Here is a 224339-nt window from a genome sequence, read left to right on the forward strand (position 1 = left end):
CATTTGAAATGTTTTTACATCCAAGTTTCTATGCAAATATTACCGCTGAACCCCTATTCTCATTAGTTCAGGGCAGAAATGAAACTGTTTCTGTCCCCCCCGCATTGATTTGACTCTAAAGTCTATCTTTGTTAATGTCATGCGCTTCAGCTTTGTGACTCTCAGTGTTGGTTGTTGTTACTGTTGCTGCTGATGACCACAGACTTTTCCTCTCTGGGTGCAGCTTGGTAGCTCACACCAGAGTGTAAAGCCTCCTGGTTCTGGCTCTCCTGAGATTGCTCTTCACTTTTACTCTTAAAGCAACTCCAAGGCATACACAGATGGCCTTTGTAAAAGTTCCAGGCCAAAAGGGCAAAAAAAGCAAGCCCCAAAAGAGCACATGCAACCTGCAGTCCTGTAACTGATGCACAATCAGTCTGAGCTTGGGTATCCAGTGTCCTATCACCTGAGTCTGATAGGTCAATTGTGACCAGATGCTCAATTACAGTTATGCTGTGCTTTTTAGCTCTGGAGTGCTCCACAGACAAGCAGCGGTAATGACCGGCATCGCTTAATGAAACATTCTGGATCAGAAGTCCGTCTTGTAGCTGAAGTGCAGCTGAAGGCGTCAGATCAATATTGTTCTTCTGCCACATGATTTTTCCCAAGCTGGAAAGGGGTAGACAGCTGAGCTTCAGGTCCTCACCTTCCCGGACGGACAAATTCACAGGCTTGATAGGGTCTGAAATTTCAACAGACACCCATAAATCCATTTTCAGTTTGACAACTGCAACAGATCACATGCAGAAACGTGCAAACTCCAGAAGATTCAGTTTCATGAATAAACTCACCAGCATCAGGGCAGAGGGAAGCATCTCCAACTTTCAAACTTTGAATTATTTCACTACAAAAAAAAGAGCAAGTAAATGGAAAATTAGTTTGCATATACAACATCAATATCACTTGGTCCTTGTCTTTAAAGTGATGCCTACCGGTGTGATTTAGAAATGAAAACGCATTTCCCCAGAGCACTGTTCCAGCCACAGTACGGGTCTCTGGCTAGAACACAGTCCATACAGGATGAGGACCTCTCACAGGTGGCCAGTGGTATCTGGGCTACTCCAGTGTCTGAGCCTGCATAGAGCTGACCATGTACATCTTGGATCTATGACAGAAACACAGAGCACCGATGATGCTGATGTACATTGACACCAAACATATTGAACCTGTTTATTCTTTCTGAGAAGACTCTTTATAAATAACTTAAATATGTGTTTTTTCACATTCTTGATGAATCCCGTCTTGCTGAAGGATAAAAAATAAATAAATAAAAATGTAATGGAATTCCTGAAACAATATCACTACTGAGGCATCAGCTGTGATATAAACTTTTAAATGAATGGTTATCTCAAATTACCGTGATATTTGAGAATTTAAGAATCTTGATTGGCTGACGGGGGTGGAAGATTTGTACTTCCTCTATGATGAACATCTCTCCGTCGTAGTTCACAGCTTTCAGCACTGTGCCTTTGTCTTTTGTATAAAAACAAGAAAACATATTTACATGCATAAAGTCCAGTATGCTTACCACTGTTAAGTCATCAAAAACAGCAAAATGGACAATAAACAGGAAGTGACAGAATGATGTACTGATGCAAACCTGTGCCTATAAACATCACGGGGTACTTGTTGCCATCTGCAGCTTTCATTTGGTTTACTATGATTTGTGTGAATGTAGCTCCTCTGCGCACCAATAGAGGTTTATCTCCTATTGGCTGGATAACCTGGTCCATGAGGGGCTTGTCCTTGACAAACTGAAGGGTTCGGTCTGGTAGATCCAAAGTTTCATGTATGCCCGCTTTACGAGCTGCATTATTTATACACTAGCAAAGGATCAACAAAAAGGAAAGAGAGAGCAGGGTGCAAAAAGGAATCAGCTTCCTGCTAGGGTTTTCTTTAAAAAAATAAAATAAAATGCACAAGGGAATTTTGGGAAGACTTACAGCTCCAGGCCGAGGGACGGGCACTTCTCCGCTATACATCACCCACTTAACAAAGGAGGTTTCTACGGGGACTGGGGTCTTGTACTTCCCCTCTGCAAACACTCGGCTTATGTCTGACACGCGGTACGCACACACTGCAGACAAGTCTGATGTGTCCCTTAAATAAACACACACACCAAACATGCAGGACATCTTAGCCAACTGGTGTCCTAAAGACATAAAAGAGGAAGTTAGCCTTTTCCTTCTTACACAAACATGTCCAAACGTACAACTGTGCTGTGAAGACGGTGTAAAAAATACAGCTCTTCCAATCCTTCTCGGGGTCACACCAGCGGTATGCGTCCCGGATAATGTACGGCAGCTGGGACTCCAGCACCGGACAGTCTATTCTAGCTTTCAAGAAGGTTGTCCACTTTTTCTGCAAAGTCCTTAGACCGCCAAGATCCCCCTGTGAACACAGAAATTCATAACAGGAGGAAAAATACACATAGCAACGAAACAACGGAAAGGGCTGCAGGAGCACAAATGGAGGAAGTGCCATTTATGTGCCAGTGTCATTGGAAGTGCATGCAATGTAAAACCTTTTATCACCTTGCAGACGCGGGCCACGCGGGACACCACCAGTTTGTTGTAGCAGTCACACTCCACAGCGGTCTCACTAAAGAACAGGTAAACTTTGTCGTCATCTCCGCTTTCACTTTCCTTGCTCTCTTGCATCTGAGCCATGGAAACAAAGGTGGGCTCTGGCACAAGAAGAAAAGAAATCTTTAACTTTGACTCAACTAATAGGTTTAAAAAAAAAATTTTTTTTTATATCTTACCATTAAGCCAGGAGCTTTTAAACTCAGTCCGTATGTTACCAGACGAGCGTATTAGGACGGGTTCAGAGCCGAGGAAGTTCATTGACGTGGCTGAGTAAAGATCATCACCTAACGAGACCAGAGAGCAAAAGAAAATCTGTTTGCTCTGCTAATCTTTTCAACAGGTTTCTTAGTGTAGTTGGCAAATTTCTACCTACCTGCCATGATTGAAGCGTATCTCTGGAAAGGATCAAATGGACACTTCCCTTTGCCATCCTCTATCTCCTTCTCAAAAGTCAATGCATCACCTGAAAAGGACTGCACCGGCAAACACCGTTTTATCTTTGGAATTATTCTGCACTTATTGTGAAGCTGATGAAAAGCCACAAAAACCATCTATTCAATCAGTTAGTGAATTTATCTCACCACGTATTTGCACTCGGGATCAAAAGCATTGGTTCCACACACATACATTCTGTCATCTCCCACCTCATGCAGGATCCTGATATAGTTCAAGCACTCCGTCTGTGAAAGGAATTCAAGAACCAGTGACTGCCTCTGCTTAATGTAAATTGACCTTTACAAAACTACAATTAACCAACCTCTGCATTTTTTCCTTTGTTTTTACATTCTGTCTTTTTTGCTGGAGTTGCTTCCCATGCAGCCTAAAATATAAAAAACACAATTTTGGTCACACTTCAAAAAAATTAATAGAAGTTCTGTTGAATAGGGTAAAGTTTGGGCCTGTCATAATAACTGATTGATGACAAACGTTATGACAAGTCCACAACTCTGACATTGCTTTCATTACTGGTCACACTACTCTGTGTGGTAGGAGAACATGTTTCTCAGGGCTAACAGGTTTTCTGCTGTACAGAACAATACTTCCAACGTTTACATTTTTTTAAAGAAAGCACAGCTGCTGTTAAGATGGTTAAACTGTGAAGATGTGGCTAAAATTGTTGCTGAACAGGAAGTGTTGCGGCTCAAATGAGATGATCTGCTTTAGTATGTCTGCTAGCTTTGTTTACACTGTGTTAAGAATCAACGGTCAAATACGCCATGATACTTGCCATTTTTTGACTGTAGCTGATCATTAATAAGGTGCAATCTGAGGTGAAAACAGGATAAATTCATGTGAAGGAAGAGTAATTTAAGGACAAAGTTTTAAACAGGTTTTTTTCCCATCTTTGAAAAATGTGTCAAAACTCTGGTTATGAGACTTCCTGTTAAGCTGGTGGTATGGTATGGTATGGTATGGGAAATGGTCTTATCGGCTATGTTGGGCACTTGCCCTGGATTGGTGAAAGAGATTGCTTTAAAAGGAATAAAGTGGGTGCTGCCTGTTAAAAAAACAAACAAACAAAAAAAACGGTGTTCTTACTGAAGCACGTTTCTGGGAGATGTTATAGAGGTCAAGTGCGTACACTTTTTCCCTAGCACCAAGCATGAGCACGCCTTTATCTTCTATCAACAGCATGGTGGAGTAGTTATAGACATCATTCTCACTAAAAAAACGAGCATTGTCCCCTAAGGGAAAAAAAAGAGACAGCAGACAAATGATTAACTCGGCAACCACCAGTGATTAAATCCCATTTCCTTTTGAGTCAATCCAAATTATATGAGCTAACACAAGCTGACGCACTGTAAGTCAAGTTGCAAGTTACACAAGACAAAAGAGCAGCGCTTACTGTGATAAGGCACAGATCTGCGGGGGATGCAGTTCAGTGGTAAGTTTTCCTTGGCCATCAAGGCCAGAGGCAGCAGGCAGAAGACAGTGAGGGACAGCAGCAGATTCATGGCTCCTTTTGCTCAAGCTCAGAGGATTTTTGGCTTTATTGTTTCCTCAACAGTCAGTCATAGAGCGGTAAAGGCGGCAGGGTGGCATCTATGACGTGATGTGGTCTGTGGTGTTTGAAGGGTAGCAGCCCCTTTACTGGCCCCGCTCTGCAGGCTGTCCATGGGGAGATGGATGGCACGGACCAAAGACACAAAGGCGATGGGGGCTGAAAAATACAAGGGTGTACAAGATATTAAAAACGGTTCATGAGTAAAGAAGGAAAAGTATAGAACCTTAATGGATGTACAGCACAACACCAGGACAATAGCTGACAGGGGTAAACATTAAAGTGCATCAAAACAAAGTGTAAGAAACTTAGCCAAAAAAAAAAAGGGGGGGGGGGGGGGGGGGGGGAAGAAAGAAAAGAAAAAGTAAAGGAATCGCCAGAAAGGACAGAGTGAGCTAAAGTCAGCACTGCAGTAATTCTGTCAGTGCCATAGTGATGTTAATGCAGGGCCATGAAAAGCATTCAGCAGGGTGCAGGGATGTCAACCTCAGCTCTCCTGCAGCACCAAGCACCGAAACAATGAAAGATTCACACAGAGTGCCAAATTCTGGGCTCGATTAGAGACGAGCTCTTGCACAAAGTTGGCTGCAAGGAAGTTAGATGCAAGAGTGGTTTCACTGCACAGAGCAAGAAACTGAGGTAACCTTTAATTAGGTCGTTGTTACAAAAGGAGCATCTGTTTTCATTACTCTCACAGTAATCAAATTTGAAGTAATGATGTGTGTGTTACCTGATGAGCCACAACATGTCAGAGAATGCACCCCGATAAGATTATTTAGCCTTGAGGGCCAATCCCAGCTTCACTCTACACCCACACGCAGGCGCACACGCACACACTCACAGCACAATGCCTCTCATGTTTACGTTCAACTGAATCTGGACAGTAGAACAAACACGATAAGTGTGTGAAAATCAATGTAGAAACAAAAATCCATAAAATAAATGAGAATTTAACAGTACGCTACTTAGCTAAACTAGTTATAATAATAGTAATAAAGTACGTTACCCCATGTAGTGAAGCTTTAACGTGAAATTCACCCTGAAGCTGTTAATAAAGTAGCTCTTGCAGGTTAGCTAAGAGTGAGCAAACACTCGAATCACAAGTTAATGTCTTACCTGCGCACGGACACACCCCAAGGTTTCCTCTAAGAAAAAAAAATAGTCCCAGCACCTGTTTACGACATATTTCACCACCGCTTCACGGATAGTTTGATAGTTTAAAAAACAAAAACAAATAAACAAGGCAAAATCAAAAACTCCCACATACCTTTAGCAAACACTCAATAAAAGTGTGAACAACTGAGACTAACGTCTAACGTACCCCAGAGGTGTCAGACGTTGGCCGTAGCCAGCAGCTTCACTGAGATTTATTATCTGCAAGCTTGCGTCTAAAAATCAGCGACCGCACAAAAAATTAAAAAGGAAAGGCGCTCAAGCAACGGCTCAGCAGCCCGTCAGCCTCCAGTGAGTGTTTCTAAAGACACAGCGGTGCTTCGTTTCTGTCCACAGCCTCTCTCAGCGGTCATATCCCTCGGTCGGTGAAAGGATCTGAATGGCCGGGGCTCCTACTCCGGACAGCCGCGCAGGTTTTTTTTTTTTTTTTTTAAACTAGTCCCCCACACCCCTTCAGAGTGTGGCGGAAGGCGCTGACCTCCGGTCTGATTAAGTGTTCGTTATAGTACTACTACTGTCGGTAGAAGGCACAGCTGACTCCAGCTGGGCGGATCAGGTAAACCGTAAAAACACCTGGCAGCGTGTCCAAACAGGAGTGATGAAGCAATGCAACATAGCAGGGCGGCGTGTTGTTATCTGCCCTCCACGATGGAAACGATGTATTTACATTAATGCCACCATCATCTCCCTGCATGTGCAATATTCTGGCACTATAATAATCCTGCACATGCACAGAAATATGAAAAGCGCAGAGAACTGATGCATATTTGTTATGATCTTATAGTTACATTTGATTGAGACGCCACAAATCAAGAGAAAGGTTGTAGAGAAAGGGGAGATAGAGGGTTAGCCACTTTGTTATTAAACAAAGAAGCATGTTTGACAAGGTAAATAGATTGATTTTTCTTCTAACTTAGCAAAACCTCAGACTTTAAAAATATTCTCCTTGCTTCCAATTGAAACCAAATGTCTAGCCGTATTTCTGGCAAGACATTTCTAACCGTTTAAATGTGTAGAAACTGTCGATTACATATTAACATTTATTTCTGATAGTTGTCGAGATCGTGGAAGGACTAAAATCGCAATAATCCCCATGTTAATACCTTAACTTTTAACCTAAAAGATTTTTTTAAAGGAAAAACAGGGCACCAATAGTCTTTCTAATCATCAACTGATAACAGTGGAATTTATCAATACTATCTCGATAACAAGAGGCCTTAACTCACAACGGATCCATGCAAAAACACATTTAATTCTTCAGATATCCAACTACCTTTGATAATAATAAAGTAGACGAGACAATCATGTACCAACATACAAGAAACTGTTCACTGCAAGACATTTAAGAGTCATTTGACACTGATCTGTAAACGTTTTTTACACGTAGAGTTACTTGTCGTTGTTTGAGCACCTTCAGACCTATAATCAGTTAACTGTAGTGCAGCTGAAAAAAAAAAAAACTATAACAAAAGTTTCAGGTTTACTCTGCAAAGTAAAGGGGTTGACCTATTGAAAGTGATTGTGCTCATTAGGGTTATGGGACAGACGTACCACAAGAGGGCGCCCTCACTTATGACTACACTAGACTGATTTTTTTTTCTTTTTCCCTTTTTTTTTTTTTACAGAGGAACAGAAATCATCTAGAGTTACATACAGTCTGTGGTTTCCAGGCAGGTCTGGTCAATCATAGCACCATACAATAGCACGTACACAAGAGAAGAGAATAAGGAAACACGCACAACACAGTTAAAGTTGAGCTGTAAATGAGCTACATTGTGTCAACAGCAGTGTTGTAGGACTCGGAGCAGGCAGGCAGAGAGTGTGCAGCTAAGTTGTATTGTTATTATTCCAGTCATGCTACATGTAGTGATGTGAATGAGGTGACTCAAGGAGCTGAGCATGCCTGGATTTGTCTCATGTCAGAGTTTGTTGCATTGGAGTTGATCATGGCAGTCTACATGTTGTTTTTTAAGTGGTTTCCAGTGTTGTAGCAGCAGTTTAGCACCCAGTATTTTTTCATTTATTTGTTTGTTTTTTTGGCTCAAACAGGAAAACATGAGGCTCAACTGGAGGTCCGATATGTGCCAGTCCTTCTGTGAGTGATTCATAGTTCTTGTGGACTGTATTTTTGCTCGGAGGCAGGTTGTAAACAATATTATGCAACTGGACAACGCGCAAGTGGGTCATCAGCCAACCAGGGCGGGCAGCATTTTGAGAGATTGCATGAAAGTAATCTGTGATAACCAGTCGGTCTTGCTCTTAGGGAGCTAGCCAGAGTCAGTTAACTCATGTCAAATCTAACAACATAAATACTGAAACAAACATACACAGTTTTAAGGTTCCCCAAGAGAAAGTAGTGGTTCTGTAGTCCCTTGTCTTCCACATTGAAGGCACAGGATGAGCACGTAGCTGCAGTGAGAGTAGGTTTGGCACCGAAGATTGTGTATGCTGTGACAGGAAGTCCCTCCCAATCAGTAAAAGTCACTCCCGACTCGCTCGTCTCTTCTCCAGCTTCATTTTCAGCTCCTCATTGAGCGCTGTGGACAACCAGGGATAAACAATTTGGGATTAAAGGACTGCAGATAAACTGCCGCCAATGAAATCAGCACATCTTGTACTCACTCTGTGTGAGAGGTGAAGGGGAGAGGATGAGTCGTCTCATCGGGTTGCTGGGCGAGGCCGGGACTGGTGAGGTCAGAATGCGACGGTCTGGGGCGGGGGACCTGGACAGGGGACTGCTGGAGGACCAACGATCTGCACCAGAATGGGAGCAGTGATCACGATATACTCTCTGCCTCTCATTGCACATGGTTTATATGACCGGCACAAACCTTGTTTTGGAGGAAGGACAGGGGCCCTAGGCAGGGGGCTTGAGGGGGCAGTGTGGAGGATCCTCTCTCCATTCTCATCATTGGCAGAAACATATGCTGATGACATAAACTTAACAAAATTAGTATTAAGAATTTGTTTAAAAAGGTGGGTGAGAAATGTTTAGTAATGCCTCACTTATATTCTCCTCATAAGGCTCCTCGAGTAGGAAAGGCTGAAGAGTTCCTGCTGTTTTCTCTACTAGTGCATCAATGACCTCATGAAGAGTGGCACAGGGGATCTGCAAGAAGATACCTCTGTGTTATAATAATAATAACAATAAAAACAATAACATTAACTTAAAACACACAGCTACAGTGTGTTTCATAGTTTGGATAAGCTTTACATTAAAAATAAGTATACATAATCTAGCATACAGACAAATAGTCAATCATATGTTATTGACATACTCACCTCCATATACTCATTAGATCTAAACTACGGCTAAAAAAATAATGGGAGAAAGATGAAGGGAAAGATAATCTATAAAAAATTAGTTTTCAGCAGTTGTTAAAAACAAAACACAGATTCACCCGACCTGATAGGCTGAGGGAAGCTGTTCTAAAGTTTGGGCACTCCAACTTCAAAAGCACCTCAATATCACCTCAGGCTTAAAAGTAAAAACGTGGAACAGTTCAAAGAACCTGTTCAGATAAACTGACAGGCTGAGCAGCAAGAATAGAGGTGCCTCATCAGGGCCAGTGACTTTTTAATAGCAATCTTAAAGTTGTAAATTATGAAATGACAGCGACCGATTTTTGCAGCGTTTTTTTAAATGAAAGAATCAAGTCTGGATTCCCTTGGAGGTGTATTTCAAATTTCAGTTGCAGGTCAAAAATAATACCAAGGTTTTTAGAAGATCTGATATTGGTGGAGATGGGGAACAATGTAATTGGCTGGCCTCCCTGGAGAAATTGTCAGGGCTGAACACAAGAGCCTCAGTTTTACCAGTGTTGAGATGGAGAAAATGTAAATGCATGCAAATATTAATGGCAGTGAAGCATTTGCTGAGGTAGGAGAGGGCCCTGAGGTTGTTGGGCCTAACAGAAAAGTATAGCCGTGTATCATCAGCATAGCAAAGTAGCTGTTAAGCAGAAGACCGAGGGGTACTGCATATAAACAAACAAAAACCGGTCCAAAGATTGAGCCTTGGGGACTCCACATACAAGAAGCACAAATGAGGACATATAAGTGTTAATATGAAGTATAGCCCTGATTCTCCTGCTTTCTTCAATCTCTCTACTCAAATTTAGAATTTGTCTTACAGTTCTATTTTCAAATAATGTTTTTAAGGCCTGTGTGCCAAAATATCCACAAAAATCCTCAAAACCTGAAAACTCAAAAAGCTTTAAAGGATTAATGTGAGGACAGAGCTATATTTGATTTGGACCAGCTGTCAGTACAGAGAAAATAACAGCTCTGAAGAGATCTGAAACATCAAGTTTGTATCTGACATCCTGCATAAAAGCTCTTTATTTAAAAAAAAAAATTATCCAACATAGAGCATCATGGTTAAGTAGCTGTGATTCACAATAAAAGAGGTGAACTGAGACCCGTGTTTTTAATAATCTCATGCATCAGTCTGATCAGTTGGATTTAAGCGGTTTGATGTTTGCAAAAATAAACAAACAACAACACACATTTCTTCAATAAAAACACAGCCATGATGTTAAAATTCTGAATCTATAACAGTAAGGTCTATAAGTTTTTGATCAGGCCACAATTTTGTGAATTTTGGCTCTGTGCACCACCACGATTGATTTGAAATGATGCAAATAAACTCTTTGACTCTTAACTTTGATTCAAGACAAAAATAAATAGCATTGCCCATACAGAAACTACATCATTTTTTTATATAAAAACTTAAACATTGTTTTCAGAGGGATTATTTTCAGTGCTTGAATGCAATCCTTTGCATACAAGGATTCTCTGTTGTCTGGAACTCATGGATATCACCAAACAATGTGGTTCCTTCTCTGTGATGCTCTGCCAGGCCCTTATGTGCAGCTGCTTTTGGTTGCTGCTTGTTAGTGGATTTCTGGGTTTTTTTCCCTTGCACAGGTGAAAAGCATGCTCATTTGAACGGAGATCCTGAGACTCACTCAACCACTTTCATTTCACTTCTCTGGCTTATCAAGCTCCTGGGTTACTTTTGCTATAACCTTTTCAAACTGTACCTTTTTTACTCAAAATGTATACATCCATTTCAAAGTTCACCCACTTACTTCTATGAGCAGTCATATCATCAGTAAACACTGGTGGACTTTGTTCCACTGGCAGCCATGCATGCACATGCTATAACGCTAATTCTGGTGTATTTTACAGCCGGTGTGATCTACTTTGGATCGTGTGCTGTTATTTTCCTTCTGCCCACTCTTCCCATTCTTGAGATAAAAGTTCATCTTGGTTTAATTTTAGCAAAGAATCTTATTGCACAATAATATATTGCTTTCTGTTTCCAAGCAAAGTCTAATCTGATCTTATTGTTCTTAAACGTAAACAGTGGTTTTTGTGTCTTGCCGTAAACCGTCTGCACATTCGTGAAGGCGTCTCTTGATTGCAGGCTTTGACAATGATACACTTACAGTGCCTCCTCGAGTGCTCTTAACTGGCTAGATGTTGTGAAGGGGTTTTTAATCAGTTAATTCCACAATCATCCACTTTACTTGTCTGTTATAGTCTTTAACATCTTTTAGTGTTGCTGAGCTGGAGAATGAAAGTATTTTTAGAAGCAGGTTTCGCCATTTGAAAGCCATAGTGATGACACTTGTGGCAGTTATTTATATGTGTCATCTGACCTAACTTTGATGGTCACTGAGATATAAAAGAATCCGCAGTCAAATCTGATAAACATTTTAAAAATGTGCTGACTTAACACCAAAATAAGATTTAAAATCACTGCTTTGTTACAAGTCTTGTATCTTGTGTCTCCTAAATGAAAAAAGGCACCCATGTCCACAATGTGTAATTACTTTTGAGCCTGTGAAAATGCTGTAGTTTCTAAATGGCTGATGCAATAATTGTTAAAATCCTTCCTTTTCTTTGTGTTTATGTCAATCACACCATTCCTGATCCACTGTGGTGTACACTAGAAAAATTAAACCTCTTCTCCTTTTCCTAATACTCATGAATCTGAAAGTAGGTCAGTTATACTAACATGTTTTACATTCCTCTTATGAAATGTTGTAAAACTGTAACTGATGACACTTGTGCACTTACAGGATTTTCAACATCAATGACATAACCACCTTGGTCCCTCTGTGTGACTCTGTAATGTCTGAAAACTGACCTGGAGCCACAAAAAAGAAAAAGACAGCATGTAATGATATTCTAGTTAACCTTTGATGTTTGTGATTTTGTAACTGCGGTTTTCAGATATTCAGAATGTGTTTACCCGTTGAGATCCTGTCGAGTAGTAACGGCCAACGAGCATCCGTCTCTGCCTGGACGAAGCAACATGTTGCCACAGTCTGGGTGTCTCTCTAAAAGGACTTCAGCCTCCGTCCGGGACACAGGCCGAAAACATCTGCAGATGAAACACACAGTATTACAGTTAATGTGGTGATATACCAAAGCCACTTTAGCTGCAGTGCATCTTCTCTATGTAGCACAGAGGAGCGCTCACGGTGGGATCTCTCCTACTAAAGGAACGGAGAGAGGCGAAGGAGGAGCTCGTGCAGGATTGCGACTTCTCCGCCTGGCTCTTTCTTTGTCCACCACCTCCTGTAGCATTTGTAGCTGCCCCGGCAGCAGTGTGAGATAGGATGGTACATTCAGCTGTAATTGGACAGGAAAAACATGTGAGAGGCAGGCTGGTACAGGGACGCAGGGACAGCAGCTGTGTAAAAGATTAACACCTACATCTATAACAGAGTAGAGGAATCCTTTCCACAGCTCCCGTGATTCCAAGTTTGGTGCCTGGAAAAGACAGCAGCAGCATTTTCTGTCTCAGCAAAGATTTGTTAATTTTAGCATCTTTGCGTCTGAGTGTGTGAGCCAAGTGGCTTACTGTGAGTTTGGTCTCTCCATCCTTCATTTGGAGGATGAGCCTAGCTGCCTCTAGGTTTCTGTCCCGGCTGCAGTCGTCCTTCAGGGACACAAAGCCGCTGAGGTCCAGCTTCTCCACATACTGTTGCACACATAATTATATTTTAGTGCCAGCACACTATTATATGAAAAAAGACACACAAGATGCTATATAATCTGGAACTTACATGAGTGTCCTTGGCGTTGTTGAAGAAATACAAAGAATTCCCACACAGGCACGTCCACAGCCGCCTGGATGCCTGTCACATACAGATGGACACACAGACCTGAACTAAAAATGTTAAACCAAAAAGGGCCAGTGCTGTCTTCCCTGTCAGTGTAATGGATATTTTCCTTTTATCACCCCCACATTTCCTGTCCCTGGAGATGGCTGTAGTGAGTGAGCCTCAGCTGCTGTCAGTCTGTGGCCATGGATCACTGCGACACCCTGCACCTGAGCCATGCTCACATTACATGTCCACATTGCATTAAAAAGGAGCCTAATCAGAGAGGGGTAGGACACCTGGGGAGTGTCTTCTTTATCGTCTTCCCTATAAATAAAGCTAATACGTGAAAGTATCCTTGGGCAAAACTGCCAATTTCTCTGTGTAACTTTATTTGAAATCTAGGATATGTATTTCAGAGATCAGACTGGCGGATCAATAATTCAAAAGATTGAGTGTCTGTGAGTCAGCTAATGGATTCTGAGTGGAAACACTTGGCTGGGGTACCGTTTGTGACAATCAGATGCCCCGTTATCAACAAAATACAGTCCTGTTCGGTTCATGTGGCAATAACATGTAATGTTCGACAGCAGTCGTGATTTCTGTCATTCAGACGCTGTGATTAGATGCTACATCGTTGCATGCTTTGCCTCCAATATGCTTCACCGCTGTGTGAATTAAATAAATCCCCGCCAGCAGCAGCAGTGCAGTTTCGCCTCACCCATTCTCGCACAATAAGGAAGTTGACAGCTCTCTGGGAATGGTGGCTCAGCCGGTGTGCGGTCCATACACACATATACACACACACCGACTTCCAGCATCTACAGGACGCGCCGAAACCAAAATACGGCAATTGATGTGCACCGGGTGAGCCTACCTTTTCTTTCGGTCCTCGCTTCTCCAGGTACCCTTCGTAGTAACAGGGCGGGAGCTGTGCCCGCTGCCCCCCTGGTCCGGAGCGCTGCCTGACGGGTGCAGCCGCCATGAGTGTCGCTGGCTGGCCACCGAACGAGGACAAAGGGGCGCTGAGTAATTCGGGGACTGACACGCCTTCCCCGATGAGATAGTGCCGTGGCAATAATCCAACAGCTGGCTGATGCAGCCTGCTGTGTCTGGGGGTCATGCAGACGGGTGGTTATAGAGATCAAAAATAGGATGACTGGGGGATGAAGTCCCAAGTATTGAGATGTTTAGTGAGCAAGAAAAAAAAGAGCATTTGTCGAAACGTCAAAATATGTATTGTGTGATAATCAACGAAAAAAAAAAAAAAATCAAAACAAAAACTGTAGCAGTTTAGTTTTACACAGACACACGGGACAAATTACTTAACATTTATTTAAAGAAGCAAATGGACAGCATTCATTCATACACCACATTAATTATACAATACACAAGATTACATTTAGCATAGAGGTAATTCATACATCCTAAAGATAATCCAGGATAATCCCACTTTTAGTCTCAACATTTCTCCCTATTGTGTCACAGTTACAAAAAATGAGGCATTGCATATGGCAAAAGCTAGAATAAAAAAAACATACAAAAAGTTAGGCTACTTTCACAGAAAATTCAAAAGCGTGCATGATGGGGGGGAAAAGAAATAAAAGCTTTATTTCCACAGTAAGAGCAGCAGCTGACAAAAGCTGATCTTAGCCCTTTGTTCTTCATGAATATTATACAAGCTACAGAACAGCTCAACCTGAGCCCCTGAGTCCCTGACCCTCCTCCTCTCCTAAACTTGGGAAGGGGGCTTTTGATTAGGTGTAATGAGGCATGTAAACCCACACCTGAACCACAATTATTAGTCTGCTATGCCAAACCCCCGGTGCAATGCATACCACTAATAACAGAGCACAGATGCAAGCAAAACATTAAGAGGTATCTACTGTGATAGCAATGATGGTATTATGGACTGGGAGACTGAGCCTCAGAGGCACCGTGGGCTTGGGATGGGGTAGATAATGAGAAAGGGGGTAGGGGCACAGGGGCAGGTGGTGAATAACGCATAGTGGGGGAGGGCATAATCCAGTGCTGTGTGCCCTTGCCTGCTGAAAAGACCTGTCTGTTCCACTCTCAGTTTAAATGGAGATGGGAGAGATGAGTGGGGCAGGGGGCGGTCTAACAAGGGGATCATGACAAGAGGAGAAAGTTGGCATTCTAGTGAACAGCACAGACCATGACAGTTCATAGTTTGCTTGTAATAGGCTTAATTGGAACTGAAACCAGCCATTGTGCAAAGGTCCTTCCTTATTATTTGTAAATTCAGTACACAGTCACTGGAAGATAGTAACCCCCATCAGGTCTGATGCAGTTTCGGCCTGAAAACTGAGGCAGGTACAAAAAACACCAAACACACATCAGATTAAATTCCACGCATCAAATTGGAGGTTAGAATAATAAGGCCAAGCTCACCCGAGCACTGACGTGGAAAATGCACCAGTGACAGAAAGTTCATGAAACAAACAGCTGAATTAAAAAACAAAAACAAAAAAACACCCCACAGAACATTATGAGTGACACTGCCAGCAGTATCAATAGAGCCTGAGAAAACAGGAACTAAAAGAACATGGTTTTGGCTTTGGTGTAACGTTGCACAACATGAACGGTGGGATGCTGCATGTAATCATCTGAAATATCAACACAATTGTGCACACGAACAGCCCTTTGCATTTTGGAAATTAAAAAAAAATAAAAATTCTTTGGCATCCATGTTGAATAAAATGAGGGCAGTATGATCTAGGTTGTAAGTAACCTGCGTTACATAAATAATGTTAAATTGTAATTTTTAGAGTTTAACTGCAATTCTTTTTGTTAATGCTAAAACTACCAATGTTTAGAAAAAAATACATCTATTGACTCACTCACGCTGTTTCAACATCTGCAAACTAAAACTTAGGACAAACTACCCAACATAGATTTGGTAAGAAACAGCCAACAAACATCACAGAATAGTGTTGCTGAATAAGGAGCTAAGAAGAAACTCTGTGACCACTAGAGGGCGGCAGAGACTAAACATTGATAAAGGGTAGCCAGTCCTCCATGTTGGCGCACAGTACTAAGGCCTTAAGGTACAGAGATTAAAAATGGGAGTGTATGAATAGTGTTTAGAGGAACGCATGCATGTGTGTAGTACCAATATGAACAATGCATAGAACGAAACGTAATATTCTGAGTATAAAAACAGGATAAGAAAAATAAAGTTGTTGCACTTAGGAGTTTGTAGACCATTTCTTCCCCAAACACCATTCTCTCTCAGCATTTCTTAATCAGTCCTGGTGATAGAGGTGTAGTGTAAAAAGTGCACAGGTGCATAGAGAATGGCTATAAAACTCAGGATATGACAGAAGCACCCAAATATTACGATATAATTTGGCTCATCGAACATTCCTCTGCCCTTGATGTTTTTACAAATCTGTGTGTACTCTTTAACCTTGAGATACAAAATAATATTGGTCATTGTCTTGATATTTACTCTTTATATAATCTTTGTTATCAAGAGATCTGGTAATCCTTTATCCTCCACTCTTCATAATCTTAACCCCTGCTGTTTTCAGTGTGGCAGAGGGACCATCACTTCAACATAGTTGGTGGGGAAGTATCCTGATTTTCCACGGAGGCTTCCTTCATACCAGTTCTCATCGATTTGAGAGACCAATTTAATGATGTCACCCTCCTGGAAGCCCAGCTCTCCGTCATTCTCTGGCTCAAAGTCATACATGGCCTTACAGCAAGGCTCAGCTGAAGAAAGAGACAGAGGCACAGAGATGGAGAAAGGGAGAAAAACAAAACAAAAAACAAATACAGTTATTCCATGGAAACAATTTCCCTTCAACGAGGTTAGTATATTCTCCTTTGAAAGGTTTTCATTATAGGGAATTTAACACCAATGTTTTCCAGTCCACTCTGTAGCCATGAAGTCCAAGTCATAAAAACTGGAAACATAAAGACTTTTAAGTTAGTCACCAGTGTGCTTAAGGAGAATCCTTCTGAACCTCAAGAAATCAATGCAGGAGTACAAATCAGGCTACATATTTTCCCCATTATTTTCTTCTCTTTTGTCTGAGAATTGATTCAGACTTTAAACTGCAAATTAAATATTTGGGTACATCACGATTGTTTTTTCTTCTTCTTGAGATTCAGAAGATTCAGTCATCAGTGCACTAAGCTGTCAGATACATACAACTTCATACATAATACCATACTCAATGGTTATTTAAGATGTGTTTTTGTTTGCCAATGAATGAATGTATCTGCAGCCTTGGTTATTAATTGACCCACCAATCACAGTGTAGCAAAGCTAGTGAGACACTTCACACTAATGCATAAACTTTTCTGCTACAAAGATGTGCAACAGGCTGAGTAGTAGTAGTAGTAATAGTTTTAAGTTCAGTGCAAGTGACACATTTTCTTCCTCTGTCCACTCACGCCGTCTGTTCTTGATGGACGGTCTTTGGAAGGATGGCCCTTGATACTGTGCTGTGTTTGCTTAATGTTGCAGAAGGAAAGACACATCAGTCATATGAATGAGACGCACGCACGCACGCACGCACGCACGCACACACACAATATGAAGAGGGGAAAAAACAGAATGAAAGAAGTGTACCAGAAGAGTAAGCTGGAGGGCTTGAAGCGGATGAAGAGCATCCTCCGTTTGAGTGTTCTACTTCTCCAAAATCAAAGGCTGGTTTGGGTTTGGGTGTGTACTCTTGTCTTGGGCGAGACTGAGCATCATTTACCCTGCAAACAATCAGAATCACAAACCACTACCTCTTTGAGCTCACAAGTAGAAGATGTGCCAATACAAATACAGACATGCTAACAAAGAGTTGGCCGATCTTATTTTGGGCTTTAATCCAATCACAAAAACTAGACACATTTTATTAAAAGAAAACAAAATGATCTAAAGTTCTAAACTAAACTGATATTTTGTTTCTCTAACAGAAAAACAAAAAACTAAACATATTTTGCAGCTTGGTATTCATTGGATGTAATCAGATGGATAAAAGATACGGCTGAATCATCCTGTCATGAGCCAGAGGACGAAGCCTCAACATACAAAAGGCATGCCACTTTCCAAAAATAGTCTGGTGCTGACCTTTCTCTCAGTTTGTCAGAAAGCTCCTCCATGATCTGTGTGGCCTGTCTGTGATACTGCAGCAGAGACTCCACAAAAGACGACAGCTGACTCACCTGCTCCACCTACAAAGGCAGAAACATGATGAGTATTTAAAAAACAGAAAAAAGAAACGAAACATGGTGACAGCAAATACCACACCAAACAGGTTTGACGGGTTTCGCATAACTGCACAGCACATTGGAAAAAAAACAAGGCAAGTCAGGTGATACGTACTGCCCTTAAATACTTGTGTGTTTTGATGTTGGAGAACCTGTGAGCTGCCAACTACATGCATTTCCAAAACATGCAACAGTGAAACAGTTGGGCAATGTAATTTCACATGGTTCTCATGTTCGCTACGTAGTTTCTTATGTGACTTGCCACTCTTTTCTCAGTTTAGTGCTACTGTATTAATGCACCATTACAGACTTTAACAAGTAATCCATCAGCATACCTTGCATTATAATACATTTCCTCCTAGACTTAGATCTGCAAGTACTGGTACACAGATAGCTTGGCAGCCACAAAATCTGCCCTAAATCATTATTCTTGCTAAAATGATTAAAGATGACTATAGACTAAATAACCATGTTTGTTGACACTGAACTAGGTTAACAATTGGTCAAAATTAAAAGCTACTGCTGCTTTTAAACTCATTGGGGATCTCTTGTCACAATACATTCAGTCTCTATCAAAGTATTTTTCATTATGCATAATGCTGATAGTGCTGTAGAATAACAAAGAGTGTCTCACTGGCACTCCTGCAGATATATAATCTAAGTTTATACAGTCTTCCTACAAGTTAATCCTTTTGGTCTTACACAGAGCCACAAATGTGGCATTAATCACATCAATACTTTTGTTACATCAGACTCATTAAACAATGTCAGGTTTTCTTACAACTATCTGTTGAAGGAACTTGGCGCAGCAGTTCTAAAAGCCACATTGTACTACTTAATACTCACATCTGTCTCCAGGAGGTTGTGCATTGAGCGCTCAGCCAGTTCTTTGGACTCGTGGAACTTTTCCAGGGCCTGCCTGATCTCTTCATCTTGGATTTTACCTTGACGTTTCTTTTTATAGTCATAGTCTAGACGGCGGCCCTCCAACTTCTTCAGGTGGAACTGCAAAGTGGGGGTGGGAGATTAGTGTTACAATTAGGAGGATGAAATTTCACAGAATATATACTATCATACAAACATCAAAAGATTTTCACTTGTTCATAACTGCTTTGACAAATGTTCTTTGTCATTAGTGTAATTCAATGTCAGCTTGGATTCTGAATACTTTTTTATAACATTGTAACTCACATGCAGACTGTAGAGCTCATTAGTGAATGCCTAGGCCTGTATGCGCAAAATCTTTTGAGTCTACCTGAATGTCTTTGATGTCCTTTTCAGCGATTCCCTGCAGTGGGTCAATAAAGTTCTGCTTCACATCAATATCCAGCGCATCCTTGACCTCAGCCAACCTCTTCATTGACTCTCCTGCATCTATAAGAGCCCCACCTGTGGAAAATGCACACACAATTAGCATGAGCATGCCTAAGATAATATGAGTCATGTAATTAGCAACAATCAAACACAACAAAGCCCCCAAATTAACAATGTCTGTCGGCAACCCCCTCACAAATGCACACAACTCCCCTATCATACTGTCCACATTCTTGTGTCTTTTCCTAATTTAAAGCATATGCTATCAAGTATAACATGCCTCTTCTACCTTATATCTTTTCCTGCTATTAACTGCTGTTCTTACCAAAGTTGCTACTCTCGCCGATTTCATGTCCATATTTAGTCATACACTCCCCCAGCAGGCCCTCAGCCTGGGGGTAGCCTGGACTGTTGACCTGCCCACGGATTTTGGAAACTGTGGAGAGCATGCTAAGCTTAGCTCTCGTTGCTGGATTAGGCTGGATGTACTCTGTTGTTTTATTGAGGACTTCCACTACTGCTTTGCTGGTAATATCAGCTTTCTGGTGGCACACAAGAAATGAAAAAAATTTAATGCAAGTTGAATGCCATTAGGGCCACTTATGTAAATCAAAGGAAGCTGGAAGAAATTATTTCAACAAGCTAATACAACTTAAACACATGAGCTGTAAGTATTATGTGGAATGCAATAAATACCCTTTCAAGGTCCTTGAAGTCTTCATCCAGTTTGGTTCCCTCTGCACCTCCAACCTTCTCACTCATCAACTGTGAACCCAGAGCAAACAGAAAAATACAACTGACTGAAATTAACATTCTGACTGGCCTTCACGGAGGATTACGAAGACTGAAAAAGAAAAAATATTTCATATAAAATTTCTATTGATATCCCTGTGAATGTTTCTGAAAACTGTAAGCCACTTTTTCTACAAATGTTGTAAACATTTGAGCTTGACAAATTCTGGCTTCTCTAAATAATCTCCAGAGAATCTAAAATGCTGGTTGTCTGCGCCAACACAAAATGCCTAACCCTTTGCATACAACTCTATCCACTTCCAGATTCAAGGACACCTGTGCTTTTAGAATAGAATAGAATTCAACTTTATTGTCATTGCACATGTCACAAGTACAAGGCAACAAAATGCAGTTTGTTTCCATCCAGAAGTGCTTTAGCCATGATACAGATATATTACAAATATATGTTAGCAATAATATAGATATGTGAGTATATTACAGAAATGGGTCTATTATGGTATGTTATAATGTACACGGTATGAAGTATGTTATGAATATGCTATAACTATAAGTATGTACAGGCTGTAGTGAGTACAGGCTATGAACAGGATATAAATATGAAAAACTATACAGAATATGAAATTTAAAAAAACTATACAGAAATATGAGATATACAGTTATACAGAAATGTGAACTATGCAGTTTATAAACAGTTGTAGAATTAAAAATTATCGAATTGTACAGAATGATTATTTACAGAGAATTATACATTAATGCAGTTAAGATAAGTGAAATATGTGGATAATTTCTACAGAGGCTATAGTGCTAGTGGTTGAGAGTGGTGGCTCAGTCCATGTTATTATTGTGTGTATGAGGGTACAGTTGTCCATTGTGTGTGTAGGTGGTTGTGGATGTGTGTATGTCCATGTGTTAACGTGGGTCAGATGTCAGGAGGCAGAGTTCAGGAGTCTGACAGCTGTGGGGAAGAAGCTGTTCCGGTACCTGATGGTCTTAGTCCGGAGGCTCCTGTAGCGCCTCCCAGAGGGCAGGAGGGTGAAGAGTCCATGTGATGGGTGACAGGGGTCTTTGATGATTTTCCCAGCCCTTTTCAGACACCGCTTCCTGTAGATGTCCTTTATGGCAGGAAGTGGTCCTCCGGCGATGCGTTGGGCAGTTTTCACAACCCTCTGCAACGCCTTTGCTTTTGTTGCTTTTAAAACTTTGTTGTTTATCTTTCAAGATTTTGTTTTAATTAACTCCCAAGTTCCAATACTTGTCCATTTTCCATGGGGGAAGCAACCTCCTCAGCTCTGTGTGAGGGACTGAGTTCTTTCCTCTTTACTTAGAACCATAATTCCATAAGGAATTATACTAGAAGTTTTCCTTTTTTCCATTAGGCCAGCACAGACTTTTAGCAGAGTTTCCTACACTACAGCCACATCCATGGATAATTTTAATAATCACAGATGCAGGCTTCATCTTTCTTCCACTAGGTCTCCTGGCAAGCCAAACAGAGGCTCATTGTGTGTGCGCGCTCTTATTTCAGTTCAGTTCAGTCCAGTGCAGCTGTCAGCAACACACTACACATAAAACTCTATGAACAGATGGATCGATCAATCTCTCCAGTTTATTGTACACAGGCCTGGCAATGTTTTTTTCTAACCTTCAATGACTCTGAAATTCGCCCTAAGCACCTATCACCAAAGGGTTCATGGGAAATAGATTAGCCCTGGATGTTTCCCTATTTAGAAACTGAAATCAAAGAATCTCTTTGTACCAGATGAGAAGTTGTTATGCACAGTGGGAAGTCAAAACTTAGCTCATTGCAGCTCTGTGGTTTTCTGCCCTTATAACAAATCTGATCTGATCTGAAACTAATCAAAGGCTTGAGTTAAAAATACAACTATTTTTCTGTGCTTTTTTGAACACAGACAAACACACATTCCCATTGCAGGAGGGAAAACAGTGAGTGAACATTTGGCTTTAATAACTCACCAAACCTCCAGCAATGACCTCAAACAAGCAATTAGGTGCAGATCTGACCTTGCAATGTTAGCTTAGCCATCTTCTATTGAGCACCACACGAGACAGTGGCAGGTTTAATTCAGCTTAGTCCAAGAAATGTCTTTGGCCAACAAGAAAAGTAAAACCAATTCAGCTCCTGTGAAAGGGTTTGGCTTCAGTATACTAAGGAGCAGAAATTACCACTTTAAAATCAAATTCATTTCCAAGTTCAAAATGGGCTAATTATAATGAATTATAATGTCAAATGGGGCCCAGCAGGCCCCATTTGAGCTGACATATTTTCTGTAAAAATATGTTGGATGATCCATATGACACCATGACACAGTCTGACAAGATGACTGGCAGTCTCCAAAAACTGGCAAAAAGGGAATACTGTAGCCAAAAGATGCAAAGCACAATGCCAAAACACTACACACTTCCTCCCTTTCAGAATCAGAATCAGAATCAGAATACTTTATTCATCCCGAGGGAAATTAGGGGTTACAGCAGGCAGCACGCTAATGGCGCATGCGCACTCACAAAGGATGATCTCCCTCCATCTCACCCTATCCCTAACATTCTCTTTTTTCACACCAACACTGAGGATCTCTTCCACCACTAGCTCCATGAATCTCCTCTGTGGTCTTCCTCTGTTCCTCTGGCATGGCAGCTCTATATTATTGGTAAAAACACAAAACTCTGACCTGGGCCTGCACGTCTGGGGTAGGGCTGGGCCATATTATACCGTTCACGGTAACACCAGTATAATGTTAGGCAACGATAGGAAAATGAAATATCGCGATAGAATGGGAGTAAAACGCGCATGCGCAGTGCCTTTGTTTTCATAGCACATGGCCGATTGTTGAGTGAAACAGATGAACCAGAATTGGTTTGTAAAAATGGTGCAACTTCCGTGATGTGGAACTGGTTTGGTGTTTGTCCGTCAGATACACAACAAAGCACATTTTTTTGCAGAACATGCAAGCGGCCGTTGTTATTGTCATATTTGTCGGACTAAGATGCTCTTAAATCTGGGAGTAATCTGGGTCCTAAACTCCGTATGCTTCAGGTCAAACAACACTGCAGCATCACTTAGAGTTAAAAACTGTCTAAATTCTTTCATCTTTAATAAAACGATCAGCATTGCTGCTTTACCAGGTGTAACTATAAAGTTTAACTTCCAGGCATCCATGAAAACAAAAGTTATTACATTTAACGGAGTTAGAAGTTAGCAGGAAGCTAGCGGAAGTTAGCTCGCTAGTTTCGCTAGTTACCTAAGCATGATATAGCATGTTCTGACTGAGAGATTTCTGAAAAAAATCAAACGTACAGCTCTGCTATCACTTCCAACATAAATGAAGACAGGAAACTAAACAGCAGTGACGTTTGTAGGGTTACTGAAGTTGGGCTAGCTGGTATATAATGATGTGCTACGTGATCGCTAGCGACACAGCTATGTTAGCATAACATAAACAGTGAAGCTGGAGGACGAACACTTTTCCACTTATAAAAGTTAACGTGAAGGTTCTTCATGGTTAGAGACAAATGCAATCGCATGGCAGGATGCTGTAAACGGACCAAACTTCAGTCAGGAGAACAACTGAGATAATCCATCCACAATACGAGGTTAGTCATTAATATACTGCAACAACATGGGAATAGAGAAGCTGCCAGAGAATTCAACATTAATGAATCAATGGTACAGAAGTGGAGGAAGCAAGAAGAATGAGTTTAATAAAGTTTGATTTATCTGACTGCTTTGTTTCGCTTAATGTGCCTTATAATCCCGTGCACCTTATGGTCCGAAAAATGCGTACTGCACACTGCAGTTTAATGTTGCAAAGCACCTCTTTTTAACTTCAGTGGATATTATATATGGTTATGCTCAGGATATGTCAGCCCATTTCTACTGGAAATGCCTTTTGGTTAAACTTTCAGCAAGGAATTTGCATTTGCACTGTTACATTTTTATAAAGCTTTAATGTACATAAAAACCAGCTTCTTGTTTAAGTGAAAATAAATGGAAGGTTGTCTTTTTGCGCTAGTAATGTTGTGGAGTTGTATTTTGTCTCGCATCAATTATATCGTCGGTTATATCGTTATCACAAATTTTCAAATATATATCGTGATAAATATTTTTGGCCATATCGCCCTGCTCTAGTCTGGGGTATTTGTTTGGGATATTTTAATAAGATAAAGGGTAAAGCAACACAAAGTCCTTCTAATAAGGAGCAAATTAAAAATGGCCTCTGAAGAATGGCAGAAATTTGTGCAACACTGGTGGCCACATGCCGAGGAGAGATTAGTCTGTCAAACATAAAGGAAGTCTTAATAATCTGAGTAATTAAAGGTGCACTGATTTTTTTGATACGGTTATGAACCATTCAGCATTTATGTGATATTGCACAGGGATTTGGCACTTCACTTATAAACTGTAAAACATGCTGAAGGGCTTGTTTATTTAGTTGTTTCCTGCAACAGTGGCTATAGGAAATAAAAATTGTGGGGGGTTTTGTGTGGGCAAAGTACTAAAAACAGTAATTTGAAAAATCGCACATTTTATTTAAGATTTAACTTTAAAATGTAAATGTAGAATCTATATGTAATTAATATCTAGGCCATATGACGTAAGTCTGTTAGGCAATTACCTTACACAACTAATAATCTCCACCCCATTTTTTTCTTTTAAAACCTGAATGACAAGATGCTTAGCTGTGCTGGGCCAGGTAGTACAACTCAGATAAAAAAAACACTCAGTATAAATCTTGTGTGTTTGCAGCCATAGCATATTAAATAATTCTTGATTTTTCTATGACAGGAACTGGTCACTGTTCTGTATAGTTAGCAAACCACTTGTGCAGCTAGTTTAGCAAGAACTGGTTTCTGTGGATTCACCTATCCGTTGTTACAGTACTAACATAACAACTAGATCTGTGTTATTACTTGTGAGTTTGAAGCTGGCTTGGGCAGTATCCACATTACTAGGATTCCATTACTTACAATGGAGGACGCACACACCCACCGACGTAAGCGCAATCCCTTTTATATCACATGATGTTAGCAAAGCTGGTACAGGGACAACGCAGGTCATGGGCAGGTTTTGCATTTACATCAAAGGGCAGCTATTTATGTTTCTCTGATAACAAGCATTACTGTTAATGGATAAGTGGAAGCTGGAGACAAACCCAGTACAATAAATTCATGATGTAACAAGAATGCACAGACTTAAATTTGTGTAATCATCTGAATCTAAGCTTTCAAATCCCTCAGCTGTCTATGTTAACGTGTGCTGCTTCAGTTTTTACATGCTTGTTATGTGACATAGGAGATGCTCAGCAATGAGAAAAGCTAATGTTTAAAACACAGCACTGAACTCTTAAGCTTAGAGTTTTATACTTCCTTATTGAAGATGGAAAAAAAAAAAAAAAAGAACATTACACCAGGTGACTGATGAACAGAATATCTAAGAAATAATGACAGATCATTTTACACAGCTGGGAAACATATGAAACTTAAACACTTAAAATTAGTTTACTTTTAACTGTTATCATCTTAACAGGACAGCTCATCTGTCTCGGGGTTGTTGCGATACACCAAGAAACAGATAAGGAACCTTAGTTTTGAACAAGACTGGCTAACTGCCCTGCTATGGAAAACAACAACAACAACAACAACAACAAAACACTGAAAAGATACGAAGAAACTCCACCCAACGTACGAGGTCTCTGTTTGGGAGACGGAAAAGAAACCTCCGATTGTCTGCTGCTCTTTTAACATCAATTTAACAAGAGCACAAGCCAAGTAGTACAAAACTTTGGTAGAAGCTCGGTACAAATACTGTTCCCAGGTCTCACTTTCTTAGGGGAAAAAGTAATTTATCAGAAAACAGTGGGTGCATAAATACAAATCGTTAGACTTGAGGAAAACAAAACTTTTATAGAAAGATTAACAGCTGGGTTAACCAGTGCTGTGTCAATGTTTCGCTAATTAGCATTAGCTAAGATAAAGTCAACTATTAACTTTTACGTTAGCCGTTACGTTAGCAACACATTTGTCATATTCTGAAATGTTTAACAAAAACATAGCCTATGGTATATGCAGCAAGCTGGAGGTGTTTAATTGTTTGTTGTTAAAGTTTTCCGTTGTGCTTAACCAGGTAGTCAGAATGCTACATGGCTAACTAAACGACAGGCTAATGTTTAACTGTCGCGCGCTTACCTGAGTGGCTTTGTAAATCTGTTTTTTAAATCCTGCGACGGACATCTTTGCAGGTTTCAGCGTTGCCACCTGGACCTCAAAGAAGGGGGGAAACGTAAGGAAAGCAGTTGCTCTGAGTTCACAGCACAAACAGCGACTGAGCAACACGTCTCCAAACTTTGGATCGTGGATGAGAAGTTTGCTAAGCAACCACAGTTTCCTGGCTTCAGGTTCGTGTGGGAGGCTTCATCCGGCTGGATAAAGTAGACCAAAGCACTTCGTGTAGACTAATAAATAAAAATACTAATAAACTGCCCACCTTAAGGTATCGTTACTCCATATTAAAACTGCAAGTACTGAAGCCTAAAGGTTGTTTCTCTATTCTAATAAGTAACTGGTCATTCGTTTTTCCACACGATTTCCACTACTGATTCACCTATTATATTTTCAAATAATATTTTATAGCTGAATATAAAAGATTAAAATGCATTTTAAAAAGTAAAAAAAAAAATCTAAACCTTAATTTGAGGTGTTAAATTAATTTACTGAGGACAAAACGAGTTTGTAGGAAGAAAGTCACAGTCAGCTAAAGTGATTTCCTGAACTAACTAATTCTAGCAAATCGATTTTTGTTGTAGATCTATGGTTAATGGCATGTGGAAACTTTAGAGTGTACAGTGTACAAGATCAAGTACAACAATGCTCTTGGCTTTTCACGTTTGGTTTTAGCCCACACCGAACGGTAACCATATGCAAGAACTTGCAGCACTGTGAATTTTCTTTAGGTTCTAGTCAGAATGTATTTATCAATTATAGTGCATGAATTATTTTTTTTAAGTGGCAAATTACACTTTTTTTTTTTTATATACGCAAATTAACCTTACACCAGCACATTCTTGCATCTTGGTGAGCTCACCAGTGGATTTAGGCTGTCTGGATTGCTTCTTTACATTCATGTAATCCCAGTCTGTCTCCATTATATGGTGATCAAGGGTCTGTGGGGATCAGACCATCTGCTGCAACACTCCTAACTCTTCCAGCGGCTGAAGATAGCGCTTCACAACTCCCACTGTCTGGCATTGGGAGGGAAGGTTCACAGAAGCATGAATTTGGGACCAGTCTGAAGCCTCCCTGATAATGCTGTACAGTGGAAAACCGCCTATACATTTGCCTATATTCTTGTGCATTGACCTGTATAAATTGACACAAAAGCAAATAAATTACACAAACACTTCAAAAGAAAAAGAAACAATTTATTACATTCTTAAAACCACATATAATGTATCCCATTGGACAACAATATACTGTATATCGAGCTGTGTGACTCTTGGACTAGTAATATACCTCTTGTACATTTTGTCATACAGGGAAAGAGAAGGGAGACAAACATTTTTTTGTTTGAAGTTTTCTTTCTTCAGTTAAAAAAAAATAGATCACTGACTTTACAAGACGAAAGTGGAGACACGTAAAGAAAAAAAAATGTGGAGAACAGACAAATAAATGAAAATCACAGCAAAAGAAACATTAAACCCAATAACGAAATTCATCCTGAACTCTAACTTATTTACTTTATTTATTTTTTGTAATCCTATGCATCTTAAATTTAAAGTTACAATATTAGGACAAACGGGAAGGGCTTTGACACTTTGTGAGTAACATTCACAAAAATAACTTACGTCCACAGTGATTATGGTTATGCGTTTCATCTTAGGTGCAAAGGTGTGAGGAGTACAAGGCTAAAAGACGACACTGGTAATAAAGGGACAGGAGATCACAGCTAGCTCCCTGAGCAGCAGGCAGCAGGTCCTTGGACTCTGCTCGACAACCATCGCCCATCGTAAGACATTTATCCCCATCTCTATGCTAAAATAGAACCTTTAGAACGTGTGTTATTTATGTACATCAAAAAATGTAAACAGTTATGGGTGACTTTTGTGTGACAGGCTTCTAACAAAAGATACAAATAGCTCAACAGATTAAATGAAGTCTTAACTGGCATTGAAGCCCAACTCAGGGGGGCAGCTGGTAGCTCTGTCTGGCCTTAGACTAGTGTCCAATGAGAACGAGGAAAAGTATAAGTGCTTCGTAATAAGACAAGTGTCGGGTTTGGGACTACAGGAGGAGAGAGGAACAGCAAATGTACAAAATAATACAGTTGCACCAACCAGCAAAGAAGGTTAATGATACATATTATGGACCATCGTTATCCCGGCCTTTAACCACCTGAAACACTGTGAGTGAAGACAGTTTAGCTGTGTACTGACTGCTGGTTAGAAACAGGTGGGCAGTCCTGGTCTGTCCGCTTGTGTTATGCAGTTCCTGAAGTCGTCAGTTGCCTTTTTGCATTCTCGTTTCCTTACTGTTTATCCTCTTGTCTTTTTAGGCAGAGGGGAGGGCGGAGGGACGGGACGCCACAGTGCAAACCGAAAGCTGACAGTTCAAATTCAAAACAATGTTTGTTTCGTTAAGTTCGAGAACACCGGCTCCGCTGCTGTGTTGCATCTGCAGCAAATGTCCAAACCGTCGCTTGGGGTGACGGCCGCGCCTTTGCCCGGTTGGGGTTGTTGGTTGCCGTGCAAACCTGAGAGTATTGTCAGGAGAGGAAAAATCATCCAGGCAAAAAAAATAAAATAAAAAAATTCCAGTCCAAATATCAGTTCTCCTCACGTATCCATCCGTTAAAAAAAAAAAATCCTCCTCTCACGTCTTGCTATCCTCTTCTCTCTCCCTCTCATGCCAAACGGAACTCACACATTCTAACTCTCTCCATACACTTATATACTATTATCTATTTACATTCTTATTTAAAATATTTCTTTTATAAATGTGTATATAAATTAAAGATAATTTCATCATGTCCTGTCACTAAGTGGCATTTACAAGGAAGGGGGTGCGTGGGACTGAGGTTTGTCATTGCATTACAAGAGCCTACAAAAAGGCAGCACCAAACACTGTCTAAATAAGTGAGTGAAACTGGTACTTAGCTTTTTGAGTTCAGCCGAAGTTGTGAGTCATGGAGAAAAAACCCCACAAATTTTGACTCATGATCTTGGTCCCTAAGTGATGGTCAGTACAAGGATGCTGTCTGTATGAATACGCGGACGTACCATACTGAGATGCATGAATATCGACTAAGAGCTGCAAGAACAGGGAGACTTGTTACTTGATGCAACTTTATACAAACGCTATTTGTAAAACTCTGTCTTGAAAGTGGCAGGGTTGTACATTCTCTGTTGTTTGTTTCTCGCTTGTGCACTGGTGCTTATTGATTTTTTTTTTTTTTTTTTTTTGTGCTTATTGATGAGGTACATTCATAAATGGTTGGGTGATCCGCAGTGGATCACATGCTGAACATGTGTTAGAGCTTGCAGCTGTTACATGCTTAGTGGGCTGCTGTGGTATTATTATCATTATTATTATTACTACTACACCCATATGTGTGTTGTCAATGCTACAATATGCAGAGGACCGTGAGCATGTGTGGTCTGTAGTGTAAGGTGCTTTTGCCTGCTGGGAAAGTGGAGGACTACTTTGGGATCATGGGAGACGGAAAATTTAAAGTCCTGGATTGTCTCTTAACTGCTGGTTGTGGATCTTAAAAATCCTTACCCTTCTCTGTCTCTCTCTCTTTTTTTTTTTTTGCTTCCCTACATCTTAATGCACTTTCTCTCTCTTTCTCTCTGTCTTTTGCCTAACTGCCTGTCTAGCTGTCAGTGGAGTCCGGCAGAGATATCTCGCTGCCAAACACTTCCCGGTACAGTGGTGGGAAACTGTAGGCTGTCTCTGGGTGGACCAAACGGAAAAACTCCAGTTTATCAATGTGGAGGTTACAGATGGACTTCATTACAGGCAGCCTGGACAGCATCTGTGGGGATGAAAAAAATACAAGGGTAAACATGTGAATGCGTAACTGTGCGTGTTTAAAAAGGGCAACGTTTGCTTAACCTTACATTGTCCAGTTTCTCGTCAGATGCGCCACTCTTTTGTAGACTGTGCTGCAGAGCCAGATAGACTTTCTCCTGGAGTTTCTGAACCTTCTGCCCTTCTGTCAGCCAGGGTCGGTCTACAGAGATGACATTTAGATATTAGCCACCTACAGTGTAGGTTCTAAAGATGAGATTTTAAACGAAAGCCTTGATAGAGATGTGAGGGCTAGCTGACACCATCCAATCGAATAGAAACATCAAGTGTCAGGATTTCTACACCTTCTCTCCCAGCCTGATACTGTATATATCCCCAGGAAACGATAAATAAGGTAGATTAAAGCTTCATTTATGCAATTATGTCATGAAACTGATCTACGCTTTTGTCATCCGAGCAACCCACAAATGTGATGCTGAAGCTGATACACGGATGCATGAAACCAAATTAAGGTTTTTTACTGCAAGTTAGCTTAATAATCAGTATTGCATTTAGAATAAACATCTAAAGCAAAACTAATACATGAATGTAAGTGTAACCTGTTTTCTGATTATCACTATTATTTTGCAGTCAAATGTGTAGCTCTTCTCAAGCTTGTTTGCTTTTATAAGTGTGTATGAGCGACAAGGAGATGTGCATGAAAGATAATCACCCGGCGTTAGAAGGACAGCAGCGCTAAAGAGAGCCATCTCGTCGTCGGACAGCTGTAGACGGCAGAGTCCTTTCCCCAGGTCAAACACTGCACTGACGAGATCATCACAGCCTGCACACATGCATTGTGTTTGATAAGTTAATTGTCAGAAATAATAATCATAAAGGTAGCACTGCTTAGAGAAACAGGACATGCATAGAGATTGAAGATCTCGGTCTCTCTTCCTGATTTGGAAATTTCACAACAGTTAAATGAGCTGCTTTCTTACTCAGATTACTGTGTATCTGATTTCTTAGAAGTATTTAAGAAAAGGGAAAATCCTTCCCCACTGACCAATCTGTCTTTTAAAATGAGACCTGAGCAGCATTCCTTTAAATGAGTTTAAATGTTTTTAAAGCTGATTTTTCTTCTGTTAGAGCGCACCGGTGATATCGCAGAGGCAAAAATGAGGCAAAAACTGGAAAATCCATCTGCAGGGTTTCAATTAGCCCTAATTAACGTTAATATCTGTTCTCGTTGTGACGAACTGCTGCTGATAAGAATAAAAGAGAAATAACTATCTTAGAGAAAAAGCATTACAGTGACATTTATGACTGTTATGTCATTTATAATAATGATTTGTGTTGATCAATGTAGGGTTTAGGTAACAGGTATAGAGGTGTTGGCTGTATTTCTTACAGTGGGATCACTGGCAGTTTTGAATGCAATAATGGTAGATTTGCATATTGCATTTAGAACAGATGTTTGATTATAAACCTTGCATAAAGAAAAAGAAATGTGATATTTCCGACATTTATTGTATTGTTTTTAATGCTCTGATACTCACCTAGTGCTTTGAAGAACTGAGCTGAAGCAAATTTTCCATTGAAGAAAATGGTGTTGTTGCTGCTGTTGAACGCTTGGCACATACGTATAAGGAGGACCTCCAGGCAACCTAAAAACGGAGCCACAGATAGAGCAAAAAAGATGGAGACAGAAGAAAGAAGGAGGGGAGGATAGAAAAAGCCCAAGATACTCCAACACGTACAAAACAAACAACAAGATGTAAGCAATTTTGACCCAGATTGAAGGACGGCATATATAAGACATTTTTGAACAGTTTTAAAGTGTTTTAAAAAGTTCAAAACATTTACAGAAATGCATTGTCAGATATATGCAGGTATTCAGGTAACATAAAATTATGTTTTGGGTTTTTTTCCCACCAGGATTGCGCAATTTGATGTGTTCGGTACAGTGTTCAGATCAGGAGCGTATAGTTTATTCAAACAAACGAACGGGTGGTTAAAACAAAAGGCAAAGGTAGAGTTGGAGACAAAAAAAAAACAAAGCAGAAGGAATCACAGTTAGCAAGTTTCAGCCTTTGTTTACTTACGAAGAACAAACTCAGTGAACAGAGTATTTGCGCTTTCATAGACTGTGCACTAACCTGCTTTCAGCAAAATGATCTGATCGTTCTGACACAGATCCATGAAGCCTGCAATACGTTTGGCAAACTCCACAACGTATTGGATTGCGTTGGTAATGTGGTGTGCACACTGCTGCCACATCCACTCAGCAGACTGAAAAGCAAAGTGTGCAAGAAAGAAGAGATTTAAGTTCTAAAAGTTCATCAATGTCACAATGATAATGTGATGGACAGCATCCTGATGCCTAGCCTCCCATTAAAAAGAAATACGATCATTGATGCCCAAATATTAATATAGATGTAAATAGTTTTGTTTTTCTGTTAAGTATAGAAAAACTTGCATATTACAGTACATCTTATGGACACATGTGTCTTTCTAATTTTCCGACTGACTCAAAAAACCACAATATGGATGTTCATGGTTAAGAACATGCCAAGCAATAGTGTGGCTTACTGTGAGTTTTAGATGAGGACTGGAGGTGTATGCCACTGAAGAATAAGCTCCATCATGCTTTGACTATATAACCCATGCTCACTAATAGGATCAGTCTTCTTGGTTTAGGTCTTTTTTTCCTTTTCCTTATGATCCTCAGGAGGGCACGTGCGGATTATTTACCTTGTTCTGAAAAGTACGCATTTCTTCAGGTGTATATTGTACATAGTTGAATCTCTTCATATCTTCGGCGCTGTACTGACACGTTTCCAAGTGCGACTTAACAATACTCTGAGTGATGTGCTCTGTAAGACAAAACAGGTATATACACACACAATCAGTGCTGTTTATTTGCGGTAGCACCGATTTTGCGCTTTGGAAAGACAGCATTGAGCTCAGCAGAGTTACAGTGTAACACTGGTATTGTTTACACATCTACAGACCATGGCCGTGTGACCTTGAATTACTAGATGCTTTGCACCACTCTGCTGTTACTGCTGACTGACCCTGACAGGAGTGTTAATGGCTCATTTCCTCACCTTATTTCCACAGCCGTTTGTCATTTTACCACCTCCTGCATTTATTATTCACAAGTGGTTTTTTTGGTTGATTTAAAAGTTCAAAAACCAAAACCCCATTCAATTCCTCACAGTCTGTTGTTGCAACACCTGTAAAGTGAAATGTGTTCACGCTCAAGATCTCCAGAGACCCGAAACACACCCATCCCTTCATCTGTTGCCGTTTTTGGAGAGATGATGTACTATATAGTTTGACTATTATTATTTTTTTGTGTTCTTTATAAAACTTGCCAACGTTCTTTGCTTTTAGATTTAGCATGTATGACTCAGATTCCTTTTATTAAATCAACCTTTTGATGAACCATGTCCTTGTCCTTGAATTGAATATGATTTCTTTTTTTGCTGTTAACTTTTTTTCATGTAGTATATTATACTTATTGCTCAACCCTTTTGCTTGTTGACAAAGAAATACTTTTAGCATTTCACTGTAAATTCTCAAAGCAAAGCCTGCATATTTTACTTGAAATAATGATCCAGACTGACTCTGCTTTGCTTAACCAGAATCAGTCATAAGCTTCACGAACCATTAAGAGTGACTATGTCAAACGGCTGAAAGAAATATTAACGTTGCATGAAAAGCATGCACTAGGAAAATACGGACTTCTAAATCACTCTTCTCTTTTATTATATCCTGTCAAATAAAGTCCTGTTACACATCAGCCACCGCTATTTGACATTTTGAGGTACTCCTGTACACACGGGTTTACGGGTGAAGAACAAGAACTTTTTTTTTTGTTGTTTATTATATTAAGCACTCACCAAGGTCTGTTATTGAGCAGTCATCAGGCAGCTGGTCCAGCAGTGCATGTGTGTGTCCCAGAAGCGAATGTGTGTGAGAGTGCAGGAGCTGGATGCCATTACTGTCCGCGCCATCCAGCATGGTCTGCTGTGGGGAATTCTGATTGGACATAGACGAGGAAGTGGAAGAAGAAGACGATGAGTTGGAGGTGTTCCCGGCACTGGCTCCTCCGCCTCCGAGCAGCTCCAGGCTGCAGTATTCGCTGGCCTCCTCGGGTGTCAACGGCAGGTCAAACAGATCAGGCAGCGCGGCGATGTCATCCAGGTCACTGAGGGTGGAGCTGGAGCCGCCGCTGCTGTAGGACCTGCTCAAACCCTCTTCGCCATCTTCCCCACCGCTGCCACAGACTCCATCTTCCCTGGGTAAGGACAGAGTGGCAGAGCCCCCGCTTCCAGACCCCACACACTCTTGGGACTTCTGGTGCTTCTGAACCTCAGCGTAGAGGCTGTCGCGCTGCTTCTTTGACATACGGCCAAACTTCACCGCTGCAAAACAGAAATACTTTCATTATAGTAGACAAACAAATACATTTTATTTATTAAATGTACAGTATGTGATTGACTGTCACGTTTAAGCTAAGATACAGATAAAGATTATTTTATGTTGCTGCACAGTGAAAATGGAGTTCAACCCATTCATTCCACAGAATAAAATAAGTATAATATAAAATAGCAAATATAAAAGCTTAAATAAAGTTCTGCTGAAAAGATAAAAGGATATTGCACTTTCAAAATTTTTTTTAGGTTAATTCAAGAGCTTGTGTAAACATTTCTTCCTCAGTCTAATTGTAGGATATCTTACCTCACTTTGAATCCCCTATTTCTATATATGAGCACTGTATTACCCAGCCCTGGGTAGCAGACACATAATATTTGTCTTCTTTCTGCAGCCCACAGAACAGGTCTATATGTGACCAACCCTCTTACAACAGCTGATCTCGATCTTTACTGGTGAGGTCTTCAAATTCCTCTGGCATCAGCTTTGAAACCGATGACACCCACACGCCTTACGTGTCACTGAATACACACATATCTCTTTACTTCCCTTATTTAAGCAAGTCTCAGATTAACCAAATAGGTTGTGATAACTGTTAAAAGTTTAAAGACTGAGGAAGTTGGTAAGGTGGATAAAGTGCATGGTTTTTGCGTGTATTTTGTTTTTTACCATCTCGGCTCATGCCCAAAGCCAGACATTTCTGTAGGCGGCAGTGCTGGCAGCGGTTACGGTTGGTTCGGTCAATCAGGCAGTTCCTCTGACGGGAACAAGAGTACATGGCATTGTTCTGCTGGCTGCGACGGAAGAAACCCTAAACACACACAAGAAGACAAAATACAGACACTGCGAATGAGATGCAAACGTTCGATAAAACAGCTCGGTTAAAGTGAGATTTGATACCAAGGCGTTACTCTGGGCTCACCTTGCAGCCTTCACAGGTGATGACTCCGTAGTGGATTCCTGAGGACTTGTCCCCGCAGATCTTACAGGGGATGACCTCGATCTGAGCTGCATTGATGAAAAGAAACATGGAGGAGAGGTCAGAAAACTGCTCCTTAATGTGTCTCAAAATTAAGAGGAAAGCCGTGCTTCACATTAGGCTTTCAGACTACATATTCAGTCATACTTTGGCTTTAACATCCAAACACACAACACAAAAACAGGAAGAAAAATATTTAGTAAGACTTGCAAAAATAGTTTCATACAAGTCCATATTTGGCAAAGAAATGCTGTTTTGCGCTGGCTTTCCTTTCTCCTAAATAAGGAGTCCAACATCTGTTGTCCACACAGCCCTACAACTGTTCAAAATCTGGAAAAGTTTTAGTTTCACTCCCAAATTCAATCAGCTTAATACAATTAAAGCTATTCCTACATCTCTGTTCCCTGAGCCAGGCACAAATTTAGCCTTTAGACCGCGCTATCCCGATTTCTCTCCCAAACGCACCACTTTTACGCCTTCTGATCTCTGAACTTCTTTGTGTTGTAAACTGCTCGGTACACCATATGATTAACTGAAAACAATGCACCTCAGGCCTTTTCATTGGTATTGGTAAGAAATTATTACCGTATTTTGACGTTGACCCAGACCACTCAAAAACACATCTTGTAATTAGTCCACTGAGTGATCTCCACTATGTAGCACTGGCATCGATTATTTGTTTAATGTCAACAACCCCATAAACAAACCGTCCCGCAATTAGCACACAGTGTATATGAGAACTTGCCATAAACTGTGTTTGTCTGCGCCCTGTAAATGGCCCCCATGAGGCAACAGAGTTCACAACCACATATGAAATCACATGACACTTGCACATATGACACATACACAAAGACTCGTTCTCTTTAGGTCGCGGTAGAGACGACAAGCTCTATATCATATGATAGTTACAGCAGAGGTTTTCTGCCTGTACTATCCTAGATTGATTTACAAAATCACCCTTTGTGCCGCGAGGATCACGTATGGAAAAGCACTTAGGGATTGAGAAGGAACTGTTGCACTCTTAGGTACTGGAAAACACAACTTTCCACTTCTTTTTCTAATGACACAGTCGGCTGTCTCTTCTCTAAAACTGTTGACTGAAATACTCCAACTGATCAAGGCAGCTGCAGACATGCAATGGAAAAATATCACCCTCCCTCCCTCCCTTCCTTCTTCTCTTTCTCTCAGGTTCCCCTCCACCCCTCCCTCATCTCACGATTATATAACTCCTGTCTGTGAGCATTCCTAACAACACTCATTCAGCACGCTCACTCTAGCAACACTGACAACCCGCCCTGCTCAGCCTCTCTTTCTCCCACTGGCTGAGCTGCATTAGCAGCTTCTTGGTATTGGCTGAGTCATACGTCACTCGGGCGATGTAGCCTGTCAGCCCATGTGGACGGTCTGTCCTACTGACACACTTTCCCACTGCAGGGGGAGAGGGAGGCGAGCGCGATCCCGGCGCTGCGGAGCAGTTTTAAGGTGGAGCTGAACAATGCTCAGACTTCACCATAAAACATTTCCCTGAAGGCTTGTGGCCTGCATTAGCAAACTGGCTTGGTTACATAACAGCCAAATTTAACAAGAAAGGCAACGATAGCAGGCCTAGACAAACTGCACATTACCTAATATCCAACACAGGCCTTCACAGTTTTCTCCTACTTCTGTATAGATTAATTAGGGCTTCACCTTGCTTTTATATTAAAGATAAACGACATTTGCTAGAACTGTGACTGCCCTCTCTTCCTGTCCCTGGCTGCTGTCCATGCAAACCATACCATTTCTGAACTTGAATGTCAGTTATTCAGCCCCCACTCCTCTCCCAGGTCTTTGACATTGAGCTTCTGCTTCTATTCCTGTCCTGTGCTGAGAGCCAGAATAACACAGATGCCCAGCCAGCCACCCCTGTTGCTACAACCACACATACATACTTTCATGGGCCTCTTTTCTGAATCTGTGCAGACATCCAAGAAAAACCAGAGACAGAAACAGATGCATCTACTCTGTTCCCCTGTTTTAAAGTCGCTCTGAATAAGGAACAGCCATGCAGTTAAACTGATTAGATAGAAAACAAAATCTATACAGAAAATTAAGAGGTATGCCTTAAAAAAGAAGCAGTCAGTGGCAAAATAGATTTTCAAATAGCAGCTATTTTAATTACCGGTTAACTTTCTTCTGATTGGCTGGTTAATGTTTGACGTAAAAACACCACTAGTGATAGGATGGTGAAAAATGCCCCCTCAAATTGACGCATTTAGATTTTGGACCAACACTGTAAAAGTATTATTTTAACCATTATTAAAGACTATGAAGCCCATGCATGTATTAGAAGCCATTTTGTCCTAATTTTTGCAGACTTTTGTGCCTTTAGTGATTAAGGGATATTCAGATGTCAGATATTTGGCTAATCTTTACAGAATTATTGCTGTTAGCTAACTACCTGATAAGAATTCAGCTGCTTAAAATGCTGATAGCGACACAGCAACAGTGGCCACACTAAACTGCAAAAAAACCCAAACATGTACCTTTAACCCTGAAAACTAGTCTGAAGTATGTGACCTTTAGCACTCTTCAGACAGCCAGCTCTCCAAAAGGATCAAGGTAGTTCTTCTTCTCGCTAACATAGCTCATATATCCTGTAGCTTTATTACTGGGTGACACATTAACTTAGTAACAAATGATGAGAAATGACGCAAATGGCAAACGCAGAGTATTGTTTGAGTACGGCAGGTGTTTCGTCTGTAGGACTTTGGCGCACCCAAACCTTTTGCACAAAATAAACAGGGAACAGGCTCTTTAACGGTTCAGGCAAACACGTTGGCCTCACAGTGTTTATCAGGCAGCTAAATGTGTAACCTTGTTATCTCTAAAGAGGCTAATTCACTAGGGGTGGGGTATGGAGAGGCAAAGACAGAAACAGGAAATAAAATCACTGACTTTGAGCTTCCAGCAGTTCACTTCTCTGCATCTAACGAGGAACAAACAGTCAGTAATTCACCCAGGAGCCACCTGCCTTATGGGTCAAATGGTCAGTATGTCAGTGTGTCAGTAGCTTAATAAAAGAGAAAGCTGAATTTTTACCTTCCACATGTTCCCTGAGACATACGTGCAAGAACACACGCACACATGCCACTTCTCGATGATATAATCATAAAAACTAAATTATAAGGAGGACAATTTGTTTGTGTCGGTTTATTAAAAGGGTTAAAATAACAAGTGATACACTAAGATTGATCCTAGTCTTTATAAAAGGCGGCGTGCCTTTAATTCTTTGCTACCTACTCATAATGACTGGCAGAAAATACCTTCAACAAAAGGTGGAGGCCTTGTGCTGGAGCTCTATGCTGTACATACTGGAAACACTGAAGTGCTTGTTGTATCATGCTTTCTAATTGGGTGTAGGCTTACAGTGTTTCACAGAGCTGTATAACAACAGTCCACTGTGACTGTTCCTTGTTGCATTGGAACTACATTACATTGGAACCGTCTTAAACAACCTATGTGCTCAATTATATCTCTGATATATATTTATATTTATTAACTCTCTTAGAATAATACAACTTAAAACACAAGAACTTGAGACTGCAGCATGCATTAAATTAACATATACAATCTGGCCACCCGTGCATTTAGCTTACTTTATTTAAAAAGATGCAAAAACAAGCAAGTGGAGGCCCAAGTTGAGGCCCCACTTGGGAGAGATTAGAACAGAGCTAAGAAAGTCACGGACTTCCTACACTGGCTGTCAGCTTATGACACGAGTCTTGTGATCTTTCACTGTCTGCTAGGTTATAAATAAGTGGAACACATTTTGTAGAAGTGCTGTCTAGTGCAGCAAACGAGGGGAAGTGTCAGAAGCCCAGACATCACAACAGGCCAGAGCCCATCTGCATGCCTAAACATTTGGAATGACTCAACACTCTGAAATCAAAACGATTCAAGATGGGATAAAATAGCAAAAAATGCTGATGTGCTTTTCCAGTGAGGACATGACAGGTTGTGTGACTAAACTACATTTTGAGTGCAGCCAACTAAGAAAGGGCTGTGGATTGTTTACATTTGAATATCCTGCCAGAAAGGGAAACTCCCTCCACCAGATACCCCCCTTCCCTACCTCCCCACCTCTCTATCTTTTAAGTACAAGAGAAAAAAAAACGATCTTTCTTCCCCTGCCAAAAAACCCCCAAACTCCTTGCAGGTAATCTCCTTTCCTGTACATGATAGATAGTAATCCTTGCTCTGGCCAAAACTCCCAAATTGCCAAACAAACAGATCCAACCATCAGAACACTATCAGCCTCTTTAAAACCGCTGTAATTGGAGGGGGTTGTCTTATATGCTGCCTCTTTCCAACAAGTAAAAAGATTTCATATGAAAGTGATTTGCATTTTTTGCAAATCTGAGGACTAGTTTGATTTCATGTGAAATCGTATCTATCTTTAGTATTTCATTATAAAAGCCCCTTCCCTTTATCACTTGGAGCTGCCCTCTTCCCAGGCCAAGTTCAAGTTCAGCCTGTGTCAGGGAGCGACACCGTGAACATCGAGCCTGTAATCGCACATGAAGCCGCAAGTCCGGGCGGCACGACGCTTCCCGGAGCCGCTTCCCCTCCTTCCGCTGTGTGTGCTGTATAACGTTGGGTGACATAACTAGGTCAGTGGAACAGCCAGGTCCGTCTCCCTCTGTAGACTCACACAGTCGGCCATGCTGCCACAGCCACCGCATCACAACAATAACACAACTACACAAACTGCTGCTCAGATCCGTGTTGTAACATCAGCTGCAAAAAAAACCCCCAAAAAAACCCCACGAAAACACGCGCATTTGAAGGGCTCTTTTATTTTTCAAATATATGGAAATATTAACAAAATATATGGTTATAAGTTTACAAATTCAAGATTATGTCTTAATTTATAATTATTATGATGTTCGATTGCGTGATTATTGCTAAATGTGGCCTATTTAAGCTTTAGTTTAGCCGATTAGACACCTGATAAGGTCAAATAACATCTCGATTACATAATTCTAGTTTTGGTTAACAACATCCTCCTTCCACGCCCCTCCCTCTCCTCATTGCATAACCCCAACATGGACGCCCTGGCAAAATTTACAGGAGTCTCAGGTGAGATCGCGCTCACACTTCTAAGTTTTCTTATTTATTTATTTAAAAAGGTAGGTTTGTAAGGTCTGTCACTGCACAAGTTACAAAGCACAAATGCGCATGTGTGCATTTAGGACTTGGTCTGATGTTATCATAATAAGCAGATGCATAGGAAAAAAGAAAGAAAGAAAAGTAAACATGTATAACATTTAGCATTTGTCACGAGTGAACGCCATGCCTCCAGCGCTGCGTCCTTTAGCGTTTGGCGTGCAGCTCTGTGCGCCTATAATCCAGTCATGAGGGATTAACGCGAACTGAGAGGAAAACAGGCGCACTCCTAAATCCCTGTGTGCACACATGTGGCTGTTCCAACCCGTACATAACCACAAAATACAAAGTTCACCCCCAAAAAACACACGCATTTATTGTGACATTTAAAAAAAAAAAAAGTAAACTTACCTCTCATTTTGGTGTTTTCTTATTTCTGGAAAGAACGACGAAAACTGGACTACATGGGTTTACTGTAAGTGACAGTGGGGAGAGAGGGGAATACGGCGCTGGAGCCAGAGTCAATTTACTCTGTAAATATTAACTTCGTCCCAGCTGCAGGCAGCTTTCGCAAACCACGGCAGGGGAAAGAAAAAAAAGCTATCCGAAACTCTTCTTTTTTATCGCTCGGTAAAGTCCGGGGAAAATAAAAGAGTGTACGAAGTCGCTTTGGTTCGCATCGTAACTGTCTCCGCGCACTGGTGAATAGATTTGGATCAACTTTTTTTTTTCCTCCTTCTTCTTGACAGAATAGTCCCACGGTGGAAGAGCGGTGCTCGGACCCCCCCTTTTTGCCTCTGTGACTTCTCCGCCTGCTTTCCTCTCAGTCTACCCTGCTAACCTACTTTCTCCAAGCGTGGACTCTCACATGATCTCACTGCCGACAGCTCCTCTCTCAGCTCTCGCGGGGACGCGCAGTCGGGAGCGCGTTTAAGGTGGCTTGGCGTTTGATTCACTAGTTGTTTCCCCCCCCCCTCCCCCACCCCGACTCCTGACAGCACACAGTTATAGTGTGAGAAATAAATATTATTACCATCCAGCAGGGAAAAGGAAGGCAATTAAACCTGCAGTCAGTTCTGCTTTAACACACTGTTTCCCCTCATTTAAGACATAATTTACTGTAACAGCACAGGTTGGGACCTATAAATCAATGTAAATTTAATACCTGTCTAATCAGGCTCTTGCTGAAGATGTAAACAAGCGTCATGATGCTATCAAAAGGCTGTTGTTTACCAGAGAGTACTCCCCCCCTACACACACACACCATTTGTTGCATATTTTCCAGATTTGCATTAATGGTGTATGGAAATGTGGCCTCAATGAAATGCAAAAATGAAAGGCTCAAAATGAATATTTCTCCTGGAAACAAGCTTGACATTCAAGCTGATAAACTAATAATCAGTTGGGTGCTCATTGAAGAATAAAGTAAGTGACTCCAGCTCCTCAAATATTGGTTTCACGGTTTAAAGCATGAATAAAATCGCGCTATTTCTCCACTGACTCAACTTTTCCTAATTGTACAATGCCTCTTCTATTCAGCCTCTGTGCTTATGTCACCTTTTGCAGTTCTCGTCCCATTCCTGAACATTTATGAGCGACCTTTCTCCTCAAAGAGAGGGGGGGAGAGGGGGGGGGGGGGGACAGAGGGGTAAAGTGGATTTAGATTATTGTGACAAGGACTGATAGACTTTGTGGGTCTGTAAAGTATTTATTTCAGCTTGTGCACTCAGATGAGCTTTGTTCCTCAGTGGTGTTCATCTGGATTTGGAAGAATAGATGGGAAAATATTCCTGGCTGTTTTCCCGGTGATTGCTCACCATCTCTCAGTGTATTCTCGGTGGAACTGAGCAAAGTTTAGACTCAGTAACCTCAGGTTTGCTTTGCAAAAGTCTGGTTCCTGTTTCGTGTTCATATTTCTGCACTGCACATGCAAGGGCATGCAATAGAAACCCTGTTATCGCATTTGCGTCTCATTTATTTAATCTCACTATCATGTCTCAACATCGCAACAATTTTTGTTGCAGATGCATGTGTTATTCTGTTGCTCTTGTGAATTGTTTGTTTTCATGGATTCTTTGTGTGGTTGTTATAGCAAATCTCTGTCTTTAACTGATTAATAACAATAAAAGGGATTTGAACTCTGATGAATATGTGTGCTTGGGAAAGTATGAGCCTGTGGGTGTTAATGAGGATCTGGGAGGGTAGAGGGGCAGGAGGAGTGTGTGTGTGTTGCCGTAGCGGGTGGCCTTATGATGCAATGCGCTGGCATCACTGTTATGAAACAGCATGAAGGCAGAGATTACTCAAACTAGGTTAGTGGAGCAGCTGAGCACAGAACACCTACAGCAACAGATTTTTTTTATTTTGTTTCCTTGCTTTCCTCTATACACAGACACACACGCACAAACACACACATACAGATGTCCAGAGTCATTTATTTTTTCCTCCAGAGATCCTTTTCCTCTTCCCCTTCCTTGTTTTTCGTATGTTATCTTTTTTATTTATACACTTCCTCGTACTCATCAGTATCAGCCAGCGTGAAATAAATTCAAACTCCTCAGTATTTTTAATCCTTCACTCACGATAAATATCCTCTTCTTTGTGGCACAGTTTTTCTTTTTTCGTGTTTTTCATCGTGCGTGCATCTCCTCCGAAGCCCCCCTGTTCTGTGTTTCCCTTGACAACCGCAGCAACACTTTGACCTTAGCTCTTACGTAACGGCTGTGCTGCTCAGTTAGACAGCAGAGGAAGCAGAAAGAGAGACAAAAAGAGGGAGAGAGAGGGAGTTAGTGGGAGGCGAAGGGGGGCTTCGGCATTGGCTCTTATGTGGCAGACATTTTGTTGATAAAGTAAGAGGTGAAGAGGGAAGAGGCACGGAAGAAGAAGAAGAGCTTAGAGCTGGAGAAGACTTTGGAAGGTTGCCAGGAGAAGCATAACAGGATGAGGGAGCAGATGGGGAGGCCGGCAGAAGTCATATATAAATGGATGGATATTTATATCAGAGAGGTATAGAAAGGAGGTATGCAGAAAAATTGGCTCTCTGAGATGAAACAGGCTGTGAAAGAGCCCTTTGAATAATGTGTATAAGAACGTGTAGGATGGGGAACTGTAGCTAAACACATGGAAAAGCACAGTGTAGCTGCTTTTAGTTCAGAGTAATTGATTTTTCACATTTTTCCACCACCTACTGAATCTGCGCTTGCCACTGAATCTTTGAATCTCAGGCAAGCAAGCCTTTTTTGTCATACACAAGGTCTTGTTGTGAGGAATGGAATAAGGTTTCTCCTGACTGCCATCAAAGCCGGTATAACCTCGTGCCTGCCCAGGGTTGAATTTAAAGTCCTCTCACATCAAAGAGTCTTTGTAGGGACGAGGGACCAACTGTAACTGATTGGCTGCACATGGTTTCAATGGGGCCCCATGGGCGATCTCGCTCTCTTTCTCTCTCCTTGTGTTAGCGGCATCACCTCCCGTCGTTCGCGTCCAGCTCCTCATACACATTTATATGCAAACAGGGGTCAGTTTAACCAACATTTTTCATGCACCACATTCACCGTTTCATGCCCTTTCATTTCCTAATTTGTACAGAAATGCTTTCACCCTCAAGAAGGTTGAAATTTAAACACACACAGTGTGTGCTGGGCTGTGCCAGTCAGTTGGCTGGGATTATTTCAGGTTCTGAGCTGTAATCCCTACTTCCCTCATTCAGTTAAGCTCCCTGTTTTCTTCTGTTTCGAGGCTCCGTTAATCCCCCCTCCCCTCTGCTCTAAAAAGCCACGGCTCTGTAATCTGGACTGTGAGCTTTGCTGCGTCACTAGGTCAATGTGTCAGAGAGAGTGCAAGCGCTGTTCTCTCCTGTCACAATCTACTTTTTTCTCCATGTTTCATACATATCATTCTCAGTTCTTTTTTATCATCCTTTCAGCTCCTGTTACAGCTTTACACGTGTGCACCTGCTTCATTTCGCTCCTAGTTTCCCCTTATCGGTTTCATTTTTCATGTACTGCACAACTTCACAGTTTGATAAAGGCTGAGGGATGAATAGTGCGAGTTCAATCATGGGTCACAAGGTACAGATTATCTCACCGAGCACTTCCTCAGCACTCCCTGGACTTGCATGCATCGTAATAGGAGCTCAGGCATGCTGTTTATAGTAGTGTTTTTGGCCTGTATAATAATCAGTTACAATAAAAAAAAAATTCAGTATCTGATTTGAAGGTCTAGCATCAACGGCACAAGGCTTGTAGCATACAAAGCCGCATTTGAAAACCAAAACGTGACAACATATCTCCAGTGACATTTTGATGCATATTGATGCAGCAGAATGTTCGGTTTTGATCATATTGTCACGTTACGCTTGATAGACCAAGATAATGGATGGGTAGGCTGGTGGTCTGCTTTGGCGTAGCTTTCTCTTCATATCTGTCTGTGGCTGGTTCTAAGTAGAGGCCCTCTTCGCTGCACTTTCCTGTGGTGTGCTGCAAGGTTTACTGTTTCTGTTATGTCTGTCCCCCCTTCAAAACATTTTGAGCCCTTTTAATGCCATTTCATGCCATCTTATTTGCAGATGACATTCCGTTATATATATATATATATATATATATATATATATATATATATATATATATATATATATATATCTATATCTATCTATCTATCTATCTATCTATCTATCTATCTATCTATCTATCTATCTATCTATCTATCTATCTATCTATCTATCTATCTAGCTATGTATGTCTTGTAAGCTGTCTTGTAAGCATCAGGATGTTTCAGAGTTAAAGATCTTGTGTGTGTGAGACTCTAATAAACGTTAATAATGAAAACACAGAAGTCTTTGTTCATGCCCTCGATAAATTTGTCGCTTGCGTAATAGAAACTCGAGCCTTTTGCTAAATCCACCATCACCTCGGGGTAACTTTCGATTCAGCTTTTACTTTGGATGCTCATGGTTAATCTCTGGTTTATTCTTCTTTTTAATCATTTACGAAATATTGCCAAACTGAGTTTCACTGTGTCACATAGTGAAGTGGAAATTGTTATTCATGCTTCAAGCTTCTTCTTGCTGGTAATTTGATCAGTTGATGCTTTTTTTGTGTGCCTTCATAATTATTCATAAAATAAAGAAAAGACCAAGAAAAACCAAAGTGTTTTACTTGAAGCATTCATGCAACAAGTGTGGAGTAAGGGGGCACAGTGGTGCAGTGGTTAGCAGCACTGGTTTGAGTGCAGCAGCTGGGTGCGGCCTTTCTGTATGGAGTCTGTATCTATATCCATGTTGGTCCTTTCCAGGTACTCCGGCTTACGCCAGAGTCCAAAGGCCTGCGTGTTAGGTAAACTGGTGATTTGCTTGTGTAAATGGTTATCTGTCTATCTGTGTTAGGCCTGTAATAAACTGGAGACCTGAACAGGGTGAACCTAGCCCCTCACCAGATGACAGCTGTGATAGACTCCAGCCTATCCAAGAAAGGCTCCAAGAAAATCGATGGATGGATGAACAGACATTTGCAATACATTATGATCTCATTTGTTGGAACATTTGGTCACTTCCAATGAAACGTGCTGTCACCTAGAGGGGAAAAAAAGCAGACTTAATATAGAAGAGATTAGATGAGGTTATGCCGAGTATATTTCCTCAAGAAAAACAAACAAATAACAACAACATAATAGCCTAGCTTATTTAGTTGTAAATATCTTATGTTCTAATATTAAATTGCATTTCCTGGTGACTCTAAACAAGCAAATCCAAACTTGTTTACTGTACTTTCACAGGCATTTGTCTTATTTTCCACATATCTATTCAGTTACTGGATTTCTAGATATTGTCCCAGCAGTTTTCATCTTTCTAAAAAAAAACATCCTGAGATTTTCTCAGTGGATCAGAATTTCATTATTGACCCACATAAACACTCACCAGCAAACGTGGCATGTGCAGCATACCAGCGTGTTTGCTAAACAGGACGCGTCTTTCTTTCGTGTTGCTAAATTCAGACATGTCTTCATGGAGAGGTTCTCTATCGTTATTTGAGTTTGTAAACGATTTAACCACACACGCACACACACGCGCGCACAAGCCTATGTTTAAATTTCTCCAGTATGTCTGAACTTGTCTTGACAAACACAATCAGCAGCAAAGCTCTCGTTCTGTCACTCACTGCCTTTTCCTCCACCCTTCCACGTTTCTCTCCTCTTTGTTCTTCACAAAAGCAGGTTCACGTCCACACCCACGAATGCTTGAATAGAGCGAGAACTCTGTGGTGTTGACGCACTCGGACTACTCATGGAACCTCTGATTTAGAGAAGACATCATCCAAACAGTCGACAGCCGTGATTGATTGCATTCGTTCAGAGCCACAACTGATAACAGTGGGATTTGGTGGGACGTCACACACTGTCCTGAATCTGCAGCTTGTGTATGTGTTAACAATACAGCTGAGATCTGATGCAAATACAAATGTATAGCATGCAAAGTTGTGGGAAGAGGGAAGACATGTTACTATGGCAACAAGGTTGTGTTTATCTCCAGCATGAAACAACGTGCTTTGCCATGTGAACTTGACCCAGTTACACCCAGCTCATTGTGACTGCGCACACACTGAGACACACACCAAATGCACCTGGATTAGCACATGTAATAGCACATGGACGCTGACAACAGTGTGATATTTCCACCCATGCTAATTAAGGCCAGGGAGTTCAGTGAATAGAAAGAAGCTACTTCTTTTCTCTTCTCTGTTTTCTTTTCCACCTCACAGTGATGTGTTTCCTCAATCACCGATGACCTAAATCTGCTGTGTGCCAACAGGCAGGGCACTACTGGACAACCGCACTCTGCTGCTTTATCTCAGTGTTGTCCTCCCATTTTCTTTCATCATCCCATACTCCCATCAGGTCCTTGCTTCCTTTTCTCTTAAATCCAGCTTCTCTAAGCGCCTCAAATGATCTAATCAGGGGAGAGCGATGCTTTTGTCACTCCATATTATGGCTAAAAAAAAATCTGTGAATTAATCTTTTTTTTTATTTTGCAGCTCATTTATGGTTGTTGGCTGGAGTTTGTGATATTTTCTTGCTTGTGAGATCAGCTCTACACCTACAGATAGCAGGATCTATTTCCTGGTTGTTGTTTACCAAAATACATTTAGGAATCAGGCATGAGTGACATTGATAATTCAGTTCATATATAACCTCCCAGATGACTCATCGCAGCACAGCAAGCAGAAACGGAGACATCCAGTGTCGGGATTGTGCCATAACAGGCTGGACTTATGTAACACATGGAGTTAGCACTTGTGCTTATTTTGTGATTTCCAGTCCAAACTGTTCGAAGAACGTGTCAGACACATCGCAAGTAACAGGCCGAATATGTTATGGGTTTCACAAGTTGCAGATAAATGCATTCATTTCTATCTGCTATATCACTGGTGTGCACCAGCTGACTTTCTATAAGAGGATGTTGTTCCCAAAGCAAACAACCCTTTATGGCGGCCGCACTGTTCCTCCAAATGTGCAAAAGGCTGATCACAGATTGACAACCCCCACAAACATTATGCAATGCCGGACCATTATGTAATCTGTAATCACAACAAGAAGCCGGGCGAAATCATTGAAACTTTGGCCGATTAGAAGGTCCACATGGTGCAGCTGATTCATCTTGCCCGGGTTGGCATCTATGAAAGTTGTTTTTTGTGTGGCTGTTTTGTTGGATGTGTCAGTCAGTTAATGAAATGGAAGACTGTGCTGTGTTTTTCAGCTTCGGGAGGTTTGCAGAAAGTCTGCATTGCGTCACAGCAGGGAACAGAGGAAAAAGGAAAGGAGACAAGCAGGAGGGGGAGAGGAACAGGGGCACAGCCAGGGTAGAAAGGGGTGTGTCTTCATTGACCTAGTTAGAGCTGTGGAAACCCCCACCTCCCTGCACCACCCGCCTCACTACTGACGTGTAAAGGGCACTTTCAAACAGTACCAGACAGACAGAAACGAATGCAGGGAGTCAGAGCGAGAGAGACAGGTAGGAGCGGATCAACAGACAGGCCCGTGTGAGTCAAGCAAAATGAGACTAGTGGAGCAAATATATCCACAAAATATATCAGATCAAAGTAGATCTGGGAAATATCTTTGTGAAAACAGGATAGGCCTTAAAGGGATTTCAAACGAATTAATGTGAACAACAGACAGCATCTGAAATATCAAACCCCTTCATATCCTGTGCAATATTAGATTTCTCCCGTTGTTCTAGAGAATAATATCTTTAAGGCATAAAGTAGCTTTTAATAAAATCACAAGATTGCCCCCTCCCCCCAAAAAATGTAATAACTGCAAAATGCATACTGTAATTACTGATAAACTACATCTAATCCGACATTTCCTCCGCTTTATAGAGTTCCTCATCTTGTTATGAATGTTAAAGGGTGTTATAATGGGAAATCGTGTGGCTGCACTACATTGATTTGCAGGTATTTTACTTACTTAAGCCACTCTATTTAAAAGAGAGGCCCACAGTCAATGCTCATTTAATTCTGACCTTCAGGCTTTCCCCTAGGATCACAGTTTAGTTCACAGAGGACCCAGACGGATGGAGCCGATTACTCTTTTTTTTTTTTAAAGCGACTGTAAAACTTTCCTGAAACCAAGCTGCAGGGCCTAAAATAGCTTTAACTAGTAAAAGGACAAGCTCACACTTTGAGCCTCTCTGCTCTGTCATCTGTTTTCTCATTATTTCCATTAAGCCCGTCAAAAAAAACCCTTTCCAGATTACATTTTCAGTCACTCCATATAAAATCAGTTGATCACTTTCAGTAGTTTTCGTCAGTAATTCCCTTACCTTGGATGAACTTTCAGCCCGCTCCAACTTTTTTTTGTGGAAGTCCAAGTCTAACGCAAAAAATCTAACATTCTTCTAGTTCTAGTTTTCTAGTATTTTGTGCTTTGTCATCATAGTCCCTGAAAAATCATTGACAGGAAGTATAAGCTTAAAACCCACATTATGAATCAGTCACTCACACCATGACGGTTTTGTATAAAATGTTGCCAGGAGCCAGAATGACTAACATCCTGGCTCTTGCGTGTGTTGCCTGCTGCTAACTAGCACTTCACTGCCCATCGCTGTCTGGGCTTGTGCACTAAAACTTGAACTCACTGTGGGACCACAGCTGTATAAAGAATTATAATGATGATTATTACATGCATTATTATGGTTACGGTGACAAAAACACAAACACAAGCACACATATTCTGTGACCAATCTGTGGCCCTGTCTAGTTAAATTCCCATTGACTGTGCGGAGTCTGGCTTACATGAGTGTCACCCTCAGAAACATGTCCTCATCATAGAAACACTTTGATGAGGACGTGTTAACAAAATAACTCATGAGCCTGAAGCTGTTTCATCAGGCAGAATAAAGGTAGAAAAAGTCCCGCAGATGTCTTGGTGAGCTCTCAGTCTGTTTCAATGATCTGTGCATGCTCATAAACAGATGTTGAATCCTGGAGTCTTCGGCTGTTGTGCTGTGACTGTCTGCTTTTGACAGCATTTGGAGAAATCATAGGTGGTTTCTGGTTCATCTGCTGACAACAGAAAATGACTTAAACATTTTCACAATCAGGGCTGACACACTGACACATATTTTCCAAGGATCGTCGCTTTCCTGTTTGCGCTTGGTGAAATTTGCTGCCTCCTCTGGTGCATTTTATCTTTACAATCTACTGTCAAGTGAAAAGGAAAGTTTACACCCCGTGATTCAATAGCTTGTAGAAACACTACTAGCAGCAATAATGGGAATTAACTGTTTTCTGTATGATTTCATCACTCTTCTCTAAAATGTTGCTACAGTTCATTGAGGTTTGTGGGTATTTGTTTATGCAGAGCTTTCTCAAGGTCTTGACACAGCATTTCGGCGGAGTTGAAGTCTTGACTTTTACCAGGTAATTGCAACACTCCAAGTTTTTTCTTTTTCAGGCATTCTTTGTTAAATTTGCTGCTGTGCTTTGGATATTTTTTGGGTTGCACAACCCAGTTTATCTGTCAGACAGATGGTCTCACATTTGACTCTAGAATACTTCAGTATACAGAGGATTTCACTACCAGTTCAATTACTGCAAAACAAGCCCAAATCATCAACCCTCCTGTCATGAACTTTTAACATGCTGACTGAGGCCTGGACAGTTCTCTTTGAGAAATGAGCGGTTTGACCTTGGGGTGAAATTGTTCACACGTCCACTTCTGGGAAGATTGGACACTGTTTTAAATGTTTTCAAGTTGTGATTAATTTCTCACGCTGCAGTCAAGAGAGTGGAATACTGAGTCGGGACTTTAAAGTAGGGAATATAACTGGCGAAGAGAGCGAGCTTTCTGAAATAATGCACAAAATGAAGGTAGATTTATCATTTTTGCAGGAGACAAGGTGGAAGGGGAGCAAGAGCTCAGCATTAGAGGGGGATTCAGTGTGTTCTACCATCGTGTAGATGGGGAGAGAAATGGAGTAAAGATAATTTTGAAGGAAAAGCATGTAAATAGTGTTGTGGAGGTGCAGAAAGTCTCATACCGTATCATGAGTTTGAAACTGGAAATTGAAGGGGTGATTTTAAATGTCTGTAGGGCATATACCCCACAGCCTGGATGTCAGGCAGAAGACAAAGAGGAATTTTGGAATAAACTGGAATAGAGTGTTCTCAGGGGAGAGCGACCAGTGATTGGAACATTTTGAGTTCAGTGGACACACTGGTGAAGCGAACAGAGGTCTTGAGGAGGTGTTGGTAGATGTGGTGTTAAGAAGGGAAATGCAGAAGGACAGATGGTAGTGGATTTGGGGGAAAAAAGGATGGAAGTAGCCATAGCCATCAAGATATATTTCACAAGGTGACATAGTATTGGGTGGACTACATCGTATCCAGGAAGTGCAACCGGAAAGAGAAAGGAGATGTCAGGGGAGAATGTAGTTAGGTAGCACTGGATGGTAGTATGTATGATTTTAGAAATCAAGAAGAGAAAGCCAGTGAAGTAGACGCTAGGACAAAATGGTGGAAGTTGAAGTAGGACGAATGTTGCACAGAGTTCAGGGAGGGGTTGAGACAATCTCTGAAAGCTGAAGTGGAAAGGAAAACGGCCAAGAAGGTTTTTGGTTTATCCTCCAGACAGAGGAAAAAGGAGACTTGATGGCTAGGTGTACAGCTAGAAAGAGAGGTTACAAAAGCAAATGCAAAGGCTTATAGTGAGCTGTATGTGAGGCTAAACACTAAGGTGGAGAACAGGAGTTGTGTTGATTAGCTAGTTAAACAGACAAACTGAGGTGGAGTGGACGTGCAGTAGTGTGGGGTGATTAAGGATAGATATGAAAATGTGCTAATATGTAAAGAGAGTGAGTTGAGAAGTTGAAAGGAGCCCTTTAAGGAGCTCATGCTTAAAGAAAATGAGTGAGAGAGGAGGATGGGTGGAGGGCAGTTAGTGAATCAGGAAGTGGAGAGGAAGTGAGGGCAGCCAAGAAGAGAATGAAAGCATGCTGGTCCTTAGGCTGCTACCCCTGCGACCTGGCCCCACATAAGCAGAAGAGGATGGATGGATGGATGTTTAACACAATCTTGTAGAGTGAGAGGATGCTTGAGGAATGATTAAGAAGCGTGTTGTTACAGAACAGAACTACGGAGGGATGAAGTTCATCAGCTATACCATGAAGATATGGAAAAGGGCTGTTAAAGCTAGGAGCCCTACAGATGCAATGTCTGTGTGAAGAGTGTTGATGGAGAAGGTCAGAAGAAGTTGACCTGTAGATGTAGAGAAAGCATATAAAGGTGGAACTATGGTGCTGTACGACAGGAGTGGCAGAGAAGTATGTGAAGGTGATGCAGAACATGCATGACAGGAAGACAGTGGTGAGGTTTGCAGTAGGAGTGACTGAGGATGGGGGTAGCATTACATCAGGGATCAGCTCTGAGCCTCTTCTTGTTTGCAATCATGATGAATGGGTTGATAGATGAGGTCTGGCAAGTCTCTGTGAAGTTTGCAGACGACATTGCTATCTGTAGTGAGAATAGGCAGCAAATGGAAAAGTGCTTGGAAAGGTGGAGGTATGCTCTGGAGAGAAACCTGTAGAAACAAGACAGAATATGTGTGTGGATGGATGGGAGGCAGGTGTAGCAGTGAAAGTGCAAGGTGTAGTGGCAGTTAAAGTAGATGATTTTGAATTCCTGTGGTCAACCATTTAAAGTAAAAGATGGCGCAAAAGAAAGTTGAAGAAGAGAGTGAAGAGAGGATAGCAGAAAGAGCCATGCAGGAGGAGAACAAAAGACCACAATGAGGGAGGAGATGCAGACGGTTGGTGTGACAGAGGATTATAGCAGAAATAGGATGAGACAGAAGCAAATGATCTACAACGGTGATCCCTAAAGAGAGCAGTTGAAAGAAGAAGACTGTGGAATAATGGACTTATAATCTTTGCCCAGACTGATCAGCAGCAATAATTGCTTAAGTAAGATCAGTGCCGATGTCTTTTATCCACTGCTTTGTGTTAACACACACCAGCAAACTGGAAAAACTTCTACATAACTAGAACTCCTGCACAAGGACAAAACTACACCTTTTTAAAAATGTCTTTGAAATGTTACTATACTGCCCTGACTTGGTTCTCTGGTTCCAACCTGTTTTAGATCTTTCTTGGATTGCAATGTATTGATTAAAAAATGTAAGAACTTTACAAACATTTTCTCGTATTGCATGCGAACAGCAAGTACTACAGATTCAAAGTGTAGTCATAAAAATCTGCACCAGTTTCATTTTCTCACCACACATCTTTCTGTGTGGCAGGTAGTCTGAAAATAGATACTGTTAGCCTGCCATGAAACCGGCATGATGTGGTGTATCACCATATAGCTCGTGGCTCGTGCTGCTGGACGTTTCTCATGAAATTTATAAACCGAAATGAACAAAGAAGGAAATGAGGCAACCTAACAGCAGATTTGAATTCCGGGCGTTTGTTACTGACACAGAAACATGCTGGTGCAGCAGTACGATAAATCACTTCAGCGAGCTTTATGAAGAAGAGTGCATCTCAGCCGGTGAGTTTTGGTTTCTGATGGTTGACTTTAATCAGGAACTCAAAGTTTATCAGATTTTTCTTCTAGTTTTGACAAATTTCAGCGCTATCAGGAAGTCAGACACGTTACTTTGTTACAGTTACTGTTTCTCACAGTTTTTCTTAGCTGATACTTTACTGGCTGATGTCACTTGGCTGTGAATTGAGTTTCTCTCTTGGGGATGAAGAAGACAGACAGAAGCTCGTGTTGCATGTTTGGAAATGATTAGCTGAAAAGGCAGACTTAATTTCATTTTTTTGTTCTGTTGAACACAATATTGTGAGGCAGTCCTGTAGTTATTGGTGTGCAATAGTTGTCTTTGTTATGTATTGCCTGCTTGATAGTTTATACACTTGTTTCACTGTTTAAAAAGGGGAAGATTTTGAATAATGGTTACATCTGATTTTATTTATATACGACCATTTCACTGGAATTTATATTGCAAGGTATTTATATTTAGTCTTACCAGACAGTTATTTTCAAATAATGATGAAACTTGTTAACTGCTGCGCTAATATTTCTGAGTACATATGCAGAGGACATGACTGTAGCAACTCTAAGCAAAGTCAAGCGAGTGCCTTCTACGTTTTCACTTCTTCTAATCACTTCACTGTTTCCCACACTTGCTGAACTCCAGGGTAGATACAGTAACACGTGAGGACCTTTTGTGCTAAAAAGTAAGAGTTAACAGTTACTCCAAGGCAGCATTGTACACTTTAATGTACATATGTCATGAAAATATTCCCTGAAGAGTTGAAAATATATACAGTACACACGCTTTAATGAGTAACATGTGGATTATTATGACTGATTTGCTCGCTTATCTAGACAAGTAATTAACGTATTACTCTGTTTGATTCTAACGCAGGGCCGCAGATACTGAACAATATGTCTGCAAATGAGACCGTTTGCAACATTACCACCAACTGTGCCACGAATTGCACAGTGGATTATCTTCAGGGTCTGGGTTATGCAACTTTGTTTCTTCTGGGTTTCCTGATAAATGCTGCTGCTCTGTATGCCTTCATTACCGTACGGCGCTCGTGGACAGACACGCACATCTATATGTTGAACCTGAACATTGCAGATTTTTCCCTCATCCTTTTCCTGAGCTTCAGGATTTACGATGCCTTCTCCTGCCTGCCTGTAACTTACTTTTGTACCTTTCTCATGTATGTACATTATATCAACATGTATGCCAGCATCTTCACAACAGCAGCCATCAGTGTCCAACGCTACCTGAGTATAAGATTCCCACTGCGTGCCAGATCGTGGAGATGGAAGAAACAGATAGCTTTTGCAGTGTGTTTGGTCATTTGGGTAGTTGTGATAACAGCATGCATTATAGTCCGCAAGGACAACTATCCTGAAAAACTCTGGACATGTTTTGAACGATGTAAAAATATTCCACATCGTACATGGAGTATGACGTCAGTGATATTTATAGGTTTTCTCATCCCACTCCTGATCATCGTTTTCTGCTCCACTCGGATCATCCGTATGTTTTTAAAGGAGGCCGACAAGTCAGAGGAGAAGAAAAACATTGTTGGCATAGTCACAGCCAATATGATTGTGTTTATCGTCTGTTACACGCCGATCCATATCGCCTTTGTTGCTGGCCTCTTTGACGAGCCACAGGAAGACTGGATATGCAAAAGCACTACTGTGCACAAGTATTTACTCTGGTCTGAATGGATTGCTGGCACAAATTGCTGTTTCGATTCCATCAGCTATTGTTTTTTATTGAAAGGCTTTTATTCAAAAGCACGTAACTCTTAAGGCAGCATTTGAGTGTGTTATTTAAAGAGGCAAAATACCGTAAAGTTCAGTTATATTTGAAGTCAAAAGTTAAACTAGAAGAAGATCTTAAAGCCTGAGGCTTTGATAAATATGTAGAACACATGGGCAAAAATACAGGTCAAATGACCACAATGAGTCAGAGCTGCTGTTTAACTTAGGTAAATGTTTGTTCAGTCACAGATATCAGACAACAAGATGTATGCTAACTTAAATGTATTTCATTTAGGTGCTGTTTTGTCATCTCCACACACATTTTTAAGAAAATCTAATAGACCATAAAAACAAGAAAAGACAAATACTTTAGAAATCTGTCAAAAACATCCATCCCTCATGCATAATTTAAGTGAATAATCTGTGACTCGTATGGATGATTTTTTCTGACAGCTTAGATATATCTGACTGTTCCCTTGGTTGCCACGAACTGTTTGTAGTCTGCAACAGCAAAAGCTGATTACCATGCCTACCAATGCTTAACAAAACCAATCTAAGGACTCAAAGAATATTAACGTAAAACTCACATTTACTGCACATGTAGGCATGCTGGGAGTGGGTGTCCCATTCTCCACACTGATGGCACAATGCATGAAGGGGCTTTCTAGTAAATTTCACCTGCTCTGATTGACATTTGCTGAAGACAAGTACCTGAAATCTCTGAGAATTAAAGTGAAGAAGCTGTGGTACACTGTGAGAATCACAGGAATCCACTTGATACATTTGGTTTTCACAAAAAGTTGGAATACCGCTGCTACTCTTTGACCATTTTAAAAATGTCTCTTGCTCTCTCAAGACATTTTTTGACTTTTAAAACATTGGTTCCATTTGAGTTACTTAGCAATGGAGCAGCTGATTGACTTATTGCATTAAAATAAATATTTGACTGTTTTTTGTGATTTGTTCTTTTTTATGTATTATGACATATGATTCCTTTTTCGCAGAGGCAATTTTATAGTCTATGAAGTACACAAATATTCCTGGTTAGCTATGGAAATTTGTATTAGTTGCACAGCAAGATTAGTAGTGTTGACGCAAAGCAAGAAGGTCCTGAGTTTGAATCAACTGTCTGTGTGGAGTTTGCATGTTGTCTGTGGGTACTCTGGCTTCCTTCCTTCTAGTCCATGGTGATTTAAATTGCCCATAAGTGTGAATGGTTGTCTGTTTCTCTTTTAGGCCTGTGACAGGTTGTTGGCCTGTCCAGGCAGCTCATATGGTAAATGGCATCAACCCCTGTAAACCTGAATTGGATAAGTGGAAGAGAATGGATTTCTTTTTTTCCTTTTTTTTATTATCTGTGTTTATTTCCCAGTGACTCATTGGTATATATCAGTTGTCTTTAACACCTGGCTTGGACTGACTCAATAAATTGCTGTATTAAGTCTTAGTTAATGTGTGTTATGTATGTTTTATATTTGTCTTAAGCTATAAATATCTGTATTTTTTTAAAACCCATTATGTCTTCTGTGCTGTCTGTGTGATGTTCATAGCAAAACAGGAAAGGAGATAACAAAGGCTTTGCTTTGCCAGCTTTGCTACACACCTCTCATCAAAACATCAGTCTGTCTCAGGCGTATAGCAGCACAGACAGACAATGTGCACTTAACAGAAGCGGGCCCATGGGAGTTTGTGTCCTTCACTCCTTCCTGTGTGAAACCCAGGAGCACATGAATGCAGGCCAGTGTCCAGCTCCCTCTAGTGGCAAGAAAAGCACATGCTTGAAAGATTTTCCACTTCCTCTGCTCTGAATCTGTCTGCTCTGAAGCCTAAAGCTGCCAGTTTCGAGACAAATATGTCTCATTTAAAGAAAATAAACTGCGATAATGATATACACATCACTCTAGACGGCAGTGAAGCAATCATGCTGCATTAGTGACTGTGCATTTGTGTGTGCACTGTGTGCGTGGGCACGTGTATAATGACATGCATTTATTTTAATGAGTGCATTCAAAACCACACGCGACAACATTAGCAGTCAATTATATAATGCCATTTAATAGCAGTACTCCAAAGATTGATGATTATTATATCAGCAGTGGCTTAGCGACTGCAAAACTTGGCAGGCATCAGTCAAATGAGACGGCTCAGCTCAGACTGAGGTCAGGCCTGCGACTCTACTCTAACGACAGGAAGGAAACTGCTGAAGTCTGCGTTCAGCCAATAGTCACGTAAATACTGTACATACGTCTTATTCACAGTATCGTCACCGAAAAAATAGCCTCGCACTTCAGCAACCGCGCTGCCTTAGAAGAGCACGGATCCCCCCCTCCCAATTTCCACACCCCCATCCCTGAAACCACACAGGTACACAATACATTCAGGATGGTTATTTACATTATTCACAAATGTTATGGAGAACAGCTCCCTTTTAGAAAGAAAAGGAAAGAAACCCCCACACAGTTTGTGCTTTTCCTTATTTCTGCACATTGTAATGGTGCCAAACAAAAGTGATTACATTCATTCACTCGGGATGCTGACGAGCGGTTTTCAAGATCCTCCAGTATGGCAGTTGGTTGACGATGACAGACAGACAATCACCAGACTACAGACTACACAACGAAACGTCCATAATCAGGAAATGAGCTACACAGTGTTCCCTCAATGCACTTCAGTCCATTTGAGGGTTTGCTTATGAACTACTTATAAAACATTATTATTATTGTTAGATATCTGCTATTCAGTTCATGTCACGGCACCAGCGAAAACATTAATAGTGTTGAAAGGGCATGACAGAGTATGTAATGTATGCTTACATATGTACAGTATATGGCGTGATGTATTAAACCTAAGATCAGGGTTTTTTTTCCCGGTCTGCTGCGCTTTCTATCTAAAACGTGTTGGAGATACATCAGCTGTAGAAAAGTCAGCCTTCTCTTGAATATAATGGAAGCACATTGCAGTTGCCTTGTGGCGCACAAAGTGCTGAAACACTACATTTGAAAGATTCAGCTGCAATATTTCTACAAAAAGTGTTACTTGGATAAAAAAAAAAAACAGCCCACAAACCTTGATGTAGGCAGTTTCATGGAGGAACCAAACTACATCAGCCACATATGTCACTATGCAGAAGGAAGCATCAGGCTCCTTCTCACCAATGATTAAACGTTACGGAGAAAATAGTTCCAATGACAAGCTGCTTACAGCAAGCTTTGTTGTTTTTCCGGGTTTTTTTGAGCAACTGCATCATGATGTGTGGAAAGGGACAAAACTGCTGAGTTTTTATTTTTATTTTTGAAAAGCACAAGGAAATGGTCATCTCTTTCCATTATATTCAAGAGCGGACAAGTATTTCTACAGCTGATGTCTCTAAAGGAGCAACTCACACTATGGATAAAATAAAATAAAGCAAAGCAGACCAGAGGAAGAATACATACATTTCATTTCAGAGGTGAACCGTCCCTTTAAGTAAAAGTAATTTACAAACAGACCCTCAAATAGTGTTTTTAACATTCAGCATCAGGAGCGTCACATGAAGAGAGCTGAAAAAAGTGTATTTTAACAGCAGTACAAGTCGGCATCTCAATGAAAAAAAGAAGAAACATTCATCGCGTTACGTCAAAGGCAGAATTATAAGAAGTATACTGCAATAAGTGAGTTCTTCAACACCACAGTACGTGAGGAAGGTGCACTGCTGACCTAAACTATGTTTTCATGGCACTTTTAAAGTTTCTCCCACTCTTTTTTTTTGCTTCATTAATCAGGCATCAGTAAATCATTCTTCATTTGGGTTTGGCACATTGAAGTAAAGAAAAGAAAAAAAAAAGACACCGGCGATGCGTAGTGTCTTGGACATTTCCATCTTGGAGCAGGTCACTGTGAGAATTTTCCACGTTACTCTTATAATGAGACAGTAAAATGCATATTTTTGTTTCCAAGCTGATGCCTGTCTATATTTTTTCTAAGTTACTGTTTGTCTAACATTATGGTCTCACCTAAATTAAAGTTTACTATGTACATATAAACCATATATTGCTGCTCGCTTCGGATTCAGCGCAAACCAGCGTTCATTTGTCGTCTAGTAGACCGGAGGGTTGACCATCAAGTCACCCAGTCAGCTGTAACAGATTCTCATTGTTTCCCACAGTAGTTTTAGTTCTTGCACCTTCATATGATCGTGTTTTTATTTCCTTTTTTCCATCTGCCCTCTTTATCTGGTCTCTGTTTTACTGCTGCAACACGTTTAAACCGTGTTGTGTTGATCTAAAGGCCGACCATTTCGTGGCACCGCGGACACTTTGATGGGCTGAATATATAGTCCCATTTGCCAGCTGAGAACATTTCCCCTCACCCCTGTTGGCTCTAAGATGAGCCAGAGGTTTCAATCATCCCCACTGTAACTGCCACTGTGCTCTGTATTACATCTGTGGGACCTTGACCCACTGTGAGCCTAAGGGGAAATCTTCCCCCGTAAAACTGGACTGCGTTCTATAATGCAGACCTAATGAATGTGTGTGTGTGTGTGTGTGTGTGTGTGTGTGTAAGCAGAAAAAACCATAAGGTGACAGTGAAGGACAAGGTGTTCTTACACTGCAGTTCTTGTACGTTATATTCTCCATAACGCCTCCTGCCTTTCTGTCTATCTTTCTGTCATTTGTGATTTTTCTGTCAGTCCAGTGCTGTGGTACAATCCCACCTGATGTCCTTGTGGAATTATTGGTTGTTAAAGAGTACATAGAGTGGAAGCAAGAAACGAATTGAGTGATGGACAGCTGAGATGCCGTCATTACAGAGAGCATGCATTTGGCAGGAATAGTGCTGACGTTCCAGTCCTGCGCCCTGCACTCCAAAGACGTGAGTTATGGTCCCATATCCCCACGAGACAGGTTAGAGGCATCTGGCACACAAGTCATGCTCCTTCGTATACACAGAATACTAAATACCCACCTGTACAAATACATGTACTTGTATGTGTGCAGCAAGGAGAAAGAGTGGGGAAAAAACTGAAGGACTTATAGGTTCAATATCTGTCTTGAGAGAATGACCTTTTTTTTTTCACCTGGAGCTTCAGATACTTTAAAGATGTTCAGAATTTCCAATTTCACTTCAAGTACCCAGTTGGCAATCACACCAACAGGTAATGCAGTGGGGAACAGATGGCTAGCAGTCTTGTTAATGCTATCCATGAAGGGAAAAGCATCCCACTATTGCAAGAGCATTCGACTGGCTCTGCAGTCAATCTGCACAGTGAACGCAGTATCTAAGTGCCACGTCCATTTTCATCCTCGTCCTCTCTGCTGCCCCCCTTCTGCTCTCTTTCCATCTTCTTTGCTCCCCTCTAGTCTCTCTCTCTCTCCCTGCTGCCACTAAGATCAGGAGAGGGAGGCAACTCTGCAATGCAGACACAGCAACAACCTCAGTCCATCTGACCAATTAATGTGAGCCAGGATATGAGCGGCAGACCCAGCAGCCAGTCATAAGGAGAGGCTCATCACGGGGTGAAAGAGGGGTTGCCCGAGAGACTGACAGAGAAGATTATGGAGTGGGGTAGTGGGCCGAAATGACAATGAAATAAAGATGTGGGGAAAAGAGAAGGGAGAGAGTGACAGGCAGAATAAAGAGTAAGGACATTTATGTAAACAAAACAAAGAGCCCTGGAAACAGAATTGGTTTCCTCCACAGTCACTGGCCAGCCTGAGTCCTGTCACTGCAGTTCTTCTTACCCATCAGCTGGCTGAGATCCACCAGCTCACCCAGCTCCCCTCGCTCCAGGGCCCCTCTCAGGAGAGCCCTGCTCAGCCCGGGGGTGTGTTGCTGGGACACATAAGCTTGGCTGCTGGGAGCGGGCATTGATGGGGGAGGCAGGGGGACGGGAACCATCCCGTGGCTGCTGAGGATGTATCCTTCCTGGGCTGGCCAACGCAAAGGCAGTGGCTCGCTGTACTCCATTGGTGCGCTGGGTGCTGAGACCACCCTCCGACGCTCAGGTGAGTCCTGGGGGGTCATGGGGTAAACATATTCTACTGCAGACTTCCTGAGGGGGGCTTTGGGCGTCCCCTTCGCTTTTTCTTGCTTGCTCAGACAGACATAGTGCTGGCGTGGCGTGTCATTCCCTCGGCTGTCGCCGCTGTGTCTTCCACCTCCGCCTTGCTGGAAGAGTCTGGTGGTCAGATAAACAGAGGGGGGCATGCGACAGGGTGAACCCAGACCTACAGAACCTCCCCCGAGGTAGGTCTGACTTGTGTCCCACCCTCCAGAGTTGGAGTCGGACAGCCGCAGGCCTCTGCGTTTCTGCTGGGGTGTGTGCTCCGGAGTGGGCAGGAAACCGGGGTCTAGCTCTCCCGACTTCACCCAGCCGTTGGGCATGACAAACAAGGTCTCCCCGCCCTGAGAGCAGGGGCGCTCCCCTCCTCCCTGCCGTGTCACGCTCAACACAGAGCCTTCCATCCCTCCGCCGCTACTCAGCAGGCCTCTTTCACGCCGCTGGATGGAGGCCTGGGAAGTGGTGCCATGGCGACGGTTTGCAGGCTTGTGGGCCATGATCCAACACACAGCAAGGCCCGAGAGCGCCGCCCCTATGGTGAATGCAGAGACTGCAGATGCCACGAGCAGGTTGAGCGAGACCAGGCTCTCCGGTTCAATGAGCAAACTCTGTTGGAGAATTCCTGAAGATTAAAAGACACAGTTACAAAGATGACATTCAGTAGAACTCTCCAATGACCGTCCTGTCTCAATGTGTGACCGGAGGCTGTAGTTTAAAATGATTATTATTACATATAGTCCTATTCTGTTACTTAGCACTTTCCCGTCTCGTATCATGATAGATCAAAAACTACAATACACTCCTAAGTGGTGATCATCATCTGCAGCATTATAGGATTTTCTTTCTGTGATGATTATGTTTCAGAGTAACTTCTCTCCAGTTTGGCCTTGAGGCTCCACGAGCTCTGTTTCAGAGAGGCCTGCACTTGTCATCAGCACAGCTAAGACTACAGCAGCTCCCTTTCTCCCTCTCCTCACACTTTCCATCCTGCTGCCTGGCCAGAGAGTTGCCCCTTTGCAGCAAGGCCTTACCTCAGTGTTTCCACCCAGCTCTAATAGCTCCCATCTGCAGACACAGCACCACATGCCTGTCTCTGGCTCAGCCTCTCCGACGTTTTCACCGCTTGGATTACAGTCTGACAGATGTGCAGCTGGGTATCACTGACTTCCAGTGCTATCTGTTGTCATATGTTATTTCAAGACAAATGAGTGTGGTGAGGGCTTGGAATGTGCTGCGTATCCCTTTTCTGTTGTTTTGTTGGAAATTCCGAACCAGCTAAATGGATTTTATGATGCTGAATCTGGGTTACAGCAAACGGAACACCTCGTAAAAAAAGAAAATGCTGTAGAGGAAATGCCTTTTTTTGGTGTTTTCCACTGACTCTGTGGATTTCAAAGCACGGTTCAAAGAGGGCCTCTGTGGTACTGCTGCAGTGACATCTGAGCCTCTCAACAGAAGCGGGATGTAGTGACATTATGCTCAGCCGTTTCCTGCTCGCGTACCAGCCGAACCCATTCCTCGCTATCAGATATATGACAAAACAAAACCTCATATGCTGAATGATAGTGCATTTCCAGTATTATCTACACACAGTTGCACAACTTTCACAACCTCCCTAATTAAAATGTCACTCTGGGATATGTTTTGACCTGAAGGAAGTGAGACCGAAACCAGAATCTCACTTCTTCTTCTTCCAGCTCTCACAAAAATACTAAAGTATTCAGTTTCCATGCTGAATGGATCTTGCTGAGCTGCGGAGTAAATCATGTTACATCCTTGATAATTAAAATTAACTTAATTCCAGAAATGACTGTCTGTACTCTCTCACTTGGTACTATCAGAACATAATGTTCAGTGACAAATAGGCAGGTGTAATGAGCGATTGAGCCACTAGGTGGAGCCTGCCCTCACTCGACTGCACACAACCAGCAGCATCCATGTCATAGTGCTGCAACCTACCATCACAGTCTCCGAGGTGGGAGGTGGTGTTTCCATACTCCACATCTTGCTGAAAAGGGAGTCTACGAGACAGAGAGATCACAGACAAAATAATCAGAGATTTGTTTTTAATAAAGACAGCACACAGCAGGAAACATGTTTCCTTAATTGTTATATAGACACATGAATACTCATGGAAGAGCGCATTGAATGAATTTTGATGCCTGACTTCACAAATAAATCATTTACAGCTAATCAATGAAAATCCGACCCTTTTCATGCTCACTTTTGTGCAGAAAGTTGTTTGTGAATGATGTTTGTTAGTGGGGATCAATAAAAACTGATATTGCACATATGGATCTAAGATTCGGTGTTATGACATTTTTGATCCCTTTATGGATTTTCTTTCTTTTTCTTTTCCACCCCTAAGAGGATCAAAGGGTGGGGAGCGTGTGTTGTGATTTACAAGCTGGTGGAAAAAGAGGGGAGAGGGGGAGGGGGGTCGTAATGTGTCCTAATAGCAGTGCTGGACCTCCATATGCTGTCAGAACAGCTTTGATGCCTCTTGGTATTGATTCTACTAGAGAAGACCATCATTCTCCCAAAAGATGCTCCCTAACTTAGTGTTTTGATTATGACGGTGGAGGCTGCTGCCTAACAGTATCTCCTATAGATATTTATTTAGGTCAGGCATACGATCTTCATCATCATCAAACTGTTCGGTGACCCCGGTTACCCTATGGATTGAGACATTGTTACGCTGGAAGTGGTCACTGACATCAGGATAGAAATGTTTCACCATATAATAAAGGTAATCGTACTTCGTATTGATTTGCTGGGTCCCATCCCTCTAGCGGGAGGAGTGGACCCAAACTATGTTGGCAAAATGACCCCCATAGTGTAATAAAGCCAATGGAGTCCCTCTGATCACGGGTTTCAAAGACTTCATCAGTCTGCAGGTTCTGCATTTGATTCAGACACCTGTATTTTTAGTAAGAAATAATAAAAAATAAGCACTGTCTACTGGTCATTACAAAGAAATAACAAAATTAACTTAAACATTTAGAAAGGAAAGCAAACTGTTCACTGGTTTTCCTTTATCAACATGTGTATTGGCACAAACTTGCTAAGGGGTGACAGCCCAGACTTGGAGGTGGGGACAGCGGTTAGCACTGCTGCCTCACAGGAAGTAGGTTTTGGGTTCAAATCTGGGCTGTGGGCCTCTTTCTGTGGAATTTGCATGTTTTCCCTTCCATTTGTGTTAATGGTTGCATCTCCTAGTTTCAGTTGTGTGACCCACTGGTGGTTTATTCATGCTAACATATATATACACACATACATATACATACATAGAGAGAGAGAGAGAGACCATTTAGGTCAAGTAGCCTGTGTAGCTCATACTGATTTTGCAATTACATCATCTTCATTTGGAGGCAGTAAACATTCAGTGTTGTGTGCATGTTTGTTGTCCTCACCGTGTACCGGGTCTTAGAAAGGAGCAAGTGCTGCCTCTGGTCCAGCCACAGTATGGATCCCTGGAGGCCAGACAGCTTCTACTCACACAACAAGCAAACAATCAAAACAACATCATTAAACATCATTAAAATCCTCAAATGTGAAACGTGTCTGTTTTGAAATATGCGGACAACTACTGAGATAATAAATCCTTGCGAGGGATTCATTTTTATACGCCGCAGACACACATATTCTATCAAATGGTTGCTTGTTCACACTATCTAAGTGTGATTTATCTGCTGTGGGAATCAGGTCCATGGCACAGTGTTCAAAACACCTTCCTCATATAGACAGATAAAATACAGGTGCCTCCTTTGTTTTCACAGTCAATCAGCCTCTTGTGTCAATTTAAATATCATTTGCTAGCAAAACAAATTTTCTCAAAATAAATATTAAACCAAAGTAGCCAGCTGTGACATGCATATCCAAAATACAAACATGCAAAAAATGAAAATAGAACTGTACATTTTAATTGGATGATAGCAGTACCAGGAAGTGAGAAAGCAGAGGAGAAATAAAAGTTGGCCAGAAAATAAAGCCTTGGCATATGGCAGCTGCTAAAGTGACCTAATTATTGGCCAAAGAAAGATTGAAGAAAAGGAAAATACTCTGAAAGGCAAAAGTGCCACTCACTTCATGCAGCGTGAGTGAAGGTGGCAGCGAGATGTGGGGACTCGGACCAGGCACGAGGGAAAGGCCAGCAGCAGAGTGTGGCTTGTTCGGTCCAGCGACAGAGACAGGAGCTGACGGGCCTGAGGAGAGTCCTCACCACATCTGGACACAGGGACAGAAAGTCAAGTCAGATGTAACACCTCTGCACTCCTCTTTTGGCTTCACATACAGTGGGATGCAAAAGTTTGGGCAACCTTGTTAATCGCCGTTATTTTCCTGTATAAATCGTTGGTTGTTACAATAAAAAATGTCAGTTAAATATATCATATAGGAGACACACACAGTGATATTTGAGAAGTGAAATGAAGTTTATTGGATTTACAGAAAGTGTGCAATAATTGTTCAAATAAAATCAGGCAGGTGCATAAATTTGGGCACCACAAAAAAAGAAATGAAATCAATATTTAGTAGATCCGCCTTTTGCAGAAATTACAGCCTCTAAACGCTTCCTGTAGGTTCCAATGAGAGTCTGGATTGTGGTTGAAGGTATTTTGGACCATTCCTCTTTACAAAACATCTCTAGTTCATTCAGGTTTGATGGCTTCCGAGCATGGACAGCTCTCTTTAACTCACACCACAGATTTCAATAATATTCAGGTCTGGGGACTGAGATGGCCGTTCCAGAACGTTGTACTTGTTCCTCTGCATGAATGCCTTAGTGGATTTTGAGCAGTGTTTCGGGCCGTTGTCTTGTTGAAAGATCCAGCACGGCGCAGCTTCAGCTTTGTCACTGATTCCTGGACATTGAGTGGAATCCATGTGTCCCTCAACTTTGACAAGATTCCCAGTCCCTGCACTGGCCACACAGCCCCACAGCATGATGGAACCACCATATTTTACTGTAGGTAGCAGGTGTTTTTCTTGGAATGCTGTGTTCTTTTTCCTCCATGCATAACGCCCCTTGTTATGCCCAAATAGCTCAATTTTAGTTTCATCAGTCCACAGCACCTTATTCCAGAATGAAGCTGGCTTGTCCAAATGTGTTTTAGCAAACCTCAAGCAGCTCTGTTTGTGCTGTGGGCGGAGAAAAGGCTTCCTCTGCATCACTCTCGCATACAGCATCTCCTTGTGTAAAGTGCACCGAATGGTTGAACAGTGACTCCATCTGCTGCAAGATGATGTTGTAGGTCTTTGGTGCTGGTCTGTGGGTTGACTCTGACTCTTCTCACCATTCGTCGCTTCTGTCTGTCTGAGATTTTTGTTCGTCTGCCACTTCGAGCCTTAACTTGAACTGAGCCTGTGGTCTTCCATTTTCTCAATATGTTCCTAACTGTGGAAACAGACAGCTTAAATCTCTGAGACAGCTTTCTGTATCCTTCCCCTAAACAATGATGGTGAACAATCTTTGACTTCAGGTCATTTGAGAGTTGTTTTGAGACCCCCATGTTGCTACTCTTCAGAGAAATTTAAAAGAGGAGGGAAACTTACAATTGACCCCCTTAAATACTCTTTCTCATTATTGGATTCACCTGTGTATGTAGGTCAGGGGTCACTGAGCTTACCGAGCCAATTTGAGTTCCAATAATTAGTTCTAAAGGTTTTGGAATCAATAAAATGACAACAGTGCCCAAATTTATGCACCTGCCTGATTTTGTTTAAACAATTATTGCACACTTTCTGTAAATCCAATAAGCTTCATTTCACTTCTCAAATATCACTGTGTGTGTCTCCTATATGATATATTTAACTGACATTTTTTATTGTAACAGCCAACGATTTATACAGGAAAAACAAGGTTACCCAAACTTTTGCATCCCACTGTAAACACTTAACTATAAAGCTCTGTGCCCTTGCCATCATATAAAGGGTCTCAGCCGAATTTTGCTGTCAACATGAAACAATAGTTAATTTGATTATTTTGGTGCTTCCAAAACAGAACTGGCACATGCACTCACCTGCCACTTTGAGATTCTCATCACGGACCTGCAGCCAACATAACTGCAGCAACCGTGTGATACCATCATGTCAAAATGGACTGAAATCTCTGAGGAATGTCTCAGGCACCTTGTTGAATCTATGCCATGAGTAATTACTGCAGCCGTGAAGGCAAAAGTAGATCCACCCTGAGACCAGCAAGGTGTACCTAATAAAGTGGCCAGTGAGTGTACCTATAAATCACTGGTTCAGCAACGAAACATCATAACATCAAATATCCCTGATACGTTTGGCTGAATGATTTGTTGCTGTCAACCATTTCCATTGTTATTTTTTAATAATAATTTGAAGGTGCAAAAAAAATGTTTTTTTTAATTAACATGTCATATTGGGCATTTTACACAATGCACCAACATTTTTTGGGACAACTAAAACTTAACTGATTAATCGATTGAATAACCTGCAAATCACCTGAAGTCTGTCCTAAATAAACAAATAAACAAACAGTTGAATATTAGATACCTAGGCAATAAAAGTTTTGGCAGCTGAAAACATTTTCTAGTCACCAACTCCCTGTTGCAGCTACATTTTCACACGTAACTGCTGTGGGCAGAGTTGTTTTCAGTCACAGTAATCAGATTAACCAGGTGCTGAGTTGACATGCGTGGACAGTGAGATTATTGGTTTGTTGCATGAGAGATTGATAGGCTGTGTTCCAGTATCCTTCAGCCCAACCGAATTTAATGAGCTGGCGTTGTGAAAGTACCACGGCTAAGACTGCTGTCACTGCTGCTAAGAAAAAAAATGTCACCACACTGCTTTAATTATATAGTCTATATGACTATACCTGTGATAGATACGGTCAAAGGCATGAAAGAATAGGCTTTTACTGTGAAATGGACTTCAGAAATGTAGAAAATCTAATATTTAATTAAGTATAAATGATGAAAGTTATTGGGTGAAAAGCACTGCTGCTCTGCAGTTATCAGCCAGAAGCAGTTACAGTGACTCGATATATGCCAAGGACAAAGATATCCTGCCTCATACTCACTTATCTGGGTTGAATCCCTCCACCTCCTCCAGAAAGACGCTGCTATGAGAGACAGAATCTCCACTGGGAATCATTAGGAACTTGAGAATGGTCCCACGGGTTGAACCCAGGAACAAGACTGTACGGTTCTTATGGGGGCCAGCTTCTGTGTCCACCACCATAGACGTCAACTGGTACCTAGAAACAGAGATCATTAAAAAGAAAAAAGGTGAATCGACTACATTTCCTATCCTATCCTGGCTGTTATTTTTCAGTTTATCCTTCCCTTTTTTTTTTTCTTTTTTAGTTCTATAGAGCTACATGGATGCTGTTAAACAACTGAGTCACTCTGTGTACCGTCCCATAGTCTTGACCACCCAGGGTCTATGTCCCAGCAGCGGAACTGTCTCATCCATGAGTGGGTGGGTCTTGACAAAATTCAGCACCTCATCTGGCAGTGTGGTCGAGGAGCTAAATCTGGATCCCTGCACTGCACATCCTCCTGGCCTGCAGACAGAGGGAGAAGTTGAAAAGCAGTCCGAGAGAAAAGCCAGAGGAGATTCTTTTTTTTTCATTTGCTGGAGGCAGTATTAGAATATTTGGTGAATAGTTGTGAAATAGAAGTAAAACTGACAGTTGGAGCTTATAGGAGGACTTTACTGAATGTGAGACAGATGCTTAGACAGCAGCACTGCAGTACTCTGCTTACAAGTCCTGCTTACATACACTTTGCATAATAATACCTTGGTTTAGGCACGGCTTCATCTGGTACAGGTGTCCAAATAGATTCGGGGGATTTTTGCTCCTTAAAGCGTCCCTCAAAGACATGAGCGAGCTGCTGCATGTCAAACACACACACCGCAGATCCCGGGATGCTACCAAACACAGGGGGAGAGGACGGTGATGAGAAAACAAGAGCAACATTACATTTATTTGGGTATTATGTGTCCCGTGGTACCTGTTGGGTGGCGTGGAGAAGAGACCCAGAATGACATCTCGTCCCTGCATGCGGATGATGCCACTCGTGGCGTGCAGGAGGTTGAAGTAAAAGTGCGAGTCTCCGGGGACGGAGCAGTTGAGCCGCGCCTTTAGAAACGTGGTCCACTGTTTCTCCAGGACGCGCTGGGAGCCACCCAGGTCTGATTTACACACACGGGCCACGCGGGACACCATCACCTAGAATAAGAAGGGAAAGTTTAACAAAAACCCTTCAGACTAAGCAAGAAGAAGGAAGGAGAAAAAGGGAAGGAGAGCACCTTCTCCAGATGATGAAACTCCATGGCCATCTCTCTGAAGAAGAAGTAAATATGAGGCCCCCACTCCATGGCACTCACAAAGTAGGGCTCTGAGAAATTCAAATGAGAAAAACACCACAATCACAGTTACAGCACAGTCCCTGGAGTCAAACAAGGCTCCGCAACCCCTGATATGGGGCTGCAGTGAGAGTCGCATCAACATGGACCGCTGCTGTCCACCAGCCTCACTCATTAAATATACATGTCCTCTTTAATTTATCGTTGTGGGTTAAGATTATACACATTACCTATCATTTATTCATCCAGCACTGTGCCAGCTTTGACCTGCCCCGGCTTGTTTTCTTCTCCATGGAAAACAGGCGCTTCGCTGCTTGGTCCAAGGCTTGTTAAAACCTCGAATCTGTGGAGTCTGACTAACCTCAATACATCACTCTGCCCGGACATGTTCCACTTATGATAAAAATCGATAAAACGAGAGCCTAATCGTGTCTGGTTTTGCCAAATTTAGCTTGCTATTTAACTCGCCCAAACTGTCTTGTGCACCTGCGAGCCACTTACAAAAAGATAGCAATGACAGTTTTTCAATTCTCTCTTATTTGTTTTGTGATTGTCTCTTTGTCTGGCTCTGGAGGGACATTTTCAATATGTCTGTTTCTAAAAGTACCTCGGAACCATTTGGAGTCGTGCTTGACTGTGCGGAGGGCAGGGCTGTCGCCGAGGCTGCGATAGATCACTGCGTCGATGGCCAGGAAGTCTGTCACGGTGCCGGTAAAGAGACTTCCATCTGACGGAGAAACGCAGGGAGAGAGAGAAGGAGGAGAAGAAGAAAAGAAGGTGAAGATACAGATAGAGCGATAGCACAAGGTCGGGAAGATTAAAACCAAACAAGCAATGCAGCGAGAGGTCTGACTATAAATCATTTGCAAAGGTAAACACAAGGGCACAGACGTTTCACTGTCTGGAGCTGGAAACTGAGTCTGATGTCGGCAACAAAAGCGACATTTTTCATCTTTACAGAGCAAAGCCGAGATGCTACCTGCAAATAAAGCCACATTGGCATGTCGTGGATCATATGGGCACCGTGCCATCCCACTGATAGGCTCTCCCACCATTTCTAGACTGTCTCTCTGCAGGAGGAATAAAAAAAAAAAAAGATAAACCAACTGGCAGATACACAAAGAAAGGGTGGATGACAGATAGACGGATACTAACAGTGTAGTTGGCACACAGAGGGTTGAAGGCATTTGTTCCGCATACAAACAGTCCACCGTCCTGCTTGAGTAAAACCTTGATGAAATTACGACACTCTCCCTGTAGAAAAAACAAACAGACCAAACAAAAGGAAATTATTATTACAGAAGGAAGGGGGGTAAACCTACAGGGCACTCGAGGTGACAAAGAGGGTTTTGAGCAAAGCCGCTACAAGACTGTCAGAGTGAAGTATGAAGAATGCAGCTTAAAAACAGCCCTGAGAGGAAATAACACTCTCAACCCCACTCCATCTGGAAGAACAACAGGATGGGCACTTTATAGTAGTCTTCAAAGTGGAGGCTGCTGATTGAAGTTTAAAGATGCTACCAGAGAGTCGGAAACTTGATGATCCTTTCCTCCCTCTGTGATAGTATTTTACCACAATGTCTGATGGCGTGAACTTGAAAACACAGAAAAAATACCTGTGCAGGTAGACGATTAACACTTGTGCTTTTCGGCAGCTCCGTATTTATTCGTCAGATTGGAAATAATTGACAGGATCGCTTCCCTTGAAATCACTTTCTTGTCAAGAGTCTCATGCCAGCTACATTGGATTGGATTGGCTTAAAGACTGAGAACAGGAGAGCACAGCTATTCCAGCACTGTCCAAGATCAGTTGCATCCACCTACCACCACCACCTCTATAACACCGTTCATATACCTCATTTGCTTAATCTCAAAACTCAGAACTACCAGAGATAGATAGATAGATAGATAGATAGATAGATAGATAGATAGATAGATAGATAGATAGATAGATAGATAGATAGATAGATAGATAGATAGATAGATAGATAGATAGATAGATAGATAGATAGATAGATAGATAGATAGATAGATGTTTCAGTGAATTGTTGAGGCTTTTACCCATTTTCCTAGAAAATACAAAGAAATGAAAGTTGGCACAAGAGTTTTACACAAGCCCGTAAAAAGAAAAAAAAGAAGCTTTATCCAGAAAATGATTTAATTCCTTCTTTTGTAATTACAAAAATATTACCAGGAGCAAACTACAGTAATTGCTGTTAAATTGTCCATAAAGATTATGTGTGTGTCACAAATTATAGCTAATCTGCAAGGATGCATTTGTGTGTAAGATAGGAAGAGGACAGATGGTAATGAATTATTTAAATTAAACTTCTAAAGGGAAAGGAGAGAAGTTTAATACTTATCAAGAGCTACCCCTTTATATAAATAGAAACAAAAAATACAACCTAAACTTTATACAGGCTGTCTACATTGGCATAGCTGTAGATATGTGTACAAAACAATGATAAAGGAAAATAGCTGCACCCAGACAACCCGAGTGAGTCAAGAAAACAGAAAAGCCTAAGCCACTTATTTACTGAGCCAATTTTTTCTCACATTCACATCGTTTCTTGTTTTTATACAGCTGTGTGAACTTCTGCAGTGACAAACAGGCTTTCATTGCCTCTGTGCAGTTATTCCACAGCGTTACTCCCTTGACTGTAATTCTGTGATATTTACTCTTGGTTCTTATTGCCGGTTTATTAAACATATAGCTCCTCTCAGTGCATGATGTTTTTGTCTTCCTTCAAACAAATATTCGAAAGACTTGGGGATAATGTATGTTGTCTTGCTTGCTTTGTACATAATTTGGACTCAAGCTTAAGCTCAGCTGGGCAATTACATTTCTGTGAAAACTGCTGGCATAATGCAAATGAATGTAAAGTCCAAAACGTCAAACTGGTTCTTTTAATACAGCTGCTTCATTAGTGCCTGCTTACTATTAATGTTCAAAGAGCATTGAAGGTTTTATTAAATGTAATGAAAGTGGGGCAATGCTGCACACTTACCTACTGCTTCAGTGTTGATGGGGGTTTAAAATCCAATCTTATAACATGAATTAAAGAATTTTAATTAACGCAGTTCACTTGTCTGTCCTTTGTCTCACATTCTCACCACTCTCCAGTGTTTATCCTCTTGACTTTCTCTGTTTCTCCTTTTATCACAGCGTTACTTCTTGTTTTTTTTTTCTCACTCCTACATCATCTCCTCTTTCATCTGTGGTGTTTGAAGCAACACCTTTTCCCTTTTCTCATCCCTCCACCTCATTCTTACTACCTGGTGGCTGCACTGTGCTCCTAATGTCTTTCCTCCTCAGTTCTCCTCCACCTACATGCGTCCCATTGCCATCTATACATGCCTTCCTCAACTCATTTCAATTACCGTTTCCTCCCTGAGGCTGTGTCACTCTCCCTGCTCACTTTGCTCTATAATGTCTCCCCCTGCCTTTTTGGCTTAGATTGTATTTTGCTGGTGGCATTGCTACATTTATACAGTGTACCCCCCCCCCATCAGATACTTATCCTAAATTTGATCAGGTTCCCTTCATACTTCACAGAACTGTCACCTTTCACTTTATATATACACTTAAAATTGTCCCACTTTCTCTGTCTTACCCCACAGGCTGAAAATGATATATGACTAGAAAACTAGCACAATGCAGATGCTGAAGAAAAAAAAACCCCCAACAGCTTTGAAGCTCCATGAACATCTCTTGGCCCGGGTAATGTGTCACCGAGCTGGTGTGATTAAGCGATGTGCTGATTCTGTATCAACAAGATCAAATTTGTGTAAATACCGTATGCAGGTGCGCCCAAAGGGAATAAGGTTTCTGTAACAGCTGTTGTGTCTGTCCATGCGTGTGATGGTGTAGATAGCGCTGGTGCGTGCACTAGTGGATCTCAAAGTCAGTCAAAGTGCTGTGAGCGATTATTTTACCTCGTGCTTGCCCTTCATCCGACACACTCGAATATCGTTCTTATTGGATTCCCAAGTCCTTTTCTGGAAGGGGATAAACCACAGTCAGACCTCCCTGCACGCTTGTTATGTGTGTATGCGCACATGATTATGTTTTTTTGTTTTAGTGCATGTGTGAGTCTTACCTTGCTGTAAAACATCTCATCGCCTGCCATGTTATCCAGCTCCACTCTGTACAAGTCATCTCTGGAAACACACAGCAAGACAATCGAAAGCATCAGTTAAGCAATATGATGCAAATTGACACAGTGAACCCGCGTTTTTTTTTCTTCAACAGATTTGAAATCATTTTCAGTTCGCTTAGGAAACTGTGAGTCTTCCCGTGCTCCGTTGTCTCATGGAGTACCACAGGGTTCCATTCTGGGCCCTATCCTGTTTTCACTTTATTTACTTCCATTGGGCTCAATTCTTAGAAAGCACAGACTCTCTTTTCACTGTTATGCAAATGACTGCCAGATTTATGTTCCTCTTAAAAAGAAAGATGGGTCATCTGTAAATTGTTTGCAAACATGTCTGGAGGACGTCAAGTCGTGGTTGGCGCTAAACTTTCTTTGTTTTAATGATTCTAAAACTGAAATAATGGTGTTTAGACCTGCCTCCACTGCTGTTCCGTGTGTTGATCTGCAATCCCTGAAATCATTCTGTAAACCAGAGATTGTTAATCTGGGTTTTAAAATGGATCCTGAACTTAAGCTTGAAAGCCACATCGGGTTGGTTGTAAGGTCTAGTTTCTTTCATCTGAGGCAACTGGCCAAAATTAAGCACTTTCTTACGAGACAGCAATTTGAAACAGTAATCCACGCTTTTGTAACCGTTCGGCTGGATTACTGTAATTCTCTTTATTATGGGGTGAGTCGATCTTCTGTTTTTCGACTGCAGCTAGTCCAGAATGCTGCTGCACGCCTTTTAACTGGCACTCGTAGATACGAGCACATCACCCCAGTTTTATATTCACTTCATTGGCTGCCCGTGCATTTTAGGATCCATTTTAAACTGCTTTTATTTGTTTTTAAATGTTTGTCCAATGCTGCCCCTCTGTACCTCTCTGAGCTTCTTCATCCATACATACCTTCCTGGTCCCTCAGGTCGGCAGACCAGCTCCTCCTGAGTGTGCCCAGGACTAATCGTAAGCTCAGAGGGGATCAGGTGTTTGCTGTGGCAGCACCAAAATTGTGGAATGAGTTGCCTTTACATGTTAGACAGGCACCTTCCTTATCTGTTTTTAAATCGCGTCTTAAAACATATTTATTTACCTTGGCTTTTAGCACAGCAGGACTTGTTGATGTCTCTTAATATATTTTCTTATTAATTATATTATTTTTAATTTTAAGATATTTTATATGTAATTTAAACTGTTTCCTCTCTGTTTTATATTTGTAGCACTTTGGTCAACATTGTTGGATGTAAAGTGCGTTATAAATAAAGATGCTATGCTATGCTAATTCATGATTGTTAATCAATACGCCGATGGTGGGTCAAAGCACTGATGCATTCAGAGTGAGAAGTGTTTGGACTGCCGCTGGAGTAAGGCGATTCATATTTTTCCATCTGTAAGTGTAATGTGAATGAGCAGCTTTTCACTTGACATTTAACAGCAAAGCTGAATACATCGCCACTCCAGCAAACTGCTGAAAACGTCCTCCACAAAGTGACAGCAGATGGAAGCCGTGGCATCAAAGCGAAAGCAGAAAAACATATCAGTGCGAACGCATCAGTAACGCACAGTCGGAGGTGGTTGCTGTTGGTTACCTGGCTCCTATGTACAGCGTGCGGTTGACTTGGAGGACCGTCTGGATGTGCAGCTCCTGTCTTTGTGCTGAACGATGAGCTCGGCCCAGGAACACTGGATACCTCCTCACCACTGGCGTGAACGCACAGACAAAAAGACACAGACTAAAAAACTGAGAATTAAAATCCTTGCTCAATGATTCTCTGACAGCTGAGGACAGAGTGGCTACTTTTCCCATCTATATATACCCAAAGTACTCAGGCAAGCCATCAAACAGCTTCTCTAACCTTCACTTTAATAGTGTCCTCACTCATTCTTGATGTTTTTGTTTCCAAAAACAAAGATAATGGGCAGAGACGAATTATGCAGCGGTTCAAGCGTGCTGAAACGCTGTTATCCTCTAAGTGGGGTTTTTTGTGCTTTTTTGCGCTGTTGTTGATGCGTGCAGCTCCACAATGAGAAAAACTGTGTTTAATCACTCTTGCTGTTATTTTATGATGATAAAAGGCGCTTCTTCCCTGTCTCCTCTTACCTTTGAGACAAATGAGGGAGTAAAAGATGAGGTTGAGAGAGAAGGTGGGAGTATCAGGCTACAAGAAAGTTTGGGAGAGGAGGTCTCCATAGGGAGCCCTCATCATCAGGAGACAGATTGGGAAAGCGCGTCTCTCGCTGTCCTTGACTGCAGGGGAGGGAAAGAGGACGTAGCGATCCATCTCCACCTGTCTCCTCCCCCTCTCTCCCATCTACATCACCTCATCCAATCCAACTACCCCCCCACCTTTTCATCTTTCTCCACCTTTCAAGCTCTATTATGATCATTTCTCACACGCCACTGTGTTTATTTCGTGCCCTCTCTCATGCTTATTAATCTATTGCTGCCATGGAAAGATGAGGTGAGGCTTCTTTGTATTTGTATGCCTGGGTAGTTCGAAAGTAGCTTCACGCCAAGGCTTTGACCCTTGACCTCCAATTTCCACATCCACCGCAGAGCCATTCATCAGTGCTGCACTTATACTGGTGCACAACACGTACACAAAGGCGAAGGACACGTACCCTCCACAGGGACGTAGCTGAGTGGACTGGGTTCCTCTGGGAATGAGCCATCAGCCAGTTGAAGCAGCAGGAGAAGAAATGCGAGGGGTGGAGCCACAGTTGCCATGGCAGCAACACAGATGCACTGTTAACAAAGCGAAAAGGAGAGAGAAAAATTTCATTGCGCACTGTCTGTGTGTGTGTGTTCATGGCTGGGAGTGCACACGGGTATGCGTATTGGTATTCTGACAATATTTCTCAGTGCAGAGGAACGTGTGTGTGTGTGTGTGTGTGTTTGTGTGTGTGTGTGTGTGTGTGTGTGTGTGTGTGAGAGACAGGGTCAGAAGTGCAGCGGGGTGACTGCTGCTGCAAACCTGGATTCAGCAGGGAGCAAATGTGTTTCTATTGTCTGCCTTAGAGGTGTAACAGGGACCTATTGTCAGAAATGTCACTCCATTGTCGAAGAGTCTGAATGGAAGGGGATTCTCACAAAACGTTCACACAGAGACAAAACACTCTTGGGTGGCAATGCTTTTCTGACTAATTGTGTACATATAAAGGCAATAAAATGGGTAATTAGCCACAAAACAGAAAAGACTAGATGGCCTTTAGAAGTAGAATGAAGAGAGCAGAAGGTAGCGACCAGGGTAAGCTGGACATTGTCTTTCTGGTTGAAAAGACGCCCTAAATCAAAGTGGAGGAAACAGATTTTGGCCTTTAAAAAGTTAAGAGGCCACATAAGGATCACACTGGTGCTAGATGCATGAAATACAGATGCAAAAATTAGTGACCAGCTTACTGCTTTAGCATGTTAGCTTTCAAACATTTGTTGATTTGCTGAGAAGAAAGTGCAGATCTTCTGCAGGAATTTGGTCACCAGCCAAAGTAAAGATCATATATAAACTCTGACCTGTTTATGTCTCTATAACATCTCGGGCTGTTCATCATCTGTGAATTAACCAGTTGGTTCATTAAATGTGAGCGTCTTCAGAACAGACCAGGACTTAAGGTACTAAAGGGAAAGAGGAATATTAAGAATTAAATTGTTTATCGTGCTATGGTTTTACTGGTCTGGCCCACTTAAGACCCACTTCAGAGTAATGTGGATGTCTCTAATCAGATTTCAGGACAATTCATTTATTATTATTGAGAGATTTCACATGCAACCATACCAGTAAATGCTAACCTCCCGGCACCCGAGGTAGCATCAGGAGATCACTAAAATTGTTAGCATTCATCCCTTTGGGTCCAGAAATGACTGCTTAAAGTTTAATTTCCATTAAATACTTGGATATTTTAATTTGAATGGCAACAATGGACCAACAGACACACTGGAATTTATACAGCCTGAAGGGTGGGTTACAACAAAGAGTTCAAACTCTTGCAGAGACAGTGGAACAATACTGCTGCACATAAAATGTTAGGGATAAAATGTGGTAGCCAAACCATCCAGCACATGTTTGAATTCAAAAGCTTTATTAGTACGCCTTTACTCAAAATGTCTATGGCTCACACTGTTAAAAAAAACATCTTAAAAAAACGGTAATATTCCGGCAGCTTGGGCACCAACATACTACCTTAAAATAACAGAAAATAACTTCCTCATAAAAATACTGTTATTTCCAGTAATGACAATACAGTTTGTTGCGCTAATTTTACATGGGATTCTGCCTTTTCCAAGTGCTTTTAAACGTTAAATTAGAAACATTTTAACGTGATCAAACAATGAAATTAACGATAAACAAGGTGAATGTGGCAATATGAATCGTAATACGTAAATATGCAGTTAACAGTTGGTTAACAATCGATTGCATGCCCTGGGACAGACTGACAAAGGTGAGGCTGCCATATCGCACCATCGGCCCCTCTGGCCATCACTAGTAGCTGAAGACACGGACACAATACCGAGAGTGTCCGAGCCGGGGCTCGAACCGGCAACCCTCTGATCACAAGGCGAACTGCCAACTCTTGAGCCAAGATCGCCCTAAATAGCAATGATAATAATACTTATGTGATGTAACCAGAGATGGGCATCCGATTACTTTTTTCAAGTAACGAGTAAAGTAAGGGATTACTATTGCAAAAACGGTCATTAGATTACCGTTACTTTCCTGTAGGAACGCTGCGTTACTGCGTTACTAAAACCGTGATTTTTTTTGTGAGAATGTCTCATGACAGTGACGTTCGTGACAACAGCTGTCTGCAGATCAACAGTGCATCATATATCGAGTGTGGGAGAGAGTATGAGCGTGCAGCGTTTAAAGCGTGGAAGTACTGACCTTACTTTGAGTTTGATTCCATAAAAAGTGACAAAAACATTAGTGTCCGTTCTTACAGCGAAAAACCCCCCCCTAAACTTCCAAGCAAGCACCGAGTGCGCTATGACGTAATGGGAAACTCACAGAGAAACTCGCAGATTCTTCCACTGACCGCAGCGGCACATCTGCACCAGAGCAAACCTCCGCCTACCTCACTCCTGCTTTATAGGTGAAAATAGAGCAACAGGGCCGCTAGTCTTTGACTTTATTTATTTTCTGCTGTGTTTTACTTGCATCTATTTGAAAGAGTGAGTGTAAACACCCACAAAAAAAAAAAAAAAAAAAAAAAAAAGTGCTGGAATGTGCAGAAAATAGGTTTAAATATTAAACAAATTTCTTCCAGTCAGAGAATGTTGCATATAATAAAATTTTTGCTTGATGCATAAAGTTAAAAGATTAAAACTAATAAAACAAGTTTTAAAAAGGGATCTTTCCATTTGATTACATTTTGTATGATGGATTATGTAGAAAAAGTAGAATTGGGCTGAAAGATCTATCGCTTTATCACCTATTCGGGTTGTAAATCGTGTTTTTAAAAAGTAACTAAGTAATTAATTACTTTTGAAAATAAGTAATCAGTAAAGTAACGGGATTACTTTTTGGGGAAGTAATCAGTAACTAGTTACTGATTACTTTTTTCAAGTAACTTGACCAACACTAGACAAAGGAGCTTGCAAAGAAAACACTAGATGTAACACAAGCTTATAGAATAGAATAGAATAGAATAGAATAGAATTCAACTTTATTGTCATTGCACATGCACATGCACAGGGCAACGAAATGCAGTTTGCATCCATCCAGAATTGCTTTAGTGATATAGATATATTACAATAAATATTAGCAATAATATAGATATGTAAATATATTACAGAAATGGGTCTATTATGGTATGTTATAATGTACACGGTATGAAGTATGTTGTGAATATTCTATAACTATAGGTATGTACAGGCTGTAGTGAGTACAAGCTATGTACAGGCTATGAACAGGATATAAATATGAAAAACTATACAGAATATGAAATAAATAAATTTACAGAATCTGAGATATACAGCTATACAGAAATGGGAACTGTGCAAGTTGTAAACAGTTGTAGGGTTAAAAATTATCGTATGTACAGAATGATTATTACAGAGCTATACAGTAGTGCAGTTAAGATAAGTGAGATATGTGGATAATTCTACAGAGGCTATATAAAGTGCTGGTGGTTGTGGTGGTTATAGGAATCATGTTATATGCTTTTCCATAGCATTACATTTGAATTCAACAGTTTGATCTTTCAAATAACGGACAGATATTTGTGAAATCATGATGCATTTGTGAATGTATTTTAACAATCTAAATATGCATGTGTACAGACAGATACATTTAATAATCATGAAAATTATGTTTTATTACATTACAGTGATTTAACGTTCATTTACATTTGAAATGTCTATCACAGTCTATTTACGTAACGTTAATGATATTCTCGAAGAACAGAACAAAACTGTAAAATGCAGTAAAATACTTTTATATTAGGATTTTTTCCTACAGTGCAGCCATACCCGCAACCTTGTGGTTGTTAGTTCACATTCATTGGCCGATGCTTAGCGTCATGTTATTATGTCTCCCAACGTCACATTGTTTTCATGGCCACACCCCAGGTGCAGAGACCTATTTCTGTTCAGGAATGTTGTGAATACTTCGAGATTTATATTAATTGCAATTCCTACCTTTACATTTATTTTTTAAAATATATAATTAGCACAACGTGGCCGTGCAATGTTTTATATGGGGTTTTTTTGTTTTTATTCCTATTAATTATATTTTCACTTGTTACCTCTGAATTATTGAGTCAGACCTAGATGACATGAAATTTTCAGCAAAATTATAATTCAAATACTCCTTTAATTATTGATTATTCTCATTAATTTTCGATCATTTTATATACGTTTCCATAGTATTACATTTAAATTTAACAGATCATTCTCTCACATAACAGACAAATATTTGTGAGATTATGATACATTTCTGAATGTATTTTTACAATCTAAATATGCACATGTACAAAAAAATATATTTAAAAAACAAGTAAATTGTGTTTTACTATATTTACAGTGATGTTATGTTATTTTACCTTTGACATGTAAAATCACAGTCTACTTATGTAAATGTAATGATATTCTAGAAAGACAGTACAAAACTGTAAAATATACAGTAAGATACTTTGACATTACTATTTTTTGGAACAGTGCAGCTGTAGCCGCCTGCGAGGTAGCACAAACTGTCTTTGATGTGGAAAATACTTTGAAAGAGGAGAGGCGATATAACGAGGAGAGAAGAAAAAAGACAAACTGGGGAGAGCATAAAGGGCGGAGTACTTGGGCTTTGTCTTGGGTTTCTAACAGAGCTGCTGTAATACTGGGAAATGTGAAGAATGACACAATGTAAATGAAAAGAGAGGTTGGAAACGGAAGAAGAGATCTGAGCAATATCAATGCTGCTCCCATCAAATCAACCCGAATACCATGTTCCATGTTTCCCCAACCCCGAGCCGCTTATTTCCTTTCTTCCTCCATCTCTCTTCCTCCATTGCACACCACCTCCCTTCGTTTCTCTACCTCTCATCTAGTCTGTACCCACTTAAAAAAAACCTCTTACAGTTGTTTTCGGTGATAGAAAACCAGTTTGAGAGGTAAATGTGTTCGTTTCTAAGGAGATGACAACTGCTATTTGAGGCGCACAGATGTAGGGCACATATATTCGTACATACTTAAGTACACAGTAACCTGTGTTGCCAGTACTTCAGACTTTGTGTAAGATTGAGAGACATGCTGTTTGAAGACATCTGTGAGCTGATGTGGGCTAGAGGCTATACTCTGGGGCCACTTCAAATGTAATTCTAACCCAGAGATTGTAGGTTTGACATCTCTAAGCCTGCTGCTCATCAGATGCATTGGATGAGGCCTGAGGGGGAGTGGAGGGTTTGTTTCATCTGAAACTCCTTTGGGATACCCTAGACTAAAACAGATGGAGTCAGGTTTAGGGTCAGCCTCGTTTCATTATGACCACAACACGAGGAGGGTCCACACGTGATGCTTAAGTCTACGATGAAATTCTGTTGTTGTCCGTGGATTTGAAAGATGGATAGATGGAATTAAATGAAGTGTGTGTTCCAGTGAGATTAGCTATCATACGCCTGAACACACTGCCGCTAAACAATTGTGCTCCTTCTGTTTATCTTAAGTTTGGTGACTTACACTGCGTTTCTAAATAGACGTGCATAAATCGTAATATATATCACTGAAAGGACACGCTTTGTTTCACTCTGAGCCTGCTTGAGAATCGTCATGTTTTTTTCGCTGTGAATAAATTCACTTATAGGTTTTTGTATATTTATGAGCTCATTACGAACAGGAAGCAGTAACCACTCTCAAGTGTTAGATGTTGCTAAATATCCAAAAATAAAAACAAATACAAACTTGAACTACTCTAGTGGTGTTTGCTTTATGTGGTTATGATTCCTGTTTACATCAAAAGTTCAACTGGATTTGCGTTCAAGAAATACAAAATGAAACAAATAACTACGCGCGTCAAAATATCTTTTGCATAAAGAATTGACAAACACATTTGAATACTTTTAATAGTATTACAAATCTGAAAGCCCCATCGACAATGATCTTATATTTCTGAACCACAGGAGCTTTTTCCTTTCAAATACACCAGCAGTAGTGATTCCCAGTGGGGTAAAAAAAATACCCCAGGGGCTACTTCTGCAATTGCCAGGGGGTGCCATGACAGATCAGCTCAGTGACATCTAAGAACAGGTTTGTGCAGAAAAGTTAACAGTTCAGCAATAAACAGATACATAAATAAACTGATGATTCAAGCGGACAATTGATGATCGAGAGGTGAAAACAATAGTTACATCTATAATAAAAACTAAGACTACTAAGCAATGTGAGTCATCAAGTAAAATCAAACCAGCTAAACCCCGTATCTCTCTGGTGTACGGCGATGTTGGTTCAGCTGTGGCGCCTTTAAAATATCAGCCTATAAGACCATTTAACAATGTGACTGGGTGAGTTTCTGTTCTTTACAGATATGTTTCCAAACCATGACACAGAGAAAAAGGATACGAAAAGATTCAATCAAAGCATGATCAAATAAAATCATCCTGGTTTTATCACTATGGAAATGCGAGCATTTTAGACACCAATACCTTTTTTTTTGCCTCACAGTTGCTTCTAAGTTCAGCTTTTAATCAATAATTATTTCAAGACATTTATGAGACTGAAGATGCTCCACTGTCCGATCCTTAATGGACATGACCTCTTGTGTATGAATACATTTTCTAAAATCAATGATCATATCTTTTGTCTTAGACATGTTTAATGATGAATGCGGTTGTTGGTGCCAGACGGATAGCCTGGGTATTTCAGAAACTGCTGATCTACTGGGATTTTCCCACACAACCATCTCTAGTGTTTACAGAGAATACGCCAAAACAGAGAAAACATCACGTGAGCTGCAGTTCAAATGGCTTGTTTATGTTAGAGGAGAATGGCCAGACTGCTTTGAACTGATGAGAAGGAAACAGTAAGTCAAACAAATATTCATTTCAGCCAAAGTATGCAGAGGAGCCTCTCTGAACACACATATCAGACCTTGAAGCAGATGGGCTGCAGCAGCAGAAGACCACACTTGGACCCACTCCTGTCAGCTAAGAACAGGAAACTAAGGTAAAACAGCTAAAACAAAATTGGACAGAAGAAGATTTTGGCTGCATCATTCTAATGGTACAACAACGCAAATGCATGGATCCATCCTGCCTTATATTAATGACTCAGGCTTCTGGTAGTTGTGTTCTGGTTTGAAGGATATTCCCTTGACTCCATCTCTTTATAACCATTGTGTATCCATCATCTTATGGCTGCTTCCAGCAGGCTAACATACTCTGTCACAAAGCTCAGATCCTCTCAAACTGGTTTCTTGAACATGACAATAAGTTCATTGCACTCAAATGTCCTCCACAGTCACCAGATCTCAATCCAATAGAGCAGCTTTGCGGTGTGGTGGAATGGTAGAGTCATATCATTTATGTGCAGCTTACAGATCTGCAGCCATTGTGTGTTAATATAATCATGTCAATATGGACTAAAATCTCCCAGGAATGTTTCCAGCACCTTGTTGAATCACTGCCATGAAGAATTAAAGCAGCTCTGAAGGCAAAAACCAAAATAATTTTAACTTGCACAAAAATCTTGTGCTGCATAAAGGTGTTCTATATAATGATTGTTCTGAAAGCCTGTAAAGGCTAAAAACACACACTCCCAAACATACTAAAACCCTCTGGTAAAAGATTAATTAAGCCTGCTCATTAGAGAGTGTATTGATTACGGTTATTGATCCATAAGATAAGCAATACGATCTGGGCCAAGCCAACTTATTAAACCTTTGCCGCTATCCAGTGCAAAGACAAAGGTACTGTTTTTTTAATGATCTGAGTTATAAAAAAAAGAGGTTTGGAGCAACTCTTTGATTATCAAGGGCTCTGAGTTTTCCCAGCTGAGCCAAAATCCTGAATAAAGAAGTGAAAGATGAAAGACAAAAAGGGAGGAAGAGCGATGCCACTTGCGACTGCCTTCCAGCTCATCAAGCTATAAAAACCAGACTGGTGACAGGATGAGTATCAGGAAATCAGGAGAGGAGAGGCGAGCAAGTGGAGCAGAAGAAAGGATGTTATGCTATTTGTGTCAGATCATGTTGGTGTGATAGGATTAAATGGTGTGACACTGACACTCGTATCATGGGACGCATGTAATGACGACGACAGCCGCACGGTGCAATCTAGCCTCATCAGGCAGCTCATTAGCAAATCACCTGCTAACACCCACATAATTAGCAAATCAGCGGGTCATCTAAAGGAGCGCACACACCGGCTTTCACTTCTTATCAGTTTGACCATATGTTTGGTACTTGTCACTTGTGACTGAGCTTCATTTGACAGTGAGTCTTCTTCTCTGAGGTCTCGCCTGCCACAGCTGATCTGACAGGAACCAGAGGGGGTGAGCAGCATGCTGGGGACTTCTATACAACCTCCAGTATGTCAACAAGCTACGTGAAGGACATCTAGTTCGAGGATCAACTATTCAATATTTACCAATGATCCTGTCCCTAAATGCCTCATTGGCCTTGAATACACGCTGCACATGCTCATATTTGCATGACATCTCAGCTATTAAAGCTACCGAGTGAGATCAATACACTCTCATCCTGCTAAATAGGGAGTAAAGAGCACCATCCCTATTCACACTGATGAGCTTTGGCCATGAGCAAAGCCTGAGCAACACCCTCTAGCCCCCCCACCCAGGCACACGAGGCCGCCAACGCACACCCACACATCTACACATACAGGCAGACATCAACTCAATGCTATGACCTGTGCTGCACCCAGCTACACTACAGCCATTAATTAATCCTTTGACACACACACAGACACACACACACACAGACACACAGACACACATATATATAAAGATATTATGGATGAATAAAATCCAAACCTATCTTTTCATGGTGTTGACATTTTACTCATGACTGTTACCAAGCTGTGTTTTATGGTGCGATGCACCGAATCTGTTGTTGTGATTAGGGCTTACAGGCAGAATCTTTTTTTTTTTTTCCTCTCAGTCTCTCGCTCACTGTTTGGCTGCGGCAACCACTCCACTCTGTGCCTTTGTTACCGTAGCAACCAATAGCAAAGCTAGGGAGAGATGTTTTATTGCAGTAGATGTAAACGTGAGGAGGGCGGGTCTGCCCTCTAACTCATACGTTACCCACATATGTGTGCGCAGTCAAACAAACAACACACACTGATGCGTACACACTTAAGCAGGAACACAAGTACACGCGCAGTCGTGTACATGGACACAGATGTAAGGAGGTGTGGGTCCCCGCATGGAGGGGGATGGGAGACAAGCAATTTGGTCTCTAAATTTATATATATATATATATATATATATATATATATATATATATATATATATATATATATATATATATATATATATATATATATATATATATATATATATATGCTGGACATAGTTTAAACTCTGAGTCCACAATTTTGGCCTTAAAGAACTATGTGTAGTGCTTTCAATGCTTTTCCCCAGTGAGCTTCTGAGACCTCCTCTGCTGTGTTATTATGACAGACTGACTTTTACTAATATGCGATATACAATATACTTACAAGGATAACTGGACTGTAGAGTTTTCATGCTGGCTATGGCAGTATTAAAGACTCAGCTGAGAGAGAATCCTTTAGACCTTGTTCTCATTTGTAACACACTTGCTCCTTGAGGACAGTATGCAGGTTAAAGCCCGGAATAAAGCAAGATGGCCTAAGGGTAGAAACACAGACACGGGCTAAAATGGGAGAAGTGGGTCACCTTCAGACTTCAGTTTTCCGCGCTACAATCAGTATCGTTTCATTAATAGGATTCAATCAGATATGAGCTGAAAATGAAAAGGGTGCACTGGAAGGGTAAAAAATAGTGAAAAAAATCCAGAATCCTTCTTTGGTATGTGCTGCTACTGTACAGTAGACTCAATTCAGGCAAAATGTGATGAGCTGTGTTTGTAGCTGACCAGGGTGTTTGTCATGATGAATTTTAATTTTGTCCATTAATAGAGTGATACCAGTTAAATAGTTAGATCAAACTGTGATGTGGTAGCCTTCATGCACAAATCTGTTTCGACACTAAAAACAGAATCAACATGAGCTTTATATTTCAAAAGAGAAGCTGAGAATTCTTGGAGTCATCGCTCCAAGATCCAAAGACTCTGAAGGTGGGTTACAGCTCCTGTCTTTATCGTACACGTTGAGGATGCCATCTCTGTTAATGGGCAGTTCAACATTTTGTTTCCTCTTTTCTGCTCTGGAAATTAAATGTAAAGAGCTGAAAGTTAGCTCTTTGCAGAGACTGGAAAAAGCAAAAACAAGGTGTTTTATCACTGTTTTACATGTGTTATGTACAAGACTCTTTCTATGGCTGGGAGCTTCATGGAGAAGTCTTTAAAAACTTCCTGTAAAAGTGTGAATGAATGTTTTTACACTTCGGTTATAAGGTGTAATATGGGATTTTTCTTTCAATTTTTTGACAGAGCTAAGTTTCACCTGCTTTCGGGTTTGGTATTTAGCTAAATGAACTTGTCTTTTAATCCCAGAAGGAAAGTAAATGAGCATGGATCCCTAAAATGTTAATTTGACATGGCTCATTGGGTAAATTCCCACACATTGCTCTATAGATAACTCGGATTTTATGAATGACATGTGTCTTTGTTGTAAATCCGGGACTGGGTCTGTGACGCAAGTTCAGAATGGTTAATGTGAAAATCTCTCAAAACAGGTGGCTAGACTACATGGTGTCAAAGGAAGCAGGTTGGGAAGAAGCTAAATTAAAACACAGATATTTGATGTGTTTACATGCGCTCATATTCAATGACAGGACAGAGCAAATGTCTATGACGGACACAGTCACGCGCTCCTCAGAAGTGGAAGTGTCGCGGTCTTTATCTTTATTGAGGTGGAGGCGATATTCCCTCAAGTGGCTGCTTGTCTCCTTAGAACGGGTCTAATCAGAGTTAAAGGAATCTGTCTCCTGCTGTTAAATATCCTAAAATACTATTCAATCTATAGGGTCATTTATATGCTAATGCAAAGGTTACCTCTGCGTATAGCTCTGACGCAGCTGTGTGCTGTTAGTTTATGGGTGAAAGCGGAAAAAGGTAAAAACTGCGAAAGAGATAATGAGGCTCAAGGAGATGAAAAGAGACGGTGCTAGCAAAAAAAGAAAAAAGAGACAGAAGGGAGATGAGGAAAAGGGTGGAGAAGACACAGAGAGGAAGTGATGTTCCCCTGGGTGAGTGCCATAGGTAATTAAAATAGGATGGACAGAGCTGGAGTCTAGCCAGAGAGGGTTTCATCTCCCCTCAGACATCTTCTCCAACAGGCCCTTTGCCTAAAGCTAAATTGCTGGTAGTGACAGACACACAGCATGCAGGGAGCTATCAGTGTCTGGGTGACAGGCAGGTTTGTGCAGAAAAGTAGAGAGGATGCATCTAAACATGCAAATAACAACAATTTGTGGGCTAAAAAACAGGCAAATGTATGTACTTTTTATTGCTACTGTGGGATAGAAATGCATATGAAAACGTCTGAAACAGCACACGCACACACGCAGACAGACACACACATAGACTTGCACGCACAGAAAACATTTACCGTGCTGTACAAAGCTGCAGCAAGGGCAAACGTTGCTAACCAGAGTTTGACTGCAGTAAGCACATATACATTCACTGCACAGCTCCGAGCTGGAGGCAGGCACATGAGTATGCAGTGCACACACTCAGACACACACTATGAGCACAGAGTCAAGCGCACGCACACCCCTGTGCGTACGACGCCAGTGAAGATGCAGTCTAATTACACAACAGCGACAGGGGTTTTTCGCCTATGAATTTGACCTGGTTTTATACAGTCATTATCCTGTTTAGTCACACAGTCTTAATGGTGTCCATGACATCTGTCTCCAGGCAGAATCTTTTTTTTTACTCCCTTCTTATCAATTTCTGAAGCAAAGCCTCGTTATTTTTTAACATTCATTACAAGGAAAGAAATCATCTTACTGCTTGGTAACTGGTTCTCTTTTGACAAAAATAAACTGTGGATTTTGCAGCCAAAAATAATCGTTGCATTTGTTGTATTTTTTCTTTCTTTTTTTACCTTGTGTTTTTCACTGACCAGCACTCGTCATCCACCTGCCTATTCATTTTTCTACCTCAACAAAGACTATGCTAAATAGGCTGTGCTAATGTCCCTGCGCGGCATCCATTACCATACATCTCACACTCTGTTAGTGGCTTCTCTTATGCCGGTGTAGAAGGGGCTGAAAGGTAGCTCATTTTCATGACATGCTGTTCTTTGTGTGCTGTGATCACCGGCAGCAGTAAATATAGCTCTTTTGGCAGAGGCCTGCTAAGAGGATCATAGCCCACAATAGGTGGTCTTCTCACTGCAGATATCAAAAATGCCAAAGAATCTGCTTGTACACATGTACATGATGCATGCTTGCACAGACACACACTCCCACAGCAGCAGCAGCAGCAGCAGCGTATAAACACCCATACACTGACACCTCCCCTGAGAAGGTTCTCTCCTCCTCGCAGGTATAATTGTGTTTCTGCTATGCTTTGCTCCTCTCCGTTCAGTTGTGACTGGGTCCCCAGAAGAAAAGCCATAATTAAAAGAGAAAAGTTGTGTTTGCTGCGAAGATGGGATGGGTGCAGGCGAGGACAGAGAGGGGAGAGAAAGATTAGCCACAACAAAGCTTCACCAGGCCACAAAACAGTCTCAAGTAGCTGGAAAGACAAAGGACTCCAATGCTTTTATCTCCCAATAAAAAAAAAAAAAAGTCCTCCAAATCCCTCCGGCTAAGCTGCCATAACTAAAGCTTGCTTTTTGGCATAGGTGCTCACTGAATGTGTTGGACAACAAAAGCAGCAAAATATGAGAAGATAGACCAAGCTCCCAAGAAATATATATATATATATAAAGCCCCATTCATTTTGTGCAGAGAAGTAAAAAGTCAAGTGCCTTAGTGGTGGCATTTGAGAAAAGGTTACTGGTTATTTGCTTATCTTGTTTGTGTGCGCGCGTAGATGTGTGCGAGTGCTTCAGTGAAAGCATGGAGTGGATGGTCATTTTCTCCCTTTTGCAATTTTGCGATGTAAATGAGATCACAGAATGAAGGAGATTAGGCGGTCTCTATCTGTCTGAGTTGAAACAGCTGTGATAACGCTCCAAACCCAATTTCTAGCCACTTAAACGGGAATACGAGTTACGTGCAAAGGAGAGGGTTGATTTGCGAGACATACTTCCTTTTTTCAAGCTCATGTGCGACACACGCACGTGTAGTACGCGCACATGAAATATGTGCGTACACCTTCCTACTCCTCACCTCTGGGTGAGGGAGTAATGGGAGGTGCTGATGAGGTAAGACAGTGGATAGAACAATACAATAAGAACACATGTATTTGAGTAATCTAACATGCTCATGTATCAAGTTATCCAAAACTACTCAGATTATGTTTGATGTCATTTACTATTTCAAAAGCTTGCAGGTAGCTTGTATTTGGCAGCTGATTACATTTCATAATAGTATGATCCATCCCTGCATGCGAGGCCTTTATAGCGTGTGAAGAATGTGCACAGGCATACATAAAAAGAGCAGCACCCTCAGGGAGGAATCACTGAAAGAAGAGTCATAAAACTGAAGATGTATGGCCACTCTGAAGGGATTTTAACATGGAAATAACTGCACGGTATTATTACACGGCGCATGTGGCTGATGCAACAACTAAATCCACATGCTTCAGCCACCTTGGCCACCTGAACATCATTTATCTTGCAGTGTGCACTTTATGGTGTTGTGGACAATTTACAGCAGTTTTCCACAGGTAACGCTCCTCTGTTTGCAGGGGTACTTGCTATCTTGCTTCTTTCCGTCTAAAACATCTGGACGGGCTTGCTGGGGGGGGGGCAGTAAAACTCCTGAAAGCCTCTCACATCAACACAGAGAAGCTTTGCGTAAAGGAGTATATTTTAAACACCTATCTCAGCATAGGGAACAAAGTTCTGCCAAGGAAAGAAAGCACGCCTGCATGACTCCTGACCCTCTGGCCCCCTTTAATCCTGCAGAATGACTCCCTGAGGTCCATGCACCGAGGGCCCAGCGGGAATAGGTCACCCAGCAGATGCCTGCCTGCTTAAACTCTTCTGATTTCATTGCCCCGAGGTCTGAGAACTCCATCGCCCCTTTGAAGTGTCAATTTTGTTCTGAAGAATCCCACCAAACCCTGCCACCCGATAAATATGGCTCCCTGTATGAAACTGGAGCCTCGTAATATGCTGGCTCCTTTTGAGGAAAATAAGCATTTCTTCAAATCTCTTGATACTAGACGCAGCTTTGTTTTGTTTTACAATCAGATTAGTGGATAATCCTGTCTCCGCTTTGACACAGAAATTACTGTTAGGGCAGGTGGGAGTTCATTCATCAAGTCTGGAAAGTAAAGTTCATCCAAACACTGTAAGAGCGTATGTTACCATTACTTGAGTGGGTGGTAGGCATGTCCAGGCTGTGTGAGAACAAGGCAATCTACAGTGAGCAACTTACGGGTTAAATGTAATGAGAAAATTAGAAAAGGACAAAAAACAAACAAAAAACCCCCAGAAAGCATTAACTTATTTCACAAAAATCTGCTCACCCAACCGAGTTTATTGAGTATAAAAGATCTTCGGGGCTGGCAAATAAAGAAACAAGTAAATCTGATAAGAAAGCGACTGGTTTTGCAGCAGCTTGCAGCCTCCCAGTGTTAAACCAGGGGTGTCTGACTGTTCCTTTCTGTGTACCAGAGGTAAAGAGGAGCAATTTGTCGCCAATTGCTTGACGTATTCTCTTGGCAATAGGAACAGAGAAGCTGTTAGGTAACATCTCTTTCCTTCCAACATCTTCTGTCTGTTTCATCTCACTCTGCTTAACACACAGGATCTGAGACTGTCATTCTACACATTTTTAGAAATGTGGTACTTAACAACCCCATCACAGTAATCTGCCTTTGATTTACTCTCTTTGTGTTGGGCTGTATTACTCTGGAATCCAATCTCTTTCTCTGTTTTTTCCCTCCAAGACTGAATTTCTCCGTTTGTGGCTTAGCATATGTGATTGAATAGAGTCCTATGTGATCAATAGAGTTCATTAAATGTCCCTATGGGAAGCTATCTCAACCTGAAGCTTTCTACATTGTGTTTACCTGCAGCTCGCTTTGCTTTATCAATTCAAGTAGTTTCACTTTTGCTTATGGCATAATAGATTTTATAATTAAATTCCTCATTCCTGGCCATCCTCTGCTATTTTCCTAAATGTACACTGAAGTATCCATTTGGTTCCCTTCAGTATGGGCTGTGGGCTTTGGGGTGGGGATGTTAGAAAGGTTTGGTGTAGCTGTATGTTTTTGATGGGTAGGTGTTAGATGGATTTCCAAAGGAAGGCTGAAGGAAAGAGTGGCTGCACCTGTTGTTCCCTGCGGTTGCTGTGTGGTGGGGTTAGCACCTGCTCGCACGGCTGCTGTGTGGATGTCTGTGTGGGCAGCAGGGATAACAGGGAAACCATTCACACCCGCTCCAAGTGCTGTCTGCAGCCCCTCTCCCTCAACACTTGTGCTTTCTGCTCCATCATTTCTTTTTCTGTGTTTTTTTTACCCCCCCTGTAGTTTATGCCAGGACTGCTTCATCCTTTGCATTGTTAGCCTGTCTGTCTTTTTCTGTCTGTCACCAACCATCTCTTTTTGCCTTTCAGCTCGCACAGAAAAACAAACACAAATTACAGCAGCTGGAAGCTGTAATAGTCCTTCTGTGGAACTTGATAGCTTTTAGTATGAAGGGTGAAGTTGTAAACAGTGAACTACATGTAACTGTTAAATCACTTCAGTAGAAGCTGGGACAGCGGTGACTGAGCACTTAACTTTGGCTATAGAGGTTGTGAGTGCGCAGGCTGGTTATGGACTATTCGGGTGTCAGTTCTTGTAACTGTAAAAGGCACATTTAGGAGAAAAGACATAAAGTGACTTCAGTTTGTGTCACTCTGTGACTGAACCTATGCGATGAAAATATTGAGGCACATGTGTCTATGTGTAAATTCACAACAATTTTCCATTTCTTCAATTTCATTTCATTTATCAACTGTTTTCTTTGCGCATTCACCCTGTAACCACACAAGTGAGTAATGACATAATCAATCGACTTTATGGCTTCTAAATGATCACATCTGACCTTTTCTCTTGTTAAAGAAATAAAAAAAAAAACACTTGCAAACACTAAAGAAAACCATCATAAATGTACACAGAGGGGCAGTAAAATATGTCACCGGGGAGCAATGGGCACAAATCACGACCTATGATCCAATCCAAATGAAAATGTTAATTAAGCCGTATCCGTCGTTTTAATGTTACATGGTAATGTGCATTGTGAGTCTTTATTTATTTAAATATTTAGTTATTTTGCTGAGACATCACTCAAGCCTATAAAGAATAAGCATTTCAAAACCATATGCAACACGTGAAAGCAAAATGATGAAGATTTGCACGTCATACGCAAATAACACCAAACTTGCACAGCAGACACAAAGAGCAGCTCGTGCCCACAAAGGTCCAGACGGTACCACATCCAAGCCGGAGGACTGTAATAATGCAGCATGGCGTTTAGTGGCAGTAATAAAATTGCACACTTATACACTACCTGTTCACCCCAACCACCCTCCGTTTCCCTCAAAGCATCTGTTCATCTATCCATCTCCAAACCCCACCATCATTTGGCATACTCACCGCGCCAGATGGCCAGGTATTGGAGGGTGAGGCAGGTGCCAATCGCCAACTCGCCCTCGCCGGTCGATCTTCTTCTTTTCTATGATGAAACCGGGGTTGGGTAGCACAGCTCGGGGGTATTCAAAGCCTCTCTAAAATTGCGCTCCTCAGCCGCACCTCACCTGTCCCTTCCCTCTGTTGTGCGTCGCCGTAGCATCACTGCGCGTCCAAAACGCCCAGTCAACTAAACGTTTGGGTTTTTTTCTCCTCCCTGAAGGAAAAGAGTCCGTAGTGTAATTGCGTAAAATCTACTGAGGTTTCTGTGATCTCGAATGCGTTTTGCGTCCCGTTAGGTTTGTTCCGATCCTTGCAAATTCCCCAAATCCTGCAATTGCGGGGCAGTATGAAGTCTTCTTTCAAGAGGTACCGTGCAGTTTTCTGCACTTGGTCGAGCTGCGGCTTTGAAATCAGTTGTCAGCAAAATCTAATCCCCTTTTTAAATTTACAGTGGCGAGGTGAAACGTCCAACGCAGAGCAGGCACAGTGACAACAGGGGCCCATAATTCACACCCCCATGAAACACAGTCCTGCAGTGGATCAATGATGAATGGAGGACCTCTCTCTCTCTCTCTCTCTCTCTCTCTCTCTCTCTCTCTCTCTCTCTCTCTCTCACACACACACAGCGCGCGCGCACAAACACATACAGGTCTATACGTACTGCATGTTGTGAGTTACAGAACATAAACATAAAGCTGCAGAGTGAACTAGCACATTAACAATATTTTGCCAAATAATAAAAATACCCGAATAAAGCTTATGACTAAATACATAACTGGCAGACGCCTTCACCTTAATGAATACAAAGAGGGTTTAAAGACAAAGACATGCACCTCTACTTCTTATTTAGGAAAATGGTGAAATAATAAGTAGACAGATGTAGGGCCGGATCTATACCAAAATATCACCAAATAACACTTGTTTTAATTGTAAACGACATCAGCAAAAAGACATGAAAATATATGGATATATATCTGTTATTCATTGCATAAAAGCAAACTCAAACAAACAAACACACAAACAAGCAAAAAGTGTTAATCAGATAAAATAAAATAATTAATAAAAATATCCTTGCTCTCAAATTCATTATAAGGTTAGTTTAGCATACTGTATTTATATTATTTCTTTTTCTTTTTCCTGCCATGTTCTTTTACTAACCTTATTTGAGGTATTGTATTATTACATTTATCTCTCTTTTATAGTTCTCTGTCTCATATTACCTACAGACATATGCATTTCATCACATGTAGGTATCAGGACATTGGTTGTCCACCCTGTTTCCCACCACATAGTTATACAAATAGTTTTACATATGCATATACACAGATATGTCTGGATCAATGCAAACTAAGTCAGTAAGGAATTTTGAAGGGCTGCTATGCCACATTGGTCTCTGTTTTTAAGTCCTTCATCACATAATTGGGCATAATGCGAAGAGTGGGTTGAGAGGGTTATTAGTGTGAGTGGTGAGTGCTAAGAATGCAGTGGATCTGAGAGCTTGGGATGGGGGTGCAAATAATTGTGGAGGCAGTAAACAAAGACAAGATTTTGCATTCAGAAAGCTAGGACTTCCTAAAAACTAAGAATAAATAAAATAACTGATATCTAGTTGGTCTCATTTTGTTTTGTTTTTACTCCATGTTATTGAAATAATAGAGCGTGCACACACACACGCACATAAATCCATTCTGCTGCATAATAAGCACCTTCAAGCTCGACACAGCTGCATTTTGCAGTACTTCTGGGCTTATAATTAAGATTTTAAATGCAGCATATTTACTACTGATTGAGTATTTTCTGCACTGTGGCATTGGCTCATCCTCACTGCTGTTCCAACAAATAGCACATTTTCAAATACATTTTGTCTCCAGTGAATATGAAAAAAAACAAACCCTTACTTCTGTGACCTGCTGTTCGAGCTATTTTAATTTAATCTCCCAGATTCACGGATTTGATTAAATATGCTCTATTATTATTATTATTATTACTATTATTATTATTACTATTATTATTAGTAGTAGTATTAGCATTAGTACTAGTATTATTATTTTGTTAAAATTTTGAAGAACTTTGTAAACCCCTCCACCTATTTTGTCCTTTGTAATTACACTGGTGTTACCCATATAACTGACACTATATAGAAAAGATTGACAGTGTGCAATAATAAACAATGATAAATAAAATGATAACTGAATGTCACTGTTTAAATTTACTTGCGGACAATATCTATTAAAAAATAAATTTCAAGATAATAAATTATTGCTGTCACATTATAATAAAGCTTTAAAAGGGATTACGTTCTTACGTCACTTCCGGTTGTCGTAAGACAGTAGTAGAAAAAAAATCTGTTTGCCATGAATATCAGCTAGCTAGCCACCGACAGCTGTTAGTACACTTGAGTAAAATCATCCATGTCAAGGCAAAAGAGGGAATATCGAAGTCTTGTGCTGCTTCTGTGTACAAATAGGGGCACACCTTCCTGCCTCCAAGCCTACTGTGAATCGGTAAGCAGCTCGCATTTAGGATACCTTGCTAACGAGCTAGCCGCCGCTAGCTGCTTGCCTCGCTAACGCTAAGTGATGATCTATTCGACTCGGAGCTGATATTAACGTGTGCACCGGCTAGTGTGCAGCAGCAGCGTGGCCCTTATCTAGCTCATCGGTCGCATGCATTGCTATGCCAGCAGTCTGCTGCAGTTATACAGCCAACATCGATGGCTAACACTAGAGGTTATTATCGTTAACCATGTAGCTACCGTTAGCATATCGCTCTGTGTGACTGTCTGCTGAGGGGGTGTTGAATTTAAGCACTCTTGTCCACCCGTTTCAAGGGTATCTAAATAACCTTAATCTCCCCCTGAGAGGTTAGGAGCTACAGTCCACACCTGAAGTTAAATATTTCATATTTACTTAAGATTATGGGTCGTGTGCAATGATGTCAACAACAGCAGACAAATAATGGGTTGTCACATACTTTCCACAAAGCTGATCTCATCCTCAGACGATTCCAGGATGCTATTGACTTTTATAATTGTATATGACCTAAATGTAATCCAAAGCAGCGGCGACTGTTTTAGACTGAGACTCATAAAGCGGCCACGCCTTTGTAACTGTATATTGCCATGTATAATTTTGTCGTGTTGCGCGACGCAAAACCATTTTAAACATTTCTTTCTTTCTTCATCTTCTTCTTTTTCTTCCTAAAAAAAAAAGAAGATCCAGCTGGCTCAGTGACAAGACCAGAGGACGTTGGCACCATTGTGTGCCAGTAGATTTCAAGATACTGGGATTTTTGAATCCAGGTACGTCCATAACAGGACATAGCAGGGTTTCCCCAAGGCAGCTGGTTAGCAGAGGTGGTTAAACTATTTGTGTGTAGCCATCCACCCAAAACCGAATTTTTTATTCACTTTGAAAAACACTCTTCACCAATCAGTCTGTTTAAATTAACTTATAGTTCTTTTGGCATCACATCTCATCTTCAGTGTAGTTAGCAGATGGCAGTTTAAATCTTTGCCTCACTGATTAAATATTTTTCCTTTGCTGAATGATGTGATACCACTACTCTTCTCATAAGCTAAATCATCTTTCCATCCATCTTTTACTTATCCAAATTAAGGTTGGTGGGGTGTGGGTGGCTGGAGCTAGTCCAGATAAGAGGCAGGGTACACCCTGGACAGGTTACCAATTTTTGCAGGGTTATTGCATAGAGACAGAACAACCATTCGCTAATCACTAATTAATCTGACCCCATTCATGACTTTGGCATGTGGGAGGAAGCTGGAGTACCTGGAGAACCCACAAAGACATAGAAATAACATGTAAAGGAAAGACAACAGTTCTATCAACTGCACCATTGTAGCGTTGTAAGCTTAATCAGCCAAACAATAATAAATATGTAAAAAAAAAAAAAAAATTTAAACAAAGAAAGAAACTGTGGGAAACCCTGTTGTGAACTAGTGGTTAAAGGCTTTGCTTGTAGCATGTTGTTTTTGTTCTGTTTTTCCTGACTCCTAATTATTCTGTCTGCTATATCTGTATTTCCACCAGAAGATGAACGGTCTGTCCATACGAGAGCTATGCTGCCTCTTCTGCTGCCCCCCATGCCCAAGCCGCATTGCAGCCAAACTGGCTTTCCTCCCCCCAGAGCCCACCTATGCTCTTCTCCCTGACCCAGATCCAGTTTCTGGGGCTGGAGCGGCATCTGGGTCCACGTCTGCGACTGGTCTCCCTTCTCTCGGAGCCCCTGGACTTCGCTCTCGACTCAGCACTGCTAGCGGAGGTGACAGAGGAGGCGGCGGCGGTGGTGTTGGAGGTGGTGGCGGTGGTGGAGGAGGAGGTGGTGGTAGCAGCAGTGGCAGTGGTGGTGGCAGCAGTGTTGGGAGTGAGGGCAGGTGGAAGCTGCATCTCACAGAGAGAGCAGAGTTCCAGTATTCACAGAGAGAGCTGGACGTGACGGATGTATTCCTGACCAGATCTAGCCGAGGAAACAGGGTTGGATGCATGTACATTCGCTGTGCCCCAAATGCCAGGTGAGAGGCACAGCAGCACCTGGAAACCATGAGACATTTTTTGGATAAGTGGATCACAACCTTGTGTGTCTGTATTTAGAATGCAGTTGTTTGTGGGATTTCACACCAACCCTGGGCCGCACAACTCGCTGCCTAACTTCCTTTTTTCCAATTTTTCTGCTTTGTCCCTCAGGTTCACTGTTCTGTTTTCCCACGGTAATGCAGTAGACCTGGGCCAGATGAGCAGTTTCTACATCGGATTAGGGACCCGCATCAACTGCAACATCTTCTCTTATGATTACTCAGGCTACGGCGTTAGCACTGGCAAGCCTTCTGAGAAGAACTTATATGCTGACATTGATGCTGCCTGGCACGCCCTGCGCTCAAGGTAAGAAGGCCCAAATTCAGTCCTTGGTGGGTCCAAACCTAATGGGCAGCAAGCATGAAATGCCATTTAAGTTTTTAAGGGCCACTTACATCACTGACTGGTAACTTTTTGAAAAAAACAAAACCCAAATAAACAAAAAAAACATTTGGTTGGCTCATGAAAGCTTTTTCCCTGCTGACCACAGTGGCTTCTCTCTGTCGTTCAGCCAGTGTAGTCACAGCTAAACAGTGGCTCGCAGTCAAACAGTAGGATGACATACTGTGCTCTACGTGAAGTGGTGCATCTAATATTCTTCTTTCTTACTTGTCCCTCTTGTTTATCTGCTGCCATCATAGTTAATGAGCCTAATGTTGGTAGAAAATTAACATTTCCAGATGGCACCGCAGAGGACGCTGAACAAATAAAACAAGATTCTGGTTTATTTCAACATTTTATTTTTGTGCTTTTCATTGTGGCTTATGCCACGTATGTTTGTGCTTTTCAACAAGTTTCCCCCCAAACTTTTTTACATGCATGAATCCCTTTTGTTTTTATTTATTTTTTTCTTGTTCACGCGAATCATTTTCTTTTCTTTCCCCATCCTGCCAGCTGGCCTAATCACCCTGCCAACTGTGCAAACTGTGAGTGTAACTAGCAATTACAGCAAACAGTAAACAGATTAACTACTGTAACTCAAGCTTATGTGTGCAAGCATAAAAAAAACGCTTTAACTTTGCACAGCGTGTTCTCTCTTTAATATTCAGGGGTGGAAGAAAACCGTTCAGAGCACGAGTCTGAAAATTAGCGTTTATCTGGACATGAGAAGTTTCACACTTGTACACTGTGCTCAACATATTTCTGTGTTCAGTGTTTGCACTTGCATAGCATTTGTTAACCTGAGGTAATGTGGTTCCTCTTCACCCACTCTCACACCTGATGGCGACTGTGCGGGATCAGGACAAACTTGCAGTCAGTGTTTTGTCTTGTGGAGGAGCTGGGAATAAAACCACCAACTCTCTGATTAGGGGACAGGCTGTGTCACTTATTGCCAAAATTTATTGTGAAACGTGAATTTTTGTGTCTCAGGTATGGCATCAGCCCTGAGAATATCATCCTGTACGGACAGAGCATCGGCACGGTGCCTACAGTCGATTTGGCATCGCGGTTTGAGTGTGCTGCTGTGGTCCTCCACTCTCCTCTCACCTCCGGCATGAGGGTTGCCTTCCCCGACACTAAGAAAACATATTGCTTTGATGCTTTTCCAAAGTAAGTTCACTTCCCAAGACTGCAAACCTGAAGACTGTCGATTTGATTACTTGGAAGTCATTTAGAATTAAGTGAATTATTACAGTTTAATTAAGTGAAAAGGAAACATGACTAGCGTCTCAGTTCTTTTCTGAAGCAGAATTAGTCCATCTGTATGTTCTAACTTCTTAACAGTGTTGATTGTTGCAATAGAGCGATAGTTTGAGACATCATATTTTAAATTCAGTTCATTTAAAAGGTACAGAGCATGTGTTAATGAACATATCGATATAAATATGCCTGGATTAGCCACAAAGCTACTTTTATATATAGTCCCTTGCAGGATATTAATACTTTATTTCTAAATGGTGATGTATAGCAGTGTGATGTGGTCTGTTGAAGATATTTTCATAGACTTGATAGGACTGCTTGGAAAAAGCAGATGCACAGGGGGTTTTATTTATTATTTTGTTAATGTTCATTTTAAATCCTCGTACTTGCTCATTGCTCTGTAAATGTTTTTTTTTTAATGAAAGATTGGAAAATTGTACTGTTTTACAACCAAATCGAATGATACAGAGTTTAACCATGTTTCGATTGTTGCTGAAATTATTAGCATTTAGATAGATTGCAGAGAAACCTTCAGAATGACCACATGCTGTTCTTTGTTACAGAAGAAATTAAAAATCTTATAGAACCACCGGTTTCAAATGCAGATCCTCAAAAAAGAAAAAGAGATTAGATGTAAAATCAATCTGCATGCCATAAGACGTGCTGAGACAAATGCATTACAATGGGACAGAGAAATTGATTCCGTTCTCTGCATTTTCTGTAAATATTCTTCCAGCATCGAGAAGGTGTCAAAGATCCCATCTCCAGTGCTTATCATTCACGGTACAGAGGACGAGGTGATCGACTTCTCCCACGGCCTGGCTCTGTTCGAGCGCTGTCCCAAGGCCGTGGAGCCGCTCTGGGTGGAGGGAGCGGGCCACAACGACATTGAGCTTTACAGTCAGTACCTGGAGAGGCTACGACGCTTTATTAACCAGGACCTGGCTGCACAGCATGCCTGAGAAACACACAGCCTCTCTGTGTTTGTATGAATGAGACTGTGTGTGTGTATTTGTGAATACGTGGGGGGGTGGGTGGATATAGGCATGTTTGCATAGAAATATGGGTGAAGGGAGGGGGGGGCTCTAAAGGGGTTGTGTGATTTTTGGTCACATCTGTGTGTCTTGAAGCAGCACACCTTCAGGTTAAACACAAACACAAACTATGTTCTGTTTCCTGTTTTAAAGGTTAGAACATTTTTAATAAGGATAGATGACACTACAGTAGATAAAGAAACAACCTCACAGGTGCAGTTTTTAATGAGGGAAGAGTTTGATTTGCAGCTTTAAAATGTCTTCACCTGGTTCACGGTGTGCGTTGTCGCAAAAAAAGGCATACAGATGTAATGGTGAAGTGTCTGGTGGTGAATGTGTGTGCTAACACTGTGAGTGTTGCTTGTATAGTCATACCCCCATGGACCTATGACACCTGAATAATGTGTTCACACGTTTGTGTGTGGGTGAGCGCTGATAGAAATGAAGGACATCCTGATGACTTGGACATCTGAGAGTGGAGGAGGCTTATGGAGATTTATCAGATATTGGTGTTTTTTTGTTTGTTTTGTTTTCTGTGTCTGTATGTATGAAGAATACCTCCACAGCTTGACCAGTTCTCTCTCCTGTGGACAAACACTGGTCAAGCACGTGCACCCTTCCTCCTCCCCTCCTTGTTTACTGTTAATGAACATCCATCTGACTGCCAGGGCATTTACCAAGTTGTCCAGCAAACACTACCCTCCTCCTTTTTTGTGTGGTTTTGGGGGTCCATCTCCTGTCCTTTGGTGTCAGTTATGGTGGAAATGCAAGGGACAAGCCTGGAGTACTGTCACAGTGTTATGGCTCTTAGGTGTCTCATACATTTCTTTTCTTATTTTGTCTCCAAAAAGATCAAAGAATGGTGAGCCTCCCTGTTATTTCCCGGCTGTTACATTTGACTGTCTGCAGAATTGCAGCTACATGCCACAGGGAACTATTTTAATTTCTTTTTTTTCATGTATAGTTTGACATTTTTCATACTCATTAATAAGTGGTTGAAATGGAAATAAGCCTGTCAGAAGGCACATTAACAATACTGCTATAGAAAAGCAGGTCTACTCAGTATTTCTCACCTCGCATTTTAACAGAAATCTGTTGCCCATCAGGTACTAATGAATGACGTTAAGAGGTTGGAGTGCATGGGTTTGGCAAGATTTAAGGAAAGGTTTGGCAATTTGGGACACACATACAATTGTCCCAGAAGGTGACTGCACCCAGAAAAGAAGTTGTCCAGCCTGTAACACCCCATAAAACAACTGCATGTCACATACAAAGGGTTATATAGTAAGGTTTATAGTGGCTGCTGAGTGGATTTTGTCACCTTTGCTTAGAGCCAGGCTGGCTTCCCCTCCACTTTTCCAGTCTTACTTGTAAGCTGGTAATTGCTGGTTATAGCTTCACATATATATACACAGGTGTGTCATTCATCTCATGTGACTTCCAGCAACAACAACGACAAAAAAAGAAGCAAATATGCACATTTAGCAGATGTCAGATTGTACATTTTAAGCCTGGAGTGCAGCTGTTGAGAAGGTTGTGAATAATTGTAGTTTCTTCTGGTGAATTGTGGAGATTGATGCTCTGGTTGGATTCAGAGGCTCTAAAGGAATAAGGAGACAAAATAGCTGCTCATTTCCCCCTAAACCATAAGATGTTATGTTCATTTTATTCTGAATTACCGTGCTTCATTAGAAGTGTACTGAGAATTTGTAGTCTTACAGCACAAGTTGATTTCGATGTCTTGTTACCGTAGCACTCATCACCAGGGTTAGTCAGCCTCCGCACATTTTTAAAAAAAAATTTTGTAGCGTGTTTTTGTTGTTGTTTTATTTCTCGTCATGATTGTAATGTGTTTGTTTTAGAATGGGCCATGGGTTGTTTCAGAACCACGCATGTTAATGGTAAAGGCTAACAGTGCGATTCGGATCAGGTTGCCGTGAAGGGAGATCATGTCTACTAGCTCTGGTTTAACCTCCGTGGCCCTAAATGTACAGGAGCTCTTTTATGGGTGGCAGCACGCTTCATGTGTGACACAAGCCATATTTGAGCCTCTCACTGTTGGTGTGGTGCAGGTTCCACCACACACACAGACACACACACACCTTTGCACATCATCACACACATACACACACCCGCACACACACACATACTGTCTCATACAGTATATTTACACATTTATATATATCAGATCAAGCATGACGAAAGCAGGTCTTAAGTTCAGCACTATTGTACAAAGTATCCAAAGTGTAATAAGGGTATAAAATGTAAGTTTCTGTGTCTTCTTCATTACTATAGAGTGTGTTCTAAAGGCCAGCATCAAAGATACAAGAGTCCTGTTTGGACTAACAGGCCCTGAAAAAAAAGCATGAGAAGGTGCCTACTGCACAGCAGACCCGCCGGTGTCAGTGATAGCAGCTGCGTTTTGTCAAAGGGAACATTTACTGAACTAGCACTGATCTGATTACTTCATTTTGGGAGTACCAGTGGGGCTTGGTAAGCAGCGGAGCAGAATTACTGAACACCACTCAACTTCCTGTTAATTGTTTTTAAACTGGGGAATATTCCCGGTTTCATCTTGTGGCTTTTTTTTTTTTTTTTTTTTCTGTCTGATATTTGAATAACGGAAAACTGCTACCTTCTCGAACCAGGGATCTGAACTGTCGGATGAATTTGAGAGTTATTTATTTCCTCTCTCTCTCTCTAGAAGTAAACAGTGTCTTTGAGTTTTTCGTTGACAGGTCGAGTTATCAGGGAATCCTCTGTATCCACATCTCACTCATGGGGTCAAAGAAACTGTGTGGAAACCTACCGTTTTATTGATGCACCACTATAGTTGATGTACATTGTATCCTCTGGCCTTGAATGTTTATTGATGTGGTGGGGGTTCGCGGGTGGGGTGGGGCGGGGGTAACAGTGGGGAAAAAACCGAAACTGTATGCATGTCTGTTGTGTTTTGCGGAGCAAATGAGGGGGTGGTTCATTATCTATCGTGTAGTCTGCGGGAGGGTAAAGCTGAACTCACGGCATTGAAACATTGAAGCGCTTTTTAAAAATGAAAAAAAAAAAGGGACATTTGAATTTTTTTATCGCTGATACTAACTGATGTGTTGTTGAGTTTTGTGCTAGAGTGGGGCAGTGGCAGGCGGGCGGGCGGGTGGGGCTAGATAATATTAGTGGACTGTTTATATGGTTACTGTACTTACCTATTCTATTCTTTGTATTATGATTTGTAATTTTATGTTGCTTTTTTTGAACTGAGAATATGATGTAATGAAATTAATTCATGGGACTGAATCTTGACCTTTTTATGGACAACAAAATAAAATCACTTATTTACAAAAAGATACAATTGGTAGGGTTGATTTTAGACAGTCATTGCATTTTTCCAAAGTCAATAAGTTAATAGGTTGGAGTACAAGACCTGAGAGGCAGCGTTTGAAAAATTACAGTACATATTGACATAAAGATTTGAAAGACATGTAGAGCTTTAAATAAAAATAGCATGTAATATAATTTATATTGCATTTGCACTTTATCTAAAACTTATGTACCTAAATATAGTTTGACACATATAAGGTACTGCGCAAGAGTCTCGAGCTGTCCCTCAGTTCTTTATATTTTGCTTCCAAGCAGTCAGACTCTCATTGAACCTTTTCTTGAGAAATAATTCTCCAGGCTTTCTCAAAGTCTTTGGACGTTTTCAGTCTGGCCCTTGTCCCTGGCCATTTTCAATTTGTTCTTATCTCTAAGAAAATGCCAACAATAACACAGTTTAACTAGCATAAAATAGTTTTTTGGGGGGTACAAGGTGATTCTCAAAGAACTATTAGCCAAAAATCACAGCATATCTCTGCATGGTGTGCAGTGTGCTTTTAAAGATTTGTAGGAAACTGACAAGTGTCAGGCCTAAAAAAAAACTATTGATGAGCAGTTGAAACTCTGCCCTTAATAAACAGCAGAGAGCTGACCTGGACCTGATCAGAAATGGTCTCAGTGGAAGGATGGCTGTCAAGAAGCTGTTCTTAATGAAGAGAAATGGAGAAAAGGCTGAGTTATGGCAAATTACATGCAGAAAAATGCATTTTAGAAAGTGTCTGATTGCTACAGCATCGTTTTTCAGCCCGACAATGATCCCAAACACACTACCATTGCAGGAAAAGCAAACCTGTACAGAAAAACTAACAATGAAACACTATCAGTCATGGATTGGCCTCAACATTATTGAAGCAGTGCAGGAACATCTTGACAGAACAAAACACAAGGCAGCCAATATCCAAAGAAGAGCTTTGAATGTCCTTCAAGAAGCCTGGAGAACTATTCCTGAAGACTACTTAAATTAATTACAAGAAAGCTGCCTGTGTTGAAGAATAAAGGTGATCATAACAAATATTGATTTTAACCCTTGTTAGAATTCTGTCGTTGCCTTTCCATTTATATTGGCAAATTCAAATAAATTGCATAAACTTTCCATTTTCCTGCCAAAATAGAAAGAAACAAAAGGTGGTTGGAGACTTTTGCACAGTACTGTTTACTACATACAATTTATGAAGGGTTGGGCATGAGTCATGGAGCAGTCAAGGAAAACACTGGCCAAAATGTGCACAAGGCCTGTATGAAATAAGTTTAATGATGGGACTAATGAACCACTCACTGACTGTGTTTAAATATCAGAGCCTCAAGTCGGTGTGAAAGTGCAGTGAGTGCAACTGAAACAAATCTCATCTCTCGTCTGCGTTTAATGGAAGCGACTGCCCTCTGCTGGCTAATTCTTGTCATTACCAGCCTTCTTCTAAAGCATGCCTACGGATTCCAGCAGTTCATGAGCGCAATATGGGGCCCTAAATTAATTCTTTAACATCAATTTAAATCAAGTAACAAATTGCTTCATTTATACTCTTCTTCATCTTCAGTTTGTTGTCAATGTTGCAGATTGTGTTGATTCCAGGAAAAAAAAAAGAAAAAAAGAAAAAGGACAGCCAACTACTGCTAGCTGAGCTCAGCCGTTTATCAGCCAGCAAATAAACATGGCTTCAGCAGACTGCCTCCATATGGCTCCATGCAGGAGAGCCTCCCCTCACTTTCTGATCAGTCAGCAGAGAATCAATGTGCTCCTAACAGAAAATATTGTCCTCCATCGGTCATCCACGTCGTTCACCACATGTGGCCTCGATTCAGACACACCAACGCTGACCTCCGCCCTCTGTAGAACATCGCTACCACAGGAGCTCCATGTCTACTCAGTGTGTGTGCAATACTGAACATTTCTTTGGACAAACAACAGCAGAACAATGGTACAGTATGTACAAAAAGGATCATAGCAGTCAAAGATCTCAGCCAACAGCTATGTTTCCTGGTACCTGGTTAAAATAAAACAAGGAGCAAGCATGAGACAGAGAGCAGTGGTGGGGCATGTACTAATCTTTTAATAAAGTAAAGTGGCAATCTTACTATATGAAAATGCAAATGAAACTCCCATGTGCTTGAAATGGTATGTAATAAAAAAATACTGAAAATGTAAAAACAAAGTCTTTAACTGCTTCAGGTTGACTCTAATTATAGATGCAAGCCGGTTAAAGTGGAGATAATTTGAACTTAAAATGCGAGGTAGCTCAGCATCTAATTATGCCTCGTACGGCGTAATGACATGTTTTCCATGAACAAATCGACATCTAAACACAGCCTCACAAAATCAGAGCAAAAATAAAAAAGCTGAATATTTTCCTCTAAAACTAGAGGACAGTATCGATACATTTTGAGTATTTTGCCCATGTAACTTATTACATCCATTCCCATTACTAAAACAATTTAACTACAATGAGATTCAGGCGTATTTTCCAGCCTGTTGCAAAGCATCATTTCACTGCCTACAGTTTAAAATGCATAATCCCGAGTGGGTGTGATTCTCCTTGGAAGCCTATTCTTTTCCTTGTGTCATTGTTAAGAACCAGTAAAACTGGTCTCCAAAAAAAAAGTCTCCAAAAACCGGTTTGAGACACCCCCCCCCCCCCTTCCTCAACAGATTTCTTTTTGTGGCTTCCCCTTTGCGTGCATGTGTCAACTCACTCTCTGTGATGTGAAGACCAGTCAGTCAAAGCTCCCAAAGAGTTCAGCTGCTCCTGCAGCGCTAAAATCCTTAGCCCGATGTATCCGGACACCAACAGGAGCAACACCAGCCTACAAACACCCACAGTAAAGTCTTGAATGTGTGTTGTGCAGGAAGAACTACAGCCTGAGAGTCTAGGATGAGTACATGTTGTACAGGACTAACAGCAGGATATCAGAGACTTGGATCTGTGTGCAGCCTTGATAACATTTCCACAACCAAGGTTTAGATATTTGTCTTTCCTGGAGAGTTTGCAGCCATTCCAGTAAATCAGTATGAGAAAAAAAAGCATGCCAAGATCCAGTAGATGTGTGAGTGCTTTTGCAGTTTTATACCTCAAAAATATGAATTTTGGTCTGCTGAAAAATTCTACATAAAGCAATAGCTCATGGTCCTTTTTTCCCTTCAAACCTTCAGTGTTTTAGGATGTACAGTCAGTTTCAGTCAAACTCACAGCTGTGACTAGAATCGTGTTGTCATGGACCCTGGGTTTTGTGTTTTTATGTGATTTCTTCTGATTTGAGAAGTGATTCATGTTTAATTATTTATAGTTTCCTGCTTTTACCCCCTTAAAGTTGATTCTGTTTATCTGGACGTAACGTTTTCAGTGGGAGAAACGTTTCATCACTCATCCAAGTGACGTCTACAGTCTCTGCTGACTGCAGGTTTCCCCAACCCCAACCACTGATCAAAGACCTTGAGCAGTGGTTGCTGATCAGTGGTCATGACAATTTGCATATTAATGATCAAGAAGCTGACCTCACAGCCTAATGTTCCTTCAGTGGTGCTAGTTTCAGTCATTGTGCAAATGTACTGTTTATAAGATTGGGGAAACCTGCTGAGAGTACAGAAGTCACTTGGATGAGCGACGAAATGTTTCTCCCACCAAAAATGTTACGTCCAGATGAACAGAATCAACTTTTTTTGGATTTCCTTACCTGGATGATTGAGCATGCATCAAGCAAACTTTTCCCTTTAGTTCCTAGTTAACCTAGATGACCTAGTTGACCTAGTTGACCTAGATGACCTAGATGACCTAGTTGACCTAGTTGACCTAGATGACCTAGATGACCTCGGACTAATTAGTTCCTTTTTTGTGTTCCCATCATGTTCCTTCAGTCTTGTCTGTATGTTTGTCTTTTTGTTTCACTTTAATCTGATCTCCCTGTACAGTTTTGTCTCTTGTTTCCTGTTGTATTTTGCTCATCTTATTTCTCTGTGTCATGTTTCACGTTTTACTTCCTTTGTCTTGTTTTGTTGATTAGTTTCAGCTGCCCTCCCACCTGTTTCCGCTCCCCTCATTATTATAGTTAACTAAATATAGAGGAAATATCCTGGGTTTTATTATCTGTTAGTTCGGTAAAAATTTTAATACGGCTTTCCTGATGAGACGTTGATTGATGCCTTTATTGAGACAAGACCGTGAGGGAATTGCTTTTAAAACGTTCCGTGTCTTTATTGTAATACCTACACTGATTTTCCTAAATCTCGCCTCTGACATATGTCACTCATACAAGATAAAACTAAGACTGAAATGGATAAAAACTACACTAAGGGTAAACATTTAAAAAGAATAAAAGAAATAACTGAAAGGTGAAAATCTACGCTGGAAACTAAACTGAAATAAAAACAAAAAGTCAAAATCAAAGAAAAATAAAAGCTAATTAGAAAATGTGAACTTATAATAACTCTGGTCGGAGTCCCTGGATGTTGTGTTTCCTTACCCTGTGTTGTCCCTAAAGATCTTTTTGCACTCTTGTGTATTACCAGCGATAAAGCCGATTTTTGAATTTATTCCTGTTTCCCTGAGTCCTGCGTTCAGGTCCACAATCTGCCTTCCACATAGCTGGTCTATAACACAGAAGCTGGGTGAAGGCGCCGTCTTTAAATTTCTAATCTCCTTCCACATCGTTACTGTTGAGATGACCCTAATGGTACATCATGTTTTCTTCCTTCTACAAAGAAACTGCTCACTACAGATTTCAAGCAGTATTTATCTATGAATCTGAAAACTATACTCACAGCACCATGTAGATGTGGAAGACAACACTGAGAGTCTTAAGTTCTGGCAGTTGTGCAATGAACCTCCAAATCCACAGTCCAGCTGACATAGACCAAAAAAACAAATAAAAAAAATTAATACTTGTTCTACAATCACACGACTCTGTATGGCCGCAACATGTGTGTGTTTGTATTTGAATACACACCGCTGTCTTCTTCATCTATTATGCTGTTTTGACGAGTGGAGTTGGCTGTGCTGGGGCCTGAAAAGACATTAAGACAAGTAAGCTCAGCAATTAAACCCCTTAATGTAATTTTTTCAAATAGAAAAGTGAACTTTAACAGTTAAAGTCAAAACCATTAAGCGGTGATGATCACCCATCAGTGCTCTTTAGTGTCTTTCCTTTACCTTCACTGGACGTCTGAAGAAAGCTGGTATCAAGAGAGTCACTGCTCGGAAAATCTACACGGTCGTCCAAACTGGAAAAACTGGAGAATTGCTGACAAAGACAGAGATGCCATAAGATAATTTATCACTACGCAGTATGGCAAGATAGTCGCTAAGCTGCTACAAGATTCCTGCAGCTGCTGAGCGTCAAACCTACCGGATTGTGAGCTTCGTTCTCTGCAACGGCCAGATGAGGGCTGCTGTTTACAGCCTCCGCCTGTTCGAAACAAATGAAAAACAAGTTCAGAAAAAAACAACAGCTCGTGTTAGCCTGAGAAATGATGCCTGCACCTGCATGTGTGTCCGGGGAGCAGCAGCAGTACCTGCGCATATGAGCACACACTTTGGAGGAGTTTGTAACACTTCTCACGGTTTCTCAAAGACACAAACGAGTACTGAGGGAGAGAAAACAAACAAGCAGAGGAAAGGCTTAAATCTCAGTGTTTCCCCGGAAAGTTAATCTGCAATGTTAGCTCGACAAGCTGTCAGGCTCACTGCAGGAGGCCCGATCACAGTTAACACACTGTCCATCATTTCCTTTTACCAGCTGCTAAACCAACCGGTACATTTATGTCAAGTCAAGAATGAACACTTATTTTTGGAGATCTCGTCATTTATAAATAAATGAATGCTACCAGATGCTACATTGTGCTGCTGGTTTCTAAATGAATTTTGCGCGTACACAGTAGACAAAGTAAAACACATATTAAGGAACACATAATACACATTATAAAAGGTAAAAACTACACAACAAGCAGTCTGAGAAAACAAATGTCCACCAAGGCAGCTCACTCACTGAGCAGCGTTTACTTCTAAGGGAATAATATAGATTTTTCTGTACATTCATCTTGTTTTCTTTGTTCTTTTTAAACATACTTTAAGAATTTTGTAGTGCAGACTTCTGTTAATTGGCCTGTTTCAACCTATTTTAATTATTTTCATTGTTTTTTTTTATTTATTTGGAAACACTACATGTGTAATATTTGTTTTATTGTTTAGTAAAAAAAAATTACCCATTAATTACCAAATATAAAGTGAAAAAAGTTTTGTATTTAAACGGTTATAACCTGTTATTCTAATGTACGTAAGAAAGTCATAATAAAATTATGTCCTTGGTGGCTGTAAGCCAAATTTTAAATGACTGTTAGCATGACCTCAGTCTACACCTCTACAGAGTTTGATCAGAATTAATTCAGAATTTTTTGAGCTATCGTGTTTACAGACAGAATGACATGCACGCATGCAAAATGCTAACACAAGCATAACCTGTGTGGTGGAGGTAACCAAAACCTCCCGATCATCCATGTTTACACGAATCAACTTAGCTGAACTCAAAAGTATCCAGTTAAAAAATTATGTTTTCAGTTTTTTGAGGCCCTGCGATAAACTGGCGACCTGTTTGAGGTGTACCCCGCCTCTCGCCCTGTGGTAGCTGGGCGACCCTGATAAGGATAAGTGGAAGAAAAGTGCTGGATGGAGTTCTTTGAGTTGTAGGTAAGAAGTTCAACAATAAAGAAAGGTTTCTGCTTTCACAACTATAATTCCCTTTAGATGTAAACTTCGTCATTGAGGCCAGAAACCCTGACAGGGTTCCCCGTGATACTGAGCACCAAAGCAGCCAGCTTATTAGAGAGCAAGTTAAGTTTCTGATAGCTTTTGATTTAAATACTTAACCGCAGAACTACACTTTACATCTGTAATGCAAAGACTCAACTGCTACTTTTAAAGGTGTGTGCTGACCTTCTCTTCAGCAGTCTGTATAGAAAGCATAGACAGGGCTGAGCCATGTTTCTTCACATCCTTTATGCTGGAAACAGGAATCACCACCTGCAATGTATGAATGGTAATGAGTGTGGTTTTCTTTAGAAACTTACAGAGCTCATTACAGTAAAATGACATGCCAAACGTTCACAAAGTGAAACAAGCAGAAACAAACCCCAGAGCAAGTTGCTGTGTCGTTCTCTCTTCAGGTATGATAAATGCTAAAAATCCTAGTGAAATACCAGGATTTGGACTTGTAATGCTGACTGCTCCTCTGTATCTTTATCTAGAAAATCCAAATGATCTCCCTTTGATTGTAATTTTGCAGCTGGGAAAGTCCAAGTACTGCAGCTCCTGCCATCACATTTCAGTGTGTGGCGTAAGTTTGAGTTACCTTGGTGTCTTTGAGCAGCACAGATGAGTAGAAACACACATGGTTCTGAGAAACAAAGAGTTTTCCGTGATACAGCACTTCCTTCTGCAGGGAACACGTGAAAGCTGCAACAGATACACACAGTTCGAAGGCATTAGGTCACTGTTTCTAAGGTGATACCCACACAACACCAGAGCCATGACTGCTGAAACATTTACTGAAGCGTTTCGGCCGTGCAGTCACCCCAGACCGCTTGGAAAACAAAGCATTAAGTGGCACTTCATCTGGCAGCAAAGACATCGGGGACACTCTGCGAAGCCATTTCCATAATCAATATTCGCAAATGAGTTACAACCTCTGGACCTCAGCTCAGCTCACCGTGTGCCAGGCTGTCCCACACAGGAATCTCTGGAAACAGCTTGTTGAAGCTTTTATTGTGCTTGAAGTACTGCAGGGAATAAAGAAACAAAAGGTTTTCATTCAGACTTGTTTCAGATACAGAAGAAGAAGAATCAGGTTTGTTAACTGACTTCGAGACCTGCACTCAGCATCAGTATACAAACTTTTGAGCTGCCAAGCTTGTCATCAAACATTTACTTATTTAAACCCTCTAGCAGTTAGAATTTGCTTTGTCTCTGAATACCTGGTAAATGGCCAATAACCAGCCTGCATTGAACTCTAGTTTAGATCACTCGTGGCTCTAAATTGTCTACTTCCTCATTCATGTAGTTGATAACCATGTGTATCTGATGTTACATTGTAAAGCTTTCCCACCTGGGATGTCCGAAAATGCTACGAGAAACTAGCTTGAAACTCAGCCCTGAAGCAAGAAGATAAATAACAACCTAAAGGTAACCACAAAGCCCCTTAAATCCAAGTAGAGCGTCATATTCAGGTAGGTTTCTTGCATTCACTTTGTCACATTGCTTTCATGTTGGAACATAATGCATTGCCACTGTGAAAACATGATTCATGGCCGCCTCAGTTCCTGTGCTGTGAATAAAAGGGAACAAGAAGGAGCAGGGTAAAGGGAAGCAGGCTTACGTGATCATCTGATCGCTGAAGATTCTCCTCTGCTATGGTCTGCTCTCTGATGACACAAAGGCACAATAGTAACACAAATGAGATAAGGATGTTTTCAGGGAGATATCTGACAGTCTGTGCAGCTTTAACATTTTAAACCATCCAATACTTAGTAAATACCCCCCCAACCCTGTGTAGTGATGAAGGAAGACTCTACCTCAGGGCCATGTTGGAGTCAAGGCTGTGATTTAGTTGGCCCTCCAGTTGTACTGCGTCCAGCATCGTGCTCTGTTTATTTTTCTTTGTACTAGATCTAAAACTGCTTCTTCTCGTGCCAAAAATATCACTTCCTTCCACGATACTGTCCCAAGAGACCAGGATATAAATGTCAGACTGATGATCCAGCTTTTATATTACCCACAGACACACGCTATCAATATAGAACACCAAAAAGGTAATGAAATCACAGCAAAATAGAAATTAATGCATTTCTCCCTGATGGATGGGTGCCAGCTCCTGCGTGGCGATGGGGAAAATGTTACAATCTTCAGCTATTTTGTTTGCATCAGTCACAGAATGACTTTTCACAACGATGAATGGAGCTCATCAACAGGTACAAGAAAGATCTGTTCGCCATCAAAGCACTCTTGAACATTAACAAGGTACAAGAAAATAATATGCTGTTCCTACACTCTCTTCCAAGTCCTTGAGCAGCCTTTTAAGCACCAGCTGTGCCAACTTTCTGACTGTCTGCCTCGCAGACCGGTGGTTAGTCTGCTGTCTCCGGGCAACTGACTTGGCTCTCCGGAGGATGGTTTTACTTTTGCAAAAGCAGCCGCCACAAAGCCCGAGCACAATGAAAAACTGTACTCTACAGCTGGTATTTAGAGTGGCTTTTTGTTTTTACACTGCACGCTTAAAAAGTCAATATCACTGTCAACCGATAAAACATGTACATTAGGCACAAAGGAGGAAATGTGATAAGATAAACACTCACCCAGAGCTGTCCAGTGAGAATTTCCTGTTTTTCAGAGTCATGATGGAACATAAACAATTCCGGCTCACGCACACACAAAGTCATACACTCGAATACATAGTGTAACTGTATAACTTTATGTCTGTAATCCACGTTTACTGGCTCTGTGCAGGGCTTTGCTTCTCTTGTATTTCCTGGAAATGACTCTAAATCACCAAGGGCCAGGTGAACACAGATGAGAGAAAAAACAAAGGACAAAGACAGCCTCCTGACGGCTGCCTTTTAATGTTAACCAATTAGCTGTGAGAGGTGGAGCTTTGCATAACAAAACCAATCAGTGAAGGAAGGAGGAAAATCTACACTGATGCAGAGTTTGCTCCTCATAGGAAGATCTTTCTATGGGCGGCACTGTCTATGTTCACCCTTTGACTTAGAGACACACCTTCTAGACCCACACGCATCAGCACACACAATGAGAAGGTATGCAGAGACAACCGTCATGAGATTTAGATATGACAGTAACATTGTTGTCTGTCATGCAAAACCTTCAGCCTGCATAGATTAATATCACATGGAAAGAATGACGGACACACAGCAGAGGATAGCGTGACATGACATATTTTTATGTAAATATTGCATCACTGTACAGACAGTAGCTTAAAAAAGATACTGCCAACCGCCAGTGCTACCACTTTTGAAATCCTACGATGCTTACTTTTTGTGTTATTACATTTACAGGATTTTCCCAAAAAATGGACTTCTGAACTTTAGGACACTGAGATTCAAACTTGTCTGAGATTTTAGTAGATACGCCTATGGTATCAATTTGAAAATCTTACACCGCCACGTTCTCCAGTTATTGCATTCACAAGATTTTCTGAAAACCTGCCCTTTAACCTTAAGGCCAAGGTGTGCAAGGTGTCCAAAACTTGTCCAAGATTTTTGGTAAGAGAATTTTGAAAAATGTGAAAATCCTAGGTAACTTTCTTTTTAAATTATTGCATTCAGACGATTTTCAGAAAAGAGATTTGAAGATTTTTAGTCGATCCAGTCGATCCACCCATCGTATAAATACCGCAAAAAATTTCCAGGCCTATCTACATTAAAATGTTATTGGCCTTACTTTTTTGTTTTTCTTTCTCAAACTCGATTCAAACATAATCTTCAGAAAGTCATGTCTCCTTTCCTATAACATACCTGCAGCTTAGGCAAAGTTAAGGAAAATCCATAATATGATCCAAAAAGGCCCAAAAAGCACAGTGTACTATATGTAACATGAAGAAATACTGTTTGATTTTCCACAAAATTACACAGTGCTCAAAATGACTATATTACTTTGTATAATTAGTGTCTCCTTTCCTGTAAAATACCCAGTTTAGATACAACTTAAAATTAGTTATGCACAACTTAAATTTACTTACTGCATAATTATTTCCTTGTTTCTTGTAAAAATCTGACTTGTTCCAGTGTACCCACCTTTTAAATATAAGGCACATATAATTACCAGGGAGTTATACCAGGTAGTTAAATGGAAGACATGATTATAAAGTGTTACCAAATCATTTGGTCTTGAAGTAATGAAAAAGTAGAATTGCTGATGCTTGCTAACTTTTCCTTAAGAGTCTAAAAGAAAAAGCTCAACACTTTAATTAGTAATTTACAGCACAGGACTGTGGGTGATTTATGAATGTTGTTGCTGAAGGTGATTTAAAGACTGCAAAAGCTGAAGCTAGCGCCTTTTTCCTGATGTACATGATTCATTTGCTGTGTGTTTAATTTATATCGTTGTGTTTAGTTCATTAGTTACTGCACACTGTTCTTCCAATGGCACAGTTGATTTCACTGCACATTATCTAATAGGATGACAAATAATTTTTTGATAAAAGTCATTTTATACAGTTGTAAATAAAGTCCCTTTCTACCACCGTAACAGGTGACATTACACGTCTCCATTAATTTTCTTAATAGCATATCCAAGTTAGGGTGCAGGGGGTCCTGGGGCCAGAGGCAGACATATTGTATTTAAGCTGAATTTTCTTGAAATTAGCATTTATTTGAGTTTTATTTTATAATAAATTTGTAGTACTTTTACTCCCTACATTTTATCAGAAATGTCGGGTTCGTTTTTCCACAATAAATAAATAAATGCGAACAAATTATATATATGTATGTAAAAGAAGCAAGGTTGCAGGTAATTTTTCTAATAGCTCAGCAAATGTGGGCAAACACGCGACCTGTTTGTGTACAAAGGTGAAGTTAAAAGTAAAGGTTTCGCTCCTGTAGTTCCCAGACAGAGAAAAGAATGTGAGATAAAATCACTCCAAGATACAGAAAGATATCAGAAAGACAAAAGAGGAAGATACGAGATTATTTTTTAAACGTAAGCACTACTCATTTAGATTTGATAAACCAGTAATTTCAGTTGTTTTTTTTGTTTTTTTTTGTACGGATATCGAAGCTACACAAGATTTGTTGCTGAAGTTATGTTGTTTATACAGTGAAACATCCTGCAAAACAAATTGAAGTATACTAACGTATTATTTTTTAAAGACTGCATGAAATTTCCAGGCAGTTTAACACAGGCGGAGGTATTGTGGCAAAGTTTACACTTATGCATTGTGTGAGACTTGTGCAGAGTGTCTGTGGTGTTCATGGTCAGAGTTAGGTTACGTTTAGATTCACTCACTGAATTCCACCTGTATATTAGCTTTATACTGTCTGGAGGCTAAAAATCAGCCGTGTTAGCTCATGCAACATCTTTCTTTCTTTTTTAAATGAATGTTATTCAAAAAGGGGCTGTCAGTATTGCCATTTGATGCATTGTACCAGAGTTAGCTGATAGCTAATTTCCATGCATGATTACACGTACAATAGATCACCATAATAAAATATCATAAAAAAAAATCGGCTTTGTTCACATTGGAAATTACTGTAGCTGTTTCTAACTGTTTTTCTCCACCTGCCAAACCCCACTTTAACCTCTGGGTCTATTCATTTTTCTATTTTAGCTTTGAAGGGAAGGTCACCCATCTACAATGCAGGCAACAGCAAAAATAGTTCCTTTTTTAAGTTTCTCTGCTTGTGTTCTACGCAACAGATGTTCAAGCTGGGTGCATTCATTAGAATTGGATCTAAGTTGCATTAATATTAATGTGACATGAGGTTCAGATGGCTTGGCAAATAAATAAAGATCTACTTTTTCTTGTATACTTTCAGTACTTCTTTACTTTGACTCGAGTGAACAAGTCGAATCAGTTTGACCATTTTTTAGAATTTTTAAGTCCATCTCACAGGGCTAATACCACACACACCTAAAGCCAATTTAAAATACCAAATTAAAGCAGCATGTCTCTGGAATATGGGACAAAAGTGGTGCAGACACAAAGAGAACTCACACAGAGAGGAGCCAAGCAGGAGGCTTCAGCTGCTGTTGGGAAATCGCACTAACCTCTGCACCCCGGTGCCATCTGCAGACCACCTTGCAAATTAATGAAATATTAGATTGTCAAAACAACTGTGCTCTTCTGCATCGCGGCATATTTTGATATGCGAGAGGGGGAAAGCACAGGTGTAAATAATGAAGCAATGTTTTCTTAATGAGATGTTGTAATGAAACAGAGCCACAACCTCTGAGAACTGAAACAAAAGTGTCTGCTCTGACAGAGGATCTTAGGAAATCTCTTTGTTTTTGTATACAAGTTCAAGAATGAAAATAAAGTTTATACAGTTGCATTTTCTAGTAATATGCAACACACTTTAGTATTTATTTCGCCCACTTATGTACTGCATGTACATGCAGAGTAATACTGCGTATTATGGAAGCAGTGAAGAAGTTCTTGCGGTAGAAGACTGTTTCTGTTATGAAGTATAAAATCAACTCAGGTTAAGGATCTTTCTTTGGTTTTCTTTTCCTTCCTCCTCCACTGAGCAGCCAGTTTGTTTTTTTGATGATCAGATTTTCCTTAGTGATAACTGCTATAAAAAGAAAGGTAATCAAAGAAATTGTGTAAACATAAAAGTTTTAATTTAACTGAGTGTTTTTTTTTAACCTGTAAACGCTATGTACAATTAATGTCAATCAGAGTGAAATTAAATTCAAGCATATGTGTTTAAATAATTCACATAATAGGAATTTTTCAGCCCTAACGCTGACACCATCACGGGTGCTTCACACTGACTGCTGTGACTTGTCTGTAGGTGTGGAACCAACTGGGGCACAAAACCGTGTACAGGCAAATAATGTTGATTTTGTAACATACCTGACGTGTTTTAACACATCTCATTAAGGACGTGCACCAGCATGGAGTCATGAAAGCGCATGTAAATGTGCCTTTCATGGACAGAACAATGCATTTCTTGACTTTCCCTTTCTGTTCCTCTGTGCAACATTTAACAGCAGTGAGGGGTTGGCTTTTAGAGAGATTTCAAAGAAATAGTAAGTTAACATTTGGCCCCGTCTGATAAGAAACAGTGTAAGATGCAGCAGATGTTCATATCAGACTGATAACAGTCAGGAACAATGAGGATGGCAGGCAGATTTTTCAGATTTAGTCCAGACGTCAGACACGTGTAGAGCTCTGCCTAGGACAGGCAAGTTCGTGAGCATTAGTGAACAGCAGTTGATAATCTCTTTGTGCATGGCATGTGCTTTGAAAACAGACCCTATCACTAATCCGAGGAGCAACATTCCTGATGAAAGGAAAGTAGTCTGTCCAGTCCTGGTTTCCGTCACTATCTGCCATAAATTCTGGTTTGTTCAATCCATATTTTTGACGGGTGGCTTTAAATGGATGGGGTGAGGGATGAAAGACATTTTTGTAATGTGAAATTTTTTTACTTTTGACTATTTAGAAGAAGTGGAGGTATCTTAAATATAATTTTTATGTTAAAAGTTTAATTTTAACTGAATAAAATTCCATTTAAAATACCTGAAATGGAGTTCTGTTCATTATTAGGCTGGTTTAAATTCCCAACAGACACATCAAAATCTCTATTTTTAACAATTTAATTGTTTGTGTTTAAATGGTCTTGTTACTGCACGTGACAGATTTGTGGCATCCATGTATTGTTTAAAATCATTAAGATCTGATTCTCAAACACTCCTGATCATCCTGAGGTCGGGGCTTGTGCCTTTGCAGTCGTTACACTGAAACTCTGGAAAAACAAACATTTCTGTCAAACTTTTAGAAACTGCTGATTTCTGGAATGGTGATTGGACGATTGGTTGTTGTTAAGTTATTCCATGTAAACATTGTGAATGTGTGTGGCATACATTTTTCACGAACCTGAATATTCTTTGTTATGTTAGTATAAGGCACTTTGGTTTTACATGTGCTATAGGAATAAAATTTACTTGCCTACTTAATTTTATCAAGTAAGGAACCTGTGATGTGACAACAGTTATAGATTTTTATAATGAACATCGTCACTACTGTGCTATAGAGATGATATATTAGATATAATGTATTAGAACTGTATAGAGTCAAAGCCTTATGGATACGTGAACTTGGGATTATAACATTTTAAACTTGTCGCTGAGCTTAAATAGTCAAAAGTCAAAGTTTAAAAAAAAATTATTGTTAATATTTAGAGTTAATCCTTTGAAAAAACTCATTAATAAACCTCGATACTGAAGATGTAGAGGTGGCCGAGGCTCAGGAACGAGTTAGGTAGACTAAAATTAAGAATATTGGTCAACGTCAAATTGTGCCTCATGCATTCATTATTATAGGTAAGATAAAGAGCTACATGAATATGTATCTGAATGCATGAATATTCTTTGTTTTGCTGAAAACCCTCTGAGTGGTTAGTAAGACTAGAAAGTGCATACACGTTCACCGGCCACTTTATTGGGTTTACCTGCTCTTTAACACAAACATCTAATCAGCCAATCACATGGCAGCAATTTGATGCATTTCGGTGTGCATACGGGATCATGAAGCTCAGACTGAGCAACAGAATGGGGAAGTGAGCTGATTTTAAGTGGCGGACCAGTCTGTCTGGCACCAGTGCAGAACAACTGTTGATCTGCTGTTATTTTCCCACAAAAACACCAAGAGTACCGAGTAAGGGAGCTCCAGTTCTCTGAGCCAAAATCCCTTGTTGATGTCAGAAGTCAGAGAAGAATCAGTACATTGTTTGGAGCTGATAGGAAGGCAACAGTACTTGAGCCCTTTGTACCAACTGATCATCGTTTAAACAACCACAAGGAAGGTGGAACTAATGAAGTGACCAATCAGTGTAAATGGTCGTCTCTTTCTCTCAGTTTGTATAGGGCAACATTTTCAGTCAACCATCTGCACTTTTTACATTCAGGCAGGGCTTTTTGCTTGATTAGCACAAGAAGTACCTGCAAGACCAAGAACTCACCTGCAATTTTTCAAGATTTTAGTAAAAGCTGAAGCTAAAGAATTTTGTACATTTTGAGTGGAAAAAGGAGGCTAAACCGAATCCAAACAGATTCTGTTTGTGTGCGCACTACTGAAGAGTAGGTGCAGTGACTTTGGCCCCATCTAGTGATCGAAGAGTGAATCACACCAAAGAGCTACCCCCCCCCCCACAAGAATCAAGCAGCTCATTGTGCTGTATATCCAATCATCCTGCTTTTAATACAAAGTCGAGATACAATATCTACATCTATGGTTCGAAAGGAAAGAACAGGTACATAAGTGAGGGGTATGGCATCACCAGAGCTTTTCCCTCAACACATTTCATATAATGTTTCGCGTGTGCCTTTTATATTTCTCTTGACACAATAATCATTAGAAATCGAAGGAATAACATATTTCATATATGTCAAACATTGTCAAGACTTATGGACCACACATAGAGTTCATATGAGAATCATTTCAGGTTCAAACAATAACTTTTCAGGGTGTGTAAAGTGTGTAGCTAGGCAATTCTTATCCATTCTCTGTCAAAAATACACTTGCTACCATGTGCTTTCAAGCAAACTAAACACCAACAGCTTGCCAGGAGGTCTTCACCGATCTGCCCTGTAGTCTGCTCTATATATCTAATTTCTCTGATGCCCTTACACCTATCACGGTGGGGTGAAACGTACCTCCAGCTATGGAGGTTGAACGAGGGAGAGCATCGAAAGGGCATCTCTGTAAACTGAAGCTAGTCCTGCCTCTATTGTACGTACATCTCTAGCTGACTAGTTGGACATCAGTAATCAGTATCAAATAGCACCCTACACTGAGGGCATACGTTATAACAATAAAGCAATTTTCTTTAAAAAAAAAGGAGAAAAAAAAAGCACCAAAATGGACGGTTAAAGACAAAATAAAAAAAGTGACAATATCATACTTTAACAATGGCTCGCCAAAGAAGCAAATAAACATCGTCTTATTGGATAGAACTGCTAGAAATCCCAAATAAATAAAAACAAACTTAAAAAATAACAAAACAGTCATAATAAATATCCTTTAAAAAAAATCATACAAAATAAATATGACGAAGTGAACAATAACAATAAGGCTTTTTTCTTTTTTTTTTCTTTTTTCGCGACAATAAGTACTACATCACATCCAATCCCACGTTATATTTTGTGCTCAGACGTTATGCAACTGTACTGTATAGGACTCCAATGATAGACTGTATGTACACAATCGGTGATTTCGGTCGAGATGTCTGCTATATTGGAACATCGCTGTGCTGTTTAATCACCACGTGGGACCAATCATGACTACATTTCAAATTCAGAAAAAGATAAACAACCATATCGAGGAGTTGTGCAGTCATACTTAATTGGAAGGGGAGGGCGGGGATCTATCAGTCGGTAAAGCTGAGCATGTTCTGTACAACAAGGGTTTAAGGAAAAGAGAAACTTTTAATAGGGTTAACAGGAGGATGGGATAGAGGCAGAGGACTGTTGAAAGTGAGCGGTTCACTACTAGCTTTGAATGTAATTTGAATTTTTTCCTGTAATCGTTCACTGACGGTAGCCTTAGCAAGGAAAAGCAATTAACACAAGGGTTCAACTGCAGAAGCGGCAAAATTCAAGTAGGAGAACTTCAGTGGAGGAAGATGATCGGGACAAAACCAACCAAACAAAAAATTTTCATCCTCGAGTGAAGACAATGCACGGCAATAAAAGCTTTAACACGGTTTGCGCGAGCATGAAGCAGCATGTGAAGGACGCAAGAAAAAAAATAAAGTCAATGTAAGGCAAAGACATACAGTGAAAACAGAAAAATCTACAGAAAGATGGCTCTCTGAACTCAAGAGAGAGAAAGACACTGACTGGAGCTCAGTTCTTTCTTTCATTAAGCCTCTCTTCAGTAAGCCACTGCTGAACTGAACCGATAGGACTGACATCAAGAGGAGCCAAGCTGGAAGATGAACAAGGACTACAGCAAATAGCGAGCAAGCTTTGTTGAGTGAAGAAAGCAGTAGGTTTTAATCGCTGTTTCGAGGTCAGCTGTTTGGGGCTGCCAACTCATCCTTGTTATTGTGTTGTGTTTTTTTTTAAGGAGCGGTCTCTAGTCTGATTATGTTATGCTGGATGAAAGAAGGAGTCACCTCTCCTTTTAGGCCACAGTTTATGTTCACGCTGCATGGTTTCTCTTGGCACTGTGCATCAGGTAAATGATCATCCACATGCTTCTCCAACAGTCCTCGGGGTGGTGAGTCCATACTGAAGGCTTCTGCTGAGCCACGACCTAGTCAAACTACAGGCAGGACTACTGATGGTAGCAGTAGACACCTTAGAAATAGACTCACAGACACATAGAAACGTTCACCTTTGCACTTTGTAACCCCTTTAGTACATCAAACCAATAGATACAAAGTTGAGGATAAAAAGCCCATTTAGGGTGCAGCAAATATCCAGGCTCTTGTGTTTTTTTTGTTTAGTTTTTTTAAAATCTTTGTTTGTTTGTTTGTTTGTTTGTTTTATACACATAGAGTATCATAATTCCTGTTCAGAAGCCATTTGTATTTCACTGGTTCATATTGGAGATAGCTGACCACAACACACATGTATTATACGTCCTTCACACTGGAACACTGAGGTAAGTATATGGATTACACATGGATAGTCTCCACACCCAGCAGCTCCTCAGGGAAACTCCTGCTGAGACGCTGTTAGACAGAGATTTTCTTGTTGCTGTTTTTGTTGCTTTTTGTCCTCGTTGGTGCAGAATTTGAATCTCGCTCCCGGAAAAGGTTCAATGTTCACGTTTATCTCACGCCGTCTTTCTGTTGGCTCACTCGGTTGGTTTTGTTTGTGGACCTCAAAGCAGAAAGATGGATGGATGGTTGTCTGTTCTCTTACGTTGCATAGTGGTCAAAGCTACCCAGGTACTCGAGAGCAGCCTGGTAGCAGAACTGGTACTCGTCCTGTGTGAAAAACACAAGTACAAATAAGGGAAAAATATATTTCCCATAAACAGAGTGTCATATATTTGGAAGAAATGCAGTTCCAAACCAAGCCTGTGGCTTTACAACAAGCTGCTAGTAACAAAGTGCTTACAGATACTTTAAAACTGGCTCTTAGCTAAGGTTTCTGTTATGTATAGACACAACAGTGGCTTCTCCCTTGAGGTATATGCTTTTTTTCATTCATGTTTCTCAAATGATTCATAGGTCAGGTGATAGAGTGGCTGTGGCGCGAGACCTGTCGACGGTCTGGTTGAGCATTTGGAGCCTCATCTCATCTCCGAGAGAAGTAAAGCAAGTGTGTAAGTTTATCTCTGAATGTTTGTAAAGCATTCCAGCGTTAAGCTTAACCACCGATATATGGAGCGACTGCCTCTCTCTCCCTCCCTCTCCTGTTGCTACTTCAATCCTGAAACTGATCAATGATCAGCTGATCGGCTTTTCTCACTTGTTTGTTTATTGCCCACTTTGCGCCAGAAAGAGGAAACCAGCGGCTGAACAACAGCAGCACGTTTAAGCTTGATAATCTGTTGTTAGAATGTATTTAATATTACTTTCTACACCAGGATCCTTTTCTACGCAGCTGACGGCTGGTAACTGTGCAGGGGCCCCCCTGGCAAAGTTTAGCCAGGGGCATGAACAGGGAAAAGGGAGCACAAAGACATACTTTTCTTTCTTATTCTCATTTAAAATGTCTAGCTTTTAATAAATAATTATCTGAATCTTACACCCAAAGTTTTAATCTGATGTGAAATATATAGAAGTCCATTACTGTATATAGTAACTATTAAGTCTAATATACCCTAGTAAGCTATACTACTTTTTCCTTTGGGAAGATACCATCTGTGCAGTCTGCAATTCTGTTGAAGAAAGATGTTGAATCTATTTAAATACTGTAGAAAAATAATTGATTTCTGTGCATTTTTCTTCACACTGCATCAAATTAAAGTTGATTATGCATCATTAAGCATCATGAGGTGGAGGGTGGAGGGTTCCCTTTCTCTTTTTCTTTTTTTTTTTTGCTGGGAGTTTTCAACCCTGTTAGTTAGGTTGCTTACTCTTTAAAATACCAGAATAGGAAGGATGGAGCAGGTTTAAGTTCATTAGATTGATCAGTTTTGCTGAACTATGAAATATTTTGGTTGCAGTGTATTTTTTGCATACAGGTATAACAGAATAGCTTCAGTCTCTTGTTTTTTAAAACTTGAGTATGAACTTATACAAAATGCAGCAAGATATAAAAAAAAAACAGTTTTATTGATTAAAAACACTATATCGGATTCATATCATATCGGCAGATATCCAAATTTATGATATCGGTATCGGACATAAAAAAGTGGTATCGTGCCATCTCTAATTTTTACATAGTAAAACAGTGCACTAGTGCATAGTGTAAAGCACAGCACTTTATCAAATATGCGTTCACATGTTTATGCAAATAAAACTATGAATTAAACCATGTGCATACCTTGCTTCTGTATACAGAATATAACATGACACTGTTACAAAGTGCTCCACCAGCTTGTGTGTGTTGCTGTTACAGTTTACAATGAAAAATTCACACTCTGGGGGCTATTTCCTCCTTTCAGTGTCCTACTTATGCTAATGCAAATGTATATTGATGTGGGTGGGACTGCTCATCAATAGCTAGCGCTGCCTAAATGACATTAAGGCTTTGCCTGTGTTATTGTAGCATGGATTAAAAATATGCAGTACAGTTCAGCATGCCAAGCTGCGAAGCACTTTAGCTTCTTGGGCAGATAATGAATATAATTCTAAACTCTTATGCTAGTGACATTTCTGTTCTTTTCCCAGATCTGACTGCAAATACATACACAACCAGTGGAATTATGATCTCGTTTATGTGGTTAACATTTCCATCTCTGATACTTTGGGTGAATTTTAAACGCTTGGTGATAATATGAATCTAATGGTTTCTTAATCCACATTATTCTTTACAAAAAGACTTTAATAGAGAGATTTTCCTTTAATCACCAAATAGTTAAAATAAACAATAAGCTAAATGTCAAATACCACCATTCTCATTAATGCAGCGCTCTACTTCACTGTCTCTGCCCTGGTTAATGAGTGTGTGTTTACCTCAGTCTGCACCATGGCTGGTCTCTGTGTCCGCAGCATTTTGACAGTTTGGAAGATGTCTACCGCCCCTTCGTAACGCATCCGCTCCAAGACAATGCTCAGAGTGATAAAGACACCTGTCCGCCCCACACCGGCACTGCAGCCACAAAGGAAAACAATTTTACTAGAGTATGTAGTGTGTCAGATCAACAGTGTGCTGGATTCTCACACACACTACTGTTATTACAAAGGCGAGAGTCACATTAAACTGTGATTTAATTACCAATGACGAGTTGTCTAATATAAAGTCCGGTGCTTACCTGCAGTGAACGCAGATTGGTCCATCCTGGCCAAACTGCTCCTTGGTTTTGTGCACTTGGCCAATGAAATCGATGAAGCCCTCCCCAGATTTGGGCACACCTTGCTCTGGCCAATCAGTGAACTGGAACTGACGCACTGTTCGTGACTGGCCGTCCTGGGGGAGCGAAGAATCAGTTAAAACAATAACCTGCACACTATATGGATGTGAACATCTATCTGATGTCTTTCTCACATATTCAGACGCTTGTCCTTGAATGTGCAGTTGGTCTTCATGCAAGGTGATTATTTCGAAATGATTATTTACAAAGCTTCCTCTCGCTGTATTGACTGAGGAGTGAGACTGCCAGGCAATATCCTCTCTTCCTTCTAATGATTACTGTTATCTGATCCTGGATCAGTGGTTGTGGTTAACTTAAAGCTGTAACGTCAGTGCGTCTGCTATTGTCAGCCTCTCAGAAGGCAATTACATCTTTTCTCTTCTGCTCAGCCTTTCTGACTCCCCTTTAATGGAGATCAATAGAGCATCTGTCAATGTGGCGTCGGGGCAGGACAGGCTTAACTGGATTTATGTATGACTGACACACACACACACACACACACACACACACACACACACACACACACACACACACACACACACACACACACACACACACACACACACACACACACACACAATGTCAAGGTAATCTGGAGACAGTATGGTTGAATGAGTGATCCATAGGAGTCTGTCAATATCTTGAACCTGCTGTGTTACACACATTCACATAGAAAACACACACTAACCAGCACACACTACAGGTCGATAGTACATGCTGTGCGCCACTGCCTGCTAACAGCACTGACAAAATACTCCTGAATAACCTCAGAGTGTGATGTTACACCGTTTTCTGAATGCAACATGCAAGAGGACACTTTAAGCAAAGCATGAACCAACCCTGGCATCTGTAACTTTGAACTCTCGGAGGATGTACTGAGGCATGTTGTACTCCGCCATGGGGTCCACCACAAAGTACTGATACCTTGCTGAGCGCTCAGCGGGCCAGTACTGGTGACACTTCTCCTGTCAGAGCAGAACACATAAGAAGTCTTCAGTAATCATATGCAAGAGGGCTGCAATGTTACAAGACCTGTTGTTTATTTAGCTTTGTGTATTTTGTCCATACCCGTCCCATTTCTCTCAGCTTAGTGAGCATAACTACTATAGTGGAGTTGTGTTCCCACAGCATTCTCCAGAAGTCCTCTGTAGTCTCAGCCAGTGGACCCTGGGTGGCAATGTAGCCTCTCTGCTGCCTACACACAAACGCACACAAACACACATTATGTTGTCACCTCCTTTTCCCTCCTTGTTTCTTCATCTGTCAAGAATCAGACTTAAAAGGGGGTCAGGCTGCAGGCAAGAAAAGCAACAGTCACAACATGTGTGTACAATGACTCTGAATGCCTGAATCATCAGAAAGTCTTCACTGGACCAAAATGAGTGCCATGCAGCAAGACAAATAGTGGCAACATGTACACAGTAATGACAGATCTGACAGGAAGTGACAGGTGAGAGCAATGTGGTGAAAAGCTATCCAGTCCATTCACTCATCAAACCATCATAAGAGGACCGCAGCGGAGGGAGGAGGTCAGGTCATATTAGCGTTTGCAGGACGAAAACATACCTGTAACCGTCTATGTAGCTGGCGTTGATGTAGTCGGACCCCTCCAGTCCTCTGATGGGCTGGAGGCACACGCGAGTGGTTTCATAGGGCATGATGTTAACTAGTCGGTTCTTGAATTTGTTGCAAGGCAGGTTGGCTGTGACGAACCTGGACGTGTGGGCTTTGGTGTTAGCCAGGCGCTGGGTGGAGAGAAAATGAAGGAAAGTGTTTATATTCTTTTAAATGCGCAGTCAGTAATTTTTTTCCTACTGTGGGCATCATGGATAGAATCATGCACTTGAATTGAGAGGGGTAAGAAATCTACCCTCTACTGACATCTGCTGGTGACATTTTCCACACTGTATCTTTAAGTATATGAATCAAGTAAATGTTTTTCAAATCACTCTTAAATCATCTTTCTGATTATTTAATTGATTATTTAATCCAATAACTGTTTAACAACAGCCCAAACACACAAAACAATCAGTTTGCTGCCAAAAAGTAAAACAACAGCATAAATTCATGTAGTCATAGCTGAGAAACTGGAACAAGCCAAGAGTTATCTTAACTACTTAATAAATTGAAAATAGTACAGGCTCTAATTATCTTTTTTATTTTTATCACAAAGATATGGGTGTTATATCATCATTGGGCCTCTAACAATATTTTCTATACTAAACCAACCTGTGAGGCAAAGATCACGTCTAGCTTAAAGGTTTACAACTCACAGACACACTATCAAACCAATTATTTCAAATGGGCACTTCTTTTTTGAAATTTGGAGACAATGTTGCCAATATTTTCTACATCTCAAACAAATATCAGACGTCAAATCTGCTTGCCTTCCATTTCATTTAAATGGTTTCCAGCTCCACTGCCTCCACTCTCACCTTAAACTCCAGCTCCATGCCAATCACATGCTCTCCGCTCTCCACCTTGGACAGCTTCTGCATGTAGGAGTAGAGACTCCTGGCAGCCACTTCAGTGTTTCCGCATGCCACAGCCTCCAGAAGGGCCTCGTGGATGAAGCTGTACTGGTCCTCCGTTTGCACCATGTAGTTCCTCTGTGAGCGCATCAGGGTCACGTGACCGTAGATGTCCACAGTGCGCTCGTGTCGGATGCGCTCTAGCATGGCGTCGATGACAATGAAACAGCCAGTGCGACCAACACCGGCACTGACATAGGAGGAGGAAAGACGTCTTATATACTGATATTTTCTTCAGTAAGATTTCTTTAAAGATTACAATGTTTTTATGGGTCTTTTCAGAAGTTCAGGTCAAATGTAAAAATAGCTGATGCTTGGCCCAAAGACTGGGAATAAAAAATTAGCCGAAATGATATAATCTACTAAAAATATAAAGAATGAACAGGACAAACTGTATTTTTCCAGTGGCTACATTGCATCCTACGCAATGATAGCAAGTCCTCTCACACTATTTCTGTTGACCACTAGAGAGTTAAGGAATTTTCTGTACTCAGCCAAGAAACAGTTCCCAGCATAACCAACCAGTGAAAATGCAATTTTCAATCTCTTCAGTTTTTTGCAGATCAAACAGCTGTGAAATTTAGTGAGCTCCGCAAGGGTCGGATATTGTTACCTTCAGATGAAATTAGCGTAGCAAATCAGCCACTTTCCCAGTCATTTTTCCAAGTTAAACGCTCCCTCAATAAAGCTTCACAGTCATGATGAAAGCCGCATTGATCCTATTTATCTCCAAGATAGATTAAATGTGGGTGTGAGCATACCTGCAGTGAGCAATGATAGGTCCAGCATCAGGGGGGTTGCAGGCTTTGACTCTGCGTAGGAAGTTGAGGAAGGGGGTGGGATACTCTGGCACGCCGTGATCGGGCCAGGCTGTGAACTGGAACTGACGCACCTCTCGCCTTTCGCTGCTTCCACTCTGATGTGAGAAACATGTGAGAAAAACTGAGGTTAGTGTCACTTAAGCCAAAACAACTTGTATGGCGACATTTGTAAGCTTCATTAGCACAGACTCTTATAAAAAAAGTTGATTAAACAAAAGAGGTGGAAGTTGTTAAATTTAACCATCTTTGACAAGATTAATTATCTATTATTGCAAGTGTGTGTTCCAAAAACCATCTTGAGCTTAGGAATGAAATGGTTCAATAATTTCCTTTGGGAATAAAATGAGTTTGTCAATAGTACAGTTAAAACCTGGAGGAGGATTTGTAGAGCAATGCAGAAAGAAAAGTGGAATGATTTTATTTGAGAGAAATCTCACAGGATACAGAATTTAAACCAAATAGGAAAGATAATGTTTTTAACTTAGTGGCTATAACGGGACTAGTCAGACTTTTAGCAAATATACCAAATAATCAGTTTTAAGACAGATAGAATATTTGATGTGTTAGAAAAAGTGGAAACTGAGTAAGGTGTGTACACACATTAAACTATGACTATAATAAGATGCAATAGATACAAAGCCGAATGCAAATGAAGCAAAGAAATCAGATGCTTAATAAAATTCATAAACCTACCAGTTTCTTATTTTGGTAGGAATGTAATTTAAAAACAAACACGGATTAAATCTTGATCCCAGAAATTTCCTCTAAAATTAATGTAAATTTATACATGTTTTTATTCATGCAAATTATTTAATGCGTAATCAAAGTTCACAGGGATCTGCATTTAAAAACACAAAACTGACCACTGGTCTTAAGACGAAAAGAATTTACTCAAAATAATTGAACTGAAAACAAGAAACAAAGGGTTATTTTGATATGTAGGAGTTAGCATGTTTGCTAACTTTTTTATGTATGGATAGCTACAAAACATCACAAAATGTCTTTAGCTCACAGGGGAAAGAGAAAAGCACAACCCCAATATCAAAAAGAGGACTGCTAGTGTACACACAATCTGATAACCCAGTATTGGTGTTATTCCTACATCATCACAACAATATTGTATGAGTATTCAGTTAGCATTAGCCAAGACATTAGCTAATGCTATTAAAAACTATCACTACCAAACCAAGATTAGTAAGCTAAATGTGGCTAACAACAAACCTCAGTTTAATCATACGTTTACCATGTTGTATAGAAAACTATTGAAATACCGACTATTTGATCCAAAAGAGTTTTATATTAAGAGAGTGGGGTTTTTTCGACTCCACATTGCAAAGCTATGACATCACAACAATGCGATTTGTCAGCTGCAATGCTGATGCTGGACCAACATTATTATGATGATGCAGGATACACATCTATTGCTCCCACTGTTGGTCCCCAGCCTAACATAAGGGGGCTGGCTGGGTAAGGACATCCGCTGTAAAAAAGGTGAGCAGCTGAAAGAAGCTATTCGTACATAAAAGTACTTCAGCCTACTATTATTATTCTCTTCGTCATTTGTTAATCTAACGCAACATTTTACAACACATAAACAAATATTTCGAGAGGTGGAGTATTACTTGGAAACTACAGCTGGCCTAGTTTCTGTTTGTAAGTAGGCCAGAGAGAGACGCGCCAGTCTGACGGTCCTAGATTAGCCCTGTGCCACAAGAAATTGCTCTGCCTCCAACAGAGATCAAATCACAGTCCCTGACACAGGGAGGCTGGCCTGGTTTGAACACTCCACAAAGCCCAGACTAATCTATTATCCTCTGTGTCCACACGCGCTGCTCGCTCATGATTACTTCAGTTGCTCCTGCTTCCAAATTGTAAGTTCAAGAGATCAAAGCTGTTCTCTGTGGATATGTCCGTAAACTTAAGGGAGGTGAGGGCAGAGAAGTGAATCGAGGGGCACACAGGTGGAACAGGAGGCGTGAAATAATGTACCTTATGCAGGGAGAAGGTGCGAACACAGAAAGTGGCCAGCTCCATTGTGTCCAGCAGCGTGGCCTGGATCATCCCGTATGTCTCCGTGCCACGACTCGGCCAGTACTGATCGCACTTGATCTGCGAGGATCGAAGAAAAGCATTAGCCTCATCGGTACTGCAGTTCTCAGAAGAAAAGCGACGTTCTTCTTCAGTTTCATGTATGCAGTATGACTCTGGATAATTGAAATTGCAGATGTGGGTCAGTGGGTAAGGTCTTGCTTTCTTACCCGTGACTTCTCCTCCAGGCGTGTCATCATGACGACAGAAGCAGCCCGTTGCTCCCACACCATCCTCCAAAAGTCCCCGAACGTCTCTGGCAGCGGCCCCTGCGTCGCGATGTAGGCATTCTGCTTCCTGTAGCCATCAATGTAGTTGGCGTTGATGTAGTCGCTCCCCAGGATACCTGCAAGCGAGACACTTCTGAGTCTCTTGCTAAACTGCAATCTGCGCAAGTGGCACAATAAATTAACCCCCGTGTATGACATCCAACAGCCTAACGAACTGTTTGTTTCTGACAGCCGTGGCTTCCAGCAGACAGGCTGCTGGATGACTAGTGGACGACAGCAAACAAACAAGAATCTGTCGGTGTAAATTCATGAGCTCCAGATCAAAACCATTCCCCTCCTCCTTGTTCTGGAGGAGAGCGGGCTGCACTTGGATGCACTCACGCTGTTTGTCAGTCTCATGCCACTGCACACAGTTGGTCTCAGCACTGTTCGCAAATTCAGATTTCATCTATCATGTAGCTCTCGCATCACTCTCCCCATACCAACTCTTTGTGTGCTATGCACCCACCCGTCAGCTCAAACATGCCCCGCCCCCTCCATTAGGAACTCTCACAATCTTCTTTAATTGACATTCATTTCCAGCAAATCCTCACCATCTATGGGAGACAGGATGACTCTGGTGTGGTCGTACGCTATGACGTTGGCGTAGCGGTTTTTGGGCTTGTTAACTTCCAGATTGGAGTGTTCCCAGGTGAACTGCTGACTCGGGTCGATTGACTGCGAGAGAGCAACAAAATACGTGCATTAATAGCGTGTGCTGGCATATTTAGTGGTGCATTTGAGGATAATGGAAAGAGAGCACTCTGTAATGTAGACGAGTTACAGCAATAAATTGCGCTGCTGAATAAATCATGAACAAGCAGCCTGCACGCAGGTAAACAAATGTTAAGTAACACTTGTTTTATGAAGGCTTAACAGGCTTAACATCGCCAAATAACAGGATGGTATCTATTTATTATATGGAATGATAATATACAGTATTTCTCACCTCGTACTCCTGGGAGAGTCTCAGGTTGTCGTTGGCTTTCAGCAGCTCTATGTGCTCAGCCAGCTCGCTGATGGGGATGGGAGGATGGCTCATCATTCCTGCGTTACAATGAGGGTCAGAGGTCACGCAGACTTCAGCTCAGCGACCTAAATTGCCGCCGCTCGACATCACTCATATGCAAAGATGCGACGATAATTATACAATCAGACAATGTCACATATCATTAAGGAACACGCTGAGGCAGAAAATCAATTTTGATCCATGTGCGCGGACAAAGTGAGGCGAGGTTTGTTTGTTTGTAAATTGTTTTTCTTTGATAAATTGCTTTCTCTGTGATCAGAGGAGCAGCGACTCAGAGAAAACAAACACAGACAGAACACTAATTAGGAGGGCGGTGCACGCACGCACGCACACACACACACACACACACACGCGCGCACGGATGCACACAAAGGAAGCAACCTCTGCCTCGTACAGTCGTTTCTTTAGAGAAGCTATAGCAATCTATTCCCCATTCAAAAGGCAAACACTTTCAACAATAAATCAAACTAACACAAACTCTGTGTGCAATAAACAGATTTCACAATGCCAGATTCCAGAACGCATTTTCGATGTTTGGGTGATTTATAATGCACGCAGATGCACTATGAAAAGCATTTGACGCGCTGTGCTGCTACAGCCGTCAAACACGTGCTCACATCAACGCTGATTTTTCTCTAAAGGCAGGCACTGCAGCACCCGCAGGTAAGCACGACAAAACGTTCAAGTCGGGACCGGAATGACCTCAGATAGGATCGGCCGGTTTTGTTGGAAACAAATTTCAGCGTCTCAAAAGCACAAATCTCAGGGGAGAAGAAGTGGGCGAGGAGGGAGCGTCAAGGTTGCTGCCACGCGAGCATGAAAAATTCTCATGATGAAAGAAGCTCTGAAGTGCTTTCTTCTGTATGTGTGAGAGTGTGTGTGTGTGGGGAGGGGGATTCTTTGCTTCCCAGGAACATGTGGGGAAAAAAAGAAACTTTAGACCTTTATCTATTGATTAAATAAAAATCTTTCTCATTTGCCCTTTAATATCCTGGCAGGTGACCTTTCTCTGTGGTGACACATCTCGCCACCTTTTTCAACAAGGACCCCGAAACGCTTCTATAAATTGCAACCACAAAAAATACACAGAGAGCGGTGATTAAATTCCTTCAGGTCATGTGTTATTAGGATGGTGCTAACTGAACGGGAAGAAGTGAAAGCGAAGCCTCATTGGCCCGTTGCCTCGACCGAAGCAGCTGTGTTGTTAGATCTCGCTCGGTAGGGGGTGGGAAGCAGCAAAATCTGTGTATTTACTTCAAAGTGAGGCTTTGGTTGGTTATGCTGGCGAGAAGAGAGCCAATTACTTTACAAATGATCACTGTTAACCCACAGCATAACTTCTGAGAATCCGCTCTGAGCTCTAAACATTCAAGATTGATAAGGCAGATTTCTGTCATTTCTGTTTGTTCTAATGCTACTTTCTGCAGCTTGGCATGTGGCTTGTGGGCGAGCGGAGATAATCAGATTTTGTCACACCGTGATGACTCAGCCGTGACTAAGCAGTGACTGTACTACCTGGGTAGAAGCCATTTTGATCTCAGAAACGACTAGAAGCTGCCAGGTATGTGTTGGCTGTGATGAGGAGGAAAACTTTCTCAATCTCGTCTGTGGGTTTCTACCAGGAATAAAACTGCCGGCATGAATATTTCATTTTCAAACGATGAGCAATCAAAAGTAGATTTTATCGTTCAGAACAAAAAGTGTTTCTTCAGGTGCCCGTGGAGGCGCACGCTGCCTACCGGGAGTCTGGAAGTTGATGCGTCTCATCTCCACGGGATCGGTCGGGTGATGGGCCATCATCTCGGCGTTGCTCAAAAGGCTCTTGGTTCCAGGTTCAGAGTCTTTGCGCTTACTGCTGAAACACCAGTGAGTCAAAAGAGCAATTAGCACATGCAAACAAACCGGGGACAGGAAAGCAGGCTCGGTACTGACACGTCATTAGCATGGCCGCTTGATTCGCGTAAACACAGCATTAACAGATACAAGTTCTTTGTACAGCATCTGGTATCTTGTAATTACTGTGGGTTAAAATGTACAAAGAGCTTGACATTGGTTTAATCTTACCTGTCAGGTTTGCTGCTTCCAGTGAAATGGGAGCATGGGCAGGAATAATTAGAGGAAGAAAGGGAAGGAAATGGACAGATTGTTAGAGAGGAAAATCAATATTTTGCATTAGCATTCAAATGCTTGAAGGCTTGCAGCAGATATCACAGGCTTACAGCAGGGTCAGACTGCTTGATGGCTGTCTGAGGAATGAACAAAATTTCCAAATTCATAGAGAATTTGGTGAATGTTGAGCTGTCGTGGAAGAGTATAACAGCAGGAGGTGCAACAAGGATATAAGCATAGTACCTGAGTGTGTATGCTTAATGTTGCTGCACTGTCTAAAACCCATCAGTGAGCCACACGGGCGCAGCTGGAACATGGATGATAAGTAATGGCACCGTCGTTTATCTTGACTCGAGTTTTGACGCATAATCGCGCTGCTGTAAATACTCACTAGCAACCACAAATGTATTTTACTCTAGTTGCTGTAAATAGTCGCTGACACATATTTGTTTGCCAAAAAATACAGTCCCTAAATATTAGGGGTGCAATGATATTCGTATCGATATTGAACCGTTCGATACAGTGCTTTCGGTTCGGTACGCATATGTATCGAACAATACAACATTTGTAATTTATTTTATCAACTTTCCTTCTGACGATGCTGTCTGTGTGGAGCGCTCAGTGAATCTGCGTTCGACTACTCCGCCTAGGCTGCACTGTCGAGCGCAGATCCACTGAGCGCTCCACACAGACAGCATAGTCAGAAGGAAGAGCGCAGGGCAAGCTAGCAAGACAGAAGTTAAGCTCTCCTTGCAACAGGCAAATTGAACCTCCCCCCCTCATTCAGATCTGGCGTTTGGAATTATTTTGGTTTTCATGTGACGTATGACCCTGAAGGTAAGCGAGTCATGGACTAAAGTAAAACAGTATGTTGGATGTGCCACGCAATGCTCAATTACATGGGTGGGAGCTAGCGTGTTAGCGCAGTTAGCTCATTAAGTGTTGGCTGTCTAGCCCCATGCACGGGCTATCAGGGGTAGCTCGTTAACGGAGATTTGCCGTGTTGTGGCGTTAAGGTCATTTTAACGAGGTTAACCTGAAAGCACTAGTGGGAACACAACGAATATGACTGCACATTTACGCCGACATCATCCTAGTGCAAAGACAAAAACAACAAGCATGCATGCTACAAACTTTACCCGAGTCATTTAGACAGCTGTTAGCACATGATTCTCCTTATGGGGACCTGATATGTTTAATATGCTGCTGAGAATATAGCCCAGAAGAAGCGGATAGTATAGCTGTTATTTTGGAAAGAGCCATTTCTCTGTAATAAACTCTCTTTTCCAAAGATGAGTGATTCCTCAATCAGATACAGGGCTTGCAAAATCGCTAGCCTGACGTCCTGGGGCTAGCGATTTTTTCAGTCGGGCTACCAAAATCTATCTCTGCCCTGCCCATCGGCCTATCGTAGGAAGGAAAAATATATGTCAATGCTTTTGCATTCTTTCGGAAATGTAGCTGGGTAATTATGTCATTGGCATCGGTGAGCCACTGTCAATATGTGACATATTGAAATCGCATTTGAATTTGCGCTTGTTTTTTGCTTTCACTTTGCAATCGCGTGAACTGTGTATAGAGAGCGACAGCACTGATTGGTGAGTGATGATAATTTGTGCACCAATTCCTCTGACATCGTCTTATTAATCGTTAGCTTACTATGCAAACATGACAAGTGAAATCTCCCGCAGCCAGCTTAAACATGTGAGAGGTTGATCGTGCAGAGAATTGCTGAGCTTATGTGAGTGCGTGTGTAAAAGCAGCAGGATATATATTTTAGTTCTGCTGAGCCAAATAAGACAGGTCAGGGTGAAGAAGTGACAGCCAAAGAAAAGCTTACCACAAAACGGAGAAGTTATGACAAATCAGACTATAAGGCAAAAAGAAAGTGCAGCTTTATGGTTTCATGGACAAAATAATTTCTGTGGCTGCGATATGATGAGCTAAATAACCAGGGCTGCACATAAGTGGTCCGCAGGTGTGCATTCGCTGTCAAAATAAAAAACACGCACAAGGGTTAGGGTTAAATTTAAAAACTTACTTTTGAGTTAAAATATATATTTATAATTTTAATAAATGACAAATTAAAAATGCATGAACATTTTATTTTGTATCGAGAAAATATCGAACCGTGACACCAAAGTATCGAACCGAACCGAACCGTGAATTTTGTGTATCGTTGCACCCCTACTAAATATATAATGTATTATATGTGTGGGACATCTTCAAAGATTGACATATTCAGTTAGAATGAATATTCACAAACAGCGAGGCTGAAACACATGAAAAGATTTCTGCGCATTTCATGGAGTTTGATGTCATTGTGAAAAGTTTTGACTAAAGTCAGTCTTATCCTTGAAGAGTCATAATCAAAGCTGCTGTGGCATTTACCCAGTGTCACCAAGAGTGTGAGTTAGCGTCATGGTTGGAAAATTTGACATTTTATTTTTATGAAGTCCATCCCACTCACTTTTTGTACAGGAGGATGGCGATAACGATGCAGATGATGAAGACTACAGCCAGGACTGGTCCAACCACCCAGATCAGACCGTCACCTGCATCGAATGGCTGCGGGTCTGAGTCCGGGGCAATCACGCGGTCTGTGTACGGGCTGGCCACGTACATCTTCTGTAAAAAAAAACGTAAACGAAAAAACACCACAGAAGAAGATGATCACAAAATTGTGGACAGGCAGTGACAAAAAAAGGGCATTTTATTTTTTTGTGTTTTACTTTGGTCTACCGTGAACACCTGAGACTAAATTCCAATTTGATGCACTCTCTATCTCTGTGGATTACTGCAGCAGGTGTGGATTAGGATCACCAGGAAAACTGGAGAGAACCTGAAAACCTGAGCCTGGTGTTTCCTCACAACAAATCCCCACATTCTTCAGGCTGAGTGAGATCTTCACTCCAATGCATCTCTGTTTGATTTGTGCCATTCAAAATACTGCTTCTCATCCATCCTGCTCCCGTAGTGAAAATACCGATGATAAGACTGGTTATTTTTAAAATTTATTTAACACTCTTTTGATGTATTTTGGCAAATATTTATTTATCGGCCTTCATTCTCTTGCTCTTTTTGTCATGTCATTCTAAAGACTATGACACAGAGAAGTAAGTGTAGAGTCGAATCGTTTGTTTTCTCCCTCAGGTTTTTCATTTTTTTTTGCAAAAGTAAAACAGGGTCAGTGTTTTCATTATTGCTGAGCTGTTGCAGTGGATTGCATTAGACTGAAAACATGTCCGTATAATTGTGATCAGTCATATAATGTGCAGGCATTTGTGCCTTTATTTTTCCTCAGCATTTTAGACAGTAGCTCAAAAAAATGTACCTAACCTTACTGTTGCTCGAACTGTTGCTTTTTATTAGTTCTGCAGAAGTTTGGAAGAGCATCCCCTGAGCTAGAAGGGATCCAATAATGAAAAAAATCTAATATAAAGACCCTAGTCTAATTTTAAGTTGTATATTTATGTCTATTCCAGTTTGAATGCACATACATAGCAGGGGTGCATGAGGCAATATTTCTTCCACTGCCACAGCGGGTACACTCACTCTTTATTAGCAGTGGTGATGGAAGTATGTGAGGGTTATTGCCTTTTGCTTACAACACTTTGACTGATGGGCATTTTATTGTTTTAGCAGCTCGGCCGTATTGATTACAATGTATAGTGACAGCCTGCAGGAGAGAAACGCGGACAGCCTGGAATGTGGGAGCAGTTTAAAAAAAACAAACAGGGAAAAGACATGTAAAGTAGTGTCTTTCATACCCCGGATGTGGAGTTCAGCTCAGCCAGAATGAAGAAGACGTACTCCTGCCCTGGCTCTAGAGCTCGGTTCTCAAAGCCGCCATAGTCCAGTTGGTCCCCCAGGGTGAAGAAAGCCGGCAGGATGGCAGGTGTGAAACGGGCTGTGATGTAAGCCCGGCGCAAGTCCACCTGCTTCTGCTGTCGAGTATCCTTCTGCCTTTGACTGATGTCTTTTAACAGCTAAAAGAAAGAAAGAGAAAGAGAGAAAAGACACAGACAAGCAAAATAAGCCGCTCCAATAACTGTGACTAATGTTTAAAGACTGATATTGAATTATAAAGGGTAAGCGTTGCCAGGAGTTCTCAGAGACAGGATTGTGTGTGTTTATAGGTCTTTTCCTCCTCGCAGGCTCAGACATCAGTGGGTGCTGTTATTGTTGTGGTTCTCACCTCCTCTAGGTCCATTTCGTCTGGACTCTTGAGGTGTCTGATGACGCCGCGGGGCCTTCGCAGCGGAACCACAACAACATAAATATTCCTGTAGGAGTGCAAGAGGACAAACAACATAACAACAGCTGCAGTTGCACAATAGCAAACTGTCTGTAACTATTTTCACTTTAGAACAGTCATGTACTGTTATCATCAGTGCCCCATACTGTTACCGTGACTGTAATCACCAGACTTGAACACAGCAAGTCAGATGACTGTCACCCCTATATGACATGACAACGTTTTCAAGGCCTGTAAGAGCATCTAAGGCTCAGTCTTTCAGCCTTACTTGATGGGACTGCGATTCTCCAGTGATGGCAAGATAAGCGTCACGGTGGTCTCGGAGTCACGAGTGCGGTCGATCTCAGGGCGGCGGATGGTGATCGTTGGGGATGTCTTAGCAGAGATGCGATGGCGAAGGCCTCCAGGGTTCCCCTCAGGAGCAGTGATTTTAAAGTCGTAGCTCGTGTTAGGCTGAAGGTTTGGGATGACTGCCTTTCTCAAGCGAGCGTCCACCTCCATTTTCTGACGGTTATATTCAACCTGAAGGGTGGGAAAGAGTTGGTGAAGCTAATCTTTATGTTGTGTGCTGTTTAAATAGTCATTTAATGCTATAGAACTAAATTAAGGAACATTTGTAAAATTCCCTGAATAAAGTTTTTTGATGGGTTTGTTTGAGAGTTTGAACTAAAATTCCGTTCAGCTGCTCCCAAGGGGTCATCACAGCGGGGGGCTCTGCACATTCACTTCGGCAGATTGAGGTTTTTTTTATTTTTTTTTATACCAGATGCCCTTTCTGACGTTTTATTGGAGGAATGTGTGCTAAACTATTCTTAGCCAGGACCAGTGTAAACTAGGAGTTAGTAAACCTAGTCAGTTATTAGCAAGGGATATAATCCCAGTAAACCTCTTTTCTGGATTCAATAAATGAGATAATAAGTGCACTTTAAAGTGCTGGTAGATGGATTTTGCTATATTCAGTAAATGCTCAGTTTAATTGAACTTCTCATAGTCCAGAGAAATTCCACATGAATGCCTGTGGGTAGATCTGTGGGTGTATTATTGTGTCGGGGTCATGCATGCTAAAAATATTTTAAAAATGAGTCAGCAGCTCATAAGTGTTTTTAAATTTCACATTTTTTATTTGATCAATCTTGGATTTAAAAAAATATTGCCTGTTTTGCTTTTTATTTGTGTTCTTTTTATATATTAATTTTATACATTTTTATTAGATCTGTGTTACTCAGTATTTCACGCTTTATTTAAATAGTTTCTATCCTCTTTCCTGTCATACATTTTTTCTGCATGTCTGAGATGTTGTTTGTCCTACAATGTGCTGATCTGTAATTAACTCTTGCTATTTAAAATGCACTCTATAATTTCCAAAAACTTGACCCAAATAAAGCTGAGTATTATAATCTTAAGGATCCCACAGATGTTAAAACATTAGAGTTTTACGTAACACAATGAGGCACTGCACGTGCCATTCAACATACAGTAAAGCGATAGGGGTTGCTAGTCTCTGGAAACTCCCAGGTAAGAAGAACGCTGGTCTCAGTGGCCAGATTGACCGAAAAATTCCTCGGCACATCTGGGAAGTGAAGAAACAAACAGGCAGAAAGTCACTCGTGATGAAGCGTTTTATTAAAATCGCGGCGTCCTCTGCTTTTCTCGACCTGTAAAAATGGAGAACAGCCCGGTCAGTTGATGAGGAGGGGGAAAGACATGATGGTTAGGAGGATAGGCAGGTGATGAGGAAAGTGGATGGCAAGAGTAATAAGTACAAGTAAGAGACAGACTGGCTGCAGAAATGTGACATGCCACGTTGTTAGAGTGTAAGGTTGTGTTTGTTAGACTCAGACTTCAGCAAAGCCTTTGGAAAAGGTGGTAGTGAAGGTCTATCAGATAAAAAAAGCTTACCTGCAGATACAGCGCCAGACGCCGGTTTTCGCTTCAAATCAGACCGAACACTTACCTTCGCTATTAGATACTGTATATCCGAGCCCTGTATTGACTTTTACCTGAGGGTTTGTGATAAGCAGTGCTCTTGAAGCAAACATCCATTAACATTCAGCCTGCTTCCATTGGTGGTGAAGGGTAGGTGATGAAGGTATAAGTGAGTGAGTGGAGGAGATTGGGGAGAGTAGTTGTGTCCCGCACTTTGCAGTTCTCATCCTCTCTGAGGTGCACTGGTGAGAGGCAGACCTGTAAGAACTGGCCCAGACTTCATTAAGTTTAGTGTTTTTGGAGTGAAATCCACAGTAAGGGGAGATGTGAAGTTGAACCAGCGCTTAGAAAGGTGTTCCTGAGGCCGGAGGCCAGCCCTACCTGTTTCCAAGGACAGGGTGAGGTGCACCAGTAGTGGGCTGAAGGGGCCCGGCCCTGCCTTGTTGTGGGCTCTGAGCTGCACCTCGTAAGCTTTGCTGTGATTGAGGCCCAGGATGGTGTAGCTCGACTCACTTGCTGGTAGCGCTATCAGCCGTGGACGAGCAAAGGGGGTTGGAAAAGCGGAGGGGCCAGGGTCAGCAGAGGGTTGGGTGTGTGCAGCCTCTTTGTAGGCTAGAGTGTACTCTGTAATCACACCGTTGCTCTCCTCTGGGGTTGGGGGCAGCCAGGACAACTGCAGGGAGCAGCAAGTGACATTAACAAAGTCAGATATTTTGGGGTATCCCACGGGAGGAAAAATAGGGACTGTTATTTCCTGCTGGACTACATCTCCATAGCCTGCTCGGCTCTTTGCGGCGAGCACAAAGATGTAGGAGGAGCCTGGGGAGAGGTCTCTCGCAGTGAAGTTTCTCACACGATTTGTGAAATCCACCGTGGTGTCTAAAGAGCTATTCTTCAGGCCAAACTGTAGGCGGTAGCCCTGGATTTCCACCGGGGCCCCCCGGCTATCAGAGCATTCCAGCGGAGGAGCCCACCGCACCACAACTGACGGGCTCGATCCCAGACGCACCCAAAGGGAGGGGGGACCAGGCACTGCAGACAACAGCGTAGGCAGCAGAAAAAAAGAAAATGAATAGAGATAAACATATATCACGCAAATACAGAAGAATTAGAATTGATTGTCGGCTTATTTATTGCCATCTCCTGGCGCAGCTTACTGTACGATCAATTCTTGAGTATGCTACTAAATCTGGGGCACTGAAATGTATACTTGACATATGCTTACCAATCCCCGGGGTCTGCACCAGCTTGGCTTTGCTGTGTGCTCCATCCCCTTTGGTGGTGTATGCTGCCACAGAGACAGAGTACAAAGTCTCTGCTTTCAGATCTCCTAAAATCAGCTCCTGCGGGAGAAAACACAAAATACCACCATCAAATACTGCAAACTCACTCCTTTCAATCTTAGAAAAAAAAAGACACTATTTATTGATTTATTCCCCTTTTTTGGGGAAGAACTGTGCATCAGCAAAAAAAAAAAGAAAAGAAGAAAACTTACATAAGAGTTGATAATTAAATCTGTGGTCTATTAGCAGCATAGCGCTGTATGCATTAATAATTGGTTCATTTATAATGAGAAGAGGACGGGTAGTCTGCACTCACATATTGAGTCGCGTCATCCTCCTCCATCTTATCCCACAGACGAGACACACCCCACAGGCAGCCGAGACGGATGAGAGAAGGAGTGAGTCAAAGGAGCGGAGGAGAAAGGGAGGATGAATATAACAAATGAACACCATTTAATCATTTATATATTTAGCTATGCTGTCACCTGAGACTCGTCCAATAAGAGGTCTTTGATCCGGGGAAGGTTGCGTGATTCACCGCTCTCTGCCTGGCTGAAATGCACCTGGTAGCCACGGATCTGGCCTTGCCGTAACCGTGGCAACACTGGGCGCCACGTGACTCGGAGAGCCGAGGAGTTCAGCGGCTGGACATCCACCTGACGAGGGGCTGCGCCGGGAACTGAGCACACGTGTGGAATTAATTAAGTGACCAAAGTTCTAGCCAGTAAATAATCAACTTAGCAGTCAATAACGTTTAGGTCTGATCTGCGGCTCTCACGCTCACCGTCCTCGTCTGTTCTGCAGAGCACAGCAGGGCTGCTGGGTCCAGTCCCCTCTGCGGTGGAGGCTGCAATAGTGATGTTGTACCAACTCCATTTCTCCAGCCCCTCTACCACAGTCTGCCCCTGCTGGGCCGGGATAGGAAGGTCTTTCACCTCCGGACCCAGACCTCCACCTCCTGCCCCAGAAACTTTCTGGTATCTCAGCTCATAACCTGCCAACTCGCCATTCTGGCCCTCCATTGGAGGAGGCCCCCAACTTACTCTCAGCGAGGTGGAGCTGGCACTCTCGCAGGACACACCCTCTGGTGCGGCTGAGGGCTCTGATTGGACAAAGGGCAAGCAGGGCAATTGGCAAAGAGTTTAGGAGAGACGACCCGGGAGAAGGGAAAATACAAGCAAAAGGACAGGAGATAAGGATAAAAAAGGAAACAATGAGAAACTAAGGTAAACTGAACTGAAAGAGATAACACTGGGACAAACCTGAATTGGGCAAAAAAAGGGGGAGCAACCACATAATGTAAAAGCATAATGTTAGCCTGAGAGCCTAATGAAATAAACCAGAGACAAGAGTATCGACCCTAAGTGGACAACTTAATTATACCCAAGGAGAATGTGCATCCAGCAGTCAATGATTATATCTTATCCCCTGGCTATAGGTAGTGCCAAAAAAGGCTCGAGATTTATGAATGAAAAACAGATAACTGTCTGTTCTCTTTCAAAAAAATGGGGATGCACAGCTAGCTGCACGACAGCACAGACACATGTATACATTTCACATGACCAGCCGGCTAATCCTCGAGTCCTCAAGACGGTAGGGTGGTGTGAGATTTTCACTGTGGCTGACTAGAGAAAGGTCTTACACATCGCAGCAGGAGATAAAAAAACAAACAAACAAACCACTAAACCAGATCTCATACGGTGCTGAAAGGATTTAGGAGGCAGGTAAAGGAGAAAAAAACAAAACAAAAGAAAAAACAAACAAACCACAAAACAAAATCTGAGATCCCGGAGGGGAAAAAAGGAGCTAAGACAGGAAATTGAAAGTCAAGCTAGAATGATGAATTGCAGACACTGAATCAGACAGAGGCTTGGATATTTACTGTCACAGACATGAGTGCAGAAACAGAAATCACGAAAAGACACCACAGATTTACGAATCACAGATATAGCTCAACCAATATAATGTCATTTAAGTAAGACACACACACACACAAACAAAGGCGGGCATGTCCGAGGTCCAGGCTTGTGCGTGTGTGTGTGGGAGTGTAATAGTCATGGCTGACAGGTTCAAGTATCTATCCACTCAGCCATACAGCCACTGTTCTGTTGGCCTCGGGGGACAATCTAGATGTGCACCAAAGCTTGGCGATAAGAAAGCGCACATAACCTCCCTGGGAAATGAATTCTGCTGCATGAAATAGTCTGCTTATCTAGCACCTTCCCTTTTTCCAAATATCACCCCCCCCCCAACATCCTCTGGTACACAACCTTGGTTACTCTTTCCGTTTGGGGGTAAAGAGAGAAGAGAACCCCACTAAACGCAGTCTGATGGGTGACTGCAAGTACTTACCACTTAAAGGAAAACGGCGCGGTGAACTGCGGGGCTTTTCATATCGACTTTATAAATTCTTTTCCTTGTACCATTTTTCTGTTATCCTTTCTTGAGAGCAGATATGAAATAACTTGGTGTCAGAACAAAATGGTGGAACTCATTTAACTCTTATTGGCTAAGAGTGATTGCACAAAAATAGAAAAAAAACCAAAGAAATCAGAGAAAAGGAGACAAGGGAGAGAATCTAAGCTCAGCGTGGGTAAAATACAGACTGGCCAGCACTTACCTGTCAACATAGCAGGCTACCCGCCATCCTTTAATGCTCCTGACCACTGGCTGCTAGCCAATAAGTGGCAGACAGTTGCACCCTTTCAAAGACATTAGACACTGATAGAGTGGAAAGAGTGAAAAGAGGGCAAAGGAAAGGAAGAGTGAAACATTAATCGGTGCTCCATCTCCATCTGTCATGATGTTTTGGCTGTGCGAGAAAGAGAGAGGCTGAGGGGTGGAAGAAAGGCACGGTCAAACAGAGATGGATGGGTTGGAGGAGGGGGTGGGGCTGGACGTATGGGTTGATAAACGAGACACATGGAGAGATGCAGAGACGGCTTCCAGGTTTTACCAGGCCGGGAGCTGAGGGAAATGTACCGCTACGAGCTGTGTGTGAGAGCGTTTGGAGGACAAAATGTTTCCAAGATATTCGCGGCACAATACATTAAATAAATAAATAAATAAACACAATAGAATTTGAATTTGTGGGATATGCGTTGGTGTGTGCAGGAACACTGTGTGAATCCGGCTCAGTCGAGACGTACTGGCTTGTGATGTCCTCTGCACCAGTTCGTTAGTGAAAGCGCCGATGCCTTTGCTTGAGATGGCAGCCAGGGAGAAGGAGTACTCGGTGTTCGCTTTGAGACCCTCCACAGTGTAAGAATTCCTGGGCCCGAAGGTCAGCTTCTCCTGTGAGAGAGAAGAGAGGGGAGCAGAGAGGTGCGACGATGAGGGAGGGGGGGAGATGAGAAGAGTAAAAAGAGAGACATTAGAGAAGAGCTGGAGAAGAGAAGTTGACCGAGAGTGCGACCACTAGACACAAGGGTGCAGGACTTTGGGGTTAATCTTTTAAAAAATCTTCTTTTATCTCCCTTTCAAGCCTTTGTCTTGATAAGAAATCCACTCAGCAGGTGGATTTATTAAAAAAACAGACTAAGAGGTCTTACCAAGCTGCCAAACTTGACAGGTTTGTAGAGGAGCTCATAGTTGACGATTTTCTCTTTGTTGTGGACAGGCTCCCAGGTCAGCTCTATGCTCGTGTCTGTCACTTTACCCACTTTAAACTTGCTTGGCTGGCCAGGGACTGCAGGGAACAGGACAAAACACACTCAAATAAGACCTTGGCTTACAGCAGTGCTAATACTTGGCTTTGCACTATTCATAAAGATTATTTATTATATGTATAACTCTGTTTCATTGAGTCATTCAAATGCAATGAATATTTTTTTGATAATGTATTCATCATTATTATTGGTAATTGTGCTAGAAAGACTTCAATTTAGACAAAGGTTTTAAAAAATGTACTTAAACCCAACCTAATTACTAATCATTTAAGTACTAACCCTTAAACATCTAATCATAAATCAGATTCTTACATATACTTTCATTTCTTTATGTGTCAGAAACTGTTAGAGACTAAAAGTGGAGCAGAAGTAAAAGTGCCACAGAAATTTAACCAGCAATACCGTCGCAGTTTTTTTTATTTTGTCATCTCTTTTCACCTCCCATCATATAAACCTAGCAGCTTCTCAGGAGCTGTCACGGTGACACAATCAGCACCGGGGCATGAGGGATATTTCTCGCTGTTAATCCCTGTTTCCTTCACATAAATCTCCACACTTCGGTCCCGGCTGGTAGAATTTATTCACTTTGAAGAAGTCATATGTTCTGACAGGTCAAACTTTCACAGTGGCTTGCTACTCAAACTTTACATAAGCTCCTCGAATAAGCTCCTGAGCGGTTTGTATACTTGCACATAATCACGAGTACTTACTCATTTGTGCTCTGCTGCACATGCTCGTCTGAAAAAATAACCATTACTCATCCACACATAAGTAAATGCAAATGGCTACTTAGCCGTTATCAATGCACTAGCATGCGGGCTAAATTTATTCTCTTTCACGAACGTCTACCGATGATTATGTCGATGCACGGTCGCGCACTAACCTCCACGCAAGACTTTAACGTGGACGGGGTCTGAGAAGGGTCCGTCCCCAACGGAGGTGAAGGCGAGGACCTGGATGGTGTAGGTCTCTGAGGTTACCAGGTTCTGAATGGTAGTGAGCACACTATCCTGGACGTTATGAATCTGCCACTCGTTTATAGGCCGGGACGGATCCATGGTGTAGTACACACGATAGCCTTTCACCTACAAAACATAGCAAAAGGAAAGCCACCCAGTGAATCGTGCGGACAAGTTTGTTTTGATTGGGACTGGATTTTAAGGTCATCGGGGACTGGGATGCATTACGTGACTTTCACCTAATCCCACTGTCCTACAACCGGGGTAATCCATAATGCCATCTTTTAACACAACAAGAATTTACGGCAGCCAAGGTCATCGTGTCTGAATTATTGTTTGACTTCAGGCCAGATGGTCCAACAGATTACTGTTTCCTAGAGGTCACTGTCATAAGGTGCAGTTTTACATTTCGTCCTGATAAAGCTTCAATAAAATAAATAAATAATACTGTGGATGCCATCAGATTGTAGCATTTAAAATGTGATCACGATATTCCTCGTCTGTGGGATTAGTTTATGGGTAGTACAAAGTATAGCTCTCCTGTTATTACTCTTTAATATCCATAATCCTCATATGCACTCAGTTTCAGTCTTGTACTTTTATGGACCTACGGTGCAGGTTGGTAGGCTTGAAAAAGGAAACAGGCCTCTGGAGGGAGCGCTCTGTACTTAGAGAGGACTGTCCAATTACCCTTTCCTTCTTTAGAGAGAAGAGCACAGGGAGACATCTATCTATCTATCTATCTATCTATCTATCTATCTATCTATCTATCTATCTATCTATCTATCTATCTATCTATCTATCCATCCATCCATCCATCCATCCATCGGTCCGTCCTCTCTGTTACAGAACACAAAGCACAAAAATGAAGGACTTTTTCTGCTGGGTATCTGAGGTCTCGGTGCAGGCATTCACCACCCTTTTGAGAACATTTTTCAGGTTGACAGCTGGAGAAGCATGCCAGCAGATAAAAGGAAATGTAAAAATGTGTGTTTTCCTCTACTGATAACAGATCAAACAGGGCTGTTCCAATCCTCATCTCACCTGTCCATTGGGCTCTTCCGGTTCTTCCCAGCGGACCATCACAGTGTTCTCAGAGATAATGTGAGCTTGGACGTTTCGCGGCGGGCTGGCGGGGGCTTGCTCTCCCGTACGAGCCTCCACGCGAGCGGACGGGGGCCCCTGGCCGATGGTATTATAGGCTGAAACTCTGATTTCGTACTCTGTGTTGGGGTAGAGCCCCCCGATGCTGTAGCGGGTGGTGGTGATGCTGTCCACTGTCTCATACTTGCTGTCGGGCCCTTTGGCTCGGTACTGAATGATGTAGTAGGAGACGGGGTCGGGGTTGCCAGAGTCCCATGTGATGGTCACACTGGTGGCTGTGGTCTCGGTGACAATGGGCGTGCCGGGAGGCTTTGGTAAAGCTGGGGATTAGAGTGGCAGCAGGTGATTTAAACGTTTGAAAAAAGAAAAATACTCTCTTGGTCTCAGTGTTGAAATTACATTTTATATTTAGTGGAAATACTTGATTCTTTTACAGTATAAATGTTGCTTTGTTTAACATATATTACATTTAGATTCAACCTGCTAAACTGCATTTCTTTAGTGGTACTTGCAGTGTCCAGTGACAGTAACATTTAACCTGAAATACACTGATTAATAAATTAAGGATGCTACGTTATACTATTTAAATTGCTACACTTTCACCTACAAGGGATGCCAGAACCCTGCTGAGTACATATGAGAAGACAGCTGAACTTTTCTACTTTCTCAGGCTAAAATTAAAAACATTCTTAGGCATCTAAAGGTTGCCGGGGCCCTTACTCTTCACTAAGACCTGAGCGCTGGCCTCAATGATACCCAGGCTACTCATTGCCACACAGGTGTAGTTTGCAGACTCGCGGACACTATTGAGCTCCAGCACGTTCCGTCCAATCGGCATTTCATCCTCGGGAGTCAGGTCCTCGTTACCCAGCATCCACTTGACATAAGGCATGGGTGAACCCACAGCCACGCAGGTGATGTTGATGCTCCCTCCTGGCATGATCTCGTGGTTGGAAGGGAGGATGGAGAAACGAGGGGGCACGCGGCGCACTGGGAAAGGAGGAGAGTCGGGAGGGGAGAAAGGAAGTGGGACGGGGGTGGGGGAGAGGGGTTAAGGAAAGGGAAGGAGAAAAGTGGGGAAGGGAGTGAGAAGGAGAAAGGTGGAGAGAAAGAAGGAGGAGGGGGCAAGGGAGTAAAGGGGGGAGAGAATGAGAAGAAAAAGAGCGAGGCAGAGAGCGAGATAGAGATTGAGAGAGAGAAAGAGAGAGAGAGGGCGAGAAAGATAAAAAAGAAAGAGAGAGAGAAGGAGAGGAGAGGTAACAGGAAGGGGGAGAATGAACTTCAGGGTTTTTACAGAAAATTACATAGGGATATTTCAAGTTTAGTCCCAATTACTTTATGGCACTGATGAATCCAACAAAAAGACACAAATCTTGTGCTGAGCTCAACCACTCAGAGTGAGCTGCCTTCTCAAAATAATAAAGTGACAAACTCTTGAGTATCATTTCATCCAGGACATGACACCTATAGTCAGTTTCTCTTTCGTAAAAAACCAAAACCCAAAAAACGACAACAGCGGGTTTTTTTTTTTTTTTTACGGGTTATCAATTTATGCAGGAAGCAGATTTATGCAGAATTATTAATAAAACACCACCTTGAAGCAGTGACTAAGCAGGCTAAACTTTAGCAGTAACTTATGAGGGAAAAAACTTTTCTTCATTCAGATTGCCGTGCCTTGAGGTGCCTGTGCGGCAGATGGGCTCCTTTTAGAGAGTATATGCATCATGGGGGCCAATCAATAGGCCCTGCCTGCTATTTGTGTCCCCATGAGAAGAACAAGCAAAGTGGCAAGTTATATCCAATACTGCATCTGTCAGAGCTCGGTTGACTACACATTAGGGGAGAGATGCATCGAGAGACTGAACTCATAGGTCACTTGCATGCCTGGGCGACTCAAGAGGGATAAAATGGTGGAGAAACACAAAGAAGAGAACGAAGAACTGTGGACTGAGAGGGGGGACAGAGAGAAGCAAGATAAGAGCAGAGACACGGGAGGGACAGATCGAAGGACAGAAAAGAAAAAGACAGAGAGACAAAGAAAAAGAGCGAGAGGGAGGGAGAGAGAGAGAGAGAGAGAGAGAGGCAGCTCTGCTTCTCTTCCAGACAATGAAACGCAATGTAGCAAAGGACAGCCACATTGTACAACAACATACTGTACAATACATAGGATTCAAAACTGATACAGTGTGTAGTCAAATGAATAGGAAATGTGGACAGGAGTGGATCAAGGGTTCTAAAAAGGTGTTGTGGCATTTACAAAGTGATCATCGGACACATTTAAGTAAAGAACACCAAGACAGCATGAGAGAACGAGGCAGAACGGGAAAGAACGAGTGCGAGCAAAAAGAGAGATATGTGAGGTAGTATGTGCATGTTTATAAGTTAATAAACTTATGTACATGTGTCTGTCGCTCCTACACATCAGGGTGAAGACAGAATGCAGAAGGAGAAGAAGGAGAAGAGAAAAAAGGAGGGGGTGGGAAAGGAGGGGAAAAGACAGGGGAGAGAGGATTAGAAGAGGGTTCGTGGGGAAGGAGGGAAAAGGGGGAAGAAAAGAGGAGCGAGGAAGAAGAAAACACATGGATCTATTTTAAAACACGGCTGTATACCAGAGTCAGGCCCATTCAGAAAGAAGGTGCTTCAAAAGTAAGAGAAGAGGGAGAGAGAGAGAAAGAGAGAGAGACAGAGAGAAAAGGACTTGAAGAGAACGGATGTTGAAAGAACAGAGAAGAAGAGGATACCCGTGGGTCAAAAACACAGGAAACAGAAAGAGACAAAAAGAGTAACGGACAAACATCTCTGGATGAAAGGAGAGAATGAAAGGGAAGGCAGACAAAGAGCAGAAACATTGTTGAAACTAAACTCAAAACTAGAAAGCTTATATGTGCGATAAACAACACAAGCCCTAAAAATAGACAGTTTAAAAAAGATTACGAATAAAAGAAGATATCCCTACAGTAGCAAAACAATAAGAGTCTAGTCTTTTTTTTCTCAATTACTTGCAAATCCAGCAATAAATCTAACGCTATATGAAAGAAAATGTCAAATTAAATACTTGAATGAATACATAAATATTGATAAATTTGCTGCATAACCTCCACTCCTTAATGAGTGACATCATTACTGGGAATCTTCGTGGGCCACATCCCCCCTACTCAAAGCATCTAGAGACAATTGGATAGAAGTTAACATTTTTGCATGATTTCAAGAAATTTAAAAAAAAAGTAAATAGTTGTGGTCATTTCACGAATAACAAAGTTCAAAGCAACTTGGAAAAACAAACCAAAGCAATAAAAAAAAATCAAACTTAAAAATATACCCAGAATTGGATACAGAAGTTAAAGACAAGAAAGAGACAAAGAGACAAAAACAGGTAGATCTGTTAGAAAACAGACATGATTGGGCAGGCATCTCCTCATCTGAGCATGCTGGAGAGACACGCACACAGACTGCATCCATGACAGCTCCATGCACAAGACAAAGCAGGTGTAATGCAGCAGGACCAAAACGTCAGTTTAAGCCACACGGGCATGTATCTGTCAACACAGCAAGAATAAATAAAAGATGTCAATGTAAGCATGTGGGCTAATTTGATAATGCTTTAAGTTTAAGGATGAAAGTAAAGACTCAAGATGACTGTTCGGTAATCTCCTACATCAAGCGGTGGAGTAGTTCTAAAAATACCGGTCGTGAACACAGACGACGACTGAAGAATCCACTGGGGAGCCAAAGGTGAGTACTTTACAATAAAGTGAGCTCATAACAAGGGATAATCCTTTTTGTGCTCACAGAGCCTCTAGCTTAAAGTTAATCGAGCCAGGACGCATGATTCCCCACCATTTTCTATACAGTTTGTACGAGCCAGGAGCTTCGCTCTTTATTAGTGGAGCTATCATTAGTCCTGTTCTCTGCAGGGAGTCTGGAGGCTACGGGCTGGGGAGACCTTGGCACAGCCATAAGGATTACCGCTGAATCTCAGCATCGCTATATAGCTGACATTTACTCAGCACCATCTTGTCTGTCTCAAGGACACAGCTTTCATTAACCACTGTAATAAGAGAGAATCATTAATACCCCTCTCAATATCTAAGATTGAGAATGGATATAATTAATTTCAAATGTCAGTCAACAAAGACGTATCACAGTGTTTGGTGGGGAGTCAAGCAAGGTAAGACATGGCCTAGACTGTATAACAGTCCATTAAAGAGAGCTTATTTTACTTATTACTGTATAATAAACCTTCAGAGGCTACCTGTAGAAAATGTGCAGCATTAGTATGAATATTTAAAGCACACAGGTGGAAAAGGGGAAAAAATAAACAAATAAACAAATAAATAAAACCTGTAACCTTGTAAACCTTATGTCTTTTGTCTCATAGCTGTGGAAAATACAAATCAAATGAACTTGGTTGAGGTGTAGCTAATTTAAGTATTCTATAATGTCTAAAGCAAGGCATCCTATTTTTCATATTATGCTTGAGTATGTAACACAAGCAGCAATGCTGGGTGTTATTATTAGGAGTGGGGCAGACAGACGTGTGTGCCAGCAGAGGAGGCTCTGCGGCTAGCTGTCTTGAAGTGTCTCTAATGTTATGGCTTATGGACATGATATTAATGCAATTGTCTGACAAATAAAATGGCTTTCTGAATGGTTAACACAGTATCCTAATGAGATGCATCTCGGTGGATGCATCTTGCTAATCGGTCTTGCTAATGCGCATCCACCTTTTCATCTAAACATGGTAACTTCTGGCTCCAAAGGAAAAAAAAGAAAGCAAACAAAAAATTATTGCTCACAATCCATCTTTTATGTACAGTCTATGATGCTCCATCGTAACACGTGTATTCTGAACTGTAGTGCAGTGGTTCCGGATAATTTAGCCAACGTTAATGTTAGTTTCAACACTAGTGTCCATCATCAGTCACGTGACCCGTCCTCTTGCCATTTTGAGTTTGCGTCATGAATTTATACCAGTGAGTGATTCTCGTCTGACAAACCGAACGTAAAACTGCAGAACAAGGGGGCATACACAAGCAAGTGCAAGACTTCCACTCAACAAGTGCAGCACTGGAGCAGATGTGATGACATGGGAACAAAGACAAACCGCCAAACAAGATGGTACAAAGGGGAAAAGAATTAAAAAAAAACATACACACACAAAAAAACAGTAGCAAGACATGACAAGACAGCAAGTTCAATCAGATCACAATCTGAGCATATCAATAAGCGTGATAACACACTGTGCCATGCTCTGGTGTCAGTCCGTCAGTCAACACACATGCAAGCGGTGCTCCTTTCTCTTTCTCTCTCACTCCTTCCATGCAAACATTGCCTCTTTTTAATCTTCCAATTCTTGGGTCTCCATGACAACAAGATCATACCATGCAGAAAACATTGATCGGGGAGTGAAGGCAATACCAAGGGTTCTGCACACAAGGCCTCACAATGCAGTCAATGCACTCTGCTGCGTAGGCAGACCGCTTCATCATCGCAGCAGCTTTACTCTCATCATTTTGGATACAGGTTTGAATCATTTCACTTCAAATCTACTCCGCTGTCCTTTAACTCATACTGTGGTTTGTTTGTTTTTTGTCGTCTTTTTTTGTTTCCCTCTGTTTCAATAAGTGAAGCTTTCTGAAACAAAGGAGTAACAAAAGAAAAGAAAGAGCGCACCAACCTTCTCGAAGCTCTGAGGGATGGAAGGGGGTTGATGCAGAACACAATGACGTGAGAGGGGAGAGAGAGAACGGGGAAACACAGAGAGAATAAAAACGGCCAGCGCAAAGCCACTCGCTTCACTGCACCACACACACACGCACGCACACACACACACGCACGCACCAGTCAAACTGCATTCACGCTTCTCTGTTATCCCACGTAAAATAGAAACTAGAACTTGCAATACTGGACATTGGTTGTGGCCTTTGAGCCATAAGCCAGTGTTACAACAGCACCCACAGATTTATTTAAGCATGTGGGGTCCACAGTGATCCCATTAATGTGAAACACTGTAAAGCCAAAATTACATCTTGACTCTCACTCCCAATTTTGTTCAAATCTCTCAACCAATTAATCTGCCTCTAGTACAGAAACCACTTTAGCAGACAGATCAGTGATGTTTCCATGCAGTTAAACCAAGGTGTGGTCCCCACTTTATCCTTGCTTTGATTCAACCGTCGGAGCTCGCACCAAGGTTTAAGGTGGACTTGTTAAAGGTGGTTGTGAGAAATACCAAACAACAGAGTCAACATATATTGTAGACAATGGATGGGTTAGTAATACTTGTTAAAGAGCACAGTAATACAGAAGAGGTAGTTTTACTAGTAATACCTAAGGCACCTTCGTCACAGTGATTTTTCTGTGTCTTGTTCGTGCGTGTACGTGCATGTGTGTTCTGCGTTTCAGGTCCTACCTCGCACGTATAAGTTGGCGGGAGAAGAGTAGCGCACGCCTTGGGAGTTGGTGGCCACACACTCGTACTTCCCTTGGTCTGTTTCCTCGCTGTTCTCAATCTGTAACGCTCCTGCAAGAGAAAAAAAAAGAAAACCCCAGATAAATATGTTTGCAGAAAATGCTTCTGCCACTGTCCGCCATCCTTTTGCATCCTCTCCTTTTCATCCTGCAATATCTGCTATAGTTTGACCCTGGGGTATCTCTTTGTCTGTTGCTTCAACATCCAATAAAGTCAGCTCAGTTGTTATTTCTGCAAGGCAGAAATGAATGGTCCGCACAACACTCTCTCTGTATCAGGAGTTGGATTTTCCACAAAGAACTGCGTCTCCTCTAACCATCCCCGTCTCCCATCCTGCTACCGAAAGGGGGAAAGGAAGCGGCAACATATTCACAAATTCAGAATTCCCTTTCGAAAAGTTTGGAAGTCAAAAACAAGTCTCAAACTCACTTTTTACAAACTTAGATGACACTTAAAGCGCCTTTAGTTTATACTTCTGTACTAGCTGGTGATTCCTCTCCAGCAGCAGGCACACTGCTGAATGAAGAAAGCCTGTTTCCATCTTTGCAGTTAACTGGCAGCAGCTACACAGCTTTACCCCAGGGCAACGACCCAGCGATGCTCTTCGGCTCTTTCGCTTCCTCAGTTTTTATCCTAGTCTCCCTAAACGTGCTATAATTACACACGGCACTCGTCAGGTGTTCTTTTGCTTCACGTGGTACTATTCTTATTGCTGTGTTTCTTAGCTAACGGCCTTTTGAATTACCAGCAGAGATGTTCTTTCTCTGGTTTTGTTTTTTTCCCCCCCTCTTTCAGTCTGCTCTGTCACATCCGTCTCATTTGAAACTGACTTTGACACGGAGCCCGAGGAGGAGGCACAAAACCATGCATCACTCTCTGCTGCACTGCACAGAGTAGAAAGTGACACAAATCTAAATGCACATGGCACACACACACACTTTTTAAGGAAAGGATGGAAACACATACGGGAGTGTGTAGATAAACAGCCACACAAAAAGAGCAAGTTTTAGTCTCATACAAAGCACTGTGTTTTATATCAGATCTTCTGTGAGACTGATAAAAGGCATCTGGCTTTTAAGAGAAGCACAGGGATATTTAGAGAAAAGCAAGATATACTGTGCATCGCTCTGCACAGATTTTTTATTTTCCATACACAATACACAAGATAAAATACAAAAATAAAAGCCAAAATACTTAAAAACAATCCCTCCGTTTATATTGATATTAAAAGGAAGTAATAGCGAAATAACCCCTGTGCATTACACCAATATGCACAACCATTCAATCTAAATATTATTTAATTTTAAAAGATAAGTAACAGAGTACTACTTACAAGTACTTTATTACCGTAACCCTGTAAAAGTGATGTAAACCTAAAGGAGGAAACCATATAACATAAACGCTAATCCTGTTGGTCTATCTATCACCAGTGCTTATCACACAAAGATAAGAAAGAGGCAAAGAGAAGCATATAACTAATGCATCAGCTCTATAGTCAGAGGTTAAAGTGAGCCGAATCAGTTAAACACAACGACTTCTTTTTAAGGAACAAATGTGTGTACTTTTGCCATCTCTGAAGATAACTGCACATGTCATTGTTGTATGTTGTAACTCTTGAGCTGCTAAATTTAGTGGGTTTATTAATTCATGTGGACCAGAAACAAATTATTTATAGACATTTTCTTTTCACTTTAAGTAAGCTGACCTTAAGGAAAGACTCTGTAAAAGATCTTTAATGGGGAAAACTGAGGTCACCTTGGGAAGAGCAGCAGATGTGGAATACCTCTTCCACGAGAGATAGACATTGTCATTGATATAATAGGCAGAGGTGCACGGCAGTGACAGACAATATGAGCCAAAAGATGGCACATGTTAAATACCTCAACCATCTGCTCCAGTGCTGGATGGTTGACTGATGCCTTTTACTGTATTCATCATTATGTACAAATGTTCTTTTGAATATTATCTGTTGTATATCTTAAAAATGGTAAAGAAAATAAAATGCACAGTAATAATATTTAGAAAGAATACACTAAATAGATGCTTCATTAGGTGCATTGGTTAATTGGACCCTTATTTGGCATAAACTGCTTTAATAAAAAAAAGAGAGATTTTGGTTCATATTGACATGATAGCATCACACAATTGCTGCAGCTTTGTTGGCTGCACATCCCAAAGGTGCTCTACTGGGTTTAGACATATTGGCTGTGGAGGTCACTTGAGTACAGTGAATTCATTGTCATATTAAAGAAACCAGTATGAGGTGATCTGATTTTTGTGACATGGTACGTTTTCCTGCTGGAAAGAGCCATCAGAAGATGGATACACTGAACTCATACTAAAGTCATTTCCCATTACACCATTATTACTGATACTAGGCAGGATGGATCCATGTTTTCATGATCCTTACACTAAATCCCAACCATAACGTTGTCACAGCAGGCAGAATCTTCTGTTGTCCATGAAGATAGGAAAAAACTGCAGAAGAGCTTTCAGAGATGCTCTTAATAATAATAATAATAATAATAATAATAATAAATTTTATTTATGAGCGCCTTTCAAGTCACCCAAGGACACTTTACAATAAGATAAAACACTTAGTAAAACAATGGCAGAATAAGAACAATAAAAGCAGAGTTCTGAACCAGTTGAAGCTTATGGAGGGATTTTTGGGGGAGACCATGCAAAAGAGAATTGCATTAGTCAATACGGGAGGTAACAAGACTATGTACAAGAATGGACGTAGACTGGGTGGAAAGAGAAGGAAGCAATCTGTTAATGTTACGTAGATGGAAGTAGGCAGAACGGGTGAGATTATTGATGTGAGATTTATAGGAAAGTGAACTGTCTAGGATGACACCAAGGCTCTTAACCTGAGGAGAGGGGAAAACTGTGGAGTTATCGATGGTGAGTGAGAAATGGTTCGCCTTCAAAAGGTTGGATTTGGTGCCAATAAGGAGGATCTCAGTTTTATCCTCATTGAGCTTTAGAAAATTAGAGGCAAACCAGGATTTTAACTCGGATAGACATTCTGTAAGGGAAGAAGGTGGGAGGGAGGAATCAGGTTTGCAAGAGAGATATAACTGGGTGTCATCAGCAAAACAGTGAAACTGAAGATCAAATTTGCGGAAGATGGTACCTAGAGGGAGGATGTATATTATAAAGAGAAGAGGGCCTAAAACTGAGCCTTGGGGTACACCAGAGGTGACGGGGAATAGACGAGAGCGGAATGATCTTAGTTGAATAAACTGGGAACGGTCGAGGAGATATGATTGAAACCAGGCGAGGGGTGAGTCAGAGATGCCGAGAGAGGAAAGTCTGCTTAGAAGGACAGAGTGAGAAATGGTGTCAAAGGCTGAGCTCAGATCTTCTGCATGGCTTGGTAAGAATGAGTGGTTATTTGAGTTACTGTTGCTTTCCTCTCAGCTCAAAGCAGCCTTGCCATTCTCCGTTCACCTCTGACATCGACAAGGCATTTGAACCGCTGCTCACTGGATATTTTTTCTTTTTTCTACCATTCTTCCTGGAGACAGCGGTGTGGGAAAATCCCAGTGGATCAACACCAAACACTTAATAAGGTGGTTGTTACACCAAAATAAAACCTCATATTTAAGGTTATGTACACACATACAGACAGATTTTGTGTGTCTTAGTATACGTAGATTTTGCACACGCACACATACACAGACACACTTGCAGGTCAGCTTATGAAGAAGTTTGAATGCTGTGATTTCAGAGGGTTAAAGGAGGGAACGTGTTAGGTGAGCTGAGACGCTGCTCGCTGAAGCTGTCATCCATTTGTTTCTGTCTTCTGCAGTTACATGACAGCAGAACAGCTCGTGCCCTCCTCTTTCTCCCTATTTTCCATCTCTCATTTCCCTGTGGTTCAGGGCAGAGTTGGGAAACAAACAGGAATAAATTATCCGCTCTACAAGAAGAGCCTTCTTCTCAACCAGAAAGCAGAGGAAGAAAGGAGCAGTGGGAGGAAAGATGGCGAGGAGGTGGAGAGGTAGAAATGGACCGGTTTAGATCTGCAAACGAGAACTTGTGCGACAGCTGGAAGCAGCTCGTGTGGCTAACAAGCAGCGAAAATTTGAAATTGCCAGTTGTAATCTACTGCTGTAAAACATGACATTACATTACACTGGGGTGGACAGGTGTTCTGAATATATACATAGAAAGGTCAGCAGGTCAAAACTTATGTACACAAGCACATAGCGCAGACAGAAAACGGGCGTCAAAACGACGTGATGATGGTTTGTGGGACGGCAAAGCAAAAGGTCGAAAAAGTGACAGGCCCAGAATAAGATGTGACTTAAGTAAATTGAGCTACTGTGAAATCGTGGATGGTGTATTATTTCTGTGGGCTGAGACTCAGCTGATCAGATGACAGCGGATACTGTTAATCTGATAGCTCTGATGGGACACTGAGGTAAAACAGATCACTTGGGCTCCAGTCTCCCACAAGTTGAGACATTAAATTAACCGGAGGCACATGTTAACAAGCATCGACACAAAGGACAGTTACTACGAACGCAACACAGTTACGAATAAACTGCTGGTAATTTTTAAAACCGAAACTGTTGTTTCCAAACCATTATCAACCTGCTCTTTAATTTCACATTTCACTAAAACATGAACAGAAAAGCCTCAAAGCAAAGTGTTACGCAGCAATTTAGGTATGGTTTAACGCAGCAGTTACTTAATAAATCGATAATGAATATAGACGCAAAAACGCTCAAAATTTCCAGGTTCTGACTTAGTTCTGGTTTTTATTCTCGCACACAGAGACAGAAACGATTCCTAATTGTCAGTCTGCAGATTTATCCGTGTCACAAGTTCCACTTTTTCTGTCAGCCTGAAAGCACGTTCTGTCAAAGGATTTGTACTGCTCACCATTTTTAGATTTTTCTTTTCTTAGAAACAGACTGTTACCAAAAATGAATGATTTACTTTGGCTAAAGTCCCAATTTCAAATTCTCTTAAAATCTGGTTGTGAAATATTCTGCTGAGTAACAGCCAACCAAATATAAACTCTGTGAAAATAGCATTTCACGATGATGCGCGATTTTGGGTCAGTCTCTTTGACGCAACCCTATATAGGTGTTAAAAATGAATAACCAATTTTGTTTGGTGCATGCAAAAATTTACTTTAAAAAAGTGTTCTGTATTGACGTCAACAGATAAACTGACATACACCATTAACCTTCATCACGTCTTAGTCCTTACCAAAGAGTCTGCATATGTAATCCTGGAGTCAACCTCAGGGTCCGTACTGAATGCCATCTGTTAAGAGTGTGGGTCTACATAAGCTGTTAAGTGCTTAGGTTAACTTTCCAGCTCTAAGTCCCAAATGTCAGGGGCAGACAGATAGCTTGTCATGGTTCTCCTCATGCACATACAAACTGGTGCAGCAGATGGCATGGAAAAAAGATAGATACCTGATCGAGGCATACAGATGCCAGCAAAAGTTCATCTCTATACCACCCCATATGTTTCTGTCACCGAGGACTGATGGGGTGAGTATGTGTGCATTTGAGGTGGGTAAACACAGAGTTCACGGCTGTCAAAGGCCACCGTGGACAGTTATCTGCAGTGATAAGCCCCCACACATGATGGATACTTATGAGCTATGAAATGGCTAAGATGAGACATCCTTTGTGGGATTCTACTGCAGTCATTCTCTATCTCATTTTTCTTCCTGACCCATATGGCTCATAAAAGTATTTCCAAGAGCCAACAGAAGAAGAAAAGAGACAGAGAGAACAGAATGACTGTGGCCAAAACACATTCCTGGCTGCAGTCCAATAAGAGCTGGCAGCTATCCACTAAATCAGAAGCATTGCTCGGAAAGTGCCTCCATTAAACAAATCTTAAAGGAGTGTTTTATCCATAACGCATTTCTTGCCCAGCTCAGGTGTAATTGATTTCCTCCAAGTCATTTCGCTGCACTGTTCGGTTCATTATACAGCACATTTTGTTGTTTGGCTTTGTGATGGTTTTGGTGATTTCAAATCCTATTAAAGCCTGGGGTGAATCTCAGTAGGCCATTCGTCTTGCTACTGTTTCATTGATGTGATATGTGTCCTAACATACTGTACCACTGAATCATTGTCATGTCTGCATGACACACAAGCAGGGAGCAAACGTCTCAGAGCAGATCAAGTAAATGTACAATTTTAGGTGGCTACAATTTAGCAGTTGTTATAGTTTAGTTAAAAAAAGGACAACTAAAATAAAAAAAATAAAAATAAAAGCATGGCCAGTGATGATCAGGTGTGGTATAAGCTGCAACCATTACCGAGGTGGCACAGATACTGATGTTTTGTAATTTTTTATTTCTGCACATTCTGATGTAATAACAGTGATAGTCTTTGTTTTCTGGTCACTCACTCTTATTGTGTGCTTTGTGTGGATTTTGAGGTTCAAATACTTAGTCTATACATGTACGTTTGGTACTTTGATTTTTGTTAGGTGGAGTTTTAGATTCCTACCTTGACTTCATTATCATTCTAGTAATTTTCAGCATTAGTTCTTTTTGTTTTATTTGATTTTCGGTGTTTCATTTCTGGGGAGGTTTGGGTACCAGTTTAGACTGCCTTACTGTTCTTAAATTTGAATTATTTGTTTGTGTTAAGCCTCAGGTCCTATTTTGAGTTTGTTATTTTTTGACCGTGTTCGGTTGCTTCAGCGTTTCATTATCTATTCCTTCCTCGACTTTGTCTTTTTGTGTTTATGCATTTGCCCCTCAGTACTCCCCGTCTCTGTTTTCATGTTTATTGGGAGTCTTCTTGCCTCCATGTTTTGCATTGGTACTTTGGTTGCTTCCTGTTTTACTTTGAAGTAAATGTCTTCTAAGTCTTCTTACTTGGTTGACTCATTCTATCTTTCTATCTATCTTTCTATCTATATCCCCACTGCCATGTAGAAGTACACAATGTGAAAAGGAAACAGTAAATAACAACATTTGTTGTTTTTTTATTGTTCATGAAGGTCATAAGATAATTGCAATTGCAGTTCTAGTATATGTGCAGCTCCCCTAATGGGCTTCCCCACTGGTTGTATGTGCCAGACTAGTCAGTAGTGGTCGTGGCCGTCCTTTGCCATCCCTTTGCTCTGCGTGCGTGACCAGGGGAGGCTCTGTACTTGGTGTTGCACCAAGGGGACCAAAATGAATAAAAAGAAATGAATATAATTTATTGTGAATAATAAAATACTGTTCTGCTGAATATGCAGGTTTAAAAGTCCTATTTTTCTTTAGAGAACTCAATTTAGGGTTTCTCTTCATAATTATGGCTACTTGAAACAGCCGGTGTATTTCTGCAGGTGCTGGAACAGCGTGCACTGGACGATAAGCTGTGTTTGAAGAATACGAATGAGCGAGGAAAAAAGAAACGAAACTGGCTGGATTACACATGCGTTTATTTATCTTTCAATAAGCCGCAATCATTAGCTTTCCTGCTAGCTGGTTCACTACCTATAGGAAACTAAACTCATCTTTAGTTAATATTCATCTATTTCCAGGATTCAAGGTGTATCAAAGTGTTGTACTAACACATCTTAGCTGGTTGTGCATGCCATCTAAGATTAGGCAGACATTATGGCTTTGTCCAGTGGTTTATTGCAGTTCCACTCCAGTCCAGTCTTAGCCAAACATGGTAGCCAAATGAGAAGTACAACTGCCAGACCTACTAATTAGTCTTCAACTAAAAAGCCTTGTCTTAAAATTTGAAATACAAAGAAACTGTATAATTCTGTAGTTTAACTACAGTTGTCTGTGTAAAGTATCCACACTGTCAAGCTCCTGGGTTTTTTCTGAGAATCATGTCTGTTTTAAATTTTGTTCCGTGTTTCATAGGTAAATGGGGTTGTCAGCACTGCTTATATTCTTTACTGCTGCACATATTCAGCTCTTGACGAGCTGAATCAGGAACCACGCTTCCACCCTAGAAGAGAAAGCGTGGTTCCTGATGCCGGAATTGGCAGCCCCAGCCCTCTGATGCTGTGTGCCCTGCAGAGCCGCAGTTTGAGCCTGCATTTCCGCCAAACCTGCCAATGCCCGGTCCCTGCCAGAGCCTGTTTCTCCGGCCACATCTACTGATGCTGGGTTTCCTGAAGCTGTGAGTAAAACATATTTATTTCCTTGTGTGCTCTTCAAATGTCCAAATATAGTAAGAGCACACAAGGGAACAAAGAGACTGTAACTCCAGAATGTTTCCCATGCCCTAAAGCATGGTTTGTTTTATTGCTGTTAACCAGTCCTAAACAGTGATATAAAACACTGTATAGGAGCTCTCATTAGGATTTCTTTGACATGGATCACAAGCCATTAAGAAAGGTAACTTGTTGCTTGGGACAACATGGTAAATGTATTTAAACATTATAAATTCGGCAAATGGAAATGCAAAGACACAGCTAACGGAGGGCACTGGTGATCAGTAAAGGATATTGGCTGACAGGAGGGATATATCAGAGCTGGCAGGCCGGAGCAGCACAGAGAATATGGATGAAACAACAACAAAATGGTTTCGCTTCACCATCACTTTCATTCCCCCTGAGGACAGCTGAGTGGGAAAGGCTGAGAAAAAAAATGTTTCTGCCTTCTCCTGGAGACACTGTACTCATCTATACAGAAGAGCATAAACAAAGCTGAATAAACTGTCTTAAGCGCACAATGTGATTCTTTGGTATGCAGACACATCGTCTTTGCTCTCTTTTTGTGTCTCTGGTAAAGTGAGCTTACCTTCACATTTTGGGACACTGAGCTATGTCGCGCACATTTAGGCAGTGGGTCAAAATAAAAGCATCACCAGTTAAATGCTTAATTTTAAGAAGCGCCAAACACATTTGACATCAGAAAAGAGGATATTGTGGTTGCTTTGGGATAAATTGAGGAAGACAGTTTCATTCTATGTGAAATTTCTGAACCCATTTGAAATGACTATACAATTATATGCTGCTATTTTTTTCTTATAATTATGATACTTAATGGAAAGCAAATTTTGCCTTTTAAGTGATATATATTTTTTATAATCCGTTCTCCCAAATGCTAATAAACAGCACATTTTTTTCATGGCTTAAGGATGGCACAATTATCCTTTTTTATGAAATTGGCTTTAAAAAGGTTTTATACCCCCAAAGGAGAGAGATAAACTTAGAGAACAGCATGTAATCCCTCAATCATAATTAAAATAATCACCAAATTTAGAGCAACAGGGATTTACCTGATCGCAAAAAAGTGCAAAGCTGTAAATGCACTGTTGGTTCCGTTGGTGGAAAATACAAACAGTCTGACTAAAAGTCACCTGTCTCACCTGATCTGAGCTGTTTGATGCGACCCTGGCTGGTGCTGGGGTCGACAGGCAGGAAGTCTTTGAACCAGGAGATCTCGGGGTCCGGGATGCCACTGGCAGCGCACAGCATGGTGGCCGTCCTTGTCCGCTCCACCACTTTCAACTGAGGGCCCATGTCTATACTAGGGAAGCCAAATGGCAACAGGTCCTCTGAAAGCATCAAGAGAAAGAAAAGAGTATGAAATGTGCAGCATTTAAAACATGAAATATAAATGTCTAATTGCACTACTTGCGCATGTCTGCTGGTAACATATGATAACAGGAGCTAACATGTATATTTAGCACATATAATGACTTGTGTTTTGACCATTAGTTTAGCATGTAAGCATGCTACGATCTGCTAATTAGTGCTAGAGGCAAACAGGAAGACGTCATACACTGAACAGTGATCATCCCCATATAGTACAGTGCAGTGCTAGGAAACATGACAACACATGTGCATGCTGTTTTCACACATACCACCCTTCAACACTGTTGCTAACCAATCACATCAACCCATAGCAACAGGAGCACCAGCCTCCCCTAGCAAGACGCCTCACCATGTTGCAAAAATCTTTTCCTAAACAACCCAAGGTACAAGACAAAGAGCCTATGGTGCTAACCACGTCTCCAAATTCCTCAGAAATCCTTTAGTATGCCTGAAAAACACGATTCTACTGAAGCCCCACCGGCAACCACCACAGCACCCAAAGGATTTGCTGCCAAAGTCCCAAAGTCCCTGTGCCAGACACCATAGGACATCCTCTGAGGTCCATGACTTTGTAAGTGCGCATGCGCCATTAAAACAAATAACGGATGTATCAGCTTCTACTGCCATGCATTCAGTCCTTCCTTTCCCACACATGCAGTGATGTGAAAGCTCCCCCCTCATAGCTGCTTAAACATTAGTAGGCTTATGAAAGCAAAGATATCAGCAAAGACAGCAGAGCCACTATAGCCTTGGTGATCAAAGTTGTGTGTTCATTCCTACAGCTAGCTAGTCATTAGGTGATATAGCAGGCGGGCAGAAACACAGCTAGGATTTTTCTGTGTGTTTGACAGGCCATTTCTGGAAGAGTATAAACATACCGCCCAGTCAGCAGGAGTTACTTAAGTGCCTACACACACGCACACACACACACAAATACACACACACAGGCTTTGCAGTACATTACTAACCTAGAATTACAGGTGTTTGGTGGCAGTGGCGATGAACTACGAGTTTTCAAAGGTGTGGTTCTGTGTTATGTGGTGCTAACGATTCCTGTCTAATAACTATTCAGAAAGCTGCTCAGAAACAGCAGCGGCAATTAGAAGCTGGGACCAGAGGAGGGGCAGGGCACTGGGGGTAATAAGGACTTGTTAGCAGTAATTGTTAAAATGTACCAACGATTAGAGAGGCCGATCTGGGATGTGTCTGAATGCGTCTGGATATGTCTTATTACGTTGTAGGAGCTGAGGACAAGTGTGTGTGTGTGTTTGTGTGTTGGCTGTGTGTACATATTTGCTTCTATGGCTATGTTCTCATTAGCATCTTCACAGATTTCTGCAAAGTGTATCGAATAATGTTGAGCGGCACGATCGCACATATCCAGGAAAATAAGTGTGTGCACGCAAAAAAGCAGTTGCTTTCTATTTCGCACACACACATACACAAACACGTTCACATACACTTTCTCTGGTGAATGGGATTAAGAGTCTCAGTGACAACAGTCCAGATGGCCAGACACGTAATCAAGCATCCATCAGCCCTCCTGCTTCCTTTCCTCCTTACCCTTTAAACCACTCTCTCTTTCTCACACATGCACACAGACACCTCCTCCATACCTGGAACTATAATTATAAATCCACATTCCCGCAGCAGCGAAGCAACGAGATGGCAATTTCCTTGGCTAATAAATCAAACCCATCGGAACATCTTGATTGTCAGACAAAACAAAACCTGCTAAAGTTTGCTTTGCTTGAGCCCAGAATCACAGACATATCTGGAGCTGAACGCAGTCCAAGATGCAGACCGTGGCCACGTCAACTGTCTGTGTGTTTTTCCTCTCCTCCACTCCTCCTCCGGGCCCCCTGCTACCTAACCACATGACAGACATATACCATCTGTTCCCACACACTCTGTGATGGGGATGAGAGGCTGAGTTGAGATAGGATCTATCGCTCTCTTTCTCTCTTTCTACAGTCATCAGCGCTAGAGAGACCTCGTCAGATAGGAATGTCAAGCTGTTGCTGATGCTGCGCCTGAGAAGAGAAAGTGGAGAAATGCCACAAAAAAGCAAGAGAGGAATCAAAACTTGATGATCAAGATGTTTAGTGCAACAATTAGGCCTCGTGAAGACAGGAGAGACTGGAGTGGGCAGAGTGGACCACGCTAACACTTCTGAGACCTCCCCCCACCCCAACCCTTCAGCATCCCTGACAGATCAATACTAATGATCTACCTGAATGGAGGCTAGTGGTATGGCCACTGATGAAATAGACAGGAAGAGAAAGGAAAGAGAAGAGGGAGATCGATGGGCAGGTCAGAAGGTGAACTCCCAAAGGCGAGGAATATGCTAGGCCTACATTTGCTCCCCTCTACCCTCCCCGAATCCTACCCCTCTCTTGAGAGGGTTCAGATGGTCTTTTTATCACTCTGCCAGCTACCACAACATGGACTCCCTGGCTGTTAATTAGAGCACACCACAGCACTGGGCTCAAGGCATGTGCATATACAATGCATGCGTGTGTGTGTCTGTAGGGCGTGTGGCTCTATATTCCACTCAGGTCTTTATTAATGCTGCAAATAGATGGTGTGGGTGGACCTTGGACTGAACACTTGGAGAGAATTAGAAGAAATGGAGAGAGTCGGACAGATAAACAGAGAGAGTGATAGAGAGATGGATTAAAGACACTTACTGCCGTGCTGTAAAATACCACAAAAAGAGGAAAAATAGTAGTGAATCTTTGCAAGCATCCAGAACCCAACGATGCTTTTCAGATAGCTAAGGATATTCAGCAGTGTAGAAAACAAACAAGGGTTAAGTTAGTCATTTTAACTTTAAAATTCTGCTCATTTCAAGCTTGAGTAGAATTGTTTTGCATCATTAACTGTTTAAAATAATCCGAGTTTATCTTCTACTGCAGCACCCAGTTCATCCAATTCATCCTCTGTATAAAATGAACATTTTTAACTCCATTCCCTTTAAAGCTAGCTCCCCATTTAAGTTAAATCCATACTGTCTGTGAAGGTTCTCAGTCATCCAGGTCATCGTAGTCAAAGGAGCTTGCAAAGAAAAGCGTCTGGACTTCTTTAAGTTACTTGAAGACGTTTCACCTCTCATCCGAGAAGCCATTTGACCTTAGAACTGAAGAAGCTTCTCGGATGAGAGGTGAAACGTCTTCAAGTAACTTAAAGAAGTCCAGACGCTTTTCTTTGCAAGCTCCTTTAAATCCATACTGATTTGTTGTCCTTTGTAAAAAGAACATCATACCAACAGTCAAACATAGTGGTGGTAGTGTGATGGTCTGGGGCTGCTTTGATGCTTCAGGGCGACACTGTGATTGATGGAACCATGAATTCTGCTCTCCACCAGAAAATCCTGGAGGAGTATGTGTGGGCAACAGTTTGTGTCCGGAAGCTCAAGTAGCAGGACAATGATCCGAAACACACCAGCAAGTCCACCTCTGAATAGCTCAAAAAAAGAAAAAGAAGCTTTGGAGACACCTAATCAAAACCTGGCCTTCAATCAGATTGAGATGTTTTGGCGTAACCTTTTTCACGCTCAGAAACCCTCCACTGTGGCTGCATTAAAATAATTCTGAGGAGTGGGCCAAATCTCCTCCACAGCGAAATGAAAGACTCGTTGCACAAATGCTTGATTGCAGTTCCTTGGGCTAAGGGTAGCACTATCAGGTATTAGGTTCAGAGACAATTCATTTTTTCCTTTTTTTTTTTTTACACAGGATTTGTGTTAGGGGTTAGGGGGTTTGGAAATGAAATGAAAAGATTTTCTCTTTACATTTTCTCAGGTTATCTTTGTGTAATATTACAATTTGACAAAGATGTTTGATGATCTAAAACCTCAAAAGGATGGCACAATCCTTATGATGTTATGATATATACAAAGCTGTGTTAGAAAAACAGCTTTAATTATCTAAAATATCCTGCTTGCCCTTACCTGGGCTCTCATATTTCTTAGATACAGACGGAAAGTGAGTGCCTGTTAAAGAATGGCCTTTTTAACCCTCATCTGTTGCTTTATTTGATTAACATTTCATGATAGTTAATGTTTCATGGTTGTTTTAAACGTCTATGAATTATCTTATATTAAATCCTCGTGTTTAATACCCTAACACTAATGCCAAGATGGTAGCTGCATTAATGAGGTAAGTTAAAAAAATGTCCTAATTTCTTTAATTCATTCAGTTTGTTAACACTGACATTTTCATTTGTAATTGTAATTAATTTAACTTTTTTATATCATCACTCATAAATAAGAAAATTATCCGTCTATGGACCTGATCATCATCAATGTATAATATAATATAATATAATATAATATAATATAATATAATATAATATAATATAATATAATATAATATAATATAATAGTAATTAGAAGGCATCAGTTTGCAAGGTCTCTAATGCCTTTTCCACTGAACTGTAGAGCAACATAAGATAACAAAACCCTTCTTTAAAGGGCAAAATGTAGGAAACAGCTTTGTTAAAACCAAAGCCAGCTGTTTTAATAGACTGGCTCAATTAAAAGGACACAAACACAGCAGCAACAGCACTGCCCCGCAGATGCAGATAACCCATTCCACAGTACAGGACACTAAAGTACAGTTCACCAGAGAGGAGAATATGGAGCTACAGGTATTCAGCCAGGCTCCTGGATGAGTCAGCGACCGCTTGAAATAGATACTGCGGGCATGGCCTTGATCACACTTTCCTCTAAAATGAATCATTTATCAAGAGCAAACACTGCTGCACAAAAGTGCCGCTTATTTTTCATCTCCTGGTTAAATTGATAAGATAGCCTATGGAAAAATGTGGCATGTGTATACAAACACTCTGTGTGTCAACAGCGTTTGGGGGAACATTGGCAAGGGTCGAGCAGCATTGTTCCCCGGAGCTTTGTGTTTGCGTGTATTTGTGTGTATCAAGAGGTTGAGCGCGTACATTTTGGCCTGGTTATGTTTGCAGAAGGGCAATCAGGCCTAGTGCCCAAAACCAGTCAGTAGAGCCAACCAGTTCTGGGCAAATATGCAATTTGTGTGTCCGTGCATGCACACACGCATGCGGCAGTAGAACGGAAAGACACAAACACCCAAAGGGTCAAACACATAATGCATATGATGCAAACAAACAAACATGAATCCAGGTTTTCTTTCCCCGTGCCTCTTTGTATTTTCGTCTCACGCGCACAGAAACCCAAACAGATACTCTCTCTCTCTCCCACATTCACACACAAACACGCCCGCTTCCCCGCGGAAAAAAATCATTATTTCTCCCAGTTAAGAAACAGGTTGCCTATTCATCTCTCAGTTCATTTCAGTGGGAAATGGCCATGTGCATGAATGAAGTCTGAATAAAAGCCGATCTCGGGGAGCCTGATTCAGGATTAATCTGCTCGCACTCAGCAGTCTTCAGAGGCTCTAATGCTTTGACTCCTATTGACTGCAGGAGGGCTGAAGGGGAGCACTTTAAATGCTAATAGACCTTTATGATAATAGATCACAATGCAATGCAAATGCAGACTTTGTAGACCAATCACATGAAAAACCCATGTGTCTTCACCATTGTGTGCCCTACTTTAGGGGGCCAGGACTAAACAGGATCCCACATGTAAGGCTGATTCCCGAACCACATATAAACATTCAAGAAGAATTTAAAAAATGAAAGAAGGACCAAATATAAACAGCAAAGACGAGGGGTTAAAAATGATGAAACAGCCAGTTCTCCACTCGAGGAGTGTAATCCTCCTGCAGGCTGAGTAGATACTCTTAGTTGTTTCCAGACCGAAATGCTGCTTGAGCCGCCGGCCTGCCAATGCAGCAGACGCCTAGGGGGAATCACTGATCTGACTCTGTTGTTCATATGAAGGGTGTTTGCCGTGGTGGCAGAACATCTCTCTTCCCTCTTCTCTCTCTCTCTCACCCTGTTTCTCCCCCATCCCCCGCCTGCCTTTCTCCTAAAATGGGACACTGGGAGGTGAGTATAATCAGGATTACTTTGCACAAAACCAGACATACACACGCACACAAATGTATGCACTCACGCACACACCCGTGCGCACGCTTACCAGCGCACACACATACAGCGCTGCGGTGATGAGAATCTCTCGCCCACAAGAGGCTTTCAAACATGCAGAGCTGCAGATATTCATGTCTCCTGAAGGGAGAGCAACACAACTGCAGTGTCCATAGAAAAGAGCAGCTGGGATGGAAAGGGGAAGGGGTGGAGCAGCGGAGGGCATGTAGCAATGCAACGGGAGGAGTTAAAAACAGAGTCAGACAGACAGAATAGATGGCTAAGAAAATGAAAGCATGAATAAAACAGAAGAGAAGAAATTAGAAACGGATATTGCTGTAGGGCCAAAGTACGGCTCCTGGAGTTAAAGAAAGAAAGATATAAGGAGGAAAAAAGGTCATTTTACAGGTAATGTGTGAGGATGATAAAGATGATGATGATGTTGGTGAAAGCCCATAACCTACCACATCTCCACCCATTAGGCAGCCAACAGTGCAGCAGTAAATATCCTGTGGCCAACTGCAAGCCCCTCACTCTGTACGAAACTGCTATTAGTCTTAGTCCACCATTATACAGAACGATGAGATAAAGCACATCAGTGGATGAAAAAGACTTTTCAGTGGAAGTGGAAGGGTTTTGGCCAATAATGGAAAGCCTTTTTTCTACTTCAGTGGTGGACCTTTTCTACGATGGACTGGTTCTTTTTTAAAGACTGACCCAAGCACAATTTCTGCAGACATTTGTGCACTTAACAGCATTCTTGGATGACATGATCTATTCTGCAGAATATCACTGAGCCTACAGTAGGCTGCATGGGTGCAAGACACTGGGAGTATCCTGTCATGTTTGAAGTAGGAGGAGGTGCCGTCACTGTGTAAAGTTGAAGTAAAACTGCGCAGTAACTTGCAGGTAATTTAAATCCCTCTCCTCGTGTTTATGTATATATAGAGCAAAGAAGCTTTAGATTTACTTTTGAATATAAATTTAAAAACACTTAGAAACATCTTGGCAACAAACTTTTATTTTATTTTATATCTTTACTTTAAAATTTTCTGAAAAGTTTGATTTAAAATACACAGGCATTAATCATCTAAAAATAAATTTTAACCTCAGCTCACGCAAATCAAGGTTTTCAACAGGAATCACTAGCAACTGTGGGTTTAGTGTATTGTCCGAGGGTAATGGCCAGGGATTAAAACACCAACCCCGGGATTAGTGGACAACCTTGACAACCAGCCTACACCGTTGTTTGATGTGCAGCACTTTCCAGAATGACTTCATGCGCCCTGATACGTTAAAGGGACAGCTTACAAAAAATGGCTGATGTGCAACAAATTTCTAAGCAGCATAAAACTCTCAAAAAAAATAATATATACACAAAATTATTGCCTTTATTGCCAACTGAATGCCAGAGACGTGCCTGTGCATGATCATTCAGGCCAAATCTAACTATTACAGCTACAGTCAGCTCTGATTCTGATTGGTACTCTCGGTGAAATATTATCTTATTCATTGCTACCCTTCACTCTGCTCTCAAAGACTGAAGATTGTAATGTCACTGAAGGGATGGGGACATCACCGCACACAGAACGGGTTGAGAGAATAGGTTATGGCACCAGGAACACACTACCACCCACACACGAACACGACCACACACATACACACACACACTGGGAAGCTCGCCCTCGAGGTGTAGTTTATGTGGTAATGTGCTTTAGATTGGGGCTGTGTGTGCAGAGAGGATGGGCTGGGTAACAGATGGACAGGAGTCTATTCCCTGGGCTACCAGCCTTCTGCTTACCACACCGCCCTGCCAGCTCCACAATCCTCATCCATCTCCTTCACTCCTACACCCCCACCTCCCACCAAACCCCATCTCCTATGACATCCCATTCAATCTCTTTTGTTTCACAGCATCCTGCTGTGTTACGCAACTTACTGCCATCTTTTCATCTTCCATCATCTCCATTTGACCTCTTCCATCCCCCCTTTCCCTTTTTCCTCCTTATTTACTCCTAGCGAGCAAAGGTTCTTTGCCAAACCAGGGCGTAATCCCTTGATTTTCCTTCATGTATTAACAGCCTGAGCAGTCATGCCTCTGTTTCTTCTTTCATTCCTGCTGTGCTGGGTAGATGGTAGGTGCTCTCATGCCAAGCTATCAGCCACATGCTGCAATTTTAGTCTATAACATGTTGGAGCTCCACATTAGATAAGTTTTCCTTCAAGGGGCCAGTGTACATTCGATTAACACCCTCGCTCTGGACGGGAAGTGCAACGTTTAGAGCAAGCCGGTACAGTTTGCTAAAATGCCCCTTAGCTAGCATGCTAGCTGGCCCTCTCTGTGGCCAGATCACGCTCGCTGCACTCAGAGGGACTATAAAAAGAGCAGCTCCCTGCAGCCTCCTGTGCTGGCAGGGTGCGGCCCTGCTTCGCTGTTACATCTACGACTGACAGCTCAGTGAAGCAGGGATGCCGGTTGAAGGCGAGCGTGCAAAAGAAAGCACCTCTTGAGTAGACACAGTGTGTGTGCGTGTGTGTGTACAGTATATGTGAGGGTTTTTTGTTTGTCTTACCTCTGATAATGGACAGCTTTGCAGTGACAGACTTCTCGTCTACGCTGTTACGTGCCACACACTCGTAGGTGTTCTCATCTCGGGGACCTCTAAGTGGTTGGATCCTCAGCACAGCACCTGCACCATCATCAAACTCTATGGTCTGGACAGCCACAGAACAAGACATATTAGTCACAGCAGAGGAGGCACATAAACCCTACTATTAGAGCAGCTGACTATAATGTTGCATGTCAGCACCTCGGCCCAGTGTGTGTTGTGTTAATATCACAACAATTACAGCTAAGCACTTCATCATGCCCCACCAGAAAAAAAGAAATACAAATAATAATAATAAATACAAATAATGATTTTGTTTGCTCTTCTCTACGGAAATGCTAGAGGTCAGGCACAGATACAAAACATTTACCTGTGCTCACACATTTACCTGGAGCGGGTAAAGAAGGAGGCAGTTTCTTGCACAAATACACTTCATCTGGGTTGATACTTACTGAGATGGGGGGGTTGAATGAGGTCCTCTGGTAGAAACTGAGTATTTCTAACCATTAGGTCACAGGATCAATACACAGTCAGGCCTCTACTGAGCCACAAGAATTTACTCTCTGGACTAGGCTGCTGTATAGCTCCATGACAGCAATATGTGAATTCAATAGGCAGTAAAGTCAGTAATACTTAAGGGTCCATTGATTAGTTTTATTTTAGGTTTGTAAAATGATCGGACGTTTAATGGAACCTTGTGATCTACTGTATATTGGAAACATGTATTTTTAAACAATTATTTTTCACTAATAGTTTAAATGTTGGGTCTCTTTATCTTCTTGATAATACTGATACCGCCTGTTTAACTTTGGAGCTGCAGCCAAGAGGTCAGTTAACTTAGATCAGCATTAAAGAAGGTGTGCGCTTAGGGTTGCCAACTCCCTGAAAAATAAATAAGGGACACCTCGTGGCCAGGGCCGGGCGACCCAGTTGTCTTCACCCTTCCCAGTGTGGTGAATTTTCTAGCTCTTTTTTTGTGTGTGAAATTATTTTTTTAACCATTTGACTTGAAGTTGATTTAAGTAGATGCATATTCTATTCTTTGTGATATGAACACATGTGAAACAAATGATCATTTAGCCATTTATTTTTAGCTCAAAATGACAACATTAACACAGTAAAACAGGTCTCTTTCTTAAACAGAAGCCTGTCATGCTTAACTTTTGAGAATATAAGTAAATCTTTCTTTAAAAGCACTCTGTCCTGCTTAACTTAAAATAATAGAAAACAATAGAAAGAAAAATATTCTTGTAACAGTGCACATTTAGTGCATTTAGTACAATTGGCTTCAGTTGAGGTATTATTTCAGCTTTTCTAATGCTAATCAGCTGCTCCTGTTTGTAAACCCGCTTGTTCCCATGATTACGCATCATAACTCATCATCATTATTCATCTATGTATTACTTTTATGTATTAGTCATCAATTTGTTGTAATCATCTATCCTTGCAGTTGTTTATTACACAAAATAAATTATATTATCACACTTCTGGCCACATAGCGCTGATATTCACTGCACATGCCCATATTAACGTTTTCCAGCCAGGTGTTTTCCTTTTCCCATTCTTCCCTTTCTCTGAGGGGAACAAACATTGCTGCTCTAACGCTGGGCTCACACTGTGCGATTTTTGGCCCATTTTGAGCCGATTTTTGAGTGATCGGACCGATTTTGGCCTTCATTGTGCGTCGTGTAGTATACGTGGGGTAACGAGAAGCGATTAACACCTCACGACCAGCTCCCGATCATCAATCGCTCGTGAGGTTCTCACCACAGCCGCTCACACTGCTCGCGCGCAAACGTAAACGTTGGTGAAAAAGACGGCGCAGCACGGCTGTGCAGCATGTGATCTGGACACAAGCGATGGAGGCACAACTTGTAGAACTTTGGAAAGCTCATCCGAGCCTTTTCGATGTGGCATCACAAAATTATCACAACCACAACAACCGTGAAAATAGTTGGATTTACACTGCTGCTCAATCACAGCTGCCTGATCAATGTTTTTCATTAGCAATTTAGCAAAGTTGATGGTAGTGGTGTGTCTGTGTGAGTGAAAGACAGAGAGAGCGAGCGACAGATTTTCTGTTATAACCTTCATGTTATGGAGGCACAGTGTGAGCACTCAGGTCCCATCAGAGCATCGGGCGGTATAGTGTGAGAGTACATCGTGACATACGAACTTCTAACCCCTGCGAGTCAATCGTGCAGTTTGAGCAGGAGCTGAATAACGTGACTGAAAAAAATCGCACAGTGTTTGCCCAGCTTTAGGTGTACTGTCATCCGAGACTTGCACCGCAGAGTCGGCGTTTGTTCCCCTGTTGGCCATGCTTCTTGTTGTGGTCATCTGTTGTCTTCCGGTATTTTCTCCGCAAGCGACCTTTCCTCGACCAATGAGATGAGCGGTAATCTGAATTGTCATACTCGAATTGTCATAAGTGTGCTGTCAGCTCATTGGTCACAAAGCAGGAGAGGGGCTGGGAATTATGTTTTCAAACAAAGTGTTAATTCCATAAACATTTATAGACTACTTTTGATTCTCACTGTATTACGGGACAAAGGGCGTCCCTTATTAGCTCAATACGGGACGTGTACTTTTGTTTCGAAATACGGGACGATTCCGTATTTTAAGGGACGGTTGGCAACCCTATGTGCGCTACACTTAGCTTCAGCATAGACAAGCTAGCTGGCTAATTGCATGCGTAGAATACTGATTTAGCATGTAAAAACAATAATAATAAACCCTTTAATACGTTTGGCATATTATACTTATTGTACAGATTAAACAAACAATGAATTACCTTTATATTTTTATTTTCAGAGACTTAAAAAGAACGAATAGCTGCTTCACCCAGCTACCATTCTGTATGCTAAGCTAAGCTAATCAGCGCACTGGTGTAGCCTCTTATTTAATCAGACACATCAAAGATACCAGTCTGTGTATTTCAAAAATTTGTGAACATACCTTGATTCCAAAACATATTTTTAGTATTTTATATTAAAATAAAAAAAAAAAATAACTGGAAAAAAAACTATTTCTCACATACATAACAAAGTTTTATCTTAACAGTTTTTCGCCTATCCACTCTCTGTATAAATTTATTTACAGTGTAACGTCAAGGTTGTAATTAATGTATACATTCAAATAATATGCATGTTTTTTAAATGGATTTGCATATTCATATCTGTCATGCAGTTACAGTAGGAGTTGAACATTGAGCACTGTGACAACCACCTCGATACGCTGGGAGTTGACCTTCTTGCCCTTCTTGTTCCAGTAGACAGAGGGCTTGGGATTGCCTGTGGCTTGGCACACAAATGATGCTACACCTCCTGATACTCCGATCTGGTCTGTGGGAGTCTTGGTGAATTTTGGGGGAGCTAAGAGAGAGAGAGAAAAGGAGGGAGAAAAGTGAGTGAGGGATGGGGGAAAATTAAAACAAGACACCAGAGGGCTACAAATGAACTCCACAACCAGCAACAACCGTCCCCGCTGACCACGCCCCATTTCACTGTCAGTGACTGGTCAGGCCGACTTGTGTTCTGATGGCTATGTGTTGTGCTTACTTCCTGGGTATCATCTAGAGGACAAACTGAAGGACTTCCTGTGGGCCATAAATAAAAGATGGGGCTGGGCTTCACAGGAACATCTCTTTCTCTCTCTCCGTCTCTCTGCTTTCTCGAGGGCAGGCTGCCATTGTATTTCATGCAGCACAGGCTGTCATGACACATGAGTGTTTCACAGGTAGGTGAAGTGTTGGCTGCAAATTCACAGCATATAATTGGTTTAAATGTATTAATATCAGAGGTGTCATTTATGCCTGTGCATGCCAAAGAACTGCACAGAGATCCTGATGATGTTAGCAAACACAATGAACACAGCAGCACAGGCTTTTGTTAATTTTCAGAGTCGACTCAAGGAGACAATTTCATCTTGGAGGCCGAAAGCATCTTAGGTGGGACGTATGAGCGCTGCGGTCGCCCTCTAAGACGAAAACAGCAATTTCCAAGTGTGATATTGAGCCAGGCGTAGCGAACCTACACTTCTCACAGCGGCTGAGTCAGATCAGTCAAACAACCTCATGCATCCACCCTTTGCTATCTGTCTGTGGCCTGTTTCCATGGTGCCCAGCTTAACTCCTCCTCAGCTACAGAAACACCGCTATCCACCAGGGTGAAATCAGGATGACCCTTACCATGGCAACCTGGATGCCTCCTCCCCTACATCTGGGTGGGTGAGGTCTGCCTGTGTTGATTCACTACTGCTCTGAAGGCCACACAGGAGCAAAAAAAAAAGAAGCCATGCCTATCAAGAAATCACCAGCAGATTCTAAAGCCTTTTTGCACGTCTTCCCACTCCTACTCACTTCGTTGGTTAACAGCCATGCAGAACACTTCCCAGTGCCTTGACAGTAACTGGAATAACATTATGTCAAAAGACTGCTCCTGTCCCGACTGCCCCGTGTTGTCTCTTAAAGACCCACTCTGAATGTCAGAAATAAAGTGGTTTGCCATAATCCGCACAGGAAGAAGCAAAAAGCTGGTACAGTAGAGTCAATCAGAACAAATTTATGCCCACCATTTTGGGATTCAAGAGCAGGGTAGTTTTTTCTGAGGACTCTTAGAAAAGCACAGACTATTGAGCAGGCTGCTGGTTTTTTCTGACAACAATATAAGAACTATCAAAAAAAAAAAAAAAAAAATCAAAAAAGACTAAATGCCATGGCTGAAACTGCTTTCTCCATCCTATAGGGTTATGAATGAATTTCATGTTCTTCTTAGGGATTGAACATGGTTTTCGGTGGCTTTACTTTGAGTCCAAAACGTTTTCTATGTTCTTTTTAATGTACTTCAACACCAATCCGCGTGCAAAACCTACCCCACTGGCAGTGTTACCACTTAAGCCTCTTCTGAAAGCCAGAGAAAAGCCCTACAAGCTACTGGCTCTGGATGGATGTGGACTGAACAGCAACTAGTTATGAGAGGAAGATTCCAGAAAGCTGCCCCGAAAAAAGAGGCACTAATGAGAAACCGTGGCTCTTTAATACCAAGTCCCACTCTGTTTCCACGGAACAGGATGGTCTACCACTGAAATACCTATTGTCTGTTTTTAAGGGAGCACCTTTGTAACCGGTAATCATTTGACTGAAAGACTGACTGCTGCTGAGCTGAGATACAGCTGGCACCTGCAGGCGTAGTGCCATGAGTTCGGAGCTTGTTTCAAGTAACGCTGTGGGCTAAAGAGGAATAAGTTTGGGTTGGAAATTTTCTTTTGGGGGAATTAGAGTAACCTCTTGTGAAATGTACAGCTCTAAAAGACGCTACTTATGGCAAAGGTATTAGTGCAACCAGCTGTGGTCTGACAAGCCCTTAAGCCACTTTAATAATGCATCTCTTCCTGATTGTGTGTTTTTTGTTGTCAACTTTGTTTGCATTTCCTGGCTAAATGCGTGACAAAAATGAAAGGAAATTTAAAAATAAAACCTCCTGTGATACAAAGATGATGACTGCAGAGTACGATGTGTTGCTGGGCACATAAGAGACGAAAATAAAAGGAACACTGTCTCGGAAGAGGATCGCTGTCAGGGAAACGCTAACCATGTTTTGCATAAAATTCGACAAAGTGATGGTGAAGCATAATATCTGAAATTAATTTTCAATAATTTGGAAAAGAGCTGAGTTGAACCAGTAAATACTCAGAGGCACTGAGGGCCTACTAGCAAATCTCTCGTTTTTAGAAGTACTTATTGTCCATTATATGGTGTAATCTGTTTACCTAGGCTAATTTGGTCATTGTTCTGCTATACATATTGTTAATGGAAGAATTCCAGTTATGATTTTATCTCCTTCGTTACTCAGAAAGCTAGAGAGATTTGGATCTACAGGGAAAGAAAGATTATTTTCCCCTCCACAATACTATCTGCTCTGCTGAGCAACACTGTAGGTGGTCAAAAAGCAGCAATATTCAGTCCCACAACATTTCAGCTGAAAGTTGGCTGTTGTGTAATTTTTTTTCTCTTCACTGAATATAAAAAGATTTCAGATATGATGTCAGTCTTATAAAAGAACCGTGGACGCAAATTGGTTACGCAAATGGGAGATGAAAAAAAAAATGCACGAGGCAACTGCCGTATCTAATGGTGAGAGGTGCCATCTCTGTCTTTAACCTATCTTACCTTCTTATCCAAGAAAATCTAAATATATCAGTTTAGTAACATTTTCAGAGCTCTGACAGCTGTGTGTGTGTGTGCATTTGTGTATCTTATGTGTGTGGCCAACTGAGGCAGGAAATTTGTGGAAATGTTGTAATCAAGGAGATGATGAGGAACATGCTGATGGAACCTCCTGGCTTATCACAACACATTAACAACGCTACAGCCCTAAGATGATGTGCTGACGGGCCTGGATCCACTCCTCTCATACACACACACACACACACACACACACACACACACACACACACACACACACACACACACACACACACACACACACACACATATACAACACACACCGCACACATAGACTCACATACACACACACACAGAATCAAAGACGCACACACACACACAGCCACATATATATACACGTCTGTGCCTCGCATTCATTGCTGACAATATACCAGCTGCCATTCAACTGAGAAAAAGACAAAAAGACAAAAAAAGACTACCAACACATAAATAGACACAGACAGACAGACAGACAGACAGACAGACAGACAGACAGACAGACAGACAGACAGACAGACAGACAGACAGATAGACAGACAGACAGATAGACAGATAGATAGATAGATAGATAGATAGATAGATAGATAGATAGATAGATGTACCTAGTGCTTCACCCACGCTGCTCAAAGGTCTGGTTAGCAGGATAATCAAAGGCAACAGCAGACACAGGGGAGATAGGCTAATCCACAGCCCCAGGATTGGCCTTCTGGCCTGGGCCAGGACTCCACCAGTCTTGGGCCGAGGCATGGCACCACCGTGGATTGGTTAGAGATGACGGAGATTTGAGTAGGGCTTCACTCAACAGGGATAGGCACTCTGCAGACACAAGAGAAAAAAAAAGAAGGAAGGTCAGGCATATTTCCGTCACCTCTGATTCATCATTCTGCTTTTAGAGCAGCATCTGAAATGTCAACGCACCATGAAGGAAGAGGGAAAACATACAATACTTTATACTAATGTAGAAAAAATAATAAAAACACGAAGAAAATTAAAGACATATTCATGCTAATGCAGGATTAGGTCTTTTGATTTAGTCAGAGCACTTCTGACTTGGGATTAACAGCTCAAGCAGGCCAGCTCTGGCTGAACTAATACCAGAACAATAGAGCCACTCCTCAATAACTATGACAAGAAACAGACCGAAATAGTTTCCAGCATACTGCTTCTGTATTAATAAGTCTTCTTTTCTAGTGAGCCGTGAAATGAGCTGCAATGATACAGTTTTAAGTTCTTTTTTTTTCTAAGACGTCCTAATAATTTCATTTTGCTCTGGCCTAATTCCTTCTTAGCGTTCAGTATTTTAGTTTTCTGGTGCCACATAAAAGTGTTAATGCAATAATACATCCAGAGTGTACCACCGTAATGGAAAACACTCAAACAAAGAAGAGTGGGGGGGGGGGGGTCAGTAGGAATGCGGCAAAATTCAATAACGGCAAACGTATCAGAAGCTGCTGCTTTAATAGATGTACCCCCTTCTTGTTAATCCCTAGCCTTGGGGGGGATCTCCATCAGCATTTCTTTTTTTTCTTTTTTTCACTCTCTTTCTTCACACAAACACAAGCGCACATGGGCACACAAATCTGTAAGACTGAACATAATTCAGCTCTGTCTGCTTACAGAGATTTAGACAAGCTGTGCAGAAGCTCCCCGTCTGGGAGTCAATAACTCCTCAGTCCTATCGAGCTCTTCCGACCCCCACCCCTCTCACCCGATGTGTCAGAACGCAGGTGGGGAGGCCAAATGAGAAAGGAGCCTTTGTTAACCTGTCATAAATCACGCACATACATGTTCTCCTTTCAAGCAGCAGTACGGGATAACATATACGCTCCCAGGGAGACATAATAAGCATTAACAGGTGACAGGGCAGGCTGTGATTGGCACATAAATATGCGCAAACACCCATAAGCACACTTTCACCCTGACATCCGCCGATACGCTGCCAGAAATGGAGGAGCAGCGATCAGGCCGACACTTAGTCGCCTTTCCTAAGCGAAAGCGGCATTTCTGGTGAGTTACATATTCAAAGTCTCCTCCAACCACTTATTGAGCTAATGACCTGCTCATAAACATTACTGTCTGCCAGTTCCTACACTAAAAATAGCTCGACTGAAAACATGGCCGTCTATCTGATAGAGACTCTTCTCGCCGCTCTGCCCTCGCCTTATCTAACGCCGTGTAATAGCCGCTGAATAGAAAAGCTTTCAGCGTCCCCTTTTCAATTGAACAATGTGATAAGAAAAATCAGATCAGAGCTCATTCGAGCACCATTGGTAGCATGTTAAGTAAATTCCCCTCTTACGGAAACTCAATTTGCCAGCGTTAATCTAACCAGGGTTACCGTTCTGCGTAGAGCCACATGGCCACTGAAACATTAGGCACTCCTTGCATGATGCAGCGTCTGCTACCACTGTCCTGTGTGCTGGATTTGCTGTGGCACTAATATCTCTCTGTGACCTCAGTCCAACCCTTTCTATCATTTCGTTTATCCCCTCCTCCCTGTTGTCTTTTCACCTACTGACAAAAACCCCTCTCTACCTCTACCTTCACTATAGACGCACAGCCTCTAATCCTTAATCTTACTCTCGTCACACTCCTGCATTAGTCTCAGTATTCCAGAAATCTCCTCTTCTCCCATTTCCTTTCATCCGCTTCCGCCCCTCTCCTCCCCGTTTTTCTCTTTTCCTTCCTCGATGCCATCTTCTCTGTGATACCCGATCATTCATCTCCTTTACTCGTTTTTGGTTTTTTTATACGCACTCTAACCCCTGCTTGTATACAAATCCTCTTCCTCCGCCCCAGCTGCCCTGCACCGGCTGCTCCAGCTGTTGTTGGTCCATTGACACAGTTCAAACAAAAGAGCTTAGAGCATCCTACAGCTGTGAAAGTTGAGGGAAGAAGCCAAAACAGATACACAGAAGCCCCAGCAGGAGCAGACCCAGCAGACCAGGCCCATCTAAGCATATCTGAGCTCGTGCTTATGGTAACTAACAATCGTCTTCACCTCTCAGCATACAAACAGTCAACAACCAGGCACGTTGCTCATTGCCGAAGCAGAATTAAAAGGTGCGAGCACAAAAATTCTCATGACTCAGGCCAATAACCCCTCAGAGATACTGCAACTCCCCCCACCCCGATCATCCGAGCTCAGCATCCGGAAAGAGAGAGGACAGCAGGGGTTGTGCTTATTACCTTTTCAGTGTGACAACACAGATGGTCAGCCAGACAGATAGATTGATGGGGATGCGTGTGCTATTTATTGCGGGGAAGCCGATAATGACACCAAAGCTCAGGTGGTGAAACGTACACCGGTTATTGTGCCCCATCAGGCTGATGAAATAACATTGTTTAGGTGGCATCCAACCTGGCCCTGCTCCGCTGGGGCCCCTCGGAAAGATGACATGTTTTGTTTTCCTCACCTCGTCCTCCCACCCCGCACCTTCCTTCCCTCCACCCTCCTCACTCCCTCCCTTCCCACCGTACCCGCGATGCCTTGCACCACAAGTGGGTTGAGATGGTCTCCCAAGGCCCGTCTCCATGACAACGAGCCACGAGCACTCATGGAAGGACCAGATCTGTTTCCTGCTGCACCACGTTAGCTGTGAGTGAGCACACCTGATAAGGAGGCTCGTGTTGATTCCTTTTACCTTTAATTTGGATCCAGTTCTGGGAGTAAGCATCAAAGGAGTCTTGTAGAGGAGGAATCAGTCCAACTATACATATGTATATACGTAGTCTGGCATTTATAATTACAGGGAACACAACTGAAATAAACAGAAATAAACACATGGCTGTGCACCACTGAGTTATTTTTGGATTTTAATGAGAATGCATGCACTGCAGTTAGCCTTCTCTCACATTTTTATCAGTGATTCTGAAATCATGTACACAAATATGGGCACTTAAACTTTTTCGGCACAAATATAACCATGTCTTGAATTATGCACGTTTTAGTGCCAGCTTGGAGTGGAGGCATTTGGAGTAGAAATCCTGTATCACTAACATACATGGCCAGACTAGAAGCGATATTACTTCATGTTTCTACGACCCTGGACCCTGTAGGCAAACGACACTCGCAAATGCTTGCACACCCACAGGGCCGTGCGCACACAACACGAACGAACACACATAAACATGGCAGATGGCAAAGCATCATGGGGGAGATTGGCACTCGCTCGCTCACACTTCCCTTCACTTTCTCTCTTAAACACACAGCCCACAGACACACACACGTTTATGAACACACACACATGCTCACACGCTGAGGATCAGAAGCACAGGATGAAGTACGGCTTACTGCAGGCATGAGCTACACCGCCCTGGTTACATTTTTAGCAGTGGAAATAAAATATCTGAGGCTCCTCTCTAACAAGAAAAAAAACAGCTGTCACTCAAACACGGAGATGCCCCCCACCCCCTACCCCTCCCTGGAATTTAAATGCATATGTAGACCTGCGTACTCCAACTAAACCTCCATCGGTCTTGCTTAATGCTGCAGGATGCTGAAGCAGGGGCTGCCTCATACAACGCGCATCCAAACAGCGTTATCAGGGGACATTTTGACAAACACCAATAAAATTCCCAACCCGCAGCTACCATTTTCATCACGGGTCTGAGCCTATAAACAAGGCTGCTGCTGGAGTTTCAAATCACACCTCTGAGAGCAAACATGACTCACAGAAATAGCCTAAGAAACATGTAGGCATGGAAGGAAAACCCATATATGTCGCGTGCGCTGCCTTCTTTTCTAATCGTCACGTAGCACATAACCGAGGGGAAATGCGGATCATCAATTCATTGATGAGATTGTGACTTTTCTGTCATCCATTCATTTAAGCCTTATCCCAATTACTGTTATTCTCTATCTTCACTAAGTGACTATTTTGCTTTAAATCATGTCACACTGAGCTGAGTAATTAGGGGGCTTGATGGTTGGTCAGGGGAAAAAAGGCAATTTAAAGGCACCACTCTGGTCTCAGTTAAATTGTGACTTGCATTTTTCTTCGACTTAGTTAATAATTACTAAAGTGAACTATGAATGAAAGCACTAATTGCACACAAAATGATTACTTGTCCAAGAGAGAATAACAGCTTTGCTCATAAAGAAAATAAGATTGGAGGATTAGAGTGGTAGTACTTAGTAGTGGTAGTACCGCAGTACGGTTTACACATTTGCTTAGCAAGTGAAAGCTCCCAGGTTCAATCCTAGGAGAAAACACAAACCTGTTTGGGTTACGTCAGGAAGGGCATCTGGTATTTAAAAAAAAACATCTGCCAAATTAAGCACGGAGCGCTACCTGCTGTGGCGAGCCCGTGTGAAAAAGGGAGCAGCTCAAAGTATCTTGTTGTAAAATTATAAATAACTATCCTTAACTCTGCCAGATCTGACTTACAACATCTCAACAATTTTAAAAAGTACATCTAAAAACAAATCACTAGAAATTATCTGTCGTCTTTTTTTATTTGAAAATTATGCATTTTCATTTTCCTATTTGGATTAGTAGACGGAGAACAGCATACATTATTAATACATGTGTCTTTGTTCATCAGTTCTTCTGTTTGTTTAATTTGTTTCTGGGTCATACTGTGTGACAGGTGAGTGCTGACTTTAATTCCTCATTTGTTTCGACACCTTGATGTAGCTGACGGTTTGCTTTACTTGAATGTTTTAGAGAGATTTCTGTTTGCACAGTTTTGATGTGAACATACACAGGTATTCAGGGGTGGGTTTGGTGTGGGTGCTACTGTGGGTGCTTTCAAATCTTTCTGTCTCCAGCAGGAAGTTTCCTTTTATACCTTATTATAAGCTCTTCAGAAAGAAAAAGCAGCATGGCTTTCTCATTATGATGAAATAAGCTTTTACAGATTAAATACACTTTCTCGGGATGATAACAAAACAAAATTCAAAACTGAATCTACCCACATACTCTCTCAGGCTTTCTCTGGTGGGGAGCGTGAATTTAGCTTTAGGTCACAGTTTAATTAACTGATCACCCACAGCTAAAAAGAGAAGAGCTTTCCTGGACTCTACGCTTTGACTTTCCTCATTTTAGCCAGATTTGCAGCAACGTCCTGGGTGTCTGACCCCTCTTTCTAATCCCAGCATTAAGAGAAGATGCCAGTACAGCCTTTCTCTCTGCACATCAGCACATCAATAAAATTATAGAGCAGCACGAGCATCATGTGACTATTTAAGCATTAAAATCGCTGTTCCCCATTATAAAGAAAAATCTGGACGCGCTTCAGTTTTTCCCCATCAAAACTACGTTTCCGAGCCAAGACGACACACTGATTCGTGATGATGAACAAAGGGAGGGGTGGAGAGGAGAGACAGAAGCGTGACTAACCAAACTAACTTTCACTTTGACCTCAATCGCTGCATACCCGGGACGGACTAAAGCTGCCGTATCCCAACAATGGTGAGGCAAATGTACACCCACGCGTCTTAAAAGGGGCTCCAAGGTCAGACTGACCAACACAACTAGAAAGAGGCATCTCTTTCTGATGGATAAAACAGCCTCAGATAAGCCTAGCAACAGATGGACTAGATCCTGCTAAGCAGGAAATGCCTGTAAAATGCTATAAAAGTGTACACAGGCCTGATTATCTTACGGGAGGTCAGAGGGTTGACACGCATTTACTGGCTAAGGAAGTCCTTGTCGCCTCCTCGCAAGAAGTTAGATTTGATCCTTCTGGTGTCCTTAACATTTCAATGAGAAAAAGATCCTTTCCTAATGTCACACATCTGTTAAACACATTCATTGCACTGGTATTAGATTACATTTAATTAAAAAAATTAAATTACTCTCTGACCTTTATTTTAACAGCTAAGGGTTCTTTAATACCCTGCCACCTGTTTTCTGAGGTGGTAGTTTTACCCATTAGCTGCTTACACCGAGTTTAAGTATGTTACTGTCTGACAAGGCTCCAAGTCGAATGAGTGATTTTGAAAAAATATGATAGTAATATAATTATGAAGCCAGTACACACAAGGGCCAGATGGATCTGATTCTCAGCTGAACGTTGTGTGTAATCTTTATACTTGTTAAGATTGGTAGGAAAGCCAGGATATTTAAGAGTCAGCCCAGAATCCATAGGCCCTGACAACAGGTCCCATATTCATGATCTATGCATCACGGAACTGTGTGCAAACCTTGCAGCTTCAATTTGACAATTTTTCACGCTTTCAAATAAGTTCAAGGATTATTTGCTCCTCCGTGAGCTCAGTCAATTTTTCAACCCCTTAGGCTCATAAACCTCTTTCAAATCCCTTAGGGTAATGCCAAAATGCATTGTCATCCAGCTAAAACATGGCTCTTTCCTCCCTAAAAAAAAAAAAAAAGAAAAGAAAAAAAAAACAATTGACATTTTAGCAGATGCGTTTTCACCTGACAGATGAAGGTTTTTATCTGACAAAAGCAGAGGAAGAGGATGCGCGCGTGTCCACATGCAGACACCTACGCAATGCTCACTCAGCTGAAACGGCAACACTGAGCTCGCAAACACCCAAACATAATTCGTAATTTTCTTTCAGCGACCCAATCCCCCCCCCGCACCCCCTTGTTTTTTTGCCTCCTCTGTTGCCGCTTCTTCAGAGGCAGCCGATCTTCTGTGCAGCGGCTCATTACGCAGGCTGATGGTTGAGCCCTTGTCAACTCACTGTCCAATTAGCATATCCAAGGCTGGCACAGACTCTTATCCCAGCGGGAGAAAGAACTGTATATACATACTGATGTCCACATAGTTATGCACTTGCATGTACGTCCCTAATTGTTAAACAGCTCTGACATATGAGAAAAGATGCAGAGTGTAAATTGTCCGCTCCTGATTCAGATGTAAGCAGGGCGATTGCTTCTTTACATAAATCCAAAACACTGGTAATAAATGTGTTTTAGATGAAGCAAAACAAGCAAAACACACACACACACACACACGCACACACAAAACACACACTGACAACCAATTAGTGAGCTTCTCCTGCAGCAGGACTGAGGCTCCCTGACAACACAGAGCACCTTCATCTTCCTGGACGTTATTGTCATCGTCCTGACCATCATCATATTTCACTTACGCTTCATTAATGGGACATGCCACACATTTTTACCTCCACGTTTCAGCTCTTTCTCGAAACCTACACATCAGCTAGGAGACAAAGCCACGCTGTGTGAAGCGGATTTCAGAGCCCGTTAAAAGCCTCGAGAGTAATAACAGCAGCCTTGAGAAAGACAGCGCCTTTCTGATTTACCATTCATACATAACCCAACAACGAGGATGTCATTAATGTAAGCTTCACGGAGAGTCTTCAAACCGATTCATCTTCTTATTGATTTATAAAAATGAAAATCACTGTCTGCAAACACACAGCAGATGGTTTAAAGTCCAACACGCCCCGGGCATAACCTTACAAGTGTTTAAAGGCAGCTTTTGTGCTGCGATTTTGAAGCGACCCTCCTTTTAATATTTGCTCAGGTAAACGATGTGCAACCGCTTCGGCAGGTCCTTATTCATTTCCTGTCGACACATTGTTTGTTTGCCCAAGAAGCCACTCTCTCCAGAGTATTTTCGCTGCCATGGTATCACCTGTCTCCTGTGGTCACATGACACGCCGTCCACTGAGAGCTCATTAACTCACAACTGCAGCACTTTTCTCCAGCAACACTGAGATCATCTGTAGAGCATCAGCATTCATTTCACACGCCACACTGTTTGGTATGCAGTTAAGGTCAATGTAAAACATATAAAATAAGGCAAAACACTGAAAACTTGCAATGTTTTTGCCGCATACGCCGGTGAACGAATCCTATTTACGTGCTACACAGGCGCTACTCTTAAAAGGTCTGTCACTAACCAGCCATTGCATGACTTCCTGATGGAGATGAGATTTGTGACGCCAAATGAATTTCTCCTTGAGGGACAATAAAGTTGTGAATAGAATTGAAAAGCGAAGTAATGGGGTAGAAAAACTGCATTTGTCCTCTGCCTCAGAACTGAAATCAGTCGGGGAGTCTGTCTCGGTAAGTGAAGAGATGAAATGCTTGTCAAGGGTAACAGACTTGTGCACGGACGCCTTTCACCAATGACTAGCCATTACTCTCACCCCTGTCAAGCAAACACTTCATCCAAACTGGCATCCTTCAGTGCTGCGGAGACAGAGTAATCATGAAATGCCACAGACAAATGTGGAGGTGCATTCAAGAGCCATGTCAACCAGGCAGGCCCGGCACCTGCACACACACACACACATTAAAGACTGCAGAATGCTCCTGCTGAATCAGGCCTAATCCTCCGGCTTTTAAATTTCCCCTCTGTGATTTGTGACGATGGAATAGAGCCACAAGTTTCCTGGACATCGTCCCTTTACCATCCTGCATGGTAAAGGTCTTCATAGCAAAGCTGTTTCACTAAAGCAATAAAGATGTTCTTTCAAAGGCAACTGGCATATGGAGGCACGCCAAAACCTTTTCTTTTATTGGACGACTAGCGCTGACAGCAGGGTTTAAATAGGTGGCACAAGCACCGGGCTTATTTGCAGGGAAATTTAAAATCATTAAGTCTGCTAATGCGGAATTACTCACATAAAGACTATTTTAAGTTTACTAGCTGCCGGTGAGGTTGTAATTAACAGCAGTGCTTGGAGTTGAACACACAAGAACGCAGGGGTAATGTTTGCATTGTGAACCTAGTTTGTTGTTTAGTTTTAAACACAGTGTATCCAAATAAAGCCTTGGGGGGTTGGGACTGCTATTAGCGTTGTGGGTATTTGATCAGCAATCATGCTGCTGAACAGTAGGATTCATCCTCTATGCAACATGAACTAAAGTGTATGAGTTTACATCTAATAGCTATAGACTGACAGTGCTATCCTTAAAGCCACAATCGGCTAAGAAACCTGAGCTAACTTTATCAAATCCAGTCTTCTGCCACACAGCGTGTACCATAATGACATAATGGTACTAAAAAAGGGATTGCAGTATATGACAGCTATACAGATGCAATTTTTCTGCCTCCATGAGCATTCGCATTGGCTTTATTACACCAATTAAACCAAAGCCATATGATTTTATGCTTTACAAGACCTCCAATCAGAATGATTTTGGCATCACTTCATCCAAAATTAACTGATGGAAACCTACACTTTCTTCAAAGAGAAGGGTTTTTTGTTTGCTTGTTTTACTCCACGAGTTGAAAATACCTCAGAGAGCAGCCAAGTGCTGCTGTGGAGGAGCATGGATTATTCTGTCAAACATTTAATGACATCTAACTGGACGCTTCAAAACAAATGGTATCCCCTCTTTCACCAAGTCCTGATTAGTCAGTTTGTCTCCTGCTTTATCAGCCCTCTTGTCAGTCAACCTTATCCTCCTAATGACTCCTGTCAGTCAGGGATGTAACTGTCAACCCGTGTCAATGGCTGCACGTCGTCCTCCCGTGACTTGATAACGAGCTGTGCACGTCAAAGCACTTGGCCATTTTCAGCGCAAATGTTTGCACGCGCCTCATCTTGAAATGCGCCGAAATTTCAACAGGAGAAACTTCTGCAACGCCCGATGATAAGAACGAGTTAGCTGTTCGGAAGGAGAACAGGGCTGACCCAGGGGAGAGCGAGGTGGCGGCGGCGGCGGCAGCAAAACCTCGTTTGCATAAGGGAGGAGGCCGGGGGGGGGAGGGCTGAAAATGAAGGTGAAGATCTCTTCAGATGTGGCAGTTGTGATGAAAAGAGAAGCAAATGACTGAAGACAAGAGGTGGAGAAGAGAGGTAGTGGAGCAGCGTGCATTATTCATCCCTGCTGACACATCAGAATCTCTGATTCATCTGGAGAAGGGCATCAGTCAAGTCAAAACCTATCTCTGAGCCTTCACTCATGTGTACGCACGGGAACACAGACCCATGAAGAAAAGACACACTCACATAACCGCAAGTGACCCTTGTGGTCGAAGAAAGGATCATAATGGGTCTGGTTTAAGAGACGCATCTTTACATAACTAGATTATAGTGCAGGTTTCAACTGTTAAAGCAGCTACCTAATACTTTTTTGTGTACTTTAATTATTTGTACACATCATCAATTTTAAAGTAGGGCAGCTGTGGCTCAGGAGGTACAGCAGGTCATGTACTGACTGGAAGGTTGGTGGTTTAATCCCTGGGTGCTCCAGTCTGCAAGATGCTGTTTGAAGTGTGAATGCTACATAAAAAAAGGTCCTGATGTATAAAGAGCTCTGAATGTTTGACTCGAGTAGAAAAGCACTATATAAGAACCAGTCCATTACACAATAAGCATGTCTCGACGCACTCTTGGAGCCAGTTTTGAACTTTTATCATTAGATGTGGTGATGAAGCCATAAAGTGGTCATTTAGTATGTGATTGTTGATAATTGTGTGTGTGTTTCTTTGCAACTAATGTCGTCATATGAATAATCTGATGGCTGGACGATTACCAAAATGAACATATAAAATACCACAGAATATACTTCCTACATGCTATAGAAAGGCTCAGCCACCTCATTTAACCATTTATGAATTAGATTAGCTCAGAAATACTAATTCGACCACCAGAATTTTGAAAAGCATTAATGCTATGCTACGATGATATGATAATAAGGAAAGCTGGTTTAATGCCCAGCCATACTAAAGATAAGGGTTAGATTTGGATATAAAACAATATAGTTTTAGTGTGCATCCTGATAGTCCCTCATTCAAGTTTCATTCCAGTTATTAGGTCAAAAAATAGATGTTTTGATTTTTAAAGGGTATTGTTTTGAGTAATGCGGTGCCTCCAACCACATTACACAGGCGTATCGGCTTCATTCTGCATGCTGTATATGAATTGCTTTCAGGAGCATATAAATAAACAGAGGCAAAGCAGACAAAAGCTCACTGTTTGGAAGGCTTTGAAAAGGTCAATTAATATCTATTCCTAGACAACAACAAGTTGTTTTTTCCCTCCTTCTTGTAATACAGGTGGCTACGCTCCCAGCATCAAAGTCGCACGCCTTTATGTTCTCCTTCCTTCCTTCCTTCCTTCCTTCCTGGTAATGGAGGGTAGGCACAGAGCCTGGCAAAATCCAAAGATGGGCATAGCATGTAACACAGGGGAAGAACGTAAGAGAGCAGAGCAGTTAGGGTGACGCTGCAGCGAGAATGTGGGATTGAGACTTCAATGAAGCCTTTGACTTGGAAACCAAAGCTGCTCCAGTGGGAGCACACGTCACCCGGCATATTAAAGTCTGGATGGATCTTACAGTGGTATCTGTTCAGAGGGAGCAGAAAACCATTGAGGCCCATGGTTGAACCCTTAGAAATGCTATTTAAAGAGTACATGCCATCACTGATTTCATAAGCTACCGCTCCTAACAGCGCGTAGATGAATACCTATGGGGCCAAGAATCTCTTGACTCTTGGAAGAGAAAATCTGATCTATTTCCAGCACACAGAGGTAATCAACCAGTCCAGTTATTCTGCTTCCACCATAATGACTTCCTTGTCATAATGATGCAAATATACACATTGCTTGCCATCTTATGAAGGTGCATAGTGTAGCCTTCTGTTAAACACAGAGTGGAGCTGAAAAGACGAGAGGGAAAAAATCGGGAGGGGATCTGCTAAAGAGAGGAATCCATGCATAAAAACGACTGATTAAAATAATTAGGGATGTGGAAATGGTCTGGAACAATAACCAGCAAACACAAGGTGCCCCAGGGAACATTTCCCATCTGTGTGTGAGGAGGAAGACCTCCCTCAAATTCACCACGACAGCGTGATTTTCTAGTTTACAGAGGCCACACAACGGAAACCCAGAAAAACTAAACAGGCCCTTGAAGTTTACATGATTAAATCCCAAACGGGCAATAGCCATCGGAAAATGTGTCAGGATGAATCGACGTATCATTAAATTACATTCTGCCTGCACGCGTGACTGGCTGTGTTAACAGTCAAAACCTTGTGTTTATAATTATAGACATCTGAGAGGTCTATGGACTAGAAACACTGCCTATATGTGCAGATGGGCTTGTTTTAAGTAATGTTGGAGAGTAGCAGATGCAGCAGCAGCAGAACCACTCTATTGTCTAGGAACCAGTCCTGCTAAATAAGTCCATCCGCTTTGCCACCTGGTGCCTTCCATACCATAAATGATTCACAAATACTGGTATAATAGCCTGTATAGATTCATAATGTGTCTGCGAGGGCCCCTTTGAGCATGCTGACATAATGACATTATCATAGTGTTATATTTACTTTGGCGTGGCATCAGTGAAATTTAGACACAATAGAAACAGAACTAAGAGTTTTCTTCCTTTTTTCTTTCTTTTAAAAAATATCCTTGGCAGATATACAAGATGCCTGTGTTACATAGATTTGATCATAAAGATGAGCTCTTTCTTGTCTGAGTCTACTGTTTATATTTTTCTTTCTTTTTCTTTTCTTCTTCTTTTTTTAATAGTCTTTAAAAAAAACGGACTCAACATAGACTCGTCGCGCCTGGAGAGCGCTTTAAAGGGCCATCAAAATAAAAGCCACTTTTAATGACAGTTGATGAGGAACAAAGGCTTTGCCAGTCTGCCCGGGTCCCTCATGCTGCCCAGCCAACAATAAGGAGGAGGGGGTGATGAAGAGGGACGCGCACTCACAGCGTTGTTGCCAACCAGCCTGATCTGCACAACCTCGTTTTTTTGTGTGTGTGTGTTTTTTTTTTTTACCCAAACGCTTGAAACAAAATCTGAAGTGATGCTGCAGCTGCTGAGTAAAAGAGAAACACCACAAAGAAACACCCCGGGAAAGACTGAGCGGTGAAATTCCATCCGGGCTGGGATCTACTCTTGCCGCTTTAGTTTCCAAAAGGCTAATCGACAAGTAAAAATGTAACCAGCCTGGGTGGGGTGCACGACTGCAAACATTAACTGTTAAAATAAATATACATATGTATAAATGGATGGTGCGGGTTACCTCGGTAGGAAGTGCTCCGTCTTCCTTACTGTCTGGTAGATTCATGTGGGTGGATTTGCAGCTGGAAGCTTCCTTAGAAACAGCAAGGATAAATGTAATCCAGTGGCAGCTCCACTCAGATGAAGGTCTTCCTTTGTGGAGGGTGCATGCACACATCGCCGGCGTTTCCCCCCCCCCCACACACCGTCCTGGCTGTCCACCGACCTCTCGGAGCGCAGCGGGTCACGGCTGCTCCTCAGCCCTTTTGTCGGGAGAGCATTGCTGATCGGGCGGCCTCAGATACTGCTGGTTGATGTCATTGATACTCCCTGCCTTCTTCCTTAATGCCCTCCTCCTTCCCTCTCCTCGCCTACCCCTCCCAGCTCTCTCTCTCTCTCTCTCTCTCTTTCATGCACACACCGGAGCACTCCCCCCACCCCTCCCTCTTACACATGACGTGATGCAGGCAAGATCTCCAATAGCAACCGTATCCCCCATCACCTCTATTACCCCCATTACTTCCCCACTTCAACCCCCACCTCCTCCAGCTCTCTCTGGTATCGCTGACTGGTGCAAAAGAGGCAGCAGCTGTGGCAGGTTGGTCTTGTGTATTAGTGACTGATTTATTTATTTATTTATTTGCCCCCACTTTGCTCCCCAAGGAGCTAAAATGAAGAGAAGCACCCTAGACCTCTTAGATTCCCATAACATAGCATCTAATTATAGCTGCTGGCAGGAATAAAGAGTGAGAGGCTCATAACGGCTCCCACTGAGCAGAACTCCCACACTAAATTACAGCTGGACTCTAAAATATTGTAGGGAAATACAAGTCCTGGTGAGATGTTAAGGAAATGCATTAATAATTCCACAGGAGGTAAATAACGCAGTAGCATCTGAGGACAACAGATGGAAGGAGTTTAAAAGTATTATTTATTGTTCTGGAGACAGACTCAGTAGCAAGTTTATAGGTTCACTTGCCTAAAATGAACAACTATTAAAGCCAACAACAGTGCAACAAATCCACGTTCATCAAGGTTATGGTCAGCTTTCATTTAAGCTGCTGATTTAGTTTTACCTTTACTTTAGGGTTACATCACTGGCTGAGCATCAGTATCAACCAATATTAATGAGAAGGAGTGTTCTGGTAGCAGCGGCTGATGTTTATCTCTTGATGCATACGTATACATCATATATACCAGTACTGATATTCTTGGCTATTTTAGGCTGGAGTTAGCAGTAGTCTATTATAAATGAGCTGTTCCTTATAATTTATTCAGTCCTGTTATATTAACAAAGGTGGATTCATTGATCATTTATATCAGTGGGGTCAAATGTGTGCACTTTTATCATTGGTTTTCTTAATCTACAGTACATATATATCAAAAATGGTTTTCAGGGGATTTAATCAATATCACAGTAGCAAAGGGTCGGTAAAAATATATGGAAGTGACTGCCGAACAGGTTAATGTAAGAAATGAATCAAATGAAATATAATTATCAGGATAAATGCCTGCAGTTAAACAATGTGTGTGTGTAATGTAACCAATTTGGTGTATTAGCTTATCTTCGTTTCTGGCGTTGCCCACAAATTTGATTTAAAATATCAATAAAAAAAAAAAAAAAAATGAAAAACAGGGCAACAAAGCACTATTCTTTAACCTGAAGCAAATTGAAATAGTTCAACATAGGACTTTGTTATATCTAGTTTAATGATCTGGTGCTATTTGGGTCACGCAGCATGACAAAAGCAACAGCCACAAGGGCAGATCGTGAGGTGTTGGAGTGTGGTGCTGGACGTTGGCATGGCACCTGAGGATGTCACGAAGGAGGTTTTATATTAACCTTTCTGCTGACCCCCATAGAAAACCCTGCAAAAAGACTCAGCGCCTCCCATCTACCAAGATTTCTTTTCCTCTTTACCTAAAAATGCACATTTAGTGCTTACATTTTCTTTCTTTTTTTTTCAAATAAATGCCATCCTCAACAGCTCATTCTGTTTCTCTATCGGTACAAAGACTTCTTTGTCAGAGTCAGACTCTCTGCTGAAAGAGACACAAAGAAAAAGAAAATCAACCCACCACCACCATTTCTGCCTGAGAGCTACATTTCTGAGCATTTCACATGATCTTAAAGGAACAAAAGACTTCTTGTCTGATTGATTTTCTTTGTTGCTAGTGACATCTAGTGGGAAGTTACTATTATATGATGTTACATTTACTTGAGGATGGAAATATGAACAAAGAAAATTCATGACTCCAGGTTTAGGTATGTCAGTATTTCTATGCCAAGTCTCTTCAGTTTGCAGAAGATAAGTTCCTAAAAGGAAGCCGAGCTTTGGGATTTCCTTTTTTTTTTGCCTTCAAGTACCAAAAATACACTTTCCTCTTCTATTTATCCCAATATTACCACTTGTAAATATCTTATATGAAGAAGGGCTACTTCCACAGTTATTATCTAACACAATAAGTTAATGACCATTTTTCCCTTTAACAGAGGGGTCAGGTCAGCCATGGGAGACCATGTGGATTACGTCAGTGTTCACAGTTTCTTATTTTATGACTGTTATGCAGGGTAGACGCTACATTTACCACCTGGTGTTTCTCGACTAGCTGCCACCACACTGCCCGACTTAATGTAGTTAGGTTAAGCTTTTATCGATGGATAGCTAATATTGTGTCTGTTACTATAAGAATAATGCCGTCTCTGTTGTCCGTGCGCCGTCTCTGCCAGTCACCCTGTGACCTGCCTGTCTGACTGTATAGCATTACAGTATTCCCATTTTCAGAGTGGAAGCTAGGCCAAAAGATCCCTAAAATTAGCAGAGTAAGTGGCCTGTCTCTAGCACTACCCTGCAGCAGTGACGTTAATTGCACTCTATTTATATTTTAAGAGTGCAGGACTCTGAAAGATCAAGTTTCTGTTATGCTTTATTTCAGGGTGCTGGAGTTTATGTGAGCTGTGGAAAGCCTGCGTAATGAGAGCTCGCAGATTTTGTTTTTGATACGTGTGCACTCCAAGATAATGTCACTTCCAGTGTCCAAATTAGATCATTTCATGGACCTGGCTGTCACAATGGCATGGTAAGGCTGTTATGTCCTGCTGCTATCACAATGCAAACGCTGCTGCCATGTGAGCAACAGCGCTCAGACTGAATAATTAAAATCAAGACATCGAAAACTGGGATTCATTTCCAGCTTTCCAGCCTAAGTCAAGAACAACTCTCATTCACATTTTTGCACACAGACAAGAGCCACAGGAACGCTGAGCCGACATACAGGGATTCTGTTGTGATACTGAATTTTATTCAGGCATCTCCAACACACTTTTAATCTTGAGTTATCGCAAATCTGCTGGGAAAGACAAAGGCAGCGACAGTTTAGAGCCTGAATATAAGGTGTTTAGGATCTTCCAGAGCCTCTTCAGTGTGTATTTCAACTTTTTAGTGGTGCTTAACACAGACTGACAAATAAAATATTGCTGAAAACACAAGAAAAACAACTAAATATAAGACTGAGATGCAGGAATGGCCAAAGAGCCATCTGTTCCTTTTTGTTTTCTGTGAACTGCATCTGATGTTAAAGGGAAAATTCACTGCAAGGCAAAAACCAACACATGATCCTCGACAGTTGATTTGTGCCTTTTTTTATAGCGACGAGAGCGCGCTCAAAGGTCCGTCGTTGTCCCCGCAAACGTCATGAGGCTGCTTCTTTTGCATTAACTTGGATGTCTTTCTTGTGGATTTCATAATCCTGGGAGGAGGCACGCAGGTACGCGTCAGGCTCTGTTAGAAACTGTTCATTCAGAAATAAGTAGAAATTAACAAAACATTCTTAGATTTAAATATTCAGAAGATACCAAATTATTGTTAAAGAAGCAGCCCCAATCATTTAAGTCATCATATTAGGATGAACATGTACAACAGAGGGGAAAAAACCCCAAAAAAACAAAAACAACATGTAAATCGTGTTCATGCAGCGACTTTTAGCTTCACAATTTTTGGAATAATATTAACAACTGCATAGGTTATCTTGTTTGGAGACTGGGGAGTGTTAAATAATGGCACCTGTCTCTTTTTTTTTTTTTTTTTTACTAAGTCAGACGGTGCAGCAGGCTGACAAAATACTGTCACAGTCCAGTCAATGTTCTCCTCAAGCTCAGAGGTTCATGTCTGTAACTTCATATTATTACTTTTGCTTGTAATCAGGAAGAAAACATTCATTGCTTTTGCCATTTTGCCACCGGTTTACAGTTTGTAACGGAACATTTGGCACAGTACTTTCAACACGTTCCCAGTGTCAGAGAAACATAACAGATGGTACACCGAATGCGAACAAGTAGAACCAGGCACAAAGAAAAGAAAAAAAAATGCCAGCGACTCGTTGAGTTTGTTCAAATATTTCCTTTCTGAATGAATCTGCTAAACAACAAGTGAGCTACCACAGTCACACTTCATTTTCATGCATGTTATCTGGCTACTTTGATCAGATGCTTTGTGTCAGTAAAAACGAGCCCATTTCTCATACACTTCAGCCACTAGCAAACCCACACAAACCCCCATCAGCTTGTACCGCTCCCTTTTTGCTTGTTTGTTTTAGAAGGAGACACTGAGAGGAGACGCAATAGAGTCTATATGATGTTAACGTTTCACCCGGCATTAAGTAGCAGTGGAAACCAACAATCACCTTAAAAGTCTGTTTTAGAATAAAGCAACAACTGACCAGACCTCTGGCAGACACTTAAGCCCAGAGGTTGGATGTTTATTGCTATTGGTTTGGTCTGATAAAAACGTTGGTTACAGTCAGCAGTGGAGCAGAAGTCAAGAGGAGACTTGTGTCGAGCAAAAAAACCCCCAAAAGAATAGTTTGTGTCAGGTCACAGTAAAGAATAGGCGAGAACGGGAAGAGTAGTTGCTGGGATGCCTCTTCATTAGAAGGGGGCGGTTGATGCAGAAGTGGAAGTCAGTGCAGCTCAATGAAAGCCTCCATCTCTTCAGAGATGAGTCCCCTGTAGGGCAGTCTGTGCTTTTCGATTGCACGTGCTGCCAGGCACTGAAGGGTGACGTAGTTTAGCGGGTAGAGGGCCGGGTGCCCGCTGCTGTGCTCATCCAACAGCTCGTAGGCCGTCTTCCTCTGTGCATTTGTGGCATCGAAGTGAGCTCCAGCCTTCATGAGGAGCGCTATAATCTCCGGACAACCGTTGTTAGCAGCAATGTGCAGCGGTGTGTTGTTCTCACAGTCCCGCGAATCAACGTCCGCGCCGCACTCTAGGAGCAGTGCAGCCACCGCCTGGGAGGGGAAGCGGCCTACCGGGTAGCGGCCGACAGATGTCGTTTCCTTGTCTACGGCCATGTGCAGGGGGGTGAAGCCGCTCCGCCCTCGGGGGTTCAGCTTTAGAAGTCGGTACACCGTGTGCTTCTTCTGGTGCTCCTGCTCCGGGCTGCACTCGAGCTTCTCCAGTAGAAAGATGAGGTGGAGGATGATGGAGAGGGCTTTGGTGAACTGAGGAGCTTCTGGGGGATTATCCCTCTGTGCCACAGCTCTCTCTACCTCCCTCACGCTTTTGCCCAACACAGTCATGAGATCATGGAAGGTGATGCGTGTTGACAGCGAGCCTTTTGCCCGGTCTTGAAGAACAAACGAGAAGAGCTCTGCAAAAGACAGGAAACTTGAGGCTGTCATGGGACTGAGAGGGTCCAGGTTGCTTTGCTGCATGTCTAAAGCGTACTTCCACAGACTTATGCAGCGCTCAAAGTTGCCCGAGTCAGCGTACACAGCTCCCCTATAGCGGATGTAATAAGACGTGTCTGGATGGGACGGGCCCAGGATGCGCTCGCGAATCAACAGGGCCTGCATCCTCATTTCGTCCGGGTCGGTGATCAAAGCCTCGAGTTCCTCTGCAGTGCACACCTCCTGTGCGCAGCCATAGGCGGGGATCGGGGGACCGGGTGGGGGCTTGGCAAGAGAACCGGTCTTTTCCCCTGGCTGCCTCAGCTCCATCGCCCTCCTCCAGTACCTCATGGCGCCCAACAGATCACGCTTTTTGTCCACAAAAGTAGCCCCTAGGAGTTCAAGTGCATCAATGCGCTCCTCTCTGGAGGTACGAGGCTGGTGGGCGAGGTACTCCACTATGTTGGTGTGACCCGTCACGCTTGCGGCCAGGAGCGGGGTCATCCCGTATCCGTCTCTCTCCATGCGGGCACTGCACTTCAGCAGCATCTTCATGATGTCCAGACTACCTGACTCGGCACAGTCGTGTAGGGCAGTGTTTCCTTTCACACTCTTGCGGTTAACATCCGCACCGCGATCCAGGAGGAACTTGGCTATCTCCTTGTGGCCCTTATAGCAGGAGATCATGAGGCAGGTGTGGCCGTGGCGGTTGGCGACCTCCATGTCGGCTCTGTGCTCCACCAGGTAGCGGACGATCTCCAGGTGACCGTCGAAGCAGGCAGCTCGGAGCGGCGTTGAGTTAGTTAGTGTTGCATTGTTTACTGAGGCACCGTGTTTCAGTAGCGTCTTCACCACAAGGAGGTGACCGGCTGCCGAAGCCGCCCAGAGCGGCGGAGCCCCCTCGATGGTCTCGCCGTCAAAGTTCACCGAACCCCCGAGTTCAACATTCGCTTTACAATGTTCAAGGAGGTAGTCCACCACCTCTAAATGTCCGTATCGAGAGGCTATCAGCAAAGGGGTTCCCCCCTGTGTTTTCTCCTCAGCCAAAGCCTCCAGCTCCTCTGGACTTTTGTTGCTCAGCAACTTCTGGATAAGTTTCAGCTTACCATCTCTGGCCGCGTTGAAAACCGCCGTCGATATATCCATGTTACAGGCTCTGTGCTGCCTCGCTGGGCTCCAACTCCATAACCACCCGCGGTTGGGGAAAAACGGCGCCGACTGGTTTTAAATAGCAGAGCGCTGAGATCTTAGTTTGGACTCGGTTTCTAGCTCACATCTTTCTGCCATTTTGAGGGTGCTGTCAAGATGGCGTCTATGTTGTTTACGATGACGGTGAGGCATTGTGGGTGATGTAGTGTTGGGGGAATTTCCAGTTCTCAAGAGCAGGAGGCGTTTCCTGGAAGATAAACTACATTTCCCGTGATGTGTGTCAGTTAAAGAGCTGCCAGCTGATGGGTTCGTTTGTTGTGGCGATCGCACCAACAAAGCGCAGTGTTTCCAGCTGATTCCGCGCTTACAAAGCAAGTATACCCGAAAAGAGTTGTAATGAAAACGGTAGCGGCTACTTATAATAAAAGTCGGTGTAATCCACCCGCTGGTAGAACATATGCTGTGTTTGATATATAGTTTAGTCTCACAAAACTGTACACCGTTATTATACAGTACTGTGCAGAAGCCTCGAGCCGCCCTTCATTTCTTTATATTTTGCGAGGAAAAAGTATATATACAAAAACAAACAAAACTTCGAACAGAATCAATATTTGTTTTGCTTTTCAACTCAGCCTTAATTGAGCTTTCTTTCAATTTCTTTAAGTAGTATTCAGGAATAGGACAATCAAAGCTCTTATCCGGATGTTTTGGTTCGTTGTCACGCTAAAAAATAAAATTGGCACCAATCAGTTTCTTTCCATGTGGTATTACATGGTGGATGAAAATCGTTCTCCATGTTTTATTGATGTCTTCTTCATACATATTAATGATGATTTGAACAAAAAAAAATAAAGAAGGGAAATTTGGATGCAAATATGCATTCATCACTCCATCAGACCTGCTGCCCCTGATTTTCAGTCCAGGTGCGATCTGGCGTACGTCAGCCTTCCCCCTGTTTCCCTTCCTTAAGAATGGCTTCTTGACAGCCAACCACTGAGTCCTCGTGATGATGTGTCATTGAACAGCAGGTGGATGAACCAAAGGATCAGACGCATCTCTCAGGTTCTGTGTCAGGTCATTGCTGGATTTTCTTTCTGCTTCTTAAGAATATGACTTTCAGATACTGTTCATTTGCTGTAAATAGTTCTTTCGTCCTCCACTTGGTCTGGTTTCCTCAAACATTTTAAGGACACCCTGCACATCCTGCCCAGATGTCACATTTGTGCCTGAAAGTTCCCTGGGGCTCACCTTGTTACCTCTGTGAGATCTTCTTATGCATTTTTCATAGAGTCAGTCAAAGTAGTTGTTGTTTTTGTGACAGTCTGAGAGCAACAAAGCACCAAAAGAGACCATTTAAAATTTGTTCTCTAGTTCATCCCTTAAGATATGTATCTTAGGTCAGTTTTGAGAAAAAACGATGAAAAATAAATAAATAACAATAAAAATAAACAAAACAGATAAACAAAAAACTCCTGTTGCAGGCAGCTGAAATGTTGGATTCTCCTCCTTTAGACAGCTGCGTCGTGCCAAACTGTGACTGTCTGCATGCACATTTTGAATGTGCATGAATCCTACCAGCTCTTAATTCAAATCAGGAGTTTCAGTCAGTCTGAATTAAATAGCATAATATTCTAAATCTAATGATTATCACCGAATAATCAAATGACAGAATCCTATCTCACAGGCAGCGAGGCCTCCTGCACTGTGAGCAAACAGTCACCATCATCCCCTACTTGCCATATGACTACATATTACTTTGGAAGATTATTACTTAGGTTAATGTTATGGGGATAACACAGTTTTAAATTTGACAGCAGGGATGAGATTCATTTTTAGTTAAAAAAAAAAATCCAAATGAAAACAGTAAGGAGCTGGAAACCTACACCACTGATCCCAACAGTTGTTAGGTCACATCACTCTGTCCTCCTACTCAACGCCAGGGGCCAGAATATTGACTTAAATGTTCAGTGCCAAAATCTGTAGCCTACGTGCTTCATATGACTTTATCTTATTTGTAAAGTGGAAACTGGAAACATATAACATATGTATAAATACACTGTGGCATGGAGAGTTGCTATAGCTGATGGTTAAAACATTAAATGAATTCAGAGGATAAATGCTGCTACACGGCAGTCATTTTCAGTCCTTGCATACAGTAAAACATGAAGAGGAAACACAGTCTGAATGCAAATAAAAGCTTCCACTGTGCTTCTCTTTTAAAGCCTCTTAAAAATATCATTTCCAGTCTGTCTCATGAAATCATAAAAGTAAAATTTGGGGGGGGGGGGGGGAGACATTATTTGGTCAAATTAATTAAAGCTTTTATGCTTACATAAGTGTTTGTTTGTTTTTTAAGTCGTCAGAGCTGAATATTTTTTTTAAAAACCATCTGACTGTGCTGCAAACAGTCTGTTAATGAATAAGGAGATTTTTGATGGACCCTGGTTGCCGTGTGGAAATGTCTTTATGCATGTGTGAGAAGATTTTCCAGCGAGACCCGCAAACCTCAAACCAACAACTGCACTCACAGAAACAATCAGGACTTTTAATTTCTGCTTTTGATTACCTCAAGTTAAAAACAAAAAAACTCTTCATCTTCATTTGATTGTGTAGGCTGTTGTTGAGCTCTGGATTTTTTTTTCCAGTTAGGAGGTTATTAGATGGTTCAAGTTTCATAATTTCCCTTCTTGAGTATTACCACTACGGCAGCTAACACACTTAATTTTCTTTCAGTTTTATTGCTCTGCTCTTGAGTTTGTAGGAAATGCATCTCCTTTTAGCTTACAGATGAATGTTTCCCACAGGCTTATATCAGTGAAGAAATAGGGGTCATCACTCTTGTGCACAAACTTGAGCGTCGTCTCCCAAGTTTTTACATTTTTAATGAAATCCTGGATTATTTTCTGCTCTGGGTCACCAAACTGTCTGCCTGATATATCGGGGGGCAGGTGGTGATTGAAACAAAGGCTGTCTCAGCACTTATTTTATAAAAATGAAGTGACGTTTTGATGATTTAGCTCACTTGCATGTCATTCTGCTGTTGCACCAGCAGAGGAGGCAAAAGTCCACGTTTAATATTTTTTCTTTTTCTTTTTTAGTAGTGGGACTTCTGCCATGTATGTCTGCCAAATGTACAAGTGTGGATTGCAGTGTGTCTTCTACATTTTTTTTTTATTATCCTATAGTAGCACAAATACATTTCCACTTGTCAACCCAAATGTTGAACTCATAAATCGAGACCTAACCTCCCTGTGCAGACGGATTATTTCCAGAGAAAGACAGTGTGTGCCAGTAACAGAAACTCACTGGAGGACTGAATAGGAAACATGCTTTTAAAATTAAACAGGGATTTTGAATGCACACAGAAACAATATTGGGGTTGGGGGGGTATTTGGAATCAAAAGGCTCACAAATGACACCCAGCTTGTGCCTGGCTCAGAAGACCCCACCTGAGGGTTGTTTGCAATAATTTAAAACTCGAGTGAGAAAATGAGAGGTTTATTATCATTTCTGGGGATTTCATGTGATCCTGGGGATTAATTCAAAGACAAAAACCACAGACAAAAAGTGCAAGGCGAGACAAAAGCCCTAGCATGGTTTTTATTCGTGAGTTCAAAAGCATATCACAAAACAACACTCATATCAACATTACATTTACTAGCAATTAAAATCGAATATCTTCCCTATATATAAATTCTCTCAAGCACACAGAGCCATTATTAATTTCCACAGTGACGTGCAAATGCTTACAGATAATATCACCGCATTCATTACGAAACAATAAGCAGCTCCAACTTAAACAAGATTGCATACCAACTGATATGACACTGAGCCACAATACAACGCTCATCGGTGAGAGTAAAACTGTTTGTAACTCAATACTCAAAGAGAAATACGCACAAACGAGGATCACAGCCCCACTGTTCACATAGTCACTTCACTGATAAGCCTATAGGTTATTGTGGGCTGCCCCTAATTTTGAATTTGAAGAATTGGCAAAGCGAGACTTTAACAGAGACCTTCATTTTTTTCTGTGCGCATATATAACCCAGTGTGGAAGAAACATCTTCCTTGTCATCTGTGTGCTTGCTCCTGTCCAGTATTTGTCAGAAGGGCGAGGTGGGATAAAAAGACTGGGGGCCCTCAAGGTGTGGACCAGCTCGTGTCCGCCAGTCTTGACAGGGGCTCCCTAGAGGCCTGCGAGCAGCTCACTGAGCAGCACTTCTCTTTCTCCAAGAAGCACATCTCTCTTCAGGCTGGTTCCTTTGTTCACTACCTTTACTTTCAAGGCCAGAGTCTTTACCTGTGCCTGAGGCAGAGCATCGAAAAAAAAGTCTTCATTGAACACCGGATTCCTGCTGTTCTTAATGATGGTGCTCCTTTGTTTCTGCTTCTTACCAGGATTCAGGTAGAGTGCTACGCAGCAGTTGATGCTTTTAAGGTCTGTCTGCCTGTCGTAAAGGGCCTCAGCTGCGAGCACGCGCACCCTCAGCCGGGCTGCCTCCCTGTCATAGTGAGTGCTCAGCCTCAGTTTCCCCCCCTTGTTGAGGTTTATAGTGTGCTCGCGCTGACAGAGGTCCGATGCCGCTGCTCCCCTCAAGCCACCGCTTTTACATCCACGGAAGGCGGGAGAGGGAGGGCAGCGCATTCGGCGGCGCTGCATGTTGGGGCTGTTGTCTGCTGAGCTGCATTCATCAGTGGAGAGGGAACTGTGGCGTGCCAGGGAGCGTTTGGCACGAGACACCTTGGGGGAGAGAGGAAAAGCAACTGTAAACATACAGAAATAAGCCACTAGCTGAATCAAACTAGGAGGAAAAAACTGTTACACACTCACTGATGATTTTGAATTATACATCGTGGCCATACATGAGCATATAGAGCACAAGTCCTCACCTTGGCTTGTGTCTCCTGTGTAATAGAGCGCAGGAGAGAGGCAGATCGGGAAAGGAGAGGTGAGTTAAAGGGAGATGACTCGGCTGAGGAGCAGGTGTCACTCTCACCACCGCTGAAATAGCGGTAGGGGTTGGGGTCAGCCGGGGCCAGTAGGGTTCCCCCTTGGGAGCGCCTCTGGGAGTTTGGGGAGGTGAGAGGGCTGCTGGGGTCGCTGTGGAAAAGGCTCTCCTTGCGTCGGGTATGAGGAGACTCCATCAGGGTGGAAAAGCCATAGGAGGTCTGAGCCTTTGGGACATATGGCAGAGACATTGCAGTCTGTGACTGTGGGTCAGCATTAGTGTTTACATCAATACCGACCCTGTCCATAGATCCAGCACCAGGCTCATCAGCGCTCTCTATCTGGATGATGTGCCGGTTGGCTGATTTCTGGAGATTGCGGGAAAAGAGGCGAGGGCTGCAGGGGTTCTTGCCGCTCCTAGCTCTGGGGCTCTGGCTGCAGATGGCATGGTCAGAGGCTGAGGGTCTGATTTTGGAGCAGTGCTGAGTTTCTGGGGTGACAGATTCTTCTGGGGGGCAGCAGATAAGTTTGGGTGGGATGAAGAAATCGGGAATCTTCTCTGGAGTGAGTACATTGGCATACACAGAAACAGGAATGGCCTCTATTGTCTGCGGAGGCTGGGATTGAGTCCCACTGCGGAGCTTCTCCAGTAGCCACATGCCTACTCAGACGCCCCAGCTAACAGTTTTTCTATTAAGAGAAGAGTGATGCACAGAAAAGGCAGATAGAATCAAAAGAAACGCATCCATTGATCGGAGTTCAAACGTGGGTTCCCAGAAGACATTAACCCTAGATCAAATTTGTTTTGCCCTTTACACCTCAGTAGAAAAATACGCTTCAGATTCAGCGGGTGAGTGAAATGATGACTAAACCTTTAAACCAGAAGTAGCATTAAAACAAAACAATAAAAAAAACCGCTTATCTAACCAGCTACAAAGAAGACTTTAATGAATGTGGAATTAGTGAGAACACGAGCTAAAATTAAATTTCATCTAGATAATTTAAACGAACAATGCGAAAAAAAACGTTTTCATTAAGTTTAACTATTTTTTCATCACTCCGCAGTCATTTAAATCACCGAAAACGCAAATATTCAAAGTAATATTAAAAATGCATGCGCAAAGACGAGTCTAAATAACTTTTCTCCACCAGATAAAGCCAAGTTAAGTCCCGCTGCGGCCGAGTAAACCCACCTGTTGGCTGTATGACTCTTTCGCTTCAAAAATTCTGATCGCTGGCGCGCGGACTCGCTCAACCTTTCCAGACACTCTGTGCGTAAAAGGTATTTTCCCGACAGTTGGAGCCCAAGTGTGATCCACTACCCTCGCCAGTGGGAAAGGGCTGTTAGACCAGTCGCTCTCGTTTTATATGATGGGGTCTCTGACTTCTGAGCCAATGAGATGATCGTGAAGCCTTCCCATGATATTTACCATGAAACTGTTCCCAGCGCAGGCATGGAAGGGGAGGGTGGCAGTGGGGGTACTCATTTTGAAAGCTGTTGCTTCATCACCCACAAAGTGTTGCAAATTATGTGGGTTTTATATCTCACTGCTTCGTTGGATTTTAGAGAGAACACTGTGATTGCATTTGGCACTCACGTGAGAGCTAGTCTCTAATGGACTGTGAGATAGTGCACCGTGTATTACATGGGTCTAATGCATGCAAACAGGGGACCTTAATTGGACTTCCTGATGGCAAACTGAGCGTTATATGGTCTGACAATATGCTGCATTTATACCAACCATCTGAAACTCATTTCCCAGTGATGATGCAGGGGAAAGCTCGCGCAGAGAAACTGAAGTAATATATATTTTAAAAAGAGAGAAAGAAAACATAATGAAAAACAATTTTAATGACCATCAGAAAGCAAGTTAAACTGAGGCAAATGACCACTTAGCTCCTCCTTTCTATGCATCACATTCAACTAATGAAAAAGACCTCACAGTATTACATTTTGAAGCTTAGGCATTGAATATTTCTCTAAAATCCCACTGTTTAACCATGGACTGAGTCTGATATACTGCCAGAGAACAAGAGCTCGGATCCAATGACTCTCTGCTCTCTGTACCAAAAACTCTGACATAGACCTGTGACAAAGCTGTCTTCTGTTTCTCTCGAGATGGAACTCCTGTTGATCTGAGGAAGGCAAATCAAAGGAGAACATCAGATGAATGAAGCACAGGATACTTAGAGCTGAAACAACATGTTGAAAATATTGGCTGACAAAACCCCCAAAAAGAAAATAACAAAACAAACAAGCTTTATTATTATTATTAATAATAATAATAATAATAAACGTACAGGTACAAATATTCACTGCTTTACTTTCTAACCTGCCAAGATGTTTGGCCTCTCTTCATCTCCTCTAATAGCAGCATCTTCACTTTGTTGGACTTAAGTTGTAGAAATTTTCAAACCAATTAACCAATCACCAAATCAGGAACGAATCAGGAATCAAGGACGATCATCAAATTACTTTAGTATGTTTGAGTTAAGTAAAATTTTATTTCGATTTTATTTCTTATTTCTGTAGCACTTTTAAAGACAAATATCACAAAGTGCTTCATAACAAAATACCAGACCTTTAAAAAAAAACACTGTAAAAACAGTATTGCTAGTAGTACTTTTCAACATTCATCCCCCCAGTTTTTTTGACTGTGTCAGTTCACGATTTTCTCTATTTTTTCTCACTGTTTTGGATTTTATTTATATTTTCAAATTGCCACAGTTTATAAAGCTTTCAAATAACTCACAGTCTCTTCTTTTCTTAATGTAGTTGATTTAAATTTTCATTATTGAATGGCAAAAATATCTCCTCTGCTATGTGTGAGCTGGGGTATGAATGCAAATGAATGGACTATAGTAAAACAACAACCGAATTATACATTTATTTCGTGCTCTTGAAAGCTAAAAATAAAGGCATCTCCTGTGTGAAACAGAGCCAGTCACTTGCTGAGTTTTCCAAACAACATAAGGCATCTGAAATATGCCAAGCCTGGATAGTAGATCTGATCACAAAAAAATTACATAATTTGAAATAGGGGAAGTCTAAGAAAACAAAACAAAAAAGAAAGACAACTCTGAAAGCCTGAAAGTGGTCAAGACACTTTTCCTGAAAACATTGCATTTGTTCAATTGTAACCATGTACTGCTCAATAGATCTACAATATTTAATGGTAAAACAAATAAATAAAAAAAAAAAACCCTGAACAATGCAAAAGTAACATTAATTGACAATTTGCCTTTGTCTTCTATCTGGGCCTGTTTTTGTTTGGAGACAGCCAAATAAAAAAAATAAAAAAATAATAACTCAACCCACAGTGTCTTTTGCCAGGTGTTAAACATGGAGGTGGATCTGTCATGGTATGAGCAGCCATCTCGTAGGAGTCATTTGGACCAGTCGGTGTTCTGCAGGGTTTTAAAAACGGCCAATAAATACAAAGCCATTTTAGAGAATCAGCTGAATACCTTGGAGATATAAATATTAAAGCAAAAATCCACAATCTAGCCAGACCTTGCCAAACATTTCTAATGTGTGTATGACTTGTTGTTTTCACTATTTGGAAAGTCTGCCCATCATTATACATTAAGTCTATCAGCAAAAGCAGATATAAGACTATATGTGTGTTTGTGTACGTGGCCTTACGTGACTGGATCATTAAACTACTGTTGCAGTTAAAGGCGCCGTAGGGTCTGATACATGCATCCTTAAATCTTCTTGTGGTCAGAATCGGATCTGCTTGGCTTGATTCACAGTGAAAGTGGGCAATCCTGTCTCCAACAGCAAACCTTTGTCTTTACGTCATTAAACCACTGAATTTATTTCCATGTCATTTGCCTTTAAAAGACTATTTCTTTTCATCACAGTTTAGTCAAAACCTCAATCTGCACAATTGTGAACAACAGGTCTTACCAGTTGGACACATGAGCGCTGTTCCTGGGAGATAAAAGCCAATTAGTTTTTAACATTTATTTCAATGTATATACTTTCAAGTCATTTGATTTTTATAGTTATTAACCATTTTTCTCATAAAAAACTGCATTCAGAAAACGTGAATTAGCAGAGTAGAGAGTAGGAGAAGACATTTGAGCCTTGGTATAAGTTTTGACCTGATCTAATTATGATGAAACTCAATAAGTATTTTCAGACATATATTAATAGATGATATTTGATATTTTTACTGCCTGACAGCAGACAGAGGGGGTTCACACGGAAAGCAGAGGAAGAAGGCGTGTGAGAACAATCTGCATTCACCATTTTTCTGGATGTACAGCAAGAACATTTTTACTTTAATGCTTAAAAAAAAGGAAAATATAGTCTCACATGACCCACCAATGCAGATGTGTGAACTTACTCAACAATACTCAAGAGTCTCAGCTGTAATTTGTGCCAATGGGACAAAGAACTAAATATAGGTCTGAAATAATTATGTAAATGAGAGCCATTCATGCTATTTTTTTTTCTGAAAGTAGACCGTTGTCAATTATAGATAAATGATGAGCCATTAGATTTGTATGAATTATCCACTGGTCTAGCTGTGAACGCAGACATTAAGCCAGGCAACTATTTACTGATCCCATTTGGAAATGCATGTTTTATCCCTGCACGGAGTACACACATGTACTGCAATCGAGCAGTCCAGTGAGGTTTTCAATTTATTGCATAAAAAACACAAAATAATAATAAGAACAAAAAAAATATGATGATAGTGGATAAAAAGCATTGCAACTGTTTAACCATACATTCAATTCAATTCAATTCAATTCAATTCAACTTTATTTATATATCACCAAATCACAAGAATCTTTATATTGTATGGTAAAGACAGTACAATAATACAGGTAAACCCCAGCAAACAGATGATCCCCTATGAGCAATAACTTGGCAGCAGTGGGAAGGAAAAGCTCCCTTTTAACAGGAAGAAACCTCCAGCACAGCCAGCTTCACAGAGGAGCAGCCGTCTGCCGTGACTGGTTAGGGATGAAGGGACAAAGAAGCACTGTGGAAGAGTGTATCTCAGAGAATAGCAGAGCGAACACCTCTAAATGAACTACTACTATTATTTTGAAAATTTTAAACTTGTACAGTATCACTGCAGTCATGATATTCTCAAAGTATGTCAAAGTGAACATGATTTAACTGGGTTGTGTGATATTATATGATTTTATTTCTAAAAAGTTTATAAATAATAAAACAATAGAAACCATTAAAACTAGCACAAACGTTAGAAAATAAAGATACCTCAGAAGCAGTCAGACAAACACATTCAATCCAGCTCTGAACTATGTGTAATGCAGAGGAATAAAGATTCAATCTGCACTGTTATGTTGTTTAAAAGGAAAACATGTGCGTTACCTCACATTATTTATATAAATACATATTGAATAAAAACATTAGATTAGCTGCAGTTTAAAATTATTCACAACTGTCAAAATACAGTATTTGATATAGGTTGATAAATACTGGCACTGTTGCACATACACACACACACACACACACACACACACACACACACACACACACACACACACACACACACACACACACACACACACACACACACACACACGAATTTAGAATAAAGTGAGAAAAGATAAATGCTGGGCTCTTTTGATTTTTAATATTGGCAGTTAAAATATACGAAACTCGACCTACTTTATAATCCTCTCTCTCTCTCTCTCTCTCTCTCTCTCTCTCTCTCTCTCTGTCTCTCTCTCTGTCTCTCTCTCTCCATATATACATATTATTCTCTAAAACTCTTCTCTCACAAATCATACCAACACAGTAAACAGACATTTGTGTACGCAGACACAAACAAGCGAGCAGGATCGTGTACCTCTGTCAGTTTTAATTGGACCGATGCTTTTGTGCTTCTGTTTATAACGAACCCTTCCTCACTTAACCGATTCTTCCTTGCCTCTGCAACCAACCTACAGGATCGAACTCAGCATTGTTTTTTTTTTTTTTGCTCCAATTAAGCGTCAGCTGTTGACTGTCTTCAGCTACTCATGTCACTTCAGCTAAGCATCAGCTCATCCAGATAATCACCAATCATGTTTCAGAGTGGAATCAATGTGGGCTTTTTCTTTACTGTCAATGTATTGTTATTGTGAGCCGTTCTTATGAGCAGTGGGATTTTGTTTATCTGTTTTGGCTTTTAGTTCTACCTATTGCAACATTTGTTTGATGTGTCCTCCATCATTTCGGCTTTTTTCTTTTATTATTTTTTTGTTCTGTTATTATTTTTCTTTCACATTAGCACTTATGGATGTCAGTGCTTGTATAACAATCCACCAATTAGGTCCAGACTGGACTATCTCTACAACCATTGTATGATCAAGACATTTAGTATGCGTACCTGCAGGAGGAATCCAGCTGATTTTAGTGACCTTTCACTAAAAGCAGCTTTCTTTTGGGTCAGACTCTTCATATATCCTGTTATAGAGGCTATTTTAACAACTATTGAATAAAATTGTTTAAAATTTGCTGCAAAAACCCTCTAGAGCAGGGTTTGTCAAACTCTATTGGCCCTGATGTAAAACTGTGTTTTATACTATATTACATCAGACTCTCTTTGAGCAAACCTTTGGCCATGGTGTGAAGGAAAAGGTGATTTTTAACTGGAAGAGAAATCCAACATGGAGTGTGTAACCAAGTGGGGAGTAAAAGGGGGAGTAAAAGTGGGGAGTAAAAGGAATGAGGAGACTGAAAAGAGGAGCACGGAGAGAGTACGAAACACAAACTATGGGAGCGAGAAGGCAACACGCAGTAGAACAACACGCGGCATATAAACACATGGGAAATGAAAGTAGGGGAGTGAAATAGAGCTCTGCATCACTGGAAATCCCCCAGCAGCCAGAAGGCTTTTTCATGCTTTTACATTGGTCTCACGCAGCGCTGACAGATAGCTTTGTAGACTGATATCTACATGTCACTAACAAGAGCCTGTGGGCCACACTTTCTAGTTTATTTCTTGGCCTTCCAGCTAATGTAAACAGAGCTGAAATGAAGTCTTAAAAGCAAACAAAGAAAACTGTCGACTTCAGCCTGTCTGTGCTTCTCAAGCAGTTTTTGATGATTTTGAGCAGTTTTTGATTTTCTTTGATGCCTTTTGTCATGTTTCTCCCATTCATGCTGAACTCCACTGTCACCCCTTTTCCTGTTCCAACACAATTCAAACCAGTCAGCATCTGACTTACACATAACATTACCTATGCTGAGGTACCTGCTATTCATTTTTTGGAGGGCTGAATGTTAGCACATATCCAGTTTTACAATAAAAACAGACTTGAGCCTTAAGCAGCACAACTAATAGATGGTTTAGGGTGATCTGATCCAGCCCTAAATATAAAACCTTTCACCAAAAAATGAAACTTTTAAGCCCTTAGAGCCTTTAGGTAGAGCAGATTCTGTGTCCTGAATCCAAACGTCCACCGGAGAGCAGCCTGACAGCTAAAAGCCCTGCCTCTCTTTCTATTTTTGGAACCACAAGTAAGGCTGCACTTTGAGAGCAAAGTACTCCAATAGGTTAATATGGTACTGTGAGGACTTTGCCATATGATGAGGCCTGCTCATTCATGACTGTGTGTTAAAAGATTTTGAAATAAATTCTTCATTTAAGAGGAAATTATTAAAAATGGTCCAAAGATGGTCCAAAGATGAGGATGGAAGACACAGTAACAGAGTCATTATGCTATTTTATTTGCATAATGGTCCCCATGTGTACAAATTCACTTTTAATGGATATTGAATTATTTTGTGATTTTATTGTACATTATTTTCAGAAGACTTTGGCTTTGGATGCTGTACAGAAATGTGATTCTGACTTGGGGATCATGTATATGTATGATCCATTATAATCCCTTTTAGTAGACTCTTTTATTTTGCATCACAATCAGATATTTCATGTTCAGTCTACCAGGATTCTAACACACTAAAGTGACCTTGTGAACATGGTAAACATGCTTCCTAATTATTACCACATACCATGGTTGTGAGTAAGATGTCAATGTTAACATTTAACTCAAAGCACTATTTGCCCAATATTAAAATGCTTTATAGTATTTTTATGCATAACTTTTTTCAAACTATTGATTTTGGATGCTTTACACAGGCTGAACGCAGTTACTATGATCTCTGATGTGTTATACATCTAAAAAAATATCGCCCCAATAACTTTATAAAGCTGTCAGTGGATTTTCATAAGGTGATTCTTTTACAATACAGGTTGATGAATGAAATCCAATGATTTAAAAAGAAAAAGAAAAAGAAAAAGAGAGCACCTATCTCAGAACAAATGTGGTCTAAAAACAGGAGACCGTAGACAATAGCTGAAATGCAAAAGTCCACCCACACATTTTGGCAGCATTACCTTCATTAGGGTATATTCACCACTGGATGTTATTTGGCTGTCATTATTATTGGCCTGATAGGCAAAAATTGGTCCCCCATCAGAGGGAAAATAGCATCTCCGTCTCTTCCTTTTCATTCATCTTTGCACAAGATGTGCCAGAAGTATAACGGGAACGGAAGATTGATTTCTCATTACTGGCGTAGTCAATGTTGAAGGTTGAATTTTTCTCAGAGAAACAGTACTGAAAACTTAAAGTAAATGTCAAATGAAATGTCACAGGGATTATTGCTGCATGCATTACTATGTTTCTGTAAGGCATTTTAAAACATTTCTATTTCAGAATTTCACGAGATGAATAAATACTTTTGCTTTTGCATTTTCCACTCTTTCTTGTCCCAGAACAACTTATAATTGCATTTTATTCATTCAGAGCAATGATTCCAAGCATTTTCCTCCACACTAAATTTGTCCCAAATCAAACTCTAGCTTGTTTAGTCTATTTTCTAAGCCTATTTTGAATAATTATAGTTTCATTAAATGAACATTTCTGTGTTTCTGGCAGGTGGATGCACGTACATGTACAGTATAAGGAACAAAATAAAATGATCTGGTCCTTTAAAGATTAGAAAATTGCAGGTGCCACTGGGTGATTGACAGCTGATGTGAATGTTTTCTACTTAAGATTGAAATTGTTTTTGGGAATGGCTTGGTGACCCTTCTTTAACGTCACTGCAGATGACCCCTAAAAGGAACAGCCGAAACAAGAGGAAGATTTAAGATTTAATTTTCGCTGAAGTTATGTTTGCAAGTTAAAAACTTTTTTCAGATACTTTTACTGTACTTTGTGCTAATCTCTTTTTATTCCTATATTTGTTCATCATTGTTCCAAGTATATTTTTAGTGACTCAGTATTAAAAAAGTTAACAAAAACCTGTCACGTCTTCCATCTTGATTTTGCTTCGCTGGATGGAAGCTGCAGATGCCTCAGTGCTAGACTATAGTAATTATGGCCTGTAATATAGAATATTGAATTATATATAATGTGAGCACATAAGATAATAGCCCTTAATAAAGTCAGAAGCTTTCAGTGTGAGTCATGGCCCCACTGAGGCTGAGATGAGAGGATGGTAGTGAGCTGAGTCATGTTCATATAGTAGGATTTTACTTTGTTTGGAAAGAATCCAAACATTTATTGTTACACAGCGATATTCAACATATTTATTAAAATCAAGGATACAGTGATTGATATTACTTTGTATCTAAACTATCCAAACATAAAAAAATAATCATTTTCACAGTGATTTGCAGTGCAGACAAAATATGATAACTGACAGGAGATGTTGAGAATCTAACATTTCTTTAACAAAAATATCCGCTGTCATTAATGCGATATCTCTGTCATCACATGTAAAAGATCCCAGTGTAAACTACTACTACCACGTCGTAAGTTACTGTGTCACTGAGCAGAAAATACACATTATTAGATAACAGCATGTTGGCTGGCGCAAGACTCGTTCCGTTGCTGTACTGATATCTTCTTCATGGCTTGGAGACAAACAGCCCATCTGGTTAGGGGCTGCACGGAGGTAAACAAACACCAAGCGCAGGCAGCTGAAGACAGAGTGGATCTGGAGCTGCTTAGTGTTGGTATTCGAAGTTATGATGATAAATTTGTTAGAGGATTATCACATATACAGACCAACCGACCAGAAGCCATGAGTGTGCACAACAAGTAAACAAGAAGGAAAAAAAAGGAAAGGAAGAAGACGGGAAAAAAAGAGAAGACAGATGGAGAGGGGGTGAAGACAGTACAAGCATGTAAAAAGTGAAAAGTGGACCAACACCATCTGTAAAACATTTGGGAGAAATAGAGTGCACGAGAAAGGAATAAGAAAACCAGAATGCATCAATGTTTCACAAGTAGCACACGAGCATAAAAGCACACGAGAAATAAGGCGTCCTTAGTTCTTAAAGCAGCGATAGACACAAATTATTCTCAGTTTAAAATCATTTGAACAGCAAAGGTTTATTTACTGCTCATAGAACAGAACAGAAAGAAAAAAAATGGTCAGAACATGTCTGAAGTGCAAATTCCCACCCTTTTAATGAGGCTTCACACAAATAAGGAGCGTGTCCACAATCTGCACACACACACACATTCTGACACTAATTAATACACCCAAACACAAACAGCTCATCCATGAACACAACTTTTCACACAATTTGGTAGTTAATGAATTACATCATCATTCATTTTTTTAGTGAGATGCTTGGTTATCTACTAAAGTTTTAAATGGAAGGATACATTTCCAACTTTTCTTCTGTAGATGTTTTGAGTCCATCCATCCATCCATCCATCCATCCATCCATCCATCCATCCATCCATCCATCCATCCATCCATCCACTTCTGTTTGTAGAACTCTTTCCTCACTTCCCTCATCCTTAACCACAGTCTGTAATATGGATGCATCGTGGTTATAATGACCACAAATTATGAACAATCCAAAGTTTTAATTTGAAAGAAAAGTTTCAAAACACACACACACATGTAACTCCTGAGAGCACTCTTGATAAAAAAGTGCCATGACCACTGTTTAGTCACATCAAATTCTCTGCCACTGCACAGGAAATAGGAACCAACAGCTATAACATACCTCCTGTTTCTATTTTTACAGCATACATTTTCTCTGCTACATAAAAAGCCCACACCTACATATAACCTACACAAGTAACGCTCCCATGTTAATGCATCGGTGCATGTTCCACCTTTAAATGTGATACCGCAGACAGTTACATGCTTATTTGTACTTACTTACTGATTACTCAATAAAATGCATCATTAATGCGGCATGTGTGTAAAATTCTTCAGATGTCTTTATATTGTTTCTTCTGCATTCTCCAGCTGCTTTATAGGCACTAAAGAAAGGCCAGTAGAGCGATGAGGACATGCAGCACGTCAACCTCTGAGTGTGCAGCAAAGATATTATCAGCGCCATACATATCTGAGTCTCCTGAGCACTCTAGCTCGTAAAAGAAACAAAGAAGGTACTTTTTCTTACAATATCTGTCCTTTTCAAGTCACATCTGAATTCTTGTGCGGCTCTGACATTTACCAACATGTATCAGTACAGGTATTGACAATTCATCAACAGGCAAAAGAAGATCAAATACATTCATATAAGGCTATCAAATTACCCCTGAAGGCAACATGACTTCAACTGTTTGTGCAGTTTGTGCATCAAATTTCTGCCACGTTTAAGTCAAGACTTGTTGACAATTTTACACGTGGTTTGACTTTTCAAATAAAGTACAATGTATCTTACAGGTCTAGCCCAATACCATTTAAGTGTACTATAATGTACTTTTAAATGTCAAAAGGTGTTTTTGTCTATTTGAGCTTTCTCCCCTTCCCCTCCACCCCCCAACTCCTCTTTGAAAGACAGCATGAACTCCTTCAGTTACTTGGCTACTTTTGGATCTCCTCCTCTTTGCATTTATACTTTTGTGTTTATGTGTGAGCTCTCTCCATCCCTTGCGACTGCTTGGCATTTTGACAAGTGTGTGACAGTTAAATCTGTTGACAACGACAGCATGATGAATCCTTACACAATATGCTGGCAACGAACAGTGTCTCTCAAACAGACAGAGAGAAAAGAAGATCGACCAAATGGTACACTGCATATTTTTGACAAGAAGATAAACACAGCAGCCTGGGTTCATCACCAGTATAAATAAATCGATGAATGAATCATGGCAGACGCCGACTGGCCGAGGGACAAGAGAAGCTTGATTTTGTTCCACCATCAACAGTTGTCAATACTTCTCGAAACTACTGATCGATGTCCACGACGCTCGTTTATTCCAGGAGTTAATCATCTAATTCGAGTCAAAGGAGATAAGCAGGATTTGTTTTCTTGCTCAGTTTTTTTTAGAAGACTGCATAAGTGTAAGACATGTTCGCAATCACCCAGAGCATCGTTAGGACTTTGGCAAAGTGAAAAATAAAAATAGTGGCACTTTAACATGATTCTCACACTTCCAGCACATTGCCATTGAACACGAGGTGATCACAGGTCTGCTGTGTCTCTGCACACTTTATTTCCTGTTGCTTTTCACAGGGAAAAAATGTTTCCATTTATAATGCCTATTTTTAATTAATTCACAGTCTGCAGAAGCAAAAAAAAACAGAAAAAACTTCCCGCTGTCTTCGAATTAACTACTCAGCATCAACTCAGCGCTTGAGGGGAACAAAAGGAAATGGCAAGGACTGAAGTACATTTCTGATAGGAAGAATTAAATGAATCGTGGACCCTTAAGGCTCCTTTAGTATATAACATCCTGAACAGTGCTTTTGCCGACCTTTTATAAGGGCAACATGTGGATGACTCATTGCCTTACTTCACAGAGTAAATGTGAATGATTGCTGGTATTTATTGTATAGGGCGAAGCAGCAGCAGGAAAAGGGGAAAGGTAACAGCAGGGCAGTGAGACTGGAGATGTTCAGCGTGACTCTCAGGAGCACTTCGCAATCCATAATTGGGATCGCAGTAAAGAGTCATAGCTGTTTCACAGTTTCAGTCTGTCTTTTTAGTACACCTTATAAGTACTGGATTAGACCTCCTTTTATGCCTTCAGAGTTCCTTTAATTCTTCATGGCACAGATTCAACAAAATGCCAGCATCACAGAGTTGCTGCAGATTTTTCAGCTGCTCTATTAGAGGCTATTTGCCTATGGTGAACTCATTCTCATGTTAAAAAAAACAAGTTGGTGTGATCTGAGCTTTGTGACATGGTGCGTTATGCTCCTGGAAGAAGTCATCTGATGACTGGTACTCTGTGGTCAAAAAGAGAGGGAGATGGTGAGCAACAATAGTCAGGTAGGCTGTGACATTTAAACAATGATCAGTTGTAACTAAGGGACCCAAAGTGTGCCAAGAAAATATCTCCCACACCATTACCAAAGAACCTGATCTGGTGATACAAGGCAGGATAGATTCATGCTTTCATGTTATTTATAACAGTCTGACTCAACCATCTGACTGTAACAGGAGAAATTAAAACTCATCAGACCAGGCAGTGTTTTTCCAGTTCACTGTTGTCCAATTTTGGTGAGCCCAGTTTCCTTTTCTTAACTGACAGGCATGACCTCCCCCTCCAGTGTGGTCTTCTGCTCCAGGTTTTACATCTTGAGCTCTTCTGTATACCTTGGACGTAATGAGTGGTTATTTGAGTTACTGCTGCCTTCCTCTGACTGCTGGCATCAACAAGGAATTGTTACCCAGAGATTTGCCACCCACTGGATATTTTCTCCTGTTCAGATCATTCTCTGTAAACCCTAGAGATGACAGTGTGGGAAAATCCCAGCAGATCAACAGTTTTTGAAATACACAGTCCCATCAGGCACCAACAAACATGTCACATTTAACATTCACTTAAATCACTTTTTGTCTAAATCCTGATTCTCTGGTTTTACTTCGGCAAGTCTTTTTGATCATGTCTACATAGTTTAATCCACCGAGTTGCTGCCATGTGTTTAGATGTTTTTGTTATCAAGTGCTGAACACAGGTACTTTATAAAGTGGGTGGTTAATGTACATACGACAAATTCGCCCAACTTGCTCAACCAAATGTCCTCAAGATCAGTGCCGAGAAGACCAAAGTCCTTACTACTGACAGGTGACCAGCTACTGTGCATCTCAAAGGCGTGCTAATTGAACTAGTGTGGGAATTCAAATACCTCAGTATCTGGTGCAAGAAAAGAAAGTGGCATCAATGGCAGAAATACACTCAAGAATCGGTCAAGCGGTGGCAGCTTTCGCCTCTCTCCAGTGGTGCATCTGAAAGCAGACAAACGTTACCCTCTTCACCAAAATCCGCCTGTACGGCACACTGGTATTGCCCATTCTTCTCTATGGATCTGAAACCTGGGTCATCCTCAAGCACGACCTCAACAAGCTTGAGGTCTTCCAAATGTGCTGTTCGCGTCAGATTCTCCAAGTATCCCTCCGTGTCTCAGCAACAGCGCGATACGTAGTCAATGTCACCATCAACCCTCGATGGAAGAGCTGATCCAGAAGTGACGACTGCAATGGTTTGGTCACATTTGCCGCATGAACAAACATCCCCTGCCGCATCACCTTCTGCTGCAGCAGCACCCCGCCCACTGGACAATCAAGGGTCACGCACCCAAGAAGACTTTGATAAAGCAAACTGAAGACTATCTTAAGCAACAACATCTAACCCTCAAGCAAGTGTATTGGCTTTGTGGACGACCTCCCCTGCCCACCGCCAGCTAGGGACAAAAGAAAGAAAGAAGAATGCACATACTGTGATCCACTGCACACTTCACATGCAACACACCAATGGACAAAATTCTGTAAAAGACTGTTTAATGAGGTTTTATTTAGTTGAAAATATCCTAAATCGATTGATCTTAACATTAAAATATCACAAAATGTACAATATGTTACGAAGTAGTAAAATGAACTATATTAATTAGATGGCACTCGACGTGTGGGACTAAAAATTTATCAGGAATGTCAGACTGATCAGATTGTTCCAATATTTGCTTTTTTCTCTCTTTGTTTTCAAAATTACGACAAAACAAGAGGTAAATCTTTCACAATTAACTGTATAAAATGTTTTGAAGAGCTTGAGAACGGAAACTAGGAGGACTTGGTCAGTTGTTGAAGCGTGACCATCGCTCCATCATTTCACCACTTGGAACATCCAACATGAATTTCCAGTTTCAGGTGATGTGGGGAAGCCTGCTTGTCAGAATCCTTTAAATCATCTCTCTCGACAGGCCCTGTCAAAACCATCAGAAGTCGTCTTGTTACAGTGTGCGTGATGTAACCGTGAGAAATGCGGCACCTGTCATATTATAAGATAAGCTTGAAGAATCAACAAAGGTAAAAAGCTTTACAGAGGGATGATTTTTTTTAAAAATGTCTTTCTTTGGTTTTTATATTTTATTTCTAGCTGTCTGGCTTGTTATACGCACTGACTCATTCATGTGCAGAGCTGTTATTTGTGACTTAAGACAAGCCTACACGTTTGGTGAATGTGACCAGCAGGGCTTTTGCTATCTTATTAACAATCTTTCGTGTAAAGGTTCAGTGTCCTTGCTGTCGCCTTTTCTCTGTTAAGGTGCTCACACTGCCGGCCTGGCTTTAAGAGTGTTGGAAATGGAGGTGGTGAGACAATAACAGGCCACACTTAGCACAACAGACCCTGTGTTTATTTATATTGTTCGCACTCCCACAAACTACAGTTGGAGACTTATCAGGTGCCAGCTAACTTGGATGTCATCAGTATTATGATTTTAATGGATTACATTTTCCCCTGCCAAAATTTGACCAAAAGCAGCATCTGTAACTCGGTTGCCTTTATACAGGTTCATTACTGGGATTTCAAAAACCGTGGAAAACCATGGAAAAATTATTGCGGCTGTTATGCAAGCGACTGTTGATACAGGATGGACATGCCTACACATCTCCCTCCGTGGGTTGTGTGCACAGACAGATGACAACCTGAAAGATAAATATGAATAAATGAGTGAGGGAATGCAGTGAATGCAGATGTTTCCACACAGCAATTAGCAACCAGTCATGCTCTGTGGAACACATGACACGTGCTCTGTGGCTGAGCTCAGATTACTCTGATTGAGGATGAAAGGGGAAAAGAGCTAAGTGACTTTAAAAGATGGTTATTGTTGAGGAGCCACAGTCAGAAAGACTGTTTACTTGTGCATTTCTGAACACTGATAAAAATGACATCAGTCAATAGGGTAGGAATTTGTAGTCAGTAGCCCAACATTTAATGATTGTGGTTCATTTGTGTGACTAATCCAATATATTAGGAAAATGTGACAAACCAATCTTCGGTGACTGAGGATTTCATTTCAGACATAATCAGGCTGCTGATGATACCATGCCATATGAGTGAAACGGTAAGGTTACGATACAAAGCTGCATGGACATTGAAAGGTTAGTAATGCAAAAAACACTGATGTGTGAAGAAAACTGGGGGAGGGGGGGGGGGGGGTGTATATTTTGTACTGTACATGTTTAGGTGACTCATTGATCACAGTTTAATTAAAAAGAAATTGAGATGTGATTGAAGTGCAAACTTTCAGCTTTAATTCAGGAGTTTAAGCTACTAAAGTTCAAACCAAGGATCAGAACGGGGAAAAAGCTGTTTTTAAGCCTTGTTGTTGCCTAATGTCAGAGGTCAAAGGCTGTAATAACACAATAGCCACTTGTTGCAGCCAAGGTATGTAGAAGGACATCTTTGAATACACAATATGGTGAACCTTGAAGCAGTTGGGCTACAGCAGCCCAACCACACCAGGTACCCTCCTGTCAGCTGGCAACAGGAAACTAACTGAGGCTAAACTGTATAATTTACAGGGGCTCACTATGATTGGGCAACAGGAAATTGGACAACAGTTAGTGACTGTGGTGGTGTGGGGGATATTTTCTTGGCACACTTTTGGCTCTATACAGCTAACTGAGAATTGGTTAAATGCCACAGCCTTCTTGAGTTGCCGATCATGTCACAGTCACAGTATACTCATCCTCTGATGGTAACTCGCCATGTCAGAAAGCTCAAACTGGTTTCTTAAACATCCCGCTGAGTTCACTGTGTATAAATGGACTCCACAGTCACCAGAACTCCATCAAATAAAGCAAATCTGGGATGTAGTGGAACAAGGGATTTGCATCGTGCATGTGCAGCTGATAAATCTGCAGCAGCTCCATGATGCTATTGTGTCAAAATCTCAGAGAATTGTTTCCAGTATGTCCATGTGTGTGTTTGAGAAAGAGGGAAATAACATTTCCTGAAATTGTATGCACTGCGTCTGTGTCAAGTCCACCAGACCATCCCCACCTGTCAAAGCCTTCCATCGTCCACTCTTTAAACCATGTCAGCTGTGGACAATTACAGAGAAGAGGGTGGTAAAAAAAAGAAATCATTTTGACTAGTACCCTTCAAGCATTTGAAAGTGTGACAATACAAGGGAGGGTCTGTTTTAATCCATGTTCTGTCTTCCAAATAATTATCCTTTCAATCAAGTTTTATTTATAGCATGGCAAATATATGCCTCCTCACTAGGTTATGCTTCATAACCACAGGAGTGTGTAATTACTCATGTCTCTGGTGGTATGGGTCTAACAGCTTCTGCAGAATTCCTCGCTGCAATCCAACCCATGCTGATGACAGCTCCCACAAACAGCTATTTAATTCCATATGTAGAAGCAGAAAACAGACAATAAAACTTAGAGCCTGAGTAATGGCAGTGATGCTCTGTGCTGCATATGTAATAACATCTTCGATGTACTTAAGTACCTCGTAAAGACGCATCTGTTCTGCGGTTAAGTTATATATAAGCATATAAGATTTTAAATAAACTCAGTGGCTTGTGTAATTATTATATTAACAAAAACTATTGCACAGTGAAAAGGCCCTACAGCTTACTTGTTCCCCCCTCCTTTGTCCTCCTGTTTCCCTTCCAGCGAGGAGTTAAACAGTTTGATGGCGTGTGGGACAAAGGAGTTTTTAAGTCTGCTGGTCCTTGACTTTGGGAGAAGCAACCTGTCACTGAACAGACTCCTCTGGTTGTTTATGGCCGTGTGCAGAGGATGCCCAGCATGGTCCATAATGTCCATATTGCACCTTAATTTGTTTTTACATAAGTGTGTGGAATGAGTCTTCAGTTTAATGTTTTTTAATAGGCAAAAAATACTTAAATAAGTAAATGGCGAGTCGAATTTTTGTCTTTTTTTTTCTATTTTTGCTGATCCGAAAATTGATCTGATCCGTGACTTAAAATTTTTGATCCGTTGCACCACTAGTCGTAACTGTGTAGTTTCTCATATACAGTATTTCAGTTCATGTAGTAAATCATGATGCAGTTTAGAGTAAAACATGTGATAAAGCAGGTTACGTGTCCGTTATGTCACGAGCAAAACTGATTTTAAAACAATCAAGATACAGTGTTTAAAATCCTGAACGTATGGCTTTGCAAACCAGTGGGTGACATAACAGTTGCTACATCCATTTTTTTGTGACGATATTTTTAATCAGCTTATTCCACTCATTCATCTCAACAATCGTGTCAGCTGTAATGAAATTCCCTCAAGATGCCTTTGTAAGAATTGACATTAGTTTATGACGTGAGGTTACGGTGACCTTGACTAGATCTTAGATCTTTGCCCACAAACTTCCAAACAATTGCCCGATTATATCCATGTGAAAGTTCAAGACCAATTAAAAGAAATCCTCTCAAGCTTTCAACACCAGTGAACATGAAAACACAATGCCTCTAGTCCCAGTAATGCAAGACATAAAAGTCACTGGACAATTTTGTTAATTCACAAAATATCATATGTAATATTTATTATTATATAGTAAATATAATAACTATGCAACATATATAACAATACATGGTTGCATCCATCCATCCATCTATCCATCCATTCGCTTCCGCTTATCCTTTTCAGGGTCGCGGGGGGCGCTGGAGCCTATCCCAGCTGTCATAGGGTGAGAGGCGGGGTACACCCTGGACAGGTCGCCAGTCTGTCGCAGGGCCAACACACAGGGACAGACAACCTTTCACACTCACATTCACTCGCACATTCCCACCTAGTGGCAATTTGGATTATCCAATTAACCTATCCCCACAAGCTGCATGTGTTTGGACGGTGGGAGGAAGCGGGAGTACCCGGAGGGAACCCACGCAAACACGGGGAGAACATTATTTTCTTAATGAAGCTGGTTTGCATACATTGTTTTTAGATGTGCTTTTTTCTGTATTTATCTTCCCATGATAGCAAAGAAACCCTTTCTGTGAAGCAGAGTTTGAATACCTTTAAAACACAAAATAATAAATCTGCTCAAATAGCTCCATGGGGTCTTTTTTGATATTCACCAAGTTAATTCCTGTGTGAATATCTGGAGGGGTCTTACAGAGGTGGTTAGGGGTGGAACGTAGAGATATTACTTTCTTCCGATGTTCCATCACATCATTTTCTTCAGTTTCATCTAAGCAGGTGGTTGAGACACACTACACGAATTTCACAAGAATAAGTGAAAGTTCGGCTTGTTAAAACAATTTGCTTTCTTTAAAACTGAACAATGTTGAGTCTGTGCAGCAATAAGTTTGACTGTATGTTTTTTTTTTCATTTGAAGAAAATAACTGTCATAGATAAACATGTTGTACATTGTTACAAAATGTTTTTATTAATTGCTAAAAAACTGAGAAGAAATCGCCTTATATCTCATTTTTACTCTGCGATATCACAGGAAAAACACACACTGCCACGTAAAAACACACATCAGGGACATCGTGACACATAGTGACACAAGGAAAGACTAATGCTGAGGATTTTTTTTTAAAGCAGAGGGGCAGTAGTAAAGGAAGCAAAAGAAATACAACAAACAGACATGAAAGAGAAAGACCTCATTTAAAGACAGCTGCTGAGGTAAGTCATGCTGTGAGGCAGCAGGTGAACACTGGTGTATTACGCTCCCTTTTGTGACATTGCTGACACACTCATCCGCCTTTTAAAAGAGCAGAGTTGTGGTGCTGTGATAGCCAGCAGCACATCAGGCAGCTTAATAGTATAAAATGGCACAAATTCGAACGAGTACATTTCCAACCGAGGTGCTTTCTCTGTAGTCTATCACATGAATCGTGTTCAGTTTCTCTTTTTGAGTCATAGTGAAGCTACAAAAATAAATAAATAAGTATCCGTTTTCATTGATTCATTGACTTTTAGGGGGGGAAAAAAATCTGTTCCTTCAAGTCATTTATCTCACAACAGGCTGCGATTGAGCTTCTACTCTTCTGCAGCTTGTTTCAAACATATCGGTGTCACTCTGAGAGAAATGGAGCCCATAAACCCACCAGTCAGGTGAGATTCTAAATTAGCACGCGGCCTTTCTTCACCTCTGAGAGCGGTAATGATGAAAATGAAGGAATTCCTTTCCCTCTGTTTTAATAAGAAAGAAACTGGCTTATCCGACTTGTTCCACAAA

General features: G+C 41.5%; 11 protein-coding genes across 22 annotated transcripts in view; 2 read left to right on the forward strand and 9 right to left on the reverse strand.

The window, feature by feature from the left end:
• Positions 1 to 6372, reverse strand: part of sema4e (semaphorin 4e) — a 6636-nt gene extending 264 nt beyond the window's left edge. Inside the window, exons 1-16 of one of the 6 annotated variants that reach the window (XM_085388405.1) lie at positions 5951 to 6372; positions 5746 to 5774; positions 4474 to 4788; positions 4167 to 4312; positions 3385 to 3447; positions 3209 to 3307; positions 3001 to 3100; positions 2804 to 2911; positions 2574 to 2725; positions 2252 to 2430; positions 1983 to 2139; positions 1640 to 1862; positions 1397 to 1512; positions 972 to 1144; positions 831 to 883; positions 1 to 721 (exon numbers count right to left, since the gene is read on the reverse strand). The exon at positions 1 to 721 is cut by the window's left edge and continues 264 nt beyond it. In XM_085388405.1, coding sequence (XP_085244531.1) covers positions 162 to 721; positions 831 to 883; positions 972 to 1144; positions 1397 to 1512; positions 1640 to 1862; positions 1983 to 2139; positions 2252 to 2430; positions 2574 to 2725; positions 2804 to 2911; positions 3001 to 3100; positions 3209 to 3307; positions 3385 to 3447; positions 4167 to 4312; positions 4474 to 4582 — 2238 coding nt within the window. In that variant the 5' untranslated portion in view covers positions 4583 to 4788; positions 5746 to 5774; positions 5951 to 6372 and the 3' untranslated portion in view covers positions 1 to 161. Of the gene's footprint in view, positions 722 to 830; positions 884 to 971; positions 1145 to 1396; positions 1513 to 1639; positions 1863 to 1982; positions 2140 to 2251; positions 2431 to 2573; positions 2726 to 2803; positions 2912 to 3000; positions 3101 to 3208; positions 3308 to 3384; positions 3448 to 4166; positions 4313 to 4473; positions 4789 to 5635; positions 5682 to 5745 lie in introns of those variants that run through there. The other 5 variants (XM_085388402.1, XM_085388403.1, XM_085388404.1 and 2 more) reach the window with 5 other exon arrangements.
• Positions 6373 to 7019: 647 nt separating this feature from the next.
• stap2a (signal transducing adaptor family member 2a) lies at positions 7020 to 14043 on the reverse strand. 2 transcript variants are annotated; one of them, XM_085390115.1, is made up of 11 exons: positions 13798 to 14043; positions 12885 to 12956; positions 12680 to 12799; positions 12532 to 12588; positions 12296 to 12447; positions 12065 to 12196; positions 11890 to 11959; positions 8809 to 8911; positions 8634 to 8729; positions 8425 to 8556; positions 7020 to 8339 (listed from the first exon to the last, which is right to left on the reverse strand). In XM_085390115.1, the coding sequence occupies exons 1-11, from the start codon at positions 14041 to 14043 to the stop codon at positions 8284 to 8286; spliced, it is 1236 nt and encodes a 411-aa protein (XP_085246241.1). In that variant the 3' UTR covers positions 7020 to 8283. The 2 variants fall into 2 exon arrangements, with proteins under 2 accessions (XP_085246241.1, XP_085246242.1); XM_085390116.1 differs by lacking the exon at positions 13798 to 14043 and adding an exon at positions 13067 to 13209.
• A 193-nt stretch (positions 14044 to 14236) lies between these two features.
• LOC146648279 (endophilin-A2-like) lies at positions 14237 to 26654 on the reverse strand. 2 transcript variants are annotated; one of them, XM_085388635.1, is made up of 9 exons: positions 26424 to 26654; positions 20166 to 20234; positions 19795 to 20011; positions 19411 to 19544; positions 19002 to 19160; positions 18016 to 18119; positions 17524 to 17657; positions 17346 to 17405; positions 14237 to 16658 (listed from the first exon to the last, which is right to left on the reverse strand). In XM_085388635.1, the coding sequence occupies exons 1-9, from the start codon at positions 26466 to 26468 to the stop codon at positions 16471 to 16473; spliced, it is 1110 nt and encodes a 369-aa protein (XP_085244761.1). In that variant the 5' UTR covers positions 26469 to 26654; the 3' UTR covers positions 14237 to 16470. The 2 variants fall into 2 exon arrangements, with proteins under 2 accessions (XP_085244761.1, XP_085244762.1); XM_085388636.1 differs by lacking the exon at positions 17346 to 17405 and having other exon boundaries at positions 26424 to 26649.
• Positions 26655 to 29628: 2974 nt separating this feature from the next.
• Positions 29629 to 41695, reverse strand: LOC146648280 (nuclear receptor ROR-beta-like). Of its 2 annotated transcripts, XM_085388555.1 has the most exons (10): positions 41224 to 41695; positions 35608 to 35693; positions 35355 to 35496; positions 34151 to 34675; positions 32997 to 33118; positions 32402 to 32534; positions 31802 to 31909; positions 30976 to 31086; positions 30353 to 30465; positions 29629 to 30267 (listed from the first exon to the last, which is right to left on the reverse strand). In XM_085388555.1, the coding sequence occupies exons 1-10, from the start codon at positions 41228 to 41230 to the stop codon at positions 30106 to 30108; spliced, it is 1509 nt and encodes a 502-aa protein (XP_085244681.1). In that variant the 5' UTR covers positions 41231 to 41695; the 3' UTR covers positions 29629 to 30105. The 2 variants fall into 2 exon arrangements, with proteins under 2 accessions (XP_085244681.1, XP_085244680.1); XM_085388554.1 differs by lacking the exon at positions 41224 to 41695 and having other exon boundaries at positions 35608 to 35730.
• A 13051-nt stretch (positions 41696 to 54746) lies between these two features.
• LOC146648281 (G protein-coupled receptor 35) lies at positions 54747 to 55652 on the forward strand. Its single transcript, XM_085390139.1, has one exon. The coding sequence runs from the start codon at positions 54762 to 54764 to the stop codon at positions 55650 to 55652; it is 891 nt and encodes a 296-aa protein (XP_085246265.1). The 5' UTR covers positions 54747 to 54761.
• Positions 55653 to 57640: 1988 nt separating this feature from the next.
• LOC146648282 (semaphorin-6B-like) lies at positions 57641 to 94022 on the reverse strand. Its single transcript, XM_085389191.1, has 17 exons — positions 93469 to 94022; positions 76745 to 76868; positions 75712 to 75823; positions 74088 to 74148; positions 73924 to 73986; positions 71143 to 71241; positions 70967 to 71057; positions 70595 to 70714; positions 69931 to 70019; positions 69633 to 69850; positions 69418 to 69549; positions 69032 to 69181; positions 68696 to 68872; positions 65731 to 65871; positions 65058 to 65135; positions 63604 to 63665; positions 57641 to 62266 (listed from the first exon to the last, which is right to left on the reverse strand). Exons 2-17 carry the CDS (start codon positions 76848 to 76850, stop codon positions 61284 to 61286), a joined length of 2682 nt encoding a protein of 893 aa, XP_085245317.1. The 5' UTR covers positions 76851 to 76868; positions 93469 to 94022; the 3' UTR covers positions 57641 to 61283.
• Positions 94023 to 95819: 1797 nt separating this feature from the next.
• On the forward strand, positions 95820 to 103399 carry LOC146648283 (alpha/beta hydrolase domain-containing protein 17A-like). Of its 3 annotated transcripts, none has more exons than XM_085388735.1 (6): positions 95848 to 96008; positions 96720 to 96805; positions 97557 to 98035; positions 98208 to 98402; positions 99468 to 99647; positions 100474 to 103399. In XM_085388735.1, the coding sequence occupies exons 3-6, from the start codon at positions 97557 to 97559 to the stop codon at positions 100697 to 100699; spliced, it is 1080 nt and encodes a 359-aa protein (XP_085244861.1). In that variant the 5' UTR covers positions 95848 to 96008; positions 96720 to 96805; the 3' UTR covers positions 100700 to 103399. The 3 variants fall into 3 exon arrangements, with proteins under 3 accessions (XP_085244862.1, XP_085244861.1, XP_085244860.1); XM_085388734.1 differs by having other exon boundaries at positions 95849 to 96008; positions 97554 to 98035; XM_085388736.1 differs by lacking the exon at positions 96720 to 96805 and having other exon boundaries at positions 95820 to 96008; positions 97554 to 98035.
• Positions 103400 to 105992: 2593 nt separating this feature from the next.
• On the reverse strand, positions 105993 to 113681 carry LOC146648284 (GRAM domain-containing protein 2A-like). Of its 2 annotated transcripts, XM_085388737.1 has the most exons (13): positions 113478 to 113681; positions 112698 to 112841; positions 112502 to 112547; positions 111836 to 111905; positions 111479 to 111582; positions 111064 to 111150; positions 109647 to 109718; positions 109481 to 109540; positions 109285 to 109375; positions 109082 to 109138; positions 108897 to 108978; positions 106835 to 106945; positions 105993 to 106128 (listed from the first exon to the last, which is right to left on the reverse strand). In XM_085388737.1, exons 1-13 carry the CDS (start codon positions 113516 to 113518, stop codon positions 106113 to 106115), a joined length of 981 nt encoding a protein of 326 aa, XP_085244863.1. In that variant the 5' UTR covers positions 113519 to 113681; the 3' UTR covers positions 105993 to 106112. The 2 variants fall into 2 exon arrangements, with proteins under 2 accessions (XP_085244863.1, XP_085244864.1); XM_085388738.1 differs by lacking the exon at positions 105993 to 106128 and having other exon boundaries at positions 106831 to 106945.
• Positions 113682 to 122329: 8648 nt separating this feature from the next.
• Positions 122330 to 192530, reverse strand: LOC146648285 (receptor-type tyrosine-protein phosphatase S-like). The gene is made up of 36 exons (XM_085389215.1): positions 192197 to 192530; positions 178861 to 179074; positions 175264 to 175409; positions 172000 to 172141; positions 163171 to 163359; positions 153797 to 153907; positions 149784 to 149798; positions 148105 to 148374; positions 147325 to 147704; positions 146205 to 146406; positions 145205 to 145341; positions 144803 to 144947; positions 142438 to 142755; positions 142139 to 142332; positions 141970 to 141996; positions 141596 to 141713; positions 140752 to 141402; positions 139920 to 140014; positions 138713 to 138966; positions 138385 to 138472; positions 137957 to 138175; positions 136657 to 136814; positions 134142 to 134156; positions 133817 to 133929; positions 131997 to 132094; positions 131602 to 131725; positions 130949 to 131124; positions 130680 to 130799; positions 128631 to 128785; positions 127774 to 128059; positions 126905 to 127083; positions 126407 to 126533; positions 126178 to 126303; positions 125240 to 125394; positions 124941 to 125076; positions 122330 to 122801 (listed from the first exon to the last, which is right to left on the reverse strand). The coding sequence occupies exons 2-36, from the start codon at positions 179003 to 179005 to the stop codon at positions 122733 to 122735; spliced, it is 5883 nt and encodes a 1960-aa protein (XP_085245341.1). The 5' UTR covers positions 179006 to 179074; positions 192197 to 192530; the 3' UTR covers positions 122330 to 122732.
• Positions 192531 to 195455: 2925 nt separating this feature from the next.
• fem1a (fem-1 homolog a) lies at positions 195456 to 199168 on the reverse strand. The gene has a single exon (XM_085389207.1). The coding sequence runs from the start codon at positions 198985 to 198987 to the stop codon at positions 197134 to 197136; it is 1854 nt and encodes a 617-aa protein (XP_085245333.1). The 5' UTR covers positions 198988 to 199168; the 3' UTR covers positions 195456 to 197133.
• A 3416-nt stretch (positions 199169 to 202584) lies between these two features.
• Positions 202585 to 205269, reverse strand: LOC146648287 (C2 calcium-dependent domain-containing protein 4C-like). The gene is made up of 3 exons (XM_085389208.1): positions 205135 to 205269; positions 203884 to 204631; positions 202585 to 203734 (listed from the first exon to the last, which is right to left on the reverse strand). Exons 2-3 carry the CDS (start codon positions 204598 to 204600, stop codon positions 203180 to 203182), a joined length of 1272 nt encoding a protein of 423 aa, XP_085245334.1. The 5' UTR covers positions 204601 to 204631; positions 205135 to 205269; the 3' UTR covers positions 202585 to 203179.
• Positions 205270 to 224339: the final 19070 nt, after the last annotated feature.

The sequence above is a fragment of the Rhamphochromis longiceps genome, linkage group LG18 (genome assembly GCF_057381845.1).
Source record: "Rhamphochromis longiceps isolate RC_006_pf linkage group LG18, R_longiceps_female_GT1.1, whole genome shotgun sequence".
Taxonomy (NCBI): domain Eukaryota; kingdom Metazoa; phylum Chordata; class Actinopteri; order Cichliformes; family Cichlidae; genus Rhamphochromis; species Rhamphochromis longiceps.

Excerpts from the sequence above, each read along its gene's own strand:
- LOC146648281 (XM_085390139.1), top strand. The coding sequence starts at position 54,762 with ATGTCTGCAAATGAGACCGTTTGCAACATTACCACCAACTGTGCCACG.
- LOC146648279 (XM_085388635.1), bottom strand. The coding sequence starts at position 26,468 with ATGTCCGTCGCAGGATTTAAAAAACAGATTTACAAAGCCACTCAG. Across the intron at positions 20,235-26,423 it reads AGATTTACAAAGCCACTCAG|TTGATGAGTGAGAAGGTTGG; the intron begins GTAAGCGCGCGA and ends CTGGGTTCACAG. Across the intron at positions 20,012-20,165 it reads ACTTCAAGGACCTTGAAAGG|AAAGCTGATATTACCAGCAA; the intron begins GTATTTATTGCA and ends GTGTGCCACCAG.
- LOC146648285 (XM_085389215.1), bottom strand. The coding sequence starts at position 179,005 with ATGCCTCGGCCCAAGACTGGTGGAGTCCTGGCCCAGGCCAGAAGGCCA. Across the intron at positions 142,333-142,437 it reads CTGCAGAACAGACGAGGACG|TTCCCGGCGCAGCCCCTCGT; the intron begins GTGAGCGTGAGA and ends ACGTGTGCTCAG. Across the intron at positions 128,786-130,679 it reads GCACCTTCTCCCTGCATAAG|AGTGGAAGCAGCGAAAGGCG; the intron begins GTACATTATTTC and ends TTCTCACATCAG.
- LOC146648280 (XM_085388554.1), bottom strand. The coding sequence starts at position 35,715 with ATGTTTCTTTTCATCAATGCAGCTCAGATCGAGGTCATCCCCTGTAAG. Across the intron at positions 35,497-35,607 it reads TCACCTGTGAAGGCTGCAAG|GGTTTCTTCCGTCGCAGCCA; the intron begins GTGAGCCCAGAG and ends GTGTGTGTTTAG. Across the intron at positions 32,535-32,996 it reads TGCGTACTTTTCAGAACAAG|TCTGCTGAGTGGATGTGGCA; the intron begins GTAAATAATCCG and ends TTTGCTTTTCAG.
- LOC146648283 (XM_085388736.1), top strand. The coding sequence starts at position 95,916 with ATGTCAAGGCAAAAGAGGGAATATCGAAGTCTTGTGCTGCTTCTGTGT. Across the intron at positions 98,036-98,207 it reads CGCTGTGCCCCAAATGCCAG|GTTCACTGTTCTGTTTTCCC; the intron begins GTGAGAGGCACA and ends TTTGTCCCTCAG. Across the intron at positions 99,648-100,473 it reads TGCTTTGATGCTTTTCCAAA|CATCGAGAAGGTGTCAAAGA; the intron begins GTAAGTTCACTT and ends ATATTCTTCCAG.
- fem1a (XM_085389207.1), bottom strand. The coding sequence starts at position 198,987 with ATGGATATATCGACGGCGGTTTTCAACGCGGCCAGAGATGGTAAGCTG.
- LOC146648282 (XM_085389191.1), bottom strand. The coding sequence starts at position 76,850 with ATGGCAACTGTGGCTCCACCCCTCGCATTTCTTCTCCTGCTGCTTCAA. Across the intron at positions 71,242-73,923 it reads GGATGAAGGGCAAGCACGAG|GGAGAGTGTCGTAATTTCAT; the intron begins GTAAAATAATCG and ends TTTTTTCTACAG. Across the intron at positions 70,715-70,966 it reads CAATGTGGCTTTATTTGCAG|ATGGAAGTCTCTTTACCGGC; the intron begins GTAGCATCTCGG and ends TTTCTCCGTCAG.
- LOC146648287 (XM_085389208.1), bottom strand. The coding sequence starts at position 204,600 with ATGTGGCTACTGGAGAAGCTCCGCAGTGGGACTCAATCCCAGCCTCCG. Across the intron at positions 203,735-203,883 it reads CACAGGAGACACAAGCCAAG|GTGTCTCGTGCCAAACGCTC; the intron begins GTGAGGACTTGT and ends CTCTCCCCCAAG.
- LOC146648284 (XM_085388737.1), bottom strand. The coding sequence starts at position 113,518 with ATGACTCTGAAAAACAGGAAATTCTCACTGGACAGCTCTGG. Across the intron at positions 111,906-112,501 it reads TTCAGCGATCAGATGATCAC|TACTTCAAGCACAATAAAAG; the intron begins GTAAGCCTGCTT and ends TATTCCCTGCAG. Across the intron at positions 106,946-108,896 it reads TTCCACATCTACATGGTGCT|GCTGGTGTTGCTCCTGTTGG; the intron begins GTGAGTATAGTT and ends GGGTGTTTGTAG.
- stap2a (XM_085390115.1), bottom strand. The coding sequence starts at position 14,043 with ATGACCCCCAGACACAGCAGGCTGCATCAGCCAGCTGTTGGATTATTG. Across the intron at positions 12,957-13,797 it reads AGCGAGGACCGAAAGAAAAG|GCATCCAGGCGGCTGTGGAC; the intron begins GTAGGCTCACCC and ends TGTATGTGACAG. Across the intron at positions 12,448-12,531 it reads TCCTCTACTCTGTTATAGAT|CTGAATGTACCATCCTATCT; the intron begins GTAGGTGTTAAT and ends GTCCAATTACAG.